This window comes from Ochotona curzoniae, unplaced genomic scaffold, assembly GCF_017591425.1.
Source record: "Ochotona curzoniae isolate NIBS_2020 unplaced genomic scaffold, NIBS_Ocur_1.0 patch49, whole genome shotgun sequence".
Lineage (NCBI taxonomy): Eukaryota > Metazoa > Chordata > Mammalia > Lagomorpha > Ochotonidae > Ochotona > Ochotona curzoniae.
In genome coordinates, this window is record NW_024467027.1 from 246,727 (window position 1) to 535,084 (window position 288,358).

The following is a 288,358-nucleotide window of genomic DNA, read 5'->3' on the forward strand; positions in this document are numbered from 1 at the left end:
GATGAACCCCCAAGCAGTGCACAGAATTCAAGTGCGAAATGAGAAAGCTTCCGGAAGATGATTGCAGAACCTGTCGGTAGCCCTGGAGCTGGTGAGAAGATGTATTGGCCACAGCCAGACTGAAAGCGTTGCTGGGACCCCCGGCTTCTTTCTCTAAGTAGCCGGAAGTGGATGAAGGGATGTGAAGGGTTAGGTTAGGGTTAAATCCAGAAGGCATTCGTCACTTCCTTCCTGCCTGATCCATCAGTCCGGCTAGGTCTGTCTCCATGAGCCCCCAGGACGCGGGCAGGAACTGAACCCAGCATTACCCACATGTATTTCCCAATAAAGGGCAATCAGGCGTGGTAGCCTAGTCCTTATTTCCTTGCCATGGGCACCAGTTTGTGTCCCTGCGACCCGCTTCCCATCCAGCTCCCTGCTTGTGGCCTGGGAAGGCGGTAGAAGACGGCCCAAAGCCTTGGGACCCTGGACCTGCGTGGAGACTTGGAAGAGGCTCCTGGTTCCTGGTTTCAGATTGGCTCAGCTGCAGCTATCACGGCCGCCTGAGGAATGAATCAACAGACAGAAGGGTTTCCATTTTGTCTGTCCTCCTATGAGTATCTGACTTTCCCATAAAAATAAGTTCATCTCAAAAACAAAGCAAACAAACAAACAAAAAACAAAAATACAAAAAACCAGACACAGAGGGAAAAAGAAGCTGACACAGCATTTTTTCATTTTATTCTTTCTTGCTAATTGATTCAAATGATCCATTCTGATTGCTATGCTGAATAAAATCATGTAAGACTAATTATAAGCTCTCAATTGCATATGATTATTTTGCATACAGACGCATGGAAAAGAATGAAAACACAGTGGCACCGGCTTCAGCCTTGGCTTTGGCTAAGAGCTCTATGGAGCGGAGAGGCTGGGTCACCCGGCTCGATCCCCAGGAGCTGCTTGGTGGCCGAGTCCCAGTCTTTGCCCAGTTCAAGCCGCTGGCAGATGGACGAATATTGTCCTTCCATTCTTTTCACCCATTCATTTGCTTTCTTTATTTTCTCAGTATATCTCCAAAGGAGTTTCCTAGTTTTAAAAAAAAAAAAATGTCCATCAATTTCACAGGATGACTGTGTGAAATGTGATGTGATACCAATTCTACAATATTTTATTAGACAAAATAATTCTGCCAAAAATTCACACACACACACACACACACACACACACACACACACACACACACGTGACCCGTTATAGGCTCCTGACTGCTGGGTTTGACCGTGGCTCAGCTTCAGCCATCTCTGCCATTTACGTAGTAAATGCCTCCTTAAAAAAATGTAGGACCTGGCCCGGTGGCGTGGCCTAGCAGCTAAAGTCCTCGCCTTGAACGTGCCGGGATCCCATATGGGTGCTGGTTCTAATCCCGGCAGCTCCACTTCCCATCCAGCTCCCTGCTTGTGGCCTGGGAAAGCAGTTGAGGACGGCCCAAAGCCTTGGGACCCTGCACCCGTGTGGGATTCCCGGAAGAGGTTCCTGGATCCTGGCTTCAGATTGGCATAGCATCGGCTGTTGCGCTCACTTGGGGAGTGAATCATCGGACGGAAGATCTTCCTCTCTGTCTCTCCTCCTCTCTGTCTCTCTTCCTCTCTGTATATCTGACTTTCCAATAAATAAAAAATGTACGACCTGGCTGTTGCGCTTGGAGGCCAACTCCCTGCTCAGGCATTGGGGAAATCAGCAGAAGACAAACCGGGTGTTCCGGCTCATGGCACCCACATGAGGCCCGAATGAAGCTCCCGGCTCCTGATGTTGGCCCAGCCCAGCTGTGGCCATTGTGGCCATTTGGGGAATACAACAGCAAATGGGAGAGTGCCTCTCTCTGTAATTTTGATTTCTGACTTTCCCATAAATTAAATGCATAAGCATACATCTTTGGATAAAACCAGCAAAACATCATCCATTACAAGGAACTTATCTATCGTAGTCTCTCCCTCTATCAACAGGTAATGTTTTTCTGTTTGTTTTCTGCTTACCAGGTCTTTAAAAGAACATTAGCAAATCACATACAAACAAGGGGGTAGCAGTATTTTGAAGAAGTGTGTGTGTGTGTGTGTGTGTGTGTGTGTGTGTGTGTGTGTGGCTGAAGGGGAAATTCATCTTGCCATGGGGTCAGAGTCTGCAGGGAAAAGAGACTGTGCCCACATAGAACCCTTAAAAAAGGCTCTCAAACAGCCCATAGCCTCCCTGGAGACCTTGGAGCCACAGCATTCCCTGACCAGACGGTCCTGAGACTACTTGCAGGGTCCTCCCGGCTTGTCCTCCCGAGTTTGAACTGGGCTAACACATCACTAGGTCTGCAGGGTCACCCGATGTGTGGGGTACGCTTGGGCTTTTGGTGGGTGACGTGGGGTATGTAAGTGGGCACTCCAAGATCGCCAGTGGTCAAACAAGGATTCAGTGTGACCCTGGCGCCCGCAGGCGACTATGAAGTTGCAGCTGTCGAGGCAGGAGAGCAGACACATTTACTTAGTCGTTTGCTAGTCTGCTTGATAACTGCCAAATACTCAGACCTACGGAATGTGGGTTGCCCCAGGCCCTGCAACTGTTCATGTTGAGGATCTCTGAAAGGCAGGCAGGATGAACGCACTGTTACGAAGAGGTGCTAACCAGGAGCCGGGAGACTGGGGCTGCAGTGCAAGACACAGGGAGACTCTCAGGACCTGTTTCCTTAGTGGCCTTTGGCAAGAAAACTGGGTCAGCCCTGCCTGCTGCAGGAGACTGGGTAAGGTGCTCCCCAAATTTCCTTTACAAGGCTTATTGACAAAATGCGGACTGTACAGGTCAGGTGCTTCTTGGTGTGACAAAAGCTACCTGGAGGTGGAAGATGCATCCAACGTCCTCCAGGACTTGACAACGATTCCCTCATGTTCCAACATGGTGCAAAAAAACTGCAGGACCAACAACGTGGCAATCAGGTTCAGGAGGTTTTCTCTTCCACTGACACCTGAAAGGCAAGGAATTCGTCAAGGCTGCTGGAAACGCTACATCTCAAATGGTGCCCAACGACCGTGAAAGAATATGCTATTATTATTAAGCCAGATCCTAACATTTGTAAACACACTTCAAGGTACCTAATTAGCTTCCTATTCAATTTAAATTACCTCATTTAAGTTACTATTTAAAATTAAAAACGAGGATGATGGAGCTGTGCCTATCATAGTCGCATGTCTGAGTATCCCTTCTCTGCCACCTTCAACATCCAGAGGGGCGTGAAATTAGATGAAAGACACTCAGGTGTCAGTGTGGGTTAAGACCTGGTTGGGGGCCTGGCGCCGTGGCCTAATGGCTAAAGTCCTCTCCTTGAACGCCCGGGATCCCATATGGGCACCGGTTCTAATCCCGGCAGCTCCACTTCCCATCCAGCTCCCTGCTTGTGGCCTGGGAAAGCAGTTGGGGATGGCACAAAGCCTTGGGACCCTGCACCCATGTGGGAGACCCGGAAGAAGTTCCTGGATCCTGGCTTTGGATCAGCATAGCATCGGCCGTTGAGCTTACTTGGGGAGTGAGTCATCAGACGAAAGATCTTCCTCTCTGTCTCTCCTCCTCTCTGTATATTTCACTTTGCAATAAAAATAAATAGATCTTAAAAAAAAAAAAAAAGACCTGATTGGGACACCATAGCATCCCATCTTGTTCAAGTCTAAGGTTCAAACCCCAGCTCTTCTGCCAATGCCAGGTTTCTCTAATATAGACCCTGAGGAGCAGTGGCTAGGGGCTCAGGTGCCACCCCAGTGAGTGACCCGGATGGAGTTCCTGCCTCCTGATGCCAGCCTGGCCCAGCCCCAGCTGCTGCCGGCATTTGAGGAGCGAGCCAGCAGATGGAAGACATTTCTCTCTTTGAAATAAACACAAAAACAATCAAAATCAAAAGCCACACAAGTCTTTTTAAGAAGATGCCCACAATCTATGGCCAGGGTGCCTTTCTTGCCATCACCCTGCTTTTTAAGTAAAATGCAAAAAAAGAGAGAAAAAAACCCCAAATCCCTTCCACTCTGTATTGTATATTGCATGATATAGCATCCAGACACCCTGGATTTGCCATCCACTTTTGTCCCGTGTGAAGCTTTTTGTTTTATTAGGGTAGGCCTATTTTGGCATTTCCTTTTGTCCCGTGGTATAGTTCCTGTTCATTTGTTTCTTTTGTTTTGTGTGGTGTGGTTCTTGATTAAGGAGTACTGCCATCAGCAGCAGGCACTTGGGTCTCTGCATCCATGCAGGACACCTGCGCACTGAGTCGCAGCTCCAGGTTTCAGCCTAACCTAGTCCTGCCTTGTTACAGCCACCTGGGGAGTAACCTAGCAGCTGGAAGTTTTCTCTCGGAGAGAAAAGGTCTTCATGATCTTTTCAAGAGTGCAGAAACAAGTCCAGGACAGCATGTCTAGGTTGCTGTAACTTGAAGGTCCAGCTCTGGCCTTCCCAGCTGTTCTTTCTCTCCGGCTTCCTTCCCTCACAGCCTGCCAATGTGCACATTAAGGACAGAGACAGTCCAGGAGCTGAGGGAGTGCGGGGGTAGATTCAGGTGCATCTCAGAGCCCCCTGCACTATGGCCTTCTCCTTTTACGGCTTTTTCTTCCTCCAGATTTATTTATCTGAAAGTCTGCCGGAATCCAGCTCCAGCCGAGTTCGGAGCTCGGGAAGGGTGCGTGGAGTCGGCAATAAGGAAAGACACAGACACAGACACTTGGTGCATTCTCACCACAGCTCAAGAAAAAACTGTCCTTTTTATTTACTCAAAACCCCTCTCAAGCTTCTGCACAAGCAACTAATTGTTCTATTTTTTACTTCAAGACTAAGGGGGCATGTACAGACATTTGGTCATTCCGTCTGCACTTCAGGGCTAAGCAGGTGCCCCTAAAGATAATTCTGCAAAATACTGTATTCATATTCTTCAAAGCAAGCCATTATTCATTCTTCAGTAGTAGCCATGGAGCAACAGCCAGGACTCCAAGGCCAAGGACATGCGATTACCTGCTAATCAGTAGTACATTCCTACCACATTTCTATTTCTACAATTTACCCATCATTTAATGGGAAAATAGGTTACAAGGGAAAAACCTAAAATCTAAAACAGAAACTTCAAATGTTAAATCCCCCTACAACTATAGACTCCTACAACCCCATAAACAATAAAGCAATAATCAAAAGCATTTTTCTTTAATAAAAGCATCCTTAATTCCTCTAGCTAAAAATTATAAAAGCAGCTAAAACAATTATATTTCCTACACTCCTAAAAATTGCAAAGACAAGCTAGCCTTTGAGATAACAATAACTATATTTATTGCCATAGCAGTTTCAGCTCTCACTCCCATCACTTGCATTAGTATTTAAGACATATATATCAAGCCCCTTCCCAGAGGGTGTGCTGTATGTCTGGGCCAGGTTCTGAGGCAATAGTTAGCACACAATAAGGTGTCCAGAAATGGCATGGGCTTAATTGTGCTCCTGTGTGTAAATTGTCAAAGGCCCACTCACCAAGACATTATCAGCGACATTAACTCTTTTTTTTTTTAAAGATTTATTTTTATTATTTTTTATTGGAAAGGTGGATATACAGAGAGGAGATACAGAGAGGAAGATCTTCCATCCGATGATTCACTCCCCAAGTGAGCCGCAACGGGTCGATACTATGCCGATCCGAAGCCAGGAGCCTCTTCCGGGTCTCCCACGCGGGTGCAGGTTCCCAAAGCTTTGGGCCGTCCTCTGCTGCTTTCCCAGGCCACAGGCAGGGAGCTGGAAGGGAAGCGGGGCTGCCGGGATTAGAACCGGCGCCCGTATGGGATCCCGGGCGTGCAAGGCGAGGACTTAACCACTTGCGCCACCGCGCCGGGCCCCAGCGACATTAACTCTCAAGCTCACATCGGTTGCAAAAACCTGCAAAAACTGTCTCACAGGGGCAAACAACAATGCCTCAATAGAATACAGAATTCTTAGTGGGGTGCTTGAGTGTCCATGCAGCCAGGGGGTGAAACAGCATCAAGGTGGTCAGAGAGACTTCCGCTGGGCCTTGCCTAACAGCTGGAAGCTCCCCCGGGCCTTGCCACACAGGGGAGCTGTTCTCTTCACACCCTTGTGTCATCCACACCCACTGCACGGACCCCAGCAAAAGGCAGCATGAGAAAAAACAGAGAGGAGCTCTTCCATCTGCTGGCTTACTTCCCAAATGCTCACAAAAGCCAGGGCTGGGCCAGGCTGAAACCAGGAGCTGGACACTCCATCTGGGTCTCCCAGGTGGGTCACAGAAACCCAAGTACTTGGGGCCATTTTTTGTTGCCAGCTGCACTGGCAGAGAGCTCAATGTGAGAGGAGCTGGATGCTTCGTACTCTGTCCCACATGGTTAGCTTAACCATTGGACGCTGACACCCTCCTCTTTTCAGGGTTTTCACACTTACTAACTTCCCAGCTTGACCTCTGACCCTCCATCCTCGTGCCATGCAGGCTGTAGCCCAGGTGCCTCGTGAGACGGTCTCACGGGCCGGGCGAGGGCTGGGTGGTGTGCAACCAGCCTACTTCACTTCCTTCCCCTTTAGCACTGAGTCCCCTCCCGGTTCCTGCCTGCTTCTGGCTGCATCTCAACGAGTGGGCTTTAAGTGTTTTGTCTGTAGTTCATAGCTGTTATTTGCAGAGAGGTAATATGTTCTTCCATCGCTGTTCAAATCAGCACCCTCTCCTCGCGCCAGCTGCCATCATTCCTGTTAGCCCAAGGCAGGTCAGAAAGTCTAGGCACCTGCTAACTCACCTGGGGATCTGAGCATCCTGACCTTTCAGAAGCAACGTGCAGGTAGATACTGCTGCTCCCCCCTCCTTCGTGAACACTGAATCATTATGTCACGATGCCTACTTTTGAAAAACTCAGTCTTGAGGTAGGGATTTGACACAGCGGTTAGGCTGCTCCCACCCCACGTCAGAGCTTTGCCTCTGCTCCCAACTTCCTGTTGTTGCTCACCCGGCAGGCTGCAGGTGGTAACTCAAGTACTTGGGTTCCACCCACGTGGGAGACAGACTGAGTACCAGGCTGCGTGGCTTTGGCATGGCTGGGCCCAGGCTGTGGCAGGCATTCAGGCAGTGGGCCAGGAGGATGCAGGGGCTCAAGCACTGGCTGGTCCTCCACTGATTTCTCAGGTGCATCAGCAGGGAACTGCATTGCAAGAGGAACAGCCAAGGCTTAACTGGCCCCAATATGGAATTCCAGTGTTGCAGCTGGAGGGTTAACCTCTCACACCACAAGATCAGCTCTACCACGGGCTGGCTTAAGATGCCCAGGATTTCCTCATTCCACCCCTCTGTGGTCCTGACACACAGAACTGTTCCAGCAGAGGCCAGATCTATGCTTATCAAAGCTCTTCTCTCGGGCCCGGCGCGATGGTGCAGTGGTTAAGGTCCTTGCCTTGCACGCCAGGGATCCCATATGGGCGCCGGTTCTAATCCCAGCAGCCCTGCTTCCCTTCCAGCTCCCTGCCTGTGGCCTGGGAAAGCAGTCGAGGACGGCCCAAAGCTTTGGGACCCTGCACCCGCGTGGGAGACCCAGAGGAGGCTCCTGGTTTTGGATTGGCGCAGCACTGGCCGTTGCGGTCACTTGGGGAGTGAATCATCGGACGGAAGATCTTCCTGTCTCTCCTCTCTGTATATCTGCCTTTCCAATAAAAATAAAATAAATCTTTAAAAAAAAAAAGTTCTTCTCTCTTCCTGAGTACAAAACTGGAGAAAGTGAATTAATTTCTTCTCCTCTTCCTCTCTTGGTAGGGCCCGTGACTGGTTCTTGCCACGTTTGCTTCCTGTTGTCTAGTCTGCGGATGATGCGAATGAAATCTTCTTTCTTGGTTGCTTTCGCCAGGTGAACTTGCAAGCCACATGATGTGTGTGGCAGAACCACAGTGTGGAAGCAGCCTGGGTTCTACACGAGGAACCTCCCTGCTGACCAGTAACTGATCCGGCAAGTGACGTTGGATGGCATGGAGTTACTAAGCCTTGTGTGCTGTTTTTACAGCAGTTAGCACTGCTCGTGGCAGCAATCTGACGTGTATGACACCAGAATTACTGGGGAACATACGACTGGCAACTAATCTCCTGTCTCCATTGATATTTAACAAATATAATCCCACTCGTATACAACATTTTTAATTGCTCTGTTAATTCACTAGTTTTTAGGAACATACCCATGAGTGAATGGAAGATGCAACGACTATTTTAACGTCAGTGAATGGAAAAAAATGAGACTTACCTAATGAGCCAATGCCTTTTTGCTCAAGGAAGCCGCATAAGGCATTCACTTTAACGTTTAGCATAACTCCTAGCTCGGGTGTAAGTTTCCAGAAGCCATCCTAAGAAATTAAGAAACAAAATGAAGTTCCATCACGGAAATGTTGTGACAAAAGGGGTAAAGTGGTACACAAGCTTCCATTTATCTGAATTTCAGTCATTACGAGCTTTGTAAATGTTTTAGTACCTAGGTATCCAAGCCCCCGTACAACAGCACTAGAGTCTGGAATCCCAGTGTCACAAGATGCTAAGCGGCTACATGTACAAGTCTAGAAACATTCTAAATCTCTCACAAGGTTTTTCAAACTTCTAAATGGCATAATTTCTTCTTTTAAAAGCTTCTTTTCTGAGGTATGACTGACATATAAACCTGTTGTGTTTGGACATGTTTATGGCTGTGAACCACCCCATGACTGCAACCAATACCATGAATTTATCTGTCGCTTCTAGAAATTTCCTCCTGGTTTCTTAGCACTGGACATGATAAAGCCTGCTGCCTGAGTTTTTAAGTGCATGAAGCAGTACTGTTAATGACATACTCTGGTCACCTGCTTGATTCATTTGGTTCAACATTAGGTAGTCTGAAATCTGATGAAGAGCTTTTTTTCTCTCCAAATACCAAGGAGTTACATTAAAGCTGCTCTTCCACCTTCCCTGTGCCCGCCTTGCCTACGTTGTGCAGGGCATGTGAGAATGCAGCATCTAGACATGGCCCAGATCCTAACTTCGAAGGGGACAGCCCCTAGGCTCTGCGGGAACTAACACAGGGAGCAGTGACATCTGCCGACGAGGACAGAGAGACAGCGAGAGGAGGAGCGACTTGGTCACACAGCACAGGTGGTTGAAGCAGGCCTGAGGTCCCGGCAGCTTGGTGGCAGGGCCCGCCCTCTCTGCCAGGGGCACAGCTGCTCTGTGGCTTTCCTCTCCAGGCTCGCACAGGACAGCTGGGCAGTTAGGACCTTCCTGCCTTAACCTGTAAACCCTTCTCCCCATCATGTGGAAGAGGAGACAGGCTCAGGTCACTATGGAGTGCTGGGGCTGGGAACCCAGGACTCATCCTTACGATCTTGGGCTCCGCACAGTCCCTTCTACTTCATTAAACCAAGTTCCACCAGGGCAGTTACAAGGGCAAGATGGATGTTTCTTAGACAATGGAATGATAAGCTCTAGGACGTCGATGTTACGGGGGAATAGAAGCTCTATTCCCAAATCGCTTGGGAAAACATGCCCAGAGAAGCCTTTCAGCATGCAGGTTTTACTTCCCACCAGGAATTGCATACGAATTGCAGTTCCATCAATTTTAGCAGCTACGATGTGAAGGTTATTCCTTGTGACCTGTTCAGGGCCGCTGTCGGCTGAGGAATATTACAATGCACCAAAACAAGGAGCTGGTTCAATGCCTAAGGGGCAAGTGCCACTCAGTGTCAAACACATCGCTTCTATCAGCTAGCTGCTTTGGGTTTTGGCATTTGTGGGGAGGAAAATTCTCTTGAGGAAGACTGCAGTGTGCCTCACCGCCTGGCATGCGTCCCTTATTTTAGTACTGACTGGCACCGACACTTCCAATGACCAGCTAAGGTGAGCGGCGGGCACGTTTCAGCCAAGGGACAAAGAGACCATGCATTTACAGGGCAGACGGGTACCTTGGTTTGTAGACTGAAGAGCTTCCTGCAGGTCACAGCACCCATCCAGCTCCGATGACTGTCCACGGCCTGCCCTCCTCCTGCGGCCTTAAAAGGCTGGGTTTTCCTTTTGCTTCCTTTGATTGCACTGTATGGAGCCATTGGCAAGTTACTGTCTTTGACAGCTGAATCCGGCTGCATTAACATCTCGCTTGGAAGCTGATCACTTTGCTGGGAACCATCTACTTCGACGGAATCCTCAAAACTCAAGAGAGCACCGCGTTTGAACTGCACAGCAGAACCTAATCTGACTTTAGCTGACTTTAATCTGGCAGGAGCATTGCCAAGGGTATCCCTGAGAGGTTGCCTTTGAAAGAAGCTTCTTGAACTCAACTTCACATTAGCCGTGGAATCATGGGATTGGTAGGCTATGCTGGGACCAGTGGTAGAGGATCTGGGAGGAGACAGGCAGGGAGCCTTCTGACAAAGGACACCAACGGAGCTAAAGCTCAGCCCTGGCTGGGGTGCAGGTAGAGCTGAGAATTCAGCCCCAAGCGTGTCCCAAGAGGTCCCTGCTGTGAGGACCTGGGGCAACTGGCTGGGATGAGACCCCATCTCTTGGTCGTTGCTAGCAAGGCTTAATTTTGTTTGGCAGGAAGCAAAAGAACTAAAGGCCCCAGGTAGTGCTGGGGAAAGCGGCATGAAAGCTGGGCTAGGGGGTCGAGGAGGGAAGGTGGGAAAAGCAGAGGAAGGAATGACCTCAGATAGTGGTGGGGGAGGAGGGATGGGTGCTGGGCTACGGGACAGACGACGAGGGGCGATGAGAGCAGCAGAGGAAGGAATGACCTCACGTAGTGGTGCAGGAGGAGAGATGGGTGCTGGGCTAAGGGATGGAGTAAGGAAGGTGAGAGAAGCAGAGAAAGGAATGCCCCCAGGTAGTGGTGGGGGAGGACGGATGGGTGCTGGGCTACGGGGTGGAGGAGGGCAGGTGAGGGAGACGGCGGCTCCGGCATCGGCAGGCAGAGGAAAGCTATTGGCAATCACTTCTGGTGGTGGCGTGGCTTCTCCGAAATACGTCACACTGTCCTCTTCAGTAGCAAAAATCGTATGTCCTAAACCCAATGGCATTTCCATTTCTTCACATTCTTCGAGTGTGCAAAGATAAGAGCGACATTCATCGAATGCGGGACGTTCATAGCGACATGCACCGAGTGTGAGACCGTCATCAACATCAAACAGAGCAGAATATTCCACCTGCACTGCGTCCTCTGCAGGGGATGCTGAAGAAAGATCCTGCAGATAAAAACAACATAAAGAAGATCAACACTCCTCCCAAGAGAGGGCTCAGTCCCAGAATCGTCACGTGCATGCGAGGACAGGAGCGCTGAGAAAAGCACCCGAGAGCTTCTGCATCCAACACGAGGCAGGGAAGGCTGCTGAGCCCTGCAAGGAAGTGCCAGCAGCCATCACCTCCAGAGACCGGGCTATGGTCTCCCCTCAGAGCCGGGTGCACCCCCACTTCGCACGGAGAAAGTGAGGACAGAGGTGACCCAACCCAGAGGTTGCATTGAATAGAATCACGGTGTGTAAATGAGTCTGAAAATGAGCTAATCAAAATACACGCTGCCAGTCTTTTCCTCCGTTTTCTGGAAATATTAATAAGAAAGGAAAGGAAAAGAAACTTCCGAAGATTGAAAACAAATGAATATTTTTGCTCCAGAGTATGAGAAACACGTAAAGCCAAAATGGGATGAGGATGCTGTTGCTAATATTGCCTGAATCCAAATGGAAAGAATGTTCTTGGGAAAAGAACATCCAAGCTAAATCCAGTTTGATACTGACAACAGGTCTTTGAGACAGTGTGGAAATAATTAGCCTCAGATTTTAGCTAAAAGAGCTGTTTTCAAAAGACAAGTAGGGACAAGCACTGGGCCCAGTGGTTAAAATGCTGCCTGAGATGCCTGGGTTGGAGCCTTGCTCCGCTTCCAACCCAGCTTCCTGCCGTGTGAGGGGTCGGAGGGTGGGAGGCAGCTAGGGTCTCTGGCCCTGGTGAAGTTAGCTTTTAAAATAAAATCGTTCAAAATAAAAAGTTAACAAATAATAAAATCGTGCTGCTCCCCGTTTCTTCCCCTTCCAAGAGCACTTTCTCCCCTCGCAGGGAGAACAAAGGGACAGAATGGATGCATCAATCCCCCTTTCTCAGCATTATCAGAATGGGAGGAGGAAGCCACCAGTCCCACCCTTCCCATGGCCTTTGGTCCAGAACAAGGTGCCACATTGTTGAAATCTTGGCCACACCTTCAAGTGGGTGGCACAAGCATTGCCCACCCATTTCCTCGCTGGTTAAGAGACCAGGGCCCGGTGGCGTGGCCTAGCAGCTAAAGTCCTTTCCCTGAACACGCCCAGGATCCCATATGGGCACTGGTTATAATCCCGGCAGCTCCACTTCCCATCCAGCTCCCTGCCTGTGGCCTGGGAAAGCAGTCGAGGACGGCCCAAAGCCTTGGGACCCTGCACCCGTGTGGGAGACCTGGAAGAGGCTCTAGGCTCCTGGCTTTGGATTGGCGCAGCACTGGCCGTTGTGCTCACTTGGGGAGTGAATCATTGGACTGAAGATCTTCCTCTCTGTCTCTCCTCCTCTCTGTATATCTGACTTTGTAATAAAAATAAATAAATCTTAAAAAAAAAAAAAAGAGAGACCACCAATGGGGAACCTTTTACCTCTAGGTTCCCAGCCAATAGAGAGGGCTCAGGGAACCCTTAAAACCCCCAAGACCCTTCCTCACCCCCTGGTGTGTGTCTCTCCCTCTCTCCTCGCCAGGGACACCCCAGCTCCTGGCTGTCTATCTCTCAGGGGGCTCGTTCCTCTTCCCTCTTCTTTCCATGTACCTGGTCCCTTCACCAATCAAACTTCTCTGCCTGCAACCAGTTCTGGCTTCCTACTTCTATATTAAGCCAAGGAAAGAACCCCCTGAGCTTTTCTTTCATTCTTTCCTAAATAAATCCTGCCTTGCATACTAGAGCTGTCCACAGGAAAAGTCTTTGCTTTGAGACAAGAAATGAGGTTGCTGCCGTGTTTTATGTCGAATTCCCCACAGTGCTGGGAACCCACAGATGGGTCCTCCAGCACTCGGGTCTTTGTCACCCCAAGGGAGTCCTGGATGAAGGGAGCACCAGGCGTTGGTCTGGCCCAGCCCAGCTATTGCATTCATTTAGGTTATAATCCAGAGGTTGGGAGATGGTCTTTCTGCGTTTCAAATTCAATTTAAAAAAAAAAAAAAGAATTTTTCCAAGGAGTAGTTTCAGGGCTGGTGAACTGGTATATCAGACTAAGCTTCTGCCTTGGAGCACTGGCATTCCATATGGGCACCGGTTTGGGTCCTGGCTGAGCCACTTCAATCCTGCTCCCTGCTAATGGCCTGGGAAAGCAGCAGAGGATGGAGCAAGTGTTTACCAGAGAGGAGTCAGGTGGGATAATACGCAATTCAGGTCTCTCTGGTCCATGGTAAAACGAACCATTTAAAAATGTAACATCGTGGGCCCAGTGCGGTAGCCTCGTGGCTAAAGTCCTCACCTTGCATGTAGCAGGATCCCATACAGACGCCAGTTTTTATCCCAGCCGTTGAGGCTACTTGGGGAGTGAACCAGCAGATGCAAGGCCTTTCTCTCTGTCTGTCCTCCTCTCTCTGTAAATTTGACTTTCTAAGAAAAATAAAAATCTTAAAAAATGTATTTACTTGAAAGAATTATAGAGAAAGCGAGAACCTTGCATCTGATGATTCATTCCTCAAATGGCTGTGGTGACCAGGGCTGGGCTAGACAAAGCCAGGAGCCTAGAGTTTTTTGGGTCCTTCAGTGGGTGCGGGGTCCCAATTCTTAGCAGGATAACAACAACAACAAATGCAAAACAAAATAAAGTCTTAGTTGCATAACATATCCAATGACCGGGCACAGCACTGTGGCCAGGTGGATTAAATGCAGCTTGCGACAACACGCCATATCAAGAGTGCTTGGAAGACTCCTGGCCACTCTATTTCTGATCTGGTTCTCTGCTTTGGAAAGCATCAAAAAATGGTCCCAAACCCAGGCCTCTGCCGCCTGCATGGGAGACCCCTTGGCTCCTGACTTTGCTCTGGTCCAGACCTACTGTGGTGGCCTTTTAGAAAGCGAACCAGTGGATGGAGCATTCTTTTTCTCTCTCTTGTTCTGTCCCTCAAATAAAATAAATATTAGGAAGATCTGTGTGAGAAGAGGAAACAATATTAAAATACACATGGGAATTGGGAACTATTTTCATAACTCATAAGGGACTCGTTTTTCCATGGCAAACTTTTCTAAAACAAATAAGGAGACGTAGGAAGACGAGAGAGGACGTGGGGAAGCTTTGCAGGTGTAGGGTTGTAGCTGCGATCCTGCGGAGAACCTGTGCGATCAGTTGATATGGAAATTCACAGGCCGGAAATTCCCTAAACCTCAGGCATAGCTGCTTCAGGTGGAGGGGTGGGAACCCTCATAGGCTCAAGTCAACTCCCTCTAGTTGCTGATATGTAAATTACATTCTGTCTCAAACCATCTTCCCTTATGCCTCTCTCTGACACTAGGATGGAGCGGATTGGTTGAGTTATGCGTCAATGGCCAATGAGATCTGAATGGGATAGACCGGATCGGTCCACTGCACATGCCGGCAGGCACCGGAACTAGAGCTGGGGTGCTGAGTCAGTGAGGGTTATTGACTGGCAGGGCTGCAGGCACCCTGTGGTCCCTAAGGGCCGAGCCTGTGGTGGGCAGGGTTGGGCTTGGCCGCAGCACCCAATGGTCTGCAGATAAAGCAAGGCAGAACAAACTGATCAACTACCCCAGCGAAGCTTGACAGCAAGTTTCTGGGTGAATGGGGATTACGGCAGCCAACTGACCTTGGAAGGATTTCCTCATCTTTGGAACAACTCTATCAACAGCATCTCAGAACTATCGGAACCACTCTCCGAAAATGCTCTCTACCAAGAGGACCCTGGGATGACATCAGGTGGGTGGCTGTTCCCCATCCCCGGGTGCTGAGGAGGTTGGGAGGCTGGGTGTGGCTTCTCTCCTTTTATATCCCCATCAGGTACATGGAGGAGAAAAAAAAATGTGTAAACAATGGTCTCACCCACTTTCCCCTGATCCTTGACCCTTCCCACTCTGATCAACTATGTAAACATTATCATAAAAAAAAAAAGTCTGATGCTGGTCCCTACCTTGGTAGCCTAGTGGCTCAAGGTCTTGCCTTGCATGTTCCAGGATCCCACACGGGTGTCAGTTTGTATCCTGGCTCTCTGTTTTGGGCCTGGGAAAGCAGTAGAGAATGGCCCAAAGTTTTGGGACCCTGCACCTGTATGAGATACCCAGAAGAAGCTCCTGGCTTCTGACTGCAGATCAGCTGCAGATCAGTTGCAGCCTCTTGGGGAGTGGACTAGCAGACAGAAGATTCTTCTCTCTGTCTCTCCTTCTGACTTTCTGATTAAAAAAATAATAATAAATCTGAAAAAATATCTGTAAACTTTGGCTATTGACCATCACTCATTAGTCCATGTGTACAATTATCAACTCCATATACTAAGTCCATCATTGCAGCAAACAAGATGACTACTAGTATCTCAATTTTAAAGGAAGATAATGACATGAACAGAGAATATACAGAAAAGGACTTTTTTTTTAAAAAAAATTGGAGTGGTTTGTGGTACAGTAGGCTAAGGTGCTGTCTGCAACTCTCCCATCCCATAGGGGCTCTGGTTTAAGTCCCAGCTGCTCCACCTCCAATCCAGTACCCTGCTAATACGCCTGGGAGTGCAGCATATGACAGCCCCTAGTGCTTGGGTCCTGTCACCGTGTTGGAGTTCTGAGCTCCTGACTCTGTCTGACTTGCCCCCTGAATTGGCAGTCACTTGTGGAGTTCATCAGCAAATGAATGACCTCTCTGGCCTTCTGCTTCTTCTGTAACTTTGCCTTTCAATTAAACAAATAAATCTAATTAGATGATTGTTATAATTATAATAATTGTGATTATATTACAATTAAGATAATTTTAAGATAATTACTATCTTAAAAAAGAGAAAGTGATACATAGGCTCTTAAGAATATGAGACACATTCCCTTTCATTTAAGAAAGAAGTAAAAATGAAAATGTCTCCAATGTATATCAAATTTTCAAGGATCAACATTTGGTAGTTGGGGGAAGGTGATGAGTGCTTATCTATGATTCCCAACCAGAGTGCTTGGGTTCAATTCCCATTGCCAGCTCCTGGGAACAGTGATGGTGGCTCAAGCAATTGTTTTCCTGACAGTCACATGGGAGACTAGGCTCCAGGCTCCAGGCTCCAGGCTCCTGGCTCCTGGCTCCTGGCTCCTGCCTCCCGGCTCCAGGTTCCTGGCTCCTGGTTCCCGCCTCCCAGCTCCTGGCTCCCAGCTCCTGGCTCCAGGCTCCAGGCTCCATGCTCCAGGCTCCTGATTTCAGGCTTCTGGCTCCAGGCTCCCGGCTCCTGGCTCCTGGTTCCTGGCTCCCAGCTCCTGGCTCCTGGCTCCTGGCTCCTGGCTCCAGGCTCCAGGCTCCAGGCTCCTGGTTTCAGGCTTCTGGCTCCAGGCTCCCGGCTCCAGGTTCCTGCCTCCAGGCTCCTGGCTCCAGGCTCTTGGCTCCTGGTTCCTGCCTCCAGGCTCCTGGCTCCAGGCTCCTGGTTTTAGGCTTCTGGCTCCAGGCTCCTACCTCCAGGCTCCCGGCTCCTGCCTCCAGGCTCCCAGCTCCTGCCTCCAGGCTCCTGGCTCCAGGTTCCTGCCTCCAGGCTCTGGATGAGCACCACCTTAGTGGGCAGCTGAGAGAGAACTCTCTACTTCTGTCTCTCACATTTACAAAGATTCTTTTAGCGTGTATCTTTTATTTAATTTGAAAGGCAGTGAGACCTTTCATGACTTGGTTCACTCCCCAAATACCCGCCCCATCTCGGGCTGAGCCACGTCAAAGCCAGGGGCCCCAGGATTCAGTTTGAGTCTCTCCCGTGGGGCGCAAGGGTCCAAGCACTTGCGTCACTGCCTGTAGTCTCTCAGATGTATATTAGCAGGAAGCTAGACAAGAAGCAAAGCTGAGTCAACCTCTAGCCTCTGATCTGGGCTGCAGGCATCCCAAGCAGTGAAATAACTGACACGTCACATGCCCACCCCAACCCCTCCATTAAAAAAAAAATCAAATTATACGATGGGGTAAGCAGAGGACAGAGTAGCAGCCTCTCTTTTAAAAATATTTATTCATTTACTCATTTTCATTGTATTTGAATGGGGAGAGAGAGAGAAAAAAAATATAAGAAATCTTCCAAATGCTGGTTCATGTCCCAATTGCACGCAATAGCCAGGGCTGGGACAGGCCGAAGTCAGGGACCCAGAACCCAGTCCCGGTCTATTGTATGGGTGGCGGGGACCCAAGTCCAGTGCCATCAGCTGCTGCCTCACACAGTGCACCTGAGCAGGAAGGGCCAGGAGTTGAGCCAAGGCTGCGGGAGGAGGCCTGGGCAGACAGAGGGATGGCCACTGCACTGACGCCTGCCCCGACAGCCTCACTTGTTACATTGCTGCTGTCTGTTACTATGATCTGAGACAAGGCAATTTGGTCAGAGCCCATTAAAATTGTCAAGACAAATTGAAGAACAATTAGCATCCAGTCAATCACATGAAATGTGCAATGGCACTTTAAAAAGTTTATGCAAAACAGAATCAAAAGATTATTTTGGTGCAAATGATTTTGAAATCCATGTATAGAGGAGGTTTGCAAAAAGTTCATATAGAATGTACATTATGAAACACTGTATGGATTGCAAAATGGTTTGCATAGAAATAAACTTCAATTCCATTTAAAAGTGTTTATTTTTATTGAAAAGGCAGAGATATAGAGAGAAAGATCTTCTATTGCTGGTTAACTCCCCATTGGCTACAATGGTTGGGTGCAAGGCAAGGACTTTAGCAACTAGGCTATTGTGCCAGGCCCTTAAATTTCACTTTCTATAAACTTTAAAGAACTGTTATTTACTCATGCATTAATTCATTTGGAAGGCTGAGAACACGGAGGGAGAGAGACAGACAAGCAGAGACAGAGAAATATTTTTCTAGCCCACTGGCTTAGTCTCCAAATGCCTGCCACAGCAGCCTGGCCCAGGTCGGAACCCAAAACCCAGAACTCAGTCTGGTTGTCCGAAGAACCTCAGCCACCACCTGCTACCTGTCCGGCTGCTCATCAGGAAGAAGTTTGGGAGATTGGGAGTGGAGCTAGGCTGCAACACAGACCCTCTGACAATGGGCTGTGAGCATCCGGAATGGCGTCTTAACCGCTGCATCAAACCCCAAGCCCTTGATAAACTTCCGGAAGTGCTCTCCTGTTATCTGATTGACTAGTTACCTGTATGGCAGCATATCGCTCCACGACCGAAGCATCGTTGCAGTTGCTCCATTTCTGTGCTTTGTAGCTACACTGATGTGTCGTGGCTGCTCAGGAATGCGGCAATGTTTTTACAAAGCTGCATTTTCCATCATAAGGGGAGCAACCGGCAGGGGCAGGAGACAGCACGCTGTTGCAACCGTGGAATGGGAATATGAAAGCTCACGTCTCCTGACGGGGTGACAAGGGCTTACCTGTGCTGCCCTGGGACTTGGCTGCTTCTCCTCCCAGCTCATGTAAGGCAGGAAGTCGACATCTTCTTCGGCAATGAGTGTTGAGATGTTTGGTATATTAGGAAAAGGTGCCCCATCACCGTCCTACATGGACTCAAAATTGGGTTACAATCAAAAAAGACATTCGCAAATTAGCGATTATCGCATGTTCTATAGCCTTGTGGGTGTTGGATTCGCACTGCGTCTCTCTGTAAACTTGGGTCTTGGGTCCTGGGCCATGAGTTCAAGCAAAGGTGCACAGACAAGCCTCCTTGGTTGAGGGGTGCTGCCGAGAGCTGTGCTGAGTGCTTTCCATGGATTTTTCTGTGAACTAAGGAAGAGAAGAGGGCCTCTGGGAAGGGACAGGGAACTAGGCTTGATCTATTTTTTGAGGGTGTTGGATTAACAAAAGGTCGGAAGTGCCAAACATGCAACCAAATGATAGAATACTTTAAATTTACATCTGCAGCTATTAATAGCATTAAAAACAATATACACTTTTAGGGAGGTTCATCAGAAATCTTGGTGCAGACCACCATGGATGGGAGACCCTTCTGAGTCCTGCTGGTCTTCCCCCCTTTGAAACACAGCCCTTTGAAACACAGAGCGAGAGTAGCTTCCATAACATAGAAACATCAGTAAGCACACATACCCTTTTCTCAACTGCCACAAAGCTGGTAAATTGCGTTATAAGAGAATTTTCTTTGCTGAGCTTAATGATGACAGATTTCAAAGTTTGCTTCTTCATCTAGGGGAGGAAAAAAAAAAAAGAAAGCATGACCTGTTTTATTGGCATCTATTAGCTGTGCACGCTCAGAGGATCATTAAATGACGTAAACAGGTATTTTCCTGACTTATAGTGAGTATTTCAATCTGAATTCTAGGTCCAGGGTCCTGTCCAGGATTCTCAGGTAAGATGCCTGCAACACAGGGTCAGCTGACTTGGTTCTGCCACAGGAAGAGGAGTTCCTGGACTTTACAAAGAGTGCCCACCAGTGGCCAGAGCCCTCAGTCCACAGAGGAACTCAAGGGGCTGGCTGGCTGTTGAGGATGGTCCCAGGCTGGACCTGGTGAGTTGCCTTCAGAGTTCAAAGGGCTGTGAACACAACACTGATCCAAGAATGCTCAGGAGACCAGTGAGCATCTGCCATGCCTGTTAGGGCCCCTGGCCAGCCTGATATCTGGCACCATCTTGGGATTGCATGGAATACCAACATGCTCACTTCATTCACACGAACAGTCTCTGGGTGACCAGCTGGACAGTCAGGCTGAGCTGGATGGCTGAGAGCTTCGGCCAGGGCCCTTCACAGCGAGGAGAGAGTGCTGGGTGCCTCGGGCAGGTCTTTCACAGCCCTGTTCTTGCCTTCACACTAGGCTGGGAATACCAACAGCACGAGCACAGGAGCCGAGATGGCCTCCCATGCAGGCACTGCTGTATAGTCTCTGAGCCCCATGTCACCCCTCTCTGCAGGGTAAACCATCTCAGAGTTCCCGGGAAAACACCAGGAGTCCCCGGGCACCCACACTCCCTGCATGGATGTCTCAGATGCAGTGCTACAAGCTCCCTGGTTCCTGGTTCTGTTCTCCACGCAACTGTCCTTACCTTCCGCCTCCTTGGGTAAACTCATTAAGACTGAGCAAGAACAAGGCATACTGGTTTCTACAAGGAAAAGACCGAACCTCATGATTTGTCTCGTTTTCATGGAGAATGCCGTCTTCATAGTCTCTGATCAGAGCTCGCGCTGTCAGCTTGTGAATCATCTGTGTTTTAGCAGCAAAGGAGAAAGAGATTCAGATGGCTTCTCACCCAAGACTTACAAGCCTCTTTTAAAAACAGCTGGAGTTGACATGTGGCGGGACGCAATATGATGAGTTTTCACACACGTTTTCAGCCACACGGCCACTACCGAAATGAAGATACAGAATCTCCCCTCACCCTCAAAGCTTCCCTCGAGCGCCTTGCAGTCAGCCTGCAGACACAGCCCTGTTTTCTCAACTGCATGTTTTCTGTTGCCTGAGGTTTGCTTTTTTTCTACCAAAGACCATTTTGCCACTCCAATTCATTTTGGCAATTTAAAACTGCTGTTCCGCAATAGGAGAAGCCGGGCTGGGACTGCGGTGTGCAGCCAGGAACGGGGACCACAGCCCCTGTAGGTGAAGACTAGGGTGAGGAACTGACCTCCAGTGGCAACAGCAGTTTTCAGTAATCCCATCCATCCACAGGGGAAGGCTGACCTTCAAGACTATGATTTTACAGAGAACAATCTGTTTCCAGGTAAAAATTCTTTGATCTGCGTCCAGCACTTTAGCATAGCAAGTTGAACTTCCGCCTGCGGCGCCAGCATCCCATGAGTGCTGCGTGGAGTACTGGCTTCTCTACTTCAGATCCAGGTCCCTGCTAACAGCCTGGGGAGGCAGCAGAGGATGGCTCAAGGCCTTGGGCCCCTGCACCCATGTCAGGGACCTGGAAGAAGCTCCTGGCTCCTGGCTTTGGACCAGCTCAGCTTCAGCCATTGTGGCCAGTTGGGGAGCAAATCAGCTGAGTGAACCTCTCTCTGTGTCTCTCCTGTCTCTGCAACTCTGTCTTTCAAATAAATTAAAAAAAAAATCCTTTGAACTCTTTACCCCTTAGCTTCAATTTTTGAAGCAATATCAATATTTCGCAAAATTCCATGCATTAAGCCATTGGCAAATATTGTCAATTATATTGATCCACTGTCAAAAAGTAAATTGCATCTCACCTTAGAAACACAGTAATAACCGGGATATGATTTGCTTGGATATGCAAGTAGTCCCATGACTAACAAATTACATGCATGGAATACACAGCTCAGTGTTTTCAAGGTCAAACTGGAGCGTGTGCAGCAGGTCCCAAAGCTTCTTCAGGGACTCCCAAGGCCAGGTTTGTTATTCCCTTGCGATTGTGCGCATGTGTATGTTAACTTGGATGGGAGCATGTCTGCCTGCGGTTGGAGGGACTTTCAGCCTCGGCCTCCTGGCACAGTTAATCACCAGTGGTCAGTGAGCCCAGGAGCCTCCTGCTTAATGACAACTGCGGGAAACCTGACCAATGGGCCCAGAGGGCACCTGGCTTGGGCACATCCACATGCTGGACAGGAAATCCAGCACTGGGTACCCTTCCAGCCTTGCCCTGGGCCACCCCTGCCCTGGCAGTCTCTGTGTGCGTTTATATCATGCTTGATGACACAAAGACGGGGAGGAAGGGGTTTCCTGGGTTCTGTGAGCTGTAAGAGCAAATGACCGAGCCTGGGCAGGCTGTGGATGCCCCAGTACACCACCCAGGGCCTGTGAGTGTCCTGGGGGGCTGAGCCCTCCCCTGCTGGGACACACACACTCCGGGCAGTGAAGACTCAGAAGTAGGATAGAGTGAGGTCAAAGCACTGGTCAGCGAGGGCAAAGTCCACGTGATGGAGACCACGGGTGGAGTGAGAAGGAAGGAGCCTGGAGATTTTCATTTCGTAATTAATTTGCTTTTCATTTCAAAACGGAAAACTACATCTTCAACATAGCATGTAGTTGACCCTGACGCAGTAATGCTGTGATGGACATTTATCAATAGTGTGGCTATTGCCTTGACAATGAGCCTTCATTGGGTCATGAGCATCTTTGAAACTCTCCATAGGGCAATTATTCGTACCAGTGCCCATGGGGTCGTTCAGACATGAGGCCCCTGGGCTGTGAGTCAGCTGTGTACTTGGTCCCATCTTTGTATGTACACATGACCAAGCTCTGCGTCATGTACAACAAAGGAAGAATGCACCCACACACGGAAACACACGATTAAGACTTTTGGCCCAAAGTTTAAGTATAGAATCTCACAGTTCCCGTTGTCTTCTGGAGCTCGGTAGTCGACACCATGGCCTGGAATTCCTTCTCTTCAATCAGCGCACACAGAGTTGCCTGCAATGGGAAAGACACAAACTCCTCCTAGGTTTCCATTCCAGCTTCTGCTGAGTCCACAGTGGTTCTCTCGATGACGGTTCCCCCTTCTCACTGACAGAAGCCTCGTGAGCCCCAGGCTAACACCCAGCTGTGTCCCCACAAGGGGAAAATCTGCTACTCAGGAAGAGAAGGAAGAAAGAAAAAAAAGTAGCAAAATGGATTGCTCTTCCCAATAGCACGACTTGTGCACCTGCCTACCTGTGTACAATGGGGAATGAATCCATAGACGAGGAGCCGGTCGTTGTGAAACAAGGAGGGCACCTGGGCGGGGGCCTGCAGGGGCTCAGGGGCGTCCAGACTGAGCTGCTGCCACTTGACAGAGACAGAGTGGCAACTTGGAGAATGCAGCCTGGCCATTTGCTCTTCTATCTGTTAATAAAACAGCAATTATTTCTTGTTCAAGGTGACACACATGTTTTTGTTTTATTTTGCATTTGTTTATTTGATTGCTGTTGCCAGCCATATCTGTATGTACTGGCTACATGCCGTACCCAAAATGGCGCCGGCCAGAGAAGCCACATCTTGGTGTTTGGTGGAGAGTCACGTAGCTTTCGCAGTACTGCGCAGGCGCCTAGCGCATGCGCAGTGAGCTGCGGCGCGGCAGGCACGTAAACACTGGGACTGACGAATCCAGTCGCCCAGAACCCTGCGTAATCATGACGCCGACCTATCATCGGCGGAGGCGGGGCCAGACAGCACATAAGAGCAGACAGACTGCCGGGATCTGGGCCTCTTCATGTTGGTGTGCACAATAAATTTTACCGCAGGAGGCTTCACTCGCGTCTGCGTCTTATTGCTGGGCGGTAAGACACGTGGGCGCGACAGATTGCTTTAGCATTTATTTATTTTTAGTGGAAAGGCAGATTTACAGAGAGGAGAGACACAGAGAAAGATCTTCTGTCTGCTGGGTCACTCCCCAAGTGGCCCCAGTTGCCGGAGCTGAGTCGACCTGAAGCCAGGAGCCAGGAGCTTCTTCAGGGTCTCCCACAAGGGTGCAGGGTCCCAAGGCTTTAGGCAGTCCTCGACTGCTTTCCTAGGCCACAAGCAGGGAGCTGGATGGGAAATGCAGCAGCCAGGACACAAAGCTGGTGCCATCCGGGATCCTTTCAAAGGGAAAGGTTTAGCCACTGAGCCATCATGCTGGACCCATGACACGCATGTTTACATTATTATTATTACATTAGGAATTTTACAGATTCTTTTTTTTTCCTCCTTCCTGATAATGGCTCTTTTCCAAAAAGAGCTAGACAAAATGTTACACAACATCACTATTACATGGCTTAAATTTACAAAGCCTCCTGGGTCTATGCCATTAGCTAATGAATTCTCTTTTCTTTTTTTTTTTTTAATTCTTTCATTTTTTTAAACCAGGCCTCTTTGATTGCTGGAGCAGTGGGGACACAGCTGTGCAGTGGACCACATGACAAGAGACACACGGTGGACATGACAGATCATGGAGGCCTGCCCACAGAGGGCAGGACAAGTTGGACCACACTCCTGGCTGAGCTTCGGCAGCAGGTGTCTGGGCAAGCCTGGAGGGATCACCTCTTCCGTGGAACAACGGAATCAACAGCATCTCAGAACTACTGAAGCCACCAAAGCAGCACCCCTGAGACATGCTCCACATCCGGGACCTCAGCATGACACTGAAAGGCCGTCCCACGACCTCAGCTACAGCTGCGGTTAGGCTGCTGGCAGTGGCCTTCTCTTCCTCTCCCTTCTTTCCCCAGAAACAGGAAGAATAGAAAGGAAGATTAGAAACAAGTGTCTGGGCCTGGCGTGGTAGCCTAGTGGTTAAAGTCCTTGCTTTGCACATGCCGAGATCCCATATGGGTGCCGGTTCATGTCCCAGCTGCCCCACTTCTCATCTAGCTCCCTGCTTGTGACCTGGGAAATTAGTTGAAGATGGCCCAAAGCTGTGGGACCCTGCACCCCCGTGGGAGACCTGGAAGAGGCTCCTAGTTTTGGAGCTGTTCAGCCCTGGCTATTGTGGCCACTTGGAGAAAGAATCAGCAGAAGAAAGACTTTTCTCTGTTTCTCCTCCTCTCTGTATATCTGACTTTCCAATAAAAATAAACCAAGTGTGTATTTTTTTAAAAGGATTTATTTAATTTTTATTGCAATTGCAGATATACAGAGAGGAGGAGAGACAGAGAGAAAGATCTTCTGTTCGATGATTCACTCCCCAAGTGGCCGTAATGGCTGGAGCTGCGCTGATCTGAAGCCAGGAGCTTCTTCCAAGTCTCCCACGCCGGCGCAGGGTCCCAAGGCTTAGGGCCGTTCTTGACTGCTTTCCTAGGCCACAAGCAGGGAGCTGGATGGGAAATGGGCCACTGGGATTAGAACCGGTGCCCATATGGGATTCCGGCATGTGCAAGGTGAGGACTTTAGCCACTAGGCTACCACTCTGGACCCTCAACAAATAATCTTAAAAAAAAAAAAAGAATGTGCTGCACTTGAGATGCCCACACAGGAGTACCAGTTCAAATCCATGCTAATCCTATTCTGATTCAGCTTCCTGCTGGAGGAAGTCAATGATGGTTCAAGTACTTGGGCATCTGAGCCCATACGGGAGAACTTGAAAAAGCCCTGGGCTCCTGGCTCCTGCCTGGCCACAAGATAGGCATCTATGGCGTGACCCAGCAGATGGAAGATCGCCCTTTCTCTCCTTGCTCTTCATTTAACCCTGGCTTTCAAATAAATAAGCACATTTTAAAAACAGCCAGCCAGCACCAAGAGTGAATAGAGAACGTAAATAGAAATCATGACGATATGTAACTTTATATCCGTTACGATGGCTGCTATTAAACAGACAAAAACAAAAACGTAAGAAGCAGTGCCGATGTGTGGCCAGTGGCAATACGAGATGGAGCAGCTGCTGAGGGAGACAGCATGGCAGCCCTAAGCCACCCACGGGGTGACCACAGGATCCAGCAGTGTCACTTCTCAGCTGCCCGGAAACGAATGCTGAGGTCGGACAGGTCCCTGCATGCCAACCTTCACACCAGCATCATTCGCAACCACCAAAGTGTGGAAGCCACCCGAGGGTCCGTCCACCGATGACCAGGTGGTCAACACGTGGTCATGGACCATTATTCAGCCTCAAAGACAAGGAAATTCTGGCGCACAAGCTGAGCCTTGAATACATTATGTTACGTGAAATAAATCAGTCACCAAAGGGATTTATGTGGATAGGGCATACCTGGAACAGGAAGGCTGCTAGAGCCCTGGAGGGCACAGCAGGTGCCAAGGGAGAGGAGGGCATGGCAGCTACTGTTTAAATGGAGATGAAAAAGCTCTGCACAGGACACGACTACAACATCATTGGATGTCACCTGCCATGCCCCAGCTCCAGCCCCGTGGCATGCCAGGGCCACAAGCATGCTACTATAGACCCCGTGCACATGCCACAGAGCTGGGCACTGCACAGCCACTGCACATTGGGATGTTTTGTGTCTCATTGACCACAATAAAAATCCCAGCAAAACACACATCATAGCTCACCTCCAAAAATCAACACACAACACTTCATAAAACAGAAATCCAACTGTTACCTGGGCAACTGGCCAAATCCTACAGGGATGGTGCTCTTGCCAGAGCAGCAGCACATGGGCAGGAGCCCACCTGTCCGTAGGTCTGTCCACAGCGCCCCTTGCCAGCCCAGCAAACACGCTGGTTCTCATCATTTAGACTCGTGAAGCTCATCTTCCACATAAGAGCATAAAATGAGGGTGAGTTGGGCCCGGTGGCGTGGCCTAGCGGCTAAAGTCCTTGCCTTGAACATGCCCGGGATCCCATATGGGTGCTGGTTCTAATCCCGGCAGCTCCACTTCCCATCCAGCTCCCTGCTTGTGGCTTGGGAAAGCAGTCGAGGACGGCCCAAGGCCTTGGGACCCTGCACCGGTGTGAGATACCCAGAAGTGGTTCCTGGCTCCTGGCTTCGGATCGGCATAGCATCGGCCGTTGCGCTCACTTGGGGAGTGAATCATCGAATGGAAGATATTCCTCTCTGTCTCTCCTCCTCTCTGTATATCTGACTTTGCAATAAATAAATAAATCTTTAAAAAAAATGAGGGTGATTAAACACGTACCTGTTTCTTCCAACTATGTTTGGAGTTTGAATTAAAATATTCAAACACTCCAGCACCGTACTGGGACAAAGTCCTCAAGATGTGACGATTCGCAGAGGCACTGAAAAAATATCACAGTTTGATGTTCAAAACACTCTAGACACATTTTTATTTTTTATTGGAAAGGCAGATATGCAGAGAGAAGAAAAGACAGAGAGAAAGATCTTCCATCTACTGGTTCACTCCCCAAGTGGCTGCAATGGCCAGAGCTAAGCCAATCTGAAGCCAGGAGCCAGGAGCTTCTTCTGGGTCTCCCACATGGGTGCAGGGTCCCTCCCAGGTCTTGGGCCATCCTGCACTGCTTTCCCAGGCCACAAGCAGGGAGCTGGATGGGAAGTGGAGCTGCCGGGACACAAACTGGTGCCCATATGGGATCCCAGCGCGTGCAAGGCAAGGATTTAATTAGTAGGCTATCTCACTGGGCCCAATAATATTTATGTCTTAAAACTGGATACACACCGAAATGCAGGAAGTATAAAGAAATGATGCTCACTGAAGCAAAGAGAATTCTTGATATTTAAAAGGCATTGGTCCTATCAGGTTTCTGTTGATAATATTTCACTAAGAACTAATTTCTGATTCTCATGTTGTAGCAGAGCAGGTTAAGCCACTATCTGAGCTGCTGGTTTGAATCCCAGGTGCCATACTTTATGATCCAGCTGTTGCTAACACAACTGGGAGCCCAGCAGATGGCCCAAGTGCTTGCATGTCAATACCATCTGGATGGAATTTCAGGCCCCTGGCGTTGGCCTGGCCTAGTCCTACCACTGTAGCCTTGGAGAGCAACAAGCGACTTGCAAGATTCTCTCTCTCTCTCTCTCTGTTTCTGTAGCACTGCCTTTCAAACAAATGCATCTTTGAAAAAAAAAAAAGATGAACTGCAGCTAGTCCGCATTGTGGTTTGGCAAATTAAGCCTCCACCTCTGATGCTTGCTTCTCAACATGAACACTGAATCTGTGTCCCAGCTGCTCCACTTCCGATCCAGCTCCCTGAAAAAGAGCCTGGGAAAGCAGTGGAGGCTGACCCGGATGCTTGGGCCCCTGCACCCACAGGGGAGATCCAGCAGAAGCTCCTGGCTTCAGGTCAGCTCAGCTCCAGCTGTTGGGGTCATCTGGGGAATGAACAAGCAGATGCAAGATCCTTCCAGGTGGTCAGGACTTACCCAATTCCACAGGTGAACAGCCTGGTGTGGTGGACACTCCTTTTCACGAGCTGTAAGGTCAGGCTCTCATTCTGGAGGTGCCCGTCAGATATCAGGAGAATGTTCCGTAACCCTTGAGCGGGGTACAGTAAACTTAAGTACCGTAGGGTTTTCCAGAAGTCTGTGTTCCCCATGGTAGGCGTGGCTGACTGGAGGAGACAAAACAAAAGAGCACTCAGTCCTTTTTGGGTGAATTCACTATTAACTGGAACCATTTCCTGAAGTGCGTCTTTTAACGAGGGCTTAGCGATGTGCCATCATTGCGGTAACTATATCCCTTCCGTTTATTTCATATCTTTATCACTTGCCACTTGCTTGTGTATGGCTGTTGCGTGCATGGGAGAAACGGCCCTCAAACCACCCCTGGGTTCACCAGCCTGGACTTGGTGGGAGCCTGGCCATTCTTAGCCTGCTCCATTGGGAGAGAGAATAAACACAGACCCAAGTAAATTGTTCAAGGGACTGGAGCTGGGGCATGGCACATGACGCCCCTGGCATTCCACAGCGGTGCCAATCAGAGTCCCAAATACTCCTGATGAGCTTCCTGTTGATGTACTCGGGAGAGCAGTGGAGGATGCCCCTGGTGCCCACGCCCCTGCACCCAACTAGGAGATCTGGATGGAATTCCAGCAGGTGAACTATTTTTATCTCTTCCTTTCAAATTATTGCTATTATTATTTTTAGAAAAAATGTCAAAATCATTAATATCAGTTACATACAGACTGGTGATTTGTTTCTACTTTTTAATTTTCAATTTTTCTGTAACAGATTCATATACCATTATTAGTGAAATAAAGAGCCTGCCAACACAGCAGCCCAAAGAGGGAATGGGTCCTAATTTAACCCATTGGACTACTAATTTTTTTTTTTTTAATTTAAACCCCATCTTTCCTCCAACCCCGAGACCACTAACTCTTGATAGAGGAAGACTCAGAGAATGGAGAAAATGTTTTCGCTCACCAAAATGAAGTCCGTCAGCACTTTTTGACTTGTGATGTTCTTAGGATATGAAAATAGCTCCTTGTAACCTACGTAATAACATTACATGAGATGTTCCCATGAAACATTCAGTTTATCACCAAGACGCAAGAATGACAACTTTGCTGCTATCATACAGAAAATGTTAGGGCTGGTGCATGGCTCAGCTGGCTAACCCCCTACCTCCAAGCAGCAGGATCCCATAGGGGTGCTGCTTCCTGTGCTAAGCTATTCTGCCTCCCATCCAGCTCCCTGCTTGTGGCCTGAGAAAGCAGCAGAGGATGGCCCAAAACCTTGGGACTCTGCACTTGCGTGGGAGACAAAGAAGCAGCTCCTGGCTCCTGGCCTTGGATTGGCTCAGCTGTGGCTGTTACAGTGGGATGAACCAGTGGATGGAAGATATTTCTTTGTGTCTCTTCTTCTCTCTATAAATCTGCCTTTCCAATGGAAATCATTTTTTTTTTAAAAAGGAAAATTTTATTAATGGGCATACCTTCCTTTTTAGAAAACCATGCTTGATCATTTTAATGTATAAAAAATTCATTGTATATCTATACATTCTAGAGCATGCCAATCCTGTACTTTATTATGCATGATGCTCTGGGTCGGATCTATGTAGTCACGTGGTTTGAGTCAGTTCAGCTGCTCTGTAGATCGTTTGTGCAAAGTGAGCCATGGGGCCCGGCGCCATGGCCTAGTGGCTAAAGTCCTCGCTTTGAATGCGCTGGGATCCCATTGGGAGCTGGTTCTAATCCCGGCAGCTCCACTTCTCATCTAGCTCCCTGCTTGTGGCCTGGGAAAACAGTCGAGAATGGCCCAGAGCCTTGGGACCCTGCACCCATGTGGGAGACCTGGAGAAGGTTTCTGGCTCCTGGCTTCGGATTGGAGCAACTTTGTGGTCACTTGGGGACTGAATCATCGGATGGAATATCTTCCTCTCTGCCTCTCCTCCTCTCTATATATCTGACTTTGTAATTAAAAATAAATAAATCTTAAAAAAATAAAGAGCCAAGGTGGGTAGCAATGGCAGGAGCAGCTTGGACCTACAAGGGCTGGCATTTTAAATTTTTGTTAAAGTTTTATTAAATTTGTTGGAAAGGTAGATTGTATGGAGGGGACAGAAAGATTTTCCATCGACTGATTCACTCCCCAAGTGAACACAGAGAGGACGGAGCTGAGCTGATCCGAAGCCAGGAGCTTCTTCCAGGTCTCCCACATGGGTGCAGGGTCCCAAGGCTTTGGGCCGTTCTCCACTGCCTTCCCAGGCCACAAGCAGGGAGCTGGATGGGAAGTAGAGCAGCTGGGACATAAAATGGTGCTCTTCTGGGATCCTGGTGCTTGCAAGGTCAAGGATTAGTCAGTGCTGTCATGGCGCTGGGCCCTAGGGCCAGCCTTCATGCACGCCCTTTGCACTCCCCCCACCTTTTGGACTCATGTCTGGGTCCTGCTCCATCATAGAGGCTTCAGGCAGCCTACTGGATGGCCTGGAAGACGAAAATAATGAGGATAAGATGGCACGGACTTCTCTCTACTGAAGTGTCCCCTGCTGCTGGCAGAGACGTGTCTGGACACTGGCCTGCAGGACAGCATCGCCTTCCTCCTAACAGTGCCCTGATGCTGAGACAATGCTTCACAGTGCTGATCGCAAATGAGCCATTCTTACTTTGGGGACACCCTGTGAATCAGACCGAGGGTCTTGTGTTCGGCTCAGCTAGCAATAACCATTACCATACCATACTAGACTGGGACAGCCCTGATTTTAAACCCTTTACAGGGTTTAAATCAGCTTACTGCACATGGTAGTACAGGAGGGAGAGACAGCCGCAGACGACAGATGAGGACACTCAGGAACCCAAACTTGAAGCACTTGCTCAAGGCAACACACCGAGCTTGAGCGTGGCAGAGCCGGACACGGGCCCAACTTCCCGTGTGCCAGGCCCTTGCTTCTCCTACAGGGTGTGGTCCCAGCAAGGAGGAAGACTTCCGGGCTGGGACTCGGGCATGCTCACCTGTGCCGAACTGGATGATGTTTACTTTCTGCTTCTTGCCTAGCAGGGACAAGGCGTGCAAGGCAATCTTTCGGGCGTTGGTGAATGTCACCCCCTCCATGGAATTGGAACAGTCAAGACAAATAATCACTTCGTTCCTGTCGGCCACGTGTGGGAGGGTGGCAGTGAGGCAGGGTTGAAAGACAAGCATGCATGCCTAAAAGGAGGGAGAGACATGGCAGCACGGCCTAGTAGGACTTCAAATAGCAGAATGGTAGAGCTGGCATTTACAGTGTATAGGGCATAAACCTGAGAGCTCCAGAACCAACGTCAGTGAAGTCACATGGTATCAACATTGGAACACGCTTAGATGCCTCTCTCTGTCTCTACCGCACACACACAGCCAAAGTTCAAGGCCTTGCCCCCCGCCCCCCAACACACACAGCTTGTGGGTGGACAAGCTGGGCTCTGGCTCCCACATCTTTGGAAGTCTCAGGCAGGCTCTTTGCAGAGTCTTCAGGATGCATTCATTTTCAGTCAGTAATTTCTTATGGAAATAACCCGTTTCTTCCCACATGCTTTTCCAATCCTAGGTCTTAATTCTAAGTAAGGAGGAACGTACCTCACTTTCTTTTTCTGGATGTTTTTCCACCCACATCCTTGGGAGGTACGGATCACACAGACCGACGTGAAGGGAGAAGCCGTTGCTCTCCAAGGTGCTGCCTTCCACGGTGCTGACGACCGCCTTGCAGTCAGTGCTCTGCAAAGCAAGCAGTCACATAGCACAGTGACCCACAAGACACAGGCATGCCATCAGTGTGCAAGAAATAAACGCCGTTGCTTGATTCACATAACTCTGTGAGGAGCCAGCAACACAGGAATAAACCCCAACCGCATGAAATGTAGGTTTTAGGTGTCTGAGCAGTGTCATCCATCCCACACACCCCCTTGAAATGCTAAGGCTGATTTACACAGTCAAGTTTAGGTAAGTCTCAGGATGGTCTCAACCCTGGGTTCCATGCAGAGACCTGTGTATTCAGCAATGCATATGGCAGAGTGCACACTAGTTAATCAGGACCTAAACCAGCAGTGGGGAACAGTCCAAAGATGTCTTAAAGTTATGCCTTATTTCGAGATTATATCTTTGTAAATGTAAGGAAGCTTTTGAAATGCACTTAAGTGTACAAACAGCGACGACCATGTGGTGACTCCCAAGGTCTCTCTACTCCTATAATCCTGACCCTTTGCGATGTGACCTTGGAGCTCCTCCCATCAAGAGGTGGTGCCTATGTCACCACTCTTGAATTGGCCATTGGAGGCGGCTGTATGAGTTGCTTTGCCCAGTGGCATACTGGCAGATGAGATGTGATATAAGCAGGGACTTGTGGAATGCCACCAGTTTTCCCGTGATGCCCCTCTGTTGAATGAATGGCCTTCGGTCAACCTGCTGGATGGTGGAAGACACAGCTGCTGCCCCAGCTGACACCAAGGCAGCAGCTGAGTGTCATGATGCCATGTTTGACCAGCTGGTGCCTCCAAGACCCAGAGCTGCCAGGCCAATCCACAGAAGTGTGAGAATAACTGGCACTTGCTGCTTTAAGTCCCAGGCCTTGGCAACTCTTGTTGCCCAAAGCTAACTGGGGTGGTGGCCTTGGCACCCAGGGTGGATCAAACACATGGGCCTCTCTTTGCTGTATAGCAACGTGCTAAGTTTCCAAAGAGTGGGAAGGAAACTTTAAAAAGTTTTAACTTATACAAGAGATTGAGAACATCGACAAAAATCACAGCAGATGGGAGGCATCTAAAAGTTTAAGGAGCTAGAAAGCTGAAGGAGATGGGGCTGAAGTAGAGGCAGCTACTCCCCAGTGCCCACAGAGGGGGCCACTACAGGTGGCAGTCTCGTTAACCCTCAGCAGCAAAGGGAAGGCTCAGAGGCAGAGGCACAGTTCCTGCAGAAACATGGTCCCAGCCAAGAGATCATGAGCCAAGCTCGCAGGTTCCAGGCTCTTCCCCACTCGGAGTTGTTGAGCACTAGTGCCATGCATCCCCTGTTTTCTCACTAAAGGAGACAGAGGCTCAGCAATTAGAAAACTTCAACCAGGGGTGGGTGTTGTGGCATAGCCTATTAAGCTACCTCCTGTGGTCCCATATCAGAGTGCTGGTTCAGTTCCTGGTTGCTATGCTTCCATTGCGGCTCTCTGCTAATGTGCCTGGGAAAGCAGCTGAAGATGGTCCAAGTGCTTGGCCCCTTGTCACCCATATAGGAGACCCAAATGGAGTTCCTAGCTCTTAGCTTCAGCCCAGTCTAGCCCTGGCTGCTGTGGCCATTTGGGAAGTGGAGCAAAAGATGCAAGATCTTTCTCTGTCCCTCCTTCCCTTCCTCTCTCTCTTTCTCTATTACTCTGCCTTTCAAAAAAAAATAAATCTTTTTTAAAAAAATTTCAACCAAATAGCACCCAGACTAGGAGATGCTGGCACAATGGCACAGAACAGTGTAGGGCTATTCCCCAAGGGGAAGGAAAGCGAGCTGGCATTCTAACATGTGAGCCCCCCAGTCACACTTTCTGACCATCCAGAAGGTTCAAATCAATGTTCTTGTGTCTCAGTTCTGACAACAAAAACAGGAAGATGTCCCCAAGACGGATTAGGAAAAGCCTCTACCATGAAGAATACAGACACAAAAAAATCCAGAAGGGAAAAGTGGAACTGAAAATGAGGAAACAGAAAAAAAAAATGTGTATTGTGAATGTTTTCCAAGAAACAAAAGAAAACAGTTTTCCCATGAAACATACAAAGGTGCTATGAAAAAGGAATATTCAAAGGATAGAAAAGAGCTCCGAGAACTAAAATGTATGAGAATCAAAACCACACATTGGGCCTGGTGAGGTGGCATAGCAGCCAAGTCCTTGCCTTGAACACACCATATGGGAGCTGGTCCTAATCCCAGCAGCCCCGCTTCCCATCCAGCTCCCTGCCTGTGGCCTGGGAAAGCAGTCGAGGACAGCTTTGGGACCCTGCACCCGTGTGGGAGACCCAGAAGAAACTCCTGGCTCCTGGCTTCAAATTGGCGCAGCTTCGGCCATTGCAGTCACTTGGGGAGTCAATCATTGGACAGAAGATCTTCCTCTCTGTTTCTCTTCCTTTCTGTATATCTGACTTTGCAATAAAAATAAACAAATCTTTAAAGAATCACACATTTTGTAGAGCGAGGACAATTTAAAATTGGACAGGAAACTCTCCTAGGAAATAGCACAAAAAGGCAATTGATTGGACAGGAGGAGAGGAACGCCAGACAGCGAGGACACCTGATTGGAAGATGCTGCAGTAAGGAAGGAGAGAAAGGAGTGACTCATTTTTAAAAATTCTTATTTCCCAGGACTAGGCAACATGAATTACATACAATGAACTAACGTCGTATATTTAGGAAACTTCAGGATCCTAGGGATAATTCTTGTAGAATCCTCAAAAACCGAGCTCAACAGGCCACAAAGGACAGGGAACATGAATAATTGCACTTGTCAGAAGTAACCCTGGGAGCCACACCTGCCTGGAGAAGGGCGGGTGTTTTTACTCCCTCCCCATATGCGTTCTCAGGAAGTATGTGGAGGTTGTGCTCTGCCAGCCTGGAGGAAGAAAATAAGAAGCATGGAAGAAAAAAAAAAAAAAACAATCAATCAACCAACCAACCAAACAAAACAGCAAAAGGAAGGATAGTACAGGGAAGCCTAGATAGGTTGGCCCAGTGATAACCTGACCAGACCATCGCAGGAGCCAGAGGACGAGGTGGGGGAAGGCAGGGAAATGGGCCATCAGGCACCAACAGTGTGAAAAACAGCGTGTAGAGAGAGGTTAGCCTCAACTGCCAGATACAGTCCTTGGAAACAGGCTAATGGAAACAGCAACTTTGACAAAAGAATGTCATCATAACACATTTCTTGGTTCAATGGTAAACACTGCTATTAACAATAATTGACAATTTTAGCTACTTGTTTTTGCCTCATTTGAAAGACACAAAGAGAGAGAGAGGTATCTTTCACCTCCTGGTTTACTCCACGCATGCTCAGAACAGCCAGGGCTGAGCCAAGCTAAACCCACCCAGGAGCCAGGAACTCCAGCCAGGTCTCCCATCGTGGTGGGAGGAACCCCCATTTGGGCCTTCACCTGCTGCCTGCTTTTATGCACCAAAATAAACTTGTATTTTTTGGAAAATTTGTATTTGAGAGGCAAAGAGACAGAGCTTTGAGCTCTCCAACCGGAGGATAAAAGCTCTTTCTCTGATTTTCAAATACATAAATTAGTGGTGAATTTTACAACTTCACTGTTCTGAACGGAGATCCAAGGCACAGGCTTTTGGCTCAGTGTTGAAGATGTCTTGGTGCATCTGCACCTGCCCATCTCATAGTGCCCGGGCTGAGTCTCCTCTCTGTTTCTAACCCAATTTCCTGCTAATGTACTGTGGAAGGTAGCAGATGAGGTCTCGGTACGTGGGCCTCTGCCATCTGCATAAGCAGCACAGGTAAGTTCCTGGCTCTTTGCTTTGGCATGGTCCTTCCCAGGCTGTGGTGGACATTTGGGATTTGGGGAGTGAACCAGTGGGTGGACACTTGCTCTCTGTCTCTGTGTCCATGTTCAAATCTATGTCTACATCTATATGTAGCATTGCCTGTCAATAAATATTTTTTTTTAAAAAAAGAAAGAAAACATTCACTAACCTTTTGTTTTAGTTCATGCGTGTCACTGGAAATGAACTTGATCACATATGGCATCTCGATAGACATAGTCAAAGAGAAGCTACCAAAAGTGAAGACGTTGCTTTAGTCTCTCATGTCTTAGTTCTACCAAGTTGTTTCACATAATTTTATAAGAAAATGTAAGCCATAATGACAAATCAAACAACAGATGGGTTTTAAATATTTCAGGTACTTACCTTTGCTGTGTTCCTATTTCCTTCACACAAATCTTCTCTACTGTGTCCTGTTTAAAGAAAAACACACGTGGCTGAGTGTCTAGTCAAAGTTCCCAGTGGAACCCTGAACTGACGGCAGCACCACACAGGTCGACCTGGGACACGGAACGCTGTTCTTGGAGTGACAGTCCCTTCCAAGGCACACCTGACAGCAGGAATCATGTCTGACCATTATGCACACACACTAAGTGTTTGTAGTGTGTAAATACACACCTCACTCTGCATGCCTGTATTTGTATACACATTTACACACATATGTGCACCTACAACATTAATCAGCAGCTTTCTCTGGGTAATAGAACTGGGATGATCTTAATCCTCTTCTTTTGGCTTATTTGAGTTCGCCATGCTCATCCACTCTTTGTGATGAAGCACACACACAGAACATGAGTGATCGAGTAGTTAAAAAAAACTATGCCCATTGAGCAGATCTGTCTTCCTGTTGATTCATGTCACAGATAGAACACACGTCTAAACACCTAAGTGTCAGGAAAATTGACTTTATGCCAAAATAGATGACTTCAGATGTTTTTCCTTCCCCATGCATATAGCTGCCTCAAATTTAATCTTAGGCGTACAAACCTGAAGGTTTTCATTCAAGGCCTTGTCCTGTTGCCAGGGAGCCACGGTGGCTGGCATGAAGAAGACAGCCACGGGGCCCTGCAGGGTCAGTTCTGTGATGTAGGTGATTTTGATGAGAACCTTAGCTGCAGGGGGCAGGTTGCCAACACTCACAGTAAAAACATCCTGAAATAGAATCAGATGCAGTGGTTTGCAACTCACACAGGAGTCTAGATCCAGCAGTTTAAGCTTGCCTCCCTTCCTGTCCTTACCCTGCTAGAAGAAAAGACCTCCTAAGCGCCCTGCTGTGTCTGGTATTTTGGTTTATTGGAGCAAACTTATCCCAGAAAGAAGACCTGGGTGCACAGAACAACACTGACAGTGAAGACCGCGACCCGTCTGCAGGATATAATAAAGGTTTGAGGGGAGAGAAGATTCCTGTTGGCCACTGAGCTGAAATCTACGTTTCCCATAAAAATAAATAAATCTTTAAAAAAAAGCAGCATCGGTGTAAAAGCCTGGGGTTCATTTGAGAGAGTGCCACTGAACTGTGGGTGACATTTCCATTTCTGAGTAGGACACACACAGATGCAAGATGATGCTCATTCTGATATTACCAGATAATCTATAAATTCATAACATGCTTAGAACTCATCAGCCAAGAGAGCTGAATTCCAAAGACTTGCTCTCTGAGGACAGAGGGGACAACAGGAACTGTGCAGATTCCTACAGATTCGGAGCTTGGCTGACTATGAGCTCCTGATCCAAGAGAAGCTAGGTTCTCTTGCAGGCTGTCCGCCATTGTTTGCTGTGGAGTCCATCAGATAGACCGGCATGGGGCTGCAGTCGGAAGAAAGCTCCTCTCAGCAGAGCAGGTGCATGGGAGGCAGACAGCTGGCAGTGTGGGGTGTGGAAGGTGGCCAGGTGAACAGATGTGTGGAAAGCAGCTGGCTGCTGCTTGGCCTGGAACACTAAGTGCCACTCGCCTGCACCCTCTCCTCTTACGAAGTAAAAGCTTTAAGCTGTCACTTCCAGGTCTGCTGGGAAAGGAACAGAAACAAAATAGGGAACAATATCTTCCCTATGGTCATAGCAACCAGGCACAGCTCCCCTGCTTCAGAGAAGGATAAAGCCAAAACTACCTCCCCAGAGGAAGGGGATAAAACCGTCCTGCGCTCTGGACCCTACATGAAGCAGCACAAAGCTCAGGCATCCGAACAAACAACTGCAGGGCAGGCAGGAAACGCCGACACAGCACTTCCCAGGGTGGGAAAATGTACAGGAGGGCCAAGGAGGGAGGCCCCACATTACGGCCCATGAGAACAGGTCCTGCTTAAGAGTGAGGCTGGTGAGCAAATGGAACTCTGGGCTCTGAAACAGCACCAATGATCTTGTCTCTAGCATTTCAAAACCTTCTCCCACTTTCCCCCTTTCTCATGACCAGGCTAGCTATTGGAAGAGTATGAAGTCACACCGGAGCATCCTGGTCCATCAGGTAAGCGCCATGACCTTGGCTGATGGCCTCTCGGTATTCACGCTGGGCTTCTTCCTTCTCTTTAATCTGGAAGACATTTATTATTATTTGCTGATTTATTTGAAATGCAGAGAGACAGAGACAAACAGTACTCCATCTGTTGGGCGTGGGCCAAGGTGAATACGGGAACCAGGAACTCAGTCCAGGTCTCAAGGGCAGAAGGACCCAATTACCCGAGCCATCACTGCCATCTCATTGCATTAGCAGGACACTGGAGTCAGCAGTGGAGCTGGACCAGAGTCAGGCACGGATATGGGATACAAGTGTCCCATATTAAGTGTTATCTTAATTGCTGCCAATTGGCTGTCCCTAAAGGTTATCTTAAATTTAATCATTTTTTATTACTTCTGAGTGTGTGCTAATCCTAAAAGAACAAATCGACTTAACTCTTTTGGTACGCTTTTTCTTAGAAACTTTCCAAAAGAACTCTCATTTCAGTTTGACTGCTTCTCTTTAATATTTTTTTATATTCATTTTGTTTCTTTCAAAGAGAGAACTATGGTCTGCTGGTTCACTCCTCAGTTGCCTGTGACCGGTTGACGGTAGATCAGGTGCAAGCTGGGAGCTGAGGACTCTACATGGTCTCTTCTGCATGGCAGGGACCCAGCTGCCTGTCCCACCCTCACCTGTTGTGCCTGACCCATCACCACCTGCTGTGCCTGACCCACCCCCACCTGCTGTGCCTGACCCACCCCCACCTGCTGTGCCTGACCCACCCCCACCTGCTGTGCCTGTCCCACCCCCACCTGCTGTGCCTGACCCACCCCACCTGCTGTGCCTGACCCATCCCCACCTGCTGTGCCTGACCCATCACCACCTGCTGCCTCCCAGGTGCACATCAGTAGCAAGCTGGAAGGGCAGTGAGACGAGAACTTGAACGAGGCACTCCAAATGGAATGGAGGAGTCCTAAATGGCCTTTTTAAAGGAATTGTTTATTTTTATTGGAAATACAGATTTACAGAGAGAAGGAGAGACAGAGAGGAAGATCTTCTGTCCACTGGTTCACTCTCCAAGTGACCATAACAGCCAGAGCTGAGCTGATTTGAAGCCAGGAGCTTCCTCCAGGTCTCCCAAGCAGGTGCAGGGTCCCAAGGCTTTGGGCTGTCCTCAACTGCTTTCCCAGGCCACAAGCAGGGCGCTGGATGGGAAGTGGAGCAACTGGGATAAAAACAGGTGCCCATATGGGATCCTGGCATATGCAAGGTGAGGATTTTAGCCACTAGTCTATTGTGCCAGGCCCCTGAGGTGACATTTTAATAGCTGCACCATATACCTGCCCTGGCTTCACCTTTTTAATTTTAAGATTGATTTATTATTTATTTTAAAGGCAGGGTTACAGAGAGAGAAGAGACATTACATCCACTGGGTCATTCCCCAAATAGCTGCAATGGCCAGGGCTGTCAGGCTAAGTCAGGAGACAGGATTCCATTTTGTTCTCTCCCATGGGTTGCAGGAGTCCCAGTATCTGACTATCCTCTGTTGCTTTCCCAGGCGCATCAGCAAGGAACTGGACCAGAAGTGGAGCACCCATGGCTCGAACTGGCGATCACCGTAGGAGGCAGCTTAACGTGCTATGTCAGAATGTGGCCCTCCACACCCAGCTTGACTTTTATAGCTAGGAGTGCAGATAACAGGTTTTTCCCCTCAGAAATGTATAAGGGGTTTACCAATTTCCCAATGTGCCTGTTTCAAACTTCTGATATTGAAATCATCTTTTTCTAAAGTGCCTAGGCACAGAATTTGCATGACCCTGACAGCTAAGGCTGGATGGGAAGCAGCTGAGCAGGGAGGCATGCTACAGTACGCACTGACCGTGTGCTGGCTCTGTCTCATGCCAACCCAGCCTCACAGCCAGAGCACTCTGATGAAGATCTGGAAGAGTGGGAGACTGGAAGCAAGGTCAGCCCCAAAGAGCTTGCTGCCCTTACCTCTCCTACTATGTGCTTCCCATTGATGAATGCTTCAAAGCCACACACAGCTGCCTTGTCATCCAAAGGAAAGATGTATTTCGCCTCAATGGGCACATGACTTTGATTTGTGTATGTCTGGAAAAAAACCACCTGCCGAAGAAAAAACCCACATGCTGGATGAGTCTATATGCATGACATAAACATGATTACACATATTTGTTTTAAATGCCTTCAGTTTTTATTATATCCCTTAATTTCCTGGCCCTGGCTTCTACAGCCACACATGACACAGTGGCAGGGCTGCCTCCATGCCCTGTAACCCAGTGCACTGGCTGCAGATTCAGGGCTCTGTGCACACCTGATGGAGACCATGGGAACTCTCACCAACACTGCACACAGCCCCATGTGTGCGCTGAGCCTCGTTCCTCTGTCAGGTGGCCTGGCAGCTGATAAGATGCTCCCATTTATCCTGGGGTCATGTCTCACCACCAGGGGTGGGGACTGTCCCACTTGTGGGCCGAAGAAGGCTCACAGAATCATTTAGTCTGGCTCTGCCAAGTCAACCACAGATGGGACTTAATGTGAAATAAATCTATAGCAAGTGAACTCTTGTTTTGTTTTTTTTTTTCCTCAGAGGTTTATTTGAAAATCAGTTATACATATTGGTTACTCAATACCATGTCAACTAATTCCACAAGGTTGTAAATTGTTGCTGATGTTATGTTGGAGCTTTTAATTGATCAGGATGATACTCTGCCGGCTCTATCTTCAGACCAGAGATGGTCTCCCCAAGAAACCGTTGAACTTATCTGGACAATAAGATGCTGGACTTTATGCTTGGTAAATACTTCCAATGAAAGAATCTCAACTGAATTTGAACTGTGGTAATGCAACAAGGTGGAGAAATCTACCATGGGGGAGGGGGGTGGGGGTTAAGGTTGGGGTCAGTAATCCCAGTGCCTATAAAATTGTGTCACATAATGCAATATAATCAATAATTAAAAAAAAGAAAGATTAAAAAAAAAGAAAATCAGTTATAGAGCTAGAGAGAAAGAAATTGATAGATAGATAGATAGATAGATAGATAGATAGATAGATAGGAATCTTTTGTCTGCTGTTTCCCCAGGGCTGGGCAAGGCTGAATGAGGAGCCAGGAATTTCATCGAGGTCTCTCATGTGGGTACAGGGGCCCAAACACTTGGGCCATCTCCTGCTGCTTTCCCAGGGACGTTAATAGAGAGTTGGATAGGAAGTGGAGCAGCCAGGATACAAACAGGTGCTCATACGGGATGCTAGGATCACAAGCGGTAGCTTTGCCTTCTATGTTACAGCTCTGGCCCCAAATCAGTGAATTCCTAAGTTGATACTATCGTATGGTTCACAAATGATGTTGTGCATTTCCCAATAGCCCTTGGCAGAAAAAAGATTGCCAGCCCTGCAGCTCGTGGTAAACTAAAGGATCCTGGGTAGAAAGCGCAGCCGCCAGTGCACAGCAGGGCATCAATTTCGAGTTTTGGGACTGGGAGCTGCAGTTGTTGCCACTTTCTGGTGTCCTAGACAGCGCTGAACTGCCAAGAACTAGCTAGCAAATGTCTAAATGTTACACTCCAAGCATGATTTCGACTGGCCAAACTCTCATGAGGTTGACAAATCCCAAGCGTTGGCATTCTAAGCAGAGATTGGGGAGGTGAAGCAGGGGTCCCAGATGGTCTTTGCCAGGCCAGGTCCACTGGGACAACAGATGGAAGGTGGAGCTCTTCCCCAAAGCCTTTTCTTTGACAAAACCCCGAAGGACACCTGTGCTTGACGAGGATTTGCTAAACTGTCCCACGACAAACGGGGACTCAGTCTAAGTCAACACTTCATCCTGTTCTGCAGGTGACTGTCCCATGCCCAGTCAGCACGCCTGCCTCTACATGCTGAGCTCTCAGAACTTGAGCTCAAGTCAGTCTCATCCCCTTGGTCTATCCTACTGTGTGACTGAGCACTGACCATGCCAGGAGTTACAGAGAATGGTAACAAAAGCATTTTCATCAGAAACTAACACACTGTGAAGATGACTCAACACTTCACTATTTTTTTCCTGTGAGATAGCGCCATTGTATAAGTCAGCTAAAACAATGAATTCACCCCAAGAAGGGTCAACCTGGGTGAGCCAGGCACAGACAACCCTTGGTGTTCACTGTGTGGCCTTCCCCATTTCAGGGCTACAAATGTCATCCTTCCAGTTGCTCAGAACAAAACCCCGGAGCCATTCCTGACTGCAGCCGCTCTCTCAGGCTCTGTTCCTATCCCCAAGCTTCCTGGGTTCACCTGTAGTCCTTTGCTAGCCTCATCCTGCATCCCACTGTGCAGGTGTTGGGCCTGATCACCATCAGCCCTCACTCAGTCCCCTCAGTAGTCCCTATGCTGCAATATGGCTCCAGATGTTTCCTGCCTCCTTGTTTTTACAAAAGATGTATTTATTTGTTGGAAAGTTAGAGTTACAGAGAGAGAGAAAAGACAGAGAAAGAGAGAGAATCTTCCATCCACTGGTTCTCCCCAAATGGTTGCAATGGCTGGAGCTGGGCTGGTCCAGGCTGAAGCCAGGAGCTTTTTCCATGTCTCTCAACTGGGTGCAGAGGCCCAGGCACTTGGGACATACTGTGCCATTTTTCCAGAGTATTTCCAGGGAGCTCGATCAGAAATGGAGCAGATGGTCTCAAATCAGCACCAGAAGGGGAGGCTGGCACTGCAGCTGACGGCTTCACCATCTACATCACAGTGCTGGGCCCCAGACATCCCCTTGGGATCAAGGCATGACCCATCTCGCTTCGCTCCTGCAGCAGGAACAGCCTACGTCTACCGATCGGGGCTGTGGAGGATATAAGCTGACCCCTTGCTTCGGCTTGCATCTCTCTGAAGGGTCACCCAGCGAGAACTGCCAGAGATTCCCAAGGACACTGCCTCGAGCCTCCACTCAGAGTCAGGCAGCAAGTCCCACACCCTAACGTCGGCCTTGGACCCTCTCCCCTTTGTTCTGCTCCCGCCACTGCCCTGCCAGAGTGGCCTGTGTGATGTCACCTGACCGCTCCAGGTCTTTGCCCAATGCCACTCCCTCTGTCTGAATGAGCATCCACTGGATAGCCACACAGCTTAGTTCCCCACTCCTCCAGGTCTGCACTCAGATACTGCCTTCTTGGTGAGGCCTTCCTTGGCTGTCCAAACCCTTCCCTTCCTGATTTTCTTTTTGACTTCGTAACCCGATAGGCACTCAGCTCATTTGTCATGTCCGTCTCCTGTTCCCCTATACAAGCTATGCTCAAGAGGTTGGCTTTTGTGTTGTTCATAAAACTGTCCCTCCTGTGTACTGCCCAGTCAATCACAGTTGATTAAATGGATTTTAGAAATGCATACGGTTTTTTTTAGCTCCTGGAATTGCAATTGGATTCTTACAATTTATACCTATTCAGTTTAACCATCAAAGGACCACAAAGGGCTTACCTGGGCCACGAAGTCTATTATTCTCCCTTTGACGTGAACATTCTCAAGGGGAATCAGATTTCCAGAGGTGTCTTGAAGGCCAGCCTGGGTACTGCTGGGGGCTTTGGTGTCTGGCAACTGGTAATCTGCAGGTTGGGAATGTTAGTGTTAGCTGGTATTTTTACTGTAGCTTGTTCATTTATTTAGTCATTTTCATTCTATTTGCAAGACAAAGAGACAGACGAGAATCTTCTGGGCCTGGCATGACAGCATAGCAGTTAAAGTCTTCGCCTTGAATGCACCAGGATCTCATATGGGCACCGGTTCTAATCCCGGCAGCTCCACTTCCCATTCAGCTCCCTGCTTGTGGCCTGGGAAAGCAGTGGAGGATGGCCCAAATCTTTAGGATCCTGCATCCACTTGGGAGAACAGGAAGCAGTTCCTGGCTCCTGGCTTCGGATTGGCTCAGCTCTAGCCGTTGCGGCCAATTGGGGAGTGAATCATTGTACGGAAAATCTTCCTTTCTATCTCTCCTCTTCTCTGTAGATCTGCCTATCCGATAAAAATAAATAAATCTTAAAAAAAAAAAAAAGAATCTCCCATCTACTCATTCATTCCCCAATGGCTGTAATGGCTAATTCTGGGTCAGGTGGGACCCAGGAACCAGAAAAACTCAGTGGGTACCAGAAACCTGCTCACTTGAGCTATTGCCATTGCTTTCCTGGGTCTGCGTTAACTGGAGGCTTTGCTCAGGGAGCAGAGCTGGGTACTGAACCCAAGCACTCTGCCATAGATGCAGGTGTCTCCAATGGTGTCTTAATGCCAAATGCCAGCCCCCTCACTACACAAAACATAATTAGAAAGTTTCTGTGACTTGTTCATGATGGCACCATGTGGTAGGGTAGACCTGCAAGCCTCAGCTTCTTGGTTCTAAAGCCGTGTCTGCAGTCTGTTCTGTCTTCCCTGCTTCGTTTGGATGCGGTTTGATTGTGTCCCCCAGAAGGTCAAGTGTGGGAGCTTGTTTCCTGGTGTGCTGACCCTGGGAGGTCACGCAGGCTTTTAAGGTGTGCCTGGTGAGTGGTCTCTGGGGCACTGCCCTTGGAAAGCACCAAGAAGGCTCTTGTGGGAGTCCTGCGCTCACTCCAGAGCAGAGTGTTAAAGGAGTCAACCCAGCCCTGACTCACTCTGACTTCCTGTTTTGAGGTGTGGTCTCTTGCTCAAGCTTCTACCATGAAGTTCTTAGCCTATCAACAAGAAAAAAACAATGTAGCTACCCAAACTTTAGGCTCTACATCTGTGAGTCAGACAAGCTTCCTTTTTGTATAAAGTTAGCCTACCTCAGGAATTTCATTATAGTAACCAAAGTGGCCTAATGCACACCCTCCTGTTATGCTTTTTGCACTTGGACAGCTTACAGTGACTGCACTGGCTTTAAGGTTGGCTGTCTCTGAGAACAAGTTCAACCTAAGTGAGCTAACAAAGTAACAAGGAATTTTAAGATCACTTAACCTTTCTCACATTCTGGCTGTCCCATGTCCAAAACAAAAAATAAAATGAAATATTCATGTACGAGGTCAGATATTTTCTTACCAAAAATGAATGTAAGTTTCATGACAAATGTAACAGAATTGTCTTACCTTCAATTTTGGAGCTGTCTGAGAACACAGGAGGTCTGTATTGCTCTAGTTCAATATTGTTAGGAGGCCTAAAGCTCTTTATTTGATCCTCAGGCAGGCAAAATTTAACAATATATTTCATTTTAACCTGATTAGTTTTATATACCACAAATTCGTCATCCTAGCATAAACAGAAAATAGTAAGAGTTAAAGACAACAATCACAACTTGTCATTAGCAAATGTTCTCAAAAGAGCAGGTCAGGTTTGCTAATGCAGATGGCACACATACAATTAATTACATAAATGTAATTATACTGAACATAGCAGAAGCAAAACCTGATGCTGTTCTTTGGGCATTTGGGACTTTGTTGCTTAATATATAAATACCTCAAAATCCGTGTTGAGCGAGGCTGTTCGTGCTACTCCATGCACACTGTGGTAGCCTTCTGGGGCCTCGGTTAAAGAGAAGTCCTTCTGGTCAAATTCTATACACTCCCCGAGGGCCACGTCACAGACAAGCAGGAACCTGGTGCCCTCGGTCTCACCGGGATGTGCATATTTAATAGTTGCACTGCATGTGGAAGGAAATAAACACATATTTCAACTTACAGCTACAGGTCAGTAGCATTTTATAGCAGACCGATCACCCCTTTCTTGAAGTCCCAAATCTGAAGTGTTCTGAAGTCCAAAACATGTTAAGCACTGCGTGGCACCAAGGTAGAGCATGGTACCCAGGCCTCCTGTGATGGGTCACAGTTACAACACAAGTGCGGGGGTCATTGTTATAGCACGGGGGTGAAGTTTGTAGCTGCGATGCCAGCGTTTCACGTCCGTGCTAGTTGGAGACGTGGCAGTTCTACTAAGATCCAGCTCCCTGCTAATGTGCTTGGGAAATCGTGGCAGATGGGAAATTCCTCGGACGCCTGCCTCCATGTGGGAGACTCCTGGTTTTGGCCTGACCCCGCCTGGGCCTTTGCAGCCATTTGGAGAGTTGGCAAGCAGATGGAAGATCTCACTTCCTCTCTTTGCCCGTAACTCTGAGTTTCAAATCAGTAAGATAAACTTTTAAAAACAAACACAAAACAAAATAAGCCACAGGTGTGCTAATCATTGTATACAATGACCTACAGGCTGTTTGCATAAGGTGTATATGAAGCAAAAAACATTTTGTGTTTAGGTTTTGGTCTAAGCCCCAAGATATCCCATTGCATATATGTCAATATTTCAAAAGCTGTGAAACTTGAAAATTAAAACACTTACTGGCCCCATGAATTTAGGGTTGTATTACTGAAATACCTTCCTATAAAGCTATCCCAAAATTCACTGTTATTGAGATTGTTGGAAAGATTCAGCTCTGAACTTTATTATGAGCTTGTTTACTTTAAAGTTCAGAGAGTAAACACATATATGGGCCTTGGTTGTGTCAGGTTGTCTTCAAAACACTTGTTCTCAGAGAAAAGTATATTGCTCCTGCCAATTTTGTTTAGATTTCTGGGTTTTTTTTTTTCAAGATTCATTTAAATTTTTTTGAAAGGCAGACTTACAAACAGGGAGAGAGGGGTTGAGTTTTCATCTGCTGGAACATTCTAAAGAGGCATTCATGGCCAGGGCTGTGCCTGAGCCCAGGCTCTCAAAGACCCTGGCTGCAGAGACTGAGCCCACCCCAGCCCTGGGTGAGCTGCATAACCTGGAGCAAGGTCCTCTGAGTTCCACCAGTGACAGAGAACAGTTAGGGCTTTCCTTGGAAAGAACCTCAGCCAAAACACACAGCAAAGCTCGTGGGAGCGTGCATCACGAAGAGGGTTTCAAATGTAATTTCCCTTAACGTTCGCTGTCAGACAGCCGGTTACAGGACACTGGGAAACCTGGAGCCTTTCAGTGGTTTGTTGCTTGCATAAGAAACTTCCTCATTGGGGAAAGACAGAGGCAAGAAGAGCAAGGCGCAGCATCGATTCCTTGGGAAGCAAGCAGCCGACTCACCTGAGCGAATCACTGAAGTATATTCCACTTCCAAGATTCCCAATGTCTGTTCTGTGCACACCACGATCTTCAACCACTTTGGGTAAAAGCAAACCCCTAGAAAGAAAAGGGTATTATAATGCCCGAGCACAAAAAAAAAAAAAAAAACTGGGGGGACCTCTTATCACAGCCTTGTAATAATAGAAACAGTTGCTATTTAAAAACCTATTAAGGGCCTGGCACGATGGCCAAGTGATTAAAGTCCTTGCCTTGCATGCGCCGGGATCCCATATGGGTGCCAGTTCTAATCCCGGCAGCTCTACTTCCCTTCCAGCTCCCTGCCTGTGGCCTGGGAAAGCAGTCGAGGACAGCCCAAAGCCTTGGGACCCTGCACCCATGTGGGAGACTGGAAAGACACTCCAGGCTCCTGACTTCGGATTGGCTCAGCTACAGCTGTTGCAGCTCACTTGGGAAGTGAACTATTGGATAGAAGATCTTCCTCTCTGTCTCTCCTCCTTTCTGTATATTTGCCTTTGCAATAAAAATGAATAAATCTTTAGAAGAAAAAAAAAAAAACCAAGACACCAGCACCCGACATCAGAGTACTTGGGTTTGATAGATGGATCCAGCTTCTGACTACAGCTTATTTTTTTTTTCTTTAAAAGATTTGTTTAGGGCCCGGCGTGGTGGCGCAAGTGGTTAAAGGTCCTCGCCTTGCACACCCCAGGATCCCATATGGGCGCCGGTTCTATCCCGGCAGCCCCGCTTCCCATCCAGCTCCCTGCCTGTGGCCCGGGAAAGCAGTCGAGGACAGCCCAAAGCTTTGGGACCCTGCACCCGTGTGGGAGACCCAGAAGAGGCTCCTGGCTTTGGATTGGCATAGCATTGGCCGTTGCGCTCACTTGGGGAGTGAATCATTGGACGGAAGATCTTCCTCTCTGTATATCTGCCTTTCCAATAAAAAAATAATAAAAATAAATCTTTAAAAAAAAGATTTGTTTAATCTTTTAAATAAAAGTCTACCAGTGCAGTAGACTAGTGGCTAAAAAAGTCCTCGCCTTTTTCACCCAGGATCTCATATGGGCGCTGGTTTGTGTTGGTGGCTCCACTTCCCATCCAGCTCCCTGCTTGTGGCCTGGGAAAGCCTGTATATCTGACTGTCCAATAAAAATAAATAAGCCTGAACATTTTTATTTAATTATATTGAAATGTCAGATTTATAGAGAGGAAGAGAGACAGAGAGGAAGATCTTCCATCTGTTGGCTCACTTCCCAAGTGGCCACAACAATTGGCTCTGAGCCGATCCAAAACCAGGACCCACAAGCTTCTTCCACATCTCCCAGGCAGGTGCAGGTGCCTAAGGCTTTGGGCTCATCCTCTACTGTTGCCCAGGCCACAAGCAGTGGGCTGGATGGGAAGTGGAGTAGCTGGGACACGAACTAGTGCTCTGATTGGGTCTCGGCAGGGTGAGGATTTAGTTATTTAACCATCATTCTGGGAACTTAATTCATGTAGTTTTATAATAGGTTTAATACCAATTGTTTAATTCTCTGTCATTATTCTTCACCTTCAAAATTATCATGGTAATGCCAAAAAATTTTTTTTAAATATATGTAGTTAAAATCTATTCTCATTTTTTGTTCAGTTTCTTAAGGATATATTTACTTCTTTCAAAAGCAGAATAGCAGAGAGAGAGATAGCTTTAATTTGTTGGTTTATGCGATCTATGGCCATAATAGTCTGTGCCAGACCAACGTCAGGAGCTGGAAACTCTTTCCGGGTCTTCCATGTGATGATAAGGGCCCAGGCACTCAGCCCTCCTCTGCTGCCTTACACGCACAAGCAGGAAGCTGGGTCATAAGCCAAGAAGCCAGAACTTCCAACAGCCCTCTGAGATGGGGTGGCGGAGTTGCAAATGCAAGTTTAATCTGCTTCTAACTTCTTTCAAAATGTATTGATTAATTTGAAAAGAACTGGCATCCTTTAGATGAACACAAATGTCTTTTGAGTCCATCAACAGCATTTTTTGTTTGCTTGTTCTTTTTAAAGAAGATTTATTTATTTGAAAGACAGAGTGACACAGCGAGAGGTAGACAGAGATTTTCCATGTGCTGATTCGCTCCTCAGAAGCCTCCAGGAGCCAGGCTGGGCTGAGCTGAAGCCAGCTCCTCCATGGGGAGCAGGGATGCAGGTGCTAGAACCATCATCCGCTGCCTCCATCAGCAGGCAGCTGGCTAGCTGGGCTCAAACCACACACCCTGTACGGGTTTAAGCATCTTAAGTGACAGCAGTTTAAGTTTTTTTCCAGGTGGATCTTGTATTTCTTTATTTATTTTTCTTTCTTTATTTTTTTGAAAGTCAGATATACATAGAGGAGGAGAGACAGAGAGGAAGATATTTCATTGGATGATTCACTTCCCAAGTGACCGCAGCGGCCGGTGGTGAGCTGAACTGAAGCCAGGAGCCAGGAACTTCCTGTTCTCCCATGTGGGTGCAGGGTCCTGTGGCTCTGGGCTGTCCTCGATGGCTTTCCCAGGCCACAAGCAGGGAGCTTGATGGGAAGCAGGGCTGCTGGGATTAGAACAGGTGCCCGTATGGGATCCCAGGGCTTTCAAGACGAGGACTTTAGCCGCTAGGCCACACTGCCAGGACTGTTTGTTTTTTTTTAAAGTACTTAGAGGATCAAATTTAATCTTATTCCCCCCTTCACTCATAAGCTTAGTTTTAGCATTAATGTTAAGTCAACAGAAAACTAGAGTTATGTTTTGATTTGGAAACTCACATATAGGTACTCTAATTTCTAGAATTATCTCTTTCAATACTGGGCAGTTCTCAGATTAGTGACACATGAAGAGCCTTGCAATACACAATCACTTGTCGTCATATGATACAGTCTTCCAGGGGCAGTTCATACCCACACAACACAACTTTAAAAAGCAAGAACTACACCATTTAAAGGATATGCTTAGTGATGAGGTGTTTAATTTTCTCTAGAAGTCGGCTGGCTGAGAATTTAGAAAATTCTAGAAAAACTAGGGGAAAAACAAAACGTGTCACCCCCGGGAGGCTGCTCGTACCGGGACAGGATTCCTATGAGGTTACGGACTGGAGATCCATGTAACAGGAGCCTCACGTTGCCCAGTTTGCTGAGAAATTCGGTGGTTTCATTCACTCTGCCGACTCGAAACATCTGCAAGATGTTCACACGATGTTTCCTGTAAGAGACAGAAGGAAAACCTTGAGATCACATATTGAGAAGCAAAAGACACACACAAAATCATGATTGTCAAGGTAAACGCCTATTGTCAGAAAGCTGAATCAAGAACTTACAACATAGCCTGGAAAGGGTTTCCTATTGAAAATCTTTTACGTGTTGATTTGAGGGACAGAAGGAGAGACCTCTCAAACTCTGGTCCAGGCCCTAAATGCCCGATGCCCGAGGATGGACTGCCACCAGGAGCCAGGAACTCCATCTGGGTCTCTCCATGGGTTTGGCAAGAACTCAGACACTTGGCTCATCTTCTGTTCCCTGGGATATACACTACGAAGAATCTGGAAGGGACCCCAGGTACCCCAATGTGGGAGGCAGGCATCTTATCTACTGGGCCAAACGTCTGTTCTGAAAAACACCAACTTACTGAGCTTACGGTAAAAGAAAACGTGTAAGTTAAGTTTAACATTTTATACATAGGCTAATCCCAAATCTTGTCAAATACATAATATACAGTGTACAGTTCCACTCACATATAAGAATAAAGTGGGAAGGAGCACTTGTTCGGCAGCATATATGCTAAACAACAACAACAACAACAACAAAAACAAAAAACAAAAAACAAAAAAACACCCAAATGGGAGGCTGGCATTGCAGCACGGTTGGTGAAGCCGTGCCACTTGCAATGCGGGCATCCCATGAATTGCCCGTTTGTGTCCCGTTTGCTGCACTTCAGATCCATCTCCTTGACAAGGGTCTGAGAAAAGCAGCACAAATGCGAAGACAGCACAGTGCTTGGGCCTGGATGATGCCCTGGCTCTGCCTTCAGCCCGCCCCAGTCCTGTGGCCACCTGGGGAGTGGACCAGAAAGATCTTGCTCTCTCCCCCTCCCTCCAACCCTCCACCCCTCCTTCTCTCTGTCTCTCAGCTCTGGTCGTTGCAGTCACCTCGGGAGTGAACCAGCGGATCCAAGTTCTTTCTGCTCTCATTTTCCTGATAAATCTGCCTGGCTGATAAAAATAAACCAATCTTTAAAAAAGTAATAATAATAAAATTAAGAAGGTTCTGAGATGTTTCCTTTTGGCTTACCCGTGATTGTTCTTTAGTATCTCCTTTTTAATGCTAAGAAACTCTTCAGTATTCTGTTCAACGTGCTCAATTTTGCACCTCAAAGCTCGGTATTTGGCAAGAGATGGTGGGTTGGGTTTGGAAAAATTAGTTTCACAGACATTAACCATGTCTCTTATTAGCTGTGGGTGGAAACGGTACACAGACATCAGACTCAATACATATCAAAACATGAATATTTATATTCTATTGATATGTTCTCAAAAAGAATGGGAAAGTCATTTTTTTTCCCCAAAGCTTTACATCAATGTTTGCTGTTTGTACTGTATTAAAGTTAACAAAGTTCGCTATCTGATTGCACAGTATACAATGTTAATAATACAAACACGAATCTAGCATATTATTGTTAACAAGATATAAATACACTATTCACTTTAGTTTTAAATATTTGAAAGGCAGAGTGACAGAGGAGAGATAGGGAGATGTGTTCCACCTGCTGCTTCAGTTGCCCGGGCAGGGCGGAAGCTGGGAGAACCATCGGGGTTCCCTGTAGGCCACGATATTGGTCATCACGGCATTTATTTGTCCTCACCACAACACCAAAGTAGCTTATTATCCTCATTGCTCAAAAAAAAAAAAAAGTCAAAAAGTTCATGGAAAATACATCGAAGGAGAGACTATTGACAGATTTCAAAAGCCATTTTGTAGCAAAATAAAATTTAAATCCATTTTCGCTTTTTGAAGAACTATCATGCAGATAAGTGAGAGTTTGAGAACTGAAATCAATTGTTTCAGGTCCGTCGGTGAGCAGGGACAGTGAATAAATGCGATTCAGGATTAGTAGATTTCTGATCTATTTCAGGTTATTGGAGAATGCGCTGTGTTCTGTACTCCGGGTGTGCGGGCCTGAGCTACACAGCCGACCACACACATGACGGGGGAGCTGTGAGATCCTACAGGACATGCAACCTCCCTGTCGTCCAGAGGCTATGACTACCGTGACGTCACGGGACGAGGTGTTGGAGACGCCGGTGTAAACACGCCTTCAGCACCGCCAGCACACGTCACGTCATGACGTCACAGGACGGGGTGTTGCAGATGCTGGTATAAACACGCCTTCAGCACCGCCAGCACACGTCACGTCATGACGTCACAGGACGGGGTGTTGGAGATGCTGGTGTAAACACGCCTTCAGCACCGTCAGCACACGTCACGTCATGACGTCACAGGACGGGGTGTTGCAGATGCTGGTGTAAACACGCCTTCAGCACCGCCAGCACACGTCACGTCATGACGTCACAGGACGGGGTGTTGCAGATGCTGGTGTAAACACGCCTTCAGCACCGCCAGCACACGTCACGTCATGACGTCACAGGACGGGGTGTTGCAGATGCTGGTATAAACACGCCTTCAGCACCGCCAGCACACGTCACGTCATGACGTCACAGGACGGGTGTTGGAGATGCTGGTATAAACACGCCTTCAGCACCGCCAGCACACGTCACGTCATGACGTCACAGGACGGGGTGTTGAGATGCTGGTGTAAACACGCCTTCAGCACCGCCAGCACACGTCACGTCATGACGTCACAGGACGGGGTGTTGCAGATGCTGGTGTAAACACGCCTTCAGCACCGCCAGCACACGTCACGTCATGACGTCACAGGACGGGGTGTTGCAGATGCTGGTGTAAACACGCCTTCAGCACCGCCAGCACACGTCACGTCATGACGTCACAGGACGGGGTGTTGGAGATGCTGGTATAAACACGCCTTCAGCACCGCCAGCACACGTCACGTCATGACGTCACAGGACGGGGTGTTGCAGATGCTGGTGTAAACACGCCTTCAGCACCGCCAGCACACGTCACGTCATGACGTCACAGGACGGGGTGTTGCAGATGCTGGTGTAAACACGCCTTCAGCACCGCCAGCACACGTCACGTCAGCAGCACACCATACGGGATGATGAACGGAAGCCTGTTATTGGCTTATTGATTTCTTATACCATATTTTTGTCATTATTTTGCATGCTCAGGTGTCCTGCGAAAGTCTGCCAGTTGTGCTGGCAGTACCTCATCCATCTTGTGTTAACCGTGTGTCCTGAGGGACTGACCTATGTCACCTACGGCTGTGCAAGCATGACGAGAACGCAGACTAACACCTCGAACCTGAAAATCCTAAATCTAAAGTGGACCGAAGCACTGGCATTCCCTACTTGATCTCATAGGATGAGTCCCACTCAAGAAGCAGGTACATAACAATATTATATTAAATTACCCTCTGAAAAAGAAAAAAAAAAGGAAAAAAGAAAAAAAAACAAAGAAATAAATTATCTTCTGGCTATGTACATAAGTTTTATAGGGAACAAATGAATTTTCTGTTTTTACTTGGATCCAATTCTCATGTCTCATTTCATTTATGCAAAAACATTACAAGTATGCATTCACATATATGCAAACCCTGAAAAAAATCTGAAATGTAATACTTCTGGTTCTAAGCATTGTAGATAAGGGATTCTCAACCTGTACATATTTATATAATTATTTGCAAAAATAAACTCTGCAAAGGCAACAAAACAAAATGGTTCCGTGTTATGGAAAGGAGATGGTTGCAGGGGACAGAGTGGATCAGAGATTTCTCTGAGCATATCTTTTTAACATCATTTTGACTTCTGAATCATATAGATATTTTAATCTATTCAAAAGACAATTTCAAACTAAAAAGTTTGGAAGGGTTGGCATTGTCGTGCGGCAGGTTAGATGTAATGCCGATATCCTGTAACAAGCTTGCCAGTTTCAATCCTGGCTTCTCGTTAACGTGCCTCGGGAAGCAGTTAAGGATGGCCCAGGGGCTTGGTCCTTGCCACCCGTGTGGCGATCAGGATGGCGTTCCAGGCTTCTCATTTCAGCCTGGCCCAGATTGGCTATTGTAGCCATTTGGGGATCAGTGGATCTGTTTTTTTTTTTTTCCATCTTTATCTCTGTGTGTCACCCTGCCTTTTGAATAAGTAAATACATATTAAAAAAATAATCATAAAAAGTAATCTGGGAGACCAGCACCATGGTGTAGTAGGCTAATCTTCCATCTGCAGTGCTGGCATCCCACATGGGTGCTGGTTCAAATCTCTGGCTCCACTTCCAATCCATCTCAGCTACAGTGATTGTGGCCATTTGGGGAGTAAAGTAGCAGATGGAAGATCTGTTTCTCCTTCTCTCCATAACTCAACTCTTCAAATAACAAAATAAAAAAATATATATCAAACTTCAGAAACCGTATTTGACTGAGTGCCATGTTTCCTCTGAGCAACCCCGACCATGAGATTCTATTTCTTAGGAAGGGGTCTTTATCTGCTTGCTTGGTGATTATTTTTGCTAGTTTTGAACTTCTGACTCCTCTGAACATCTGTCCGAAGCCATCATTTGCTGCAAACATGCAGTGTTCCACATCTACAAACTCTGGAACTGCAATTCTCGATTCCCTAACCTGCCCCAGGCCGTTCCCACACAGAAGGGGCCTGAGTGTGACTTCAGCCTTATCAGGAGCTGCAAGGCCAGCGTGCAGCCGCTTCCTCTCTACTGAAAGAGCTCAGGGCAGGTGGCCTACTTCTGATGTGGCCCAGTAATCCACTCCCGTCCCCAGGGCAGCCCATGCGACTCAGGTCCTACCAGAGATGCACACAATTGCAGGAGACTTTCTGAGACAGAAAAGGAAAGAATCCAGATGGGATGCTGGAAACATCTTTAGCTCTACTCTGAGCGTGAGGGAGGCAGGCTGGGAGGGGAAAGGCATTGAGCCAACCCGAGGAGTCAACTGGGCCATCAACTGGGCCATCAACCACCCCACATCTCATTGTCCTAAAGTCCTTGGGGTTGAAGCCCATGGCAGTTTTCTTCTGTAGAAAAAAAATCTTACTTCATCTATTGGTCTGGAAAATTATTTTCACAATGCAGAGATCCTAAACAGATTCCCGCATTTGTATGTGTGAGGAATCTACATTAGAAAACTTCCCCAAGAACCCAAAGGTCCAACATCTTGCAAGACCTAGGTGGTCGCCGACGCTCCTTGCACCTCGCCATGCCATTCAAGGACACCAAGAAAAAGAGAGATGCCAGGAAGCCAGCCAAGAAGCATAAGGACCCTGTGAACAAACGGGGGTGGGGGGGAGGAGGGGTGGACAATGCCAAGAGGAAGTGGTCCAAAGGGAAAGTTCAGGGCAAGCTCGACAATCTGTTTCTGTTTGACAAAGTCACATGGGACAAACTCCACAAGAAAGTCCCAACTACAAGCTCATCATGCCTGCTGTGGTCTTGGAGAGACTCAAGATCCGAGAGTCCCTGGCCAGGGCAGCCCGGCAGGAGCTCCTGAGTAAAGAACTTATTAAACTGGTTGCAAAGCACAGAGCTCAAGAAACACCAGAAATACCAAGAGTAAAGATGCATGAATGGGTCCAATGAATCGTATATTTGGAAAAGTCAAGTTGTATTTTAAAAAAATAAAGAGAGAAAGAAAAGAATTGAGAGCACATTGGACCCTGTGAGTGATGACTCAATCGGCTAACCATCCACCTCCAAGTGCTGGCATCCCATATGGATACTGGTTCGTATCCCAGCTATTCTACTTCCATTCAGCTTCCTGCTTGTGGCCTGAGAAAGCAGTAGAGGATGGCCTAAAGCCTTGGTAGCCTGCACCTAAGTGAAAGACAAAAAAGCTTCTGGCTCCTGGCTTTGGATTGGCTCAGCTCTGGCCGGTGTGACCATTTGGGGAGTGAACCAGTGGACCGAAGATCTTCCTCTCTGTCTCTCCTTCTCTCTGTGTATATCTGCCTTTCCAATAAATAAGTACATATTTTTAAAGATTGGTCTACTCCCAAGCATAGCTTAAATTGAATTTCCTATTTCAGAGTTTTACCTGGCATAGGTCCTCCTCCTTAGCCAAGAGCTTCAGGTTGACTTCTTCGGGGCCTGGGGCTTTGTGAGGTATTAATCTGTAGAATTCAGCAACCACCTTTCGCAAGTGCTGTGCTGTTTCTCCATTCTTCAGTGCAGACTTTGCTAGAAGGAGAATTCCCTCTGCCTTGCTCACCTTTAAGAGAAGTTAAATGTGTTTATTAAAATGAAATCTTGATGGTCGTAAGTGAAGGCACATATATAACCATCTCAAACACAGCTGGCGGGTGCATCACCGCTCTGCGATGTACCATCAGCCGTTGGCAAGCTGAGAACACCTGGACTGCAGACACATCTCACTTGTCCTGATTCCTCCAGAACTGGGCTCGTAGGCAGCCTGTTTCTGTATGTGGTGAATCTGTATACATACATACACAAGAGTACTTCAACATATTCAGTAAAATTGGTCTGGGGAAACACACTGAAAATCTCTTCCCAGTTTTCCCATGAAGCTTTTGAAGAACACCGATTTACACACAGAGAAGGGAAAACCGGTACAGCTATAGGAGATTGGCTTTTTCCATGGGAAATGTGGAAAGCTATCATATCAAATCAAGAACAAAATCCACAGATCACATTTCTTATTACACAAGAGCTTCATGCTTGTTACCTAAGGAAACATTTGTTCCCCAAATAAAAAAGTTTAAACCTACAGAGTAAAATTGTACTGCCTTCATATAACATTGCAGGTGCACAAGGTGCCTCACAAGGGAGATGCTCTTTCACTAGCAATTGAACACACTAAAGAGTGAAGCACGCTTTCTGGGGGACTGCAAGTGCACCTGCCTTATCCAAAACACTCAGAAGGAGCCAGGGTGGGTGTAGGACAGCTAGGCTAGGTCTTGGAATCTGTTGAACCATGTAAGAGCTGAGTCGGGTGGTGGACCAGGCAGTGCTGTGCTGTAATATTCAATGTTAAGAGCCAGAATGGGTATGGGCCAGTCAGGCAATGTTGCCATACCTGCCAGGACAGGATGTGGGACAAGTCAGGCTGGAAAAAGAACCCACCAACACAGGCAAGATCTCCAACTGGGAGGCGACCTGACAGAGGAGCTATGGGAACTCCTCGGTCAGGATATAGTCCCTGCTGGTGAGTGCAAGAATCTCAGCTGGGAGCAGCCCAGATCAGGCCAGGTTATAGTACCCACCAGCATACATGTGGCTCAGGTCTGGGGGTGGGCCAGGCTAGGCCAGTTCACAGCACCCACTGGCAGATGTGAGAACCAGGATGGGGTATGTGACAGGCTGGTTGGGCCGCAGCACCAGCCAGTTCACATTAGTGCTGAGACTGGGGACTGAATGGGCTGGGTTAAGATGAAGCATTTATCAGCATGAGAAGGTACAGGCTAGGCTGAACCAGGCCAGACTGGACTACAGAACACACTAGCATATGTAAAACACTGAGGCAGGAGGGAGGGGGGAAGGGGAAGAGCCCAGTAGTGGGGCTACAGGAGCTCCCCTGCTGGGTCAGTGCTCATACTGGTAAGTGTGAGAGCTAGGACTGGGGGCAGACCAGGCTGGGCAGGGATACAAAGCCCACTGGCCTGCATGTGAGCTGGGTTAGGGGGAGAGCCAGGCTTAGCTAAGTGACTAATGCAGGAGCCAGAGTAAATGCAAGTTGACTGAGCTTTGCCTGAGCATCAGCTGGCAAGTGCAGGGAATGGGGGCAAGTCCTGTCACTCTAGACCACAGAACCACCTGGAAAATGCAAGATCTGGGGCTGGGAGTAGGCCTAGTAGGCAAACTATGGGCACCCCCTGAGGGGCTGCAGCTCCCACCAGTGAGTGTGAGAACCAGGACTGGGGGCAGCACTGACTAGACAGGTGGTGGCATCCACCAGCATGAGAGTGGGCTGAACAGTGCAGTAACTTGGGCTGAATTAGGCTGCAGCACCCAATGGTGTCTATGAAAGTCAAAAGGGATGTGAGACAGACTGGATCAGTCTACTGCACATACTGCCATGCACAGGAACCATGGCTGAGGGCCTAGTGTGGGTTATTGGGAGTCACTCTGACTGGGCCGTGGTTCTCACTAGCGTGGGTTAGGGCTGCGTGTATGGTGGGCTGCGTGTATGGTGGGCAGGGTTGGCCTGGGCAGGAGCATCCATTGCTTTGCCTATGAGATAGGCCTGGGGACAGGACTGACCATGTCAGCAACTACAAACACCAGTGTATGTGTGGGTTGATGCAGCTGACAGGCTGAGCCAGACTCCACACTGGCTGGCACACACAGGAGTCAGGGCTGGGATCACCTCTGGTGAGGTTGCTTTGGATACCTCCACAACTGGACCACTGGACTCAGAACTCCAACCACAGGATCTGTGCTCTGATCACGGAGTGCAGGTGTCATAACTGGGGCTGCTTGCTTGCTGAAGGCTGTGCACTGGACGGCGTGCCCAGATGCACAGGAGGGTATCTGACAGATCACTGAGGCTTGCAGAGCACAGCCAGTGACATGGCAGGCGATAGAGGGCAGGACAAATGGGACAACTCTGCTGGCCAAGCTTGGATAGCAAGCATCTGGGTGAACTGAGACTCTGAAGTGGACTATGTCAGCCAGTGGAGCTTGGAAGGATTTCCTCAAGCTTGGAGCAATGAAATGAACAACACCTCAGAACTACTGGAACCACTTGCTCAGACCCCTCGGAACACGCTCCACATCAGTGACCCTGGGATGACATTGAGTGGCCGTCCCACATTGCCAGGTTAGATTGCTGGCTAGAATGCGGTTAGGAGGCTGGATGTGACCCTCTAACCCCTCCCCCTAGATATGGGAAGAAGAAAAAGAAAATGGAAACAATTGTCTCACCCACTTTTCCTATTCTGAAACCTTTCCCAGCCTAATCAGTGGTCCTCATGGGCATGCATCCTTGTCAACTATGTAAACATCATAAAAAAAAAAACAGGGCCCGGTGCGGTGGCGCAGTGGTTAAGGTCCTTGTCTTGCACACCCGGGATCCCATATGGGCGCTGGTTCTAATCCCGGCAGCCCCGCTTCCCATCCAGCTCCCTGCCTGTGGCCCAGGAAAGCAGTCGAGGACGGCCCAAAGCTTTGGGACCCTGCACCCACATGGGAGACCTGGAAGAGGCTCCTGGCTTCAGATTGGCATAGCATCGGCTGTTGCGCTCACTTGGGGAGTGAATCATCGGATGGAAGATCTTCCTCTCTGTCTCTCCTCTCTGTATATCTGCCTTCCCAATAAAAATAAAACAAATCTTTAAAAAAAAACACGCTCAGAAGATATGAGACTATGACGCACATTAATGCATAGGGCTCTAACTTGGACCAAGACCACCCATGGCCAACAGGCCTAGCTCAAGTGTCTTGGCCTCCTAATTAGCCCACACTGAAGGCTGATTTTTGATCAGCCTGCTGCTGATAATGCCAGACGGGGCTGTCTGGTTTCCTGGGGGAGCTTGGAGCACCTTGCCCAGCATGCATACATAAGCGCTAGAATCCAAGCAGTAGCTTATCCTGTTGTGTCTCTAAGACCCACTGCACTTACATCGTTGAGGCTGATGCTGTTCACGGGCTTGAGCAGCGTGTGCTCTAGGTGGCCCAGAACTTCCGTCCACAACAACTCCACCAAGTCGCTCACCTCCGGGCTCAGAGGGCCGGCACCCATGACCTCCTCCAAAAGCAGCTGCAATGGCGACACAAAAATGACTCACAATCAACCAGGCATCGCGTGTGAGTGGATGAAAACACACCTGGGCCAGTGAGCAGAGGTGAGTTGTTGACCTCGGCCTGGTGTGACCGTGTGGATACAGCTGGACTGTGGCCCTCCAGGGTTCCCAGCGTGGTGGCGTTGAGGCCCTCAGATATTTTGCAAGATGCCAGGTCACTGTAATTTCCCTCCCGCCATTTCCTCCATGCACCTTTTCCGAATCTGTGATACCCGTCCCATCATCATCTCTATTCTCCTGCAATTTTTCTGCCTGCCTTTGCCTTTCCCCTCATGAGCTCCAAGTCTGTGACTGCCATTAAGCTCAGGCAGTCAGGGCTGACGATTCTTGCTCATGGCTCCACACCTTTCTATGGGGTCACTTACCCTTTTCCTAAATCCTGCTTTTCTGTCCTCCCAGTCTTTTTAGTGTAAGAAAGAAAACATTCGTCTCAAAACATTAAGTCAGCAACACAAAATAACATGCACAAATCAATCTTACGGCTTGCAGTTTTTCAGATGCTAATTGGGTGGCTTGGAGTGTGAAGTGTTCCCTGAGCAGAAATCCTTGCTTCTTCAGTTCTTCAATGTAATTTGCATAGTATTCGCTTGCATCTGCAGCGGTTTTCTTGACAGCGAACTGTCTTCTAGTCTGTGAATTATAGTACACAGCAACTTATTAACACATCCATTTTAACGGACACCTACTACGTGGTGAAAGACACATTAGATCTGTACTGTGAAGGGGTTTCTTCAATGTTCAGGTCTTGGGTAACAGCCTAAAACCTGGAAGCAGTGAAGAACAGCAGACACAAAAGGCCATCTGAGTCCTTGGAGTCACTCCAATGATCATTTAGAACCCTCATTTTACCCACTATTCTAGCTTTGAAGTCTGGCACGATCATTGCCACTGCTCGGGCTATCGCCTGTCACACTGCAGCATCCAAGTTCAAGTCTCAGATCCTTTGTGTTCAATGTAAAGACCTGCCAATGCACATCGCAGGAGGCAGCAGGTGAGAGCTCAAGGTCATGGGTCTCATCTGTCCGTGTGGGAGAGCTGGATAGAGTTCCTTGCTCCTGACTTCAGCCTGGCCCAGCCTCAGATATTTTGACACTGGGGAGTGAAGCAGTGGACGGAAGATCTCTGTCACTTTGTCTCTCTCTCTCCCTGCCTCTGGGCTTTTTACATACACTGAAAATAAACACACACACAAAATTATTTTTAAGTAGGTAGAGTGTATCATAATTTTGAAATATTTCCATCAAAATGTTTTTTTTTTAATTATTTTTATTCATTTGACAGGCAGAGAGAAAGGGAGAGATGGAAACTGACAGATTTCCATGTGTTGATTAACTCTGCAAATGCGTTCAACAGCCAAAGAAGCCAAGAGCCCGGATCACCATCCAGGACTCCCGTGTGCGCAGAGGAATGGAACTGCTCGGGTTATCCAGGGTGCTCTTAGTAGGCCACTGGGTTGGGAAGAGAAACCAAGACTTGAACTAAGGCATCTGGTTGTGGAATGTGGGTTCCTCAGGACTACGTCGCTCACAACACCAGATGCCTGCCCCAACACAATTCTGTTCAAAGGGCAAGCTTGAAAACTTTCTTCTGCAGAAGGCCTTAAGAAAAGATTACTTCTTTTTTTCTTCTTCTTACTTCTTTTTAAAAAGATTTATTTTATTTTTATTGGAAAGGCAGATATACAGAGAGGAGGAGAGACAGAAAGGAAGATCTTCCATCTGTTGACTCACTCCCCAAGTGACAGCAATGGCCGAAGCTAAGCCAATCTGAAGCCTGGAGCCTGGAGCCTCTTCCGGGTCTGCCACGCAGGTGTAGGATCCCAAGGTTTTTTAGGCCGTCCTTGACTGCTTTTCCAGCCACAAGCAGGGAGCTTGGTGGGAAGTAGGGATGCTGGGATTACAGTGGGTGGCCATATGGGATCCCAGCGCTCGCAAGGCGAGGACTTGAGCTACTAGGCTACCACGCTGGGCCTTCTTTTTATTATTTTATGGTTCAGTTCCATAGGTTCTGGGATTTCTCTTCCCTCTTCCTCAAGCTCCCTCCTCCCCCGCCACTGATTTTCCCCATATTATTACACTAGTATAGTCCTTCACAGTCCTTAGTCTGTCGTTGTGTTATTTAAGTGTATCCTGAGATTGTAGGTATGGACAATGGCAGAAGATCTAGCACACAGTTGTCAAGATATATTTAGCAGTTTCACTGGGAGTCCATCTTTGATTTGGAAGTAGAGATGCATACTGCATTGTATCTTCACATCTGGATATGATGGTCCCTATTATACAGTTACTATACATCCCGTTAGATGAAAAGTCATAAAACAAAATCAACAACAGATGGAAAAATAGGAAATTTACAGTAACATGAAGTTAAATAACATGTTACTGAATGACCAATGAGCAGCTGGAAATGAAAAAGAAAGAAAAAAACGAGGTCATTCCTATAAGGTGACAGGCTCACCTACGGAGAGTCCTAGACTGGCTTGCTAAGGGAAGAAGGCACCCTGGAGGGATGGGAGAAAAATCATAACCTCCCATCACAACGTTCAGCTTGATTTTCACTGTTTTTTTTTTTTTTTAACCCAACTAAATCTAGTGTACATTTTTGGTTCAGACTTAGCAAACCCTGTTTCCTGGATGCATCTGACATCCGGTTAACTTTCTCGCTCTTTGCAGGGACACATGATGGCAACAGAATGTCAGCTGTGATATGACAACACTGCTTAGCTAACAGTGGCCTCTCACAGCTACACTGAGCAGGCACTGAGAGGTGGTGGGAGAACAGGGGAGCCCCACACTTCGGGCTCCCTCCCGGGGATCACCCACGGAACAGGCACTTCCCTTGGCGGCAGCTGCAACCCAAGCTGCTGTTGGGAGAGAAATGGGATCTGTCAGCCACGTGGTCCTGTCTCCACCTGGGCATCCTGGCCTTGAAGCGAGCCTGACATCTGGAGAGCAGGCCCAGCAATACACTTCCAATGCTACTGACAAGCGACTGAGTGTTCTGCTTACAAAACCCACTGGTGGATCTCATAACATTTAATTTGAACTGTAGGCCTTAACTGACTTCCTTTGGTCTCATACTTGTGATTGAAACTGTGCTCTTGAGTTAATGTTGACCTAGAGCAAGGGTCATGACCTTTGTACCGCCTCCAATGCCATTTCCAGGACCCTGAGACCCCAATCCTTGAAGCTTTAGACACACTTAAATATCAGAGCTGTCACAGTAGGTTGCAAAGACACGTGTGCTGCTTCCATCCAAGAGGTGAGTTTTTGGAGTCAAAGTTCTAGCTTTGGGTCTCAGCTGTAACAGATTCTGACTACACGGCAGGTGCTTGCTGCAGCGTGCTAAGGGATTGTTTAGGAAAATGTCCCATAAGTGGTGTGGAACGAGAGCAGAAACCCCATGTCTTCCACTCAGTAAATACTCTCCCTGTCTACGTCGCTCTGGTCTGGGCAACTACCCCTTCTCCCTCCATCACTCCAAAGGGAACCTATTTCTACTCTGCTGAACTACTTACCAGGTGTTATGAGCTGAATGGTGCCCACCTACCCCAGCACTTCAGAATGGGACTGTATATATAAACAGTCTTTAAGAAGTAATGAAGTGTGGCCCGGCTGCGTGGCCTAGCCACTAAAGTCCTCGCCTTGAACGTGTCAGGATCCCATGTGGGTGCCGGTTCTAATCCCAGCGACCCTACTTCCCATCCAGCTCCCTGCTTGTGGCCTGGGAAAGCAGTCAAGGATGGCCCAAAGCCTTGGGACCCTGCACCCGTGTGGGAGACCCGGAAGAGGCTCCAGGCTCCTGGCTTCGGACTGGCTCAGCTCCAGCCATTGCAGCTGCTTGGGGAGTGAACAATCAGATGGAAGATCTTCCTTTCTGTCTCTCCTCCTCTCTGTATATCTGACTTTGCAATAAAAATAAATAAATCTTAAATTATTTTTAAAAAGAAGGAATTAAGTGGGTCTGGCATTAGCATACAGGAGGCTAAGCCACTGCCTGCTGAGTGCTCACCCGTGAAGCCATTACGCCATAAGAGAGCTGATTCTAGTTCTGGCTGCTCCACTTCTGCTGCAGCTTCCTGCTGATGACCCTGGGAAAGCAGTGGGAGTCAGGCCAATTTCTTGGACTCCCGGATGGAGTTCCAAGTTCCTGGTGTGGTCTGGCCCAGTCCTAGCAATGACCACCATTTGGGGAGTGAAACAGGAGATGCAAGATCCTTCACTGTGTAACCCCGCTTTTCAAATAAATACATTTTTCAAAGTGGCAATTAAGTTAAACAAGGTCAAGAGGCAGGAACTGATCCAACATGACGGGTGTTCTTATGAGAAGACTTTGACAGAGGAGCACGTGAGGAGCCCTGCAGGAAATCAACCCTGCTGCATGCCATCTAGGACCAGCAGCCTGAGACGAACACGCGCCTGTTGTCTGAGCGCTCACAGCCTGTCTGCTTGCTGCACCACCTTGAGCTAACCGCAGATACAAAACAAAGGTGAGCAGGTTGATGGACTGCAGCAGCCGTGAACAGGAACATCACCTGCACGCCGTCAGCCAGCAGGAAGTGTGCACAAATCAGGAACGGAGGGTCCTCAGGGGCCTGAGAGCAGCACAGCTCTACCACCACCACTTCCGGGTCGCCATTGATCCCCACCTGGAAAACAAGGTGTGCGCTCAGGGAAGCAGCGAACACGCACCGCGCAGAGCACCCAGAGGTGCTGATCGGAACCACAGCGCGAGACATGATTATGAAGAGGTACAAGCAGAAAATAAAAAATACAGAGATGCAGTCACTATTAATATTCAATACGTTTCCTCTTGTGTTTATACTATAGATATTTATAAAAGAATGTGGGGAATAGAATTAAAGACACTGCAGTGAAATCCAGTTTTGAAATCCTTGCATGCATCTATGTCTGTGTTTATAGTGTGCTTTTCCTGTTTTCTCTATCACAGAAGGAATTGTTATTTTCAAATTAAATACTATTTTCAAATTTTTGGTGCTATTTTCAAATTTGATCAACTATCTCAAAAATACAAATGGAGCATCATTCTGAAGATAAGCGTGGATATTTACGTGATTTTATCAAAGAGGAGCTAATTTTATTTTTAATGCAAATGAACAGGGATTCGAAATGGCATAAATAATTAGTGTCAAACATATGCTTATAAATCCAAGGAATTGAGCAGTTGACGTTGTGGTATCATGGTGGCAATGTCAGCCTTTGAGTCTGGGACACTCTGCTTCAGGTCCAACTTCCTGCTAAGGTGGAAAATGGGCAGGACATGGTCTCTGCATCCCCTAATGGAAACCAGCATAAAGCCCTTGGCTCCTGGCCAGGGCCAGCCTCTACCACTGTGGCCCTTGGCGAGTGAATCAGTAGTTGGGCAATCTCTCTCTCTACATATCTCTGTCACATTATCTTTCAAATCTTATAAGTCTTTAAAAACTTTCTGAGAAACTAATAATGAATAGAAACTAATAATGAATAATTATTTCTGCTAATAATGAGGAGCACTTTTATTTCTTAATCCTATATGAATATTTTGTAGTATTTAAAATGTCTTGTACTAGCATGCAATGCTATGAAAGTAAAAACATTCAGAATAAAAAGCACTGAATTTTAAATGTAGGCATTTTCTTTAGCACCAAAAAATCAGTATATATATTGCAGAATGTATGATATTCAGGATATGCACAATTTTTCAAAACCAGAAAATGAACAAGAAAAATATTCAGAAAAATTCTGTTTTTCTTTTCTGAAAAAAAAAATCAGACTTACTTTTTCCAAGGTGTTATATTTTGCAACTTCAAAATCTTGAGGAAAATGAGAAATTTCAACATTCTCTACATGAAACCTAAAACAGGACAGTCACATGTTAACATTGAAGTAGACGCAGGTTAGACACAGCTTCATAATTTTTTTCTTGTACATCTCCTTGCCTAATTCTTTAAGCCTCCCATGCCTTCTTAGGAATTCTAAGTGTTTTCCTGAGTTCCTTGCCTGGACCCAACACTGAGTCCAGCACTACTCAAGAGCAGAGGCACCTGCCGCCAGCTGCCCCACTGCATGCTGTCCACTGGGCTCCTACCTAAGGCTTCTGACACGCAGGCCCGACCCGGCCCCTGCCTGGATCACAGTGAACGCCTCTGTAAAATCAGACTCAGACTTCTCCTAAATCTGCACCTTTGATTTTGGAGTTGTTCTCTTTTTAAAATTACCGATAACAAATACCCTAGCAGCATCGCGTAGTTGTTACAGACTGGGCCGCTAAGGTAACAGGTAAGCCAGCGCCCACACCTTATCACCTGTGACTTTCTCCTTTGAAAACTCAATCTCTCTAATAATTATGTCACATCTCATGAAACTGAGATGACAGAAGAAATCAGCAGTATTCTGGCTGAAGGAAAAAATATTAAATAAAAACTTAATAGAGTTAGACAAGCAAAATAGGCTGACATAACAACAGCCTAGTACTAATGCTAATAATACTGCTTGAATTTGTGAAACATAAACCCTGCAGAGTCCCAAGGTTTGAAGCTGGATTACTCGGTGGGTTCCACAGTGTCTTCTTGCTTCATGACATCATCCAGGGACAGGTCATCCGTTTCCACTTCTAGGATTAAAACAAATGAAGCATCTGTTTACTGCTCAAAAGCTTACTTGAATGAGTTAGCACAACAGATGGAATTAAGCCATTGAATAAACAGCATATCTGTCGCAATATTTAAGAGCTGTTCTTAAATTAGCTATAGCTATTGATAGTCTAAAGACAGCACAAGTGGGGATGGGTATTTGTCACAGCAATGGAGATGCCATTTGGACACTCGCATCCCATTCAGGAGTGTTGATTCTGTGTCCAAATGCAGCTTCCTGCTCCTGGCCACCCTGGGGGTGGCAGGTGATGGCTCAAGTCCCTGGGACTCAGCCTCTCATACGGGAGACTCAGACTGGTTCCAGCTCCTTGGTTCTGCCCAGCCCAGCCTTGGCTGTTCCTGGCATTGGGATCTGCCTGTCTCTCTTTCCATCTCACTGCCTTCCAAGGCCAATGAAAATAAATAAACATTTTTTTAAAAATTTCAAAAATCAAAGGGAAGAAATGTAAGACAGAGCATATAATAATTCTATTTTAATGGGTATACGAGAAGAATTCTAACATAAATCTGTATTTGTAAAATTGACATCTCTATGATTTTTGACTTGTATTTTCTCTTCTGGAGACAATGGAAAACATAGGTAGGAAATGCGTTTCTAACACTAAGGATCAGAATGCATCTGCAGGTATCCACACATCACAAGTGAAGCGATGAGAGAAATGGAAGAACTGTACTGTGAAATTTTAGATTTTTAAACATTTTTTTTTATTAATTTACTTATGTGAGAGAAACAGAGAAAGAGAGCGAATTCCCACCTGCTGGTTCATTCTCCAAGTGCCCACAACGGCCACAGCAGAGCTGAGACCAGGCTAAGTCTACATGGGTTGGGCGGGGGATGCCATTACCCACGGCCTCCAAGGGTCTACACTGACAGGAGCCAGGAACTGGAGCCAGCAATCCAACCCGAGCTCTCTGAAGCACGAAGAACAACACCTGCATTTTAACCACTGCGCTAACATCCTGCTCCCTATGCAAGTGTCTGATGGCTTTCTCATAGAAGAACCATAGCATGATCTATAGTGTTATAATGTGTACAGATAGCATCTGTATAATGTATACGGATAACATCAAGACTTTGAAGATTAGCCGGTTCTATATTAGTATTAGTGTATTAGTGCCGGTTCTGACTTAGAGTGGATTATTCTGAAGGCTGAAGCAGTTATCTCAGTGTAAACGAAGCCCACTCGCCTGCCTCTTCCTGTTTTAGCCACCATTTCCTGGGACAGCAAGCTAGCTCAACCTCTGTAGCAGCATTTTTGGACAAATGTTTGTCTAAAGAGACTTCACCTTATCAAACATGTATTATGATACCTTACATAAATCATGCGTTTCTGTAAGTCAGTATTTGTCGGAAAGGCTTAATTATTTTTTTTTTTAAGATTTGAGACACAATGAAAGAGACACACACAAAGACAAACAGAGCTCCTGAAAGTGGAGAGTCCAGAACTTAGTCCAGGTTCCCGCGGGAGCAATGGCCACATCATCTGAGCCTTCCCTGTTCTGTTCCATCCCAGTTACATCTCCAGCTGTGCTGGAGTCGGGACTGGGAGCCAGGCGTGAACCCCAGGTATTCTAACGTGGAATACAGGTGTCTTAACCTTAACAGCTAAGCCAATCACCCACCCCTTCATTTGCTGATTTTTGTACCTGATTCACAAGGTATACATTTTTCTATGTCCAAAGGCTTTCTTCTCGACAGATTCCAAAGTGCAATCTGAGATTATGGGGGAACAAAGTTTCTTTAATGTGGACCACCTTTCGGAAAGAACTTCTTTGGCAAAATGTTAGCCTTTTGTCCTTTATTATTTAGCTATAACTTCTAAAAAATTTACTTCTTAATTTAAAAAAATATTCTTTATTTATTTAGTTATTATTAGAAAGCTTTACAGAGAGGAGGAGAGACAGAAAGATCTTCCATCTACTGGTTCACTTCCCAAATGGCTGTGATGGCTGGAACTAAGCCGATCTGAAGTCAAGAGCCAGGAGGAGCTCTAGGTCTCCCATGTGGGTGCAGGGTCCCAAGGCTTTGGGCTATCCTCGACTGCCTTTTCAGGCCACAGGAAGGGAGCTGAGCAGGAGGTGGAGCAGCTAGGACACGAGCCAGTGTCCACATGGGATCCCAGGGGATGCTAGGCTAGGATTTAGCCACTAGACTACTGCACCAGGGCTAAAAGTTGATTTTTATTTATTTGAAAGGGATAAAGAAAATAAGTGTCACACACACACAGACACACACACACACACACACACACTTTCCATCTGCTGTTTCCCTCCCCAAATGGCTGTAACAGAAGGATGTGGGCCAGGCTGAAGCTGGGGACCAGGAACTGCATCTCAGAGTCCCACATGGGCAGTCCACGTTTCCTACAGCATGCCACAACACATTCTGCTTGTGATGCCTACCGGAACTCCTGGTGTTTTGATCAGGAGGCAGCGTGACGGCCAGGGCTTCGGTAGGCTCATAGTTCTTGACATCCAAGAGTCTCCTTTCTTTGATGCAGTCCCAGATGAACTCGGGACTTGCAATGTGGACGCGCTTCTTTCGGATAGAGTCCAGTTGGTACTGACTTAGGAAATCAGCATTGTCTAAGACGACATGGGTGCACTGAAAACAAAAAGTCAATCTTTATGCAGTGATCAAAAAGGAAATCTAAATAAATTATTTATGTTTACTTTTCACCCATAACAAGTCTTATTATATGATAGTTTCATGTAATAATTTTTCTCAGATTTCTAAAACCTTTAGAAAGAGTGCAATTTCTTCTTACATAACATTTTTTTTTTTTAATCCATGGTTTTTAAAGTGTTTGGACACAAATACTCACTAAGTGCTTAAACATCCCTACGAGTTATTTCTGACTTGTCACTATTGTAAGCAGTGGTCTGTGATGATGAATCTCCTTACTTACACCCCTGTCAACCTGTTCGGTTATTTCCCCCCAGGGTGGAGAGGGAAATCCAAAGATTATTCATTACTTATTCATTTTGTACTATTCATTTAGTTTTGAATACATAGCACAGGACCATTGCAGACTATCTACAAAGCGAAACAGTAATAATGGCATCTTCCATTCTCCACTGTTGTATCAGTATTCCTCAGAGGCACCTGTCGCAACTTGTCCTTCCTGGATCCTTCCAGAACTCTTCTATGCACAGACAATATTCACAGCTGAGTACACACGTGGTAGCATGCCAGCTATACAGGCCTGTAGTGGCTTGTCCACTTATCTGCAGTTCACGCCTCATCGTCACGCAGAAAGCTGTTTTCTTCTTTATAAACAGCGAGCATGCATGTTTAAAATGTTTATGTCCCACTGCAAAACGTGCACACACACACACACACACACACACACACACTGTCAAAAGACTGCACGCACAAGATGTGATAGTTTGCAAAGCCAAGAGATGGCGTTGGCAGTTCTCTGCCCACAAGGCAGACTGAGAAAGTAGAGCAACTATGCATTATTCATCCACCCGCAGAAACGGTGAACCCAGTGAGTGCGGGAAGCCTGCACAATTCTACTGCAGAGAAACATGGCCATTCCATTTCCGACACTCAGCTTGACCCATGATTCGCTGAACAGGTGAGGCTCACCGTAGGCGAGCCCTAGAGCAACGGCCTCGCAGGGGACAGGCTGGGTCAGCCCATTTCCAGACAGAGGAGCAAATCTCCGGCACAGGCGGACCTGGGGCCGGACACCTTTGGATCTCAAGTTCTACTTCTTTCAAGGAGATGTTAAAAAAAAAAAAAGATTAGCCATAAGTATTTCCAAGGCTTCATCTAACGAAGAATTTATCTAAATTCTCAGATTTACAGTTCAAGAGCGGGAAGGGAGCGTCCTTCAGTGTTTAAATAAACATTACATAGCGCTCAAGCTCCACTCCAAAGACCAGTTTACAGGGTCTGTCCATCTTTCTGTCTCCCCGGAGTTATCCTCACAAGTGTCACTCCAGGGTGGACACGTTGCTAGGTGATGACAGCGGGATTTTTGCCAATGTTGTGCACTGTGGCTTTTCTCCTCTGAGAATAATCTGTCTGAAATTCTATTTATGTCTTTGGCTGTGCTCTAGTAATTTGTCTTCAAGGACATTCTCCTGCAGCCTGGGAGGGGGGCCGGGATGGGCCCTCCTGCCTCTAACGCACTTTTGGCCCAAACAGCCAGCCAGTGGGCACTGCCACAGTTCCTCTTGCTGCCATTCTTCTCTGCTTATTCATAGAACCAAGGCTCTCATCGCCTCAATGCACCATGCTTATCATACAGTAGTTTAATTGACTTGGAAATACCTGGGGATTTAGAACGAGAGAAAACTTTCCACCGTTTTCCTTAATGTCAAACTGTAGCTTTCTCTTTTGTTGACGAGGTAAGTACTTGACTTTCAAACAGAAGGTGCAATTTGAGAAGATTCCCAAAGTCATCCTGCAGGGGACAAAAAGTTTGTTTTTAAAGATTTCTTTTAGATAAATGTAGCAACAATGAATTCAGAATTATTATACATGCGAACTGTGCGGGAAATTATTATATTTGCTAATTCTGAAAGGCAAAGACAAGAGCGGAGGGATATACAAGAGATGGAGGAGATGAGAGGCAGAGAATCTTCTACCTGCCGATTCATGTCCCAAATGGCTACAACAGTTATGGCTGGAGCAAGACAAAGCCAGGAGCCAAGAACTCGCTCCAGATCTTTTTACGAGGGTGGCAGGGATTTAAATAACTGCCATCTTCTGCTGCCTCCCAGGCACACTGCAGGAAAGCCGACTGGAAGCAGTTAAGGCACTTGGCGCCAAGCACTCCGACGTGGGGAGTAGATGTCCCACGAAGCCAGCATCACCTGCTGGGCCAAAATGTCCGCTCGTCTCTTTTAGACATCTTGATGATAGCCAGTCTTAATTTTTTTTTTTAAATAATCTTACTTAGTTGATTAGGGTACAAAGGGTCAAGGGATGCAGGAAAGTGGGTAATAACCATTGTTTCCACACAAATATCATTTTTTTCCCCTCTATCTGGGGTCAGGGGAGAAACAGAGGAAAGAGTCCCACCCAGCCTCCAGCCCATCCCAGGTCCCCTACATGAGGCATGATCTGAGGGTCCTGTTTAAGCTGTTTTGATAGTTCAACAGTTCTGAATTGCTGCCAATCTAGCCGCTCCAAGCGCAATGAAATCTCTTCAGAATCCACTGGCTGACACAGTCTCTTCATGGTTGGGGTTCTGAGATCAGCAGTTCAGTTGGAGGGATCTCCAAAGAAACTTCATCTGAGATGATCCCAGACCTGATTCTTGTGTGAGTTTGCCAGTACAGGGTCTGGCACAGTCCATCGCCCCAATCAGCTTATGCACGTGATGATCGTTGCAATTGCTGGGTCAGTTCTGTTTTCAGCCCTGTCTTCCACACAAACCAATGGGTGTTGCAGTCCAGCCCGATCCTGCCCACTTCACACTCAGCCCTCAGGCAAACCAGTGGGAGCTGCAGCCTAGTTGGGGCAACTCCCCATAACCCCCATCAAGCCTGTCCCTTACCCTGGTTCCCATTAATGCCAGTGTATAACACAGAGTTGTTCAGTCTGTCCCACATCCCATTTAGCTCTCGTACTTGTCAATGGGCATTGAAGCCTAGTTCAACCCAACCAACCTACTATCCAGCCCACACACATGCTGGTGGGTGCCTTTCTGTCTAGCCACCCTGCCCCTGTCCTGGTTTTTATGCTCTCCAGTGGGAGTGGTAACTCAAGAGGTCGGTGCCCACTTTTTCCCTAATGGACCACTCCCACTCCTGGATTATGCACTCTCCAGGTGGTTCTGGAGTTTAACTTGACAGAATTAGCCCCCAGTGCCAGCCTCTGCCAGCTGATGCTGCAGCAAAGCCCAACCAACCCTCACCCACTCTAATTTTTGCTTGCACCAGTTGGAACAGTCAGCCCAACCTGGCCCTTCCCTGATCTAGCTCACATGAGGCCCACAGGTGTTGTAGCCCTGCCTGGCCTGGAGAAGAAGAAGAAGAAGAGGAGGAGGAGAAGGAGAGGAGGAAGAAGAAGTTTGCTTATCTGAGAGGCCGAGAGAAACCTCCCATCTGCTGCAGGTTCACTTCCCAGAAACCATCAACATGCAGGAATTGACTCACAAGTGGGTGGCAAGAGGCCCAATACATTGAGTCATCTGACTCTAGCAGGAATTTAGAATCAGAAGAGTTAGGCTTCAAATCCAGGTCCCGCAGGGCTGGGAACACAGCTCTCCAGCCACAGGGCTCCGGGATTCACCTCCCCTCTACCACTCCTCCCCTTCCTGCCTCCATCCCCTGTCTCTGAGCCCACTGGTATCCTCCTGCTTCTGAGGCCACCCAGTCCTTTCTTACCTTGGTCATGAAGAGCTGTGGCACCCCTTCCCATGCTCCCAGCCTCCCAGCCATGCCGCAGCTCCACCCCTAGCATCTCCATGCCCTGTCACCGTCACCCAGAGGTCCACATTCCCATGGCTTAGCGCCGTCCTGCTGGCTTCTTAAGCTGCTTCAGCGATCCTTAATATCCCCCTAGGTGTTCTCTGCTGGCTTCGTCTCCAGCCACCACCACCACCACCCCAAACAGCCCCAGTTGGTGTGTCCATGTGGCTCATTTTCCTATCACTGAGTTCTGACTGGCCTGGGCTTCTGAAGCTCAAAAAATCTTGTTCTCTGAAACTTAACATCAAAGAGAGTTTAAATTCTTGTTTGAGGTTGTCTCCAGCATCCACCTGCCCTGCACTTGGTCCCCAACTCTGTCCACTGTAGCTTTGTCTTCAAGGCTAGTCCTCAGACCTGCACACGGATCCCTGCAGTATCCATTCCGTGCAGCCCACCAGGGAACTGGCAGGAGCCCACTGCCCCAACTTCCTGCCAGTGAGAACTTGCCCGTGTCATCCAATGCTCTGGGCTGTAGAAGCTATGCTTATTTCATTCTGCACTGCATCACCAGGTATGTAGTGACATTGTTCTCCTGGTACACACATTAATCCATAGCTAGACACAGCGGCATTCTACACAAAATTTCTGGGATCCAGTCCTAGCTCCTCCACTTTGAACCGGCTCACAGCTAAAGCGCATGCAAAGGCAGTAGATGAAGACCTAAGTGTTTGGGTTCTGTGGCAGTTGACAGAAAGCAAGGTTTGGACCTGGCGGCGTGGCCTAGTGGCTAAGGTCCTCGCCTTGTACGTGCCTGGGATCCCCTATGGGCGCCGGATCTAATCCCGGCTGCTCCACTTCCCATCCAGCTCCCTGCTTGTGGCCTGGGAAAGCAGTCGAGGACAGCCCAAAGCCTTGGGACCCTGCACCCACGTGGGAGACCCGGAAGAGTCTCCTGGCTTTGGATCGGCATAGCATCGGCCGTTGTGCTCACTTGGGGAGTGAATCATCGGACGGGAGATCTTCCTCTCTGTCTCTCCTCTCTGTATATCCGCCTTTCCAATAAAAACATAATAAAAATAAAATCTTAAAATAAATAATTTTTTTTTAAAGGCAAGCAAAAAGAGCCTGGTAAAATGGCTCAACTGGCTAATCCTCCACCTCCAAGCGCCAGCGTTCAATATAGGTATGGGTTCATGCCCCAGCTGCTCCATTTCCCATCCAGCTCCCTGCCTGTGGCCTGGGAAAGCAGTAGAGGATGTCTCAAAGTCTTGGGACCCTGCACCTATGTGGGAGACCTAGAAGAATTTCCTTGCTCCTGATTTTGGATTGGCTCAGCTTCAGCTGGTGCGGCCACTTAGGGAGTGAACTAGCAGATGAAAAATCTTTTTCTCTGTCCCTCCTTCTCTCTGTCTTTCCAACAACATTAAAAAAAAATTAGCAAAGAAAAACCATTCACTATTACATATACACCATGAGGATAACGTTTTTTGCCTACATTTCTGACCAAATGTGTCATTGTTTCCCAGAATTGGCTCTAAATGACCAGAGGTGATGGAATTAAGGAATCATAAAGAACTTGCATTTTTCAGTCTTTACTTTCATTACGCTAGAGTCTAGCTCTCCACCACACTTCAGCACTGCGTGGCTCAGAGGCACCGAGCACCTCCAGGCCGCCCGCTTACGTGCAGACCCCTGCCCAGTTCCTGGCACCTGATGTTGCCAGGAGGCCGAAAGGCAAACCTTTGATTTGTAATATCTCAGGTCGGGACTGCAATCTTTTCGGTTCCACATGGCAAGCCTGGCCTCCCAGTTCTAGTCACAGTCCTTCCACAGCGGGGCGCGCAGCCTCCTCGTGCGGTCCAGGCCTCCTCTAGAAGGAGCCAGAGCCAACTCGGGATCCGCGGACGGGTTATGCAGGCGTGCAGAAGCTCGGGTCTGCCCCCGGCGCCACCCCAGAGCCTCGCACGGCCCTCCCTCCCCCGCGAGCTTCTCCGCCCGCGGATCCTGGGCAGAGCCGCGGCTGCAGGTTTCCGGACTCTCGGGAAGTCCCTGGCCGTCCCCGCCCAGGAAGATCTCCCCGACTCGCCGCACACTTCTCCCTGCTGTCGCGGTTGTCCCCCCCAGGGCCGACGCTACGTCGGGTGGCGCGGAGGGGATGCTGAGTGGCCCATCTTCCAGGCCTAGAATCCAGCTCACTTCGGATGCCTGGCGTACTTAATGAAATCTGTGCGCACCAGCGAAAGCGCACCTGCACCTTCCAACGCAAACTCTACCCACACGACCTCCCCATTAGGACCACTAAGCGCCTAAAAAAGCTAAGGCTGTTGTTGCCACAGCTACTCCCATAGCACACAGTAGCGCCCCTGGTTTCCCGGAGCTGAGCTGGCCGTCTGGACCCCCGACTCCTCAGGGGAGGGGTGTCATGTCACTGCTGGGTGGATTCTCCATGGCTCTTCTGGTGAAGATATTTCCCGATTGTTCATCAAGAGACTGCTCATTCAACAGGTCCCCCCCCCCCCAAAGCCTAACTTGCAAAGCAGACTGGACACTGGGCACCCAGCAAAGGAGAAACACCGCGTCCTACTGCGTCTTGCTCAGTTCGCGGACACATCAGGGATCTGGGGACTCGAGTCAGCCTCCAGGTGCGATGGGGACCCTCGATCCGCCCTGCATCCGGCAGCTGCCACCCTGCTGAGTCCGGGCCTGGCGTAGCTAGCAGCCCAAAGCAACTGGTGCGCCACCACATCGGCCCAGTGTCGGTCAAAGCTACAGGGAATCCAGGCCCGGGACACCCGGCGGCTCCCACGCACCTGCCAGATTCGCTCCCGGCGTCCCCCAAGTCAGGCGCTGGCTGCTGGAGCCGACGTTTCCGGATTCTGGGCTGTCGGGGCTGCAGACGCCGTCCTGGGGCGCGGCCGGCGGGCGGGGCGAAGCGTGCGCCCCTGCACCCCGCCTGGCTGCGCGCTGCCCCGGCGCTCCTAGCGGGAACTGCCGCTGGTCAGTTCCCGGAAGAACTCGGGACCCGGTCCAGGACTTCACCATCAGCCGGGCTGTCCAACGACTTCTTTTCATTTAGCTGAGACGGAGAGCGCCATTTAACTGAGAAGTCAGGGAGAATTTCCAGAGGCAGAAAAGCAGCAAAATTTGTGAGGGTTTGGGATCAGAGACTTTCTGAGTTGAAGTTTGTGACAGTACTTGTAGGTATTCCTGTAAATGTGTGGATTCAACCGCAGGGAGTGAACAGATAGAACAGAGAATACGGCGGGGAGGGCGTGGCTTTGAATACTGCCTCGGTCCTGTTTTACGGGGACCTTACCTGGGGGTTCCACCTTTACGACCTACTTTATGACGTTACATGAGAACCCTTTAGGTGCTATTAGTGATAACAGTGGGGGATTTGGGATCTATTCTTCTCTGGAAACAAGAAACACCTGGCACAATTTTATGACAACCCAGAGGTTTAAAAAAAAAAATACAGCGAACAAGGAAGTGCTTAACTAGGAGAAAGGTAGATCTTTTATGGAGTTTTAACTTACCCTAGCTCCGTTCGCCCAGTCAGTCATCATTCCTGGCGTGCACGCCTCACTCCAGAGGCAGTAGACTTTGCCCAAAGGTGCTTGTTCCAGTTCTCTCTCTGAGGGTTCCCGGGGGAGCTGGCACAGGGGTTTGCTACTTCAGAACTTTCAGGAAAGCACCTAAAAGGGAGAGTTCCTTTAAAACACTAAAAGGGAAACAAGTGCATCTGCTACCAGGAGCAAAGCCCAGACCTGCCAACATCTTGGGAGAAAATCCAGGGGAGAGGTTTTTGGAGATGTTTTTGGAGGAGTTTTGAAATGCTCATTTTTACCAGTGTGGCTGGGTTCAAGTCCCGCCTAGGTCCCTGACTACTTGGTATTCTGTTACGCATACAGGAGACCCGGAGCAAGTTACCAACCTTGGACTTAAGTCTGACACAGTCCTGGCTATTTCAGACACTTGTGCAGTGAATCAATGCATGGCAGATCCTTGCTTGTCTTTCTCTTTTTGCCTTTTAGGTACACGTAAAAAAATTTTTTTTTTAATGTTCCCTTTAAACTGAGGCATCTAGGGGGCCTGGCTCAATTGGCTAATCCTCCCCATGCAAGCGTGGAGATCTCAAATGGGTGATGGTTCCTGTAACAGCTGCTCCACTTTCCATCCAACCCCTTGCTTGTAGCCTGGACAAGCAGGAGAGGACAGCCCAAAGCCTGACCTTGCCAGCTGCGTGGGAGATCCAGAAGAGGCTCTAAACTCCTGCCTTCAGCTCAACTCAGCTCTAGCCATTGCACCCATCTAGTGAGTGAACCAGACAATGGAAAAGCTTTCTCTGTCTCTCCTTCTTGTAAATCTGCCTTTCCAATAAAAATTTTAAAATCTTAAAAAAAAAATAAATGAGGGATATAGAAAGCTACATGCAACGCTAAGGGCAAAAGGCTCATTGATGGAAACATTGATTTTACCTGTGTCTGGTTTAATGCTCAGAGCAAGCAGGAAGTGAGAGCCAAAGCACCAGTTGTACAAAGGTGTTTTGAAAAGTTCGTGGGGGCCCTGTGCGGTGGCCTAGCGAGCAGCTGGAGTGCTTGCCTCGCACATGCCAAGATCCCATATGGGTGCCGGTTCATGTCCTGGCTGCTCCACTTTCCAATCCAGCTCCCTGCTGTGGCCTGGGAAGGCAGTTGAGGACTGCCCAAGGCCTTGGGACCTACACCCGTGTGGGAGACCTGGGAAAAGCTCCTGGCTCCTGGCTTTGGATCAGCTCAGCTCCAGCCATTGTGGTCACTTGGGGAGTAAATCATCGGACGGAAGATCTTCCTCTCTGTCTTTCCTCCTCTCTGTATATCTGTCTTTCCAATAAAAATAAATAAATCTTAAAAAAAAGAAAGAAAAATTCATGGAAAGGGCTTGGAGCAATGACTCAGTGGCTGAATACTCAACTTGCACATACCAGGATCCCATATGGGCGCTGGTTCGTATCCTGGCAGCTCCACTTTCCATCCAGTTCCCTGCTTATGGCCTGGGAAAGCAGTACAGGGCAGCCCAAAACCTTGGGACCCTGCACCCATGTGGGAGACCCAGAAGAAGCTCCTGGCTCCAGGCTTCGGATCAGCTCAGCTCTGGCCATTGTGGTCACTTGGGAAGTGAATCAGCTGATAGAAGATCTCTCTATCTCTCCTTTTACCTGTAAATCTGCCTTTCCCATAAAGATCAACAAAAGTTTTAAGTTCATGGAAAATGGAATTGAAATATAAGTTTAGGGACAGGTGATTAACCTATTGGGAATGCCCATACCCCCATAGCAGAGTGCCTGGTTCAAATCCCAACCGCTCAACTTCCCGCTCATCTTCCAATTGATGTGTTGATGTGCAACCTCAGAGGCAGCGAGTGATGGTGTGAGAGCTTGGCACCCATACGGGATGCTGGTGTCGCGGGAACAGGCTTAGCCCCATAGGCCACAGTACTGGCATCCATGTGTGTGTTGAGATTTGAGAGGCAGAACAATGCACACACAGATGTAGAATGAGGTTAGTCTCCCACTCGCTGGTTCGTTTCCCAGGTGGCTGCCATAGCCACTTCTAACAACTCAGCTGCCTGTCTCACACCAGAGTGCCTGGGGTTGGTTTCCAAGTGTGTAGTCCTACTCCATCTACTGCTCTGCTTCTCCTATCTAAGATCTATTTCTTTATTTATTAAAGATTTATTTATTTATTACAAAGTCAGATATACAGAGAGGAGGAGAGACAGAGAGGAAGATCTTCCGTCCGATGATTTACTCCCCAAGTGAGCGCAACGGCCAGTGCTGCGCCGATCCGAAGCCAGGAGCCAGGAACTTCTTCTGGGTATCCCACACGGGTGCAGGGTCCTAGGGCTTTGGGCCGTCCTCGACTGCTTTCCCAGGCCACAAGCAGGAAGCTGGATGGGAAGTGGAGCTGCCGGGATTAGAACCGGCGCCCATATGGGATCCCGGGCGTTCAAAGCAAGGACTTCAGCCGCTAGGCCATGCTGCCAGGCCCAGATCTATTTATTTTTATTGGATAGTCAGATTTACAGAAAGAGAGACGCTAAAAATCTTCCATCTGCTGGTTCATTCTCTAAATGGCTGTAGTGGCTGAACTTGAACTGATCCAAAGCCAGGATCTTTTGCTGGCTCTCCCACATGGGTGTAGGGTCTCAAGGCTTTGGGCTGTCCTCTGCTGCTTTTCCAGGCCACAAGCAGGGAGCTAGATGGGAGGTGAAACAGCCAGGACACAAACTGGTGCCATATGGGATCCCAATGCTTGGAGGTGGAGGATTAGCCAGTTGAGCCACTGCACTGAGCCCCTAACTACAGCTTCTGATCAGTCCAGTGACAGCTGGAGTTACTGGACTCCAACCTCCCATGTGGAGACCTGTGTCGCATTCCTGAGTCTCAGCTCTGGCCTCTGCTACAACCATTGTAGGCATTTGCGAAGTAAACCAGTGATTGGAGCTTTATCTCCTATTACAAGAATTTTATTTGCTTTTGAGAAAAAGAAACCTTAAATATTTATTTAATAGGGAGAGAAAAAAAAAGGAGAGAGAGAGACAGGGAGAGAGAGAGAAAGAAGGAGAGGAGAAAGCTCTTCTTTTGACTGGTTCATTCCTGGAATGGCTCTGATGGCCAAGGCTGGCCGAGCCACGTCAGGAAGTCCACCCAGGTCTTCTGCATGGATGGTAGGGGTCCAAACACGAGGACCATCTTCAGGAATGTGCCTTATATCATAGACCTTTGTCCCTTTTGAGATTGGCCTATTGCACTGAGTGTAACAGTCTCCACTTGGGATGGTTTTACTGCAAATAATAGAATTTCATTATTTTTTTTAAAAAGATTTACTTATTTTTTATTTGAAAGTCATGTTTACAGAGAGAAGGAGAGACAGAAAGATCTCCCATCTGCTGGTTCACTCCCCAAGTAGCCACAATGGCTGAAGCTGAGCCAATCCAAAGCCGGGAGCCTGGAACCTTTTCTTGGTCTCCCACGCAGGTGCAGGATCCCAAGGCTCTGGGCCATCCTTTACTATTTTCCCAGGCCACAAGCAGGGAGCTTGAGGGGAAGTAAAGCATTTGGGCACATATGGGATCCTGGCACAAGGAAGGGTTTAGCCACCTGGTTATACGCAGGGCCCTAGGATTTAATTCTTTCTGATGGCTGAGTGGCATACCATGGTGTAGAAGTTGTACCACAGTTTCTTTGCCCATTCCTGTGTAGTTGGACATCTGGGTTAGTTCCATGTCTTCACTATTGTGGATTGCACTGTTATAAATATAGGGTTTCACGTCACTTTCTCATATTCTCATATGCAGATTTCACTTCCTTTGGGTATATTCCTAGGAGTAGCTGGGTCATAGACATCCATTTTCAGTTGTCTGTATATTTTTCTTCTTCCAGATTTATTTTTATTGCAAAGTTAGATATATATAGAGAGGGGGAGAGACGCAGAGAAATATCTTCCACTGGTTCACTGCCCAAGTGACTGCAACGGCAGGTGCTGAGCCAATCTGAAGCCTGGAGCCAGGAGCTCTTCCGGATCTCCCACGCGGGTGCAGGGTCCTAAGGCCTGGGCTGTCCTTGACTGCTTTCCCAGGCCGCAGGCAGGGAGCTGGATGGGAAGCGGGGCTGCTGGGATTAGAACCGGCACCCGTATGGGATCCCAGCGAGCCACTAGGCCACAGCGCAAGGCCAATTATCTGCATACTTTTCAGACTGACATCCATAGTTGCTGCACTGGCTTACACTCCAACTTTAACGTAATCTTTATCATTCTATTTAGTAGGCGTCATTACAACCATATTTTGCAGATAAAATTAGATTCAGAAAGGTAGAGTACTAAAGATTACAAACCTTTTTGTGGAGTTAGGATTGGATCCTGGCTTTCCAAACTCCAGGTCCTGGGATTGTCCCCTGCTTCTTATGATGGCATAGAAGACTGTGTAAGAATGGCTAGTCTTGTGTTCACACCCTCTTGTGTGCAAGCTGTCAGTCTAATTTTCCACTATAGCAAGTTGTGAAGATGCAGCAAGGATAGGAGAAGCTGATGCTTTTTTTCTCTTTTCTTTTTGATTATATTTACATAGTGGAGGATGTATGCCCATGTGGAATACTGATTAGGGCAGGAAAGATGGGCAGAATAGGGAAAAGTGGGTGAGACAATTGTTTCCATTTTCTTTTTTTCTTCTTCCTGTGTCTGGAGGATGGGAGGAGAGGAGGGGTCAGGGCTGCTCCCAGCAGCCTAACTGCTTTGGTACTCAGAGATGTGGGACAGCCACTTGATGTTCAACCCAGGGTCACCGATGTGGAGCGTGTTCCGAGGGGTCTGAGCAAGTGGTTCCAGTAGTTCTGAGGTGTTGCTGATTTCATTGCTCCAAGGTTGAGGAAATCCTTCCAAGGTCCACTGGCTGACATAGTCCACCTCAGAGTCTCAGTTCACCCAGATGCTTGCTATCCAAGCTTGGCCAGCAGAGTTGTCCCATTTGTCCTGCCCTCTATCCCCTGCCATGGCACTGGCTGTGCTCTGCAAGCCTCAGTGATCTGTCACGTACCCTCCTGTGCATCTGGGCACGCCATCCAGTGCACAGCCTTCAACAAGCAAGCAGCCCCAGTTATGACACCTGCACTCCGTGATCAGAGCACAGATCCCGTGGTTGGAGTTCTGAGTCCAGTGGTCCAGTTGTGGAGGTATCCAAAGCAACCTCACCAGAGGTGATCCCAGCCCTGACCTCCTGTGTGTGCCAGCCAGTGTGGAGTCTGGCTCAGCCTGTCAGCTGCATCAACCCACACATACACTGGTGTTTGTAGTTGCTGACATGGTCAGTCCTGCCCCCAGGCCTATCTCATAGGCAAACCAATGGATGCTCCTGCCCAGGCCAACCCTGCCCACCATACACGCAGCCCTAACCCACGCTAGTGAGAACCACGGCCCAGTCAGAGTGACTCCCAATAACCCACACTAGGCTTGCCCCACTTGCCTTAGAGTAGCAAGCTTCAGGTTCAAACTGCGCGCTCCACCCATCCCCTGGTATCCACCTACAGCCTCTGGCAGTGGGCATTCTGGGCCCCTGTGGCTATTGTTTATTAATATAGATAAATGCACATTTCTTTCCCTAAGGACAGATGTTCATAGGCCGCCTGTGTCTGTTGATGCCTGTAGCTTCTCTCAAAAAGCAAGCAGATAAAATATATGTGTATTTTCCAGATTAAAGATAGTACAGATAAATTATATTCTGAGTGAAGTATTCTACTTTCTCTGTTTCACCTTATGAAACTGTATCGTAAGCCGTCCTTCTCCAGCCAGGGTGGTAAGCAAAGAAAAAAATAAAGCATTTTTCAGTTTCAGTGACACATTAGTCATTCAGTAGCATGTTATTGAACTTCATGGCATTGTAAATTTCCATTTTCTTCCTGTTGTTGACTTTGTATTGTGGCTTTTCATTTAAGGGGATGTACTGTAACTGTGCAATGGAGACTATCACATCCAGACGTGAGGATACAATGAAGTATGTATCTCTACTTCCAGACAAAGATGGACTCCCAGTCAGAGTGTTTCCCACATGACAGCAGGATGCTGGACTCTGCCAATGTCCATGCCCGCAGTGATAGATATGACTCTTTATCAAGAACTATACTATAGTGATAATATAGGGGAACTCGGTGTGGGAGGGAACTTGGGGAGGGGGTAAGGGAAATCCCAGGGCCTAACTGTATCATAAAATGATAATAATAATAATAAAAAAATCAAAATTGCAAACCACATCAAAATCCTCTCTAAGCGTCGGTCGTTGAGCTGGCTTTGATTCGGCGCTCCATGCTTTCCGGGATCGATGGAGTCGTAGGCGCCGCTCAGTTTTCAGCCCGTCGGCATCCAGGTTCTCCATCCACCGGGAAAGTTGACTTTCTGACGGTTTTCGCTCCCGCCGCGCTGCCCGCCCATTGCCCGCCTACCACAGTCGCCCGCCCGCGTTAGGGCGAAAGGCGGAGCGCAGTCCATCCCCTAGGCAACGCCTGTTCTTGTGGCGTCACTGGGAGTTGTAGTTTGCGTGGACTCGGCGTAACCTTGACGAAAGCGCAAGGGGGAGGCAGTATGAACTACAATTCCCAAGAGCCCTCGGGACGAGGGCGGCGCCTGCCCGGGGGCGGGACTCAGACTGCCGCGGCGATTGTGGCGGCTCATTCGTAAGTGCCGGCGACTGCAGTGCTGGCTCGGAGGGGATTCGAGGCCGCGGCTTGGCGAAGCGGTAATGTGGTGGGCGAAGGGGGCGGCAGAGCAGGGCTTCCCGGGCCGGGCGGGCTGGGGCGGCGCTGGGGGCTCCGCGGCGGTCGGTGGGCTCCGCGGCGGCCGGTCGGCCCGGGGTCCGCAGAGCTCCGGGGAGCGCTGCTTGCCGTGGGGTCTTTGGGCTGCGACAGGAGTTTCCAGTCGGAAGCTCAGCGTGTTTTCCTGACGTTGTAGTGGGTGCTGCTCCTGTTCCAGGGTGGCTTTGAACGTGCTGTTTGTGTCCACTTTGCACGGCACTGCAAGGGATCCCTCGCCCCCATCGCTTGAAAAAATGTTTACGTAGCACTGTTGAAAGGCTGTCTGCAGGTTTTTTTCCCTCTTTTTATTTTTTAACTCAAAATTTTTTTGTTGTCGGGGTTTTAGAGGCAGCTTTATTGATAAACTGTAAACATGGGCACTGTTTAGTTCATGTGGGTTGCTGAGTTGGACAGGTACGTACATTCTTGATCGGTCAGGTTTTGGTGTCTGGATCCTCTGAGTGATCCTTGGGAAATGTGTCCCGAGTGGCCGTGTGACCTGCCACGCCGCAACACTTCATCCTGTTCGTAATAACCGTTCCGGTGTTGTTTCTTTGAGAGGCATCCGCCTTTGTGTTTCCGTCTCTCCATGTATCTTATGTGGCTCTACATAGAGACGAGAGAGCTCCCATCTTCTCGTTTATTCCCTAAATGTCTGATAGTTGGTGCTCGGCCCATCAAGGCGAGGAGCTGGGAACCCAGTGCAGGTCTCAAAATCTTGACGGTCACCTGCTCCCTCCTGGGTTACAGTTACGCGCTCGCAGGAGCTGGACTAGCCTGGACATCCATCTGTAATAGTAGCCTTTTGTTACGGAAGTGTGATGATAGTTGGTTTTAATTTAGGCTTCCCTGGTGCCTAGTGATATTAAGTATTTTTCCTTTTAAGAGCGTGTTTATTTCAAAGCCAGAGTGATGGAGAGAGAGAGAGAGAGAGAGAGAGAGAGAGAGATCCGGTTCACTAGTGTGCTTCCCACACGGCTGCAGCTGGGAGCCAGGAACTCTGTGCTGGTCTCCTGTGTGGGTGGCAAGACCCCAGCTGCGTGGGCCATCATCTTCCGTGTCCTCCCCAGGGAAGCAGAGTAGCCACGCCTGGAACTGTGACACCAGCTTTACAAGTGACAATACCGATTCCTGTTCTTAATTTGAGAGGCAGAATTCAGAGAGAGGCTGGGTGAGGGTTACCATCTGCTGCTTTGTTCCCCACACGCCTGCAGTGGTTAGACCTTGACTCAAGTTTAGAACTCAGCCCCAGTCTCCTGTGTGGGTGGTGGGAACCGAGTGAATTGAGGGTCATTGCTGCCTCCTGGTTCCCTCATTGTGGACAGCTGGAGTTAAGAATGGAGCCAGACAGAGCCCTGAACCCTTGCAGCCCTAGGCACTGGACTAAGTGCCTGCAATTAGGGTTCTTTGAACATCTGTTTAGATTCTTTGCCCCTTTTATAACTGCCTTGTCTTTCTTTTCTTTCTTTCTCTCATTTCCTTCCTTCCTTCTTGCTTTTCTTTTTTCTTTCTTTGTCTTTCTCTTTCTTTCATTTCTTTCACATTTTTCTATATTTTCACCTTTTGGAAAGGCAGAGAGATCTTCCATCTTCTTCTCTCCCCTGATGCCCACAGCAGGTGGGGCTGGGCCAGGCGGAGGCCTGGAGTCCCGGGAGTCAGCTGTGGTCTCCTGGCCCCGGTGGCTGGGAGTCAGCTGTGGTCTCCTGGCCCTGGGTGGCCGGGGATCAGCTGTGGTCTCCTGGCCCCGGTGGCTGGGAGTCAGCTGTGGTCTCCTGGCCCTGGGTGGCCGGGGGTCAGCTGTGGTCTCCTGGCCCTGGGTGGCCGGGGATCAGCTGTGGTCTCCCGGCCCTGGGTGGCTGGGAGTCAGCTGTGGTCTCCTGGCCCTGGGTGGCCGGGGGTCAGCTGTGGTCTCCTGGCCCTGGGTGGCCGGGGGTCAGCTGTGGTCTCCTGGCCCTGGATGGCGGGGGGTCAGCTGTGGTCTCCTGGCCCCGGGTGGCCGGGGGTCAGCTGTGGTCTCCCAGCCCTGGGTGGCCGGGGGTCAGTTGTGATCTCCCGGCCCTGGGTGGCCGGGGGTCAGCTGTGGTCTCCTGGCCCTGGGTGGCCGGGGATCAGCTGTGGTCTTCTGGCCCTGGGTGGCCGGGGGTCAGCTGTGGTCTCCTGGCCCTGGGTGGCCGGGGATCAGCTGTGGTCTCCTGGCCCCGGTGGCTGGGAGTCAGCTGTGATCTCCTGGCCCTGGGTGGCCGGGGGTCAGCTGTGGTCTCCTGGCCCTGGATGGCCGGGGGTCAGCTGTGGTCTCCTGGCCCCGGTGGCTGGGAGTCAGCTGTGATCTCCTGGCCCTGGGTGGCCGGGGGTCAGCTGTGGTCTCCTGGCCCTGAGTGGCCGGGGATCAGCTGTGGTCTCCTGGCCCTGGGTGGCCGGGGGTCAGCTGTGGTCTCCTGGCCCCGGTGGCTGGGAGTCAGCTGTGATCTCCTGGCCCTGGGTGGCCGGGGGTCAGCTGTGGTCTCCTGGCCCTGGATGGCCGGGGGTCAGCTGGTCACGGCTTGTGCTGCATGCCCTTGCAGTGTGCACAGTGGCAGGGCGCTGGAAGCGGGAGTAGCGCCTGCACACTCGGACCCAGGACCTCTGCCGTGGGTGACGACTCCCAGGTGGAATCCTACAGGAGGTTTTGAATTTGTTTTACGTAGGGGATATTAATCCTTTGTCAGAGGTGGTTTCCTGCATGTTTTGTCTGTATCTGTCAATTGTCTCTTTACTCTGTTGATTCTTTTGTTTTGCAGCTCTCTGTGACACTACCCATTTGTCTAAGTTTTGTTTTGTTTTTGCTTTGTTGCTGTGCTTTGGGGGGTTAGCCAGAGCGGTTTTGCTGATGCTGATGTCCTGTGTTTTGCTGTAGTAGTTTCATAGTTTCAGGTCTTAGGTTTAGATATTTATTTTGAATTGATTTTTGTATAAAGTGAGAGGGTTATACTTATTATTTTTTTTTAAAGATGTATTTTATTTTTTTATTGCAAAGTCAGATATACAGAGAGGAGGAGAGACAGAGAGGAAGGTCTTTCATCTGATGATTCACTCCCCAAGTGACTGCAGTGGCTGGTGCTGCGCCGATCTGAAGCCAGGAACCAGGATCCTCTTCCAGGTCTCCCAAATGGGTACAGGGGCCCAAGGCTTTGGGCCATCCTCAACTGCTTTCCCAGGTCACAAGCAGCGAGCTGGATGGGAAGTGGGGCCACCAGGATTAGAACCGGCGTCCGTAGGGGATCCCAGTGTGCTTGCAAGGTGAGGACTTTAGCCTCTAGGCTGTCGTGCCTGGCATCCAGGTGGAGCCTTAACCGCTGTGCCAGGTGCCTGCCCTGTTATGTGACACCTCTTACCATACAACGCTGACAGCGACAGCTAATCTCATCAAAAGGATAATTGCTCTAATGGGAAAAATATTTCATATTTCTTCAGCTTTTTAATTAAATTCAGTTCCTCACCTCAGGTGCTTTTCAAGTACTTGCTGGCTATATGATTATTGGACAGCACAGCACAGGCCCACAACCCACTTTTTCCCATCCTTCTCTATTATAGTTGCATGTAATGCTGTAGTTTCCTTCGCAGCTAAATGGGTGTCTTGATACTTTTGTCTTAGCAATGAAAGAGCTCAGTGGTTCTTCTGAACAGTTGCATAAAATGAATATCATCGTTGGAAGTTACTTTTTTTTAAGATTTATTTTTATTGCAAAGTCAGATATATATATATAGAGAGAGAAGAGACAGAGAGGAAAATCTTAATCCCCAAGTGAGTGCAACGGCCGGTGCTGTACTGATCTAAAGCCAGGAGCCAGAAACTTCCTCCAGGTCTCCCACATGGGTGCAGGGTCCCAAGGCTTTGGGCCGTCCTCGACTGCTTTCCCAGGCCACAAGCAGGGAGCTGGATGGGAAGTGGGGCTGCCGGGATTAGAACCAGCGTCCATATGGGATCCTAGCACGTTCAAGGCGAGGACTTTAGCCACTAGGCCACTGCGCTGGGCCCGGCAGTTCCTCTGTTAATGGACATGGAAGCCATTTAGGTTTATTTTATGTTTTGCTTGTGACAGAACCATCTGGAAGTAAAATGGCTTGGCCTAAGCTTCTGTGCACTGACATGCCCACAGATACTGTCCTCTGAAGGTGAAAGAATTCCTGTTTGTTATGCTTGGTGTTATCAGTGTTTATGTTATGTGTTTATTATTCATTTCTCACTTTTTTTTTTTTGTATGAAAGGCAGAGAGAGAGGAGAGAGAGAAATCCGACACCTGCTGATTTATTCTCTGATGCCTGCAGCAGCTGGCTGGGCTGGCCAGGAGGTCTGTTTCCTGTCTGCCATGGGAGTGGCAGGGGCTTGAGCCACCGATGGGCCCCTTGCAGGGCACACAGCAGCAGCAGCAGTCTGGCCTGGAAGTGGAGGAGCTGGGGTGGGCATCCAGAGGGGTGACCCGAATGAACACTCTGCAAACACCTTCCCTTGGTGTTGATGTTGGTCTCTGACGACCCTGTATGTGAAAAGGGATATGTCTTTACTGTTGAAATTTCTGTTCAGTGCAAGGAGAGTGAGCATATTTTTAATATTTGTGCATCTTTTTAAAATCTTTGGCATGTGTGTGTTAGGTCTAGTTAAGTGACATGCGTGTTTGTTTTCCTCTAAATCACTGTTTTTCTATTCCTTTTGGTTGTATGTGCATTTTTATGTTGTCACCTTAATATGGTTAAAATCTAGAATTGTTCTGCCCTCCGTGTATCCTCACCAGTCTACCGACAGTACAGTTCCTGTTCATTTTATTCCCTTCCCTTCCCCTTTCCCTTTCCTCCAATTTCTTTCCTTCCTCCAATTTCTAGTTCTTTCTGGGCATCCTCTCATTTCCACCCCCCGCCCCATCCCTACCCCAGCTGCCGGGAGCTGTTCCCGTGGGGGCTGCCATGGCCTATGCTCAGTGCCTTGCTGGTGATGTCCAGCGGCAAGGCTTTGTTGTTGTTATTGTTGTTGTTGATAATCTTTGCATAGTTGATTAGGGTACGAAGGGTCAAGGGCTAGAGGAAAGTGGGTAAGACCATTGTTTTCACATTTTTTTTCCTTCTTGTATCTGGGGGAAGGGGAGAGATAAGGGGAAAAGCCACATCCGGTCCCACACCAGGGTCCTGCTCAAGTGGTTTATAGTTGAACACTTCTGAATTGCTGCCCATCTCACCACTCTAAGCATGATGAAATCTCTCCAGAATCCCCTGGCTGACATAGTCCATCTCCGAGTCTCCGTTTGCCCAGATTTTCACTGCCAACCCTTGGCTGGGGTAGTTGATCCATTTGTTCTGTCCCCCATCCTCTGTTCTGGTACCAGGTGTCCTCTGCAGGGTCTAATGTACCATCATATCCTCCATGTGCAACTGGCCATGCTGTCCACTGTTTCATTTAAGCCACTGAAGAAACCCAGCTCTGACACAAGCATTCCACAGTCAGACCATGGACCCTGCAATTTTCTCCATGGTTGAAGTTCTGAGTCCACTGGTTCAGTTGGGGGATCCCCAAAGAAACCTCACTGAGGCGATCCCAGACCTGATTCTTGTGTGTGTTTATCAATACAGGGACTGGCACAGTGTGTCGCCTTGATCAGCTTACATGCACATTGGTGATTGCAGTAGGTGAGTCAGTTCGTCTCCATCGCTGTCTTCTACACAAACTAATGGGTGTTGCGGCCCAGCCCAGCCCAGTTCTACCCACCACACACTCGGCCACATAAACTGATGGGAGCTGTAGCCTACTCAGAGTGACCCGCAATAACCCCCACCAGGCCCACCCTTGCCCTGGTTCCCGTGCTTGCCAATATGTATAACAGACTGGTCCAGTCTGAGCTATATCCCATTCAGCTCTCAGATATGTGATATCCAGCCCCACTGTTCAGCCACTATACCTGCTGGCAGGTGCCACTCTGTCTAGCCATACCTGCCCCAGTCCTGGTTCTCATGCTCACCAGTCAGAGTGGCAACCCGAGAGGGAGGTGCCAGTGGCGAGGCTTTTAAAAAAATGAATGAATGAATTTTTTCATCTGCTGAGTCATTCCCCAAATGACTGTAGCAGTCAGGGTGGGCCCAGACTGATGCCAGGAGTCTGGAGTTCCATTTGGATCTCCTCTTTGAGTAGCAGGGGACCAAGGACTCGAGTCTTCCTTGTTTCTGTCGCAGGTGCATTAGCAGGGAGCTGGATTGGAAGTGGATCATCACCTTGAGCCAGCAGTCATAGGATGCAGCCACAGGGACACGGCTGGAAAGGATGCCCGGATTGATGCTTTGCAGCTTTGATGTCTTCTGTGCATTCTATTCTGCTGCATCCATTAAAATGCCTCTGCTTGGGTGTGCAATAAGCCATCTTAAATTGCCGGCAATTAAACTCTTGTTCAAACATTAAGGAAACATTTCAGAGCTATGAAGAGAAAGTGGAGCTGAGATGGAGTGAGCATGAGTGCTGTCATTTGCTGGTTCTTTCCACATGTCTGCTGGCTAGGGTCTACTGGGCAAGCCTGCAGGCCAGGGCTTTGTTTCGTGTTTCCCACGTGGGTGGCGAGAAGCCAATTACTGGGGTCACCCCCGCTGCCTCCTGGGAGCGTGCAGTGGGGAGCTGGGGCAGGAAGTGCAGCCCAGACGCTGTGTGTGAGTGCTGCGTGTCTTAACCAGCAGGCACCTGCCTGCCCTCCTGAGTCCATCTTGGTGTGTGTTATTGCCCCGCACCTGTTTGCCCTTCGGTCTTCCTCATGTCAGTAAATGACAGCTCTGTTTTCCCAGTGGGTCAGCAGGGGACTGTTGGGGAATGAAGTGTGGGAGATGAGAGAGGAGGGATATTTGGTGTTACAGGCTGATCATAAGAGATCCAAAGTTGATTTTGGGATTAGTGTGGAAGAATGGATCATCAGAATCGTACATTATCTCGGACATAATTGGCTATTAGAATTTTTAGACTCTAAGGATTCAGAGCGGGGGACTTCTGTGGTTGCTGGTATAGGTTTACTTAGCTGGATTCATTCTGCAGAAGGTCTAGGTAGGGAGTGGTGGTGATGCTGGGTCCCTAGGACAACGGGGCACTGATGGGATTCTCCTGCAGGTGAGCTGGTCCTGCTCCACCCGTGGGAGCTGCACAGCCCATGCTGTGCCCTGCAGCCAGCCTTTAGTGTTACAGGTAAGGACTTCCTGTGCACCTGGCCTGTGCTTGCAGCCTCTTTCTCCCACACGCTGGTATTGTCTCCTTAGCACCTGTAACAAGGCGGCTCGGAGTAAGGACTCCGCCGATGGTTGTTGAGTAATAGCAGACCTATTACGGGGAAGGGCTTATCTCCCCCGCGGTGTCCGATTGAAGAGCGCACTCTCATCTTGATGGGAGTTCCTAGGAATGTTTGGAAGTCTGAGAATCCAGGCACAGTAGCTGTCCTGTGGCAGGAGCCGACGTAATTTTATTGTTGAGTGTTGAATGAATGAACACACACAGACAGCTTCTTACAGTGCTAGATTTAGTTTTCAGGCCAGTGTTCGTTGTGATCTGTTTTTTCATTTGATTTTGGCAGATGTTCCTACTCTCAGCCAGATGTGAGGCCGGGCAGTGGCGGACATGCAGGCGTCTTCAGGAAGCTCCGTGGTTCGGTAGAATATGAGCTTGAGAGCAGGATACCCCGTGTCAGTGAGAGAAGGGCTATAGCAATGATGCCAAAGCCCTCTGGCAACACAGATGAGAGTCTGTCTGATGATGAGGGGTTAGGAGAAAAATGGGGCATGAAGGAACTGGGCTCAGTGCTACAGAAAGCTAGGGGAGAGGGCCTGGCGCGGTAGCCTAGCGGCTAAAGTCCTTGTCTTGAACACGTCAGGATCCCATATGAGCACTGGTTCATATCCCGGTGGCCCCGCTTCCCATCCAGCTCCCTGCCTGTGGCCTGGGAAAACAGTCGAGGACGGCCCAAAGCCTTGGGACCCTGCACCTGTGTGAGAGACCCAGAAGAAACTCCTGGCTCCTGGCTTTGGATCGGCTCAGTTCCAGTTGTTACGGCCGCTTGGGGAGTGAACCAGAGGACAGAAGATCTGTCTGTCCTTCTCTCTGTACATCTGCCTTTCCAATAAAAAAAGATCTTTAGAAAGAAAACCTAATTAAAAAAAAATTAGGGAGAAAGTGAGTGCTTTTGGTAGCTTTTTTTTTTTTTTGAGAGTGGTTTTTTAAAGAAAAAAATTTATTTCAATAACAAAGAGATCTTCTATGCGCTGGCTTACTGCCCCAGTTCCTTGCAGCAGCCAGGGCTAAAGCAGGGGAAGCCATCTGACTCTTCCACTCGGATAGCAGGGCCCCGAGCACTTGTCAGGCGCATCGTTAGGTAGGTGGGTTGGAAGCAGAAAGCCAGCACGCAAGCTGGCACTCCCACGTGGGAAGCGGGACTTGCGTGTGCGGCTCATCGTGCTGTGTCTCATGGCCCCAGTGGTGGCTTTTTGGAAAATTCAGCAACTTTGAAGGTGTTTTAGGTCAACTGATTTAGCACTTGCATAATATCATTGTACAGTTGAATGATTAGGTACGGAGGGATTAAACATTTTTGAAGGAGGAATTTTTTTCTTTTGTAAAGATTTATTCTAGTTTTGAAAAAGATTTATTTATTTTTATTGGAAAGGCAGATATACAGAGAGGAGGAGAGACAGAGAGGAAGATCTTCGGTCCATTGATTTACTCCCCAAGTGACTGCAACGGCCAGTGCTGCGCCGATCTAAAGCCAGGAGCCAGAAACTTCCTCCAGGTCTCCCGTGTGGGTGCAGGGTCCCAAGGCTTTGGGCTGTCCTCGACTGCTTTCCCAGGCCACAAGCAGGGAGCTGGATGGGAAGCGGGGCTTCTGGGATTAGAATCAGCGCCCATATGGGGATCCCAGTGTGCTTGCAAGGTGAGGACTTCAGCCGCTAGGCTGCCACGCCAGGCCCATAGGAGGAATTTAAAATTTTTGATCTGCTGTGTTTGGACATCTTGAACGTAGTAGTTTAATGCTTGATTGCTTTGCTGATTCGAGACTTTGCTGTATGAAATACTGACGAAATTTTCACGCGAGATTGAAGTTTGGGTTAGTTTTGGGTAGAATATGTAATAGTTGTAATAGTTCTTTGTGTCTGTCTGTGTTTCTAGGTGTTGGAAATCGACTTCTCTAGCTTTTACATTATTTATTGTAATAGTGTCACCGCACTGAAATGTTCCTGCCACCAGCCTCAGAGTTCAGCAGTGGGCAGAACTTCCTAAGCCAGTGGATGACCAATCCCTCCCGGGCTGGGGTCATATTAAACCGTGGGTTTCCTGTGTTGGAAGCCGATGAAGAAAAGCGAGCAAGTGAAGACGTTTGCTCCAGTTTTCCTGTTAAAGCCACACGACTTTCAGACAGCTTCAGCTTCGTCAGTGAGGGAGAGTCCCTTCGGGGAGAGCAGCAGCTGGATCGCAGCAGCCCTCGCAGACCGCAGGCGGACACGCCCGAAGCCCGCACCGTCTTCCCCGCAATCAAGAAGGGTCCGCAAAGGGTGGTTTGTCAGGATGTCTGCAGATCCCAGGAGGATAGCAAAAATGACCTTATTCCGCCTCTTGGGAGTGAATTCAAAGAAGTGGCTTATAAAGACCCACTTTTGAAGAAGCTGGAACAGGTGCAGTAGATCGTGGCTTTGTGTGGTTTTGTGTTGCTGGGGGCTTCCGTTGATGCGGAGGTCGTCTCTGCAGCCTCTGGGTGGTCTTTCTGGTTTACTCTGGAATTCTCCAAGTACTCGTCTTTGCCTTTTGTCTAACGTGAAGCATTGAAATGCGTTGCATGTGTGGGAGGGGCATGCATCGTATACTTAATGTGAATTAATGGCTTTAAGTTGCTACCTCACTGGGGAAGAACTCAGAGTTAATTGATCAATTATTAAAGAGAAATTGATGATACCTTGATACCTGTTTTATTTTAGGAATCAAAGGCTTCAGATGGCTTCACATGTATTTCTTCGTTGGTACCAATTTCTGGTATAAGCAAGTGGGATGTTTAGAGTTCTGAAGACAGATTTAGTTCCTGAAGGATTCTTTTCTGGAGCTGTGTAACGGGGAGGTTATGTGTGGGCTGGGGGTCTGTGAGGTAACGCATGGCTGGTGTAATAAGTTAATTGTGTGCTGAGCAGCTCAAGGAGGTGCAGCAGAAGAAGCAGGAGCAGCTGAAGAGGCAGCAGCTGGAGCAGCTGCAGCGACTGGTGGAGGAGCAGGAGAAGCTGCTCAGCATGGTGCCGGGGCCCCACGCGCTGCCTGGTACGTGTCCACACACACAGCCTTCCACAGCACCCCGAGACACAGTGGCAGGTGGTTCTGCTGTTTTATTGCTTTACACGTTCTTTCTACCATTCCTCCAACCTTTAGGGACCGGGCAGGTATGCAGCAAGCAGGTGGTGGTATCATAGAGCTGGGACAAGAGGGGGCCCTGGAATTCTGGAGTGCATGTGTCCTGTGTAATTGCTTTCCCATTAGAGATAAAAACAATCATAGTAGGAAAAGGCCCAAGAGAAGAAAAGCCAAATTTGACCTAGAGCAATCCCTTCTTGATGAATGAAAACTGAGTCTAAAACATGAACGCGTGAGTCAGCCACCCTGGTCAGTGGATGGATTCTGTCGGTGGTATTGCGTGGCAGTGTTCGCTTGTTGCTGCGTCAGTAAACAGGAGGCATCTTGCCTGTGTGTGTGGGGGGGGGACTGTTGAAATGTGTGCATCAGTAGTTTGTGTCTCTAGCACCAGCCATGTGTACGCAGTGTTGATTCGAGAAGCAGAGAGCTGGGATCGACAGATGCTCTCTTCTGTTTCATTCCCTAAATGCTGATGACAGCAGCAGGTGGGCCGCCTCCAAGCCAGGGGCTGGGACTCTGCCGTGGGTGTCAGTAACCCAGGGATTGGAACCATCACCATTGTCTTCCATCATCTGCTGTATCCCAGATACTCGGAGACCAGGTGCAAGCATCTTAATTCTTGAAAAGATGCCCCACCCTTGAAAAGTCCTTTCACTGCGTTTAGTAGTCACAAAAACGAAATTGTAACTCATTGATATATTTTATGTTGAGAGAGAGAGAAAAAATATATGTGTCTTTAGTCCACTGGTTTACCCTGGAAAAGCACATGGCAACCAGGGCCGGGCCAGGCTGAAGCCAGGGGCTAGGCACGCAGTCTGAGCCTCCTGCGTGTGGCAGGGACCCAGCTGCTTGGCCCATCATCTGCTGTCTTGTGGGGTGCGCATCCGCAGGAAGCTGGAATTGGAAGCAGAACCGGGCTGTTTCCAGGTGGGTTGGAGGCATTGCTGAGCAGCATCTTAACTGCTCTGCGAAAGGCCTGCCCCAATCCTGCTTTTTATTTTTTTTAAAGATTTATTTATTTTTATTGGACAGGCAGATTTACAGAGAGGAGGAGAGACAGAGAGGAAGATCTTCTGTCTGATGATTCACTCCCCAAGTGAGTACAACGGCCGATGCTATGCCGATCCGAAGCCAGGATCCAGGAACTTCTTCCGGGTCTCCCACACGGGTGCAGGGTCCCAAGGCTTTGGGCCGTTCTCCATTGCTTTCCCCGGCCACAGGCAGGGAGCTGGATGAGAAGTGGAGCTGCTGGGATTAGAACTGGCGCCCATATGGGATCCTGACGCGTCCAAGGTGAAGACTTTAGCCACTAGGCCACTTTGCCGGGCCCCATCTTCTATTTTTGTTTGTGTAGCAAGGATTAGGTGTCTAGTGGCAGGGACAGTGGCAGTTTTGATAGTACTTCCCAGTATGTTTTCACGTCCAAATGTAATGCTTTCTGGAGAGAGGAGGCTGGCAACTGGATTTCAATGGCTGCCATCGCAAGCGGGGTGGCTAGCGTGCCATCTTTCTGTTAAGGAGTTTAGAAACATCGAACAGGGGGACTCTGTCGGGTTCTTTCTAAAGCAGAAACATAGGAAAGAAATCAGACCAAAAAAACCAAAAAAAGCAAAAACAAACAAAACCGGGATCCTTAGAGGCCAGAGAAAGTCACCAGCGATTCGATGTGAGAACTAGACTTCAAGGGCCCTTGGAAGGGGAGAGTACTTTTCCAGGCACGTGCTGTTGAGATAACTGTGCCAGGTGCCACGTGGAGGGTGGTGTGGAGGCAGCTGTGCCAGGTGCCACGTGAGGGTGGTGTGGAGGCAGCTGTGCCAGGTGCCACGTGAGGGTGGTGTGGAGGCAGCTGTGCCAGGTGCCACGGGAGGGTGGTGTGGAGGCAGCTGTGCCAGGTGCCACGTGAGGATGGTGTGGAGGCAGTTGTGCCTGGTGCCACGTGAGGGTGGTGTGGAGGCAGCTGTGCCAGGTGCCACGTGAGGGTGGTGTGGAGGCAGCTGTGCCTGGTGCCACGTGAGGGTGGTGTGGAGGCAGCTGTGCCTGGTGCCACGTGAGGGTGATGTGGAGGCAGCTGTGCCTGGTGCACGAGGAGTTTGCCGCCACAGGGCCGCAGGTTGTCAGCTGCTGTGGAGTCCGCTGTGGGAGCTTGTGGAGCTGCAGCTCGGTCCTCCACGGTCTGATTGCGTGGGAAGCATCCTGTGAATGTGCTGTCACTTGAAATTATGTGAGGTTCACCATGGAACCTGACAATTTCATGGTTTGCTGGAGTATCTTCTCCTCACATGAAAAATAGACTTGGAGACGTCCGTGCAGGGCGGGAGTGGGCAGGGGGTGGTCTACTAGGCAGAAAACACGATGTCATAGCAAAATGGTAACCTCTTTGGTGTTCTTCATTGTAAGCTTTACTGCCAGATGAGCAGAACCGGAAGTACGGCTCGCCAGGCCATCCAGCTGCCAGAGAGAAGGCCATGCCCTTTTTACCATCTTACATCTTCTCGAACCAAGGCCAGGACAAAGCTCACACTTGCAGCGTTTTACCTGATGACCACATCAGCTTGCGTACTCAGCAGGATGTCTCCGCTTCCCAAAGCGCTTCTCCCAGTTGGTTCTGTGAGGCGCAGGGTCCAGACGCGCTTGTGACAAGCGACGCAGGGGAGGAACGGCAGAACCATGCGGCAGGTGTGTCCCGGTGCTGAACTCGCAGGGTTACCGGGTGGCCTCAGAGAGGAGAAGCTCTTTGTGACGTTTTTCCCCATCTTGTAATCGTGATAATGTCACGTGCTTCATTGCTGCCGAGTTGGAGTTGGGTTCAAAGCTATGCTAGCATTTGTCTTGCTGGAAATCATCTCATTGTTGACGCTCACTCGAAACTTTGCTTGGTAACATGAGGTCCTGAAAGAGGGGGGACACTGGGGGGTTACCGTGGCACCGTGGGCGCAGGAGCCTTGGGATGCCCCTATCTCGTACCGGGTTGCCAGTTTGCTTGCTGGCTCCTCTGTCTGCACTAAGGCTTCCTGCTAAAGCACCAGCGATGGCACGCCTTCCGTGCTGGACACTATGGTGCAACTCCTCGCTCCTGGCTTCCTGCTGGCCCAGTCCAACCCTGGGCATTAAGACACCGAGGAGTGAACTTGCACGTTCAAGATCTGTTTCTGTTTTCTTCCTTTCTCTGTCAGTACCTTTCAAATAAATAGATAACATTTTTTTTTTTTAAAAAGGAAGCAGTTGGCTACATGTGCCCCTCCTGGCACCAATGTGGGAGACCCGGAAGAAGCCGGGCTCCGGCTGTTGTGGCCACGTGGAGAGTGAACCAGCAAGCTCTAGAGCCCTCCTTCCGTCTCTCCTTCTCTCTCTAAACCTACCTTCCAAATAAAATAAATACATCTTGAAAAAACAAAACCCCAAGTAAGCCAAAAAAACCCCCAAAAGGCTCTTTTAGAACTTCTTATTCTAGAAAAGCCTTTGCAACGCCCCCATGGCGTTATCTTTTGAAGAATATCAAGTGTCTTTATTGGGTTTTATGGTTTTCATTTATTAAATAAATGCTTGGGTATTCTAAAATTGTTGGCATACATGATTGTTAATTACATATGAAGTTTTAGCTTAGTAAGTTGTAAAGTTGCTGTGCCTCCAGCCTGCCACCTGCCTTTGTTGGACTGAATTGTCGCTTAATTTTTATCTTAGGAGAAGGTGTTTTATCGATGACGGAACAGATTCTGGGACAGAGTGAGATGAATTTTAAGAAAGTCGATGATCCCTCAGGAGTCATTAATATTGAAGAAAGGTATAAACGTTGAAAGGAGTAAGAGACGGAGCAATTCAATGTCATGGTTGATGCTGTTATTGAGCTCTTTGGAAGAGCTATACTTTTGTTTGCAGTTGAATGTGCTTTTGAGTGTTTTTAAGACCAACCCGCCACATGTGGTGACAGGAAGAGGTTGGGAGGTCCTGGTGAAAGAAGCTTTGGCATTGTACTGGAGGAACTGAGCCAAGGTTTTTGCACTTCACAGACACATCTGGATAAGTGTAGTTAAATTCTGTTTTGGAAAAGGAGGAGGAAGTAGCGGGGGTCTCACATGTGGTGTCTCTTGCAGATTATAATTGTATAATCAAAGAGCTAAAAATGGTGATGATGATTTTATCTTTTAGATAAATTATGACATATTTGAAATATTTTCATGTACATCATGTATGGGCAGAATGACGCGTGGCTCTGTTTACATTCACGATCTTTCTTACTGAAAGAGCCTGAATCAGTGGGCAGTTTTTGAAAGAAGTTTTGAAGTTCTATGATGAGTGAATCTGTAGGCCCTGGATGGAGTCCGCACGGGCCCAGGCATGTGCAGAAGGTTAAATACCTGTGTTTTTTTAGGGGTGGTGGAGATTATTGCTTTCATTGGATTCTCAAAGCGGGCGGGGGGTGGGGGTGCATCTTCAACTTCCAGTGTAGTTGAAGTTGTGTAATCAGGCATGTTAAGTAAAATAGTCACACACTGGGGTTTGTGTGCTAAATAACTTTGTTTTTCACTAGGCCTATTAAAGCTGTTCTAAGAGAAAGGAAACAGACATTTGAAGATTACTTGGAAGAACAAATTCGGCTAGAAGAGCAAGAACGGAAGCAGAAACAGATGACGGTTAGCAACCGCACCATTTTGAATAAATTATTCTAAGACTTTAGAGATTTATTTATGAGTTGCTGTAAAAAATGACTTTGAGAGGACTTGTCCTATACCTAAATGATTTCAATTATTGTCCTTTTCTTTTAGGAAGCGGAAGGACCAGGGCTAACCAAAGCAAAGCCCAAACAACCATTCTTAAAACGAGGAGAAGGTTTAGCTAGATTTTCTAATGCCAAAGCTAAGGTTCAGAAAGGGAAGGAGAGCAAACCAGCTGGTGGCCAAAGCGCTGCGGAAGACCAGCCCGGGTTTCAGATGGACAGACCCCAGTGCCAGCGGAAGACCGCTCTTAGAAGTAAAGAGCTGGGCGCCGAGGGCCCTGCTGTTCAAAGGCTCAGGACAGTCCGAAGCAGGAGTGCTGCTGTCACACTCGGTCAGAAGCTACACGTGCCCAAGAATAATAATAATAAAAAAAGTCTCTCTCTGTCAGGATTGAAACTACAGGCAGGCAAGCAATGTGACAGGCAACCGAGAGATCACAGCAAACTGGACAAAAAGGTGGAGTTGCCTAATAGCAAGGAAGATGCACCCGAGCGTGCAGACCCTTCTGATCCCGGCTGCAGAGTGCGGGGTAAGACACCGGGACAAGACAGACGGCCCGGCTCCCCAGGGCAGCTCGGGTCCGCGGCTCCCAAAGGCTCCGCGAGCGAGACTGTGAAAGAGCTGGACTCTTCTCTGGACGTTTCTCTTCAGAAGAAAATGGACAACTGGGAACGAGAAAAGGAAAAGGAAAATTTGGAACTAGATGAGTTTTTGTTCCTAGAGCAAGCTGCTGATGAAATCTCATTTTCCAGTAATTCCTCATTTGTGCTGAAGATCCTAGCAAGGGATCAACAGACGTGCCAAGGTCACCGGCTGTCTTCCACTCCTATGAAGGCTGCGCAGCCAGAGAGGGCACGTCCAGGGGGCGCTGATGGTCAGGGTGACCACAGGGAGGGTCCCAACCATGCTGCCCGTGAAAACAGAAGTGAGTGTGAGGTGGCTCCCAACCTCCGGGGCCCAGCGTCCTCACCTAAGGGCCCGAGGGAATGGTCGTGTAACATCCGAAGCAAAGCCTGCCAGAAAAACACTTTGAGCAGTTCTGAAAACCAAGCCCCGTGGGAAGCAAGCGATGAGGACGGCGTCAGCGACAGTGATGGTGGCACTGACTCCGAGGAGCAGCTTGATGTGACCCTAAGACCGTTGCCTGAGGAGGCAGGGAGGAGTTTGAGCGGCGTGGAGGAGAGCCCACAGTTCTGCGATGGCAAGGGGCCTTCCGGGGACAGTCCGACTCAACAGGAGAAGAGAGACGTGGAACTGGATCTGTCTGATAAAGATTGTAGCAGTGATGGCTGCATCATGGCAGGGAGCGTGAGAAACCTGGGGTCCGAGACTTCTGCCCGAAGACCCTCATCTCCGAATCTGAGTACAATTGACTTTGATGATGAAAGAACTTGGACTGACCTGGAAGAGAATCTGTGTCAACACAATGCTGTTCTTGGGGATGAAGCCGTTTATGGGACACCCCAGACACGTTCCCTGAATAAAGGTGACATCCGTGTCCTGGACAGAACGTTAAAAAGGAAGGTAGCACCGGTCAAGAGGGGAGAAGACTCGAGCAAGGCAGGCAGGAGCCGGAGCCCTCCTCCTGCGTCGGAACTCATGATGAAAATCTTCCCCTCTTTGAAGCCGAAACCGAGACCAAAAGCAGATTCGCATTTGGACAATGGACCCAAGTTAAACACGAGTCGAGACCAGCTACCTGGTGAGTCAGCCTTATAAACTGCACGTTGGAGTGTTAAAAAAGTCTACCTTTGTTTTATCGCCGTGCCCTTAAGGTGGTTAAAATGCTGACGTCAGTGTTGCCCAGCGAATGAAATCAATGATTGATTTGGAGAACCTTGATTTGTTTTGTTGGTCTAAAGCATGTAATAGTCATTAGCGTGACATGCAGCTGCATTATGCCTTCAAGTTCTTCCAACTTGTGTTTTAGCTTTCCCGATGCTTGAAATTACTTTAGGATGAAATGAAATAATATTGAAGTTCCTTTCACAGCAGGGGAGGACCCACATGATGGTGTTATGTCCCTCAAGGTGAGTCTTTTAGTGACTGTTAAGACGTTGATATTTGTGTACTTCTTACATGAGCTTGTCAGACGAGCCCCTGATGGCTTAAAGCAGCAGTCCGGTGGTCCCTGGGTCTGTGGGAGGTGTGGTTTGGAGCCCCATGTGCACGAGTGGCATCTTGGAAGATCCCAGATCCTTCTTTTTACTGCGTGTTGCTGGGCTCTGTGCCTTTCTCTTAGAGGACTCATGTAATGGCCTGGGTGTCACTTGAACACAGATTCTGCAGAACTGTGGCGGTTGGTCTGGTAGCAGAGATGAGTACCGAGTGACCTGATGGTGTCACTTAGCGTGTGGGATGATAATGTCCTGCGTGGGACAGCGAGATTTCATCATTCTACCCAAAGTGCTGTGCAAGTTGAAATTTGTGAACGATTTCGGCAATTGTCCACATAATGTTTTCAGATTCTGGTTGACTGGGCGGTAGAAACCATGGAACGTGAGACCTTTGAGAGCAGCACGGACCCCCCCACAAAGTGTCCATCCTTTCCTGGACTTGGTGCTCGCTCCCTTTCCTAGAAGTACCGCACACTCTCGGGATCCGTGCTGGAGGTCGTTGCCATGCTCACGCACACCTCCTCTGCTGGATTCACTGACTGTTGGACCCAGTTGCTGTGGCGGATTTCTCAGACTTATCTCGAAAAGCCTCCTGCTGCATCCGAACCTCACAGCTTGAGTACCGGAGGGAGCATGGATGGAAGTTCTGGTGTCAGGAATTCAAAACACCGTTCTGATTTTAAAGGAATACTTTTGTAGAAAGCTGGGAAGTTGAGATAAAAAAGGAGTAGAAGCAAACATGTGAGAACTTTATTTATTTATTTAAATTTTTATTTTGACAATCTTTACATAGTTAACTGGGGTAAAAAGGGTCAAGGGCTACAGGAAAGTGGGTAAGACTATTATTTCCATGTTGTTTCCTTTCATGTATCTGAGGTAAAGAAAACAGGTAAGAACTTTCAAACTGCTGTGTCGTTTTGGGATGGTCCCTTCCAGCGATTTAACTTTGCTAACAGAGTCCGAACGTGTCACTTCCTTTTAGCCTTGTGGTACGGATCAGGTTTGTTTTCCCCAAAGGTACAGTTAATAAAAGGCCTTTTTCAATTGATGGCAGAAAGCCTGTTTTATTTATTTTTCTTTATTTTACTTTAAAAAAAAATAATACATATACTTGGGTAAAGGATTGATTAACAGTGGAAGGTAACTTGATTTGAATATCAAATTATCTACTCAGATTTCTTTGTGGATTAGTGATTCATGCTCTTCAGCTATTCCCTGCTATTTTAAACATTGATTTCAGTGATTTCTTTGCATATGTAGTGTTTTTATTTGTTCTGGTGTATTTAGCGTGAGTCTTTTATTCCTTTGTGGTAGCGTGTAGCGTGATTGATTGTTCCATCTAGACTGGTTTCCTCTGGAAGATAAGCCTGGTGCATTTTGATGCCGTAAATGTTTATCATATTCCTGGTGTTTCCTTTGTGAAGTTCCATATTTATGGCCTATTTTATAGATGACAGTGCCCGATCCCAGATTCTGAGAGAGAAAGTCATTGAATTGGAAACAGAAATAGAAAAATTTAAGGCTGAGAACACATCCTTAGCTAAACTTCGCATCGAACGAGAAAGTGCCTTGGAAAAACTCAGGTAAGTTTACAGGTACAAGCTGGGCAAAAAAGCCAGTTCCCGAGTTACAGCTTTAAGACTTGAGTTGTGCTGTGGTGTGGTAGGCTAATCCTCCTGCTGAGGCACTGGCATCCCATGTGGGCTCCGGTCTGTGTTCTGGCGGCTCTGCTTCTGCTCCTGCTTGCTGCTGGTGGCCTGGGAGAGCAGAGGGAGATGGCTCAGGTCCTTTGGGGTGCTGCACCCATGTGGGAGACCTGGAGGAAGCTCCTGGGGTGCTCTAGGGTTGGCTGAGCTCCAGCTGTTGTGGCCATTTGGGGAGTGAACCAGCAGATGGAATATTGCTCTCTCCTCCTCTCTCCCTCTCTCTGTAACTCTGCCTTTCAAATAGAAGTGAAATAAATAAGATAAATCTTTAAAAAATGTTTGAAACATTACAAGACTATTTACTTTTATTTAAAAGGCTTTCTGTCTACCTGTTCATTTTCCAAATGTCTGTAACAGCTGGGGTTGAACCCAGCTGGAAGCAGGAAGCAGGGCCTGCCTCTGCTGCCTCCAGGGGGTGTAGGAGGGAAAGCTGAAATGGAAGTGGAGTTGGGGTTCAACTCAGGGCACCCGGATATGGGTTGCAGGGGTCCCAGGTAGCAGCCTAACCCACTCCAAAACATTTTATTGTAAATGAAAAAGAAATGAAATGTTACGCATAGAATTAAATGGCTCAGTGTAGTCAACAGTGTACTAAAGGGGGAATTTGTTGACTGGTGAGATTATGAATTGAAATTGGAAAAGCAGTTTGAAGTCACAAATTCAAATGGTACCGTGGCTATTTTATTCACTTCCTGGGGTTATTGTAGCACAGACTGGGAAGCTTAAAACAGTAGATGTATGTGGGACCTGGTGAGATGGCCTAGTAGCTAAATCCTTGCCTTGCATGTGCCAGGATCCCATATGGGAACTGGTTCATGTCCTGGCTGCTCCACTTCCCATCCAGCTCCCCGCTTGTGGCCTGGGAAAGCAGTAGAGGATGGCCCAAAGCCTTGGGACCCTGGACCTGCATGGGAGACCCGGAAGAAGCTCTTGGCTCCTGGTTTCGAATTGACTCAGTTCTGGCTGTTGCAGCCACTTGGGGAGCGAACCAGTGGATGGAAGGTCTTTCTGTCTCTCCTCTCTCTACATGTGCCTTACAACAAAAAGTAAATAAATCTTTACAAAAACAACCTCCCCACCCCCAACCAATGCCATAGACATGCATGTATTTTCTCATGGTCTGGAGGTGAGAAGCCCAGAGTCAGGGTGTAAGCGAGGTCGTACTGTTTTTCTTGTCTCTTTGCTGGTTTCTGTGTCCGTGGTCCCTTGGCTGTGGTCCCTGTCTCACTGGGGTTCTCCCTGGTGTGTGTCGCTGTGTCCTTTCTCTTCTTGTAACAGCAGTGTTGTTGGAGTAAAGTCCACTCTACTCCAGAATGACCTCATCTTGCCTTTTTATGTCTTAACTGCATCTACGAAGATCCTACTTGCAGAGAAGGTCGCATTCGTAGGCGTGAATATCAACTTAGGTTTTGAAAGACACAGCTCCACTAGCAACGGTGAGAAGCGTGGCAAGTATTATTTTCCAACGTAGGCCTGATTTTATTGTGTGGCAAAACCTGAACCACAGTAATACCTTTGCATCTGAGGAGTCGGTAGTAGGTGAGTGTGCCCAGATCCACATGGGATACCGACATCCATCCAGATGCCCCACGTGGGCGGCAGAGACCCGTGCTGCTCAGGGTGCACGCCAGTGGGAGGCTGTCCGGGGGAGTGACCTGGACTTGCATCCGGGCACTACTCCAAGGGGCACTTTGTTTTTTTTTTTTGGGGAAATATTTATTATATCTGTTTGAAAGGCAAAATTAGAGAGCTCCATGTTCCATCTGCTGACTCACTACCCAAATGGTCACGATGGCCAGGGCTCGGCCAGGCTTGAGGCAAGAGCCAGGAGCTTCATCTAGGTCTCATATGCCTGTAGGGTCCCAGGCACTTGGGCCATCCGCTGCTGCTTTCCCAGAAGCGTTAGCAGGGAACAGGATAGGAAGTGGAGCAGCCGGGACTCAAACTGGTGCTCAAGTGGGGCACTTGTGCCACAGGTGGGAGCTTGACTTGTTGCAGCACAGCTCCGGCCTGGTTGTACCTTTGGCTGTTGTAAAGGATGTGGCTGTGCGTACTGTGTACACATCTCATTTTCTTTCTTTCTTTTTTTTTTTTGAAGGGCAGAATAACAGGGTCAAAATGAGTGGATTCTTCTATTCACTGACTCCTTCCTTGCATTTGGTGCTGAGCCAGGCTGAAGGCAGGAAATTCCAGCTCATCTCCCACGTGGATGGCAGAACCCAAGCACTTGGGCCATTATTTGCTGCCCCCACCCCCCCATGCATTAGCAAAAGCTTGGGTGGAGGTGGGACTAGGGTGCAGGCTGCTGCTGTACCATGCCTGCCGCGAATGCCTGCTGTGAATTCTGGGAGTGTGTGTCCAGGGGCTCAAGGACTGGGTCATATGGCCGCTGTAGATGTAATCTTTGAGAAAAGGACCCACGCTAGTTTGTGCCTCCTCTGGTAATTGACAAGGGTTCTGATGTTCTGTGTCTTACCAATGCTAACTTTTCTTCCCCCCCCGCTTAAAAAAATTCTTTTGAATTTGCAAGACAGAGAAACGCAGAGAATGCTCCTATCTCATGGTTCATTCCTAAAATGCCCTCGAAAGCCTGGACTGGACAAAACGGATGCCAGGAGCCAGAAACTCCATCCGGGTCTTCCCTGTGAGTGACAGGGACCCAGCTGCTGGCTGCCAGGGTTGAGGTGCTGGCCCCTTGGGCCCAGAATCGGGAATGGAGCTGGGAATCGAGCCTAGCTACTGTGGTGTGCATTGTGAGTGTCTAAGTGCCAGTCCTGCTAACAAACGTAAATACGTGGTTATAAGTAATGTGGTCATTAAAAGGGAGAACTTATCCCAAGCCCTTTCATTATCCAAGATAAATGATTAAATACCTATACTTCATTATTTTAAAATATAAATTTCTGAGGCTGGTACTTTGATGTAGCGGTGACATTCCACGTGGGTGCTAGTTTGAGTCCCGACTATTCCGTTTTTTATTCAGCTCCCTGCAAATGAGCCTGGGAAAGAAGCAGAGGGTGGCTCAAGTCCCTGAGCCCCTGCACCCATGTGGGAGACCCAGAAGAAGCTCCTGGCTCCCTGCTTCTGACCAGCCCAGCTTTGGCTGTTGAAGCCACTTGGTAGAGTGAGCCAGTTAATGGAAGATTCTTTGTCTCCATTCTCTCTCTGTAACTGCCTATCAATCTCTCTATCTACATATCTGTATCACAAAGGACATTTACATCCTAAAATAATGATTATCTTTTTTTAATGCTTATTTATTTATTTATTTAAATGAGTTACACACATACATAGAGATTGATTGATCTTCCATCTGCTGATTCACTCCCCAAATGGTTACAACGGCTAGAGCTGGGCTGGGCTGAAGCCAGGAGTCAGGAGCTTCTTCTGGGTCTCCCATGTCAGTGCCAGAATCCAAGCGCTTGGACCGTCTTTGACTGCTTTTCCAAGTGCGTTGGCGAGGAGCTGGGTTGGAAGTGGAGCAGTCAGGTCTTGAACCTGGCGCCTGCGTGGCATGTTGGTGCTGTAGGGGGTGGCTTTGCCCACTTCACCACACTGCTGCCCATGGCTTTTTGGAGAGCAGTCTCACTGTGGTAAGCTCTGTTGTAAGGAAAAACCAAAATTTGAATTTAGGCCACGTGTTTTCCTTCCCATCTTACAGATGTGGAAACTGAGGCACTGTTAAGTTCGTGCCTTTAATCAGTGACGGCTCCAGCTCTGGACTGCGTTGTCCGTGTTGTTCGTTCACCTGCCTTTGAATGCAACGGCATACTAAACATCTCACCGTGGCGGTACTGCCTGGGAGTGTGTCAGTGCACCTGCGTCACTGTCACGGATTGCCTGCACGTGGTAGCTTTGAAAAAACAAAAGAGATCTTGCGAAGAATTTTACAAATCTCTGCCACTCTGGTCAGCATCGGAGAGTCCATCTTGCCTGTTTCTCCATCATGGGCACTGAGTGGTAGCAGTTTGTGAAGTGCTGCTGACCTCATCCCTTTTTTTTGTTTTGTGTTTTTTAAAAAGATTTATTTGAACAACAGAGAGAGAGAGAATGAATCTTCCATCTGCTTGTTCACTCCCTGATGGTTGTGTTGTCAGGGCTGGACCAGGCTAAATGTAGGAACTTGCTCCGGGTCTCCCACATGGGTAGCAGGTACCCGCTGCTAGCAGAGCAGGTGGGACTTGAACCAGCACTCCGATACAAGCTGCTGATGTTACAGCTTAACTCCCGGTATCACAACCCTGACCCTTGGATGTGTCCAAATGATTGAATTCAGCATAGTTTTATGTGTAATGGTGTTTATGTTTGTTTTGTGAATTTCTTTATGACCTTTGCTCATTTATCCAGGGGGAGTTCCACCTTACTGTTTGCGGATCTGTAGATCTATGAAGGACGCAAAAGTGCTACAGTTGTCCCATTTTTTCTGCTTTGAATTTTAACATTTTGTATATAGTATAGAAGTTACATCAGATGTGAATATTATATTCATACACGTACGCACACGTGTGTATGGAGTGCCCAGCCCATCTCAGGCCTGTAAGTGTTGCTCATGCTGCCATCCAAACTCAGAATCTCAGGTCTGCTGCGTATCCCACTGGCTACTTGTCTTCAAAGAGCTGTTGAGTATCTTGAATGGATCGTTTCTGGAAGAGCTAGCTCCTGCTGTTGCCCGCAGCCATGGTCGTCTCGCAGTCTTCTCCTGACGGGCCCGGGCACGCTCCTGCTCTCAATTCACCTGTCACTCCACCTGGCATCCTGAGCGGCGTGTGCTGCTGCTGCCCGCCCGGGCTCTGCACACGGCAGCCAGAGCCGGCCGAGCCCTCCCAGCTGCTGTCCTCAGCCTTCCCCAAGGCTGGTGTCTGCCTCTCCCGAGGCTGCCCGACCGTGGGGCATCTCCTGCGTGGGCCTTGCCCCCCTGGCTTAGCCTCACCGGACCCGGTCAGCAGGCCCTTGGCGCTGCCTCTCCCTGGGTGTGACGCCACCGAAACCACAGCCTCCCACCCTCGTATTTCCTAACCTCTCCCTTGCTTTATATTTCTCCTTGATGCTTCTAAGTCTAAATGTTTAACTTGTTCATTATTCTCGTCGCTCTGGTTTCCCTACCACCTAGTGGAGTGCCAGCCTCGCCGTGGGCTGCCCAGTCAATGCTTGCTGGGTCAGTGCCCTGCGGGCTGGAGGATTCCCCAGGACTGCAGTTCCTTAGCTGCCCACTGGGTGGTGCCGTGATGCCACACAGGATTACTGCAGTGAGCTGGTCCCTGGAGCTGACCATATTGCTTGTTTTAGGAAAGAAATTGCAGACTTTGAACAACAGAAAGCGAAAGAATTGGCTCGAATAGAAGAATTTAAGAAGGAAGAAATAAAGAAGCTACAAAGGGAACGTAAAGTATTTGAAAAGTATACTACAGTTGCCAGAACTTTTCCAGATAAAAAAGAACGCGAAGAAATACAGGTATGCCCAGTTCTTTACATTTGCTCATTTAAATTATGTTTTTCTTGGGGTTATCTGATGTGTCAAGGAAAAAAAAATAGGTGTTCATTATTCATTCAGCAAATACTGTGTTAGAAACATGGCATCAAGAACCTTTTTTTTTTGGTATCAAAGACTACAAATTACCAGCTCTTTCCCATTGCTAGAAGCTTCCTTGACGCTGACGTGATCTGGGTGAGTTGATGAGCCAGGCGTGTCAGTGCACCGTGCTGTGTTAATCTCTGTGACCCACTGCGCACAAATACTGTTAGTTGTGTTCATTTATAACAGTAGAAGGCCTTACTATACTGGATTGAGTTTAACTGTAAAACTTAAAAACCCATAGGCCAAGTTACAGCGATGCTTTATTCACAGCTAGAAACGGACTGTGGGCCGGAGAATGTAGCAATTAAAAGGAACTAGTGTGTTTCTTGTAAAACTGTAAGCCTTCTACAAAAAAAAAAAAATTGTGAATATATTTGTAGCATTGATATGTGCAAAGATTTTTTTAAAGTCACAACTGACAATAAAAAAAGTTGGGTATATTGGACTTCTTCAACACGTTTTTCAAAAGAAAAATTGCCTGTTTTCCACTTACTATTTCTGAGACAGAGATGGAAAGGCAGAGGGAGCATTCTCATCTATTTTTTTTTAAGATTTATTTATTTTTATTGCAAAGTCAGATAGACAGAGAGGAAGATCTTCCGTCCGATGATTCACTCCCCAAGTGGCTACAATGGCCAGAGCTGCGCTGAGCCAAAGACAGGAGCGAGGAGACTCTTGTTGGTCTCCCACATGGTGCAGGGTCCCAAGGCTTTGGGTCATCCTTAACTGCTTTCCCAGGCCACAAGCAGGGAGCTGGATGGGAAGCGGGGCCGTCAGCTGCCAGAGTCCAGCTCCAGCCGAGTTCGGAGCTCGGGAAGGGTGCATGGAGTCGGCAATAAAGAAAGACACAGACACAGACACTTGGTGCGTTCTCACCACAGCTCAAGAAAAAGCTGTCCTTTTTATTTACTGAGACACCTCACAAGCTTCTACACAAGCAACTAATTATTCTGTTTTTACTTCAAGACTAAGGGGGCATGTACAGACATTTGGTCATTCCGTCTGCACTTCAGGGCTAAGCAGGTGCCCCTAAAGATAATTCTGCAAAATCCTGTATTCATATTCTTCAAAGCAAGCCATTATTCATTCTTTAGTAGTAGCCGTGGAGCAACAGCTAGGACTCCAAGGCCAAGGACATGCGATTACCTGCTAATCAGTAGTACATTCCTACCACATTTCTATTTCTACAATTTACCCATTATTTAATGGGAAAATAGGTTACAAGGGAAAAACCTAAAATCTAAAACAGAAACTTCAAATGTTAAATCCCCCTACAACTATAGACTCCTACAACCCCATAAACAATAAGACAATAATCAAAAGCATTTTTCTTTAATAAAAGCATCCTTAATTCCTCTAGCTAAAAATTATAAAAGCAGGTAAAACAATTGTATTTCCTACACTCCTAAAAATTGCAAAGACAGGCTAGCCTTTGAGATAACAATAGCTATATTTATTGCCATAGCAGTTTCAGCTCTCACTCCCATCACTTCCATTACTTTGTAAAATTCTTATTAAGCCATTTCCCAGAAGGCATGGTATATGTCTGGGCCCGATTTCAGGGCAATGGGTAGGTACACAATAAGGTGTCCAGAAATGGCATGGGCTTAATTGTGCTCCTGTGTGTAAATTGTCAAAGGCCCACTCACCAAGACATTATCAGTGACATTAACTCTCAAGCTCACATCAGTGGCAAACAATGCCTCAATAGATTACAGAATTCTTAGTGGGGTGCTTGAGTTTCCATGCAAAAAGGTGGTGAGACTGCGTCAAGGTGGTCAGAGAGAAATCCGCTGGGCCCTGCCAAACAGCTGGAAGCTCCCCGGGCCCTGCCAAGCAGGGGAGCTGTTCTCTTCACACCTTCGTGCCATCCACACCCACTGCACGGACCCCAGCAGTCAGCATTAGAACTGGTGCCCATATTATATGGGTTCCCAGTGTGTGCAAGGTGAGGATTCCAGCTGCTAGGCTACCACTCCAGGCCTATTTTTAAAAAGCATTTACTTGTTTTAATTGGAGTGGGAGATCTACAGAAAGGAGGACAGACAGAAAGATCTGTCCTCTGGTTCACTCCCCAAGTGGTTGCAATGGCTGGAGATAAGTCAAGTTGAAGCCAGGAACCTGGAGCTTCTTCCTGGTCTCCCACATGGGTGCAGGGCCCCAAGGCTTTGGGCCGTCTTCAACTGCTTTCCCACGCCACAAGCAGGGAGCTGAATGGGAAGCAGGGCTGCCAGGACATGAACCAGTTCCCATATGGGATCCTGGCACACGCAAGGTGAGGAGTTCACGCTGGGCCCCATGCGGGGCTACTTTCAAACCTTTAAGGACAGGCTATGGGACAATGGAATCCATCAACTAAAGGTCCCGGTGTTCAAGTTGGGGACGCTGAGTATCTAAAGGGAATCCTAAAGTAAAATTGGTTTGGGAAGGTTGTGAGTGAACAGGGAATGTCTGTGCCAGGACAGCGGCAACGCTCCATCGGCACCCCGCAGGGCTGCAGTGGATCCTGAGTCAGCTGGCTGAAATGCTGCCAAGATGGAGAAGGCGGAACTCGTGCACACGAGTGCCTTTTAACACAGTGTGGAAAACAGCTTGAAGGTTCCTCAAAACACTGCAAACAGAACTATCGCAAGGCCCAACTGTGCTCCCACCAAACGTACGTTCAGAGGAAATGAAACAACCCTCTGGCAGAGACTGCCTGTGGTACGATTACAGGCGAGAAACACAGCTGGCCGAATGCCCATCACGGTGGGATGACGGCACACAGCGCGGTGTCTGCTCCCTTTGGGGTAATATTCAGCCACAAACAAGGAGAAAACCTGTCATCCTGCAAGAACATGATAGGACTAGAGGACATTATGCTAAATAAAATAAACCAGGTACAAAAATACAGATACCAGGCCCGGTGCAGTAGCCTAGCAGTTAAAGCCCTCGCCAGGCATGCGCCAGGATCTCATATGGGCACTGGTTCTTGTCCCGGCTGCCCCGCTTCCCATCCAGCTCCCTGCTTGTGGCCTGGGAAAGCAGTAGAGGACGGCCCAAAGCTTTGGGACCCTGCACCCATGTGGGAGACCCGGAGGAAGTTCCTGGCTCCTGGCTTCAGATTGGCTCAGTTCTGACTATTGCGGTCACTTGGGGTGCGAACCAGCAGACAGAAGATCTTTCTGTGTATCTGACTTTCCAATAAAAATGAATAAGTCATATAAAAAGAGAAAGTATTCCTGGCTTCTGATTATTGCAACCCATTTTTTCCAACGCGATGACTCGGAAGGCTATGTTGTCATTTCCGGAGCCTGCTGAGCCACGTGTTGCTGCAGGTAGCTGTCTCCACATCTCCCTGTCCACATGGCCAGCTTGCGGCTGCCGGCCCTGGCTGCCTCCAGCTACCTTCTTCTTTCCCCACATTTGTCTATCTCCTGACTGACTTTTTGGAAATCTGGATGTGCAAGCGGTGGACGTCAGCTTCTGCACGCCTGCTTCACCTCGACTTTGCTTCTGTCCGACATCTTAGCACTGCTCCCCTCCCTCTCTCTTCTCACCTCGTGCCCCCAACCCACCTCCCTGCCAGCCTCTCGCCTCGTGCCCCCAACCCCACCTCCCTGCCAGCCTCTTGCCTTGTGCCCCCCCCCACCTCCCTGCCAGCCTCTTGCCTTGTGCCCCCCACCCACCTCCCTGCCAGCCTCTTGCCTCGTGCCCCCACCCCAACTCCCTCCCAGCCTCTCACCTTGTGTCCCACCCTACCTCTCTGCCAACCTGTTGCCTCATGCCCCCCACCCTGCCTCCCACCCCACCTCCCATCCAGCCTCTTGCCTTGTGCCCCCCACCTCCCTGCCAGCCTGTTGCCTCGTGCCCCCCACCCTGCCTCCCTCCCAACCTCTCGCCTCGTGCCCTGCCTCCCCCCCACAGCCTCCTGCCCTGCTGTGCCTGCAGCCTTACTTCCCATCCAGTCTCTCCCTTTGCCATGGTGGCAGTGGCTTCTGCTCCCACACCAGACTCAACACTCACACCACCACCACACCCTGTCCCTTTACTGTCCCCTGCCAAATGGTTATCAGTTATAGACATGCTGTCATTTCTTGAAAGCGTAGGCTTGGTGCTACAGCCGGAGGTGTAGGTGCAGAACTCCCTGGAGGTGCTGTCCGTCTGCACGCTCCGGTTTGCCCCTCACATGCCCCACTTGGCCTCTGGACTTCCAGGCCCTGTGAGGGGTGCCTGGAGGCAGCCTGCCGACTCCCCGTGCACAGGCTCCTCCAAGCTTCCTGGCTCAGGTGGCTCCAGCCTCTGGCGTCCTGCATTGGCCCGGCTCCCCTTGCACCCACTGCTGTGATCTGTCTGTGGCTGCTATGCTGCACACCAGGAGCTGAGGGCGTCAGACACTGGCTGCTCCTGCCTGGGACCAGAGGCCTGCGACTGTTCTTGGGGCTTGGCTTTCTCTTCTGCTGCATGCTCTTTTGTCAGAAAGTGGAGTCACCACTTTGGAGCTGAGGGCCTTGGCCTTGGCTGCTGGCGCATCCCCTCTGGCCCGAGAGCCTCCCTGGCCAGCCTCCTGCCTCCTCGGCAGTGGGGAGCTTCAGGCCCCTGGCTGGCAGCTCTCAGGGAGAGCCACTGTGCTCCCAGGCGCTCCCTGAATGGCCCCAAGGTGTCCGTTGATTTCCTTCCTGCCCCGAGTTGGGATCTTCCAGTTCTGTGTCTGCTGAGCAGAGCTGTCCTGCTGCAGCTGACATGTCTGTTTTACCCTGTAACGCTGTCTGTGTGTGTGTGTGTTTCTTTTGAGAGGCTTTGAAACAGCAAGTAGCAGATTTGCAGGAAGATTTGAAAAGGAAAGAAGCAAAATGGTCGAGTGCGCACGGCCGTCTGCGAAGCCAGATTGAAATGTTAGTCAGAGAGAACACGGACCTGCGGGAGGAGATCAAGGTGATGGAAAGATTCCGACTGGACGCCTGGAAGAAGGCGGAAGCCCTGGAGAGCAGCCCCAGGGCCCACGTGCGTGCCACTGCCGGAAAGCTGCCCGAGGCCGTGGTAGGTTTGCAGGCACCGCTGCCCCCGTCAGTTCTGGGGGGATGTGGGCATGTGACGAACGTGTGACGAACATGTGACACTTCGATCCAGCAAGACGGAGTGAAGTGCTGGTGGTCAGGCAGTGGGGCGGCATGGTGCTGGGGTGCTGGGGACTGGGCAGTCCCGAGGCGGGTGGTGGAAGGGCTGCCCGCGGTGTGAACGTGTGTCATGCCCTGCGCCATCTTCTTAGCAGCAAAGACGAGGCCTTTGATGCGATGCGTGTTCTACCACAGTTGCAAAGCCCTGCTCTGTTCTCTGCAAGGACTTTTCAGCCTCGTTATTCTAAGTCTTCTAAAGGAGCTCTCCCTCATAGGCGGTTGATCTCGGTGTGGGCAGCTTGGGTGAGTCTGCTAGTCACTTGGATAGGTTTGTTCTGATCCTGGGACGGTCTTCACCTGCCTTACACTGGTCTGTGCCCCAGAGGCGCAGCAGCGAACCAGGCAGATGGCATTCCTTGCTCTCAGGGAACTTAGATTCGAGCTGCAAGGGCAGCTGGGGAAGGCCCAAGCAGGACAGAGCGATACGCTGTGTGGGGTGTGAGATGTGATGAAGTTAGGAGGAAAAACAAGATGGGAGGAACTGGCCAGTGGCATGTCGCAAGGACACAGCCGGGGCTGGCTGACAGGACTGGCAGAGCAGTCAGTGCCCTGCACGCAAGTAGGAAGGCGGGAAGCCACTGGGGAGAGTCAGAGGGGATTGCAGCCAGCAGTTTGTTCAGCCTTCATGAGTGCTGTGAGCCACCGGCCTTCGCCTGCTGACTTGGGAGCCCCTGGAAGGCTTTGGCCTGACCTTGAAGTTCAGCGAACTTGCTGTGTCTGCCGCTGACTTGAGAACAGGTGGAGGGACCTGGGAAGAGTTGGCAACACAGAGTCTGTTGCAGGAATTCAGACCCTGGCAGCTGCCCCATCCGAGTGGTATTACAAGGACATTGAACAGCTGTCCGGATCTGGTTCCGACTGGGCAAGGGTTTGACAGCAAGAAAGGAGTTGTCGCCAATCCCAGTTTGGTTTGGTTTTGTATTTTGGCCTCGATGATCAAGAGAGACCACGGGAAGAGAACGTGCATGTAGCACCTGTATGCTCTGAGAATGTGGGTCTGGGAGCCCAAGTGTGGGCAGGCCTCCTTTGGGATGCCCACTGGATGCCATGTGAAGATGTGGAGTCAGGAGGGGTGCGGGGGCCGCTGGGATGTCAGGGGGACCGACAACTGAGCCTAGAAATACTTCAGGGAGCAGTTGTGCAGTAAGCATGTGTGTTGTTTTTGAAGAGGAGAAGGTGAGTGTGTGTGTGTGTGTGTGTGTGTGTGTGTGTGTGCACGCGCAGAATTAAGTGGAGGGGAAAATGAGGCAGTAGGGTGATGGCTGGAGCGAAGTCCTGGCGCAGTGAGCAGGTGGGCCTGGGAAGGAAGGCGACTGACCAGCACCCCACCGTCGGCCCTCAGCCTGGACCCAGGGATCTGTCGTCCTCAGAAGGCTGGCACACCGCTCAGCTAGTGAGCATGGAGAAGGAGGCCTGTGGGAGTCGGAAGGAGCAAAGAATGTGTGCCGATGGAGGGCGGAGGGCGAGCCTGGGCCGCACGGAGTTCCCTGGGGTAGAGAGCCTGCACCCAGAGAACTGTCCACATTCATGTTTGTTCCGGTTAGCTTTTAGGTTGTAGGGTGGGAGATAGGTTTCAGCTGAGATGTGGTCACCCACGTAGGAGGGTCGCGGTTTGTAGAGCCTGAGTCGGGCAGAAGCTGCGGGTCTGGGAGCTACGGCAGACATGCGTGGGTTGGTTCAGCCCAGGACCTGGTGACCCGGGCGTTGTCTGGGTGTCGGGTTTTGCAGGGAATGAGCTGGAAGGATTGGATACGGCAGTCAGAGCGTGGTACTCCCTTGTCCCATCTTATCTCACATCTTCGTGTTTGGGAGGCTCATCTGCTGCTTCACTCCCCGGAGGCCCAACCTGGGCCGGCCTGGTGGGCCAAAGCCGGGAGCCAGGAACTCGTAGGACTCCCGCGTGGGTGTTGGTGACTCGGCAGCCTGAGCCCTCACTGCTGCGTCTGAGCATCAGCGTGCAGCAATCCGACTTGGGGGCAGAGCTGGGAATTGAACTTGGGTACCCTGATTTGGATGTTGGTGTCTTAACCACTAAGCTAAACAGTTGCTCCCCACTTCTTACCTCCCCACCCTCAGATTTCAGATGAGAACAGATGACAGAACAACACGGTGAGCACCTGAGCCCCCAGCTGACTTAAATGCTGTGAATGTGTGCCTTATTTTGTAGGGTTTTCTGAAGCGTTTGGAGGTCATGGTGCAAATCTTGGCACTTCTCCCTGAATACTTTTTTTTTTAAAAGTAACTGAGTGCGTGACACGGTGATTGAATGGCCAACTCTTCACCATGGAAGCGCCAGGATCCCATATGGGCACCAGTTCTAATCCTAGCTGCCCTGCTTCCCATCCAGTTCCCTGCTTGTGGCCTGGGAAAGCAGTTAAGGACGGCCCAAAGCCTCGGGACCCTGCACCCGCGTGGGAGACCTGAAAGAGGCTCCTGGCTCCTGGATTTGGATCAGCTTAGCTCTGACCATTGTGGCTACTTAGGGAGTGAACCAGCGGGTGGAAGATGTTTCTGTATCCTCTTCTCTTTGTAAATCTGCTTTTCTAATAAAAATCAATCTTTTTTTTTTAAGTGGAGTGGCAGAAAGGGAGAGAGAGGTCGATTGATTGGTTCACTCCCCAAATGGCTGCAGCGTTTGGGGACGGGCCGATCTGAAGCCAGGAGAGTGAGATGCGTCTCCTCTTCCCTGTGGGTCGGAGAGGTTCTGAGGCCTCAGGCTTTTCTCTTGGCTGCCCTCCCAGGCCCGCGATCCTGGAGCTGGATGGAGGGCAGCGCAGGCAGCACTTGATCTGGAATGCTGGTGTAAAAGGGTGGCTTAGTCAGCTGTGCTACGGCCGTGGCCCCTTTTCTGTTCTCTCATGGCGCTGATGTTCTTGAAAAGATCCAGTGAATTGTAGGGTGTGTCACGTTCTGGAGCTTTTCAAGAAGAATACTTCAAAGTTAAAATTCACAGCCATCGGTCAGTTTTATGCTGGATCTATTCCTGACCATTCCGGGGGGTTTGTGTGTGGAGCCGAGGCCGGCTGTGTGACGTGGCTGGCAGCGGTGTCCGTCGGCATGAGCTGGCCGTCCTGGTCGAGCTGGAAGCGCCTGAGCCTCCTTCCGGGGGGCTGTGTGCCGCGCAGTGCACCCCTCACCACTGGAACGTCAGGACCCACGCCTCTCTTCCCTCTGGCTGATCCTGAACAATCCGAGGAGATTGGCTAGGTTGCGGTGTGTGTGATGATGCACTTTGTCCTCGCATGCCGAACTGAACGTACACGGGGACTTCAGGAAGTTTTGGGGACATTAGAGTGAAACGATATTTGTTTGGGTGCAAAAATTTGGAATTCCCATGTCGTTTGTTGTAACGTTTATTTTCCCTGAGGCTTATGAAGACCTCTAAAGGAGAGAGAGTGTGTGTGTGTGTGTGTGTGTGTGTGTGTGTGCGTGCGCGCGCGTGCCCACAGACATGCTTCTTTGCCAGGTCATCTCATTGTGTGCCTCTGTGTGTGTGTGTGTGCGCACACGCGTGCCCACAGGCATGCTCTTTGGCAGGCCGTCTCAGCGTGTGCCTGTGTCTGTGTGTGCCTCTGTGTGTGTGTGTGCACACATGTGCCCACAGACATGCTCTTTGCCAGGCCGTCTCAGGGTGTGTGTGTGTGTGTGTGCACGCGTGCCCACAGGCATGCTCTTTGCCAGGCCGTCTCAGGGTGTGTGTGTGTGTGTGTCTGTGTGTGCACGCATGCCCACAGGCATGCTTCTTTGCCAGGTTATCTCATTGTGTGTGTGTGTGTGTGTGTGCACGCGTGCCCACAGACATGCTCTTTGCCAGGCCGTCTCAGCGTGTGCCTGTGTCTGTGTGTGCCTCTGTGTGTGTGTGCACACGCGTGCCCACAGACATGCTCCTTGCCAGGCCGTCCCAGCGTCCCTGTGGTGATGCTGCAGCAGGAATGAACAGCCTTACAGCATCTGCATCACTGACTCAGTTCTGCTCGTTGCACTTAGTGTTCTGATATAAAGAAGACTGTTGCTTATTTTATATTCAAAATTCTTTATTTTTTTAGATTTTTATTATTATTATTTTTATTATTATCATTTTATGATGCAGTTTCATAGGCCCCTGGCATTTCCCTTATCCCTGTCCCAATTCCCCCCCCCACCCCCAGTTGCTCTATATCATTACTAACATATAGTTCTTCATACTCAGTCATATGTCCATCATTGTGGGCATGGACAATGGCAGAGAGTCCAGCATCCTGTTGTCTGGATACAGTAAACAGTTTCATCTTACGTCCATCTTTATCTGGAAGTAGAAAAGCATACTACATTGTTTCCTCACATTTGGATATGTTAGTCTCCATTACACAATTACTGTACATTCCCTTAAATGAAAAGTCATGATACAAAATCAACAATAGAAAGAAAAATAGAAATTTACAATGCCATGAAGTTAAATGACATGTTACTAGATATGACAGTCTCCATTACACAGCTACTATACATTCCCTTAAATGAAAAGCCACAAAACAAAATCAACATCAGGGAGAAAAAAGAAATTAACACCACCATGAAGTTAAACAACATGCTACTAAATGACTAACGTGTAGCTGAAGAAATGAAAATCAAAATCCTTCTTGCAGAAAATGATGCTACTGTATGATCTACAAGCCATTGAATGATTTAATCAGAAGAAAGTGTTTTGAAGAGATGAGAAACAAACAGAAGACAACAACACCCATGTGATATAGTTTCCGCTGATCTTTGTTAGTGACATGTGTCTCTTCTAGATAACAAATAGATGGGTTTTGTTTTAATCCAGTCTACTAATCTATGACGTTTGACTGAGCTTAAGCCATTTACATTCAGAGTTTAGTATGTATGGGTGGTACTTTGGTCCTGTCATTTTAGGAATGGGTTGTTCATTGCTTTAGTCTTCTGTTGTCATTTTACTGGGATGTTCCTCCCTTTGCCTTTGGTTTTGGTAGGTGCTGTTCCTCTTCTCTGTCAAGAGAACATCTTGAAGTATCATTTGTAGGGCAGGTTTAGAAGAGGCAAATTCTTTTGATTTTTCTTTACTCTGGAAGAATTCTATTTCATTTTCAAAGACAAAAGCAAGCTTTGTGGGATCTGTTATCCTAGGTGACAATTTTTTTCTTTTAGAATCTGGAATATGTCACTCCATTCTCTTCTTGCCTGTAGAGTTTCCTGTGAGAGATCTCCTGTGAGCTTAATTGGCATTCCTTTATATGTCAATTGATTTTTTTCACATGCATATTTCAGGATCTTTTCCTTATGTTCAATTGAAAAGAGCTTGATTATCATGTGTCTTGGTGAGGAATGCTTTTGATCAACCCTGTTGGGAGTTTTGTGTCCCTCCTGGATCTTGTTTCCCAATTCTTTCTCTAGATTAGGGAAATTTTCCTTTATTGTTTCATTAAATATTTGTAAAACCAGTTTTTCTTTCTGCTCCCTCCGAGACTCCCATAACTCTTATATTAGGCCTCTTAATAGTGTCTTTCAATTCCTGGATACTTTTTTTGGTCTGATCCAGCTCTCCTTCCATCTTTTTGTTTGCGTCTCCCTGATGACGGGAATATCTTCCAATTCTGAGATTCTTTCTTCTGTTTGCTTCTTTCTATTTTGGAAACTCTCCAGTGTACTTATAATTTGCTCTACTGTGTTCTTAATTTCTGATATATCAGCCTTGATTTGCTTTATTGCTGCTATTACTTGTGTAAAATATTCCTTAAATTTTTTGAACTCTTGTATGTGCTTCTCATTGTTGATCAGAAGCTTTAAAATGAGTTTTAAAATGAGTTTTCTGAATTCTGTATCACCCATTTTCTCGATGTCTTCCTCAGTGAACTCTGAGGTTGGCATAGGGTTTTGCTCCTTTGCAGGGGAGTTTCCGGTAATATTTATTGTGTCTTTGTCTCTTCTTTTGCTCTTGGTCATTGTACTTCTGGTTAGCAGATTCTTCTCCTTGGAGTAGGTTTCTAAGCTCTGTCGCCCACACGTCTACAATTTGATTTTACTTATTGCAGTTGGTACACAACTTTTTGTTTGCAGCTAATTGTGCCACTCCTTCCAGCGAGTTCCAGGTCTGGGTTCTTATGTCAGATTTCCACCGTGGTCTCCACAGCCCCAGCTCTTGGCTCACCACTCTCCACCTCCTGTGATATAGTGCTGAGGCTGCACAGTTGTCTGTACAACCTTTCTCCCACTTCCGGTTGGAGCAGGTCCCAGGATTAGGGAGACACCAGGTGTCCTATCTAGTTAGGTTGTTGGTGGCGCTGATCTTGCCGGAACCTGTTGGACGTTAGGTCTGGGTGCCACACGGACCTATTTTGACCAGTACAATGTCACAGTTGGTATTATTTTCCTGTGGGACTTCAGCGAGTTCTTGCTGAGCTCAGCACATGTGCAGTTCACTGTTGTCCCCTGCAGTCCCAAAGCTATTGCCACAGTGTACAAAATGGTGCCTGACATACCACTACTAGAGTTCTTGATCTGCTGGCCATCAGGTCTGAGGGCTACCCAGACCTGCCCCGGGTGGAACCTGTAGAATGCCACATTGCTGCAGTTCACTGAGTCAGAAATGAGCTCACTCTAGCTCAGCGTATGCTCAGTCCCTTCCCTTGCCCTTTCCTCCTTATGCAAAATGGCGCCTAATTCAGCTCTAAGGGGACTGACTGGGCTATGAAATCCACCCTGTTCTCGCACTGCCTGTCTGGGATCTGCTGTTCTGTCTCTGCTCCTGGTCAAATCAAATGGACCAGCAGGACGGACAGTTCTTTGTCTGGTTTCACCTCCCAAGCTCCCAGTGAAAGTCCCTTCCCACCTGGTTGCTGGTGGAGTTCAGATCGCTGCTGCTGGAGTATCAGTCACTGCAACACCACACCGCTGTGCCCGCTGCTTTCCTGTTTCTGTCAGTCTCCAGGTACCCCTCTGCTGTCGTTCTGTCCTCTCCAGTTTTCCTGGAATGTGTCCTCTCTGCTCCATCCTGGTTAAATGTTTCTCCGTCCGTTTAATTGTGTTCTTACCCTATCCCACCATCTTGATTCTCCTAAAATTCTCTCTTATACTTTAGAACTCATCTGTTCGATTTCAAAAGAGTCATATTCCTCCTGGAACCCACGTAGACAAACCCAAGAAAATCTACTTGCCGACACAAGGTAAGATGCTGTATGATCTTTTGTTATAAATCCTTTCAGATTATGAAGAATAGCAAATTTACGCCTAATTTAAGAAATCTTGTGGGCCTGGCACACTAGCCAAGTGGGTCAAGTCCTTACCTTACATGCACTGGGATCCCATTTGGGTACTGGTTCATGTCCTGGTGCCCCAGCTTCCCATCCAGCTCCGTACTTGTGGCCTGGGAAAGCAGTTGAAGATGGCCCAAAGCCTTGAGATCCTGAACCCAAGTGGGAGACCCGAAAGAGACTCTGGGTTCCTGGCTTCAGATTGGCTCAGCTCCAGACACTGTGGCCACTTGGGGAGTGAACCACTGGATGGATTGTCTGTCTGTCTCTGTTCCCTCTATATATGTATCTGGCTTTCCAATAAAAAATCTTTTTGAAAAAAAAAGTTGCCTCCTCCTAGCCCGCCAGTGGCCTGCGGAGGGTGCGTTGTTTTTTCCCCATGTAAATTCATGCGGCATCGCTTCATGCCGGGTGTCCTGTGCTGTTCTCGTCATCGCTGTCCCACGTGAAATCATGAAAACTCTGCCAGGTTCGTGTTCCTGGCCCTGCGTGTGGCACAGTGTGCGATGCCTGCTGGCGGTGAGAGCAGGTGCGGGCCGTTGTCCTGCCAGGGGCGCCTCTTGGGCTGACGCCGGCCGGCCCGCCCGTCCGTGTGCCCCGGGCCGCCCCTTGCCTCCGCGGGTGCGGGCGATGGTTCTTCGCCATCTGCACAACACTGCTTGCACCTTTTGGTTATATTAATATATTGTGAATTAGATGTGCAATCGTGGTTCAGTATAGTATTTTTTTTTTTCTAATGAAATTTATGTTTCATTCGAGAGGCAAAGAGACTTAGACAGCCCCCCATCTGCTGGTTCGCTCCTGAAATGCCAGCAGCAGCCTGGGCTGGCTTGAACCCCCAGGCCTGAAGCTCTGGGCGCTGTCCCAGGTGGGTGGCTGCCTACCCCTGCCCCTCCCAGGCGAGCAGCCCTTGGGCGCCAGGGTCCGCTGCTGCTCCCCGGGACCCTGGGACGGGCTGTGGGGGTCCCCCACAGTGGGGGCACTGCTTTGTCAAGTGCCCATTCTTGGTTTTCCTTTTCTGGCATGGAATGTATTGATTTTTTGAAAGTGAGGTTTTTTTTTTTTTCTTATGACATGGAGAGATTCCCTCTAATCTCATTGTTTTCTTCCAGGAAATTTTGTTTTCACAAATGTTTTTAATCTACTTAGAAATTTTTAAGATTGTTTCATGAAATTTTAAAAATGTATATACGATTACCAAGCCCAGCAGTCGGGTGACCACCACTAAAGTGAAGAACTAGATGGTTGGGGGCTGGTGCTGTGGCGTAGTGGGTAAAGCTGCTGCTGTGGTATCATCATCATGTGTTGAGTCCTGGCTGCTCTTTTTTTTTTTTTTTTTTTTGTTTAAGATTTACTTTATTTTTATTGGAAGATCATTTACAGAGAGGAAGATCTGCCATCTGCTGGTTCACTCCCCAAGTGACTGCAATGGCCAGAGATAAGCCAACCTAAAGTCTGGAGCCAGGAGCTTCTTCAGGGCCTCCCACACGGGTGCAGGGTCCCAAGGCTTTGGGCCGTCCTCAACTGCTTTCCCAGGCCACAGGCAGGGAGCTGGATGGGAAGTGGAACAGTCAGGACACGAACTAGCACCCCTATGGGATCCCGGCACATGCAAGGCGAGGACTTCGGCCATTAGGCTACTGCACTAGGCCCATGGTGCTCCATTTCTGACCTAGCTTCTTGCTAATGGACCTGAACAAACAGTGGAAGATGCCCAAGTGTCTGACCCCCTGCACTGTGTCAGAGACCCAGTGAGACCCTGGCTCCTGACCTCAGACTGGCCCTTCTCTGGTCATTGTGACCATTGGGAGAAGTGAAATAGCAGGTGGAAGATCTCTAACTCTCCCTCTGTAACTCTGCCTTTCAAGTGAATAAATAAATACATCTTAAATAAAGAGGGCCTGGTGTCTCCCCTGTGGTTGTAGGGTGCAAGCACTTGGCCCATCGTCCGCTGTTTTCCTAGGCGTGTTAGCAGGAAGCTGGGTTGGAAGTGGAGCAGCTGGGACTCGAACCAATGACCCTGTGGGATCCCCAACTTGCAGATAGTGGCTTTACCCACTGTACCACAACACGGGCTCTAAGTACCCAGCTGGTTTGTTCCAGGTGTGTGTCTGCCGCACTGCAGGTAGTGTGCGTCCCCCAGGGGTCAGCCCACACTCTGCCCGGGGAGCGGACAGCCTGCTGGCTGACTTACCTGTCAGCTCATCCCCAGCCCGAAACTTGGTAGAGAGTTTGAGTTCTGTCCGTGACTGCCTTGGTTGTCTCCCTGCCCCGTGGGAGTGTTACTCTCTCCTCTGCTGGGCTTAGCACTGAGGCGGAGGCAGGTGGGCTCCTGTGCTGTCCACAGAGCGCCTTAGTCACAGAATCCTTTCATGCTCTGCCCACGGGCTCAAGAACCCGGGTTCCTGTTGGCTGCTTCCTTTTCGCCTGCAGTCCCCGCAGTCCCTGTGCTGGTCCTTCCGAAGGCGATATTTCCCGAATTCCTCCTAACTTGTGCTGCGCCCTGGGAAGCTGCTGACACTTGGCGCTTGGGACCATCCCCTGGGGATGCTGAGTAGTGTGGGCAGCACTGTGTCTGCCTTGGTGTCCCTGCTGCCCCTGGGCCACCCAGCAGGTGTCACGGCCTGAGGGCCCGGCTTGTCTGCGCTTCCCCAGGCCAGGCTGTGAACTCAGCATCTCTATACTTCCAACACGCGCGCAGATGCTGGGGCTCCATCAGCACCGTTGGAAGTTGGGAGTGTTTTCCACATGACCCACTGGGGATGCAGGAAGCACACGAGATTGAGTTCATTGTAGTAAGCATGTGCCTGTTGTGTCATGTCTCGCTTAGGCTGCACGGAGCTGGTGTGCTGCTCCGGCCTACAGGGGAGCCTGCAGCCGCTGGGGCATTGGGCCGGGTGTCGGTGAGGGCGCCGTGTTTTCAGCTGCCCTGTGCCACACCCTTTGCAGTGCCGTCTGTAGGACACCCTGGCAGCTGCGTGGCTGGCCCAGTCTGCCTCCTCCTGCACACTCCCAGCTCTCTGAGGTTAGGCAGAGTCTGTCACAGCCCCCAGCCTGAGCAGATCAGAATGTATGCAGGTTAGCTCAGAGCAATGGTCAAGACTTCCTCATAGACAGCAGGCCACGCAAGGCGGGTACGAACTAAGGGCTTGTTTGGCTATAGCAGTAACCTGAACGTTCCCAATGAAAGACTGCAACCAACTCTGACAATTTTAATCTTACAGGAAATCCATCTCGTGAATCCAAGGATGTACCTCTTCGTGAATTAAGCAGTTCAGATAAGAGACAAGTAAATCTGTTTCTGTTTTTCTATTTGCAAACATGGATGACTCAGACTGAAGAGCTCAGGCCATTAAACCTGTGTAATGGAGGCTTCTTACTTACCACCGTAAACATTTTATGTGTGACGCCAGCGCCTGTACGAACTCTGTCCCGTTGCACCGTGGCTTGACGGCCCCTTGTGTGTTTGCTTACAGAGGGCCTCTCCCAGGGAGCAGGTGGAGCCAGCGGACTTCCCAGAGTCTGACGATAAGGAAAACAAGGACGACGACGACGAAGAAATCGAGACAGCCATCAGTCATCCTGACGGGAAGGTCAGGAAGCTCGGCGGAGTCGTGGATCTGCGGGACTGCAGATGGTGGCTGGGGAATGCAGGCCCTGAGCGCTCACAGCAAGCACAGCGTGCTTCCGCTGAGCTCTCGCAAGAAGCCTCTGTCATCCTGAGCACGGTGGTCGGTCCTGTGTCCCTCCTGGCCAGTCCCTGCGTTTCTTTCTGGCCTGCGAGTTTATTCCCCTTCTTTGGGGCAGGTGGTGAAGGGGCATACTTGCTTGGCTGTTGTTGCTAGAGGGAAGAAAAAGAGACAGGATGTAGTTGGCAGGTGTTGAGGGACTTTTCCTTAGGTTTATGGAAAGAAAATTCTTTCAAATATCCTAAACGGATCCCTTTTCGTTGAAATTCTGGGGCAAAGATCACTGCTAACTTGGAGCACTGAGACAGCAGCAGCCTGGAGGAAGCCGTTAGACTCCCCCTCACCTAACAAATGGAAAAGGAAAGAGAAAGAAAATGGGGTTTGCAACCCCTTGCTGAGATTTCAGACTGTCTTATAAACACGTGAAAGTAAAATGGGAACACGCCCTGCTTGGATGGCTTCAGGACACGGAACCTATTCTGCATCTTGTGTCTTTAGGTGGAAAAGGTTTATAAGAACGGGTGCCGTGTTACCCTGTTCCCCAATGGAACTCGGAAGGAAGTCAGTGCCGACAGGACTGTCACCGTCACCTTCTGCAACGGGGACGTGAAGCAGGTCATGCCGGATGAGAGAGTGGTGAGTGGCCCCGGGGCCCGGGCCGGCGGCCGCCGTGGGGAAGGGGCTGACTCTGTGCCTTGCAGGTGTACTACTACGCCTCTGCCCGGACCACTCACACCACGTACCCGGAGGGACTGCAGGTCCTGCACTTCTCCAGCGGACAGATAGGTGCGCACCTGCTCGGCGCCCGCTCCCCACTTACTCCGTTTTTTTTTTTTTTCCTTCCCTAAAAAATAATTAGAGTCACTTTTTTTTTTTTTAACAGAAAAACATTTCCCAGATGGAAGGAAGGAAATCACATTTCCTGACCAGACGGTTAAAAACTTATTTGCTGATGGACAAGAAGAAAGCATTTTCCCCGATGGTACAGTCGTCAGGATTCAATGGTATAACCCCGATTCAGTTTGTTTCTAGAATTTTTCCAGTTTTCATGGGGCAAGCTTTATGACTGATTGGATTTTTTTTTTTAAATGAAAGCATTCATATTCTTCCCGGTCAAAATTTCAGTAGGTTTTGAGGTGAACAAACACCTTTGAAGTGAAACTATCGGCATTTTGGAGTTTAGAACCAGTTAGATTTGCAGATTTCGAAGGACTTCCAAAAGTTTATGGAACACCCCCGTCTCTTAGTTCTGTTTCCCGCAGACTGACCTTGGAGGCGCCCACGCAGCAGCCGGGGACGGAGCCGGTGTTCCTTTCCAGATGTTTGAAATTTGGAAACAGTTAAGACAGAAAGAAGGCGGACTGCCACTTGAGGCTTCTTGTTTTCTAAAGCGGCATCTATTTATTTATAATAGATTTCTTTTTGAGTGGCAGATTTAGAGAGAGGAGGAGACACAGAGGGATTTTGCGCCCGCTGGTTCACTCCCCAGATGGTTGCAGTGGTCAGAACTGAGCTGATCCGAAGCCAGGAGCTTCTTTCAGGTCTTCCACTTGGGTGCAGGGGACCAAGGATTTGAGCCATCCGTCCTCTGCTGCTTTGCTAGGCTGTAAGTAGGGAGCTGGATTGGAAGTGGAGCAGCTAGGACTTGCTCAAGCAGAGGGTTAGTTTGCTAAGCCACAGTGCTGGCCTCCAAAGATGGATTTATTTATTTGAAAGGGAGAGTTGAAGGAGAGAGAGAGAGAGACCCACCCTGCTGGTTCTTAAGGATGAGCAACAGAGGTGGCAGGGGGTAAATTAGACCACATCTCTTCCTTATTTTGAATTTTTGGACCTCTGTACCCAGCCAGCAAGTGCTTTACTCTGCTCTTGACCCAGTTTCTTAAAAATCAACCACCCTTTTCATTTTCCTGAGTGTTAGAGTTCTTCAGTCCATGATAAGGAGCTTCTTTTCAAGCCATTTTTTAGGGGTCAACACAGTAGCCTAGTGGCTCAAGTCTTCGCCTTGAATTTGCCGGAATCCCATATGTGCGGAATCCCGGCAGCTCCACTTCCCATCCAGCTCCCTGCCTGTGGCCTGGGAAAGCAAAGATGGCCGAAAGCCTTGGGACCCTGCACCCGTGTGGGAGCCCAGGAAGAAGCTCCTGGTTCCTGGCTTCAGATTGACTTAGCCGTGACCACGGCCAACCATCGGGGGGGTGAACCAGAGGTTGGAAGATCTTTTTGTCTGTCATTTTCTCTGTCAGTGTCATCTGCCTTTCGAGTTAGGACAGCTGTGGTCAGGCGAGCGGCCTGAGAGTCTGCGCATGCTCAGCCAGTTGGAGTTACAGTCCGAGGACAGACTGTGTGAGCTTCAGTTGGAGAGAATTCAGATATTTCCAAGTTATTTCACTTTTACATTTGAATTTGTCTTCGAAAACAAGAGGTAAATGTAAGGACAGCTCCATTTACCCATCCAGTGCTAGTTAAGGGCAGGCGTACTACAGTTATTTTAAAGAAACAGTATTTTTAAGAAAACAGTATTTTAAAGGAGATAATCCTTTAAATTTCACAGTGATGGCAACAAAATCATCCAGTTTAGTAATGGCCAGAGAGAACTACACACTGCCCAGTTCAAGAGACGGGAGTATCCGGACGGCACCGTTAAAACCGTGTATACAGACGGGCGGCAGGAGACGAAGTATGCTTCTGGTCGCATCCGCGTTAAGGACAAGGATGGCAACATTCTCATGGACACAGAACGGTGACAGATCATGAAGTAACACTGATTTTGTTTAAAAATGTACTGTGTGGATTAATTTATATAGAACATGCCTGTGTGTGGGGGGTGTGTGAGTGTGTGTGTTTGTGTGTATAAATAGAAGACCGAATTCTAAAATAAAAGTTTAGCTTCTTCATTTGCACGCTCTTTGAAATTGATAAGGGGAGTTTTCTGGTGCACCTTTCTGTCAGAGGAAGCCTTATTACGATTTACGAAAGCTTTTTAAGTTGGGTTATTTTATGGGTTGGACAAGGACGTAAAGGCCCACACGTAGCTCACCTCCATGCCCACATGCACAGCAGCCATAGAGCCTTGGCGTGCACACACACTGTCATCCCTGCAGGCAAAATGCCACCGTGTTCGGTAAGCGTCCACAGCGGCTCACTGAAACAGGAGGGCAGGTTGCAAGGAGCACACCAGGGGGGCTGCCAGTGTCACCCCAGGAGCAGGGGAACTCTTAACTGGCCAGTCAGGGCCACAGCTGCCTCGTGGCTGTCCGTGCAAGGTGTTCTGGAAGGAATAGGAGTCACCTGTCCCTGCAGACCTCTTGCTGTCACACGGAGCAGCAGGACTCCAAGTGTGGACGGTGAGTTAAAGATGACCACATAACCAGTCCAGATGGCGGAACAGTTACGGAAGTGCTTTAAGTAAGAAGGGAAAGCACAGATGTACAAGGAAAAGGTTGAGGAGTCCAAGTTTGTCCGAAGATACTAAAAAAGGGTGAAAGACAAGCCACGGCCTAGGAGCATTCGCACCCGAGTCTTACTGCCTCTACATTAAAGGAATCATGAGTCAGTAGGTAACTGCGAACAACTCGACAGAAACATGGACCAAAACAATCAACAAGAAGTAGGCTGGCAAATGCATATTAATGGCAATGAGATACCTTTTTATACCAGCGTTTATATCAAAAAATATATTTGGGGGCTGCTACAGTGGCACAGCACGTTAATCCCCTGCCTTGTGGTGTATCAGATATGGCTGCCAGTTCATGTCCTGGCTGCTCCCTGAGGCCTGGGGATGCAGCAGAGGGCAGCCCAAAGCCTTGGGACCCTGTGCCCATGTGAGAGACCTGGGAGAAGTTCCTGGCTGCTGGCTTTGGATTGGCTAGCTCTGTCTATTGGTGGCCATTTGGGCAGTCAACCAGCGGATGGAACACCTCCTCTCCTCTCTGTAAATCTGCCTTTTAAATAAAAATCAATCTTGAAATAAAATGCTTGAAAGAGTGACAGATCTTCCATCCACTGGGTTCTCCCCATGCACCCACAATTGCTGATCCTGGGCCAGACCAAAGCCTGAAGCCAAGAACTCCAAGCCTCCCTCTTGGGCAACAGGAGCGCTTGAGCCTCCATCTTCCCTCCCGCAGTACGCGTGAGCAGGAGGCTGGGGGAGGAGATGATGAAGGTAGGCGCCCCAAGTCCTGACTTTGCTTGTTGTGCGACAGTGCCCCCCACTTACTGTATTCTGCCCAATAAAGGTGCTGCCACAGCAGCTCATGACAGAGGGACCTGGACTGAGGGAGAATTGGTCATTTTTTTCTGAAAACAAAGAGCCCTAGAGTCCTGGCTGCTCCGCTTCCACTCTGGCGCTCTCCAGCTGCCCCTGGGAAGCAGCACCTCACAGAGGTCCTGGCTTGGCCGGCCCTAGCCCTGCTGGGGAGAGACCAGCAAATGCAAGATCCTGCCCTTCTCCCTTATCAATCTGCCTTTCCAATAAAATGCAAAAATATAAAGCAGGGATCGCGTTTATGGATGGATTCCTCAAGGAGCGGGGGCTTCGGGGCCTTCATCTAGGTTGGCAACATTTCATTTCTTAGCTCAAAGTTCTTATGTGCCTAAAATATTTCACTTTGAGATTATAAAACAGGACAGATTGTAAAACAGGACAATGTTTGAAAGCAAGTATTTATTTTTTTCCTGCGTTTCTCATACAACCTGTAACAGCCGAACAAAGAATGGGACAGGAGTGTGGAAGATGGCCAACTGCAGAACAATTCAAGAAAATAGTCCAAATGTAACAGAAATATCCTTCTGGGTGCTGGAGGTGCTCTGCACACACGCCTGCAAGACAAAATGTGCAATCAGAGCCTGCCTGGGGCGGGACAGGGTCAGCCGCTGTGCAATCAGAGCCTGCCTGGGCGGGAGAGGGTCAGCCGCTGGCCCCGGTGCTGGCTGCACATCACGTTCCGTGTGCTCATTGATTCCAGTGCCACACCTGTGTGGTGCTGTGGCCGTCATTACAGCACCCCAAACATTTCTGAGATGCCCCATTGGATACTTAAGGCTCAACAGGTGAGCGAGGCCTGTGGTGAGCCCTCTGAGGAATCCAAGGGACCCAGGGGTGCCCTGCCGGGCCGTTTCACAGCTCTTGGGAGGGAGGGAGGGCCGTACTTACATTAGTCATCTTTGTCTGCGAGCCCCATCTCTACTAACGACATGTGAACTGGATACTGCTCGTCGTCGTATAAAGTCACTATTTGTTCTGGTGTCTGAGCCTAAAATTAAGACAGAATTGTCAAGAAAATCCAGTCACTGCTGCCTTCCCCCCCTTCCTCTGTCTGGCCACTCCCACAGCGGGGAAGTTGCTCCCTGTGCTTATCTGTAATTTACACTACTTCCAGAACATGTCTGCAGTTGTTTCCTTCTTCCCTGTAATAACTGAAATCCCACAGGACTTCCACAGCGTCACCACATTCCACATAGGAGGCAGTATGCTTTTCATGCATAAACCAACCAAGCTTTTTCATTAATATTTATTTACTTTTTTATTGTAAAGTTAGATATACAGAGGAGAGGAGTGACATAGAGGAAGCTCTTCTGTCCAATGGTTCACTCCCCAAGCATCCGCAATAGCCGGAGCTGCGCTGATCCAAAGCCAGGAGCCTGGAGTTGCCTCTGGGTCTCCCACATGGGTGTAGGGTCTCAGGGCTTTGGGCTGTTCTCCACTGCTTTCCCAGGCCACAAGCAGGGAGCTGGATGGGAAGCAGGGCTGCTGGGATTAGAACCGGTGCCCATATGGGATCCTGGTGCATTCAAGGCGAGGACTTCAGCTGCTAGTTTATTGCACCAGGCCCCCAAACAAGTTTTGTTATTCGTAGAGGTGAAAAGTAGCTATAAAGGAATCCTTGCTTGTCCTGTGCCTGTCTATATTTTCTCTGGTTTCTGGAGAATTCCTACATGAGCTAATCTTACCACTACACACAGCAGAGTATATGGATTTCAAAAACATTTTTCAGAGGTCAGTGTTGGTTAAGCCTCTGCAAGTGACACTGGCATCCCTCAGGAGCACGAACTTGAGTCCTGGCTGCTCTGCTTTTAATCCAGTTCCCCACAGGTGTGCCAGGGAAAGCAATGGAACAGAGTCCAAGTCCTCGGGCCTCTGCACCGACATAGGAGACCCAGAGCCCGGATCACAAGTCTAGGCAGGTATGGCAAAGGAGGGAAGCAGGCTGGGCCAAGCATGGGCATTGAGTAACAGGGTGACTGGAAGAGAACAGCCCTTTCTCCATCCCTCCAGCCAACTGCCCAGGGGATCCAGGAATCGCTGATTTTATGATATTCAATAAGAAGTCTGTTAAATCAACAACCGTTTCTGAAATTTTGAATTTTATGGTACAATTTTGTAGAGACTGGGACTTTCTTCCCACCCCCAATCCAACCCCTCGACTGATTTTCCCATGCTGCTACAATGGTATAGTCCTTCACAAGGAGTCATGGTTCCATCAGTCAGCTACAGTTTTTTTGTATAACATTTCCATTGTTAAAACATGATGCATGGGGGCTGGTGTCTGACGCAGTGCTTGAAGACACTGGATGTACACCTCCTAACACCTCAATGCCTAGGTTCGAGTCCTGCTTTGTAACAGCAGTTCCCGGTAACATGCATCCTGGAAGGTGGTGATAATGGTTCGAGTACTTGAGTACAGGAGACGTGGACTGTCACGCTTCTGACATCAGCTTGGCCCGTACTCTGCTTTGTGGAATGAACCATCAGCTGGATGATCTCTGACTTTACATTTTAAATAAATAAAAATAGAATATAAAACCAAAACCAAAGCATGATGCTTGGACAGAAGATAGCGTCCAGGCCAAGTCCACCCGTGGGCTGCTGCTGTGGGACACACTGAACCTCAGGGGAGAAAGCTGCATCAAACACCATCTGGACCGTCCCATCTGACCTTCTGATACATTCAAGTTCAATTCTATTAATTAAAACTTAGTACCAATGTACATCAAGCTTTCCCTCTTGTTGACGCAGCTGGCTGGCTTGCTCACTCAGGTGATCACCCTCGCCTGATGCTGTCATCGCTCCCTCCCAAGCCACCTGGGCCACGTACTGACTTCACTCTACTTGTGTTGGTTCCCCAGTCATGTGTGTGCGTTCTCTATTAGCTTATAAGGTGTTTGATGATAGGATGCTCATATCTTGATCCTTTCTCTTACTCATTACATCAGTGATGCATCATTACAAACTACACCATTTTATAAGTCTTGAAGTTAATCCTACTGTATTTTTGCATTTAGAATGGCATAGAGTAAACACTTTACAAAGCTAACAGGGGTAATGGCATTCTGGCTAACGTCCACCTGCTTACCATGGAGGAAGCGTAGAGCTGTTTCCCCTGAAGGCAGTCTATCATCGCCCACAGGGCTTCCATGCTCCACTTGGGACAGTATGGTATTCTTGTCTTTCCTGAATCCTTCAAGGGAGGTTTGAACCCAGCCAGGAGAACCTTTATGGCTCGGGCTGGATACTGCATAAGATGGAGTGGAATTTGACGCAGTCTGTCACAAAAGAAATGTTTAGTGTTCAGAATGTTTCAATTAAAATTCCCTTACTGCTTAAACACTCCTAAAACATTTGGAGAAAGCTTCATGACAGAATTCCATAGTGATTTTTTTTGGTCTATGATAGAAAACTCAGGCAAAATAAAAATCAGATAAAGTGGACTTCACCCAAATTAAAGTGAAATGTATTGAGAGAGACAATCAACAGTGATTACCATGAAATAGGAGAAAAAACATCTAAAACTAGGCAGTTCTCCATAAGAGAGATAAATGCCACAGATACATGAGATACTTATTGGAGAAATAAAACAAAAACCACGGTAAACTATCACCATGTACTCATTTGAATGACTACTATTAAAACAATCCAAAAAGCTCCCCCAAACATAAACATTAATGTTTTCTTGAGAAGCATGGAGAAATTGGAATCCTTGGCACTACTGGCAGAAATCAGAAGAGTAAAATGGTATAATGCTACAGAAGAGTATGGTAGGTCCTCAAGAAACGAACAACAATTAGTGTATAATCTAACAATTCAATTTCTGGGCATTTACCTAAAATAACTGGGAGCAGAAAGTACAGTCCAGTTCATAGGCAGACCACTGACACTAGTCAAAAGGAAGTCCAAGTCCTCTCATGGACGAATGGACAAACCAAATGTGGTACATATACACAACAGACTCTTGTTCAGACATTCTGCCTTAAGAAGGGAACATACTATAACAGGGATGAACCTTGCAAACGTCACGCTAAGTGAAATATGCCAGTCACAAAAGCAAATGCTATGTGAGAGTCAAGTCCTAGGGAACAGACACTAGATTACAGATTATTACTAGGGCTGGGGGACAATGCGAGGGGACAGCACTGCTGCCACGGGGAATAAGGAAGGTATGCAAATGCATTTGCTGCCATTTGCGTACATATTTTAAAACCGCTAAAATGGTTAACTGTATGTGTATTTTAAATACACCACAAACTCCTACATGTTAAAAATTCCTAACACATAAGCAGCATTTTTAAAAGGATGAAATAAATCTTCCCAGTTAAGAACCACAAAAAGCCAACCAACAAACCGACAAAAGAAAACATCTGAAAAACAAAACTAATGACTCAGCTAAATCAAAAGTTTAACCTGTTTACTGTCAGTTTTTCCGTTGATCCATAATCAACAAATTGTACCAGGATAGTTAAAGGATCAAATTCTTTAATGGAAACAATTTTTGCTCTATACCACAAGCCATCATCGTATTTTGCAAGGCAAGGCATTTCTGCAAAGACACAAAAACAATTGTGTTCACACTGCCATTTTCTTAAAGATATTTTTAATTACAAATACAAAGAAGGAGTCATAACAACCTTATGTCCACTATCCTGAAATAAACATCAGGAAACTGGCTTCTCCTATTTTTCTGTTATATTTCCTACATTTTTCTTTACTAATTCCTATGAGTTAAAGCTCCTAGTCTCTCACTGCCCATGGCTTAAATCTGGTACAAACCTCATTTGGGGACATCACTTTTTTTTTTTTTTTTTTTGGCAAGGGACAATCAATACAGTCTGCTCTCCCTCCCTTCAACTCTGTGCTCCCCCAATCTGCTCTGCAACGACCACCAGAATTACATTTTGAAAGTTCAATTACACTGCTCTGTGGTTTAAAGTTCTTGAATGACATCTGAACCACCTGCAACATCCAGTATTGAGCACTGCGGCTTCATCATCAACTCTCAACAATCTCCATCACACACCCTCAAATCAGTTACCTGAATAGAATAACTGAAAACCCTCATGCCTCTGCTTTAGCTGTCTGGCCCTCCATCTACAAGGTTTTCCTGAGTTCCCCCTATGATTAATTTGTATACTCCTTTAAAAAAAGTTTATTTTTTAAAGCTTTATTTATTTTTATTGGAAAGGCAGATATGCAGAGGAGGAGAGACAGAAATGAAGATCTTCCGTCTGATGATTCATTCCCCAAGCGGCCACAACAGGAGCTGAGCCAATTTGAAGCCAGGAGACATGAGCTTCCTCTGGGTCTCTCATGCAGGTGCAGGGTCCTAACGCTTTGGACCATCCCCGACTGCTTTCCCAGGCCACAAGCAGGGAGCTGGATGGGAAGCAGGGCTGCTGGGAATAGAACTGGTACCCATATGGGATCGTTCAAGGCAAGGACTTTAGCCGCTATGCTATCGTGCAGGGTCCATAAAAAGAGTTTTGCTTTTCTTATTTGAAAGGCAGATTTTTACAGAGATAAGAGACAAAGAAAGGTTTCCCATCTGCTAGTCCAATCACCCAACAGCTGCAATAGCTGGAGCCGAGCTGATCATGTCCCCTACATGTTGGCAGGGGCTCAAGGACTTGGGCCATCCTCTCTGCTTTCCTGGCCATAAGCAGAGAGCTGGGTTCGTGGTGGAGCAGCGGGGACTCGAGTGGGAGAAGCAGGGAGCTGAGTCCACCGTGGAGCAGCGGGGACTCGAGTGGGAGAAGCAGAGAGCTGGATCCGCAGTGGAGCAGCAGGGACTCGAGTGGGAGAAGCAGGGAGGTGGGTCCGCAGTGGGAGAAGCAGAGAGCTGGATCCGCAGTGGAGCAGCGGGGACTCGAGTTGAAGCCCATGAGACTTTGGTGCCAACATCTACTCTTCTTTCCAAACTCAGTTCCAGCATGACCTTGCAGAAGCCCTGGGGACTAACTGGTCAGCGGTCTTACACAGCCCTTAATAGGGCTGGTGATTTCCATGCTATACTTGATTTACTGTCTTTTTTTGGTAATTTGTTCCTCAGTAAAGAAATGTACTTTGTAGGAGAATCAAGATGGCAGAATAGGGTTTAAACGGATGGAGAAACATTTAATCAGGATGAAGCAGAGAGGACATATTTCAGGAAACAGGAAAGGACAGAACAACAGCAGAGGGGTACCTGGAGACTGACAGACACAGGAAAGCAGCGGACACAACAGTGTGGTGTTGCAGTGACTGATACTCCAGTGGCATTCAGCTAATGGTGATCTGAACTCCACCAGCAGCTGGAACTCCACCAGCAACCAGGTGGGAAGGGACTTTCACTGGGAGCTTGGGAGGTGAACCCAGACAAAGAACTGTCCGTCCTGCTGGTCTGTTTGATTTGACCAGGAGCAGAGACAGAGCAGCAAATCTCAGATGGGCAGTGCAAGAACAGAGTGGATTTCATAGCCCAGTCAGTCCCCTAGAGCTGAATTGGACGCCATTTTGCGTTAGGAGGAAAGGGCAAAGGGAAAGGGACTGAGCATGCTCTGAACTGGGAGTGAACTCATTTCTGACTCAGTGAACTGCAGCAATGTGGCATTCTACAGGTTCCACCCAAGACAGGTCTGAGTAGCCCTCAGATCTGACGGCCAGCAAATCAAGAACTCTAGTAGTGGTACATCAGGCACCATTTTGTACACTGTGGCAATAACTTTGGGAATGCAGGGACAACAGTGAACTGCGCATGTGCTGAGCTCAGCGAGAACTCGCTGAAGTCCCACAGGAAAATAATACTGACTGTGGCATCATACTGTTCAAATTGGTCCGTGTGGCACCCAGACCTAACATCCAACAGGTTCCAACAAGATCAGCGCCACCAACAACCTAACTAGATAGGACACCTGGTGTCTCCCTAATCCTGGGACCTGCTCCAACCGGAAGTGGGAGAAAGGTTGTACAGACAATGGTACAGCCTCAGCACTATATCACAGGAGGTGGAGAGTGGTGAGCCAAGAGCTGGGGCTGTGGAGACCACGGTGGAAATCTGACATAAGAACCCAGACCTGGAACTCACTGGAAGGAGTGGCACAAGTGGCTGCAAAGCAAAGAGTTGTGTACCAACTGCAATAAGTAAAATCGCATTGTAGACCTGTGGGTGACACAGCTTAGAAACCTGCTCCAAGGAGAAGACTCTGCTAACCAGAAGCACAATGATCAAGAGCAAAAGAAGAGACAAAGGCACAATGAATATTACCGAAAACTCCCCTGCAAAGGAGCAAAACCCTATGCCAACCTCAGAGTTCACTGAGGAAGACATCAAGAAAATGGGGGATACAGAATTCAGAAAACTCATTTTAAAGCTTCTGATCAACAATGAGAAGCACATACAAGAGTTCAAAGAATTTAAGGAAGCAGTAAAGCAAATCAAGGCTGGCATATCAGAAATTAAGAACACAGTAGAGCAATTTAAAGTACAGTGGAGAGTTTCCAAAATAGAAAGAAGCAAGCAGAAGAAAGAACCTTAGAATTGGAAGATATTTCTGTCATCAGGGAGACGCAAACAAAAAGCTGGAAGCAGAGCTGGATCAGGCCAAAAAAAGTATCCAGGAATTGAAAGACACTATTAAGAGGCCTAATATAAGAGTTATGGGAGTCTCGGAGGGAGCAGAAAGAAAAACTGGTTTTACAAATATTTAATGAAACAATAAAGGAAAATTTCCCTAATCTAGAGAAAGAATTGGGAAACAAGATCCAGGAGGGACACAAAATTCCCAACAGGGTTGATCAAAAGCATTCCTCACCAAGACACATGATCATCAAGCTCTTTTCAATTGAACATAAGGAAAAGATCGTGAAATGTGCACGTGAAAAACATCAATTGACATATAAAGGAATGCCAATTAAGCTCACAGGAGATCTCTCACAGGAAACTCTACAGGCCAGAAGAGAATGCAGTAACATGTTCCAGATTCTAAAAGAAAAAATTGTCACCTAGGATAACATACCCAGCAAAGCTTTCTTTTGTCTTTGAAAATGAAATAAAATTCTTCCAGAGTAAAGAAAAATTAAAAGAATTTGCCTCTTCTAAACCTGCCCTACAAATGATACTTCAAGATGTTCTCTTGACAGAGAAGAGGAATAGCACCCAACAAAACCAAAGGCAAAGGGAGGAACATCCCAGTAAAATGACAACAGAAGACTAAAGCAATGAACAACCCATTCCTAAAATGACAGGACCAAAGCACCATCCACGTATATTTAACCCTGAATGTAAATGGCTTAAGCTCAAATATCATAGGTTAGTAGACTGGATTAAAAAACAAAAACTCATCCATTTGTTTTCTAGAAAAGACACGTTTCACCAACAAAAATCAGCGGAAACTATATCACATGGGTGTTGTTGTTTTCTGTTTGTTTCATCTCAAAACACTTTCTTCTGATTAAATCATTCAATGACTCGTAGATCATACAGTGGCATCATTTTCTGCAAGAAGGTTCTTGATTTTCATTTCTTCAGCTACACGTTAGTCATTTAATAGCATGTTGTTTAACTTCTTGGTGTTGTTAATTTCTTTTTTCTCCCGGATGTTGATTTTGTTTCATGGCTTTTCATTTAAGGGAATGTATAGTAGCTGTGTAATGGAGACTGTCATATCTAGTAACATGTCATTTAACTTCATGGCATTGTGAATTTATTTTTTTGTTTCTATTGTTGATTTTGTATCATGACTTTTCATTTGATGGGATGTACTGTAGCTGTGAAATACAGACTAACATCCAAATGTGAGGATGAAGTGTGGTATGCATTTCTGTTTGCAGACAAGATGGACTTACAATGAAACAGTTTACTATATCTTGACAACAGGATTCTGGACTCTCTGCCATTGTCCATGCCCGCAATGATGGACATATGACTGAGTATGAAGGACTGTATGTTAGTAATGACATAAAGGAACTAGGTGGGGGGGAGGGAATTGGGGAGGGATAAGGGAATATGGAACTGTTTCATAAAATGATAGCAATAATTAAAAAATGAAAAAAAAAAAAGAAACGTACTTTGTATCCCCAGTGTGGCACCTGGTACAAGCAATGCTCAAACTAAAGTGGTAATGAACACTGGCTGAGTAAATCTGGAAAAATCAAGATGGCATACACCTTCACTTTGTCATACCCGCCCGGATTCCAGAGCACACAGAATGAATTTGTATCCACAGCAAAACAGGCAGGAATTCTCCCTTCCAGACTACAAATCTGAGCACACCAAGGGACTGTCATCAGTCTATTCATTATTTACATACATATTCAGCACTACACTGTGCCAGGTGCCCATCTAACTGCTCCTGACTCCAACGGCCACACACTCACAATACTATTGCAAGAGGAATGGTGGGGAGCAGAGAATAGCGCAGACACTTCCAGCAAGATCAGGGCAGACCTGAGGACAACAGCTAAGTGGAGGTCTTATCTGGGGGAGGCTATTTCCAGGCAGAAGGAACCACAAGTGTAACTTACCAGCCCACAGTAGGTCACAGTCAAGTAAAATATCACTGAGTAAAGTCAGCTATGACGTTAAACTCATGTGTTCCTTATCCCATGAAAACGCCTTCTGATACGTGCCAAGTGGGAAGAACAAATGCATTCTTCTATCACTGATAAAAATGCAGAGTTCACTCTGAGCATTCAAGGACCCCCCAATGCCACAAACTAGGTCCACTTTCCTCACAGAACAATCACACCTACTTAATAATGGTGTGAAAAATAGATTGGAAAGAAAGATTGGGAATCTGGCCTATCCTGAAAGACCTAGGAAACAGTTTCCCAAAGTGTAGGAGGACATTGTGACCCTAGAAGGTCAGCGAGCACAGGATTACAGTTGATTGGACAATATTTGTATGATAAACAACTGAATGGGTGCCTTTTGTGTGACTGATTGGATGAACAACCGAATGGCTACCTTTTGTATACCTGATGGGATATCATTTGTATAACAGGTGAGTGGACAGCATGTGTGTGAGAACCCTTGGTGGAATATACAAGACAAAGGGACTTCCAAACAAAAGCATAGAAATAGTTGATGGGTTTGTTGATGAGCTAAATACCTGAACCCTAATCTTATACGACCCTCAGTGTATAAAGTCTGTTGTCCCTATTAAGTTTCGTTTTGATCATGAGTCAGTAGTCCATGCGGGTTATTGCTCTGTGCAGCAAGTCCATCGCTGCAGGACAGCGACACTAAAGTGATCAGTGTAGGTGACAAAAGCCTCATTTTATTGAGCTAGCAATAAAATTACACAATTAGAAAGTCCTCGTGGGGCTGGTACGATAGTTGAATATGCTCCGCCTATAAGGACGAGCATCCCATATGGACACCAGTTCGTGTCCTGGCCTCTTCTGATGCAGCTCCCTGCTTGTGGCCTGGGAAGGCAGCAGAGGATGCCCAAGTCCTTAGGACCCTGCACCCATGTGGGAAACCTGGCTTAGCACTGGCTCAGCTCCAACAACTGCAGCCATCTGGGGAGTGAACCAGCAGATGAAAAATCTTTACTTTGTCTCTCCTCCCTCTTCTTAAAATCTGCCTTTAAAATAAAAATGATCTTCAAAAAAAGAAATTGATTTTTTTCTGTAAAAGAAAGTCTTCTCCATGCATTTTTTCAACACAGCCTGATCTTTGGAAGGTAAAAATGGACACAAAGGATTCGCTTGTCTTAGTTCACCTTCATGGTCTGGAAAGTGGGAGAGATGAGCCCCGGGGTGCCCTGGGGATGGAGCTCACGCACCGAACTTGATCGCCAGCAGCCCATCTGTCACACCCTCAGCAAACAAACAAAACATGAAAACAAGCCGACCTGTTCTAAAGTCAGTCAGAGGGGGAAACGTGTCTACATTCTTGTTGGACCTCCGCAGCGCTTCTTCAAGGCTCTCAGGCTCCGAGTCCCAGCTGACTCCGCTGTCATCCGTGTCATTGTGATGGTTAAACTGATTACAGCTCTCTACAGAGTCAAGGCAAATGTAGACCTAAGCGGGAGGAAGAGAAGGAAGCAACTTTCAAACTGTCATTTCTAGTATTCACCGACATGGAGAGGGCCTCCCACCACGGCGCCCACCTCTCTGCCCCACTCCAGGAATTCCCTCCTGGACAGGGAACATTTCTGAGGTGAAGGTGTGAGATATGCAGCCCAGGCAGTAAGAGAGCCTGGGTTTCTGGGTGTGATGTCTGTCAGGGACTGAATGCTCAGGAAGTCTAGCCTGCAGGAGCCCTGGGCCAGGTGCAGAACTGTCACATTCATGGCTGGTTCTGGAAGTGAACTCTGCATCCCTTGACCCCTCAAAGTCCTAACCACTGCCCCACGGGAGATCCCGTGCCAGAATCTGAACTAGCTCTTGGATTCCTGAGCCTCGTACTGTTCTCAGCTGTAAAGCTTGTGGTAACTGCTATACAGCAATAAATAACACACAAGCTATTGAGAAATTATAAAACATGTAACAGCTACAGGAAATTCTTTCCTGCATGATAAAAGCATCCTTCAGAGAATGGTCTTCTGTGGAGAAAGCTGAAGACGTTGTCAGTGTTACTCATCACTTCTCCGTTTCTTTCTTGTTAGCCAAGGAGACGTTAACTGCATTTTCTTTAGTACATTCCTCTCATTCAGTCAACAGTCACTCACTCACTGAGCACTCTAGGTCAGACACTATTGTAGGTTCTAGGGGTATGTCACTGAATACGAGAAAATAATCCGCGTGTCCACGGAGCAACTTGGGGGAGAAGGCAGACAAATAACCCTACACAGAACTGTGGCACAGGTTGCCAGGAAGCGAGCGGCGGTCTAGAAATGCACAGAGCACGGCCAAGAGCACCAGAACTCACGGACCGAGATGTAAAGGATATCCTACATCGGAAAGTTCCACAAAAATCTACGCATGTGATGCTACACCAGGAACACACAGATGGCTGAGAAATGTTCACCCTATCAAATGGCATAGCTTCTACATGTCTGAAGAGGGTACCAGTACAGGGTGGGCAAATCAGAGGTTACCAATTTTCAATTATTTAAAGTCAGGGAGATGGAGCTGTGTGTGAGACCCAGCCTGTGGTTGCATTTTGAGTTCCTGCATACTTCATTTGGCGAGACCACATGTTTCACTTGAACAGCAAAGAGTTCTCCTGGGGGAGGCAGAGACGAAGACACGTAAGGTGGCACAATGGGGGTCTCTGTTTCAGACAGAAGCAATTCCTAGAACAAGACAAAAAAAAAATTCAGATCTGAAAATGACAACTATAAAACAATATAGTATAGAAGATCTACTATAGTGTCAATTTACTTTCAATGAACAGAAATGAAGCTGTCAGATACTAAATACAATACAATTTTGAATAAATATGAACAGACTGTGATGACTAAACATCTTTAGGCCTTTTTTGTAAAAAAAAGATTTATTTATTTTTATTGCAAAGTCAGATAAACAGAGAGGAGGAGAGACAGAGAGGAAGATTTTCTGTCCGATGATTCACTCCCCAAGTGGCCGCAATGGCTGGTGCTGCGCCGATCCGAAGCCAGGAGCCAGAAGCCTCTTTCGGGTCTCCCACACAGGTGCAGGGTCTCAAGGCTTTGGGCCATCCTCGACTGCTTTCCCAGGCCACAAGCAGGGAGCTGGATGGGAAGTGGGGCTGCCAGGAGTAGAACCGGCGCCCATATGGGATCCCGGCGCATTCAAGGCAAGGACCTTAACCATTACGTTGTCGCACCGGGCCCTGGACAGAAGATGTTTCTCTCTGTCTCTCCTGTGTATCTGCCTTTCCAATAAAAATAAACCTTAAAAAAATGAAATTGCACTGACTATAAAATCTGATTTTTAAAACTCTTACTGCACACACACACACACACAACACCCCACAAGTGACATAATAAAAAAAAACCAGATAAACTGGACTTTAATCATTAAATTTTCAACTCTGGTGCTTAAAAGGATATTGTCAAGAAATTACACTGACACAGAATGGGAGGACGTATTTGCAAATCATGGGTCTGGTAAGGGTCATGGATCCAAGATATATCAACAGCTCTTCAAACCAAACCAAAACCACACACACACACCCGGGATAAATAACCCCTCTAAAATATGCAGTGGATTTGAATAAATATTTTTGCCAAAGAAAATACAGAAACAGCCAATAAGTATGTGAAAGGATGCTCAACATTATTAATCAGTAGGGAAGTGCATATCAGAGCCACTTCACATTTGTCACAGGATGGTTAGGAAAAAACGTCAGATATCAAACACCAGCAAGGATGCTGAGGAAGCAACTCCCAGCCTGACTGTGAAAAACCACTTTTGAAAATAGTCTCACTGTTTCTTAAAGACTTACAAAATGTGCATAATACTCAAATGTCCATCCATCCCTACGTGCATAAACAAAATGTATCATGTATAACATGAAGTTTAATTCAGCAATAAAAAGGAATAAAGTATGTATGATTCCACTTACAGGAACCGTATAGAATAGGCCAATTAGGAGGCAGAGATTAGCTGGTCATAGAGCTGGGAAAGGGAAGAATGGGAGATGAGTGTTTCTGCCATGAGGTTTCTGTTTTAAGGTGGTAAAATATTCTGGAATTATGTAAGGGGTAATGGTTGCAAAAGTCACTAAATAATACCATAAACTATTGACTTGTGCCTGCACATGCCAAATTGGGGCTGGAAGTAGACCCCGCTAAGGTGTAGCTCCCACTGGTGAGTGCCAGCGCAGGGGGCTGGCCAGGTAACTGCATCTATTGGTAGGTGCACTGCCTGGTGCAGGAGACAGACCAAACCTCACTCTGCACTGGCTGGCGCACACCCGAGTCAAGTCTGACGTCACCCCAGGAGAGGTTTCTTATAAGATTCCTCAAGTAGATGGCTGGACTCCAATCCTCCTAGCCACAGGGAAAATCACAATATGTGTGTTATGACCTGGGAGTGCATGGACCAGGGCTGGGCCTCCTCAGTTGCTGATGCCTGAGCTGTGGACGGCACGCCCAGACAGCCAGCTCATCTAGGCCAGCAGAGGACGTCAAGTGGCTTGTCAGAGGTTGGCAAACAGAACAAGTTGGAACACTGTGCTTCACAACATGTTCGTGGGCCTGCGGATGTGTTAAAGCAGACCTGGTCAGCCAAGAGAGCTTGGAAAGATTTTCTCAACCCCGGAGCAACAAAACTGACAAGATGTCTCAGAGCTATGAAAACCGTGCAAGTACCGCCCTCAGCACTCTTCCCCCTGTATGGTCTCTAAGGAGGGGACCACAGATAGGGACGGTCCTTTGATGGCTGACCTGATACAGTCTGACAGCAAGGAGTGGCCCCTTCCCCTGCCCCCTTGTGGGTATAGGAGGAAAAAAAATGAAAACATTGGCTCAATCCACCTTTCTCTATAAATCGACCTAACCCACCCTAATCAGACACATATGGGCGTGTATCCCTCTTAACTATGTAAACAATATTGAACATAAAATAAAACTACTGAGTTGTACACTTTCTATGGCATTTTAACTTAATAAATAAAACTCTTACTTTCTCTTTCAGCATCAGATCCTTTATACTGATGAAGCATCCAGTTTCCCAAATACTTGCATTGTAACTTACCTCAAAATTTATTTCCCATTTTTCCGCCTCGTAGTTTTTATCGTAATCTGTTGGCCTCTGAAATCACATAATACTGCCATTGAATAAAACCATCTTTAACTCTGCTTCTGTTTTAATGCACATCTAGAGTTTAAATCCATAAAAACTGGGAGCATGTCCTCACTGGGAATCATCTAGTTATTTCATTTTAACACAGAATCCTGAATAGTTTTACTACTTCTACTTCAACTATAAGACTTCTCAAAATAATGCTAAGATAATTAGTATGCCAATAAATAATTAAATAAGAATGGAAACCTTTACTTTCCCCTTTAAAATATGATGAGAAAATTGGAAGAGATGAAGTAACCTTTATAAGATCAGATTAACAGATGCAGCACCTTTTATAACTCTCACCATGTCTCTGTTTTAAAGAAAAAGCTGGTAGTCAAGACTATACATACAAGGTCTGTCTGAGAGAACAAACTGGTTTTCTATTATTGCCTGGAACATTCTGGGGCTTGCTGTGTGGAGAAACAGGTTACGCTGCTGTCTAGTGTTGGTTCAAGTCTCAGTTGCTCTGCTTGCTATCAAGTTCCCTGCTAATCTGGAAGGCACTGGGACCTGGGCCCCTGCCGCCCATGTGGGAGGCCCAGATGGAGTTTCTGGCTCCTGGATGTAGCTTGGTCTAAGACACTATGGCTATGTGGGCCAATGAATGGAAGATCTTTCTTTGTCTGTCTTTCAGATAAATGAATACATTTTTAAAAGAAAATATCCAATGTTTGGTTGTGTGTGGCTACCCAAATGAATACCATAAAATCTAACAAGTGAAGTTAAATCTAACAAGTTAAGTCTAGAATTAAAAAATCTAGACATTTAAAAATGCCATTATTATCTATATAGCCTATTAATACACAGGGACTTTGGCTGCCTAAAATGTGAAACTATCTGTAGCAAGTGAATTATGTTTTGAGAAACATTAAAAATAGAAGCACTGGCAATGAGCTGTTTGTTGGATAAGCTGAAAATGCGGCTGAATCAGCCATAATATAAGACAGGTTGCAATACATGGTTTTTATGTCAAGTAAAAGAAAAAATATTTCATCTGGGTAGAGAGCCTTGTTGAATTCTATAAATGTTGTAACATGTATCCCTAGCTTTTAAAAAAGTAATTTTTATTAGAAAATTAGATATACAGAGAGGAGACAGGAAGATCTTCCATCTGTTGATTCACTCCCCAAGTGGCTGCAATGGCTGGAGCTGAGCTGATCTGAAACCAGGAGCCAAGGAGCCTCTTCCGGGTCTCCCAAGTGGATGCAGGGTCCCAAGGTCTTGGGCCGTCCTCAACTGCTTTCCCAGGCCACAAGCAGGGAGTTGGAGAAGGAAGCAGGGCTGCCAGGATTAGAACCGGCATCCATATGGGATCCTGGCACGTTCTAGGCGAGGACTTTGGCTGCTAGGCCACCGTGCTAGGCCCAATACGTATCCATATCTTAAGCAATACTGGGTAACATATGGATATCTTACTGGGTTTGAAGGTACAGAAACATTAATTGTTCAGGACATTTATACAGCACAAACAGAACAATGTTTCTCAACAAAGAATTTAGAACTTCTCTGGATTTTCTAACATACCAGAATCATAATAAATATGAGGTGTAACAGAAAATATTGACATTTAACTAAGGTTTTTCTATAGTTTCTATAGGAAAACTAATTTACTTACTTCCTTCAGTATTTCTTCAGAATGGTCAGAAGTACAAAATTTATAATGTGCCATAAAATAAGAAAGTGACATTCCATCAAAATACAGAAGAACAGATAATTTCTCCCATGGGTTTTCAGGTAATTCCTATTTAATAAATAAGGTAATTATATATAAAGTCTATCTGATGAACAAAGTTCTACTCAGAAAACATAATTAGGCTTCTGATAATCACAGCATTACCAGTTAGTTTGATTAGCGACCCATTTAATAAAAGTTATTTCCTGGTGTTCTGGCAGATCAAGAAATAGTAACTTTATTATTTTGGTTTATACAAAATATGTTCAGAAGGATAGAATTTATTACTAGGAAGCAACTTATTATCAACTCATTCTACACAGCATGTTTAGATGATTCTAATAATTTACAGTAAGTAGGAGAAATAAAAGGTACTGTCAGAGGGTGGGAAGATAAGTTTAACCAAGTCCTCACATGACAGGAATCAGAAGACGTTAACAGACTAAATAGCACGGCTCATGAGAACGTCTCTCAAACTCTGACAACCACAGGTACTGCCTGTGTTTATAACCTGTCAGCCAACTGGGGAAAGCTCTTCTACTGGGCCCACGTTCCTCCATACTCACCTCTTCCTTGAATTGCAGATGTCTCTTACTTATTTATTTATTTATTTTTCCCTACTGCCCAGACTTCAGTCAGCACAGCAGCCAGAGGGAATACCAGAGTGGGCGTTCACATCTCAGCCTGGTCCCCGCTGTCCACTTTCCTGCGCTTGCTCCTTCTGATCTGGTTCCACCCTGGACACATCCTCCCACGACCATTTTGGGCCTTGGCTCTAGCGCACCTTGCAATGCTGTCTTCTCTGAGGGCTGTGCTGGAGGCGGACTCCTCCCTGGCCACACCCTACCATTCTTCCTTGCTTTGTTTTTTTCCCCCTAGTACTTGGCACTGATAGACTCTTGAGTTTATGTTTTCATTTGTTCTGGGCAAATCACTACAATAGAGGCTCCGCAAAGGCAGGGTAGACCTTTACTGCGTGTCCATGCCAAGAGAAGAGCCCAGCCGTGGTCATCTCTCCTCAGCAGTCACAGAGCGGGTCTGGGTAGGTTACTGGAACGCACGTTCACAACCGGGAAACTGAACAGCCTTTGCTAACACTACCAATTTCCTGCTGGCTACGCTAAGCTGAGCAACACTGAGACAGTACTTTGACTGTCTGTGCCTTGTTTCATGGCCTGCCCTGGAGACCGAGTGGCTAGGGAGGGCTCTTAGCACTTCACATACGCCATGTCATAGTTTGGTGGATGGGGGCTCTTTGTAGGTCTCAATTCTCCCATCATTACCTTTTAAACCACGGATTTTCCTTACCATTTTGACATCTCATACATAGCTATGGTTTAGTCTAATGATCCTGTCCAGAAACCTCCACTGGGGTCCCGCCAATGGTCTCTAACTACCAAATGCCACTCACCTTTTCTTCTTATAAAACTTCATCATGTACCAAACTGCTAATATTGTTTCCTAGAAGCTTCTCTCTGTGCATTTCATTTCCCCCAGTCTGAAAAACTCCATTACATTTTCTTTAAAGGGACACCTCAATTCATACCATTTCTAAATTGCTATTACTCCTTCTCCCCTTGTCACTAGACCCACAGTAAGTCAGACTGCAGCTTCAGGGTCACCTTCCTAAGGTCCCATCTTCTCTTACTAGAACATAAGGTCTAGGGGTTGGGAGTCATACAAGTTTCCTTCTGAGTTATTCTAATCTAACCCACTGCTACACACACAGGCAATAACAGCAGCCTGCAAGCTGCTACATATATATTAAAAAACCTCCATAATTTAATACTGCTTTCCGTATCAAAACAAGAGTCTTCCAAGTTACTATAATAGGTTTGGAAGTTAAGTTCAAAATTACACTTATTTAAAACAAGCCTAGGAATCAAACTTTTTTATGTAAATAATTTATATTCATATAAGAATATATGCAACATTGCGTATCATCAAAAATTTCCTTCAATTATGTTTGTTATAATATCTTATAGTGAACAATTTAAACTAGTTTTAAATACAAATTACCATAACATGAATTTCCACTTCTCTCTTTGAAAGTAATTCCCGAAGAAGTTCTATTGAATCAGATTGCCAGACATTTCCCACCTATTTGGGAAATAATAAATTTAGATTCTCACTTTCACAAATAACAGCAGGAAGCAAATTAAGATATGCTACGTTAGCCAAAACAGGTAATACTAAATAATATAAAATACATGTTTTTCAAAGAATACAATGGTAATATGATAAAAGTATTACCATGAACTTGGCTGAGCTCCCTAGAGAGGACTTACCACATTTTAAGCTTTAAAAACATACACTGAAGACCTCACATTTAAAACTTTACAACAGGGCAATATGCCAAGGCAGTGCTGGCAGAAGTCCTGCAACCATTCTGGAAGGAGCAGTGACAGGGTGGCCTCTGTTAAAGCTCACGCTCAAGGAACTAAGCTGTGCGGAAGTGGCCCGTCTAACTGATCGCAGCGACACAGAGGAACCCAAGGTAAAGCCACGCAGCTCGGCCCCTCTGCGGCGCTGGGCCACAGACGCACACAGCCCAGGAAGACGCCGAAAGGTCTGGGTTTGAGAACACTTCCACGAAGGAATTTCTCTCAACTTGCAGTAAATGTTTATTATGAGAAACACACACAGACACACCCTGTTTGTCAGATGGCCTCTCAAACGCCACAATGGCAGTGGCTGGGCCAAACAAAAGCCCAGAGCAAAGCCCCAGTTTTGGTTTCCCAAATACTTGAGCCATTGCTTGCTTCATCCAATTGTACATATACCAGGGGGGAGTTAGAACCAGCAATGTAGCCAGTCTGTCCCAAGTCTTCGTGCTGGTTGCCAAATGTCCACTTTTTAAAAATTTTAATTAGAAAGTCAGATATACAGAGAGAAGGAGAGGCAGAGAGAAACATTATGCATCCTCCCCAAGTGGCTGCAATGGCCAGAGCTGAGCTGATCCAAAGCCAGGAGCCAGGAGCCTCTTCCAGGTCTCCCATTCAGGTGCAGGGTCTCAAGGCTTTGGGCCGTCCTCAACTGCTTTCCCAGGCCACAAGCAGGGAGCTGGATGGGAAGCGGGGCTGCCGGGATTAGAACTTGTGCCCATATGGGATCCCTGTGTGTACAAGGTGAGGACTTTAACTGCTAAGTTATTGCACCAGGCCCCAAATGCCCACTCCTATAAGAAGGTTTTCTTATAGGAAACCATAAATAAAATTTATTTTTTATCTTAATAGACCTACAAATTACTTTTTTTGGAATTCTTTGATTTTGATAGTTCATTTTCTACATTATCTTAAGAAAAAGGAAAGCTAAAAAGGTACTCCTATTCCAATGTACCCAAACGAAAACATCAGTGCTTAATTGAAGTTTGCTTAGCAATCAGCATTTTAAAAAGTATTTTTTAAACATTACATTGAAATACTATCAGATGAATCTCATGGTGGATGTATGTCATGCCTTTTTTAAAGAAAATGTTTTCATTATTTAATTTTTATTATAAAAATGTACAAACTTAACTGTAGATATTTATAATTTTGTAACGGCAAAAGGGATTTTATTTTGCATTTTTATTTCTAACAAAGCATTAATAAAGTATTTAAAAATAATCATCCACAAATTATCCTGTACTCACCGGTACGGTTTTATAGAGTTGACAAGGAATACAAAACTGGGGTATATCAGGATATAACAAAATAGGGTAAAGATGACACTGAGGAATCTTCTCAGTGAATCCATGATCCAAATACTGTACCTGAAACAAGCCGGAGAAAACTTCATTTATTCTGAAAGTCAGAGATTGTGAGAGAGAGGAGAAAGAGACAGCTGACCTGTTGGTTTACTTTTCAGATGGCTGCAAGGGCCAATGACCATAGGCAGAGCCAGGAGCCTGGGGCCAGGAGCCAGCGGCCAGGGGCCAGGAACCAGGAGCCAGGAGCCAGGAGCCAGGGGCCAGGGGCCAGGGGCCAGGAGCCAGGAGCCAGGAGCCAGGGGCCAGGGGCCAGGGGCCAGGAGTCAGGAGCCAGGAGTCAGGAGCCAGGGGCCAGGAACCAGGGGCCAGGAACCAGGAACCAGGAGCCAGGAACCAGGAGCCAGGAGCCACATCTGGGTTTCCCATGTGGGTGGCAGGGCCCTAACACTGCCATCATCCTCCACTACTTTTTCCAGGCCTTCAATAGAAGACTGCTGGGATCCTGGCCTAACAGGTGCTGACTTTGCCTGCTATGCCACAATGTTGGCCCTGGCAGTCAGCATTTAAAAAATGAACAGAAGTGAATAAGAAATACCTGAGTTTATCACAGGTATGGTGAGTATGACTATGAAATGTATGTTTCTTCAGAGAAATCATAATATAAACTTTGAAGGGTATCAAGTTAACGAATCAAAAATTCATTTTATAAATGGCCTTACAGAAAAATACTGAAATACTTCTTCAATGTGTCAGAGAAACAGAAACTCAGATACGAGAATTTTTAAAAAGTATTTGATTTTCACATAAAGCTATGAGCTGATTAAGACTGTTCCACTTTTCCTGTGTATTCAAGAAGAGAACGACCCATATGCAAATGATCACTGGCAGTTGCAGACATGACTCTGTCAGCATGCAGATGCTCATCTTCACCCCAAATCCAAACATCCGAGTCCCAGCAGCCCACAGTGGTGCAGTGTGTTTAACGTGTCATTTGGGATGCCAGCACTCCGCTTGAGTACAGGGCTGAGACCTGGTTACTCTGCTTGCCATCCACCAGCCCTTCCCGGTAGGCAGCAGAGAACGGCTCAAACACAAGTGCCCTGCCAGTCACTTGGGAGGCTTGTGGGGTTATTGGCTCTGACTTTGGCCCGGTTAGCACCAGCTGTCTGCAGGCTCTGGTGCAAGAGCTCAGCAGTCAGGAAGCACACGCTTGGATGGCAAGTCTGGGACAGCCATGCACTGGGGGCATGGATCAGGGTAGGTCACAGAACCTAAATTTTAATTTTCGAACTGGAAAAATAATAATGATAGCTATGTCCAGAACAGTTGTTATGAACAAAATATCAACATGAAAGCACATAGGTAAAATACATGGAATAGTATATACTTATTAGGTATCGCATCAAACAGAAAACAAACTTCCCAAGTAAAGAAACAAAAGTATTTTCTTCCTACTAACTTAATTAAATCTGAAAATTTCAGGTACTCATTATCTGATAAAGTACCTAATTATTTTTGTTGCTTTATTTTAGAAAATTCAATTTAAATGAAGTTATTTTAGTCTATATTTTTATGAATGCATTTTAAACTATTTTTGAGGATTGGTGAAATTTGAGTGATACTTCATAAGTCAGCCCTTTCTCTCAAAGCATCAGCTATGTCATAAATAAATTTTCTAGGTTGACATTCTATTTGAAAAAGAAGAAAAATTTAACTACAAATCAAAGTATAATACATCTACTGAGTGAACTTTAAAACTGAACTTATCAAAAGATCTTTTAACCACATCCTCATGTCTTTATACTCAAAGACCACTTATGTTCCAGCAGTTCATTTGAGAACAGTCACAAACCACACGGCACTCACCCTGACTGTGCTGCCTGCTGCTTCCACGACCTTGCCCCTGTACCACAGAGTGTCAGATCCTCTTATTGCACAGGCTTCTCCCTTCTTCCACAAATAAGGTTCCAAAAGACCGAGGCACTTTAGATTATTCTGAATTTCATCCATCATTTTGGACAGCTCAAGCTCTGAAGAAATGATTCGAACCAGAAAACGTTTAGGACAATTCTCTAACTACTTTGCAATAACAAGTCATTATCAATCTTATTTAAGCTCTTTATATCTTTGCTAATAAGGAATTAAAAACAAGTCACATAGAACTCTTAGTCTGTTTCAAAACATTACCAACAGCATATATGACAGTGCAAATATCAAGAGCTCTAAATGTACCAGATGGCCTAGAAGGAAATAATTAGTAATTTGTAAGTTTGATAACACATCTAAATAAAACAGTACAAGCTATATGTTGCTTGATGTTAAATTATGGTACAATTCTGGGGGTATAAACTGAAATTGCTTTACTGCTAATAAGTCCATTATTTCTACAGTAAGTCTAGTTTTATAACTAGTATCACAAAAGGCAAGCTCTGTTAACAGTTGTGGGACCCTGAATAGTTCTTTTTCTCCCATGAGCCTCAGTATATTTTTTTCTATAAACAACTGGCAACCCTACCTCTTAATTATCAGCATGGCATTCAGCACAATGCTTCGACTAGAACAACCCACCCATTTTAGTACTAAGTAAGTATTTGCACTTGTCAAGGCCAGCTTCTGGCTCAAGTACTATAATTATATGTTTCCAAACACTGTTTACTTCTGTAACAGCCAAATGCACAGGTTTATTCTTTTTTAATTAAAAAGTAGTATTTAGGAGATAAACAAAGGAGAAGTCTTAGTGAATTTCTAGCTGCCATCCCCTCCTGGGGGAGATGGACTCAGGGAGTTAGTGGCACCTAAGCTCTGTGAGTGCTGTCACCTGAGTTACGGAATATATCCCACCCAATGGGAGCATTTGCATAAAAGCCCAAGGACATATCAGGATGGGTCTACATGTTTTCAAAGGATTCTGAATCTCCAGTCATTTGTTATGTTTTTCTCCTTGTTTATTTTCTAACATAAACTTAATTTTTGTCTTACAGAGCCCCTGAACCTGTCTGAATGACAGGTCTAGGAGATCTGGAAGTCCCCCATCTCCCCACCATGCCTGTGCATCTTAACCCCAACGTGGGCCAACAAGGAAGACAGAGTAGTAAGCAACAGCTTCATGTGTACTCTCTCCGATTTAAAAATTTACGAGTCATTTTACCTGACTAATTTGGGAGCGTCATTCAATTTGCCATAACAGAGGAAATGGGAATTTTTGAATAGTATTTTCTTATACTGAGAACGTCCTCACTATAACATAAATGGCTATGCTAAAACAACAAAACATCCAAATAATTATGTGCAAGGAATTAGCTTCTTTTTTTTTTTTAAAGATTTATTTATGTTTATTGGAAAGGCAGATCAGAGAGAAAGATCTTCCACCTGCTGATTCATATCCTAAGTGGCTGCAATGGCCAGAGCTGAATCAATCTGAAGCCAGGAGCTTCCTTTGGGTCTCCCCCATGGCTGCAGGGTCCCAAGGCCCTGGGCCGTCCCCCACTGCCTTCCCAGGACAACAGCAGAGAGCTGAGTTAAATGTGGAGCAGCAGGCACAAAAACCAAGGTGAGGAGCCAGCCACGAGGCCATGGTGCCAAGCCTGTGCTAGGCACTGTTAAAAGCACATGGCATGCCTTGCAGAAAAATCATTTAACCTTCTTAAAAATCCTTTTCAGGGCCCAGCAGCGTGGCCTAGCGGCTAAAGTCCTCGCCTTGTATGTGTCTGGATCCCCTATGGGCGCTGGTTCTAATCCCAGCAGCTCCACTTCCCATCCAGCTCCTTGTTTGTGGCCTGGGAAAGCAGTGGAGGACGGCCCAAAGCCTTGGGACCCTGCACCTGCATGGAAGACCCGGAAGAGTTCCTGGTTCCTGGCTTTGGATTGGCGTAGCACTGGCTGTTGCGGCACACTTGGGGAGTGAATCATCGGACGGAAGATCTTCCTCTCTCTCTCTCCTTCTCTGTTTATCTGACTTTGTAATAAAAATAAATAAATCTAAAAAAATCCTTTTCAAATGAGATTCAAAGAAATTCACTGCTTGGCAACATATATCATGCATATCTATCTTACTAGAGATGTGTAGTATGTGTTCACCAACTAACCTTACAGAATAAAACATCTACCTGATAATTTGGGTACTATAAATATAGTTCCATCATCACTAATGCAGCTGACGATTGCATCAAATACTTTCATCTTCGGGATAGCTGGTGGTTTGTAGCATCCAGGAGCTCTTGGTTCTGAGATTTTTTCCTTAAACTCATCAACTGTGTTCATGCTGGGTTCATCGGTTGTGTCAACAGATGTTTTGTCAGGGTCGAAGCTAAGTTTAGTACACTTGGTAGTTACTGAATCTTCCTGTTCCGGGGGCAATTCCAGAGACTTCTCAGATGCTGAACAACTGTCAGCTAATTTATTAACTCTGTAATATCCAAGAAGAACTCATTTGAGCATGAATAAATACAAAAACATGCAGAAAACTAAACATTTCTCAAATAAACTTGAAACAAACTGTTTGCTACATACTGTACATGAACATAATATGCTATAAAAAAGATTTTAAGTTAGAAATTGATGAAAATGACAGTATAACTTCATCTCAGTGTTTTAAATTAGTGTTGCCTCTTTTCACACTACTCTCCAATATTCACATGAATTAATCCTAAGTATTGTACAATTAATTACTACTGTTGGAAAATATAACACCTGCAAGTTGATTTTAAGAAATTACAATCTGTTCCACAGACAGAACATATGCATGTGGCAAATTATCAACATTTAAAAAACAATACAAAGAAATTATGATTTCTAATTAAAAGTAAGGTGCTATTATTAAAATACCAGGCTTAATTTTTTTTACTTCATTTTTTTCTCAATTTAAAAAAAAGGACAGTGAAGGAAACGATCAACAAACTGAAGAAGCAACCAACAGAATGGGAGAAAATCTTTGACACTACATAACCGATAAGGGATTAATACCCAGCAGCTACAAAGAGCTTCAGAAATTCAACAACAAAAACAACTAACCCTGTGAAGAAATGGGCAAAGGAAATGACACATTGAGGTCCACCTAACTCCAGTGAGACTGGCCTGCATTTGTAACTTACTAGCAACATCTGTTGGTGTGGAAGTGGGGAGAAAGGTATCCTACTCCCCTGTTGTTGGGAGTGTGTGCTAGTACAGCCACTATGGAAGTCAGTATGCAGGGTGCTAAGACAACTGGAACGGATCTATCACATGGCCCAGCTCACCTACTCCTGGGACCACATCCAAAGGAAGTGAAATCTGCATGAGAGAAAGTGACCTGACACCTTACATTTATCGCAGTCAAATCCACACTAGTGAAGACATGGAAACAACCCAGATGCCCACTGAAAGAGGAATGGATAAAGAAACTGCGCTATATTTATTCTGTACAATACTACTCAGCCACCAAAAAGAATAAAATTCTACTTTTGCAACAAAATGGTCCCAACTAGAGAATGTTATGCTTGGAGAAATAAGCCAATCCCCCAAAGACATATATTCTCTCTAAAATATATTCTAACATAAGGCATCATTCATGCAAAAATACAAAACAAATAGATAAATGGCTCAAAATGTATATACACATATTCTCATAGAATAACTGTATAATGGAGACTAGCATACTGGGAAGTGAAGACACATTGCAGTATGCATCTCTATTCCTGAAAAAAAGGACTCCCAATGAAACTGTTAAATATACCTTGATAATATGATACTAGATTTTCTACCATTATCTATACCTACAATGCCATGACACACTTAAGAATCCCTATACCTACAAAACTGTATCATGGAAAATTTAGAAAAAAGTATCCTTTGTGTCTGATGCTGTAGCATTTCAGACTAAGCCTCTCCCAATGGTGCTGGCATCCCATGCAGGCAGGAGTTCAAGTCCCAGCTGCTCCACTTTTAATCCAACTCTCTGCTTCCAGTTAATGTACCTGAGAAAGCAGTGGAAGACTGCCCAAGTGCCACCCTGTCAGAAATTCTAGGCTCTTGACTTCAATCTTGTCTAGCCCTGGTCACTGTGGCCATTTGGGGAGTGAACCAGCAGAAGCAAAATTTTGTTCCTCTTTCTGGAACTCTGCCTTTTAAACAAATAAGGAAATAAATCATGTAAAAGTGGTATCGTCGGTGAGTTAAGGTGCTGCTCTGCTTCTTATCTAGCTCCCTGCCGAAGTACATAAGAAAACGGCAGAAGATGAGCTAAGTGCTCGGGTCCTCACCACCTACATGGGAGACCTGGAAAAGCTTCTGCCTTTAACCTGGTCCAGCCCCGCTGGTTGCAGCTATTTAGTGAGTGAACCAGCAGCTGAAAAATGCCTCTCTAGCTTTAACTCAGTCTTTCAAGTAAATAAACTTTTTTCTTTAAGTATGCCTACTGCACAATAAATAAATAAAAACCTCAGAGCATTGCCAATGCTGTTTTAGCAGAATTATAACAGATATTCATTACTTCTAATTTCCTGTGCTTTTCTTTTAGAATCAACATTATATTTAACAGCTATGCGAATTCCTCTCCCAACTTATCAAACACCCACCATAAGTGACAATCCTCTAAAACATCACACCAACATCAGTGGAGGCAACTTTAGTACTGACATGCCTAGCTTTTTTTTTTTTTACTTTAACTACTTTTTATCAAGGAACTGCAGTAGTCCAAAGCCAGAAAAACCCAGGAAAGACATATATAAGCTAGGATATACTAATTTGATTTAGATTAAAAGCATGAGCTTGACTGTCCTGGCCATTCAACCTGCATCGGGAATGGGCCCGAGTAAGCTGGATAACAACTTGGGTGTCCCCTAAAGGGCTGGATCCCCAGAATTCTAGTTCCTGCAGGATAGACCTTAATCCATTTACTATATGTGAAGCTGGGGCTCTGCTGAGTGACTAAGCTGGGTTAGGTGATCAGGGCAGTAACCCTATTGTGAAGTCACGATGGGAGCTGTGTGGTTTCTGCCTGCTGCTTGGCGCTATGACCCCTATGACGCCCTTCTGCCCAGCTAGTGAGGCAGCCACACCTTGGACTGCAAGCTCTGAAACCGTGTGCCTGTCTCAGGTACCGCAATCAGAGTGATGAAAAACTGACTAAATACACATGCACGCTGCAAAGCAGCCACTCAGAACTTTTGTTTGTAATCCCAGTACACCCCTACACCCTCTGCACCACTGGTGCTTAATCCCAAATTTAGTATGCAAAAGAATCTAAGTACAAATATTGCTCATTCTTTTATTAATTCTATTTAGTACAAATACATTTTGGTATATAACCACCAGAATTTTCAGCATTCAGCTCAAACCTGTCTGAGCACAAGATGCGAATGGCTCTGATTTGTTACCTGCCTTATATAGTTCTCTCTTTGGTTTCAATGTAAACACTCAGGGAAAAGTTAACAGCTAACATATCAGTAGGGAATTTGGAAATCTGCCTCTGAGTTGACTCCTGAGCAATTAATTGGCAAATGATCTGTAAGGGCAAGTAAGACGCAATCTCTGAAAGAACACATGTTTGAAGTTTTCACAGGTAAATGAGATGCATCCACCACGAACTGATGTAAAATAATGTCAAAGTCGGTACCTCCGTTCTCTCAAAGCCAAACCCTTTTTAATCAAATACTTAGAAACATCCACACGCTCTCCTTTCTCGTCTCTGCAGAAGATTTTCACAGGTAAAGGCCACGTCGTACTGTTGTCCTGCAGTGATAAGTCAAAGTATGAGACATGGAAATGAAATACTCTGTAAGCAAGAAAAAATTTCCCAACAGAGAAAAGTTACACATTCAAATATTTCAGAGAGAAGACAGCATGGAAGACAGTCAACGTGGACACACAGCTGTTTTTTTTGAAATATGCAAGATCTCAGGGTCAAGATGAAACTTACCATTCACTGCCCCTGCCCAATCTCCACCTCAAAAAGCAATCTGAAAATATTCCCCATCAAACTATGGAAGGTAAACAATAATGAATACGGTATCTCTACTGCCTTGAACTCTTTGTGAACCATAAAATCAAAATGTATTCTATAAGGGATACCTTATTTGCCCTATTAAAAATTGAAACAACAACAAAATACATAGGGAAAAATCTAAGACTTTTATAATCATTAAGAAAATAAAACATTTAAAAATTAGAAATTTCAAGAAAATAATATTTTTAGGTATCCCTAAAAGATACGTATCTTTTTCAATCCATGTTCAAATCTCATAATACACTGTCGTAGGATAATTGATTAGATCTGTAGGAAGATAACTGATTAGGAGGACTCTGGGGAGCCTTGCCAGTGTGGATCCAGGGCTAGCTACAATCCTGAGAAAACATTCTGGAAGCAGTTGATTTGGAAATACAGAGACCAGGAACTCCCTAGTCCTCATGTTTAGGTAGCAGCTCAAAGAGAGATGCTTCCTCAGGTTTGATCAAAGACAGGCAAGGGTGCCTCAAGTCAGCTTCTTCTTGCTGTTGTGTAAATTCCTCAAGCCCTCCTCCCTTAAGCTGACTTGACCCTCAGTCTTTAGTCTGATGCTGTTAATAAACATTGGCTGTTGACCATCAGCCCATGTGTACGATTTTTGGCTCCTTGCACCAAGTCCGTTGCTGCAGGACAGCAAACACACTATTAATACAAAGATCATTAAAAAGTTTATGGCAAATCATATTATGAAAAAACAATGCATGGATTGCAAAAAATTTTGCTCCAAGACTTAAAAAAATTTTTTTTAAAGATTTATTTTTATTATTTTTATTGGAAAGGTGGATATACAGAGAGGAGAGACAGAGAGGAAGATCTTCCGTCCAATGATTCACTCCCCAAGTGAGTGCAACGGGCCGATACTATGCCGATCTGAAGCCAGGAGCCTCTTCCGGGTCTCCCACGTGGGCGCAGGTTCCCAAAGCTTTGGGCCGTCCTCGACTGCTTTCCCAGGCCACAGGCAGGGAGTTGGAAGGGAAGCGGGGCTGCCGGGATTAGAACCGGCGCCCATATGGGATCCCGGGCGTGCAAGGCGAGGACCTTTAACCACTTGCGCCACCACGCCGGGCCCTTAAAAAATTTTTTATTTTAGCAGCAGAGAGGATGGCAGGGCTCACATCTGCTGGCTTACTCCCTAAATGCCCACAATGGACCCTGGGTGTGGTCTGAAGCCTGGCGCTAACAACTCGAGCCATCACCACTACCTCCCAGAGCTTACTTTAGCAATGGGCTGGAGTTAGAGCAGGGGGTACTGAACCCAGACATCCCAATATGGGACATGGGTGTTCTTATCAATAGACCAAACGCCTACACCTAAATTTGTCATTAAAAATTTTTACTACACAGAGAAAGAGATCAACTGATTAACCCATGGGAGACCCCAGCTGAATTTATGGCTTCTTCCTGGCTCAGTTTTTCTTTTAATTGGAAAGTCAGATATACAGACAGAAACAGAGGAAGATCTTCCACCCACTGGTTCACTCCCCAAGTGGCCACAACAGATGGAGCTGAGCCAATCCGAAGCCAGCTTCTTCCAGGTCTCCCACGTGGGTGCAGGGTCCCAAGGCTTTGGGCCGTCCCCGACTTCTTTCCCAGGCCACAAGCAGGGAGCTAGAAGGGAAGTTGAGCTGCCAGGACCTGAACCGGCATTCATATGGGATCCTGGTGCATGCAAGGTGAGGACTTTAGCCACCAGGCTATCACTTGGGCCCCCTGGCTCAGCTTTGGCTGCTGTGGGCATTTGGAGAGTGAGTCAGCAATGAAAGATCTTTCTCCTTCTCTGATATTCAAATTAATATATTTAAGAAAATAATTTCAGGGTCAGCACTCTGGCACTTCCAAAACGCAAATGATCAACCCAAATATAAACTTCGCAACAAAATCCAAACAGCTGTTTTCCCAACAAGAAGTCAGAACTGACGAGATCAGCAATGAAGGCATCAGTACCTATCTCCTAATACCGACCACCCTTACCCACCTGTAAGATTATAGTTGCTACAGCTCCAGTTAGGTACAAGGAGAGGCAGTCGCAAGCTGTGGCTGTCCACTTGTTACTCCCACCAGTTGGCCTACACAGCAAAATGACAATGTTTTTATACAAAGAGCACTATGTAAACATATACATATATTTTGAATCAACTAAATAGTGAATAATCAATTTAAACATAGATGTATGTTATTTTCACAATCTTTTTGTCCATTTTCATAGCTTTGTTCATACCTTTAAGTGTATCTGCTACAGCAACAGTAAAGACCTTTGAAACTATACATGCCAATTGGACTTTAAGTTCTAACAGAAATGATATGTTTCTCCTTGATGATGTCTGGCACATATGTCACACCAGAAATGTCCAACAGAAAGTCTTTTGAGACAATGATTCCATTGTCTACTCTCAGAACTTTTCTAGAAGTTAGATTTAAGGCCATCTGCAACAGTTTACAAAAATCTTGTTTTCAATTTTTGATCTGATTCAACATAATTGAAATCACTTGATAAATATGCAATTTCAAATGATTAGAAATGACATCAGTAGGCTTGGTGTGATGGCTAGGTCACTAATCCTTGTCTTGCATGTGCTGATTCACGTCCTGGCTGCTACACTTCCCATCCAGCTCCCTGCCTGTTGCGTGGGAAAGTAATACAGAATGGCCCAACATATTTGGAACCCTGCGCCCATGTGGGAGACCTGGAACAAGCTTCTGGCTCCTGGCTCTGGATCAGCTAGCTCGGCTGTTGCAGCCATTTGGGGAGTGAGCCAGTGGATGGAAGATCTTTTTCGCTGTCTCATCTCTGTAAATCTGCCTTTCTCACTAGGTTGCCTGGCACACAAGCACACCCTGAAGACTCTAACATGGTTTTCAGATCCAGAATTTCACTGAATTGACTCATTAAGTAAGTATGTAACATGGTCAGTATTTCCATGTTAAATGGCTTGCAGCCATCAACTAATCCAATCAACACAACATGTGGTTTGATGGAATAGGATTTGGTACCTATGTCTTTATTGAACTCAAGTTTACCTTATAATATTATTCCAAGTTAGTGTTGTATATCTCTCCTGTACAATCTAACTCTATTTTGAATGTCTGACAAACAATGCTAGCTGTAAGTTCCTTGTCAACATTTCTTGGATGTCTTTGATCATCTGTTCTCTGACAGATTTCTCAGCAGTTTCCTAACCACAATGTTGCTTGAGTCCTTCTGTGTTCCTGTAAGTAAGTGGTCTTTATACTGAAGGTTACTTTGGCAACTCGGTGCTGGTGTCTGGCACAGCACGGAAGCTACCTGCTGGGGTGTCTGCGTCCCACGTCACAGTGTCTGGGTTCCCACTCTGGCTCTTACGATTCCACTCTTTTACAGGATCTTCTCCATTTCACTCTTTTCCCCTGATGTGCTGTTTCAGGTTTCCATGAGTTGCTAAAGCTATGCTGCTCCTGAAGTGATCTTTTTTATATTCAACAGTTGGAATTCTAGACCTTTCCTACACATTTCCCTAATGTCACCAAATTCATGGGCTCAAAATAGTTACCATCATCGCCTCTTAAAACCTCAAATTAACTAATTTGATGGAAACTTCAGGACACATTAGTAAATTAAAACTGATAAAAATTCATCTAATATTTAAAATAACAAAAAAATGAGAAAATTTACTCAGCTAAACACTACCTTATGTCAACAAGCGAGCATTCCAATGATAATCTTCCCATGGTCTTTAGACTTTCTTCAAGTTCTCGTAAACAGTTAATATTCACTACTACTTCAACGCCCACGTCATATAGCAAGACCTACAGAAACAATAATTTTAAGTCTAGGGAAATACATCATCTCAAAATAGTTTTTTTTATCAATTGAAAGGAATAAAAATGGGGGGAAACATGCCAAATGCATTCACTGTCGTCTTTATGTATTTTAACTTGGCCTTTACCTCCACCAACGTGTCTGTGACCACGCTGATGACCTGACCTCTGCGCCATTGATTGTTCTCTGGAACCTTCACAGCGCAGTGCATGTCGTTTTCCCATTTAACAGGTTCCCACTTGGAGTGTTCGTAAGCAGCTATCATCTTTTCTTCTAAGCTACGTAAAGAGAAAACAAAAAAGCTTTACCTTCTAAATTTTTTTTCTCATGTATTTCTCAGAAAACAGGTTTCCTGCTGAGCCCTCCCCATCCTCCGATGTCCTGCAGCCCACCCGGACACCTTGCCTTAGTCTGAACGTATCAAGCATACCTCCACCTCAGGTCTTTGAACTAGTTCGTCTGTCTGCCCGAGTGGACTTCGATCACAAGGCCTGGGTGCCTATCCCCACCCTCCTCCTTCAGAACAGTTTCATGTTGTGAGGTCTTCTGGCTACCCTAAAATTACATTCTCCAAATGCTTTATTTTCTGTATCAAATTTGCAGACATCTGCCATGCTACAAGTTTTATTTCTTCCTTGTTTCTCCCTCTATCAAGCTCCCTAACAGCAAAGACAGGTCTGTGTTTATACTACCGTCTACTGGCTCGCCTACAGGAGGCACTTAATAAGTGCTTGTGGAATAAACTGTAATGTAGTCAAAAATAAAAAAGGACCAATACCAGCTTTACATTTTTAAGCGCAGAATATTTAGTTAACATACTCTTACTACTTTAAAATTCTACACTTACGACTGAAATAAATAAAATCATATGCACGATTTACATATTATACCTGTTAATTAAGTTTTCAGTCAATAACCACTGAACATAAATCTTCTCAGGAGACACCACGTTACAGATATGCACGGGGAGTTCCTTGTTGTACAGTGACTGGAAACTCTCATTTGGCAGAGATTTGGCAGACACAGGATTTAAGTTGTTTACTTCATTTGAAATAATTTCTTCTGGGGAAGGATCCCACACTTCAGTGTGCTTCTCACAATTATTCTTGAGGGTATATCTGAAAAATGACAAAAGATCAGAATGGTTTGTATTTTTAAAAAAGGTTAACATATTTCTATTGGAAAGGCAGAGATACAGACAGGAGGAGAGAGAAGATGATCTTCTGTCTGTTGATTCATCATCTCCCAAGCGGCCGCAATGGTTGGAGCTGCGATGATCAGAAGCCAGGAGCCAGGATTCTCTTCTGAGTCTTCCACTTGGGTGCAGGGTCCCAAGGCTTTGGGCTGTCCTCGACTGCTTTCCCAGGCCACAAGCAGGGAGCTGGAGGGGAAGCGGGGCTGCTGGGATTAGAACCAGTACCCATATGGGATCCCAGTATGTGTAAGGCAAGGACTTTAGCCACTTGGCTACCACGCCAGGCCCACAAGGTTTCTTTTTGAATGTTTGGATCTGGTTAGATTTATGGACAAACAGATTCTAGTTTTGATTTGTTGCTTTGCAGTTTTGATATTAATAGCAGTTGCTAAATGTACTCATTTTTTTCCCCACAAATATAAAGGAAACTCAAAAAAACCCTAAAAATCAAAGCTTGTTTTCAAAACATGATTGAAAATACCAAATTTGCTCATAACTTCCCACTGACATTTTGTGTTCAACTAGAAAAAGAATAATTCAAATTTTCAACTTGAATATTTGGCCAAAAAGTATCAATTAGGGCAGGCATTTGGCTCAGTTGTTAAGGTGCCCCTTGGACACCCACATTCCATACTGGAGCACCAAGTTTGGGTCTTGGGCCTTTTTCCTATCACAGCTTCCTACACGGAGTACTCTGGGAAGCAGTACTGATGGTGCGTATTAACTGGGTTCCCGCCACCCACGAGGCAGGTCTGCATGGAGCTCCTGGCTCTGGCTGTTGCAGACAGTATCACTGTGGGCTTCTCTGATGGGAGCTGTTTGCTCTCAATAAGCACTCATATTGAGGGATGCCTACATTTTTTTTTTAAAAGTTACCAATCTCTTTGCCAGTGAGAGTACAGCTGAAAAATAATAGCTAGTAAAATGTATTAAGCAAAATAATTATTTTATTCATTTATTTACTTTCTATTTTATTTTTATGATACAATTCCACAGGCTCTGGGATTTCCCTTACCCTTCCTCAAATTTCCTCCCCTCAACTGATTTCTCCCATATTATTACAATAGTAGAGTCCAGTTAAGTGTTTTAATACTTAATAAACTGAATTCGTTTAGGTTAATTGTAGATAATTAGGCATTTTTACTTGTATAAAGGACAAAATTATTTTTCACAAGATACGAATAGTTGACTATAGCAATTAATAATTCTTGCTAAAACCAAGGAATGTGCCTTCAACTCTCCACATTAGCTATTCTTTCCTCCTGGAAACACTCTGGTTCTTGAATCACCCTTTGTGGACTCTCCTTTCCTCCCCGTAACTGACAATCCTCAGCATTGCATTGTCGCCAGAAGAGACTGAAGCGAATGATAACACTGACTATTTCCTTCATTCTCATCTTCTCACTTGCCAGTTAATACCCTGCTGCATTAACGGGCACTGCTAACCAGGTCCTCTTGTGAGTTTCAGACCCAGGTTTTCATTTTCTCCACTCACACCATTCAGCAAGCATTCACTGAGTGTGCACGGAGACAGAGCTAGGGACAGACCTGTCAGAGAGAAGAAAGGCACAATATGTCCTATGCAGACTGCTTTAAATTGGGCCTTTATCTTTTTAAACATTAGTTAACAAGCACAGTGAGAGAGTGAAAAAGATTTTCCATGTGCCCATTCATTTCCCAAATGCTCAAAGTAACTGGAATGGGGCCAGGCTGACGCAGGGAGTCAGGAACTCATAGCCAAGTCTCTCATGCAGGTACTGACTCAAACTTGAGTCCTCATCTATTGCCTCCCAGAATGAGAACTACCAGGACGGGGCTTGATCACAAGCATGCCCATGGGGGAAGCAGGCATCTCAAGTGCGGGCTTCAGCTGCTGTAGCACAACGCTCACCTTGGAGCTCGTAGCACAGGTATTCCTCCTTACATGAGGGACGTACGTACCAAGTCTCCATGATGCCTAAAACCACGAATAGTTTATACTCTTTTTTCCTATATATATGCACAATAAGATATGAGTAGATAATAACAAAACAGAACAAGTATAAATCATAGAAAATTTATTCAAATAATATCAGTTATTTCTGGGACTTTTCATTTATTACTTCATAGACTACACCTTCAATCCCAACTTCTTGTTCTGCACCTTCTGGAACTCCCATAACTCTTATGTTGGGCCTTTTAATCATATCTTTTAATTCTTGGATACTTTAGCTTGACTCAGTTCTGCTTCCAGCTTTTTGTTTCTTCCTGGTGACAAGAAATATCTTCCAATTCTGAAATTCTTTCTTCTGTCTCATTCACTCTATTTTTGAGACTCTCCACTGTACTTTTAATTTGCTCCCCTGTGTTAATTTCTAACATATCAGCCTTGATTTGATTCATTGCTATTTCTTGTGTAACATATTCCTTAAATTCTTTGAACTCTTGTGTTTCTCATTGTTGACCAGAAGCTTTATAATGAGTTTTCTGAATTCTGTGTCCCCCATTTTCTCAATGTCTTCCTCAGTTAACTCTGAGGGTGGATGAAGCTTTTGCTCCTTTGCTGGAGAGTCTTCAGTAACATTCATAGTGCCTTTGTCTTTTCTTTTACCTTTTGTAGTTGCCATTCTGGTTGATGGAATCTTCTCTAAGATGTATTACCTACAGGTCTACAAGTTGATTTTTATGTTCAATCAGTGCCCTGGATTTGGAAAACACAATTGTCCTGAATAATTGCTTTGTCGGCGGCACTGATCTTGTCGCCCCCTGCTGGCCGATAAGTCTGAGTACCTCCTGGAGTTATTTTGGGTGGAGTTGGTGGCGTGCCTTGTCGGGGCTGTTTTTTCTGTGGAGCCTGTGCAGTGCTCTAAGATGGTGGTGATTTTGTTCCCAGCTTAGTTCTTGGGCAGCTCAGCTGTCCTCCCTTCAGTCTAACAGTGCCTGGTCCTGTGACACTGATATCTGAGCACTACTGAATTAGCGCATGTGCAGTTTACCACTCCTCCTCTTGCAGTTTATCAGTGTTTGGAGCTCTTGCCTCTCTGTGCAAGATGGTGCCCGTAGGGGCACCAACAAAGATCAGGGGGCTGTCGGCTGTCAGCTCCAGGGACCACACAGACCCTACAGGCTGCAAGGTTGGTGCTGCTTTTTCTGTGGGCTCAGCTCAGTGCAATTAGCTAGTAACAAGCCCACTCTGGACCTTCACTTGAAATCCACACTTGCTGCCCTGCTACACGAGATGGCGCCAGGCGGGACACTGCTGGAGAATTGGGGCTGCTGGCTTTCAGCTCCAGGGACCACACAGACCCTGCAGGGAGCAAAGCTGGTGCTACCCTCCCCACTGGATCAGTTCTGTGTGATTAGCCAGAAACAAGCCTCCTCTGTGCCGCTCCATCAACTCCACGCTCAGTCTCCACACAAGATAGCACCTTGAGTCTCCTACTCTTTCTCCACCTGTGGCTGGCCCAAGTCACCCAGCAAGACTGGCAGGTCCCAGACTGTACTAGCCTTCTGAACTCCCCATGCGGACCCAGGCTCCCGCCTGCCTGTCACAAGAGTCAAGTGGAGGCCACTGCTGGATGTCTGGCTGGTGCTGGGAATGGATCACTGGAGCTGGGATCGCTGGAGTTGCAGCTTGCCGACTGCTGGTGGGTTTTTCTGTCCACTGCAACACTGCTCTGCTGCTGCTTCCCTGTGTCCAGGGGGTCTCCAGGTACCCCCTGCTTACTGCCTGACCCCTATTTTTTTTTTTCTGTAATCTGCTTCTTGTACTTTTCTCTAAAGATTCTCCATCATATCAAACGTGTCTGTACTCCAACCCGCCATCTTGCCTCTTCCGGGATTTTTCATTTAATGATTTTGGACTGTGGTCAAATCATGAAGGTGAGGAGAAGAAAGGGAGATGAGTGGTGGGGGTAGGGAGAAAGGGGTGACAGACAGGGAAGAGATCATCTCCCATCTGCTGGCTCTTTCCCCAAATGCTGCCAAGAACCCAGACTGGGTCAGGGCAGAGCTTGGGGCTGGGAACTCAGTTTGGGTCTCCCATATGATGGCAGGGTCCCAAAAAGTTGAACAATCAACTGTTGCTTCTAAGGTGTGCATTAGCAAGAAGCCGGAATATGAAGAAGTGGAGACTTGAACCAAGGTTATCTAGTAGGAGATGTGATTGTCCCAGCATCTCAAGAGGCATTTTAACTACCTCTCCAACTGCTTGCTCTCACATTGTTTGGATTACTGTAATTCTGTAATAAGTTTGAAACAAAATGGATAAAGGGCTCACGTTGTCCCTTTCAGGATTGTTTTGGATATGCAAAGTTCCTTGAGAATTCATCTGAGCAAAAGAATGGATTTTTAAAAAATCTTTTTATTATTTTTATTGGAAAGGCGGATATACAGAGAGGAGAGACAGAGAGGAAGATCTTCCGTCCGATGATTCACTCTCCAAGTGAGCGCAACGGCTGATGCTATGCCGATCCAAAGCCAGGAGTCTCTTCCAGGTCTCCCACGTGGGTGCAGGGTCCCAAGGCTTTGGGCTGTCCTCGACTGCTTCCCTGGGCCACAGGCAGGGAGCTGGATGGGAAGCGGGGCTGCTGGCATTAGAACCGGCGCCCATATGGGATCCCAGGCGTGCAAGGAGAGGACCTTAACCACTTGCGCCACCACGCCGGGCCCTTAAAAAGTTTTAGTTATTTTTATTGGAAAGGCAGATACACAGAGAGGAGGAGACTGAGAGGAAGATCTTCCATCAGCTCGTTCACTCCCCAAGCGGCTGCAACATCCGGAGCTGAGCTGATTCAAAGCCGGGAGCCAGGAGCTTCTTCCGGATCTCCCACATTGGTGCAGGGTCCTAGAGCTTTGGGCCGTCCTCTACTGCTTTCCCAGGCCACAGACAGGGAGCTGGTGGGAAGTGGAGCAGTTGGGATACGAACTGGTGCCCATATGGGATCTCGCTGCCCATATGGGATCACTAGGCTATCGTACTGGGCACCAAGGGTGGATTTTTCTGTTCCCACCAAGCATATCACTAGGAATCTAACATAGACTGATTTGGGTAGTATTAACAGGTTAACTATATCAACTCTCTTTCTAATCATTGGATACATCTTCCCATTTACTTATGTCCTCTTTAATCTCTTTTGGAAAACTTTTATAGTTTTCATTATACAAGTCTTTCACCTCCCGGTGCTCGGCCAGGCCCAAAGCAGGAGCTTCATGGGATCTCCTACAACAGTGATGGTCTCAGGTACCTGGATCAGGTTACACCGATTATTCCCAGGACATAACTGGGAAATGGATAAAAAAAAAATGGAGCAGCTAGGATCCACACAGGTGCCAATATGGCATGCTAGAAACACAGTAACTTCAACCACTATGCCTCAACATCGGCCCCAACTAAGGTGTTTCATTAATCTCATGTTACCATAAATGGAAATGTTATTTCCTTTTTTTTGAATGGTTCACGGCTAACGTACAGAAACACAGCTGATTTTTCTGTACTTTGTTGTCTGCTCTTTTGTTGACTTCATTTACTAGTTGTAATAGTTCATGGAATCTTTTTAGGTTTCTACATGTCAGATCATATCACCTGTGAACAGAGCTTTTTGCACTTCCACCCCTGCAAGGTGGATGCTCTTTAATCTCTTTCTTGCCTGCTTGCTCTGATAGGGCTTCCAGTGCCATGTTGAAAGGAAGTGATGCAAGGGGGCATCCATGTTTTGTCCCCAACCTCAGAGAAAACTCTGTCACCACTTCATATGATCTCTCAGGCGGGATTTTCACTCATCACTTTTATCATGTTGAGACAGGTAAAGAGCAAACGGGGTTCATTAGGAACATTATCCTGGCATTTTTTCCCCTTCTATAGTGTTCTTTTTTTGCGGGCCTGGCATCAGGACACTATAGGTTTCATAAAATGAATTTGGAGGTTTTCCCTTTCATTAATTTTTTAAACTTTTTTCCATTTTGTGTTATATTTTTGACATCATTAATGTTTTGTATTTATTTATTTGAAAGGCGGACAGAGAGAGAATGAGATCATCCATCCATTGGTTCACTCCCCAAATGGCTGCAATGGCGAGGTAAGGCTGAAGCCAAAGCTTCATCAGGGTCTCCCCCATGGGTGCCAGGGCCCAAGGACCTGGGCCACCTGCTGCTTCCCCATCTGCGTGAGCAGGAAGCTGTATCAAAGCGGAGAAGCCAGCACTTCAACTGATGCCCATACAGACGCTGCTGTGGCAGTTGGTGGCTTAATGCTGTACTGCTGGCTCCAATTCTTCATAATTCTGTAGAATCAGTTATTTTAGCCTCTATTCCTTAGCCTGGCGGAAAGTTTGTCAAATCTACTAATCTTAAAATAGAAAAACAAACCTCTTAGTCTTATTACTCTTTTCTATCATTTTTGTCTAGTTTCAATTTCACTTGATTTTACACTGCTTTTTAATATTTCTAGCCTCTGTTGACTTTAGTTATTCTTGCTTTTTATAGTTCCTTGAGATACAATTTATGTTCGAGATTTTTACAATGTAGGCTTTTATTGCTATAAATGTCCTTCTTAGAATTGTTTTTGCTTATAAGTTCTGTATGTTCATTTATTTTGATTTGTCAGAGGACTTTTACATTTCCTTTTTTATTTCTTCATTCACTGGTTGTTCAGGAATATATTGTTAGAAAACTCTCTACTGGGTGCGGCGTGGTAGTCTAGTGATTAAAGTGCTTGCCTTGCACTTGCTGGGATCCCATATGGGACTGGTTCTAATCCCAGCAGCTCCACTTCCCATCCAGCTCCCTGCCGGTGGCCTGGGAAAGCAGTCAAGGACGGCCCAAAGTCTTGGGACCCTGCACCCATGTGGGAGACCCAGAAGAGGCTCCGGGCTCCTGGCTTTGGATTATGGCAGCTCCAGCCATTGCAGCTACTTGGGGAGTGAATCAGCAGATGGAAGATCTTCCTCTCTGTCTCTCCTTCTCTCTGTATATCGATTTTCCAATAAAAATAAATAAATCTTAAAAAAATAGAAAAATCCCTATTATTTTTCAAAATCAAATTAGCAACACTTTTCAACAGCTTAAAAAAACCCCGTGGAACATGAGATGCTAGTTAGCAATAAATTACTAGTATGTACTACAATATGGATGAATCTCAAAAGCATTGTGCTGAAAGAGGCCAGACAGAGAAACAAATATTCTGCTCATAGGAAGTTCCAGCAAAGCCAAAAGAACAGGGACAAAAATTAATTGATGACTGCAAGAGCTTGAGAGGAAAGGAAGAGTACTATGGGCATGAAGAAAGTTTTATATAGCATGATGATGATGATAGTTATGACTTTATGATTGTAAAAATTCAATAAACTTCGTATCTTAGAAGGATAAATTGAAGTTTTTGCTCTACGTAACTTATGCCTCAGTAACTCCATCTTTAAAAAGAAAAATCGCAGTCCAATGGAGCATGTATTTTATCCTAAGATTGTTCCCTCTCTCATTTGAGAGTGGCCCCCCTTTGCTTTGACCTGCTTTAGTGTTAGGATAGTGGGACAAGCCTGAGCACAGACACCCTCTGCCGGACACCCTGGTTTCTCTGGCTTACACCAACAGCCCACATGTGGGTACTATCTAGATCCGGGCTTACCTGGGTGTGCTATCTGGCAGTTCTTCACTAGAACCTCCTGGGGTCTAACCCCACTGCATAGTTCCTATTGTGGAAGAACTTCTTGTCTTGCCCTCTAATCTTCCTTCTCACTACCACTTACGCCCTCTTGCATTCTGGGTCAACTCACCCATTGGCTCACCCTCACTGGATATTAGCACAATGATTTAAGCTTTGTTAACTTTCAAAATATTCACCTGTAACAAGGAAAACATCTTTCAAAAAAGGAATAGGGTATACCATCATTGTTGTCTACCCTGCCTTTTCTCTCCCCATTCTTTTCAAATAGAGACCTGGGGCTGTCAGAGCAGACATTCCACCAAGAAACAAGGTGCTAGGCTCTTTTTCTGAGAAGTGCTCTTGACTTCTGGGGACCTTAGTGAAGAAGTGACAATTCTACTCCCCATTAGACCAATGATTCCAGTCATCTTTCTGATTGAGGAACAGAAAAAAATTCCGTCTATGGTCAAAGCAGAATCCAGTGGAGTATTTATGCCAGTTTCACACTTTTGATCCAAATGTTACATAAGAACTAAAAATTCAAGTTTATATGCTTACTTACCTTCCTTCGTAAGATGCTACGCCCTCTTTGACTAGCTGCTCGTTAATACTAGTAAGACTCATTCCAGGAATACCAACAGCATCATAAAGTTCAACCAGCAGCACATTATCTTCCAAAATTTCTGTAAAAACATCAAAACTAGTTTTGGGATAGAAATAAAAGTGTTTCAAAACATACATTAGGAACTTTTTAAAAACTGAAACCTAATGTCTTTCATTCTGTATGCATGAATTTTCTTACTGAATAAAGCTGTAGTCTTGCTAGGGGCTTAAAGTATTATCTTGCAGACATAAGTCAATTGTCACTATCCTGTGGCATATAAAAATTAACACATTTTACTTCATGTTCCTATGTACTATTTGTTGTCTAATTAACCAAAAGCACTTTCAAGTTTTTAGATCAAGAAAAATAAAAATAACATCCATTGAAGTATTCTGTTGTGTTTAAAAATTTTCAAAGATTTTATTTATTTGAAAAGCAGACAGACAGGGAGAGAAAATAGAGTGAGAGAAAACTTTTATATGCTAGTTCACTTCCCAACTGGCTGTTAACAGCCTGGGTTAAGCCAGGCCAAGCCAGGAGCTTGGAGCTTCTTCCAGGTCTCCCATTTAGGTACAGGGGCCCAAGTATCTGGGCCATTGTCTATTTCCCAGGTGTCCTAGCAGGAAATTGAATCAGAAGTGGAGCAACAGGGACTTGAATGCTGGCACCACAGGCAGCAGCTTAAACTGTCATGCCACAATGCTGGCCCTTTAAATAGTTTTGTTGGTTTCAATCAAGTTCTAAGAGGATAAAAGGTTAACTCAGGCTAGTGATTATTTGTAAAGGTTTGCAGCTTTTACAAGAGTGCCACACTGTTAAACTAGTTAAAAATTTAATCTAGAACCCTCAATTAACTGGAATTTTTTCCTTAGTGTTTTTAGGATCCATCATCTAACTCTTCAGTCATATATTCCTAATTCTTTTTTTAAAAAAAGATGTATTTATTTTTATTGGAAAGGCAGATATATAGAGAGGAGGAGAGACAGAGAGGAAGATCTTTGATCAGCTGGTCTACTCCCCAAGTGGTTGCAATGGCCAGAGCTGCACCAATCTGAAGCCAGGAGCCAGGAGCCTCTTCCAGGTGTCCCACACGGGTGTAAGGTCCCAAGGTTTTGGGATTAGAACCAGCACTCACATGGGATGCCGGTGCATTCAAGGTGAGGACTTTAGCTGCTAGGCTACCATGCCGGGTCCTGTTTATTTTTTTTCTTAGGTAGAGTGACACACACAGAAAAGAGACTAATCACAATCTATCCACTGGTTTACTCCCCCAAATGTCACTAACACCTAGAGCTGGACTAGGCTAAAGCCAGAAGTCTGGAGCTCCATCTGGGTCTCCAATGTGGGCAGCAGATCCTAATCACTTGAACTATCATGTTGTTTCCTAGATTGGAAGCTGAGCAACCAACTTGAAATGGCACTCCGTTGGTGTCCCAGGTGGCAGCTAAAGCTCTGCCATACTAATTGCTCCTCAAAACTATTTCTTAAAGTATACTCGGAATTTACTGAGGGTAAAGTTTTTTTTTTTAAAACACTTTAAAAAAGTTTCATTTGTTTGAAACTCAGTGTGATGAAAGAAGAAGGGGAAGAGATATGGGAAGGGTTTATCCACTGATCCATTTCCCAAATGCCCCAAGCAGCTAGGACTGGGTGAGGCCAAAGCCAGGAGCCAGGAACTCTAAGTGTTCCATGTGAGTGGCAGGTACTTGAGCCAATACTTGCTGTCTCCCAAGAGCATCAGCAGAAGGTTAGGTCACAAGTGGAACAGCTCTGCTGTGGGATATTTGTATTCCAAGGTGGTACCCTGCTGCAACACAATGCTTACCCCAAAGAGGTGAAGTTTTTATTTCTTTTGTGTATCTATTTATTGACAGGAAATCTGTTCAGTAATGATCTGAGTACACAGCCGAGTTTTAGGAACCACAGTGAGATTATGAGCTGCCTAGAGCTTTTACACCGTAGGAACTGGTAGCTAGTTAGAATGGTGACGCCAAAGAAAAGATAACCATTACTAGTGTAACATCTATTACTCAGCTATATGAGTGCATCTTGGAAAATGGTTTTTCAAAAGGTGAAAAAATTGTTTCTGTTGACTTTTGAATAACCAGATAAATTTAACTCAAAATGAAAAGCTAATCAATGTTTAACCTGAACAAAATTTGATCTCCCCAGTTCCATCTCTTGTGTTTCCTTTCTTTTTTTTTAATCAAGATTTTTTTTTTTTACTTTATTTATTTGAAAGTCAGTGTTGGAATGAGGGAGGAATGGTGGGAAGGAAGGAGGGATGGGGGAAGAGATAATAACATGAGTGTGTGTATATATATATGTATGTGTGTATATATATATCTATATATAGATATATACAGAGAGAGAGGGGAGGAGAGCAAGATTTCTATCCACTAGTTCACTCCTCAAATGGCCATAATAGCCAGAGCCCAGCCAGGCACAACCAGGAGCCTAAAGCTTTTCCTGGTTATCCCACGAGAGTGCAAGAGACCAAGAACTCTGGCCATCTTCCACTGCATTCCCAGGCACATTATTACCAAGGCTCTGGATTGAAGTGAATTCTCCGGGACTAGAACCAGTGCCCATGCCCACTACACCACAGCACCAACCAGTGCCCATGCCCACTACACCACAGCACCAATCCCTCGTGTTCCCTTTTAGCTCTTTGGTTTCATACTTCCATGACAGTCAACTTCCCTGGATTCTGTAGCTTCACCATTTTCCTTTCTCCCCTAATTAAATTTAAAATTTCCATGCTTTATAAAGTAACACATCATATCAATTGGTGGCTCCTCTTCTCATCTGTGCTAGTTCACTTTACCATAATAAGGGTTTGGATATCCCTATCTTATCATTGTGCAAGTGTATAAAGTTTTGGTTGGACGCGGCCCTCAGACACTTTTAAAAATCAATCTAGGTTAATTACTATTGTATGACTAATGTGTGGCTGTCAATGATACAACAAATAATTGAGAAAGAAAGAAGAATCAAGAGAGAAACCTGTAAGTTTATAATGGGTTGTCCCTGTGAGGTCTACTTACTGTATACTTTGTCAAGCCTGGGGACAGCTCCTTAGCAAAACTGTAAACATAAAGGAACTGACCTGATTCCTGACTTTCAGGCTTTTAAGTGACCATACCAAGTCACCTTGATTTTTAATGATAATTTCTACCTCACATGCTTTCGACTCCAGTGCCTGCAGAAGATATGATTCCGTAATTCTCAATCAGTGTGCTCATTACTACTAATGATGGTACACTGAATTGACCCTAAGAATGAGAAATGATGGATCATGCGACTCTTAGAATGATAAGATTATGTGACAAAAATAGCTTACTAATAACGGAGCATGTCATAAATTTATCTTGGGTCTTCTCTTCAAATTTTTCTTTAGCTTTCTTGGACCACTTTGTTGTCCTTTTATATGGTTCAATATATGCCAGCTTACATTTAATTGCCTGTGTGAAACAAAATCCCAGCATTAAGATAGTAAACTGAATTTCTAGTAACTTCATGATTAAATTGGCTTTATTTAAATTTGTACAAAACTGATCTTTTTAAAATACATATTTACAAGCAGAGGGGTCTATAAAATAATAAATGCAAATAATTTTTCCGTTTAAATTATTATTATTTTATGATACAGTTCCTTAGGCCCTGGGTTACCCCTACCACTTGCCCTGATTTCCATCCCCCCTCAGTGAGTTCTCCCACATCATTACAATGGCACAATTCCTCATAAACAGTAGTAAGTCCATCATTGTGGGCATGCACAATGGCAGGGAATCCAGCATCCCACTGTAAGACACACCCAACAGTTTCACGGGGAGTCCATCCTCGATCCAGAAGAGATGATTACTGCACTGTATCCTCACATCTGGGTATGTCAGTTTCTATCACACAGTCATTATACATCCCTCCCAGTAAAAAGCCACAAAACAAAACTAACAACAGGAAGAAAAGAAGAAATTAACAACACAATGAAGTTAAATAACATGCAGCTTAATGACTAATGTGTTGCTGAAGAAACGAAAAAAAAAAATCAAGAACCTTCTTGAAGAAAATGATTGCTACTGTATGTTGTGAGTTATTAAAAAATTTAAAGAGGAAAAAACATGTTTTGAAGAAATGAAGCTCTCTCTCTCTTCTCCTGGCTTCCCCACTACCTCATTCTTCCCTTTTTTCCCATTGATCTCCCACCACCTCCATTTCATTCCTGCGCCTTTAGAATAAACCTTCTAAGATACTTAGTTGTGTCTGGTATTTTCGGCTCACAAAAGCTCCTGGCTAACTTTGAATCTATTAGAATCTGGAATATGTCACTCTATTCTCTTCTGGTCTGTAGAATTTCCTGTGACAGATCAGCTATGAATTCAACAAGCTTTCCTTTATATACCAATTGATTTTTTTCACATGCACATTTAAGGATCTTTTCCTTATGTTCAATTGAAGAGAGCTCGATTATCACATGTCTTGGTGAAGGCTGCTTTTGGTCGACCCTGTTGGGAGTTGTGTGCCCCTCCTTGAGGCTGTTTCCCTATTCTTTCTCCAGATTAGGGAAATTTTCCCTTATTATTTCATTGAATACACCTTTAATCCCAGCTTCTCTTTTTGTACCTTCTGCAACTCCCATAACTCTTATATTTGGCCTTTTAATGGGTGTCTTTCAATTCTTGAATACTTTTTTTGGCCTGATCCAGCTCTGCTTCCAACTGTTTGTTTCCCCCCGGTGACAGGAAATATCTTCCGATTCTGAGATTCTTTCCTCTGCTTCTTTCATTCTGTTTTGGAGACTCTCCTCTGTACTTTTAATTGGCTCCACTGTATTCTTGGTTTTGATATATTAGCTTTCATTTGATCAATTTCCAGTGTGACATGTTCCTTAAATTCCTTGAACTCCTGCTTTATGTGCTTCTTGTTGTTGATAAGAAGTTTTATAACAAGTGTTTTGAATTCTGTATCTCCCATTTTCTCGATGTCTTCCTCAGTGAACTCTGAGGTTGGCAAAGGGTTTTGCTCCTTTGCAGGGGAGTCTTCAGTAATATTCATTGTGCCTCTGTCTCTTTTGCTCTTGGTCATTGTACTTCTGGTTATCAGATTCTCCTTAGGACAGGTTTCCAAGGTGTATCACCCACAGGTGTGCAGTTTGATTTTTTTTTATTGTGGTTGGCAACCGGTTCTTTGTTTGCAACCACTTGTGTCACTGCCTCCAGCGAATTTCAGATCTGGGCTTTTATGTTAAACTTCCACCATGGTATGAATAGCCCAGCTACTGGCTCAGCACTCCATGTCCTATGATCCCACAACACTGTTGTACCACTTCCCAGTCCTGATTTGCAAAGTTCCGAAGATAATAGCACATCGCAGTTCACTGTTGCCCTTGCAGTGTCAAAGCCTTTGCCACACTGTACAAAATGGCACCTGATTTGAATGTGTACAGTTCTTGATTTGCTGGCTGTTAGTCAGCTACCCAGACCTATTTTGGATGGAACCTGAAGGATGCCTCGTAGCTGTAATTCATTAAGCTCAAAATGAGTTTACTCTCAGCTTAGTGCATGCACAGTCCTGTTTCATAGCCATTGCCTCCCTATACAAGAAGGCATACGATTCGGCTCTAAGGTGGAGTTTAGGCTGTGATATCCGCTCTGTTCCCACACCAACTGTTTGGTCAAATCAAATAAACCAGCATGATGGGCAGTTTTTTGTCTAGGTTCACCTCCTGAACTCCTGGTGAACTCCCCTTTCCACCTGGTTGCTGGTGGAGTTCAGATGGCCGTTTGCTGAATGCTGCTGGCATATCAGGTTACTGCAGCACCACACTGTTGTCTCTGCTGCTTTCCTGTGTCCATCAGTCTCCAGGTGCCCCTCTGTTGTTGGTCTGTCCTCTCCTATTTCCTGGAATGTGCCCTCTCTGCTTCACCTTGGCTAATTTTTCTTTGTCTATTTAAACATTCCATCATCTTGATCTTCTCAATAAATGCAAATAATTGTAATCAAAAGAGGATGTAGTTGAACTAATCCACTTACAGGAAAAACGGGCATCAAAGAACTCAAGATATATGACTAAGTGAGAAAAGCAGATTCTAGGATTATTTATAGTCTGATTACATAATGACCAAAACAGTGGAATATTCGAGTATACCAAGATATTTAACAATTCTATAATTCTCAGTGACTCTTTTTTGCTCACCTGCATTTTCAAGTTTTTTGTATATTTCTTTAATTGAAAAAATGGCTTATTTTGGAAGCATGTCCCCCCACCCTGATCCTTCTCTAGGAATTCTACTTCAAAGAGGTCAGTAACTTTTTTTTTTCACATATTCTTCCAGACTTTCTGATGAATACATTTATTTTATACACACACACAAATGTAATCACAGTGAAAACATCTTGGGATGATTTTTTTCACCTGATATACATGAATATGAAACTCTTACCATATCTCAAAATAGTATATTGCAAGCCTTAGACCAAAGTACTTAGTAAGACTTACTAAGCATGTTTATAAATGTTTATTTGCTAAGGTATACTTATTTCTTAAATGCTAAGTATAACAACCTTACCTTTAATCTCTGTATCAGAAACTACTTAAGATAATTAACAGTACATTTCTGTGGTGAAAAATGACTTCTACTAATAATTCCAAGTTTGTGCCAGTGTTACATTAATCTTAGTTTTTACAGTAAGTAGATTACCTTTTCTGGCAGATCCAGGAACTCATCCTTTATTTTACGCATCTCTTTACGTGTTATTTTTGCAGTATTACCAAAGTCTACATATTTAACTTCAACTTCTCGAAGTCCAGGTAACCCTTTAAAGATCATGAAATCAGACATCACACATTTATAGATAATTACTCAGCAAAATATAGACTGTTTTGTGGCCAATTATCTAATCTACAAATACTTCTAGTTTCAATAGGAAATTTAATAATTAATAATAAAAGTATGGGGGACACTGCTAAGACAGGGCACATGAGTGAGCCTCCTTCTGCTGGTGGTTTTATTCTCCAAATGCCTGGGAAAGCTGGCTGAAGCCAAGAACTTAACCCAGAACTCCCAGCTGGGCTAGGGTTACCACCTCTTGAGCCTCCACTGCTGACTCCCAGGGTCTTTTACTGGAAAGAAGTGGAGATTAGAAGCTGGAAAAGGCATCTAATCCAGGTGCTTAAATATGGAGTATGAGCACTCTAACCAGTATCTCAACTTGTTCCAAATTCAATGCATTTTAAAATTTGAGAAATATCTGTAATATACAAATCCAACAAAACCTAATCTACAATGCAGACTTTGTAGAATGTGAAAAAATTTAACACATTTAATGGATCACATTCAGCATAACAAAATCTATTAAGTATGGAATTCAAGTTAAGCATTAGGTTTCGAGGGCCTAGCATGAAGACTAGCTCAACAGGCTAGTCTTCTACTTTGCAGGTCTGGCACTCCACAAAGGCACTGGTTCTAGTCCTGGTTGTTCCAATTTCCATCCAGCTCCCTGTTTATGGCCTGGGAAACCAGCAGAGAACGGCTCAAATTCTGGGGCCCCTGCACCCACATGAGAGACTTGGAAGAAGCTCCTGGCTCATGGGTTCACATTGGCCTAGCTCTGGTCTTCGTGTCCATTTGGGGAGTGAACCAGCGGACACCATTTTCTCTGCCTCTCCTCTGTAAATTTGCCTACAAACAAAAATAAATAAATCTTGAAAAGGAAAAATTGAGTCTCCCATTCATGTGGGACATGGTCATCTGGGCAGTGTGCCAGCGAATTACTAGAAGAAATACTGCAAGTGAGCAACAAAATAGCAGAGAAAATAGAAGCAATCTTGTTTTTGCAGTATCCACTAGTTTTCCAGCCAGATTCCCAATGGTTAAATCCTATTTAAAGTCAACTAACATACCAGAGACAGATATTCACTTCCCAATAATATCACAAGTTTTCTGAAGATAAATGACAGAGAAAATAGTAATATCAAATACCACTTCTGAGATTTAGTTGGTATTAACTCAAATGATAATAATTTTGAAGTAAAACATTTCCCTATAGAAAGAGTGCACTTTCCTACCAGTAACCTTTGCTCTGTACCAAACTCCATCTTCAAATTTAGCTACACAGGCTTGATCTTGAACTGGACAGAGGATTTCCAGGTTATCCCCATCTTCACTTTCATAGCATTCCTCGATTCTCTTTAACAATATTAGAAAATCCTGGTTCTCTATCTAAAAAAATAAGGTGGATAAGCAATGCAGTTTAATGTAAACATTAAAACTGACATTACATAATTATACATATTAACTGGAATTATATATTAGTATCTATTAACTTACCAGAGTTATAAATTCTGAAGAAACTAAATTAGCACACCAACAGATTAAACAAAAGTATCATTGTATCAGTTAACAACGTATCTGCTCTTTTTCTACACACACATACATCTCTTCCACTTTCTAGTAAAACCAGACCATTTTACACACAATATATCATAACTGTATTTTTCTATCAATTTTCACTTTTCTTCTAAGGTCATACTTAGTGTTTCCTAATGATCCAAACCAATAATCCATCCAAGATTACTTATTGCTTCTGGTTACCTTTGTAACTCTCCAAAAGTTTAGCCCAGTTTTTTTTTTTTAAGAAGGCTGTGATGTTGAAAAGAAGAACTCATTTTTATGCAGAATGTCCCAAATTAATCCACTTACTGGATTTATATGAATAGATTCTGATGCTCTTATTTAGCTCTAGTCCCCCAATGACTAGGGTCTAGCTGTTGGATTTCCGAAAAGTTCAATGTTGCTTCTAACAATGTGCTGGATGTAAGCGAACCTTTCTGGCTAGCCCACAGTATAGCTGATCTAGTACACTCAAACTGCAACGCATCAGAAGATACGCTACTTCCTGATTCGCTACACCCCTTCCAGGGTCTACTTATATTTCTCCCTTGCGTACTACCTTGATATTACATGAATATTCAGTTTCAATCAAACATCCATTTAATAGTATTAAAATAACTCTTCTTTAAATCAATAATTTAGTAGAGTATAAAATTACTGTATTCTTGATAAAAACAGAACTTTATCTCACTAAATGAGGCCTACTTGGCATAGTCTAAAACCAGTTTATTGGCTCACTTTTTCATCCTTTTTAATTTAAAATTTTCATGATACACTTCCACAGGGATTTCCCCTTCCATCGTTCCCATTTCCCCCAGTGCACTGTTTACCCCTATATTAAAACAACAGTACAGTCTTTCAGCAACAGTCACAAGTCCATCATTCTTCTGTTTAAGAGTATCATGACATTGTAGATCTAGACAAGGGCAGAGACCAGCATCCCACTCTAAAGAAACATTTAAGCTTCACTGGGAATCCATCTTTTATTCTGGAATAGAAATGCATACTGTACCAAAATACTAAAGGGCAAATGTTTACTTCACCAAATACCAATTCTTGAGATTAAAAAAAAAGTTTTAAAAGCTATTTCAAATAGGAATAAAGCTATGTTTTCTTTTGTGAATATGATTCTAGTGGACATTTTCTGAATCCTTACATTGCCTAGTTACACTATTTAATTCAAACTACTTATAACTTTCTAAGCCATATTCTTCCATTGGTTGGTAAGCAAAGAATATATTTAAAAATTCAGTAGAGGAATGATGTCACTGAGGCAGGATAGGAAGTTCCAAGCTTTTGTTACAACACAGAAATGTTGAAAACATGAAAAACTGTCTAAGAGCACTAGCGAGCCAGGCAAAGTTCTCCTCCCTTGAGCAGCAGGGAGGCCTGAGGCGTTCTGTGTGCCCCTGCTGCTGCGCCCCTTCCTGGAAGGATGACACTCCAGCACTTAGTCTTATCTTTGGAATCAGAGGGAACAGATTAATTTTATATACACAGTTTGCTATGCATATGAGTTCTAACTTGCCTGGGAATGCCTGTATGATTGAGGAAAGGTGTTCCATATAACTTGGACTACAAGTGGAAAAAACTGCAGACACTGCTACAAAGGTGGCTGTAATTTAAATGCTTTGGAAAAGAAATTCTGGGTAGAGACATAACACTGAATCATCTAAGGTTCTGAAGAATATCTATGGTGAGACTCTAAGAAATGTGTATGGAATAATTTAGAAAGTGACTATGAACTCTGGTCTTGCCCCAAATAGGGCTCAAAGTGCACCATTCTTAGCTCATTAAGATTTTTTTTAAATCCTAGAAGATGGTTAATGCTGCAGTGGGTAACACATGACCAGTCCCTCTCACAGGGACTAGATCTTTGTCTAGTTTATTTTTACCAAAAGGAAGGAGAATTAGTACATTAGATGTGTTGGTCAAGTCAGACACAGAGAAAGCAGAACGTAACATATGAAATAATAGGAGTAATTTGTTGATCACAAACCAGAGACAAGGATACACACACACTCCAAACCTGCGGACTATGCTTTTACTCAGGTTCGTGGCTCTTCTCCTCTGCGGCTTTCCCGTGGGGGTTATGGACTGTGCCAAGTGGGGACTGTGTTTACATGAACATGGCACGGATGACCAGCAGCACTGGGTTACATTTGGTTTGAGGGCAGAGAGATGAGCCTCAAGCAGACTAAATCACAATCACGGGGGGTGGGGATGGGGGAGGGAGGAGCGGGATTCTACTACTTAGAATCCAAAGGTGACATGGAATGACTGGGTGTCAAATAACTTGTGCCAGATCTAAAATAAATGCCAAGGCAACAACTACTTATATTTATTAGAAAAGAATTATATTCCATTATCTAGTAGATTTACTCTTGCAATGCAAAGATAAGTTCACTTAAGATCACTCAAGGTGATACTTCCTGATACAAAGGGAAAAATACTAACCATCTCACCTGGTGCAAAATAGTATCTAAAAAGCTGAATAGTATCTGGTAAAGGCACTAGGAATAGAAGTACACTTACTCAACCTAATCAATACTATTTGGGAAAAACTCAAACATAATGTCACACATCATATTCAACAGTGAAAGTTTTCCACATAAGACAGAAATAAGAATATATCCAAAACACCTGTTTCACGACAAACCAACATGCACCCCTATGTTCATAGCAGCACAATCAGTAATTGCAAAAACATGGAAGCAACTGAAATGCCCATCAGCAGAAGATTGGATAAGAAAGCTTTGGTTCATCTACTCCATGGAATACTACTCAGCTATTAAAAAAAACAAAATGCAGTTCTTTGTGGCTAAATGGGCCCAACTGGAAACTATAATGCTAAGGGAAATGAGTGAATCCCAAAAGGTTAGATACCACATGTTTGCCTTGATTTAACTTGTAATTTTTGTTTGGTTGTTGGTTATTTTTTGAACCTGTCATTGATACTGTCTCAACCCATGTGTTTTGAAAAATTGAACTTGCATTATTTTTAACATATTGTTTACCCAATACTATGTCAATTAATTCCATAATGTTGTATATTGATACTGAGGTTTTGTTGGGGCTTTTAACTGACCGGATCTTTACTCTGTTAGCCCTATCTTCAGACTAGAGAAGGTCTCCCCAAGAGGCCACTGAACTTATCTGGACAATAAGATGCTGGACTTTATGCTAGATATGTGTTTGCAAGGAACGAATCTCAACTGAACTTGAACTGTGGTTATGCAACAAGGTGGAGGAATCCACCATGGGGGGAGGGGTATGGGAGGGGTGGGGGGAATCCCCAGTGCCTATAAAACTGTATCACATAATACAATGTTAACAACAATTAAAAAAAAAAGAGAAGATGCTTTCTTTTTCTTCTTTTGTTTTGTTTTCAAGACTAATTTATTTTGGGCTCAGTGCAATGGCTCAGTTAACCCTTCCTCTTCAAGATGCATATAGGTGCCAGTTTGCATCCCAGTTGCTCCATTTCCCATCCAGCTCCCTGCACGTTGCCTGGGAAAGCAGTGGATGAAGGCTCAAAGCCTTGGGACCCTACAGCCACGTGGGAGACCTGGAAAAAGTTCCTGGCTTCTTGCTTGGGATTGGCTCAGCTCTGGCCATTGTAGCCACCTGGGGAGTGAACCAGTGGATGGAAGATACTTGTCTCTCCTGTCTTTCCAATAAAAATAAATAAATCTCTTCACTTGTGGTGTCTGATGGTGGGATCTTCAGGAGTTTATTAGTTTCCATTAGATTGTTGCAGTGGAATCCACAGATCAGGTCTTAGTGGCTTTACAAAGACCCATGTGCATGGAGAATGAGCATGTTGCCCGTGTCTCAGCTTCCTGGCTGACCACATGCTTCTTCCCTGGCTCTCACTCTGCCATCCATCACCTTCACCACACAATGGACTAAAAAGGCTACTCCATCTCAGAATATGAGCCTTTAAAATTGTGATCAGGGATTGGACTGTGGCATAGTAGGTTACGCCTCAGAGCTTGCACAACAGGTGTCTCATATGGGTGCGGGTTTGAGGCTCAGATGCTCCACTTCTGATCCAGTTTCCTGCTAATGTGCCCAGAAAAGCAGCAGAGGCTGGTCTAAGTCCTTGGGCCTCTGCATCCAGAAAAAACTCCTAGCTCACGTCTGGACTGGCCCGCCTCCAACCACTGCAGCCATATGGGGAGTGCACCAGTGACAGAAGATTTCCCTCCCTCCTTTCCCTGTAAATGTGTCTTTCAAGTAACTATTCATCTTTTTAAAAAAATGCAAAAATAAACCTTTTCCTTTATAAGTCAGGTTATACTGATGAAAATTGAAAATGACAGTAATTGGAAAGGTTCTGGATGGCTATTTAACATTGCCAATGTACTTAAAAGGCTTTAAGTACTAGCCTTTAAAGTGGTAATAATGGTAAATTTCTGTTCTGTATATTTTATCAACATATAAGACAGTGTAAGGAAAAAGGAAAAAAAAGACATAAGCACAAGTCCTAACTTGGTGCTAGATCAGCAACTTTCCCAGCTCCTGGTGGGGCCAGCACAGGTGGCTCAGTCTGTGCTCAGAAGGAAAGGCTCACAAACCACACCGCCCAGCCCTGTTCCGGGCTCACCCTTTAGCGGACTTCTGACTGTGGTTAGAGTCTTCACATCCACGTGGAAATTTTAGTGCCTATCCAACAAGATTTTGACATTAATGAATTAATTGACAAGTGAACTGATATAAAGCACTGGCAGGTTGGTATGGATGAGCCATTCTCTCTCAGTAAGCAAACCTGAGTCACATATTTAATATGAAAATTTATCTAAAATGATCAGAAAAAGGATTGTCATTACTTTTTGATGTGTCAGCTCTATGTACTCTCCTAGACTATGGATTTTAGAAGGCAGCAATCAAGTAATTTTTCCATTAGGAATCTTTCACTGGCACTTTCCTTCATATTTCACTAATTTGTATGGATGAAGAGTTCTTCCACTTTACATAGATGATGTGAACTTACTAAAAGCTGCAGCTACTAAAAAGCTTGAATTTAAATGTGCAGAATGATAGTGGTTGGTTTGCTCTTGCTAAAATTAATACTGGCATTCAAGTCGGTTAAATATTTCTACTTAAAATTTTTAGAAAGCTTTAAAAGAACATTATATACTTACCACCTGAAGATAGAAATCAGTAGGACTGTTTATATGACAAACCAATACAGAAACGTCTGTCATTTCTTTAGGCAGGATAGGTGGATGATACTGTAAAGTTGGATTTTTTTCAGAGTGACTTTTTGTTGACTGCAACCTAAACCTAATTAAAAGTTAATTTAAAAAGTGTAAAGAGTTATTTTCTTAGTCTTTCTTCTCTCAACGACTTGATCTACACATAGACAGTTTAGTAAAGTATTCCCAACTTTCCTTTCCTTTTCTTTCTTTTTTTTTTTCCAACTGTCCTTTTCTAACATTTGTTGGTATGGTCCCTACTGAACTACATTTTAGATTCAGAGCTATTTCTGCTCTTGTACACAGTGTAACTCTATGGTCTGTGGGAATGGCCAGTGAGGCCAGTGGAGCTGTCTTTGTGACACCTTCCAGTTCAAAGACTCAACTCTTTTGGTACAAAATCTATCTGGGTCACTTTCAGAGTAATCTAATCACCCAGAACGGAAAGTTACTGTCTTTGACTATTCTCAGTTACTTAAGTCATCTTATTTTTTGCTTATCAGAAATAAGGGGAAGGGATTCTCTAAGTTTACGTTATAGATTCATGTATTAAGTATGGAGTAGTGGTTATGAATTTATTCTAACTCTATAAAAGTTTAGTATCAGTTAAATTACAATTCTTAAATTCTTAGTACAGTTGCCTATTAACAACAGTCCAAAAAAGTTAAATAGCCATACGTTTTTTTTTGCCTTAAGCCATCATTAATTTTCTCTATTTCTTCAAACCACATTAAATGGATGCAATTTTCAAAGAGAATATACTTAGAGAATTCTGACAGCAATATCTTTAATCTCTTAGTGTATTTTTAGTTCACATGTGAGAGCCCCTGCTCCCCTCCTGCCTTCCTCCCCCAATTTTTTTCCCCCATTTTTTCCAGAATATGCTGATATTTGTCATGAAGAATGCCTCTGGCTTTGAAGGCAAAATCTTCTAAATTCCATTTTTACTTACAGCAAAGGATATTTAAATTTTACTGTTACTTGCCTTGCTAGTTCCATAAATACTAACGCGTCTCTGAGAGAAACAGGCATATCAGTACTAATTTTATTTGTTGGTGGTTTCTGCAGGTCTACAATAAGTACACCATCTTCTTCCCGAAAAACTTTCATTAAAACAGCCTTGTTGTTTACCATTTTCAAAAATTCTACCTTAGCTTCATCTTCCCAGCCTTCATTCTGTGGGGAAAAAAGTAATATTAAGTAAGACTAGTCTTAGCGTGCCAATGCTGAGGCTTTAGCTGTGTACCAAGCAGAGCCTGCAAGTCCAGGCAAAGGCACTGAGCCGGCTGCAGTACTAACGGCCATTTACCATCACACATCGGACTCCACAAATACATGCTCAAGGGGTTTATGAGTAGTTTCACTTTAGCATGTAGTATTACTTTGAACATTAGCATGCAAATTATTATAAAGATGGATTTTAAAATGAAACAATTATTACACTTGAATTTTTGATTTAAATGATGAAAATGCAAAAGTTAATTTTGAAGGCCTGTAATAAAAATATTTACAATCATCGTCAACTTAGTATCCATTCCTAGTTCTATATGAGGGATATACTACTTATGACAAGATACACAGCCATCAGAGAAAAACATGCACTTGATCTTTCAATTTGTAAGAATCCATACCTAAAGAAGGGGTCAAAAGAAAAAATTTCCTGAGATGAAAGTAAGTTTACTTTCTCAAGATTTTGTGATTATAAATAAATGTGTTGAGCAAAATACTCAGCACAGAAACTATGGCATAAAATGGAAGGCTAAAAACGATTTTACCATCTGGTGGAAAATGTTTCCCTTATTCACCGATGCCTTCTTTCAAGGAGATATACAGTGGCGACCAGAGACAGTGTCCTGACTCCACACACCTCTGTGAGCAGAACTGCTTAGCACAACGTTACACACGCTTCTGGCCCTCTACGAGTTCCCCGTCTTGCTGGGAAAAAGATAATACATAAAAACACAAAGCAGAAGGCATTATGGGCCACAGACACAATGATGAACAGAGTCCCATGGAAACAAGGAAAAAAGCATAGAAATACATACTGTATGTATTTAAAATTATTTCTCAATATATAATTGCTTCCAACATTTAGTGGTTTTCTTCCATATTTTATTATCACCATGTTTGTATATGCTTACCTAATTTCTCATTAAGAATGTTTTCAATTGTGAAATTACCTCTTACAGTTTTTTTATGCAAAATGAATTCACCTAGACAGTTGGTTCCCTAAGCTGGTACTTACTTATCTAATTAGCAAAACAAAGCTAAAATTGGAACATTTAGCTTTTAAGAATTAATCTATGGATCACTTACTGAGTTCTGTGGAACAATGTCTTTCAATGAGCATGGCTGAGCTAATGATGGGATCTCTTTCAATAATCCTTCGACAGATGGCTCAGGCTTTCGTAAAACCAGACATAAGTCATTTAGGAAAACATGTTGCTCAGTGATGTGTTTTGGTCTCATCAGGGAATCACCAACCCTAAGAGAAATACAAGTGACATTTGTTGGCAGCAACACTTCAAACTTGAACTTGTTTTCCACCTTAAAAGATATGCATTCCTAAGCTTACTTTAAATTCTCTACAAATTCCAAACTCTCAGTTCCCTACAGTATAGTCTCAATTTGGCTTCTCTAACCAGATATTGTTTTTACTGTAGAATGAAATCTTAAATAGTAAAGAGTTTTTAAATTAATTCCCTACTCTGAAGCAACATGGAAAGAGTACTTACAGTTGAAATTCCTACAAGAGCTCATTTTCTAAGCTCTTTATTCAGTGATATTGATAAATGACAATGTTTTATTTATTTAGAAAAACACATATAGAGCAAAATACTAAAATGTAGTCCTTGAAAGGGAAGAATGACAAGTTACTCTTCTTTATTCCTTTTTAATTTCCTTCACTCATCAAGTCTCCATCCTCCTATAAATATTTTCAAAACTCCAGGAGCATATTATTATAAAATATCATACCCTGTGAGAATCAGGACTTCAGAATTTCCAAAATCTACCATGAATATTTGTATCAGTGCAACTTCACAGACTGAGAATCTGGTTGGACCACAAGATTTTCTAATGATTTTATTTTCTTTTGGAATTAACTCAGTGATAGTTCCTCGGCACCACATTCCATTTTCAACACTGTGGACGAATATTCTTGCACCTAAACGTGTAACACAAATATTATCAATGTTTATGGAGTAAGCCATGCAATTAATTTATGAACATGTATGTTAGCTCTTCAACTAAGTTTTAAGTCACTTACTGAATATGAGGTACTATGTCAAATGCTATGAAGATAGTAATTATGACTGCTTCTGTTACAGAGAAACTTACAAGCTAAAGAGAGGAATAAAAACAAAGTCGTCCGTACATGCTGACCGAGGACGTGTTTCATCAACCATGTACATCAGCAAAGAGGAAGGAGACTACCTTGCCAGGAAGTTCAAGAAAGGGAGATATAGGCAAATAAACTATTCAAAGACCCTGTATTTACCACAAGGAAGACCTTGTAACCTGTGCATATACACACACACACCTATAGATATGTACATACTGAAGTTTGTAATAAAGAGATTTACTTTTTCTGGGATAGAGTAAAAGAAAAGCAATGAAACAATGAAAGGAAGCAAGTGAAATGGCAATGCTAACAACACTCAGGGGCATTCACAGAAGCAGAAGGTAAAGTGAAGATTTAACAAATGAACATGTTAGGGAGAGATCAGATGAAGGAAGAAAGAAGCCTGAATATGGAGGCTTACCAGGAACTCAGCAGTATTTTCAGTGCTTGAAATTCACTTAATGCCACACTAACTCTATAGAGGTGGCACTTCTAAGGTAAGGAAACTGAAGTGCTATAGCACAGAAAACATTATCCAAGTTGTGGTGCTCCGAAGGACCCAGCTGAAGAGCTCATAGTCTATCTCTATAGCATTCCCTGTCTCTCCCTCAACCACAGGCAGGGACTGTCTTAACTGGGAATGTTTCCTTCTTATTTATTTATTTATATTGCAAAGTCAGATATACAGAGAGGAGGAGAGACAGAGAGGAAGATTTTCTGTCCAATGATTCACTCCCCAAGTGACTGCATCGGGCCGATGCTGAGCCGATCTGAAGCCAGGATCCAGGAACTTTCTCCCACACGGGTGCAGGGTCCCAAAGCTTTGGGTTGCCCTAGCCTGCTTTCCCAGGCCACAAGCAGGGAGCTGGATGGGAAGTGGGGCCACTTCAATTAGAGTCAGCACCCATATGGGATGCTGGCTGTTGCAAGGTGAGAACTTTAGCCATCGAGCCATCACTCCAGGCCCAGTTGATAACATTTCTAAACAACTATCAAGAAAAGGTTACACACATAACACTATTAGGTACTGTTCATATATAGGCATTGACTGGTATCAACAGAACAAGCAAAATTCTCTTAATAAATCAGACAAATCATAGCTTCACCATATTACAGAATACAATTAAGTGCAATCATCAGTATTAAAAGGAAAATAAATATAATACAAATTTAAAGCACAAAAAATGAATGTACCCGACAGATGAAGCAGCCTGAACTGACCCTCTTTGGGGTCCTAGTAATGGGTGTTAAAGCTCTCCCAAGTGTCGTTGAAATGTACATTGTGCTCAAAAATGTCAAGCGCAGGAGCCCACTCAGAGCAGACGGCAGACTACATGACCTCTTAGGAAGGTTTCATAATTACAAAAAAAAAAGTAATTGTAATCCATGATGGAGATTCTATGTAGGCCTGACTCAAAACAAGTATCAACATTTAATTTGGACCTTTAGCTAATAATTCCAAATAATTCCAAAGCTTTTATGCTTACCATCAACTTGAAGCAAAAGTATATATTATAACAATCCTATGTGGTTGGTTAGATGTTATACTATTTAAATAAGCTTGATATTTTAACTTGGATTAATATTTTATTACCTAGCTCCAACTTGTATGAAGGATCAAGGGGTAACTTATTATTGCAAAAGTGATTGACCTTCTTTTCCAATAGTGCTGCATCTTTTATTTGTGAATATTTCCGAATGTAGAAATGGCAAGGATGTATTACATGGCTTACAAAAACCAGTTCCGGAGAATCTAGATCAGGAAAAACATTTAAGCCACATCAATAAACCATGCATTAGGACAGAAGACAAAGCTACAACTATAAAATCCTTTAAAAACAATTGTCTGTGGCAATCAACCCTAGAATACTTGGGTTTCATAAAAAGAGTCCAAATCCCAAATAACTGATTACTTCAAAAAATTAGATCAGTGAATTCTTTTGTAATGTGAACTATAGATATTTCATATTACTTACAAATACTTTACATAAATGGAACTGCAATTCATGTGAAATTCAGATTCTAAAGTCAGAATACTTATTTTATGATAAAACTTCTAAATCAGAACTCCACCGATTATAATCAATTTCTAGGATAGCAGACAAAACAAGTTAAATTTTGTTATTGTACTTACATAATTAATATAGTTTATGGCTACTCTAATCAAGCATTTTGTTTTTAAAGATTTATTTTACTTAAAAGAGTTACAAAAAGAGAGGGAAAGACAAAAAAAGATCTTCGATATACTGGTTCATTCTCCAAATAGCTGCAATGGTCAGAGTTGAGGAAACTAGAGCCAGGAGCTTCTTCCAGGACTCCCACATGGGTGCAGGGCCCAAGACCCTGGGCTGTTCTCTGCTGCTTTCCCAGGCCAGGGAGCTAGCTCAGAAATGAAGCAGCAGGGACACCAACCAGAGCCCATATGAAATGTCACGGGTGGGGGTTAACTAGCCTCTGCCTCTCAAGTTTTAACAGATCAGTTTAGTGAGATACAAAAAGTATCTTGGCAAAGCCAAAGTACTGAGTGGCATCTGAGGAATATATGTGTTTTGGTGGAGATAGAATCAAGGTAAAGACAGTGAGAAAACTTTGTACATACATGAGTAATTAAGCCAACAGTCTCTACTGATACAGAAAGAACTATGAAGTATGATGTCAAGCAGCAAAGGTAAAAAATGAATTAAGAGTGAACAGCATGTTATTTTTATGTAGAATATATATACACACATACAGGGTGAGAAAAGTAACAAAAATATTCCACTTATGGAGAGAAGGACTAAACAAACTGGAGTATGGGTGGCAGCAATTTCACAGAGTACTTTTATATTTTGAAAATCGAATTAAATACACAATTAAAAAAATAAGGACTAGCATATACATATGACAGAAACTGGACAAAAGGGTGCCCATTTTAACTATCTTACGTAGGTAAAAGGAGTGCTCAGGAGACAACATAAGAAAGACAATATAAACAACATAAGAAGACAACGTAAGAAAGCAGATGTAACTGGGGGCACAGCTGTGAGAAGTACTATAAATCTCAAAAATATTTTACCTAAAAGAGCTAAAACACAAGACAAAGTGATAGTCAACAGTAAGCTCAAACACCATACCTGTCTGGGATCCAACACAGACAGCTGGTTCTTTCTGAAGAGGTTCTTCTGGGTAACTAGGTGCCTCCACAAGACCATCTGCAGAGCAAGCTTCAAGACAAGGAAGAGAACTTCATTCATTTGGTTAAAGGTTGATACTAGCGTGACAGTATTTAAAAAAACAAAACCCTGAAGTTTCACACTGCAGTAGTAAGTGTGGTCATGATAGCTCCTACAGATTTTATATGTGGAACATTAAAAACCGTCAAATACCCTAATTGAAACAAATATGGAATGTATAGCTCAGAGGTATTTAAATGAACAGTGGGCTGCTGTGGTGCAGCACGTAAGACTGTCTCCTGCAGCACTGGCACTCTGTGTGAGGGACACTCCTCTGCCAAGCCTGCTCGCTGCTACTGGCATGGGAACAGCAGAAGATGGTCTGACCAGCCAGGGCACTGCCCCGACACGGGAGACCTGGAGCCAATCCTGGTTTCTGCCTTGCCCATGCAGCCATCTTAGGAGTGAGCTAGAGGAGGGAAGATCTGACCTGCAAATCAGTCAATCATCAAGAAGTAATTAAAAACGGTCTCAAGTTTTAAAAAATGTGCGTAGGAGCTGAATTCATAGTTTTTTATCCCAGAATGAAGAGATTTTTAGTAGCAATGTTTCTGTCAAGTAAATGGAACAAAAAGGTATCAACTGCTTCTAGTTACAGATTTAGCATTTCCAACACTACCCCCTCTGCCATGTTTTTTTCTTATTTTCACTCACTTTCCAGGTTTTCTTCAATAAATTCTTCAATGATCACATCAGGACTGGATCCCATTTGAGGCAGCACAGCGATGGTTTTAGGGGGTGTCGCTGTGACAAGCTCCCTGTGCGGCTGCGTGTTCCTGACGTCTAAGTGCACGCTGTTGGTCTCCAGGGCTTCACTGCTTAGGAGAGTCATGTCAGCCTTTTTCTTTTCAGGTGAGAGGTACGTATCAGGACAACAAAATTCCTTTTTATTGTATTTCTTTTGAGCATTCTGCACGGTTTCATTTTCTTGGGGATGGTGTCTGTTTAAAAACACAGAGGTATAAACTGGCCTCTTTGAATCAGTTCACAGTGTTTTCAAAGCCACCTTCGAGCCACTGCTTTCCCTATGACAGTATACAAACGGTCAAGTTGTCTAGGTGTCCTAAAGGTGGTTTTCAGTTTTACTAAATGGATAACTTACACATCATAAAATTTGACTTTTTAAAAACCTTACATTTGCACAATGGTCACCACAATCAAATGTTAAACATTCATCATTCACAGAGACATCTGCTGGGATCTTTCGTAGCCAGACCTTGGCTAGGCCAGGCTGCTTCATTCCTGGTTTAAGATTGATCATTGTGCGTTTCTCCTTCTCAGGAGTTAGCCAATGAGACCAGGGTTGAACAGAGTAAAGCCATATTCTGTTAAAGATTTATTTATTTATTTTTTTATTGTAAAGTCAGATATACAGGGAGGAGAAGAGACAGAGAGGAAGATCCTCCATCTGCCGATTCACTCTTCAAGTGGCTGCAACAGCCAGAGCCGATCTGATCTGAAGCCAGGAGCCTGAAGCCTCTTCCGAGTCTCCCATAGGGGGGTTCAGGGTCCCAAGGCTTTGGGCCATCATCGACTGCCTTCCCAAGCCACAAGCAGGGAGCTGGATGGGAAGTGTGACTGCCGGGACATTAAGCGGCGCCTCTATGGGATCTTGGCACATGCAAGGTGAGGACTTTAGCCGCTAGGCTTCAGCACCAGGCTCAAGAGGCAGTCATTTGATGAAACAGTGAAAACACGCCTTGCCATGTCCATAGTCCATACTGACAGGCCTGGTTCACGTCCCAGGCTCCTCTGCTTCTGAATCAGCTGTTTGCTAATGTGTACCCTGAAAGGCAGCATTGGCTGATTCAAGTATTTGGGTTTCTACCATGCATACGGGAAGACCTGGATGGAGTTCCAGACTCTTGGCTTTGGTTTGGTCCATCCCTGGCTATTGTGGGTATCTGGGGAGTAAACTTCCAGAGACAGGATTTCTGCTTTTCAAACAAAAATGAAAATAAAAATTTAAAACATTAAATATTATTTCCTCTTTTAATACCAGAAAAAAACCAAGGATAGTAATGACCATTAACCTGATTTTCCTCAGTATGATTATCTAATAACCACTAGTCCATAGCTAATTATGTATATTTGCTCTACTCTGTACATTTCTAAATTTACCCAGCCATAAAAGTTCAGGCTGTCAAATCTACAAACATAGAAGCTTTATAAAGAAATGAGAAATGTCTCAAAAAACTTATATTTTGGGGCCCAGCACGGTAGCCTAGTGGTTAAAGTCCATGCCTTGCATGTACCAGGATCCCATATGAGCGCTGGTTCTAATCCTGGCAGTCCCGCTTCCCATCTAGCTCCCTGATGGGAAAGCAGTTGAGGATGGCCAAAAACCTTGGGACCTTCACCCATGTGAGACCCCCAAAGAGGCTCCAGGTTCCTGGCTTCAGATCTGAGCAGCCCCGGCCGTTACGGCTTCTTGGGGAGGGGAGTGAATCAGCGGATGGAATATCTTCCTCTCTATTTGTCCTCCTCTCTGTATATCTGCCCCCAGTGGCTTACTCATTCTACCACAATGCCTGCCCCAATCTAGGATCGTTTAAGAAGCTATTTTAGAAACAAAATCAACAAATATAGCAGCGACACATCTTTATCGGTATTTTCCAAATCTGAGTATGCAGGAGCATAATTAACATACTTTGAACAAAACTTCAAGCACCTTCTGAAAGACGAGTGCAAACAGTGGTCACCAAGTCCTTGGAGGGGGCTGGGGCGGACTCCCCGCTTACAGCGCAGGCATCCAACACGGGCACTGGCTTGACTCCTGGATGTCCTACTTCTGAGTCAGCTGTCTGCTAACTGCCTGGGAAGGAGAAGAGGCTGGCCCAGGGTCTTGAGACCCTGCACTCAGGTGATAGACCTGAAGACGCTGCTGGCTCCCAGCTTCAGGCCAGTCCAGCTTTGGCTCTTACAACCATTTGGGAAATGAACTTTCAGATGGAAAATAATTGTCTCTCCTGTCTGTAACTCTTTCAAATAAAAATAAAATAAACCTTCAAACAATTGGATGGTGACTATAGTTAAATTATGAAAATATTTAATACTATTGATTAAATAAGCAAAAATAATCAAGTCAGCAAGGCAAGCATGCTGCAGATGTCACTGGAGGGAAGGAGACTTGGGTCGCAGCCGTGCTATCTCAGTTCCTCTGAAGGTTTCCTCTCTGGTGGATAGGAACACACTAGGCTGTCTTAGCTTAATACTGTTAAGATATTTGATCATTTTTATTCCCTTTATTCCAAGCAAGACTGCAAACAAAGCAACTACTGATAATTTGGCTTCTCATTCATTCTCTTGAAGCTGCTAACAAAATTCTCCAGGCCTTGCTGGCAACTGCCTTTGTCTCTTAAACTGACACACTTTGAGATCAGTTTTGTGAATTCACTTTTTCTGAGTTTACCTTAGAGTATGTTTGTGCATGTTTCTGAGCTTAAAATCCTAACATTCTCAGAGCTGGAAAAGACAAAGCAAAAATTCTTACGGAACACAGGAGATGATAAATAGCTAAAAGCTATTTTAAATGATAAAATAAAGCTGGTGGAATCACAATACCAGATTTCAACATGTATTACAGGGCAGTGGTAACCAACCGTTTGGTACTGGTACAAAAACAGAGAAGATCAGTGGAACAGAACAGAAACCTCAGAAGTGAGCTCACAGATGTACAATTAACCAATCTTCGACAAGAGGACTGAAAATAACCAAAGAAAGCCTGGTCTCTCCAAAAAATGATGTTGGGATAGTTAAATATCCACTTGCAGAGGTGAGAAACAAAACCCCCATCTTTCAGGATATACAAACATCACCTCTAAACAGATCAAGGACCTAAATCTGCACCAGAAACCATCAGGAAACAGAAGGAACATGCTACAAGATATATGTGTAGCCAAAATCTTTTTAGAAAAGACACCAAAAGCACAAGCAGTTAAAGTTGAAATAAACCATTAGGACTATATCAAACCAAGATGCTTTTGCATAGCAAAGGAAACACAACAATGTGAAGAGACAATCAGTGGAATGGGAAAAATTCATTACACACTATGTAACAGATAGGGATCTATAAAGAGCTTCAGAAACTTAAAAACAGCAAGAGCAAAAAGCTCCGTTAAGACTGTGCCGGACCCTGTATTGGTATGCACACACAAGAATGAGGTCCAGGATCACCTCAGATAAAGTTGTTTTGGGAAACCCCCCAACTGAACTGCTGGATTCAAAGCTCCAACCATGGAGAAAACTGCAGGTTTCATGGTCTGACCGTGGAGCGCATGTGTCAGAGCTGGGCCTCCTCAGTGGTTTAGATGGAGCAGTGGACAGCATATCCAGGTGCACATGGAGGATATTGCAGCCTGCAGAGGACACCTGGTACCATAACAGAGGATGGAGGACAGAACAAATCGATCAACTATCCCAGCCAAGTGTTGGCAGTGAATACCTGGGCAAATGGAGACTCTAAAGTGGACTGTAGAACTCAGATAAGTTTTATTGTGATTAGAGTGGCAAGACTGGCAACAGCATAGAACTGCTGAACTATCAAAACCACCTGAGCAGGACCCCTCAGAGCATGCTCCACACTGGGGACCCTGGGATGGTTGGGAGGCCAGGTGTGGCTTCTCCCCTCCCCCCCAGATACAGCAAGAAGAGAATGTGAAAACAATGATCTCACCCACTTTATTCTAGCCCCTGACCCGTTGCTCCTGAATCAAGTATGTAAAAATTATCAAAAATAAAATTCATACAAGAAAAAAAGGCCTGCTAAAAAATAGGTAAGAACATGAGCAGACATTTTTTAAAAGGACAAACTCAAACACCCAATAGACACATGAAAAAGTGCTCAGGTTCCCTAGCTACTACAGAAATGCAAGTAAAAACCACACTGGGCTGCACCTAACTGCTGTGAGAATGGATACATACAGAAACCAACAACAACAACTGCTGGCAAGGATGGGGGGATACTCCACTGTTGGTGGGAGTACAGATTAGTGCAGCCACTACTGGATCAATATGGAAAGTGCTAAGCATTATTTACCACACAACCTAGCTAACCCATTTCTTGGAACATATCCCAATGAAATGAAATCTGCGTATCAGAAAGCAACCTGAAACCCTGTATTTACAGCAGCACAATTCATAACAGAGAAGACATGGAAACAACCCAATGCACATCAACAGTAAACAACCCAAACCACACGCCTACTAATGGCTGCTGCCAACCTACCCCAACTAATCGCATCGTGCATACAGAAATCAGAATAACATTCAATATACAGCTAAGACCATCACGCAGAGAAATATTATCAGATACAGCCTTCAAGAGACAAGTGTAACTGTATAGTGGAGATTAGCATACTGCGAAGTAAATACACATTGTAGTATGCATCTCTCCTTCTGAATAAAAGTAGGACTCCCAATGAAACATTTAAATACACCTCTCCAATGTGATAATCATTTTTTTAACCTTTCCCTATACCTAAAATGCTACAATACACTTCAGTAACAGAAAGTTAAAACTTTCAACTATTACTTAGGGACTTGAAGTGGGGATAAAATAGCTAGAGGGAAAAACAGGGAAAAGAGGGAGGGAGGCACCCCTATACTCATGAAACTGTATCATGGGGGATAAAAGGCTATGGGCCAGATCAGCTCAACCCTAGCATAACTTACATGATATTCACTGGAAGTACCATTAATCCTACAGACAAACCATCTACAAGTGAATGAACTCACACTGATGGGGGGCAGTTTCTACAAAATTTGTATTATAACTACTCTTAAACCAAGATTAAGCCCACGATCTCTTGTTAAATTTCAGCACACATGTACCACTTTTTACATACACATATACACACAGAATGGAGAGAGGGAGGAAGAGAGAGGGAGAGGCAGGGAGGCAGGGAGGAAGGGAAGGAGGGAGAGAGAATGAAGGGAGTAAGAGAATCTTCCATCCACCGTTATCGTTCCTACAAAACTCTCACTTCCATTTTACATGAACTTTTTGAAGCACCATGGTACAACTAAAGAGGTCTAGAACGTTCTCTTTCCAATTGACTTTCCTTCCTGTAGTCCGAGTCTTTGGAGTTTCAGAACCCACCAACTCTGCTGACAAAACCATGCTGGATGCTTTCCTCTTCTTCACTTTCAAACTCAAACATTACTGTTTTATTACTTTTCTCTGAGTATTTATCTGTATTTGTTCTAAGTCTTGGTCCACTGCTTCTACTTAAGTCTGGGTCCTTCTCATTTGTAGAGTGTATTGATAACAACAGACTAATTGAGCCTCCAGTCTCCACCATCACCTGTCAAATAATCTAAATGCTGGAGTTCTCTTTTAGAAATACAGTCTCATTATTTTTACTTTATGCTTAAACCATTCCAGCAACTTTCTACCATCCAGAGCTTACGGTCTGAGGTTCCTTCACTGATGGTGGCAGTGTGCTGCACTGTTTACTATGGGAGATGTAATGGTCTGAATGCTCACTGCAGGATCCAAGTGGAACTTTTCCATGTGGGGCTTCTGGGGGCGGTGCCCTCAGGAACGGATTAGCATCTTATGGGACTACATGAGGCTCTTCCCTTGCTGTTTTGCTCTTCCACCAAGCGGTGACAACAGTGTTTTTGCCTTTCTGCCCTTCCATCCCTCCTGTCAACATGAGGGCTCAGAATTCATGATGTCATCTTGGAAACAGAGACTGGAGCCCTCACAAGAAATGAAACGTTCTGGTACATTCTTTTTGTACTCGGAAAACTTCAAACTTATGAGGAAACAGATTTCTGTTCCTTACAAATGATGTAGTATCAGCTATTTTGTTATAAACTGCATAAACAGACTGACAGAAAGCCATTACGCACGTGATTCCTGCACACTTGAAATGTAGCTTGTGCAACGAAGAAACTGATTTTTAGACTTTATTTAGCTTTAAACAATCCATACTTATTTAAATGGCTCATGGCTAGTGGAAAACATACATTCAGAAAATTAAAATTCACATACCATTACACAACTTACGAGTTTTCTGGAGTTAGTCTCTGTGCATCCTTGGAGGTATACTTCTACAGAATGAGATTATATATACTTTTCTAAATTTGGCCTGCTATTTCACTGTTTCTACATTAGTTTTCTAAGATGCCTATCTCCATTTTGCCCTTCTTTCCATTTGCTATTCATACTTCATGGGCAAAGGAAATAAAACTCCCTTTTCAAGTCCCTTATTACCCCAGGAAGAACTGATCATTCCTTCGCTTCGACCTGTACTACTTCTGTACAGCATCATAACAACGATGAATTCTATTGTGTAGGTGTCAGTCTTCCTTTAGCTAGCGTAATTTCTCTGACAAGTATCTCAATAAAGTGTTAGCATCTAACATATAATATAACCTGCAGTCAATGCTTGCTGACCCAGTGAATCTCAAAAACAACCTTAACACATGTATCACTGAACACGGATTCCTTGTAGATTTTTAAAATATATTGTACTATAATTCAACTAGAGAAACTACTTTTTCCACTATTTCTCAGCTTCTGGACTCTATAGTTTAATCATCAGTATTGCTGTTTCTCAGACAATGTAGGTACTGTCAGATACTAGTGGTACATCACCATCCTTGTAAGTACTTACTTCGTTGAGTTCTCAAATTCAATCTTTCCTATGTTGCTCAACGTACAGATAATCTCACTGCAATTCATATTCAATCTAGAATAAAACAACAGTATACGGTGTTCTAAGTTTATTACTTTCTGAAATGAAAATCAATCAAACATTATTACTATAAATTAGACTTATTTTAATTTGGTTGCTAACTTGGAAAACGTTTGTGCCCCAAATCTCCAATCTATAATTATTTGCTACTTCAATATTTTATACTTCCTATTGGCCTTCTGGATTATGACTTACTTACCTAGGAGAGTTCCTTAATTTTAAAGAACTAACTTGTGACAATTCACTCTCAAACGTTAACTTCAAAGTCCGAATAATCTAGAATTGAAAGACAATTATTGTTTGTGTGTTATTCATATTTATCACAAATCTTGTGAAATATTTCAGGATACTGCATCCTGAAGGTTTTAATGAACACAGTCAATGTTAGATTTTCAGGTACTCAAAAGAAGGGATTCAAATAAGTGTTTATGACATCTTCCCCATTATTGAGATTCTTTTGGAGACAGACACTAGTGAATGGGATAATTACAGGATCACAGAAAACTCAGATTCATTTATACTTGTGCACCTATCTTCAAATGTTTCCCATTTTTTCATTGTTTTCCCAACTAGACTAACTAAGGTGAAGACCAAATTTTGTTGTATTTTTTGGCTTTCTAGTGCTTCATGTGTAATACACAGAAAATGACTACTTCTGCTTTTAGAATTATAGTTGGAAGAGGATCAGGCCAAGTAGGGTGGAAGCAAACTCTTCTATAGAGGTTCTGGAAGCCACTGAGCTAGGACTACTATTCTGTAACTTCATTCACAGCAGCTAGATATGGGAAATGAAATGCTGCTTAAGATTCAAAGATGAAAACAGGATATATACCCTTAGAAGATAAGGAAGAAATTAGCAAAAAGGAGCTATAAGAGTTCAAACTGTTGTAAGAGCTCAAAAAAAATGTGAAATATATAATTGAGAATTTTAGAGCAAAACTTTTGAAACCTATGCATATGAAGGGCCTTTAAAAATCTGGTGGAAATGGGCCCGGCGCGGTGGCGCAAGTGGTTAAAGGTCCTCGCCTTGCATGCCTGGGATCCCATATGGGCGCTGATTCTATCCCGGCAGCCCCGCTTCCTTGGGACCCTACACCCGCGTGGGAGACCCGGAGGAGGCTCCTGGCCTGGCTTCGGATCGGTGTAGTATGAGCCGTTGTGCTCACTTGGGGAGTGAATCATTGGATGGAAGATCTTCCTCTCTGTCTGTCCTCTCTGTATATCCACCTTTCCAATAAAAAAAAAATAAAAATAAATCTTTAAAAAAAAAATCTGGTGGAAAATGCATATTCTAAAAACTCTACATGTAGATTTCACATATTCTAAACTTATCTATTTTCGCCTCTTTAAATGTATTTATTTAAAAGGCAGGAAGACAGAGACAGAAACTTGCCATCTGTTGATTCACTCTCCAAATGGCCACAGTAGCTGTGGCTGGGCCAGGTCGAAGCCAGGAGCTGCATCCAAGTTTCCTATGTAGGCGAGAAAGGCCCAAGCATCTACATGGGCCATCTTCTGCTGTTTTCAGAGACACATTAGCAGGAAGACAGAATGGAAGTAGAACCAGGCCTGTGATATGACATGTAGGTATTCAAGACGCATCTTAATCCCAAATGCCACCCCCGTTACTATTATTTTTCCTCATTTTCTATTATTCAGTTTCCTTAAAACCTCAACTTCCACCTTAATCATTCTACTAGTTCTTAGAGCATGTGCAATAAAAGCCTTTTGACTATTTCCCCTAAGCGGTAAAAATAATTAAAAGGTTAAATTAATTCAGACTGTTTTTCTTAGAATTTAAAACACTTACGAACTCTAAACTATGCTAATACAGGTAAAATAACCTAAAAAATAAATTAACTGTTAATTTTTAGATTTTAGACTGCAAAGCATAAGAAATACCACCAAGTACATCCTGTAAGCTATTAAAATTACCTGATTCAAATCGCAATAGCTCCTCAGAGAAGGTGCTGATTTTAATTCTCCTGCAATCTTCATGGCTGCATCCAGATCTTTTTTCTTCTCCTCAATGTGGTTTTTAGCCATTACCAAATTTGCTAGATAGTCATCTGTATTTCTTACAAGTTCTTCACACAGCTTCTTTTTCCTTCATTTAAGACACCAAAGTTATTTTTCAGTATTTCATAAGCATTTATATTAAACTTTGAAATAACTAAATGATATTTCAAAGGATAATTTCACCAGTTGGGTAACTTAAATAAGGTAACAGGATTAAATAAGGCATATAATTAGGAATAGTAGCTAAAAGAGCAGCCCTACTAAGTGATAGACAACGCATAACATGATGAAGTGAGGTATCCAATTGAACAGAGATGAACTACAGTTCACTACAATCTACACATAATTAGAGAAAATGATTTTTCAGAGGGATATGATTATTATGTCAAACACAGCTATTATAGAAGTATAGAGGTAAGAAGCATTACATATTCTATCCAACAGTAAGATAGATCGCAGCTGTGTGTGTCTCTGTAGTCATTTGTGGCTTTACAAAGACAAATATGCACTAATTTCTCCTAAGGAACCACTTACACACTTAAAAATTCCCATTACTAAATATAAACTATATAAATAAAAAATAAGGTTTTAGGGGCCAGTGCTGTGTGGCTCAACAGGCAAATCCTCCATCCTAAGCGTAGGCATCCAACATGGATGCTGGTTCATATCCCAGCTGCTCCGTCTCCCAGCACATGACCTGAGAAAACAGTGGAGGATGGCCCAAGTTCTTGGGCCCCTGCACCCACAAGGGAGACCCAGTTCCTGGCTCCAGGCCTAGGATTGGCTCAGCTCCAATCTGTGGTTATTTTGGGGGAGTGAACCAGCAGATGGAAGATCTTTCTCGGAGATCTGTCTTTCCTTCCCTCTGAAGTATGCCTTTCAAATAAAAACAAACAAATTTTTAAAAAAGAGATTTAAAAATACATCATTAAACCAGAACTTGGATATCAATTCATTACAAATTCCAAAGTAATTGCTTAGGAAATTGACATACTTGATTACTTGTGCCTCATTACTAAAAATCTGTTGAATGCCTATGATATTATGGTAACTTTAAAAATGTGCATTGGAAATTATAGTGTGTAAATCATTTATTTCATTCATCACACAAATCATTTTCTCATTTCTTCAACATGAAGTCAGTTCTACTTACCCTCTTTCAACACATGCACAAAATAACTTTACAAGCACTAAAGAGCCTATGAGTCAAGCTCCAACAATAAAAATGTATTCCAAAATCCTTTTGGCAATTATACACATAACATATCTAAAAGTAAGTTACTTATTTAGAGGAGAAATGGTCATTTTGATAAGTTATGGTATGTTTCTAAAAACTCACACAACTGCAGGAAAAAGCTGGCTGAAAATAGACTTATAAGAATTCTGCAATTTTGTCAAAGGTCTACTTTTTGTAAAAAAAATTTTTTTATTTGGAAGATGAAGTTATAAGGGGGGGTGCAGTGGTTATCAAAACAGCCTGGTACTGGCACAAAAATAGAGAGAAAGATCAATGGAACAGAATAGAAACACCAAAAGGGAACCCACACAGATACAGCCAAATAATCTTTGACAAAAAGACCAACAACAGTCCAAGCAAATGGGAAGGTCTCTTCAGTAAATGTTGTTGGGACAACTGGCTGATAGCCTGCAGAAACAAAAAGATAGACCTGCATCTCTCACCATACACTAAGATCCAATCTACATGGATAAAAGACCTAAACCTACATCCAGAAACCTTCAAACTCTTAGAAGAAAATGTAGGAAATACCCTGCAAGACCTAGGAGTAGGTCCTGACTTTCTAAGATGGACACCAAAAGCAATAGCAGTTAAGAACAGAATAAACAAATGGGACCTCATCAAACTAAGAAGCTTCTGCACAGCAAGGGAAACAATCAGCAAAGTAAAAAAGCAACCCACAGAGTGGGAGAAGATCTTTGCGCACTGTTTGGGGAATAGAGGGCTAATCTCTAGGATATACAAAGAACTTCAAAACAACCAAAACACCAACACAAACAAGCCACTCAAGAAATGGGCACGAGAAATGGGCAAACAATTCACAAAGGGACAAGCCCAAATGGCAAACAAATATATTGAAAAATGCCCCAGTTCCCTGGCAATAAGGGAAATCCAAATTAAGACATTGATGAGGTACCACCTAACACCAGTAAGATTGGCCCACATAAACAAGAACACCAACGACATTTGTTGGCGAGGATGCGGGGAAAAGGGAACCCTACTCCACTGCTGGTGGGGCTGCAGGTTGGTACAGCCTTTATGGAAATCAGTCTGGAGAACACTCAAACAACTCAAAATCTGCATACCATATGATCCAGCAATAGCACTCCTAGGAATATATCCAAAACACCTGTTTCACGACAAACCAACATGCACCCCTATGTTCATAGCAGCACAATCAGTAATTGCCAAAACATGGAAGCAACTGAAATGCCCATCAGCAGAAGATTGGATAAGAAAGCTTTGGTTCATCTATTCCATGGAATACTACTCAGCTATTAAAAAAAACAAAATGCAGTTCTTTGTGGCTAAATGGGCCCAACTGGAAACTATAATGCTAAGGGAAATGAGCGAATCCCAAAAGGTTAGATACCACGTTTGCCTTAATTTAACCTGTAATTTTTGTTTGTTTGTTTGTTTTTGAACCTGTCATTGATACTGTCTCAACCCATGTGTTTTGAAAAATTGAACTTGCATTATTTTTAACATATTGTTTACTCAATACTATGTCAATTAATTCCATAACATTGTATATTGTTGCTGATGTTTTGTTGGGGCTTTTAACTGACTGGGACTTTACTCTGTTAGCTCTACCTTCAGACCAGAGAAGGTCTCCCCAAGAAGCTGCTGAACTTATCTGGACAATAAGATGCTGGACTCTATGCTAGGTATATGCTTGCAATGAAGGAATCTCAACTGAACTTGAACTGTGGTTACGCAGCAAGGTGGAGGAATCCACCATGGGGGAATCCCCAGTGCCTATAAAACTGTATCACATAATACAATGTTATTAACAATAAAAGAGAAAAAAAGCAGATTAGAAGCTGTTTTACAGAGTAAAATATAAGCATTTAACAAACATATATTTTGTTACAAAAAAAAATAAGGGGTGGGGGTTAGACAGATGGTTCACTTCCCAGATGGCTGCCACTGCCAGGTTGACTGTAAACTTCATCACTGTCTTTCAAGTCTGGGCTCAGGGCCAGAACACTTGAGCCATCTTCTGCTACTTGCCCCAGGCCATCAGCAGTAGGCTGGACCAAAAGTCGAGCAACTGCCCTGCTGCTGACATTTTGCGGGAGGAGGAGTTTGGGAGGGGTTCAGGCCCTGGAGTTGGGGCAAAAGCAGCTCCCTGCAGTGTGGCAGCTGTGGGGGGTGCCCCAGCCAGGCTGGACCCAATGCTGGGGACTCAGGCCAAAACCACTGCTGAAAGGCAGTGACTGAGTCCTAGGCTTTGGGCACTAGTGCACCAAATGGTGCCAGGCTCTGTCTGCTGGCCACCCAGTGGCGAACTCTGGGGTTTTTAGAATATGTAATTGCTGCCTAGGGACACACATGAATAAGGCCAGTTTTAGCGTAGGTGAGAGATGCATTCTGGGTGATTCCCAGTAATGGGGTCATGAAATTTTCGAGCAAGCATGGGACTGAGATCTGATGGTTTGGAGGGGAGTGTCCATAAGATCTATTTGGGTCAGACTGATTCACCAGCCAAATTAGGAATCCTGAGATGGGCTGTTAGCATAGAGCATCACTGACTGCCACACACCAGTCCACACCAAAGCTATGGATGGGGGCCTGTCTGGCAGGGCTAGGTACCAGTACCTGACTGGGTGGTGGAATAGTGGACTGGTCACACTTGGCAGGGTCAAGACACTAACCAGCATGTGAGAGAACTAGGTCCAGGGGTAGACTCTGTGAGGAAAGTGTGGGCCCAACCCCATGGAAATACAAGTCCCACAGGTTAGTTCGTGAGCTGGGGTGGTGATGGGCTGAGCTAGGTGTGACCATGGCACCTGCCATCACTTATGGGTAATGCAGTCTAGGCAGGTCAAGGCAGCAGCACCCAAATGTGCATCCTAAAATAGGATGTGGGGTGGGCCTAGCTGCAACTGGAAGGGGTAGACCGGGCAGGGCCAAGCAAACCTCAACTCACAAGAAAGAATAGAAATCAGGATGGAGCACATGTCATGCCGAACTAGGCTTGTACACTGACTAGTCTGCATAAACCAGGAAAACTAGGCCACAGCATCGAGGGCAGTGGCTGAGACAGGTGAGGGGCTAAGCCAACTGGGTCAGAGCAACCACTGGCATGTGTGTAATCTAGGGCTGGGAATAGACTTGGTTGGGGAGCTTTGAGAATACACCCTTGCTGGGTTGGGGTTTCCATGGGAGAGTGTGGGGGCTAGAGTGGGGGCTGCGTTCTGGTCTAGATATGGCTGCAATCTCCCTTGGCACAAGTGTGGACTGGGGCTGGGTGCACCAAGCCAGGCTAGACACCAGCACCATCTGGTGCTCTGGAGAACCTGGGTAGATGCAGGACAGACTAGGCTGGGTCTCTGCCCCTACTGAGCCATGTGTGAGCAGTGTCTGGGCATGGACAAGCCTTCTGGGCTAAAACATCCAACAGTAAGAACTGGAACGGATTGAAGGCCAGCAATGAGGGCTGGCTCATGGAACCACCAGTACACGCAAGATCTGGCATAGGGAGAGGTTCTGATGGAGGAGCTTGGGAAACTCCTCTGATGGAATACAGTCCCCACAGGTGAGTGTAAGAATCACAAGAGGGAGCAACCCAGACAAGGCCAGAGAAAGATATCCACTGGCATAAATATAGCATAGGTGGGGGGCAGACCAGGCTGAACCCATTTACATCAACCGCTGGCAAATCCGAGCTTCAGAACAGAGCGTGGGTCGGGCCAGGTACGGTCGAGACACAAACCAATGTACATTATGGAATGCTAAGGTGGGGTGAGCTGTACCAGATGTGGTCGCAGTGCCCAAACAGCACATGTGAGAATCAGGGTGGGAGGGGGCAAAGCCAGCAAGGGGAATGTGGGCTCCCCTGCTGGACAACTACTCCCACTGGAGAGCATGAGTTGGGATGGGGCAGACCAGACCAGGCAGAGCTATAACACCTGTGGGCCTCATGTGAGCTAGATCAGGGAAGGGCCAGGTTGGGCTGGTTGTTCTGACTGGTGCAAGCCAAAATTACAGTAAGTGAGGGTTGGTTGGGATTTGTCGCAGAATCAGATGGTAGAGGCTGGCACTAGGGGCCAAATATGTCAAGTTAAACTCCAGAACCATCTGGAGAATGCATAATCCGGGAGTGGGAGTGGCCCAGTAGGGAGGTAGTGGGCACCTCCCTCTTGGGTTACCACTCCCACTGGAGAGCAGGAAAACCAGGACAGGAGTAGGGGTGGCTAGACAGAAAGGCACCCACCAGTATGTGTGTGGGCTAGATAGTAGGGTTGGTTGGGTTGAACTAGGCTTCAATGCCCATTGACATGTATGAGAGCTAAATGGGATGTGAGACAGACTCAACAAGCCTGCAGTACATACATTAATGGGAACCAGGGTAGGGGGCAGGCCTGGTGGGGGTTATGGGGAATTGCCCCAACTAGGCTGCAGCTCCCACTGGTTTGCGTGAAGGCTGAGTATGAAGTGGGCAGGATCAGGCTGGACTGCAACACCCATTGGTTTGTGTGGAAGACAGGCGAGAAACAGAACTGACCCAGCAATTGCAATGACCAGCATGTGCATAAACTGATTGGGGCAATGGACTGTGCCAGACCCTGTACTGACAAACTCACACAAGAATCAGGTCTGGGATCATCTCAGATGAAGTTTCTTTGGAGATCCCTCCAACTGAACTGCTGATCTCAGAACCCCAATCATGAAGAGATTATGTCAACCAGTGGATTCTGAATAGGTTTCATTGTGCTTGGAATGGTGAGACTGGCAGCAATTCAGAACTGTTGAACTATCAAAACTGCTTGAGCAGGACCCTCGGAACATGCCTCACGGGACCTGGGATGGGTGGGAGGCTGGGTGGGGCTTTTCCCTCTGTTTCTCCCCTGACCCCAGATATAGGTTAAAAATTATGACATTAGTGTGAAAACAGTATTACCCACTTTCCTGCAGCCCTTGACCCTGTGTACCCTAATCAACTAAGTAAGATTATTAAAAAAAAAAAAGTGGAGCAGCTCAACTCCCATACGGGTCACCAATACTGCAGATGGCAGGCAGTTTGACCTATTCCACCACGAGGCAGGTCCCTAAATGTCTATAACAAATCAAGTGAATGCTGAATCAAGTCAAACTCATGGCAGGACACTTGGCGGCATTTTTACTTGTCCAATTCCTTCCCTGGTGCGGTGTCTCAGTCTGGAAGCAGGAACACAGTTCGCACTGACTTTTCTCACACTGAGAACAGACCTTATCTGCAAGTTTAGCCATCCTGAAGGATTAATCTTTCCTCTGCCACAAGTTAATGTGCAGGGACACCTGAGCTACAGATGCTTGGTCAAGACATTACAAGTGGGGATACATGACAGAATGCCTAAGGTTTCAAGAAGCGGCTTGGCTTGCCACCCGTTGGAAAATTATCACGCATAAAAGTAGCTGTATCTACTGTGGGACTGAAAAGCCACATTAAGATTCACGTACAAGAAACACCTGAGAAATTATTTTCTTATTATTTATTTATATTGGAAAGTCAGATTTATAGAAGGAAGGAGACAGAGAGAAAGCTCTTCCATCCACTGGTTCACTCCCTAAGTGGCTGCAATGGCCAGAGCTGAGCCAATCTGAAGTCAGGAGCCAGGAGCTCTTTTGGGTTTCCCACATGGGTGCAGGGTTCCAAGGCCTTGGCCGTCTTCGATTGCTTCCCCAGGCCACGAGCAGGGAGCTGGAAGGGAAGTGGGACCACTAGGACAACCTGCACCCTTATGGGATTCTGGCACTTGCAAGGAGAACACTCCAGCCACTAGGCTACCGCTCTGGGTCCACATATGAGAAAATCTTACATCAGCACTTTAGACTGATTCAAAATGCTCACTTACTCAAGTAATCGAAAAAAATGTCCACTTGGGCCCAGCACCAGACCCATAAACTAGTGTGCCACAACAGAAATTTCAGATCAGCAATGAAGAATCTTGCAAAAAGCAAAGCCTGGGATCAGTGGCTTTACTGCTGAATTCTAGAAGAAACACTAATTCTTCTCAAGCTATTACAAACAACTGAAAGGAGGTAACCTTTCCAAATCCACCTGATGAGGTCAGCATTACCTAAATCCCAAGTGCAGATGTCATGACAAAAAAAGAAAACCTTAAACCAATATTACCGATAAACAGATACAAAAATCCTCAACAAAATATTAGTAAGCTGAATCCAGTAATATATAAGATTCAATAGATATCCTGGTTAACTGGGGTTTATCACAAGGATGCAAGGATGATTCAACATATGCATAAACATGCAACATGAACTGAATGGAGGGTAAAAACGGTATGACCACCTCAATATACACAGAGAAAGTCTTTAATAAAACAACACTCATTCACAAAAAGACTTCAGTTAGGTATAGAAGAAACATGTCCAAGTATAATAAAGGCTATATATGACAAGCCCACAGGTAAGATCACAGTGTAAGGGGAAACGCTGAAAGCATTTCTACTAATATCTGGAGGCAGAAAAGAATGTCCACTGTTGTCCCTTTTATGCAATAAGGTTTTGGGAGCATTAGCCAGAAGTAGCAGGGACAAAAAAAATCATCCCCACTTGTGGATAGTGTGGTTCCACACACGGGGGAACCAAAAGATTTCACCAAGAGACTACAATTGAGAAGACACAAGATTCTAAATCAGTATACAAAAGCAGTAGCACTTTCACATACCAACACTGGTCTAGCTAAGAACACCAAAGAATTCCATTCATAACAGCTACAAAAAAAAAAAACATTAAATATCTTGGGATAAGTTTTGACCAAGCACATCTACAAAGAAAATCATTAAACTACTTTCACGAAATAATAAAAGAAACTGAAGACACAGAAATGGGAAGATCTCCTGCATCTAAAAATCAAAAGTGATATTATCAAAATATCTGTATAATCTGAGGACATACTGAGATTAAACGTAATCTCCATTAAAATATCAACGGGTCCACAATTCTAAAACTCATGTGGAAATACAAAAGACCAAAATGGTCAAAACAATCTTAAACAATAAAAACAAAAGCAGAGGTATCACAATATCAGAGTTCAAGACAAAAACTGACCCCTGGGAGCCAGCACAAAAACTAGCAGCCTAAGCCCTCCTGCCTGCAGTAGCAGCATCAGCATCCCACATGGGAGACCTGCTCCACTCTGCTCTGATTCTCTGTTGATGACCTGGGAAACAGCAATGAATGTACCAGCTGCTTAAATCCCTACACCCATATGGGAGATCCAGAAGAAGCTCATGCATGGCTTGTGGCTTCAGACTGGCCCAGTTCCAGCCACTGTAGTCATTTGGGGAGCGAACCAGTGAAGGGAAGGTCTCTGTCTCTCCTTCTAACTGAAAAGAAGGAAAAAAAAAAAAAAAAAAAAGGCCCTAAACAAAAACAGACCCACAGGCCATGGGACAGAATAGAAATCCCAGAAACAAATGCACGCATCCACAACCAATTTTAACAAAGGTGCTAAAATGCTCCATGGAAAAACTGTCTGTTCTACCAGTGGTGCTGGGAATACTGGATCTCTACACGCAGAAGTTTGACATAAGATCTGTACTTTACACCTTTCACAAAAATCTACTGAAAATAGATTGAAGACATAAATGTAAGCAAGACCTAAAAGTATAAAACTACAAGAGGGTAATATAAGAAACCCTCCAAGACAATGGTCTAAACAAGAGCTTTATATACATATATGTATGCAAACGCAGGCAAATGGTATTATATCATTCAAACTCAAAAGCTCCTGCATGCCAAAGAAATAAGAGAAATAAGAGAAAATATTTGCAAGCTATTGATAAGGGAGTTACATTCAAAATATAGAGAAAGCTCAAGAAATTCAACAAATAATGCAATGAAGAACAGAAAAATTTTCAAAATAAGACATGTAAGTCTCCAATGAACAGATAAGAAAGTGCTGTTTCATGAACCACCAATGAAATGCAAATAAAAACCACAAAGCAGGTATTATCTCATTCCAGTTAGAACTGCTATTATTTATAAGTCAAAAAATGATAAGTGCTGTGAATATGAGGAGAAAGGGGACTCTAATAAATTCTTGGTGAGAATGTAAATTAGTACAGCCACATGGAAAACAGTAAGTTCCTCAAAAACCTAGAAATACATTTATCAAACAATCCAGCTATTCCAATTCTGGGAATATATCGAGAAGACATCAGCGCACGAAAGAGATATTTTCACTCTTATGATTAGTAGCGTTCTACTCACAATGGCAAAGACATGGAATCAACCCAGGTGTCCATTAATACATGACGAAAAAAAGGACATTTATATACAATGGAGTATTACTCAGTCATAAACATGGATGAAATCCTGACATTTGCAACAAAATGGATGGAACTGGAGACTATTATGCTAAATGAAATAAGGCAGACACAAAAAGACAAATATGTTTTCCTTTACATGTAAAACAGTTGTGACTAGCACTAAAAATGCATGTGCCATATTATTTGGTATGGAAGTATTTATAAAAGTTGCCATCACTGAATTACACTGTATGTAACAATATGCCTTTACCCCACTTTATCATGAACCCCACATTATGATATTAACATATCCATCCTGTTTTCCAGAAAATGTGCATGTGTATGTGAAGGGAACACGGCAAATGTTAAAAACTGTTAAATGTTTGTTCACTGCATTGTTCTGTATAATTTCCTGTTCTTTTGACATAGTTTAAAAATTAAAATGAAAAACAAAATGAAAATAAACCATAGACATACATACTTAAAAGTAAGATAGGATATCCACTTTTGTCCCTTCCACACAATAAAACATTGAAAGTTCTACCCAGAGCAATTAGGCAAGAAAAAAATACAAATAACTCAAATTTGAAGGAAAGACATGATTTTTTGTTGCAGATGCTATGTTCTTAAATGCAGAAAGCCCCCAAAATGCTACAAATAGCAAGTACAGGGCTAAGAAATGTTTTTAGCAATGATGTAAGGTATAAAATCAACACATGAAAATCAACTGTTTTTCTATATTGTAACAATGAACAGTCCTAAAATGAAATGACCAAAACAATCTCTTTTAAAAGAGTAGTAAAAGAGTAATATCTTATGAATAACGTCAACTAACAAGGTGAAAGATTACATGCTGGAAGTACACAAAATTTCCAAAAGATATTAAATAGAAGATTAAAACGAGCAGAAAAATATCACATTTCTGGAGACAGGAAGACTTAAAACTATTAAGATATTAATTTTAACCAAAGTGAGCTATAATTCCATGTTGTCCTAACAAAATCATAGAAATTTTCTGCAGGAATATAAAAATCCATAATAAAAGTCATGTGGATTCTTAGGAAACACTGTATAGATAAAAGAAGAATCTGGGGTCAGCATGTTGGCTCAGGTGGTTATACACCTGTGCCCCATAATGGAGTCCCAGCTGCTCTGTTTCCAATCCAGCACCTGCTAATGTGCTTGGAAAGACAGATGATGCTGTGAGTATGTGAGCCCTTCCCAACTGACGGGGAGACTTGGACGGAGGTCCTGCCTTTTAGCTTTCGCCTTGCCTAGTTCCAGCCATCTGGAGAGTGAACCACCAGATCAAAGACCCCTTGGTCACTATAGTTCAGATATTCAAACAAATACTTTTTGAAAAAAACAGAAAGTTGGAGGACTTACATATTCTGACTTCAAATTACAAAGCTGTTGTGATCAAAACAATGTAATACTTCTCTAAGAACTTCAAAACATTGTGGAATACTGAATTAAAAAGGTGATTTAAGTGCAAATTTTTTTTAAAAAACTCATGAACATAATGTGCATTTGCAACCAACTTTTTGAAGATCCTTTGCTAGATAAATAGAATCAAATATAAAGTCCAGAAATAAGCCTTTATATACATAGTAAGCCAAGAGGCAAGGATAACTTTTTAAGAAATGGTCCCAGGCAAACTAGACACACAATTTCAATAGTGACATCAGATCCTTATTTAATTATCCTATTTATACACAAATTAACAAAACTGAATCAAAGATCTAAATGAAAGAATTAAAGCCGTGGCCTAGCGGCTTAAAGTCCTCACCTTGAACACAATGGGATCCCATATGGGCGCCGGTTCTAATCCTGGCAGCTCTACTTCCCATCCAGCTCCCTGCTTGTGGCCTGGGAAAGCAGTCGAGGACGGCCCTAAACCTTGGGACCCTGCACCAGTGTGGGAGACCCAAAAGAGGCTCCTGGCTTCGGATTGGTGAGTACCAATTGTTGCGCTCACTTGGGGAGTGAATCATCGGATGGAAGATATTCCTCTCTGTCTCTCCTCCTCTCTGTGTATCTGACTTTGCAATAAAAATAAATAAGTCTTAAAAAAAAAAGCAAATAAACTTAAAAAAAAAAAAAAGAAAGCTCCAAACACTCAGAAGAAAACAAATGGGGATGCTTCCCAATTGGCAATTATTTCTTAGACATTGCACCAAAAGTGCAAGCAAGAATAGAAAGAATAAATTTAGAAACTTTCATGGAAGGCATCATTACCAAAAAGTAGGAGGAAATAAGGTCATGTAGCTAATAAAGATTTAATACGTAGAATATATCAGTCCAGCAACAAAAATGGATATGAAGGATTGAATAATATTTCTTCAAATCAGATATATACAGATGATCAATAAATAATGCCTAACGTCACCAGTTATTAGGGAGATAAAAAAAAAAAGATCCACAGTAAGATAGGACTTTATCTTTGGTAGTTCCTTAAAAAGTTAAACACAGAATTTCCAAGTGTGATTACACTGCATACTTAAAAAAGTGATTAAAAAGAAAATAGTAATACTCTCATCAAGACAAATAAAATGCCATGTTAATATAAAAAAAATTCCATTTGATCAAGTTTTTATTTTTCACTGACTTATTACCTGGAATCAAGAGAAGCAAACAGTTGATCAAACTGTTTTTCCATAAGCTGTATAAGACTGTTGGTCTCCTCTTTAGTTTTATTCTGTATATGTTCAAGCACCTAGGAAAACAACACAAAATTTTCACTGGATACATTTACTTGGTATAAGCTGTACCGTAATGGGTCAGGGTTATGGTGCAGAGGGTCAAGCTGTAGCTTGCACTTCCAGCGTCCCATATCGTGGTGCCGGCTCCAGATCCTGCTCCTTGCTGAGGTACCTGCAAAGGTAGTACCAGGTGGCTCCAGCAGCTGGCCTCTTCCCAGCCATGTGCAAGACCAGGATGGAATTCTGGCTTCAGCCTGGCCAGTGCCTGGTGGTTTGGGACATTTGGGGAGTGAACCAGCTGATGCAAAAGGATCTCTTTCTCTCCCCATCTCTGTCACTCTCCCTGCTAACTAAATCTTTTGTACTGTCAATTTAATTTTGACAGTGAAAGAAACGTTTCTAGGCTTCAAAATACCACAGAGCAGATGAAAATAAATGGAACAATTCATCGACTCAATGATAAAGCCTTAATGTTTGGATCAACACCACATCATATTAACAATTTGTTGTGATAATTTGGGAAAGTGAACTAATAAAGACCCACTGGCGTGTTTTCTAAAATTTTAAAACTGCTTTTTATCATTACAGGAAATGAATTATTTTTGGATAGCACTCCTTCTTTATGGCAGAATTGCGTTAAAAAACAACAAACAATAATGGTATTAAAATGTCAGTTATTACACATATTTCCTTCTATTTTTAAACAGTTTTTAAATTATTTGTTTAGGATCTATGACTCCCTTCCCTCTTATTTTCCCAATTTCTCTCTTTTGTAACAGGGACTCCCTGTCTGGATTCACGGCTCAGAGCTGGAATTCTGTCCCAGGATGCATCACAGCCTGTTCTACCATACACATTTAGATAAAATTTTGGCCTTAGCATTGATGCTAAAATGAGTTAATATTTTGGGGGATGCTGGAATGGGGAGAATATACTTTGCACTGAAAAAAGTATTACTAATAGGGGCATAAGGCAGCCTGTTTTGAAGTCGTAACCTTGAGTTTAGCAATTCGCTACTCTATATAACATAGAAAATAATACAATCCTGTATTTATTATAATTGCTTCTAACAATAGGCACCATTTCCCTTCTCTAGTACAAAAAAAAAAAAGTTTGAAAGAAAGGGAAGGGGGCAGGAGGGAGAAAGAACTTCCATCTGCTGCTAACTTCCCGGATGTGTGCAGCAGCCAGGGCTGGATGATGCTACGTCAGGAGCTGCGGGCAGTCTCAGTGTCCTATGTGGGTGGTGGGAACACTGGACCTATCCCTGCTAGATCCCAGGCCATGAAAGCAAGAACCTTGACTGGAGGTGGAGAAAAGCCTCAAACCAGCACCAGGCTTGCCTAGAGGAGTCTTAACCCCTGTGAAAACACCTGTCTCTCAAGCTTTTCCTTTACTCAGTTTTCTTTCCTCATTCTTTCACATGTCCCATCCTCTTACAAAATATAATGTTTCCTGTGAGAGGTCTCCTGTGAGTTTAATTAGCATTCCTTTATATGTCAGCTGATTTTTTCATGTGCACATTTAAGGATCTTTTATGTTCGATTGAAGAGAGCTTGATAATCAGGTGTCTTGGTGAAGATAACTTTATATCAAGCCTGTTGAAGTTCTGTATCCCTCCTGGATGTCATTTCCCAAGTCTTTCTCTAGATTAGGGGAATTTTTCCTTATTATTTCATTAAATACATTTGTAAACCCAGCTTCTCTTTCTGCACCTTCTGGGACTCCCATAACTCTTATATTTGGCCTTTTAATAGTGTCTTTCAATTCTTGAATACTTTTTTTTGGCCTGATCCAGCTCTGCTTCCAGCTTTTTGTTTGTTTCCCCCTGGTGACAGGAAATATCTTCCAATTCTGAGATTCTTTCCTCTGCTTCTTTCATTCTATTTTGGAGACTCTCCACTGTACTTTTAATTTGCTCCACTGTATTCTTAATTTTTGATAAATCAGCTTTCATTTGATTCATTTCCAGTGACATATTCCTTAAATTCCTTGAATGCCTGCTTTACATGCTTCTCATTGTTGATAAGAAGCTTTATAACAAGTGTTTTGAATTCTGTATCCCCCATTTTCTCGATGTCTTCCTCAGTGAACTCAGACTTGTAAAGGCTTTTGCTCCTTTGCAAGGGAATCTTCAGTAATATTCATTGTGCCTCTGTGTCTTCTTTTGCTCTTGGTCATTGTACTTCTGGTTAGCAGAGTCTTCTCCTTGGGATAGGTTCCTAAGCTGTCACCCACAGGTCTACAGTTTGATTTTACTTATTGCAGTTGGTACACGGTTCTTTGTTTGTAGTCAGTTGTGCCACTCCCTCCAGTGAGTTCCAGGTCTGGGTTCTTATGTTAGATTTCCACCATGGTCTCTGTAGCCCCAACTCCTGGCTTACTAGTCTCTATCACCTACAGGCCAGAAGAGAATGGAGTGACATATTCCAGATTCTAAAAGAAAAAAATTGTCGGCCCAGGATAATGTACCCAGCAAAACTTTCCTTTATCTTTGAAAATGAAATAAAATTCTTCCACAGTAAAGAAAAGTTAAAAGAATACACCTCTTCCAAACCTGCCCTACAAATGATACTTAAAGATGTTTTCTTGACAAAAAAGAGGAATAGCACCCACCAAAACCAAAGACAAATGTGAAGAACATTCCAGTAAAATAACAACAGAAGACTAAATCAATGAACAACCCACTGCTAAAACAACAGGCCAAATTACCACCCATTCATATTAACCTTGAATGTAAATGGCTTAAACTCATCAATCAAACATCATAGATTAGTAGACTGGATTAAAAAACAAAACCCATCTATTTGTTGCCTACAGGAGACATATTTCACCAACAAAGATCAGCAGAAACTATATCTCATGGATTTTGATTTTTTTGTTAGTTTCATCTCTTCAAAACACTTTCTTCTGATTAAATTCTTCAATGACTCAGATCATACAGTAGCATCATTTTCTTCAAGAAGGTTCCCAATTTTCTTTTTCATTTCTTCAGCAACACGTTAGTTAGTGGCATGTTATTTAATTTCATGTCATTGTAAATTTCTATTTTTCTTCCTGTTGCTGATTTTTTTATTGTAGCTTTTTATTTAAGGGGATGTATAGTAACTGTGAAATGGAGACTAACATATCCAGATGTGAGGATACAATGCAGTATGCATCTCTACTTCCAGACTAAAAATGGACTCCCAATGAAACTGTTTACTATATCTTGACAATAGGATGCTGGACTCTCTGCCATTGTCCATGCCCGCAATGATGGACGTATGACTGTGTACTATAGTAACAAATAGGTAACTCAGTGAGGGGGGAGGAAATAGGGGAGGGGATAAGGGAAATCCCAGGACCTATGGAACTGTATCATAAAATAACAATAAAAAGAAGTAAAATTAAAAAAAAAAGAAAAAGAAATACAATACTTGGTGGTCAAGTGGGCCAAACTAGAGACCGCTATATTAAAGGAAATGAGCCAATCCCAAAAGGTCAGCTATCCTATATTTGCTCTAACATAAGATAATACAATGTCAAATCTAGGGATATTATATGTGAATCTTACTCTATGTCACTTCATACTTACCTGTACCTTCTGTAATAAGATCTTGTGATGTAATTCATTAATCAACCATTCATAAGAGACTGATTATTTATAATCACCTGAGATGGTCAATGTCCCTTTTATCACTGTTATTGGTACTGCCCATAAATAATGAAGATCTAGTCCTCACTGTACCTACATTAGGGCCCTAGGATACAAGAATGAACTCACAATGAAATGACAGTCTCCTACATGGTTGGGAGACACTCCAGCGGCAGCATGATGGACTTGGGAAAATTCATGAAAGACACCCATTGTGAGACTGGAGGGGAGAACAGAGGGAAGGGAGACGGGAGAGCCCAGCGCCAACCAAATTGTATCAAAAAACAATAAAATATCTGAGCACTAAAAAACAAGCAAAAAAAAAAAAACAACCCATATATAGTAGTGGCTTTTAGTTAATCCAAATATCTTGTCCTTTAGTATTAAAAAGCAGCCACAATATAAATCAACTCTAACTTTTTAAACTCCTTGTTCTTAATTTTGTTGCTGGATGTTTAACAGCTCATTTCTTATCACCATGGGTGAGTTTTTCTTTGGGGAGGGAACGGGGGCGGAGAAGTAAAATAAGGAGGAAATAGATTAAGACTCAGCCAAAGGTTCAGCCAAATAATAAAGAAATGTTAAAAAGATGATCTGTAATGCTTCTGGGTTAAAAATTTACCCCAAAGTAGGTAAAAACTCCAATTTCATTAGCTTAACATAATGTTTTAAGACCAACCCTGGTGGGCCCTGAGAAGCGTTTTCCAATCTTCCCTATGTTTCTCTATTATCACGCCTAACAACTCAGTGCCAATAAATGATAACCTCATTGATAACACACCTAAACATGCCTATTTAAAAAGGACATGCTTCAGTTCTTCACAGAACTTAGTAGTTCAAAACACTTACTTGTACAGCAGTACTCAGTTGCTCCACATTATAGCCTGCTACCTTCAGTGCTTCATCAATTTCTTCAGTAGTTTTAGTCTCCTAACAAGGGAGAGGAACCATGTATAAACACGCAACAAAATACACTGCTACAGCTGCAAAAGCTTCAGAATGGCATTTTGTTTACAAAAGAAACATTCATTGCAGCAATTGGAAACTAAGCAACAAAAACAACACTTTTATTCATATTTATCAATAAAAGCTATTCATATTTGGAACTTTGGTTAAGGCATTTTAAATTTGTTCACACGAAGATACCTTTTAAAAAAATGAGATTATGACTTCTCAACTTAAAGTTGCCTTGAACTTACCATGGCAACAAATATATCCATTAAAAAATTAAATAAACATCTTTTAAAAAAAGATTAGTTTGGCTTTGCTAAGAGTCAAACTCGAAGCAAAAAAGCAAGATGATATGCACTCAACTCTAGCTTATTAACAATTTTAATGAAAAGACTTAACTCTCCATCTAGTGACATTTACTTCAAACTGAAAAAAGCAAAGTTATCAGTGGTGAAAAAAGGCAAAATTCAACTCTCAACAAAAATAGCCATCATTAACAAATGTAGTTAAGCCCCTTGGTTACCATTTAAAACAAGTAGAAAATCATATTTAAAATTTACTTATGCTTTATGCATGTTTCACAGAATCTGAATTCACCATTTTCTAAGGAAGACAATACACGTAAGTAAATATGTAGAAATTTGACACAAAATTTTCAAAGGTAGAATGGCTGCCTTAGGGAAAACAGTGAATTCTTTTATTACACAAAATATCTATGGAGAGCAAGTTTAACACTGTTACCTTTAAGCTTCCAAAATAATTTATAATTACTATAAGAATCTTGAGAGGAAAGTTAAGCTACCATAGGCAAAGCCAAAGTCGTACCAGCGACACAGCCGATGAGTTCATAAGAGTCCTGGGTACAGAGGTTGAATGTTCTGCCTCAATGCCAACAGTCAGCTCATTCGCATTCTTTTTAAAGTCATGAGAACATTTCTTTAATCTGAAAAATGTCAGTATCAACATTAATGGAATGTGTTAGCCTGCTATTGAGGTTTTACTCTCATTCAAAAAAATAAAAAATCATAGGCTGACTTACAAGAACACACACTGGGTTCTTGATCTGAGTAAGGAGACAGAAATCATGAGGAAAGACATTTTCATTTAAACTTAGCATAAATCAATAACCCAACTTTTTAGCAAATTCCCCAAAAGCCTGAAATTTACATTGTGATTAATTTATCAATTACGTCTCCTTATCTGTTATATTTTTGATGGAGATGTTAATTTCCGAAACCAATAAACCAAAGTTCATCAAAAAAGTATTTACACACACAAAAGCAGCTATTTAAAAATATACTAATAAACCTAGAATATTTATAAAAATAAATTTTAGTTGGAAAACTTAGTTGTATTCTCTTGTCTATGGAAGCGTTTTAGCTATTTTATCTTCATATTTTCATATTGGCTAGCACATAATGAACATTTAGTGTTTGCTTAATTATAATCTCACATTTTGCAGAAGAAATTATGACACTGAAATATTACTCTATCACAAACTATGTCAAATCGCTTTTAAACATTCTGTGAAAAGTGAATATTTATACTCTTGGAAACATGACTGCATTTTTCAAAAATTTAAATATATAGCAGTATAGCATTACATTATAAATCAAAAATTCACAGCTGTTTTAAACCAAACCGTTCCTAAATGAGGAAAGCAGCATTTATAAGTGTGCTTTAGATGAGGGAATGTAATGTAAAAAAAAAAAGTTATAACAAGTTTCAGCACTTTCCAGTTTAGATCCTTTGACTGCCAAATGTGAAGTTTCACATTATCTAGATATTTTCTATGTCTAGATAAGAGCTCAACCTGATTTTACTTGCATGTTTTTAAAAGCCAAAAATTTCACACAGAACAGATCTCTGGTTCACCTGCAGGGGAAAAGAGATCCAGCAACACTGGGCATGAAAGCAATACCCACAGTGGAGTATGGCCAGGCTGCTTTGGGCAGGTAAGCCTTTTTCATTTGCCATTCACAGTTTAAACTCAATCTGCATTACTGAGTAAATCTGCTGGACTCCTGGAGGTGTTCCTGTCTGCCAGCCCCACACTAGATAAAAATGACTGCTTCATGGGGACAAGAGCTTTACAGCCACCCACAACAAGCCAGAATTCTTGAAAAATTATTCTAATCACTCTACAGGGTGTTCATGGAATACAGGGTGCTCAGGGTGGCAGACATGTGTAGAATGGAGGAGGCAGCACTGACACTCAGCCTGGACTGAGCTGTCAATAACCAGCTTCCTAGATTGGTTAGGTAGTTCCACTACATAAAGAAATAATCTTCCTTTTTGTTCCTGTCTAAACTTTCAGTTAGATCTGGAAAGATACTGTTGTGGTAACATGAAAAGCCAAGATCTACAGTTTACAGATTTTTTTTTTTTAACTTCCGAGGGGTGGGAGGGAGGAAGATGGAGGGCGATGCAGGAGGGACAAAATGAAGGGTGATACTGCTTTTTCATTCAGTGGCTCATTTCCCAAACGGCCACAAACAGCCCAGTCCCAGCTGCCACCTGAGCTTCCTAAAGGTCTCTTACACAGGGGCTGGGATCCAAGCACTGTCAGCTTCCACTACTTTACCAAAACACATTATCTGGGAACTGGATCCGAAGTGGAGCAGCCAGGACTCGAACCAGCACCCACACGGGACACAGGTGTCACAGGCAGAACTTGAGGCTGCAATGGCGCAGTGCTGGCCCCAGAATTTTGTATCTTAACTGCACAGACAGTAAAGAACTATAGAGCAAAGAACAGTCTGGAAGTGGTAAGGAGGTGAGCAGAATAAGAGAATTAAATAAGCTGGTGGACATGAAAGGCTCAGAAGTCAGAATCTGGCAAAAGGTAAATGAGGGCAATATGAAGAACTGGGGGTGAGTCGCAGCTATTGCCACCATTTACAAGATCAAAGTATCACGTGAAGTTGCTCTTTAAAGATATCCTATATTTTTATTTCCTTCACAGTTTACAATATAGTAAATGTTTTCAATGGTTAAAAATTATATGTCAAAATTATACAGAATATACTTACCTTCTAAAGAGGGTTACAGCGAATTCATGTTAATCAAATTTCTCCTTTATCAGTTAAAAAGCATACAAACTTCACTCTTCTTCCCTCCCATGACCCATCTTACTGCCAACTCTAAATGCAGACTTTAGACTGAGATACTGCTTTAGAAAACTTATAGAAGATGTAAAAATACTATGGTTCTGCTTCCAACGAATTTTTATTTACTGCATTTTTATTCTGTGTCCACAAAGGGACACAGAGAAGAATAAAATACGCTCTTCAAAGGACTCACGGACATACAAAGAAGTGAACTAATAGTGCTTATCTCTAGTTTGATATTAAAATAAAATCCTCTAGTTGAAAAGAGCTTTTATTACAAGTATGTACTTGTGTCAAGCCTCACTGAAGAATGGAAAAATGAATAAGAGAATCCTCACCTATAAATCACTTCTGGAACCACTTTCTTTTTAGACAAGAGTTCAACACAGCACTTAGCATATGATAAACAATAGATTATAAACAAGGATGTAAAAATGAGATTTTATCAATAATTTAAAAATTATTTCAGAATACACTGTATTTAACACACTAAATATATATACATATAGAACATACATTTTAGGTTGCAACTTTCCTATAAAGGAGTCTTCTTTAATATATTCATCCACTGAGTAGTGTCCTTGTTTCATAATTACAGGTGAAGCAACCTTAGGGCAAAATGAGATTGTGAAAAGGCAGAAAGTCATTCAATAAATTCCATCTATTCAGAAAACAAACAACCATTTAAGTTGGCAGATAAAGTTGATAATTCACTTAAGGATCCTGAAATACCTTTAAACCAAGGGAGAACTATGTAAATGTAACACTTTTATACTTTTTAGCTTTTCTGGAAAAATAACTAAATCCGGCAACTATTGAAAAGACATTAGGCAAACTAAAATATGTAATTCTATAATTCTAAAAGAATAGTTGCAACAATGCTTCAAAATCAATTTCAAATATTTTGCAACATTCAAAACTGTAAATACATAGCAAAAATTTAACAAGAGAGATTTTATAAACTTAGAGAAAACCAAGAATTTATTAGCGGTCATAAAAATAAGACCTGAATAAATGAGGCATGATTCCAGTTTCCTGGAGGCAAGAGACGTGAAACTCATCTAGCATCAAATGAACGTGATTATGAGGCCCATGTGGGAAAACACACTGTACAACAACAACAGTCAGCATGATTCAGACTCACCCCATCGGAAGCAGCGGAGTGCATCAGCGGACAAGGCAGCCATTCCCAGGCCAGGAACACCTGGCTTTGCGACCGACTATGGAACACCAAGTCCCAGGGGGAAAGCCACAGCACTCTCTACCCTCTGTGCCTCCCTCCAGTTAGAACTGACAGGACAAAGCATCCTTGGCCACTGCTATCTTTTCTTCTTATTGTCCTTGTAAATAATGGACGAAAGTGTACCAAGACTCTGTGTTAATGTCTTCTTTTATTTGTTAGTTTTGCTACTATAAAAAAAAAAAAAAACTATTCTAAGAACTGCTAGCTTCACTTAAGTGTGTATTCCTCAAGTGTGTCATCCTGAAAGTGTGGACGATGGCCACGGTGTAGATTAATAAAATCGTTTATCTGCTAAGCATCTTCTCATTGTTTATCCAGTTAATCCTGACACCCAACAGACTGTCATAAAGCTCTGTAATTAAAACATTATCATTTTGATACAGCAAATCGCTGGAACAAAGCATGAGGCAGATCCACCTGTCTGTGGGAACTTAATATAAAATACAAGTGACACATTAGAAGAGGGATTTTTTTAAAAAGATTTTATTTTTATTGTAAAGTTATATATACAGAGAGGAGGAGAAGCAGAGAGGAAGCTCTTCCATCTGATGACTCACTCCCCAAGTGACTGGAACAGTTGGAGTTGAGCCAATCCGAAGCCAGGAACCAGGAGCCTCTCCTAGGTCTCCCACACGCATGCAGAGTCCCAAGACTTGGGGCTGTCCTCGACTGCTTTCCCAGGCCACAAGCACGGAGCTAAATGGGAAGCAGGGCCACTAGGATTAGAACCATTGCTCATACGGGATCCCGGCATGCATGCAAGGTGAGGACTTCAGCTGCAAGGCTATCACATTGGGTCCAAGAAGGATTATTTAACAAATGATGTGAAAAGTCAGCCAACCCTTCTGAAAACCAGTTATATATTCATTTTATAAGATATTATAAAATATTACATATGCCTTTAAATTACATATAAAATTTGAGAAGAAAATCTGCTGCCTCATAAAGAAAACTGAGAAGCTATGAAAGAAAACGATTACTTAAAAAAAAAAAAAAACAGAATGCAGTGAGGATGGTGCCATGGCTCAACAGGCTGATTCTCCACCCTATGGTGCCAGAATCCCTTATGGACACCAGTTCGGGTCCCCACTGCTCCACTTCCCACCCAGCTCCTTGCTTATGGAGGAGGACCTAAGTCCTTGGGCCCTGGATCCACGTGGGAGACTAAGCAGCTGCTCCTGGCTCCAGCTCCAAATCAGCTCAGCGTTGGCCATTGCAGCCATTTGGAGAGTGAACCAGTGGGTGGCAGACCTCTCTCTCCTGGTCTCTGTAAACCTGCCTTTCCAACAACAACAAATCTTTTAAAAAGGGATACATTTCCTTAACTTTCTGGGAATTCATGATTTGCGTACTGAACTTTTCTTTAAACTTGTCCCTGAGTGAAAAAAGCATGGTCTCCTGCACCATTATTTGTTTTTGTTTTGCCCTCCTGGAGCAGGCTAAGGAGCACAACACCACACAGTCCTAGAGAATTTATATCTAACTTGAAACAAGCAGTCTTAGGAGAGTGCCTTGGTGCAGAAGAATCTCTGCCCTAACACGAAGCAGTTCCCAGTTAATGTGACACTCCTAAAGGGAAGCTTTGTTACAGAACAGAACCTGATTCGCGACTTAAGTACACACTGGAGGGATAATGCCTCTTATTTTAATAACGTTTACATAGTTGAGAGGGGTGTATGCTTCTGATTAGGGTGGGGAAGGTCAGGTATGGAGGAAGGTGGGTGGGACGAATGTTTCGTTTTTTTTTTTTCTTGTGTCCACAGGGAGCAAGGCACTCCAGGCTGTCGAACCACATCAGCACCTGGGGATGAGGGAAAGTCCTTGGCTGATGCTTTAGAGACCCCAGTGTGGGAAAGAATGCTCTGAGGGTGTTGCTTGAGTAGACCCAGGAACATATTGCAAAGCTTGGCTCAGAGAATCCAGGCCCTACTGGCCTGGATGAGCTGGCCATCACGTTCTCCGCATCCATCCAGGTATGCTGTCCGGGATTAGCAACTGAGGCGGCCTGGTCCCAATATCCAAGATCGGATCACGTATTCTGTGATGTTCCCTGTGGCCAGGCTCTGAGATTAGTGGTCCAGTCAGGCAGTCCTCCAAGACACTTCACCTGATGACCTCAGACTTGACTCCTGTGTGTGCCAGCCACTGCCGGACCAAGTTCAGCCTAGTACCCTGGCAGCCACTGTACAACCAGGTGGATGAAGCTGCTTGGTCATTTCTGACCCAGTCCCACATCTATGCAAACTGACAGGTGCTACAGCCCAGCCAGCCCACCACAAACCTGGTCCTCACGCATCCCAGCGGGTATTGCTGCCTAACCTGGCCGATCCCAAACAACCCCCACCGGACCCATCCTCAGCCCAGTTTTTGTGCATGCCAGCCTCTGTTGCAGCCTAACCTGGCCCAGCCCACACCCCAGCCTGCCGTTGTGTACATTCAGGGGTGCTGTGGCTTGACTCAGCCCAACCCAGCCCTCACGTATTCTGACATTTGCTGCTTTGTCAGGATGGTCTGCCCTAAGCCCTGGATCTTGTGCTCACCAGTGATACATGCAGCCCAGCAGCGGAGTGCCCAGAGTTTCCCTGCCAGGCATTTTCCTAGCCCCTGATCTTGTGCCTGCCAGGGGGTACTGCAATACAGTCTGATGTGACTTACAACCAGTCCCAGGAATTGTCAGCTGGTCCTGAGAACAAACAGACTCACACCCAATCAGGCCTGGCTTAAACCCTGTCCTGGCTCTCACTCATGCCAGCATGTGCTGTGTGGGCTGAACCTGGTCCAGACCACCCCAGATCTGGCTCACACGTGTGTCAATGGATGCTGCAACCCAGCTTGGTCTAGCCTGCTCCCAGCCCTGACTTTCACGCTTACCAGCAAGAGCTGTGTCTAGCAGGGTAGTTCCCAAAGTTCCCCTCCCAGGCCTGCTCCCAGCCTTGCAGCTGCCGCTATCCAGAATGACACAGCCATCCTCCAGTCTTGGCACTCACCAGAGGATACTGTGGCCTACCCCAACAAGCCATACCCATACTGGCTCTCACCAATGGGTGCTACAGCCTAGCCCATCCTGGCCCAACCCAAGACCTGGCTCTTGAGTGGCCAGGCAGGAGCCATGACCTAGCCTGGCCCGGCCCATACCTACTTTGGCTCCTTGTGAGAAGCTGCAGGTGCTAGAGGCCAACCCACTTTGGCCTGCCTGCAGACACAGCCCAGGTACATGGTAAGGGTGCTACAACCTTGCTTCACTGCTCCACCCAAGGCCCTGGCTCTTACATTCAATGGGGGGAGCTGCAGTCAAGCAGGGTAGTCCCCAGAGTTCCCCTACCAGGTCTAATCTGAGCCTGACATTTGCATGTGTTGACAAGTGCTCTGACCAAGCCTGGCACTGCTCACCCAGTCTCAGTTCTCACTGGTGGGCATTGCAGCCCAGTGCAGTCAGGCATGACCCATACCCTGTAATGGCTCTCATGTGTGCCAGCACTGCTAAAGCCTGGCTCAGCCCAGCCTGTTCCCCAGACCCACCTGGTCCACACAAATGCTGACAAGTGCTGCAGACTTGCTTGACCTGGCCTGACTCTAGCCCCAGTTCCCATGCTCCCCAGAACACTAGTTGGGGAGTTCCCCAAGTTCCTTCACCAGGCTTGTTCTGGGCCTGGTTTCACGGAGGCTGGTGGGTACAACAGCCCTGCTTGGTATGGTTTATCCTCCATCTTGGTCTTTGCATTTGCCAGCTGGTGTTGCAGCCTGGCCTGGCCTCCTCCCAGCGCCAGCCCTGACGATTGTCAGTGAGTTTTGTGGTCAGGCTGGCTCAGCCTGCTACCACCCCCAGTTCTTCATGTAAACTGACAGGTGCTGCAGTCTCACAGAGGTAAGCCCACAATTCCCTAAGAATCTGCCCCAGATCTGATTCTCTCACAGTCCAGCCTGACATGCTCCACTCCTTGGTACAACACTCATGGGTGTGTACTTCAGCCTCGTCAGGCCAGGCATGCCCCCGGCCCCAGGTTTGCGTGCTCCTGTGGGTGATGAGCGAGGTTATTTAGCCCAGACCAGGTCTCCCAGGTCTTTTATGTCTCTCCACTTGCCCTGATCCAGACATGCCTCTAGTTTCTTCCCTCTAAACCACTAAAAAACAAACAAACAAACAACAACAAAACAAAACCAAAAAAGGAGCAACTATGCTGATGTACTGGTACATTAACACAAATGTGGCATTAACCAGGCCCAGAGTGCCCACCAGCTGCTGCCTGCTGTTCTCTCAGCAGAGTAACGTTTGTCTAGGTACAAGGCAATTTATGCAATTGCTTACAGCTGGGAAAGCACAGCACCCTTTTCAAGTAAAAATTCTAAACGCCTTTCAGTCCTGCAATTACTTTAGGTAAGGGAACTAGATTTGTATTGTTTCTTTGCAGGGATAAGTGTTGCTATGTGAAGCATTTGGAAAGCAAGTATGGGAAAGCACATTATGGGGAAAAATAAGCAGGACAAATCCAAAGCCAATTATGGGAAAACATTCTGACTTCTTCAATAAGCGTGCAAGAATTAAGGACATTACAAAAAGTTTGTTATGATGTTATAATTTTTAGCTCATTTACATAAGGGTGAGTAGTTTGAGAATAATTTCATTAAATGATCAATGTAATGGCCACTGAATACCTGATTTTAGGGAAACCACTCTCATTGATTCTTTACGGAACATTCCCGAAGTGAGCCAAAAAAGGTGAGAAAAGTGGTATCTCGGTGTAAGTATGCAAGATGAAGGTGAAAAATTTTACGAGTGGGAAAGCTCAAAACAGGTGCAATGATTATTCAAGCCGACTGACGGAATGAAGCGACAGGAAGGTAAAAGACGACTGGTGCAGAATGAATTCAGACAAAACAGGTGACAGACACCCAAGGAACGTGGTCAACTCAAACATCCATCTCGTGAGTTCTCCAATGTGTAATTAATCTAACTCAGACACTGAGAGCTTAATTCAATTCACGAAAATAAAAATTAAAAATTGATACATGTAGAGAAGGATCAACTTCTCCGTGGATAAATTTAACAAAAATCTAAGGTCAAAGTCTGAGAGAAAATAGTCTCACAGGATGACGGGTTAACTGTCCTGTGAATATTAATTGTTCTTTTCTTACACAAAGTATTCTTATATTAGAAAAATTAAAAAAAAATACTTCAAAAAGAAAACAGGCAAAGTTTGTGAAAAGACCTTAATATACTCAAAATGTGAGTATGAGGAGTTGCTCAATTTTTCTGTTGGGGCAGGAAGAGCAATTCAAAACGCTTCTCATCCATCAAACTGGCAAACATTAAAACAATCAGGACAGATGTAAACACGGATGGAGGGGGAGGAGGTGGGCTGAGCCAGAAATTACAGAACGTCCTGATGGGGTTTTTTGGTAGCACAGGTTTAGCAAATTGCACAAAAATGAAATGGAAAGATCTAAAAATCACCTAAATGATTCTCAGAAAAGGGTGAGGAAAAATACAGCACTTGATGTATGGTATATTATGCAATTTTAAAGGCAATATCGAAGACTTACGAAGATAGGTAAATATTGCTTACAGAAACAAAGCAGACTGCTAAAACTTTTCATTTTTGTAAATGCATATCTATTTTTCAGGAAAAGGTGTTGTTTCAAGGTTTTAACCATGTCTCATCAGTTTAGGGAAAAAGTATGACAAATTTTGACATATCATACTGGGTCAAATGTTATTTTTAAGATTTTTTTTTTTTATTGGAAAGTCAGATATACAGAGAGGAGAGACAGAGAGGAAGATCCTCCATCTGCTGATTTACAACCCAAGTGGTCACAACGGCCAGAGCTGTGCCAATTTGAAGTCAGGAGTTTGGCGCCTCTTTTGGGTCTCCCACGTGGGTGCAGGGTCCCAGGGTTTTGGGCCATTCTCGAATGCTTCCCCAGACCACATGCGGACCAGCACCCATATGGGATCCTGGTGCGTGCAAGGCCACTAGGCTACTGCACCAGGCCCTCAAATGGCATTTTTTAAGGATAACTGCTTTGTTAACTCCCCTTAACTCATTAATTAAGAAGTCTGATGTTGCTACTGGCAGATTTGTTACAGGACCTTTCTTCCAGAGAGTTCAAGAAAAATAATACAACTGATTTTAAAGACTTCAGTTAAAACCAAATGTTTCAACAACACATTATGATAGGTTTCTCCCATTCTCCATTGCTTGTCATTTATATTTCATTGACAGGGGAGGCTTTTTGTTGCTTATAAATGGGAAAAATGTCTAATTCAGTAAGCTTTGCTGCTGGTTTCTGACTTCAGTGCTTTGTTTAACAAAGCTTTCTTATCCAGGATTACAGAATTGTTTGTACTTTTTTTTTCTAGTTTGCATTTTATAGTGGTTACATATGAACATTTCCAGCCAATTGAGATTTTAGTGCATCTTAGTTATCCACTTGCTTGATGGGTTACCCTTTCTTCATAGCTCAATAAATGTTGTACTCGAGTCCAAACAGCAACAAGGCGTCATTATTTCTGGAATAATAGTAAGGGTGATCCTATTTTTTGAATGCTATTTTGCTGGGCAAACTTACAAAATGATTTTTAACCAACACTATCAACCAAAAGCAGAGATACCACACAACCAGGAAAAATGAAGACTAACTCAGAAACAAGAATAAAAGGCTGGCTAGTAGTACAGAGGAGAATCACTGTAAGCTAATGTAAATATATTTAGATCTTACTTTTTCGAGCACATATATCAAAAGTAATAAACCATATCCCCTTAAAATTCTATACATTCAAACTTCACTAATTTAAAGCTAGATCCTTCTATTTTCTCTTCCTTCTTTCACATAAGCTTTGAAAAGAGTGATAACCATTTCAGGGAGATTTCTGCAAGTATTTCCTTCAATAGGAACAGCATCTGAAAAAAATCTGAATGTAGTTTTTAGTTACCGACAGTTAACCAGGTTAGTGTGGTGGGGAACAGTGTATCAGCCAGATCACATAGTTCCCAAAGCAAGCGTTAGAGCAGCATTAGTCGAAATGATACAAAACACATCTATCATACCCCTAAAATCCAAACCAGCCCTGTAGGCATTCCCCAAACCGTAAACAATGATTTAAGCCTACCAAGCATGGCATCACTTGCCTCTAAAAGGCAGAAGGTACTATTAAAACCCTCGTGTTTTCTGTGCATCAGTGTGAGACGTGGACAGCACCGGGCCCAGCCACCTGCTCCATCCCTCTTCCTTCCCTTTTCCTTCATTCACCCCCAGACCACATGTGGCAGGAATCCATCACCACCACCACAGGAGGGGGCTCCCCACAAGGGCATCACTTGTAAAGTACAAAATTCTGAAATAAGGCAGCTTTTAATAAGTATACCTTTGCTAGAAGTAAAACTTTCGTAATTTACAAAACATACATATGTTTATCACCTTTAAACTGAAACCAGTTAATCACACAGAAATAATGAAGGATATGGTAATGGCCTGGAGGCTTGGAGAGGACTTCTACCTCATTTAAATTTGCTTCTCACAGCCTTATAAATTCCACGTCCCAAGTGAGGACAGGCAGGCAAGAACAGAGCCGGTCGGTGCTATGCCTACCAACCGTCTGCCCACTGTGACAATCAGTGGACATAAAGACTCCCCATTTGCTCTCTCCAGAAGGAGTGAAAAATTTTACACATTGAAATAATTTTCTGAGAACATATTACAAAAACCTGGATGGGTAATAATTGAGAAGGATGCCCAGTAGATTTTTTAAATCCTTAATTTGCTCTCTTTCATATCAGTTGGTAGATTTTGGTCCTAGTTTAATTGTCCTATTTTTAGGTGCTTCTATGCTGGGGTCCATGCAGTAGGTGTGAATAACATGAAGGTGTGAAGAGAACAGCTCCCCTGCTTGGCAGGGCCTGGGGGAGCTTCCAGCTGTTTGGCAGGGCCCAGCGGATTTCTCTCTGACCACCTTGACGCAGTTTCACCCCCTTTTGCATGGACACTCAAGCACTCCACTAACAATTCTGTAATCTATTGAGGCACTGTTTGCCCCTGTGAGATAGCTTTTGCAACCAACATGAGCTTGAGAGCTAACATTATTGATAATGTCTTGGTGGGTGGGCCTTTAACTGCGCACAGGAGTACAATTAAGCCCATGTTGTTTCTGGACACCTTATTGTGTGCCTAACCATTGCCATGAAATCTGGCCCAGGCATTTAGCATGCTTTCTGGGAAATGGCTTGATAAGAATTTTACAAACTAATGGAAGTGATGGGAGTATGGGCTGAAACTGCTATGACAAAAAATATAGCTACTGGGACCATAAAGGCTATCCTGTTACTGTGACCCTAAAGGCTGAGCTTGCAGGCCTAATGGCCAACTAATGTCAATGACCCCAATCCCCATAAACCAAGGCCCCAGACCTTTTAACCCATACATAATTCAAGGTAGGGGTCTGGTTGTCACAGGCGGCGCCAAGGTTAGAGCCCAGACTTGAGGAGAGCAGGTGGGGACTGGCAAGCCGAGATAAACAAGGAATGTGTAATCCTCCCTCATTCATATCAAGAAGTTGTAAATTGTGCTTCCCGCCCCCCATGAAGCTATGTCAAACTGCCCCTAAAGGAAACTTTGTAATTGTACTGCTTGGGGCCACATGGATGCAACACCATGATGTGAAAGGTCTGTGCCAGAGCTTGTGACGGCTTCTGCATAAATAAAGCAGAGAGCTTTCTCGCATTGTCCATAATGACCTTGGAATTGTAGTGGTCCGTCTCTCTTCTTTCTATGCCTATTTCACGCACCCTTCTCGAGCTCCGAACTCAACTGGAGCTGGACTCCGGCACTTCTAATACTAATTTTAGCAACCATTTGACTGCTCAGCCTTTTTGATAGCGTGACATATTTACAAATTTGATGACATATAAAGGTTGAGGGACAGGAGGAGTTCAAAATTTTCTTGCAAGGTGTTGGTATGAGTAAGGAGTGTAATGTTTAGAAAGGAATATATATTAAACATAAAATTCCAATCTCAGTTTCCACAGTCAGAATATGTAAGTTTAAACATGTAGGATTTTAATCTTTATTCTCAATATTTTGAGCAGTTGTGAAACGGATGGGGCAAGTATTTTTTTTTTTCCTTCCAGCACTGAAAGTTGTTGGTTTCTAAGTGAAACTTGGCTCTTTGTCTCTAATAGATGAACAGACTTATTTTTAACATCATTCTATGAGGAGCTTAATCTGACAAATCATAAACTTACCTTACAATCGGGGCACATGAGTGTGCTGTGTTCTTCAGTTATTAACAAGCATAGTTCACAAAAAGTGTGACCACACTGAAGTTCATTGTGGCAACCTGTTGATGAAATTCCACTGTGAATTAAACTTCACACAATATGCAGAACTGACAGCAAAGAGAAAGTCTAAAGGCGGTTCTTTTATGCAGGAAGATACCCGGTTTAGCTAGAAATGAATGGCTTGGGGCTGGCATCCCTTATGAACGCTGGCTTAAGTTCTGATTGCTCCACTTTTGATCCAACTTAGGGCCTGGGAAAGCAGAGGAGGATTATGTAAGTCCTTGGGCCCCTGCACCCACGTGGGAGACCAGGAAGAAGCTCCTGGCTCCCAGCTTCCGATCAGTGGAGCTCTGGCTGTTGCAGTTATTTGGGGAGAGACCCAGAGGAAGACCTCTCTCTCTTTCTCTGAGAAATCTGCCATTCAAATAAAAATAAATAAATCTGAAAAAACAAATGGTGTATGAGGCAAAATTCAGGAGAAACTAAACAGCACAGAAGAAGGGAGAAGGATAAAAAAGAAAATGAAGAAAAACCAGACAGAGCTACAGAATAATGCTTGCATTACCCAGATTTTGTGTCTATAATACTCGGAATTTACCATTTCTTACTTGTGGAGTATTCAGACACGTTTCATTTGTTCTTCGTACATACAGCAAGCAAGCAGGCTGACAATGCTATAATCCAACACAGTGTTAAGAAAATTCCTTGCTCATCTGAGTAACTAAATGGTGTAAGACTCCACCAGTTCCATTGCCAAGCCCAATTTCTCTACTTAATCCTAATGACGTCTACCAGTGAAGGCTGAACAGACGTGGGCGAGACTGTTCTCTCACACTGACGTGTGGCACTGAAGAGCACAGAAGCTAAGAAGCCATGTGCTAATACTGTCACACACACAACCCACTCACAGCCATTTTTACAGGAACGAGCATTTAACTTCACAGGTCAGATGCTGGCCGGCTACACTGGAGCATACGGGTTCCACGTCTGGCCCTGGCTCCTAATTTCCTGCTGGTGTAGACCTAGGGACGCAGCACTGACTGTTCACGTGATTAGGACCCTGCCACTCATACGAGGGTTAACTGTGGCCCTGGCTGCGGCAGCCATGTAGGGAGTACACCTCAAGAGGCGAGTGCTCCTTCTGCTCTGTCTCTCAATGAATAACAAAATTCCTTTGGGGCCCTGCGCAGTGGCCTAGCGGCTGAAGTCCTTGCCTTGAACACGCCGGGATCCCATATGAGCACTGGTTCTAATCCAGGAAGCCCCACTTCCCATCTAGCTCCCTGTTTGTGGTCTGGGAAGGCAGTGGAGGACGGCCCAAAGCCTTGGGATCCTACACTCGTGTGGGAGACCTGGAAGAGGCTCCTGGCTCTTGGTTTCGGACTGGCTCAGCTCTGGCCATTGCGGCTGCTTGGGGAGTGAACCAGTGGATGGAAGATCTTCCATTCTGTCTCTCCTCCTCTCTTTATATCTGATTTTGCAATACAGATAAATAAATCTTTAAAAAAACAAGCTGGTAGTGACCATTAGGAGTCTGGCTTAAAAAAAAAAAAGTCCTTTGAAAAGCTCATTTTCGCAACTTAGAATGGGAATCATAGAGCCTTAGTGGAAAGTCTAATTCAAAGGTTTAAGTGATTTAAGTAGAATCACAAGTTTAATATCAGTAACATATTTGTTTCAGCTGTCCTTTTTTGAAAAAAATTCTTTACTTCAAAGGCAAACTGATAGGGAGAGAAGAAAATAAAAGATCTTCCATCTGCTGCTTCACTCTCTAATTACCTGCTACCGCCAGGACTGGGCCAGGCTGGAATCAGAAGCCAGGAACTGCTCCCTGGTTCTCCCTCGCGGATGGAAATGAGTGCATCCGCTCCTTGCCAGGTGTACAACAGGAAGCTGGACTGAAAGTGGTTCCAGGGGTGCTGATATGCCATCAGGGCAACTCAGGTGTAACAATGCCAACCCCAAAAGGTTAAAACACTTTTTTTTTTGGACAGCAGTGCATATTAAAACTCAGTTATCTTTTGCTACCAAAAAATTAGCATTCTAGTTCCATGAAGCTGTATTTTTTAAAGAAAAGACTACTTTTCAGTCGCCTGAAATATCTAAAACTTGCATATAACCATTATAAATTTCAAAGTCTTATTTAAACCCAGACATATTACAATCAAACTAAAACTTTTAACATAAAATGTATGGTACTGTGTATTTACACACACGTACACACTCACACACCTGTGGTGCATGACAAAGCACTTTCACATTTCTAAATGCATAACCACAATCTTTCCAACTATATTTCTAAGCACTGCAACACAAATGTACAGAAGCAACATTAAAATTTAAAAAAAAAATTACACTTGAAAGAGAACTTCTAACTGCTGGTTCACATTCCAAAGTTGCAATGACTGAGTCTGGGAACTCAATCCAGGTTTTACACATGGTGGCAGGATCCAACCACCTGAACCATCACTGCTGACTCCCAGGTTCTGCATTATCATGAAACTGGAGTCAAAAGCTGGAGCTGGGGGCCTGGCATGGTGGCCTAGTGGTTAAGTCCTCCCCTTGAATGTGCCAGGATTCCATATGGGCAAAGGTTCATTTCCTGGAAGCCCTGCTTCCCATCCAGCTCCCTGCTTGTGGCCTGGGAAAGCAGTCACAAGGACAGTCCAACGTCTTGGGTCCCTGTGCTTGAGTGGGAGGCCCAAAAGAGGCTCCAGGTTCCTGGTTTCGGATTGGCACAGCTCTGACCATTGTAGCCACTTGGGGAATGAATCAGCAGATGGAAGATCTTCCTCTTTGTCTCTCCTTCTCTCTGTATATCAGACTTTCCAATTAAAAGCAATCTTAAAAAGGCTGCAGCTGGGCATGAAACCTAGACACTGCATTTGGGAAGTGAGCATCTTCACCGCTAGGCTAAGTGCCCAGAACCACTCTTTTTAAAGCATTAGTGCTCTAGAATTTCCTGTTGTAATTCTTACTTAATTCAAATGGAGATTTTCTATGCAGCAGCAGCGATTAAAATCACAAGAATATGAATTCCACTGAAAGCATAACTTTCTGTACAAAGGTTCTGTTCTCAAGGAAGCTCATTCCAAAAGAACGGATAAAGTTCGACCGAACGGTTTTCACTTTGAAAATATACAGTCAACAGTTAAACCAATGGATTTTCAGTAGCTCCAAGAGCTGAGATTCAGCAACTGATTCCTAAAAAACAGCAGTGTAAGCTATTTTAAATCACATTAAAAATTTGTTTTGAACCTGAGTTCATTTGCATACATGAACAGGAGTGCAGTCTCTGTTCGTATATAGCCAGCAAAAAATGAACAAACAAGACCTTAAAAAAAAACACACAAAGCAACAAACAACACTTTTTAAAAAACTGTGCTTTAACTGAAATTCAGTCATTACCAAAAAAAACAAAAAACAAAAAATGCAAAGCCATTTTTGGGTTTTAATCCAGCAACTTTTCACGGGGGTCTACTAGATACTCCAGCAACAAAACCTACACCCGGACACAAGTTTCATTCCTTGTGGACCACAAGGAAATGTGCTAAATGTCTACATTTACTCTTTAATATCTGAGTATCAGAAAGGGGGAACAAATTCTGACAGTTCTTCCCCACCAGAGGTAACTACAGCTGACAATGCTGGCAGGGAGGATTTTGAATGATTTGAACACCAGCAAATCTGGGGATGGACAGGTGCTCAGGAGTGGGGTTCGTGAAGGCAGGGGGAAGGGCCTCCCGCCTCCACAGAGGGCCGAGGAGGGCCAGGCCGGCCACACTCCCAGCTGCCCCGTGTGGGCCTTGCTCCCGCTGACCCCAGCCAGCCTTGCCCTCGCTGCCCCTGGCCTTGCTCCCACTGCCCCCGGCCAGCCTTGCTCCCGCTGCCCCAGGCCGACCTTGCTCCTGCTGCCCTGGGCCTTGCTCCCGCTGCCCTGCGCCGGCCTTGCTCCCCGCTGCCCTCCCCACCAAGCCGCCAACCTTGGCAGGACACACAGCACGTTTCAGGAGCCTCACCGTGAGCTACGCTTCTTCCACAGCATCTGCACGTAGTCTCCCCTGCATCCCAGGGCCGACTCTTCCTCCCTAACTGTGGGCAGGAGGTCACGGCTGGCCAAGCCTTCGAGGGCTCCGACGCCATCTTTGGCTTCTTGGCGAAGTGACGCTAGTGCACGTGCCACTCCCAGAGGCCCCGTATGACGGCAACCAATCATCTGAGGCCAGCGGCCGCAGAGAGCCAATCAGTGAGTCCGGAGAGTAGAGCCCGCCCTGACGTGGCTGGGGTGGCGCTGTTTTTCTAGAAGGCTGTGATGGGGTTGTGGAAGACCGTTTACTTGTCATCTTTATCCAGAGCGTCACCAGCTGACACTTTTGCTTAACTTAAACCCCAGTTCCATGGTTATAAAACTTAGATTGTGGGTGACTTCTCCAGTAGCAAACATTGGCTGGAAGCCCTAAACCTGTCTGCTAGGGACCTTAAAGGCTTTGGCAAACCGTGGTGGAGATGCACTGCAGCAGCTGCCACTGTGGCGAAATTGCATTTCCTCAAAAAATAGCAGGTGATGCTCATTACCGCATTACGAACGCTGAGCCTCACCAGGCTTTGTGCTGGGAGCGCCTGGTGATCGTAATTACTTATAAGCCGGCTTCTGTGTTACAAGCGGCCCCAACAGCGATTCTGCGCAAGCGCCTCCCGTGAAGTGCCAGGCACGTACAAGGCGCAGTGGCAGGGCACGAGGAAGACAGAAAGTGAATGGGATCTACAGTGATGTGAAGTCTTCCTGACAGAGACAGACCTTGAATCCTGGATGGGTCCTGTAGGAGTAAACAGGAAATGGCACATTTCAGGGAGAGAGAGAAAAAGAAGAGGCAGGCAGGAGAGACAGGTTTTTTTGATTGTATGTTGTTTTAAATTTAGTGATACACACTATTTAGAGTAGAAGCTTCCTTGAAGTTAGCTTTCTGGAGCAGTGTGTAGGAGAAGAGTCTTGAATGTTGGGCTAAGGGCTTTGAACTTTATTCTGGAAGTTGTAGAGTGCAAGGAGAAGTTCTGTGAGAGAGAAATGAAGTAATCTCGCAGTGAATCACAGGTGCACAGTGTGTGTGTGTGTGAGAGAGAGAGAGAGACAGACAGACAGACAGAAAAACACTGTGTTTCACTGCGTAACCCCTCAGCTACAGTGATGTCGAGCTGGGCCAGATGAAAGCTAGGAGCCAGGAACTGTATTTCATTTTCCTGCATCGGTGGCAGAGGCCCAAATACATCGGCAGCCAGCTGGACTGGAAGCACAGCATCAGGGGCACCTGCATGGAATTGCGATGTGAGTTTTACAGCTGTGCCACAATCTCAGCTCCGCATCCTCGTTCTTGCATGACAGTTTAGTGAGATAGAATTCTGGAATGACACTTCTTCTCAGAGTTGGACTGTATTCTGACTCCCATTTGAGGGGGCGAACATTTAGCTTAGTACTTGAGATGCCTGTGTGTTTCGTCAGAATGTCTTGGGTTCGATTCCCGGCTCCGGCTCCTGACGCCAGTGTCTTGATAAGGCACCACCTGGGAGTCAGGTTGGATTCCTGCCCCTGTGTGGGAGAGCTACATTGAGTCTCTGACTCTTGGCTTTGACCCACCTCTCCCCAGCTGTTGTGGGTGTTGGGCGTTTACACCAGCAAGTGAGACAGCTCTTTTTTTTTTTTTTTTAAAGATTTTTATTATTTTTTTTATTGGAAAGGCAGATATACAGAGAGGAGAGACAGAGAGGAAGATCTTCCGTCTGATGATTCACTCCCCAAGTGAGCGCAACGGCCGATGCTATGCCGATCCGAAGCCAGGAGCCTCTTCCGGGTCTCCCACGCGGGTGCAGGGTCCCAAAGCTTTGGGCTGTCCTCGACTGCTTTCCCAGGCCACAGGCAGGGAGCTGGAAGGGAAGCGGGGCTGCCGGGATTAGAACCGGCGCCCATATGGGATCCCGGGCGTGCAAGGCGAGGACCTTAACCACTGCACCACTGCGCCGGGCCCAGCTCTGTCTTTTTGCCTGTCAGCATTTTCAAATAAGCGTTAAGAAAAAAAAAATTTTTTTATTGACATAGCTGTCATCCCTTATAGGGAAGTTGGCTTTCTTTGGCATTCTGTATGTTCATTATAATATTGAGGTATAAAAATTAATTTACCCCGCTTGGAATAGATTTCAATTCCTGGATTTAAGCATTATTGCTTGATTGCTATTGATGTCTTTGAACATGACCTCTTTATTACTTGCTTTATTACTGTGTTTTAGAACTCCTATTAATGGATAAATTGTATCTTTCTAGTCTACCCTTTCTTTTTTTTTCTTTTTTTAGATTTATGCATTTTTATTTGAGAGGCAGATTTTACAAAGAAGGAAGAGAGAGAGCGCAACATCTTCTGTCTGCTGATTCAATCCCCAAAGGACCACAAAGGTTAGCACTGAGCTGATCTGAAGCCAGGAGCCAGGAGCTACTTTCTCGTGTTTTAATCACAGTATCAGACACACCCGGAGTTTCCCACCAGAGAGCTGGGGAGCAGGAGCACTCTCCGTACCATCTTCTGAGCCACCAGCCAGTGCTCAGCTGTCCTCCTGGCAGACACACCCACCCGGGACCTTTGCCCTCTTAGAGAAGGATTGTTTAGTTGGTGAAAAATGCTTTTAAATGTCCCTCAATATTTTCGTAAGATTTTCACAAAAGATATTTTGAAAAAGACTTCTGTTACCTCTTTCACCATGTCTAGCAAATACATCCACACAGATAGTGGTTTTTAAAAATTTTTATTTACTTTAGAATTTTTTGTTATTTATTTTTAAAAATCTTTTGCTATTTATTTTTAACCATCTTTTTATTTATTTTTAAATTATTGTTATTATTATCATTTTTATGATACAGTTCCATAGGCCCTTGGATTTCCCTTGCCCCTTCTCCCCCCCATCGAGTTCCCCTATATCATTACTAAAGTATAGTTCTTCATGCACAGTCATATGTCCATCATTGCGGGCATGGACAATGGCAGAGAGTTCAGCATCCTATTGTCATATAGTAAACAGTTTCATTGGGAGTCCATCTTTAGTCTGGAAGTAGAGATGCATACTGCATTGTACCCTCACATCTGGGTATGGTAGTTTCCATTACACAGTTACTATACATCCCCGTAAATGAAAAGCTACAATACCAAATTAACAACAGGAGGAAAAATAGAAACTTACAATGACATGAAATTAAATAACGTGCTACTGAATGACTAATGTGTTGCTGAAGAAATGAAAAAGAAAGTCAAAAAGCTTCTTGCAGAAAATGATGCTACTGTGTGTATGATCTGAGTCAGTAAAGAATTCAATGAGAAAAAGTGTTTTGAAGAGATGAAATTAAATTTAAAAAATCAAAATTCATGAGATATAGTTTCTGCTGATCTTTGTTGGTGAAATATGTCTTCTGTAGGCAATAAATAGATGGGTTTTGTTTTTAATCTAGTCTACTAATCTATGACATTTGCTTGATGAGTTTAATCCATTTCCATTCAGGGTTAATTGGAATGGGTGGTAATTTGGTCCAGTCATCTCAGCAATTGGTTGTTCATTGATTTAGTCTTCTGCCACCGCCACCCAGCAGCGGCAACACTAAAAATGACAAGGCCCCCCTTGAAGGTCTGGAAAAAACTGGAACTGCAGCCGGACCCCTTATTGTCAAAAGTGGTCACGTTTAAATCCTTTTCTTCGCCGTGCCTATCCCCATTGGCCTTAGCTTTCCTCCCCGCCTCTTTGGCCATCTTTCCAACACCCTTCCTCCTGTTCTTCTTCCCGTACTTTCCCCGTCTCCTTTCCGCCACCCTTCTTCCCGCCCCCCAGTCTTTCTCATCCGTCTGTCTGTCCATCGTCTGTTGCAGTTGTCCTGTCGTTTCGTCGTCCGTCCGTCCATCCTTAGCTTTTACTGGCTACTTTTATATCGTTCTCCACCAATCACTCCCCCCGCCCTTGGGCCCACTTGATGCTATGTGATGGGCCAGCAATCGCAGTGGGCGCATTAGCCTATCCCTGTGACTTCCTGTTTACCTGCTGGCGAGACCAGCTCTGCCTCCTGGCCCTGGGCCAGCTGCCATCTTGCAATGGCCCTTCCCAATCCCAGGAGCGGCTTTAGCACCCCGCTCCCCACAGTCCTGTTATTTCACTGGGATGTTCTCATTTGCCTTTGGTTTTGGGGGGTGCTATTTGTCTTCTCTGTCAAGAGAACACCTTTAAGTATCATTTGTAGGGCAGGTTTAGATGAGGCATATTTTTGAACTTTTATTTGCTGTGGAAGAATTTTATTTCATTTTCAAAGACAAAGAAAAGTTTTGCTTGATATGTTATCCTGGGCAAGCAATTTTTTCTTTTAGAATCTGGAATATGTCACACCATTCTCTTCAGTTAATTGCATGCAGATGTTAGGTCATTATATGTATTTTAAAAAGAAAGATTTGTTTTATTGGAAAGGCAGATCAGATTTACAGAGAGAAGGAGAGACAGAAAGATCTTCCATCTGCTGGTTCACTCCCCAAATGGCTGCAGTGGCTGTAACTGAACCAGTCTGGGGCCAGGAACTTCTGAGTCTCCCACATGGGTGCAGGGTCCCATCCTCCACTGCTTTCCCAGGGTACCAGCAGGGAGCCAGATGGGAAGTGGAGCAACTGGAACATGAACCAGCACCCATATGGGATCCTAGCACTTCCAAGGTGAAGTTTTAGCCATTGAACCATCGTGTCAGGCCCATGGGCATTACATGTATTATGCTATTTTATACATATTTGCAAAATTGATTTTTTACTTTATTCTCAGTGCTTTCAAGCTCATACTATAGTATTATTTTTCTGGGAATTAAAAAAAAAACTTTTATTCAAGGTTTTATTGAATTGACTTTAGGCCAAAATTACATATTCATTTTTTTTTAAATGAATGAAACCTAGTCCTTGGAAGAGTCCTAATAAACATATAACGGTCATGTAGGGATGGAAGAGGGTGAGGCCCTGGGGAGGAAGGGGCAGGATCTATCATAGATGCCAATTGTGTTGCATCAAGTTTGACTACAGCTGTTGGGCTTTGGGGCATCCATGTTAACCAAGATCTCCAAAGTCATATGTTAAAATATAAGAGGGCTTTAAAAAAGTTTGTGGAAAGATGCAATTAGAAGGCACGTTATTTTGCTACAAAAATGATTTTAAATCATGCATAGCTTTTTTTTTTTGCCCCTATAATACATGATTTCCTAGAACTTTTTGAAGATCCTGTGTATAATAGATTTGTAAAGTCTATTATTAAAGAATGCTTATACTCAGGAATCTTGCCTCATTATAAAATAGCAGTGGTTGGGCTCGGCGCAGTGGCCTAGCAGCTAAGGTCCTCGCCTTGAACGCGCCCCGGGATCCCATATGGGCGCTGGTTCTAATCCCGGCAGCTCCACTTCCCATCCAGCTCCCTGCTTGTGGCCTGGGAAAGCAGTTGAGGACAGCCCAAAGCTTTGGGACCCTGCACCCGTGTGGGAGATCTGGAAGAAGTTCCTGGATCCTGGCTTTGGATCAGCATAGCATCGGCCGTTGCGCTCACTTGGGGAGTGAATCATCGGACAGAAGATCTTCCTTTCTGTCTCTCCTCCTCTCTGAATATCTGACTTTCCAATAAATAAATAAATAAATCTTTAAAAAAATACCAGTGGTACATTTAATAAAACAGTCCTTAGCCGATGGAAGTAAAATCTCTACACTGGATCCGCTACAATAGCATCCTTTCCTTGGCCAACTTTAAGACAGCTCTGCACGGCTCAGGTCCTAGGTCAGAAGCCAGGAGTGTAACAGGCATTTCAAATCCTTCCTTGGACGAGTAACAATGTCCAGAAACGTGGACATTTAAACTCATAAACTGAGAAGGAGTAAGCTGGAGTTCTACAGAAGGTTACAAAGGAAAACCCAAGCATGGAGATCCAACCGTTCAAGGCAAAACCGGTTCTGGTGATGCCGCCCAGTGAGCATTCTGCTCTTTTCTATGCACACACTTGGATGGACAAGAGCATGCGCTTCCAGGAACTCGTAATGCAACTAACATAGTGCTCAATAAAACTGGGAAAGTCTTTTTAAAAACCTTATACTTCAGTATAGCCAGCTATGAAAATTACCTTACTGTAAAATATACTTATAGGAATATAATGATGTTCAAAATTATGACTGGCAGAATCATAATAGGACCAAAAACAAAGTCTAAATAGTAAGTTCCTTTTACAAAGTTGATCAGCACAATGGTCCACAGACCTATGCGAGTCTACACAGGGAACGTTGTGTTGCATAGTCACACAGTCACTTTCAGTCTGGAAGCCGATTCTACACTGACTGGAGTCCAAGGTTCTCTCACGGCAGCCCTGGAGAACCCTGGGATGGCAGGGGACCCCGCTGCCAGCCACACCACTGCAGCGCACACCACTGTGTCTCTCCTATAAGATTCTGGCCATTTAACCATTCAGATTTATATATAACTGCACAGTACTCTAGAGAAGTACAAAGAAATACTTTAAAAAAAAATACAGATATATAAATTAATCAAACTGGTATTTGAAAATTTTAATACAAAGAAAAAAAAAGGGTGTTATATGGTGGAACCAATGCTTAATACAAATTGCTAAGCAAAGTTTATATAATTTCAAAAGTTATTCATATAATTGCGCGATACCAGAGTTGCATGGAACAGGTTGTTAATACACACGAAAACTTGTATAATTTCAAGCTTATAAAAACATAAGTTTACATATAAGTCATTTAGAAATCCTGAAAGCATTTAAAATGCTTGGAGATATGTATTAACAAAAGGGGGGAATCTGTGTACGCACGAGGGCGTGGAAGACACGCCCATCTGACCCAACTGTGTCTGTCACATTCTCAACCAAGTAAAGGAACATACATGAACTGACTGTACAGGGAGAGAATGCGTGAATACAGCGGTCCCGAACATGGTGTCCACCTCTTGGCTATAATCCATTCTCAGGCTCAGCGGGGCACGAGACCCCAGCCTGCTCTGATCTCTAGAACCTCGGCTTGCTTTCAGAAGGTCTTCACAAATATTCTACAGTGACATTAGACTGGGAGAAATATTCATAGAAAAAACGAAAAAGGAATACTTGCATGTGTTATAGAAGATTTGACGAACAATAAAAATAACCCAAGTAGGGCCATTATTAATATCATTTGATAAAAATACACAGACCCGGCTGCTGCTCTATTATGATCCTGAGCTCTAGAGGCAGGCATATTGTTCATTGATTTGTCTATTCTAACAGAAATTGTTTCTTTCTGCCTCACGCCCTTGGAGGACAGGTGGGCCTTCAGGGTGGTACTGGAAGAACTGCTGTAAACAGAGCTTTGGCAGTTGTGTGAAAAGGGTTATGTCAGGTTCCAAAGGTTCTTAAAGAAAATGTGCAAGCTAAAAATAATGACTCAGTTAAATGTGAACGAACAAAATGAAACAGCGTGCTTGCTAGAATAAGTGAGTAAGCCTTTACAAAGGTGTTCTTCATGGCAAGGAATTTATAAGCAAGGAATTGTGCGTACCTTGGTGATAAGACAGAAGGGCTGGCCACTTTTTATGCTAAGGGCAAATGTATTTTTTTTTTTTGAGAATACAAAAAAGTAATCCTTGAAAATCAGAACACATAACAGAAAAGGGCACAATAACTTAAGTATTAAACATCTGTGTGAAGTAACTTGCAAAGTTCGACAGAAACGCACACTTAGAACATGCAGTTATTCAAACCAACAAAAACAAACAAACAAAAACAGGATGCCACTCTTCTGCATAGCCCACGTTACCACCAGGAGGGCACAAAGCAAGGCACCATTGGGAAGTCTTTATAAATAAAGTCAAAACTGATCTGGTCAGAAAATTGGTGTCTTTGGTAAAATTCTATGAGGATGACATATTCCATCATGCTATTCGTTTCACATTTCCTTTTGCTCTGTCTCCAGGGTAACAGCCTGTGGTGTACCTTGTTGATTTCCCATTCTAATAACTTCTCAATTGATCTTCGTGCTCTTTTACTGGTCACATACTGCAACCTAGTGAGCAAAGCAGCAGAGGCAGTGGCAAAGCAGCCAGCGCGCATTAACAGAAAGGCTCTTTTTAAGACAACTGTTAACTCTGTTGATGCTGGCTTGAAATTCTTCAGGAGCTGCTTTTCCAGTTAATGAATAAGGAAATTCTGATTCAAATTTGGTGATGTGACTGCAGCCGTGGACCACCACGGGGTCTGGTGAGTACTTGAGCTGCTGCACCTTCAGGGCCCCTCCTCCTCCTCCCGTACTGAGCCTCAGCGCGTCCCCCCACGCTCCACCCTGCCCCTGTTCCTGCCCACCAGGGCCTCGCTCCAGGGGTGGCGCCCTGCTGCCGGGAATGTCAGCACCGGGTGTTCCGGGTGCCGGGGGTCTGAGTGTTGGGTCCAGAATCTGTCCCACTGCCTTGAACAGAGGAGTTCCACACGAGATAATGCAAAAGCAAAGGAACTTTATTGCTAGCGCGCTAGGGTCCAAGTCTCATCCAACGCAGTGGAGTCTTGACAAGGACCCCGCTCATACATTTTACATAGTTCATATAGGGTTTTGGCCGCGATTCTAGAAATGGGTCATTCCATTGGCAAGATTGCAATTGGTCAGCCTCTGTTGCCACGACCACTCTGGTGGCCAGTGTCGCATCCGTGCCCACCCCAGTGGCCAGCCTCTATCGCCATGACTAGGACCTTTCAAGTCTCCTCTGGTCGGCTCTGTCTAGGGAGTGTTGGCAGCCCACTTCCGGGAAGCGGGTGCCTCAATTCTAGGGACTGAAACTTAGGTCTAGCCTGTCATGGCTTTAACTTGGTTTCCCTTTGCAGCAAGCGAAGCACTTATTACAGAGGTCAAACTTAGCGACCAGATTAACAATTGATCAATCAGCATCATTCTAACATCATTTATCCTATGTTCTAATTACCATTACTTATCCAACCCTCTGCCAATTGCTATCTCTTAACACCTACATGTTTGTTTTAATTACCTTATTACTAGTTACTTATTTAATGCTATCCCTTGACCTTAATCTCTATAATCACCTAATGTTATCTTTTAACACTTACATATTTTTGCCATTAACCTAACTTTATTTTCTTTATTGCTAGACATTCATTTATTATTGAACTATTTCTTAATACTACTCCCTAATACTATTTCTTATTACTATTTATCTACTGCTTAACACACTATTCTCCTAATTCATCCATCACTCAGCTCTTGCTTTAGGTTCCACAGTCCGACATGAGGGTCCAGGGGGATCTGCCGCTGGCTCTGGCTCCAATGTCACATGGAGTTGGCTCTCAGCTGTCTTGGCTCCGGCGGCAGCTGGACTGGGGTTGGGCCGCCACCACCGCCACCATTACCCTTGAGCTCTAACAGCAGCAAAATCCCTGGGAATCTTTCTTTATGATTGTATGAATGTGAATAAGGCAAAGAAGCCTGCACAGCAATTGTTATGCCCAATTGGTGTGGACATGATGCAGGTTGTGGGAGGGATGAGCAAAGCAAGCAAAAAAGAGAAAAATATAAATGCAATGTCGTAAGTATGTATGATAAACCCATGCTTGTTATTTATAGGTACATGTGATTTTAAATAAGATTAGAAAAGAAATCCGCGGTCCGAACCATGCCGGAGTCCCAGCCACAGCCCCCGCCGCTTGCGGCGGGGGCAGGGACCCCGGCCCTCTCCTGGCCCGGGGGTAACTAAGCCCCCTCGCGGGTGAGTACTCGCGAGGGCTGGCGAGGGGGGCTGGGGGTGAAATCCTGGCTCCCCCCTGTCCCCGCCAGCCAAAAGCTGACGGCAGGACAGTCTGGGCGGTTCGAGTCTCCGGACAAGGGGCGGGGTTAAACTCCCATGCGAGGTGGCGCTCCATGGGAACGCCCCTTCCGGTCCGAACCATGCCGGAGTCCCAGCCACAGCCCCCGTCCGTCGCGAGACGGGGGCAGAGACCCAGGCCTTGGGCGGCCAGTGCACCAAGTGGTGCCAGGCTCTGCCTGCTGGCCGCCCAGCGGCGAGCTCTGGGGTTTTGATGATATGAAATAGGTGCTTCGGGACACCCAAAAGTAAGACCAGCGTTAGTGTAGGTGAGACACTAATTTCTGGTGATTCCCAGGAACCGGGACATGAAACCTTAATGTAAGTGCGGGACTGAGAGATGAATGTTCGGACTAAGCAAACCTTAGCCCACTAGTATGACTGGAACACAGGGTGCAACACAGGACATGCCCAGCTTGGATTTGGCTCCAACTGGTTCACATTAAGCACAAAGTTGAGCCACAGAGTCTAAGGCAGAGGTCATGACAGGTGGACGGGGCTGCGGCAGGGTCTGGATACAGCTGTCCTCTCCCTTGGCACAAATGTGGATTGGGAAAAGATGTACCGGGCCGGGCCAGACACTAACACCTTCTGGTGCTCTGGAGTACCAGGGTGGATGTGGGACGGACTAGGCTAGGTCCCAACCTCAACTTAGCCATGTACAAGCTATATGGGGGCATGGATGACCGTGGCCACTGAAACACTCTACAGCAAGAACCAGAACGGGATGATGGCCAGTTAGGAAAGACCACTGTTCCTACTAGGATAAGAGGCGAACTGGCACATGGACCCACTGATATGCGCGAAACCTGGCACATGGAGGGGTTCTGATGGAGGAGCTCAGGCAACTCCTCTGGCAGGACACAGACCCTGCAGGTCAGCGCAAGGAACATGCAAGGCAACAGCCAAGAGGTCATAGAAAGTGTCCCACTGGCATGCATTTGGCATGGGTCGGGGGCAGACCAGGCTGAATCTGTTCATGTCATCCACTGGTAAATCTGACCGCCAGAACAGAGTGTGGGTCGAACCAGGTCCGGTCGTAACAAAAGCAACACACAAGCTGGAATGCCAAGGTGAGGTAGCCTGAGCCGGATGCAGCCGCAGCACCCAACCAACACATGTGAGAACCAGGAAAGGAGGCGGCAGAGCTGACAGGAGAAAAAGCGGAGGTTCCCTAGCTGAACAGCAAATTACACTGAGGAACGGGAGCTGGGTGGGGAGTAGACTAGACCAGGCAGGGACACAGCGCCTGTACACCTCATGGGGACCAGATTGGGTGTAAACCAGGCTGGGCTGACTATTCCCACTGGAGCAAGCTACAATCAGAGTTGGTGAGGGTTGTTGGGGCTTAGTTGTAGCACCAGTTGGCGGAAGCTGGTACAAAGGGTTAGACACGTTGAGTTGAACCACAGGGCCAAATGGAGAGGGCATAACTGGAATGGGAGCGACCTGGGAGGGAAATAGTGGGTTCCTCCCTCGTGGGTCATCACCTCCCACGAGAGGGCATGGGAACTAGGACAGGGGCTGGGGTGGCTAGACAGACACCCAACAATATCCGTTAGGGACGGTAGGAGGAGATAGTTAGATGGAAGTAGGTGGCAACACCTGTTGGCAAGAATATGAACAGAAGGGTACTGGGGACAGACTGGGCTAGTATGCCATATATACCGGCAAGCCAGGGTAGGAGGTGGGCCTGGTTGAGGCTACTGTGGGCCGCCCTAACTGGGCTGCAACTCCTACTGGTACGTGCGAGAGACAAATGCGTCCAGGGTGGAACCAGGCGGGACTGCAAGAGGACACGGGTGGAAACAGAACCGGCCCAGCGACTGCAGCCGCCAGCTGACCGGGGCAGTGGACTGTGACGGGCCCTATGCTACTAAAACAGCAGGAATCTGGACTGGGAATACCTCAAAATTTCTTCGAGGATCTTCCCATTCGAGACACCGGACTCGGAGTCCTAACCAGGGAAAGACAGGACAAATCAAGCAACAACCTCAGCCATCTGTTGGCAGCAGAGACTGGGCAAACGGAGACCCTAGAAGGGACTGTGTCAATCAATGAACTCTTCAATGACCACATCATGATTGGGGTGGCGAGACTGGCAACGACCCATGAATGGTGAACTATTGGAACCACTTGATCGAGTATCTCGGAGCGCGCCCCACACCCGGGACTTGGGGTGGGCGGGAGACTGGGTGGGGCTTCTTCCTCTATATCCCCCTTTAGACCTTGACCCTTTTTTACCCCAATTAAATTTGTAAGGATTGTCAAAATTAAATTAAAAAAAAAAAAAAGAAGAGAAAATACTTGATGGAAAAAAAAAAAAAGAAAAGAAATCCACATGTGTTGACCGACTGTGTGAGAGCCCGGACTGGGGACTGAAGACATGGGGTACTCTCTGGGTCATTCTCTCTATTGCTCAGGAGGTAGGTGCTGTCCTTACTTTAGGGACAACAAACATGCAGAGAGATCACAGGGCAGAGAATATAAGTTTGGCTCTATCTGATTCCTAAGCCCAGGAGACGTTTCCACCAGGAGTTTTGTCACAAATTCTAGGCTTGGCCTGCTCTGTTCTCTCCTACTTCCTGGAATGCAGGTCTCAGCTTCCTCATATGACCCCTCCCTCCCCTGCCTCGCCATATGCTGTGCACAGAGCACTCTGCATCCTTCCACAGGGAACCCAAGGGCCATCCTGCCTGGGGAGTTAGTGTAGTGGCTGTGGTTGGGGAAATGTCAGACACACCCACAGTAAAACACAAAGTATGTCCAACAGCAGAACTGCCGTGGACAATGATGAAGGCAGAGCGGAGAGGGATGTCTCGGTGAAGAGTACTGGGAAGTGTGGGCAGGAAAGACCCCAGGGGTGTTTGGAGAAACATTCCTGACTAGGGAACAGACAGCACCAAGACCGGAGTGGGATGTTGCTTGGCCTCCATAGGGGCAGGACTGGGACCTATGTTGCTGGGTCAGAGCATACCAGGCAGGGCCTGATGGGCTAGGGTGAGGACTTGGGGCATTCCTATGGTGCCTCCCAGTATGTTTTGCCCCAGGAACCTCTTCACAAACACCAGGAGCCTCAGTACTTTGCTATCTGCAATTCCTGGCTCCCCTCACATACGAGCCTTGAGCCTTCTGAAGGTTCCCTCCTTCCACCCTGGGTACTACAAGCAGAGAGAACGGGGCTGTGTGCTCTGGGAGCTGAAGGCTGTACAGAGAGGCCAATTCCTCCATGACTGGACTTGCCCAGGCTCAGGTATGCAAATCAGGGGCCTTCATTGTGAAGTCACTGCCACGGTCATGGGGTGCTCACATCCCTCAGCCCGGCCTGATCCCATGGGGTGGGTCAAAAATCAGATTGGGCCTGCTTGGGCAGGGGTGGGACATCAGTGTGTGCAGGGGCAAGTGCCAGCAGACCTCATTACTCATCCCTTTCTTTTGTCCCTGTCGCAGACAGCATCATTAGCGTCACTAGGTCCTGTGTCAGATGACTGCACGGCACAGCTGTGGCCTTCTGTGGGTGAGTTCGTCTCTCTCCCATAGGTCTCTGGGGGACGCTGGGCAACAGACACTGCTGGCTTCACCATGGGGTCTGCCCTTCTTGATTTTGCCTTGGAGCTGGCTTACAAGGAGATGACTGAGATCCCACTGCCTTCTTCCAACTCCTGATCGTTCCTCTTCGCCCTAACTGTTGAAGGCCCATCTCTTGGAGGCTAAAGGGGAGGCCTTGCCTCCTGGTGACCCTTCCTCTCCCTGCCACAGATGATCTTACTGCACCTGCACAGGACCTGCCGCCTCTCCTGACCTTGACAGTGTTTGAGCAAACACTTTGTCTCTGTTTGTGCTGTCAATTTCTCCTCTGACACCAGCTCAGTGCTGTCTGCTTCAGGGCATGGATTGTTGAATGAAGGCTGGGAGCAGAAATTCCATTTTATCACAAGTGAATGCAAACAAAAATGTCAAAACATGAAGTCCCCAAATGCCCTCTAGTAACAAAATGCTTTACGCTTCATCTGCAATAATGAGTAGCACGTAAAGCACTTTTGAATTAATCGGGTGTGTTCTGTTAAATTTTATCTTAGAGGGCCCGGCGCGGTGGCGCAAGTGGTTAAAGGTCCTCGCCTTGCACGCCCGGGATCCCATATGGGCGCCGGTTCTAATCCCGGCAGCCCCGCTTCCCTTCCAGCTCCCTGCCTGTGGCCTGGGAAAGCAGTCGAGGACGGCCCAAAGCTTTGGGAACCTGCACCCACGTGGGAGACCCGGAAGAGGCTCCTGGCTTTGGATTGGCATAGTATCGGCCCGTTGCGCTCACTTGGGGAGTGAATCATCGGACGGAAGATCTTCCTCTCTGTCTCTCCTCTCTGTATATCCGCCTTTCCAATGAAAAAATAATAATAAAAATAAATCTTTAAAAAAAAATTTTATCTTAGAAGCGCTGAACGAAGACCCCAGCTGTAGGCAAAGGCCTAGGTTGTGTTGTACCTATGCAAGTGTTACAATGCTAAGAGTAAAGCAGGTAATAACTGCTGGGCATCCTGGACCTGGTTAATGCCGAATATGTGTTGACTATGTATGTGTGCCAGTATAATCACCTATTCTATTTTTTTTAAATGTGAGGGGCATACATCGGCACACTAACAGACAGGCTCCAGGGACCCACACGTGGATGTGCATGGGCTCTGGGTAGGTAGGCAGGGCCCCAGGCTGGCATGGCACACTGCCAGAGGACCAGGCTTGGGGATCTGCAGGCGTGAGGGCTGTGGATTGCTCAGGGAAGTGAGTCTGGAGTTTGTGGGAGGGAGGACTGCTGAGGGAAAATGTGACTTATGAGGAGTGACTTCCACCAACCTGGCTATTAACACTTGCTGGTAAATGATGGAGGGCTGAGACCGGGTGGTTAGAGGAGAGAAACCAGAGGATCTTTTGGGCCCAAACTGATCCACTCGCCCACATGGGAGACCTGAGCTGGGATTGTTGGTATCAACTACCACCTACCAGCACACACAAAAGCCATGGCTGGGGGGGCTTGCCTGGCAGGACTCGGCCACAGTACCTTCCAGTGAGTGCTGGGTCAGGGAGTGGACCATGTTAGACTAGGCCATGATGCTAACCAACTCATAGGAGTACTACTGAGCCTAGGAACAGATTCTGTGGGGGATCCCTGTGGGACTTCCATACCAACTGGTTTGCTTGATGATTGGGGTGCTGACAGCCTGAGCTAGGCATGACCATGGAACTCAACAATACTCATGGATATCAGGGTTGGAAACATGCCAGGCTGAGCCAAGCTGTAGCACACACAGGCACACCCAAGAATTGGGTGTAGGGTGGGCTGGGCCACAACATCCAGCAGCACACACAAAGGCTGACACTGGGGGAGCAGACTACTGGATAAGGGCCTAGCACCCACTGGCAACTATGAGATCTGGGTCTCAGAGTGGCTTAGTGGGAGAGCTTTGGGAACTCTTTTGGTGGGCCGTCGCTCCCACTGATGAGCATGTGTCAAGGCTGAGTGTTGATCAGGCTGGGCAAGGGCTGCTTCACTTATCAGCAGGTGTGTGGGTTGGCTCTGTAGGGGGCAGACTGGGCAGGGCCAGGCTAAACCATAGCACCTGACATGTGCAGGAGCCAGGATGGGATGTAGGCCATGCCAAGCTAGCTTAGGCTATCACACCTACTTTTCTACATGAAATCCAGGGATGGGGGCAGGTTTGGCAGGACTAGGCTGCAGCACCCACCAGTGGGAGAGGAAGACCAGGCAGGGAAGGGCTACAACACTGCTGGTCTTCATGTGAGCTGTGTTGGGGGAGAGCCAGGCTGGGCTAAACAACCATATCTACTGGTGCATATGTGATCCAGAGTAATTTGAGGCTGATTGGGTTTTGTTGCAGCATCAGCTGGCAAGTGCTAGGAATGGGGGTAAATCCTGTCATGCTAGATTGCAGAGCACCTGGAAAATGTAAGATCTAGGGCTAGGAGTGAGCCCAGTAGGAAAACTGGGGCACTTCTCTGATGTGCAGCAACTCCACTAGTGGAGGTTATTGTCATTTTGACTAGACTATAACTCCTACTGGTGTATGTCAGGACCAGGTGTGATGCACAGGGTCGGGCTTGGCCACAGCATCCATTGGTTTGCATAAGAGATGGGACTGGGGACAGAACTGACCAGGTGACTATAACTACCAGTGTGTGCATAGGTTGAGTTGGGTGATGGATTGAGCCAGACCCCATACTGGATGGCACACACAGGAATCAGTTCTGGGGTCACCTCTGGTGAGGTTTCTTTGCAGACTTCCCCAACTGGATCACTGGACTCAGAACTCCAACCATGGTGAAAATGACAGGATATGTGGTCTGACCATGGAGCGTATGTGTCAGAACTGGGTCTCCATGTTTGCTGAGGCTTGTGCAGTAGACAGCATGCCCAGATGCTCATGGGGGATATGATAACCAGTTCATTGAGAACTGCAGAAGATTGGCTAGTACTGGGGACCCTGGGATGCCATCGGTTGGCCTTCTCCCATTTCTGGATACTGATGCAATTGAGTTGCTTGGAGTGGCCCTCTCCATTTTTCTCTCCTTTTTCCCCAGATACCAGGAGAAAAAAAGAAAATTGGAGGCAGTTGTTTCACCTGCTTTCCCCAATTCCTCGACCTTCCCACCCTAATTGGGGGTACACAAACTCTGGACCCACAAGATAAAATCCGCCGAGCTGGGCTCTGGTGAGTCAGAGGGGAAGTTAAGAAGCAGGGATAGGATCAGAGCAGAGAATCTGGCCTGTGTGAAGGAAACAGGCAAGCACACGCTTGCCCCGGAGCGGCCAAGCTGTGGGACTCTGGAGCCAAGAGCATGTCACAGCTGTCTTCCTTTATTCATTATGAACCAGTGATTTCATGAAGATGTAAGAAAAAAAACCAGGATTCTTGCTCAAATATGAGGTAAGTGGCCAAAACACTATTGAAATCATGATTTAGGGAAAGGAATTAGGGAGTTGTTCCACCCAATTCTGAGGGGCTGCAGAACACACTTTTTTCTGGAGTTGGGGGAGCAAAACTGGCTTTTCCAGGCACAGAAAGATAGTCCTCCCCGCAGAATTCATTTGCATGGCTCCAGATACTTGGTATCTGACTTCACTCTGGAGGCTGTGAAGCAGCCCGCAGCCTGTGGGATGCGTTTCCATCTAAGGCATACTTCCCAGGGGAGTAGGAGAAACAAGTAGCGCTGGGCAATCTACGAGGCTTCTGTTTCCTTGTTAGTAGAGCAGACACTGCAACTGGAAGGGCTATTGTCCATGCCCAGCACATGGAAGGAGTTTAAGAAAATCAGCCACTTTCTCTGTCATTTTGAGACATTAGACACCACGCCTAGTGATATTGGAACAAGCACCTGTGAAGCACCAGGCCATCAGTGTCTGCCTAGTGCCTGGTTTCCGTGTGTGTGTGTGTGTGTGTGTTGTCTGCTCAGCCATCCCCAGTGAGGTAGTATGGGGGTGCTCTCTCATCTGCAAAGAAGAGTCCGTGGATTTTGAGAGAGGGTGAGTATTCTGTTGTCATTGTTCTCTCTGTTATTATTGCTGTTTGTCTCTTACCACATATCATCTAACAGTTAAGCTTTATTACGGGTGTATAAATAAAGGAAACATGTAACAGGGCTCACGGTGTTCAGTACTGTCTGCGGTGTCAAGCAGCTGTAGGGAGTTTTGGAATGTATCCCCCAGATGTGAAGGGGAGAATGTTCTTGCATTTGGATCGTCTCTTTTCCTGTCATTTTTGGGGACTTACTTATTAAAAAATGAGAGAGAGAGAAATCTTTCATCCACTTTTGCAGTGACTTGCACAGAAGCAGATTGAAGGCAGGAACCTGGAATCCATCTGGCACTCTCACCTGAATACCAGGCCATCTTCTGCTGCTTTCACACATCAGTAGGGAGCTGGGTGGGAAGTGGAGGAGTGGGGATATGATCCCACACTCCTATGATTTGCAGATATTGAAAGGGGCAACCTCACTTGCTACACCACAAGCCTAGTCCTATCCCCACCCCTCTTAATGGTACAGTCAGGGATGCTGGTGGCCTTTGTAGGCACCTAAGATGCTGATGCCTAGAGTCAGTTGTCTGCAGTGAATACTGTGAGGCTTGAATCAGGTGAGCTCACTTGAAATACTGCTGGGTACATCCTGTGCTGGTTGCCACGAACCTAATCCAAACCACATCTGTCCTTGCTGGGTACTGCCCCCCGCATCTCCAACAGCTTATTGTATAGTGGACACCAACCCTCAAGGCTAAGATGTTTGCCCTTCTGCCTGTGCTTCCTTATTCTGGAATTCTCTGTGCTGCGCATGCTGGCTGCCCCTCCTTTATCACCTCAAAGAAGGGTTTTCTGATCACACTAGATGGGATTGCTGCCTCTCCCACTGCCATCCTAAAACCATGGAGGTCTCATTATTGTTGTGGATGTGGATAGTCTGATCTCTATTCCGGAAATAAAAATTCTAAGCAAAGGCATCTGTAAGGGCAAAATGAAAACAAGATTAATTGGAAGGGTGAGAAAATGAACATACATCCATGCAAAGCCTCTGGGATGCCCCAAATCAAGAGATAGTCATCAAAAGAATTTAAAGAAGGGAAAGAGAGAGTAAAAACTTGAATAGTCCTCAACTTGACTAATCTCAACAACAACAAAACAAGACAGAGTAGGGAATACATTGAGCATCCAGTTGGAGAATGGATTATAGCTAAAGCACTTTTTTAATATTTATTTTATGTTTGTTGAAAAGTCAGATATACAGAGAGGAGGAGAGACAGAGAGGAAGATCCTCCGTCTGATGATTCTCTCCCCAAGTGGCTGCAATAGTCAGTGCTGAGCTGATCTGAATGCACAGGTCATGATTCAAGCTGGGGTAGCAGCAGATGCGAGTGGCTGGCATGGAGGAGAGGACAATGAATGGGCAAAGTTTAACCAAACACAGCTTTTACGGTCTGCGAAGTCAATTAGTGTGGGTGTGTAGTTGATGGAAAGGCTGTGAAAATGACTTTCGCTGCAGTGGTGCTACGAGCAGGTAAATCCTGCCCTCAGGAGTCCAGGCAGGCGAGGAGCTGGGAAGCAGTCACAGAGAAAAGCCTACGTTGCTAGGCATTCTATGGGTAAAGAAAATGGCCAGAAGGAGCAAAAAAAGAAGACACAAATTCTCATTTTGTGCACGTGTACATGTATTCTGTGCCTACATTCTAGAAAAACTTAAACACCACAAGTAAATCTGGTTTTTTAAACATTTTACTTAAAAACATCTTTCACTTAAAAAAAACTGTTCACATGAATGTGTGTGTTACGTGTCATTCACAAATACACCTAGATTTACATAGCATGATTGACAGACGATTATTGCTGGAGAGCGCTTGGCAGTCAGTGTACAAGAAATAAATAGAGCTGTTTAAACCACAGAGGTTCTCTGAAGAGGCTGAGTCCCAGTCAATGAGAGCCTCTCTGTGTCTGCAAATGTTCAAGATTTAGGAAAGGAACTTGGAGGTCAGCCTTGCAGGAATCGGTTCTTTGGGCGAATGGGGGCCACGCAGCCCAGGAAACTGTCACAACCAGATGCCTTGGAGCCAGACGGTTATTGTCCTTGGCTATTCTGAGGTACACCTGTCGCCACCTCAACTCCGCACTTCTTCAGCTCAGCAAAGTGACTGTTTACGTTGCAGGGGGATTCACAGAACTCTTAGGGAGGCCACTGGCCCTTTAACAGGATGTGACAGGAGGTCTGAGCCAACTTCACTTGGTTTGTGGCAGACTTCAGCAGCTCCCCACATTACATACACAGGTGAACACATTCTTTCCTGTACCGTTGCCTTGACAGCCACATCTTTAAGATCAGGAGATGGAGACAGAGATAAAAACCACACGCAGACAGCCGAATTTCAGCTTTTAAGTACAAAAGGTCATTGAGCAGCTCCGTACAGCGTTCTGGATGACAGTCTCCTCCTGGAGGGGGCTTGGTGATATCCGCGCTACAACAGAACATCAGCCACGTACCCCTGGGAGACTTGGTCTTAATAATACATGTTTTTATCCCACCAGCCTGGAGAGGCAAAGGAAGAGAAATTAGAAATGTGGAGTCTGATGAAGGAAGTGCACAGAACTTGTAGGATCCCACCACACTACTTACTCTCAGGGTAGCGCCTGATGAAGAGTTTTCTCATTTCATCATATACCCAGATCAGGATGGCATGGGGAACGGCCACAAACCAGTACTGAGCCCTGAAGCAGAGGGAGGATGGTGAGCCTGGGACCTTGCTAACAGCTGGTCAACACAGCCAGCACGTGGGGTGCCTCCTGTCCTTTCCTTGCTTTGCTGGGAAGAACAACAAACCCAGTGGGTCATATGACACCAAAACCAGAAGGCTTCTTATTTTAAACCTTTTTTTTTAACCTTAAAAAAAATCACTTCTCTATATGTATTTTTTTTGAAAAGTGGGGTGTGAGAGAAAGCTCCCCATACAGGCGCCTACACCCCAGATGCCTGTGGTCGCCAGGACAGGGTCAGGCTTGAGTCTGGAGTCCGGAAACTAACCTGGGTCTCCTGCTTGGGTAGCAGGGAACCAAATCTTTGAACCATCCCCTGCTGCCTTCCAGAGTGTGCACTGACAAGCAGTTGGGATTAGAAGCAACTCCTGGACTCCACCCCAGGCATTCTCATTTTTGTTTTATCTTTAAAAAATGTATATAATATATCCAAATGGTATATTAACTGCTGCATCAAATGCCTATCCCTGGGAAGCTCCGTACTCGGTCTGTGGCTGCCACATCCTTTGGAGGGTAAGCCAGCAGGGAAAGGTCTGGAAAACCAATTTCCTCTTCTGGAAAATGGCAGTGCAAAGTCTAGGGCTCAGAACGTGCCATTGTTTTGCTCTCTTTCAAAGGAGGTGGGAGAAGAAGCCTGAGAAATGCTAGCTGTTATTTGGGCTGTGACTGCTCAGGACAGGGCTGGCAGTCTCTGCTGCTGTGGAAGAGGGACTCACCTGAGCATGGTGAAGCTTAGGGCCGGGACGCTGCCGAGACCATAAGAGAGGAGCAGAGCAACAATGATCTGTGAGGCGATCCCCACCCAGACGACTTTATTTCTGCAAGGCAAAGAAAGCAGACTCTGAGTTCAGACACCATGATTGTGTGTTCAGCAGAACTGGCCACCAGGCAAGCAAAGCCTTGCATGGGCCAGGCATGGCCAGAGGAAGACATGGCCTGCCCTGACCCCTGAAACTGACACAATGATACCTGAAGAGCCCCTGCTGGAAGATGGAGTTCCTGCGGGTCTTTCTGATGATCAGATCTGCTATTTGCTGGACCATGATGGCAACAAAGAAGGCTGTGTAGCCTGTCCATTCCAGGTATTCCCTCTGGTACCTCGTCTGTCAATTGGCAGAAGAGGAGACAGTGAGATTTGGGGGGAAAAGCTGCAGAGACAGTCAGGGAAGCTCTGGGAAGCTTTCATCTCCACCTCAGCAAGAGCGAGAGACTTTTGTCCTGAGCCAGGTCAGTAGGGAAAGAGGCTAACATAGCTGGCTGCAATGTGGGCCTAATGTCCTGGTTATTCCACGCCAGTGGCAAAGCTAATGTAACAACATGACCTCTTGGGCTCTAGCTCAAGACGCAAACCTGGATCCTAGCAGACACCAAACCTGTGTCCCACAGGAGTCCCCAGCCCTATCAACTCATAGGCTCCCACAGTTTGTCTCGTGCTGGTTATATGGGGGCATGTGGGCTCTGCCCCAGTCCTGGCAGGGCAGTGGGAGGAGGCAAGAATCACGAGAGGCTGGCACAGACATCCAACACTCACCCACTCCTGTCCGTAGTTGTCTTCCAAATCATTCACGTTATCGTTCTCCCATGTTTCCCGCAGGTAAAACAGAGTAGTGGGTCGGAAGCCCTGCTGTGCATACACAGTGAAGTACAGCAGGAAACCTCCCAGGGACTGCATGAGGCCTGTAAGAATAAGAGAGCTATGGGCTGGTGATTTCAGAGGCTGGTCTCCTTGGTCTCCTCTCTGCCCCTACTACCATCCCAACCCCAACTCCAGCCCAAGAAGCAAATACTTTGGAACTTCCTGAGAGAGGTCCTCAAGTGACAAGTAGGAGAGCTGAAGCATACCAATGTGCAGGTAAGAGTATATGGCAAGCTGATGGTTCACTAGTCTGTCCTTCTTCTTGTGCCGAGGCTTCCTGTTCATAATGTCACTCTCAGCTTTCTCGTATGCCAAGGCAATGGAGGGTATCTGGAGAGGGAGATAGTCTATGAAGCCTAAACCTGCAATGCTCTCTGCCCCCGGAACGATGGGGACAACCATGGCCAACCAAGGGTGGGCCAAGGCTAAGTGGAGGTTGCCTGGTGTTGCTGGGGACAGATTTGGAACTGGTCCATCCAGTGCATTTGTCTCTATGGAGCTCGATAGCCAGCTTTGAAATCAGTCGCCAAGTGCAGGTGGCCCTCAGCAATGCTGATCATAAAACACTTTTCCCTCTAAAGAGGATTTCTCATAGCATCCCCTTTCCCTCTGCAGTGCCGCTGGATCCCAGAGCCATGTGGCAGAGCAATGCTTGTCTCAGAAGTCCTCTACTCGAATCCTGGGGCCCCACCAGAGCACGCATATTCTCTCACTCCACAAGGTGTTATCATGTTAACACTAAGCCATCTTAGCCACACACAGCACAGGCACTGTTGGGGTGACTGCTTCAGTTGCCTGAAGACAAGGGAGGCTTGGGAGCTAACACTGACCCATGCAACTTAACTTTTTTGGGGGGGTGCACCTGGCTTGTAAAGTTTCATATAGAGTGAAGTGGGTTTAATTTCCAACACTTGATAAATGGTATCTAGTCCTGTGAATCCACAGTCAGTATCTCCTGGGAGCTTGTCAGAATCCAAGCATGGGCTCAGCTCGCCTCCTGGCCTTTGGAGCTAACAAGCCCCAAGCTCTCCAGTCCCTGAGGTGGTGATGGGCCCTGCTCCCTTAAATGCCACTCACAATATCTGTGCCCAAGTCGATGAACAGGAGGGTAATGGTGCCAATTGGCAGGGGCAGCCCAACAATGATGTAAATCAGAAAGGGGCAGAGCTCCGCAAAGTTCTTGGTCAGGGTGTAAGCGATGGTCTTCTTCAGGTTGTCAAATATCAGGCGACCTAGGCACAGATGATTTTCCTTGTAGGACTTGCTTCTAACCACCCAGGAGACCTTGGCCCCAGGAAGACCTCGGTGACCCCACTCACCTTCCTCCACCCCTGTGACTATAGATGCAAAGTTGTCATCCAGCAAGATCATGTCGGCTGTGTTTTTGGCTGCATCAGAACCTGCTATTCCCATGGCAATGCCAATATCGGCTTTCTTTAGAGCTGGAGAGTCATTTACCCCATCTCCTGTCACAGCAACAACTGCGTCCTGTGGGTGCCGGGTGAGAAGAGGGGAGCAAGTGAGCGGGCGAGAACTGTCCAGCTTCCTGCTGTCCTGGAGGCTTCAAGGACTCCTGGGGTCGGGATAATGTCCATTGGGAGAAGAGCCAGACAGGAAATTCCCAGATGCAGGGACAAGGAACTCAGAGCAAGGTGCACTCAAACAGAAACAAACCCAATGTGTGAGGCACATATGAGGAGGTGTTGGAAATAACCAATTGAGAGAGAGAGAGAGAGAGAGAGAGAGAGAGAGAGAGAGAGAGGAAGTATTGGACATCTTGTGTCCTCACATGTGTTATTTTAAAGCTTTATATTTCAACATCTTTTCACACTGCCATTGTCACATGCTCTCATGACGAAATGCAGACTGGAGCATGTGGCTGGCCTGGTACATTCCCCAGCTTCTGCTGTTACCCACTCACCCACCTGCCTCTGACAGCCCTCCACGATGATCAGTTTTTGCTGTGGGGATGTCCTTGCAAACACGATTTCGGGATAGTGGGCTAAGAGCTCATCCAGCTGCTGCTGGCTCATGTCCTTCAGCTCCATGCCAGTTACCACGGCAGCCTTGGCTTCCCTGGAAGGGCCAGAAGGAATGGGGTGAGGCCAAGGGCAGAAGTTGGATGAAATACATTGCTGGGCTTGGATGTAGGTTCAATTCTCTTCACCTCTACCTGGAACCCAATATTCCCAGATGCCTCATGCTCTAGGGAGATCTCAGGGTTGCGACTGTGGTGGAAACGTTGACTTTCATTTCATGATAGTAAATAAGAGGTTTTAAAACAGAGTCATTTTCTGGTATCATGTAGCATAAAAATCCAGGAAGCTTTTTCCTCCCAGGAATGGTATTTTCTGGTGACAACACTTTGCTTCACAAGAGGAAGATAAAAAACTGCTTGCTTAAATGTTTTGAGCACCAGAAGCCTTTCATATCAAGAGCCATGGTAACTGTTCTTTGCTGTTGCTGTTTCAGGTTTATGGGATGTCTACTATGGACAATGGGCCATGTGGGGGAGAAAAATTTATTGTGGTTTTCTTTGAGGAAAAATACTATCTTCTGAGTGTAAAAGTTATGCTCTGGGAATTATTTTTGTTTAATCTATTTATCTGAAGGACAGAAAGTGAGACAGAAAAAGATCCCATCCTGGGTTTACTTCCCAAATACCCATGCCAGCTAGGGCTGGGACCAAGCTCTAGTTGGCGTCTCGATGTGACATCTGTATATCTCAGTAGATCATATATAATAGTAATTCATAAAACTCAAAGGATCCTTAATATTCCTGATTATACATCTGGGTCAATGGTACATGTTTTCACCCAAGCCCTTTATTTCAGTTTTCTCACTGTGAATTAGGCACTTTTCAGATCCACAGGGTTGTGCCTCCTAATGACATTTCTGTGTCATTTTTCAGTGTAGCCCCTTAAGATTTTACTGACTAGTACACTTTAACTGTCCCGGTTTATGCAAATGCATTATGATGCTTGCACAATGATGAAATCTTATTTCGCAGAGCATTTTCTTGTTAAGCAATGCACTTTGAAACTTCAAACAAAGAAGAGCCAATGGATCGCTTTCATGATATCAATAGTGTGTCTAGCACATATTAAGTGCTCAGTAAAAACTGAAGTGCAATTTTAGCGAATGGCTAAGTGAATTGTAGATGAAACCAGCTTAGCATTACCTTGTCAAGGTATATGGCAAAAAGGTAATTTACTCCAAATAGCATGGCTCTCTGGAGCCAATAGGACTCCGTGAGTGAGAACCCGAGTTTTCCCTGTGTTTGGCTCTGTGCTTACCGTTTATCAACCTGCTCCACAGCAATGTTGCGGCGTTTTGCAATGTCTTCCACTGTCTCACTGTTGGCTGAGATGATTCCTACATTCTTGGCAATGGCTTTGGCTGTGATGGGATGGTCACCTGTCACCATGATAACCTGGAGCAGAGACAAGAAGGACCCTTGGATGAGGAGGAACTCTACCAGCCACAGCGGTCACCTACCCTACAGACCTGGTAGAACATGGGTAGTGGTCACTGCGGTTTTTCCTATGGACAGTTCCGAATCTGTGATTCAGTTGTCTTTGAAGGACAGATTGACCCCGTTGGGTCTATCCTTGCTTCTAAGCCTCTCACCTGTCCTCCTTTTTCCTTTGATGTCACTGTCTTTGTGAAAGGACCAGTGGATGTCTACTTGGGGCAATCTGGCTTCAACAGTCTAGATACTCACATATTTGGAGTTCAATACCAGGAGCATGAATGGATTATGGAGGCTGAGCCTCAAGACTAAGTACTGAAAGATTCTTACTATTTATCATGGTCTAGGACAAGAGTATGTCTAATTCACAGTACTGGGAGCTCCTTCTGTCATTATTGCCACGGTTTGTTCCATGTAGAACCAGTAATTTTTGTTTTATGAACAGTCACTGAAATCTTAGCAAACTGAAAGAAATATTTATGGTATTGACTTGAAGAGAGCTCAACATTGACCACATATGTTGAGCCTTCTTTAGATACGACACAACTAGAGAATCTGAGTTTGGAAAGTAGTTCCCACCTTGATCCCTGCACTCCGGCACTTGCTGACTGCGTCTGGCACAGTGGATCGAGGAGGGTCAATCATTGATAAGAGCCCAACAAAACAGAAGTTAGAGGTGGGAAAGTTCATAGTTTCTGAGTCAAATGGGTAGTCTTCTGGAAACTCGTCTGTTGGCAAGTAGAAATGGCAGAAACCTGGAAAAGATATGGATGTAAAAGTCAACGCGATGGGTTGAGAAATAACCAAATAAAAGGACCAATATGCCATTACTAATACAACAGAATGTACCAGAATTGTTAAATTCCTGAAATTACACATGCATGTTTTTCCCCCTCTTAAGGAAGATATTTGTAAGAATATTTTTAAAGCACATGGAAAATACAGCTGAAATATAAACTTATTGTGGTAAAAGGACCGAAAGGCATACATTTGAAAGGTCTTAAAAAGTTCGTATAATTGCTAATTCTGGAAAAAATGACACAGCTTTCGTTTTTCACTAACTCGTGAAAGCACTCTCATATTTCATCCAAAATTACTGTGTGCCCCTAGACTCCGTGTTATATTCTAGAGCTGTAAAGATCGATTCAGGTAGAGTAGACACCCTTTACTTCTGAAGATGGACCTGTTTGGCTGAGGGACAGAGAGCTAAAGAGATAAACCACAATCAAAACCACAGTGTAAATGTCAGAGAGTGAGGAGTCACATGTGAACTGAATGTCAGGAGGGATGTCTGCCAGAAAAGAAGGGCAAGTTGAGAGTGAGCACCTGCTACTGCACAAACGGAAGATGTTAGCAGGAGTGGCATGAAGTTCAGATCTTAATCAAGATACGCACAAGAAAAAAAAAAAACATTAAGGAAGAAGTAGAGCCATCCTTTCCCGCAGAAGAAATTGATCTCTAGGTGGGGGCAGAAGACATTCCTTCTGTCCCAGACCACACTGGCTTCCTGATAAGCTTTTCCATTATTCCATATATTCTTAGCATGGCTCACTCACTGCTCTCCACGTTTTAATGAGGCAGATATCAAGCGGGTGCTAGAGTGACTGGTCAGATGGGGATCAACCCCATGTTGAAAAGGAGGTTACTGGGGAGTCATCTGAGGCGTTGAAGGCCTTTTCATCTCATTCACATATTTCATTTACTTTACACATTCGCATACCCTAAGAAACACACATTCCACTGAGTCCATCTCTACTGACCACATCAAACATGAACTTCCTTCTTAGATCTCTGATTCTGTAATTCTGTGGGTGTTGTCTGTCAACTCATACTCTTGATGATGAAAAGCATTCACCCCTGTGATAGCACTTGAATTATTACAGTGATTGAATTTCTAAGGTTCCTTCCATCGCCAACATCCCCTGTCTTAGTTGTTGGCTCTCTGTTTCTAGTCATTAAATTGTTTTTCAAACTTTATGTCTCTTCTCTTCCTGTAGCCACTAAAGACTAGTCTTCACTCTAACTCAGCTCTCTCTTGCTGCAAAGTCTTCAGCACATTCAGTAACTGCACACTGCAACCCTCACTCCTCATCTGCATGTTGGAGGCCTCCACATCCTGATCTTCAGCACCACCCTGTGCACATTCCCTGTCTGCCTCTATGCTTGGTTTTTCCACCGTGGTTACTTTCTCCACTTCCCTCTAGTCTCAAGTGAAAATTTAACTCCTTCCAGGCAGTACTCTTTCCTGGAAGTCCTCCTAATTTTGCTTGTCTAGAAGTGACCCTATTCTTCTGTTGCAAAGAAAAAAGAATGTTAAACTCCATGCATGGTTCTTTCATAATATGCAGCTTCCATGAGCTTTTGAAGACCCTTCGCAAGGGTCTTAGCTGTTAGAATCCTGCTTAAAGTCTTCTTCCTGTGATGCATGTGGATACTGCGGCGGCTGTACGACACGAGGCCTCAGCGTGGCACCTGCAGGAGAGGGACAGAGCCTCTGCCACCACACTCACCCAACACACGCTCGCCCAGTCCACCCAGCTCCATGTAGGCTGTGTGGAAGGCCTGAGCATTGTTCTGGTCCAGTGGCTGCTCCTCGCCATTGATCATGATGGTGCTGCACTTCTCCAGGATCCTCTCTGGGGCTCCCTTCATCACCAACAGGAAGCGCTTGTCATTGGGATCTTCCATCCGGTGTATGGAAAGCTAGGAGGGCATGAGTTGAGTGTGTTAGACATAGCATGAATGCCAGAACCCTCCCAGTTAGCGACAGCACAAAAATGGGAGACATAGGGCTTTCTCACTATTTTCCTTAAAGGGTGAAGGAAGAAGAGGAGCAATGAGATACATACAGAGACATGTTCTAGCCTTTTTATTTTTGTGGCCAACCAGTATGGACAGGTTTAGACTTCACCTTAGCCCAGAGGGGGAACTCTGAGCTGGAATTCTCCATGTCCTGTGCGACTGGCTTCTCTGACTTCCCACATGACAGAAGGAGCCTTTACTCTCACTGAGGACTCTGAGTCTTGTTCCTGACTGCAAGCCACATGTAACCTGGTGTGCACCAGCACGGACCACCTGGCTGGGTCTGAGTCTTTGTTCTAACTCTTAGTAGTTCTTGGCTAATGCTCCATACCTCAGTTTCCTCGTCCTCTACCTATCTCATGAGAGAATAAATGACTTAAAACATCTGAAAGTTAGCACAGAACAGCTACTATTGTTGGTGTCCCTTTAGAGTTGTTACTCTGTTTTCACTCTGTTTTGAATAAAGGATCTGGTTTCCTGCTTTTACTTTTGGAAGCAGTTTTTTTGTTAGCTGTCTACACAGCTATAATTTTAAGAGGTGTATTTATTTGATTTGAACAATGGGGTTGCTGGTTACGGGATAGGGGATGGATGAGAAGAGAGAAAGACAGCTCTTCTATCCACTGGTTCATCACCCACATGGCTGCAATGGCCAAGCCTGGGTTATCCTCTTTATATTCATGGTTATCCTATTTATATTCAGTCATGTACTACTTAAGACATTTTAGGCAAAAATGAACTACATGTATATGGTAGTACCATAAGATTTCAAAGGAGCCGGAAATTCCTATTGCTTGCTTTAGTATTTTTACTCTAGCCTTTCTATGTCTAGATACTCAGGTAGCCCTGTGTTGAAACTGCCTTCACCATCCGTTTCATACAGGTTTGTAGCCTGGGAGTGACAGGCTTAGGCATTTAGCCCGGGTGTGTTGTGGAGGACACCATCGAGGTCCATGTAAGTGTCCAGGTAATGATGACAAAGCTGCCTGTGCTCAGAGTGTATCCCTAATGCTAAGCAATGAAGACTGTAGCTTTCTGTTCTGCAAACCCAAGCCACCATCCTCTGCTCAGCTTGGAATCCTGTGGGAAATCCCTTCAGCTGCAGGACCTACAAACTGTCATTTAGCCCAAAGAGGATGAAGATAGCTGAGTGCTGTCGACCTTTGGAATAAGGGGAGATGATGCGGACAGATGCCATGGCCTTCCTCAGCAAGGTGTGGAAAGCTCATTACCCACAGCATATGGGACCGAGTGAGAAAGCAATGGGATGGGTCACCGGATGCATATTCACTCTTCCCACTGAGGGCAAGGCCCACCCACATGCCTGAACAAAGCCACCTGCCTCTGGGATGTTGGGAGTCAGACTTGGGCAAACCGGTTGAGTCACTTATGTGACTCTTGCTTCATCAACTTGTTCATGACTTCTTGTTTCTCAGGGCCTCATTTCTCATCTATAAACTCGGGTCCATTAGTTCTACTCAATAGGTGTGTTGTAAACGTTACATGAGTTGATGCATACAGTCATCCATCAGTGTCCAGAGGGATTGGTTCCGGGACCCCTTGGGATACTAAAAATCAGGGATGCTCGTCTAATTTGCATAAAATGGCAGTCCAGTATATGCAGAACCCACGTAGTCCTCCCATAGACTTAAATCATCTCATGATAATGTCAACGTTATGTAAATGATCATTGTACTGTTTACATATGCATGTTATGTTATTATGTACATTATGTAAATGTAATGTGAATGTTTCATTGTATCGTTTAGGGAATAATTACAAGAAAAGAGTCTGCATGTGTTCATTTTTTTTCCCTTTTTTGACTTGAGGTTAATTGACTGTGGATGTGGAACACACAGATAGGGAGCTGACTACTGAGTGAGCATAGGTCTGGCCCCGATTCTACTCTCATCTATCCTGCGGGACAAGGCTGCCGCTCTTCACCTGTGCAAACGTTATCCGGGGATGATGGTAGTTGGGGAGGAATGTACGAGTGTGTTGATAAGGTAGATGCATCGTTCACAGCAACATCCAGGCCCTCACAGGATCTTTGCCTTTCTTTCGTTCTCTACTAAATTATGGAAAGCAGGTGACATAGCTGGGTTTACCAGATGCCCAGGCTCTGTGTCGCAGAGGCTCATTTTTGGAGTTAACATCACTCCAACAACGGGCTAACCAAAGGTGAAAATGTCCCACTGATAACAAAGATTACCAGGTGGGAGGAAAAGCTCACCTGAAACTTGTTGGTTGAATTGAAAGGAATTTCGACTACTTTGTGGTTTCTTCTCCTAATTTCCATAACATCACCTAAAACGACCTCGGAGAATTTCAAAAGAGCAGTTTCTGAGGCATCTCCAACCACAATTCTCTGGGAAACAAAAGAGAGAAACAAATGTTTGCAGTACATCGCCTGATTCTTTTCAGAGTCTTTTAAATGAACCAGCTCCCAGCTCATCTTGCTACCTATCAGAAGGATGAGGCCATCCTTCTGTCATGACCATCGTGACAGAGGCGTGATGATGGTGAGAATGCAAAATAATAGTGCCACCTACTGGCAGAAGCTCAAACGAATGGCAGCTGTGGGAGGACTGGAGCGACTCAGGGGGAAAAGCGGCTATGAACTTGATAACCACAGGTTCCTGAGAGGCACAGGAAAGCAAGAATCGTGATGCCACACACACGCACGGGTGAAAGGGTCCATTGCGAGTGCTGGGAGTACAGGTGGACATGGAGAGTGTGGTTAGACAGGCTGAACATAGAGGAACAGGGAAAGTTTTGATCACAGTAGGGTGAAGATAAAAATAATATTTAAGGAAAATTAACAGCACGTGGGAGAGATTGAGAGTGGGATAATCTGGAATCTGGAGAGGTTGTTGCAGTTATTAAGAAGCAAGGAATTAGTGATAATAGAGGTATAAAATTAGGTGTATATTTTTGAAACAAGAATGGTATGACTCAGTTACTCACTAGGTATAAAGAAAAGAGACAGTCCTCAAGGGGGACTTCAAAATCTTTTAGCTTTAGCCTGGATGACAAGTATCCACCTTGTGGCAGCACAATAGAAAATTTGAGACAAGCTATTGTAGATACAGGTGGAAGGTGACAAGTGTGAGCTGTTGACAGGTTAACTTGTGAGCTGTATGCGTGCACCTTGCTGGAGATTCAGGTTGGGATTTGGATAAGAAAACATGATAGGACATGAAGATTTGAAATATATAGATAGAGAAATAATTAACCAAAAAGAGCATTGATAAACTTTCCAATAAAGAAAAGCAAGCAAAACCTGTAAGAAAGAGGGTCCGTGAAGCAAACAGATGACAAATGGAAAAGCAAGGAGAACAAAGAGTTAATGACTCATTGAGAGGGGGAGTCAGAGGGACACATTGACAATGCATTTACTGGAATACTGTCTGTTCCCAGATTCCAGCACTATTTAAAAATTGCACCTACTGACGTCATTTAGTCAAGAGAAACTAGAAATAAGACCAGTTCCTTTATTTCTATCTAATGATATTTTAAACTTTCGTGAATGGCATTCATGTTATAAGGAAAGTTTGCTTGTCTTCATTTAGCTGGTTAAGAAAGCAATTAAAAGGTACCTTCATTTTCTGGCCTGAGGAATTTTAGCACCGTAGTGTTCTGAGGTCTTTTCAGTGTCTTTGGAGAGACCTTTCTATGCTTCTTGCTCTTGTTTGAAACCAACCCTGTTTGGAGAGCTTCTCTCTGACCCTTGCACCCAAGGGGAACAAAGTGACCTGAAACTAGCAGAGATCTAACACAAAGCACACGGGGGCTTTACCTTCATGATGGGGACACTTTCCTGTCCTGGCCTGAACTCAGCTCGGTTACACAATGCGATTATCTTGGACAAGGAGGTCCAGGTGCCAGAGCTTTGGTCAAAGGCTTGGTCTGAAATATGGAGAAAGAAGAATGACCTCTGTGGGTGGCTGAATCCATCAGACCTGCACCATGCTGATCCCATAGTGCTCGAGGCTGTTTATGCTCAGCCTAACCACTGCTCAAGTCCACAGCTTAGGCCATGCTTAATGCCCCACCCTAGAGCCTTACTTAAATTGTCTTCACTTGTGTCAGCCACGAAGATTTGATTGTCAAACCACAGATGGGCCACGGTCATCCTGTTTTGTGTCAGAGTCCCAGTCTTGTCAGAGCAGATGATGGAGGTGGAGCCAAGGGTTTCCACGGCCTCTAGGTTCTTCACCAGGCAGTTCTTCTTGGCCATTCGCTTGGCTGTGAGGGACAGGGCCACCTGCACAAGAAGGAGAGAAAGAAGCTTTGGTAAGGGAGCTTTGATTGTGAGTTCGGGAATGCAGGACAGCAGAGGTTAGCTGTGATGGAATTTGAAGGAGGAGCCTGGCCTAGTTTTAGCATCAAGGCTGAGCTGCCAATGCAGCTAGGCTGACCTGGCCCTTAAAAATCCTACAGGTCAAGAACCTTCTCTGAAAGTTAAATATTCTTGTATTTAACACTGTTCTTGTTCATTCATTTCTTGACGAGAATAACCCTGAGGGCCTACAAGCAGTGGAGACAACCAAACTACTGTGGCTGATGCTCATGTACAATGAGGGTCCATGGGCCGCTCTGCTGTTGCCACTATGAAGGAGCATGGCTGTGTGAGAGAGCTTCCCAGAGGACCACCACTGCTCTGGAGAGTCATGAAGCACGAGGGTGTCATGCAGAGAGGGTGTTTAAAACCCTCAGCCTTGCAAGGGTTTCTTTGGCTTTGGTTTCTCTCAGCCACTGTCTCCTACAGTCAAATGAGGCCTAGTGTCTGTCTACTGCCACTCAAGACAACATCAGGTGATGATCATGTGCTGACATGACCAGAAATAGGAATGCCTTCTACACCTGCCGTGAGCCTCCTTGGGGATATGGGGAGCATTTTGAATCTAAGGAGATTTAAAAAAAAAAAAAAGTTAGACATCAGGCTTCTAGAAAATCTGTAAGTAGTGGTTGGGGCTTGATGCCTCTCCACATTTTAAGAAGGTTAAGTAACCTCCTTCAAAGACAATGAATTCAAACATTAGAAATACACAGTTTCTTTTGCCCCTCTCTCAGAGAGCACTCTTTTCAGAATGTTCCATTACTGTCCCTGCTCTAAGCTGGGGGAAAAGGGAACTTGTGATTTGCCTGTGGAGCCTCCCTGGGCAGCCACGTTGAGTGTAGATGTGGACTCACAGTGACAGTGGCCAGGAGGCCCTCGGGCACATTGGCCACGATGATGGCAATAAGGAAGATGATGGCATCTAGGATGTAGTACTTCATGGACACCATGATGATGAAGAACAGGATCCCCACGGAGACGGCCACGCCCGCCACAATGTGAACGAAGTGCTCGATCTCAAGGGCGATGGGCGTCTTCTCATTCCCAACGCCCGACGCTAAGGAGGCGATGCGCCCGATGATGGTCCGGTCGCCCGTGTTGATGACCATGCCGGTGGCCGTACCTGTCGGGGGAGTAGATATCTTATTCCAGGGCTCCTGCTCGTGACCCCCTTGCTGGCTCCCTCCATTTCTCATGTCCTAGGGGAAAAGCTTTGCAGCAAGGGAATGCAGAGAGGAAGCCGTCGGGTCCGAAAGGGCAGCAGCGAGCAGGTAGGGCTTGCGACCCTGACTGAGACTGGACTCACCTTCCAGGCAGGTCGTGGAGTAGAAGCTGATGTTCTTTGTTTCCAAGGGGTTTTCATGGGTACACTCATTTGAGCGGGACTGGGGCTCAGATTCCCCAGTGAGAGATGAGTTATCTACCTGGAAGAGAATTTGAAGGCACCTTGTTCTTGCCTCGCCTACCAGGGCCAGGGAAGGGCAGAATGTTTGCTAGGTCCTGAGAGACCCCTGGCACTAACCTTACATCCTTGGGCAGCCAGCAGCCTGATGTCTGCAGGGATCTGGTCTCCTCCTTTAATCTCCACAATGTCCCCCACCACCAGCTGATCTGCAGGGATAACTTTTTTCTCTGAGTCGCGGATGACAAGAGCTTGCTGTGGAAAAACCATGATGGACTCTCAGCTCGTGCAGGGCTACTGCATCCTTCTCCAGCCACACTTTACTCCATCCCAGTGCAAGAGCATGAACCCCATGGCTGTGCCAAGGACAAAGGTGGGATGGAACACTTTCACCTGGGGCCTGAAGACCCCAAGAACTGCTTTTCTTCTGAGCTCATAGAGATGTTCTTGGAATCAGGGGATGCTGCTGTCAGAAAGATAAGGCAAAGCAAGAGAGCTGTGGGACTCACAGAGAGGAGGTCCCAGAGTCTAAGCATCTGCCAAGGTTGCTGCTTTCTAAGGGGGCCACAGGAATCCTTTCCAGAACCTTCCCCTTCAGCTGGCTGCTGTCTGGATCAGGAACATTGTGCTCTGCCTGATCTAGACACCTGACTGGGCTTTTGGGGGACAAGAAGGCTGGGTCCTCATTCCAAGAGCATTAAGGGGTGACTTCTGCCATGCCTTGGGGTGGGATAAAAACCAGTCCCATGCACAAGTGGCCCTCCAGGCTGCCAGTGGACAGACACTCCTTGGAAGTCACCATGCCTGTCCAAGTGGCCCAGAAATGCTGCGGGACCTTCCGAAGTTCATGGAAAATACAGTGTGTGGAAAAACTATGCATGGGTTTCACATTTTTTTTTGTATCCAAATAAATTGTCTTTTAATTCCATTTGCATGAGCTTTTTGAAGCCCCTTAAGATTTTTCTGGATTGTACCAGACTCGATTCCCCAAACCTTGAATACATGAGGTACAGAAAGGTGGGGGAACATGCTCAAGACTTCTCAGACAGCAAAGGATGGGACCAGAGCTGGGCGGTGACCCCTGCCTCCACAGCCTGTCTGTTGTTGGGTAAAGTTGTACCCAGACCAGGGGAGGGCAGCTGCTGCTCACCTGGGGAATCATCTTGCTGAAGCTGGCCATGATGTTGGTGCTTTTCGCCTCTTGGTAATAGGCGAAGATTCCGGTTAAAATGACAACCACAGCAAGTACAGTGCCCAAGTACACCTGGATGAGTCAGAGAGGCATCAGAGACACAGGTGGGGGTGAGCATCCCTTATCTGAAAACCTGAAATGTTCCCAAATTTGAAACTGACGCAAGGCATAGATAATGAATCATCAATCTGTATCGGGTATGAGCCTGGCTCAGGGGCTACCGCCCTTAATGGGCGACAAGATGTTGGCATTTGTGTCCTGATACCACTTACGGGCTAAGACTTTACTCATGTTCAGTACGTAGCTCCCTGACTTTTCATCATGAATATGCACAGCTGTGCAGCCGTCTTTCACCTCTGGAGCATCGCTCTCAGGTTCCTAGGCAGCCTCTTCCTGCCCCTGTCCCTGCTGATTAACCCCCTGTCCCTATGGGTGTGCCTGTTTGGACATTTCATATAAGGAGAACTACGCAACACAAGACCCATGCATCTGGCTCCTTTCCCAGGACCATGCCAGCCATCTCTGTTTTGTCAGATTGGTACTTGGATTCCAGAAGTAGCAAAAGCTCACAAGTTCAAGTGAAAAATCAACTCCAAGGTGGGAATACTTCACACGGATGTAGATTGTTGTTTGTCTTTCTCTCCTAAAACCCATGTGTACACTGCCTGAAGCGACATCAAAGTTACACAGCATTTGTTTTAAACCTGGGGAAAGTCCTCATTTTCCCACACCTTTGTAGAGATGGACGTTGGTGTGGAACCCATCCTCGAAGCCAGGGCTGCCCTCGCTGATGGCCTCCATGACAGCTTTGCTTTCCCCACCCACCACCGACCTGAGCCTTGGCTGAACACAGCTAAGCAGGTGACGCCCGGAGCCTTACACTGTCCAGGGATGCAGATGGGTCGTTGACATACTGAATCCCGTATGCGATCCAACACAGGATGGCCCCTACCCACAGCAGAATGGAGAAACCTCCCACCATCTGCTTGAGGAACTTGATGATTTCTGGTGTCTGCTTGGGAGGGGTGAGGGCGTTGGGTCCATTCTGAGCCAGGAGCTCAGCAGCTCGGGTGCTGGAGAGACCCTGAGAAAGCCATGCAGAAGAAACACAAAAAGCCAACAGGAGTGAGACACCTCTCTTCCTTCAGGGACTGTTTCTGTATCCTCAGGTGATGTACAGGCACTCAGGCACTGAAGAACACCCCAAGAGACGTGCGCAATGCCTCATGCCCTTCCCCCTTCCTTCTGCAAAGAATATCTAATGTTTATATATTTGCTTATGTATTTGCTGACTTCATCTTCAGAATAACTCTGAGGAGGGTTCTGTTATTATCCTCATAGGCGTTGAATGTGACAGCCTCCCCGAGGCCGGCCCGCAGTGGCACAGGGCTGATTGCTCCATCTGTATTGGACTGCTTTTCTACATAAGCGCTTTAAGTCCTAAGTGCCCACTGGTTTTACCAGTTACACATCCTACCCAAGTTCTGAGTTGTTCCTTCTGGGACAGTGACATTCTCTGGTGCTCCACTCCAAACTCCTGCACTCGTGTGGGGCTTTCCTCCCACAAACTACCTTTATCCCTAATTATGTTGCCGGACACATATCAGCAAGGACTTTCTATTGGTCATTTCTGAGACACATAGATAGAGAGCACTCCTATCTGTTAGTTTACTGCCCAAACGACTATGTTGGCCAAGATTGGGCCAGGAAGAAACTGCGGGCTGGGAACTCAGTCCAGGCCATTCCAAGTGATGACAGGACTCCATTTATCTTAAGCAGTTTCTGTTGCTTCCTAGGGGTTTGCATTGTCAGGTAGCTGGAGCACCAAACCCAAGCACTTCTATATGGGGGGAGGGGGAACCAAGTGGTGTCTTAACTATTGAGCAAACCACTCTTCCCCTGGGTTCTTTGCTTCTAATAATGGATCCCCCAATTTCTGATAAGGACTCAAGCACTTCTGGAAATCAGATATTTGAAAGCGTTCTTGGGCCATGACCCTAAGGATGCAGCTGAGCATCTGGGGGGCTCACATATTACAGACAGAACTCTCTCATCAAGCATCCCTCTCCATGAGGGGACATAATCGTGGCCTTGGTCCAGCACAACATCTCTGGATACCCAAACTAGCCATCCTATAGGTGCCCCTTGGATTTGCACACCTGCCGAGCATACACCTTTCACCGTTACAGTCAGGAGGCATCCATTGCTGACGCCCACTTGCCTGATAACTTACCCTAATGATGTCCGTGCCATATTTCTTTTCCAGGTCCTTAGGGCTGAGTTTGTGGTCATCCTGAAATCCACAACAGGCAGGAAAAGAAACACAGTGATTGTCATGCCAGTGGACTTACACCCCAAGATCTGAGCAGCCCATGGCAGCTGGGTAACACTGCAGATAAGAGTCTGAAAATGAGCAAAGGCATCCTTGGTGCCAGGAGTTGTGCAGTTAGGGAAGACACCACTGCTGGAGAGCCCTGTCCTATACCAGGGCCAGCCCAAAGAGCTCAGGCTGCACCTGCTGTTGACTGCTCGGCAACCTTCAGAAGTTTTTAATCAACAAAGTCGTATATCACATCAGTTTCATCTTGAGGTTTAGGAACAAAACAGACTAGATACACTCTCTTTGTTTGGGCGACTCATTCATCCAGGGTGATCTCTGCCAGACAACAGCATACCTTCCCATACTTGTGTCATGAAATGTCGGGTGTGTATTAGTGGGGAAGCACTGCAGATTAAAATTTAACCAACAAACAATACCAGTATGGCTCGTGCTTTCTGATCTTGCCACAGGATCATTAGGGCAATACATAATTCCATGATCCTGGTCCTACTAACATTTCAGGTCGATGTGCTTTTTTTTTTTTTGGAGGGAGGGAGGGGATGGGACAAAATTCACCCCTCTCCTCCTTTCAAGAACCACGCAACTAAGGGAGGATAAGAAACCCATTTCCACATTAGAAAACCCAGTGGCATATTTCTTACTTTCCTACCCCTGCAAAAACTCCATCACTCTGTGCATCTGAAATGAAGATTTATAATGGTATCAGAACCAGCCGTGTGTTTTCTTATATAAATGCTAAAAAAAATACATGCTGCAGTAGGAAATTAAGCTTCCTAGTAAAACATGATATATTGTAATTTTGCTTCTTCTTTTCTCATCATCCATTGTGCCCGTATCAACGGGATGTGCTGTTGCTTGGTGGCATGGAAGGTTACAGGGCGCACTTTGTGATGTGTTAAGCACACACGAGCAGTGAGAGAGCCTCTTATTGTGTATGTGGATGGATCTCAGAGCTGGTGGCAAGGTGAGGCAGAGTTCTGTGGCTTTTTGGCCCCTCCAGCCTGACTCCAGATGGGAGCATGGGGTGGGTGGGTATCTGGGTACCTTCTGGCACCAATCACTGGCATAGCACAGGGCAGCACTCTGCAGGGAGGGCCATTTCTCTAGCACCCAGGCTGTACTTTAGTTATCAAAGCTCTGATCTGCAGAGAGGTGGAGATGCGGAAGTCCACACGAAATGCAGAAGTCTTGTGAGGGACTTGAGAAAAAAGAAGCAGAGAAAGGTGTTTGTTTCTCAGCAAGGAGGAAGAGGGGCTCTTTGACCAATGCAGTGGAAGTGATTTTTCTGTATCTTATCATGCATCTTCAAAGTGCTCTAAGAAGACATATGTTTATCCTCGTCAACAGGTGTGTGGGAGACTCTCCCTGGCAGGAGTAATCTCAAGGAAGAACAGATATGTATTCAGTCTTAAATGCATAGGTGATGATAATGTCTATTGACTGGTTTTATTTCTCTCACTCAGTCCTCTTAACACCACAGGGCCTGCACCCTCTTTCATTTCTATTTTTTTCCCTAGACAGCAAATGTCAGTTACACTTGGATTGGAGTTCAATCAGTCCAGTTTCATAGCTGCATTCTTAAATGCCTACCAGAACACAGATGGATTCATGCCCCACACTATGTTGCTAAAATACTTAACGAGAACTCCAGGAAAGAAAAGCTGGCAGCTCCATTTTATAGCAGTCACTGATTTCTGACCAGTGTCAAATTTTACTCCACTGACAGGATCTCAGCTTGCCAAGTTCCTGACTATTTGACAATCAGCTGTCTAGACTGAAAGTGTTGGTTCTGTCTGCCCAGCACCCGCCCAGCAATCACAGAGCTGTAAAGTCTGTGATGGGCTGCAGGGATGACCTGGCAAAGAGTTCTCTCTGTAAAGAAGTTTTCCTGCCCTCCACCCTTGGCCTTCCTGAGATGAAATCTGCTGTTGTTCATATCCCAGGAAACTTTTTGATGATGTAATTAGTTAAGAAATACTAAATTAATCCGATTTAAATAACTTCTAAGTTCATACTTTACAATAACAGTACTGTGCTCCTAGGCGGCATCTTACTAACCAGAGACACTCACCTTCATTCTCCCTTCCTCCCCTTACGGACCCCTGTAGAGTATTCACTTCCCATTTTACGTCCAGAACACGGAGCACCGGTGAAGCCGGATTGTCCGCTATCAGCTGTAGCCCAGACAGAGGAGAAGGGACCATGTGGCGTGTCAGGTGTTGCGCAAGCAATGCCTCCACTGCAGGAGTTCTTCTCACCTGTGGGGCACACATACCCTACACCTAGCTCTCCTCCCGGCAGGTGCCAGCCCACCTAGCTTTTTGAACTAGAAGCCAGCATATGGATATATATTTTTTTAATCTGGTTGAAGTGTTCAGGAAGCGAGAGGTCCGGGTCTTGCCAGTGGGGCCTGGAGTTAGGGGACAGGCACCTCCAGTTCTCCGCAGGACTGCCTTCAACCAGAATACAGGCAGCCTGCACAGGGTCTAACTCCTAGACAGATATTATCACACTTTTTCTGTATTTTAAAACAAGGAAACAACTCTTAAGGGGATTCCATGGCCTTGGGACTGACTTTTCTTTTTGAAGAGGTGGGTGACTGGGGCCAGCCCAGGACCGTTTCCAAGGCTACTGACCAGATCAAGTTCTTTCTTAAGCTCCTCTTTCTGTTGATTCCTCTTGAGTTCCGAGTCATTGTCCTTCTTGCCACTTCGCTCCTCTATCCGCTTGCTGTCAGCAGTTGGGTCGAGCTCCACGGAGTAAATATTTACCTTTTTCTGGAAGAGAAGCAGGGTGCAAGGTTGGCTCTAGGTGGGTTTTCTGGAGAAGAGACCTGTTCTTATTTATACACGCCCTCCCTCGCCCTTCCTGTCGTCCTTTCTTGCTGTTTGGAGGGATGGCTTGACGGGCGGGCATCGCCAGCCATCGTCTTCCCAGGGAGAAATCCCTAGAGGTGTGCTGGTGAACCGGCAGCCGCGGGGTTCCCCTGCAGCTGTACCCACAGGTTACCCCAGCTGTTCCCACAGGTGCACCTCGATTCTAGCGGAGGAGGTGTCCCCAAATTTGTGATGCTCAGTCACGAGCCCCGCGAGCTTTTCAGAGCTGGTTCGGAGCCAGCAGATGCAGGGACCGAGCTACCGGGGTCTCCGGGACCCTTCCCAGCTTGTCTGGATTTTTTTTTTTTTTTTAAAACCCAGCCAGTCCCCGAGTGATGCACGGGTGTTTGGTGGCTGGAATAGGACGGCAAAACAAAACTTTGTCCGGATGGTGCATTTCCCTTCCCCGCACTTCTCGCGGGTCCCTCCCTCACCTCTCTTATTTACACACCTGGCGCATGTTGTGCTACGGGCGCCTGGGGCCAGTTGCTGGAGGGATGGGGACCCGAGGCAACGGCAGTGGACGGAGCGGCGGTCGGGTCCCGCGGCGGCGGCGTTGGTGTTGGCGACGGTGTTGGTGATGGAGGTACCCACGACCTCACTGGTCCTGCGCGCACCTCCGCAGCCGATCGCCAGCCGCTGCCCGGGGGAGGTGTCGTCCGCCTTAAATGCTGCCCGTCCCGCCCATGCACCTGCTACAGCGCAGGTCGCTCTGCTAGGAGACGCCCCAGGGGGGCGGGAAACCCAGGATGTACCGACCAGGAATGGGCGGGCAGTGGAGGAGAGGCACGGAGATCCGCAGTTGGAGACGCGGCTTCGCCTCCAGGAGCGGGGCCTCTCTGAGCCAGGTCCCAAGTCCTGGGTGCCCCAGCCTCTCTGGAGCCAGGTGCACTCACCCTCTATCCCAGGGCCGTGCGTCCCCTAGGTTCAGAGACTCAGCTCAGTCAGCTCCACGTGCTCCCACACTCTGTCCAGGCTTTTCGTGAACCGGCCCCCTCCTGCACTCCCACCTTTATAAAATTTAATTTGATAACCCATAAAGGGATTTATACAGATATGTAAGCAGAGGAGAGGAAATTGCAGTGGCAATAGCTGCTACACTTGAAGAAGACATACCTGCTGTGAAGGGCAATTCCTTCTGGGGAGCGATCTAGAACTTGGGCAGATGCGGGACCTACAGGGGAAAAACTCCCAAGGAGCCACTGCACTGCGCTGTGCAGCATCTGCATCAGAATCTGGAGGGTGAGAGTCAGGGAGAGAGATGGGTGGGGACGGAGGGGCTGCGGTGCAGAGCCCACACTGCTGATGGGGCTGGGACACTCCAAGGCTTCTGCTTCAGTAGTGCTGCCCTCACAGGTCTTGGGTCAGGATTTGGGGTGCATATCGACTTGAGATGCCTGCATCCTGAGCCAGAGGGCCCAGCTTTGGAGTGCTGCCTCTGCTCCAGATCCCAGCTTCCTGCCCACCATGGGAGGAGGCGGCAGTGAATGCTCCCGGAGCTGGCTCCTTGCTTCCTACAAGGATGGCCCAGACTGAGTTCCCAGCTCTCTGTGTCCTGGCTTCTGCTCGGACCAGGCCCTCCTGCTGCCAGCATGTGGAGAGTCAACCAAGCCCCAGGGAAAGAGCTCTGTGTCTTCCCTTTTAAATAAATACTGAAAGTTATAAAAAATAAGTAAAGCAAAAACACCCCCAAACCAAAGAGCAGAGTTTGAGTCGGGGCTTCTCTGGATGAAGAAGGATGATGCTATGGAGCCTCTTCATCTTAACGGACAAGGAGACTGCAATGACATCTGATGCAGAGACCACGTGTCCTGGGGCCTTCAGAGTTGAAGGGAGGGGAGGAGAAAATTCTAGTTCAGACTCTGGCAACCAGTTGGGGAGCTCCATGTTACGTCTATCTATTTTTCCTTCCTTCCTTCCTTCCTTCTTTCCTTCCTTCCTTCCTTCCTTCCTCCTTCCCTTTCTTCTTTTTTTTTTTTTCTGGCCTTTCCCTTGCAGTTTGCCCTTCCATGGAAAGATCTGCAGGAAAAGGCAATGACATACACAACTGCTTAGAACTGTTTGTGGGGACTCTCAGGGGTTTGGCGCTGGAGGCTCCTGCTCGTTTTTCACCATTCTAGCCTTGCAGCTGCCCAGAGAGCCATTCCTGAACTCAGGCCCAGCTCAGGCTGCTAGAGCAAGCCCAGATTCATGCTGAGTGAGTATGGGAGGATGGTGCGGTGGCAGATGTGGATTGAGAAGTGCAGGCACAAAAATCTTAAACATTAGTGAATTCCAACAAGTATGCTAGGAGAAGTGGCTTGCTCAGACCTGCTGGCGTCCAGTGTGGAGAAGCGTGCTTGCTATCAAACTGGACAACAGAACAACTTCTGTCATCAGGTTCTCTGGCCTTGCCCAGTTTCCAGACCCTGCCAGGGATGGGTGTGTGCTGCTGCTGGGGCCTGTGGCAGGCCCCGATGTCTTCAAGTTGACCTAAACTGAAGAGACAAGGTGGGGCTGGCACCTCTGTGGCCTTTCGTCTCCTGGACGTCCTGCTGTCCTTTGAAGAGAGGGGGCGGTCCCCTGGCATCTGTGATGTGGGCACCTGGAGTACTTTACACCTGGAAGGAGGACCTGGCTTGACACCGATTCCTCTTCACGTAGCCCTGGGGACACCACCTTGCACAGGGCAATAGACCTTGCACCCCACCTGCTTTGAATACCTCTCTGAGACTGGCCACAAGGGGAAGCCGGGCTGCAGCTTCCTCAGCCCACACACTCCAGCAGCAGCTTCTGCTTGAGACTGAATTTTCCTGTCTTTCAAAAGCAGCTTAGTTGCTGCCAGGCCCTTTTGCCACTGATCTTTTTGACAAGTATTATGCAACTGGGACAGCCTGTCATGATATGTGACCGCTCCTAGCTCATTTCAATCCACTCAGGGGACTTAATGTATTTGGGTAGACATAGAAGGCGATGGGGGAAAAATGCCAAAATTGTGTAGTTCTCTGTCCTCTACGAAGTTGCACTGGAGTTGAAGAGGCCAAGTTAACCAGGAAGCTGAGGTGAATGGTACAGGGGAAGAAATACTGTAATATGCAAATGATACAGGCTCTAAGAGCCTGAAAAAACTGAAGAGATTTCTTAAGGGAGGTGCTATTGCTTAGATGTCCTCACCAACTCTCATGTTGAAATTGTTTTTGTATTTATCTATTTGATATATAGAGAGATAGATGAGAGCTAGATAATAGATAGGTAATAGAAAGAAGAGAATGAGAGATTCAGTTCACTGGCTCGCACCCCGGTTGTCCGCAGTGGCCAAGACTGAGCCTTCCCTGGGGTCAAGGGCTGGGAGGGAACTCTGTCCAGATCCCCCACGTGAGTGACAGGGACCCGTACACCTGTTTCCTCCAAGGGTTGGCACTGGTAAGAGGTTAGAATCAGTAAGTAGAAATGGGAACAAGCAACCCCATTTTGGACATAGGTAACGTAACTGGCATCTTAGCTGCCAGCAAATACCTGTACCTCTCGCAATGAAATGTAATTCCCATTTCAGGGGCACAGAGGAGGTACCTCTAAGAGTTGATTATTTATCAAGTCTCCACCTTTGATCATTAATAGATTAATGGCTTAGTGGATTATCTAGAGTGAGGGCCTTTCATAAAGCCAGCTTGATTCTGTCTGATGTAGCCCTCTTCTACCCTGCACTGCTTTGGGTTTCTGCAAAAAGTCCTGACAGGCAGGAAAGCAGCACCAGATGTGCCCTTGAAACTCAGACCTCTTGGCCTTCAGAACCGTGAGCTGCGTTAAACCCTCTTCGTGCGACTCAGGTATTCTGTTAGAACGAGAGCAAAACAGAGAGAAGGGGATGACTTGGTAAGTTAGGGTAGGTTAGTCAGATATTTTTCTATCCCTTTGTACCCTCCAAGGAAGGTAGGCAAGAGGCCCAAAGGGCAGCTGCTGTGGAACTCTTGCTGGTGGAGCCCCTTTGGGTGTCCTGCAGGCCCCATTTCAAGGGCTGTTCCCCAGCTGGCTATGAGAGATGACTATGAAGATCCAGACATACCAGGAAGAGGATCCAGGTGATGCAGAGGAAACTCTGCTTCCTGCTTCCTATCCGGACTGGCTGGTGCCTCTGCTGGCCACCTGCCCTCTCTCTGTCCCTGGATTCCTCTCCCACACACTGGACAGCCTCCACCCGGAGCGCTCCCTGCACACCTGCGTTGGCCCTGCATGCCAGGCTATGACTAGGCCAGCGCTTCTTTGCCAATGGGGACTGCCTGGAGTTGGAGTCAGAATGAAAAAACAAAAGCAAAACAAAGCTGCCGACACACGCACACACACACTTCTACATGGCTTCCTCATTTCTTCATTTATGGGGTATCTCGAGATTGGCATATAAACAACCTGCAGGAAAGCAATCCGCTTTTCAAGAGTAGGTGGGTAATGTACTATGATTAATTTTCCTGGCGTTGTTAGAGATCTTGAGGACAGAGACCTGTGGTGTTTTCCTAAGTAGAAGGACCTTAAGGGGGCTGAGACAGGCCTTCAAAAATTTGCCACATATATTTAAGGTACACAAGATGCTGTTTGAAGATAGTCAGATATGGCTGGGCGTTTGGCCAGCTGGGTAAGCCACTGCTTGGGATGGCTGCATCCCACATCGGAATGCGTCTCTGCGTCAGTTTCTCACTCTGCGTGCACCAGGGGGGCGGCAGGTGATGGCTGAAGGGCACGGGCCCCTGTCACCCGTGTGGGCAATACCGCCTGAGTTTCCAGCTCCTGGCTTTGGTCGGGCTCAGCCCTGGTTGGAGGCTTTTGAGCAGTGGATCACAGGAGAACCCACTCTGTCTCTCTCACGATGTCTCTCTCTGTGGCTCTGCTTTTCAAGAGTGAAATAGGAATGGGAGATCTCTACGTGGGAGATCTGGATGCAGTTCCAGGTCTGTGGCTCAGGCCAGCTGTTGGGGCCGTTTTAGAGAGCAGACTAGATAACGGGAGATCTCTGAGTCTTTGTCTCTCTGTATCTCTCTCTGCCTTCCAAGTAAGCAAGCTTATTTATTTAACACATTGGTGTTATTTTTTCTTAAAAGACAGAATTACAGAGCGAAAGAGAGAGAGAGAATTTCATGTTTACTCCTCAAATGGTCAGCTGGGGTTGGGGTAGGTAAAGTCAGGAGCCTAGCCTAGACTTCCATCCAGGTGTGCCGTGCAGGTGACAGGACCCCAGGTTCTTGGGCCATCTCCCTCTGCTCTGCAGGTACGTTAGCGGGGATCTACATTGCTGGCCCTTGAACTGGCACTCATGTGGGATGTGCCACGATGTTTTTCCTATATGTATTTATATTAGCTTATTCACAGTAAAGGAGCCGATTTGATTTACATATCCTTTCACATCATCATCTCCCTCTTTTTTTTTTGTTATAAAAGTATAAAAAAGAGACATCTATTCCCATAGCAAATTTCAAGAGTATTTTACAATAATATGTCTACTGTCCCCATGGCATATCTTAGTTCTCTAGACCCAATCATCCTACCTGTTTGCAACTTTGTACCTTTTGCCCTCCACTTCCGCATGCTTGTCACCTCCCATGATCAGAGGCTATTTTAAGAAATTACCATGTTTTGATAGTTGATTGGAAAAATGGATGGCGTTATAAAGTGTTTTGACTTTTACTTGTTAACCTTACGGTAAAAATAGGTTTACTCAACATGAATCATCCTTATTTTTATCATGGAATTTCAATAAAACATGTCTAACACATGTATGCTCCAAGCATGTTAATATGAAGGATATTGTCCACCTGAATGGGCTTGCTGAGATTGGTGGGAATTTGCCTCTTTTGCGGAATGAGAAACATTTTCTTGGTTCCTGACTACCACGGGGGGCTGATACGTATTTATTCCTGTTCTGCTTTGGGGCTTGTGATGTGTGCTCATTAAACACCACACATCTGGGCTGGCGTTGCAGTGGGCAGGTTGCTATCCAGCTGTGTGCTAATGGGCTGGGAAGGACGATGGCAGATGGCCTGTATGTTGGGCCCTTGGGGAAACCTGGGGCAAGCTCCTGGCACGTGGTTTTGGCCTGGCCTGTGGATGCCCTGGCTGTCATAGCCATCCACAGTGTGAACCAGTTAAAGGAAAATCTCTCCCTCTCTATGTAGCTCTGACTGTCAAATAAGTCAATGAGTAAATAAATAAATATTTAAACCAACAGAGAATGAGACTCATAAAAAAACTGATGGGTGTTCCTTGAGACACCCAATAGACAGTGAAGAGTCCAGTGTTGGGTGGGCAGGTCAGGTCTAAGTGAGGTTTGTGTGGAGCTCTGTCCAGGGACTTACAGGCACGTCTTTAGTTTTCTTCTGAATATTTATTTATTTGAAAGGTAGAGTTGCAGAGAGAGGGAAGGACTCTTCCCTCGTCTGACTCACTGCCCAGATGGCTGCAATGAATAGGGCTGAGCCAATGTGAAGGAAGGAGCTTCATCTGGGTGGCATATGAGAGTGTTGGTGCCCAAACTCGTCCATCATCTTCTGTTGTGCTACCCAGACCCTCGCCAGGGAACTGGATTTGAACTAGAACAGCTAGGACTTGCACTGGTATCATCTGAGATGCAGGCACTGCAGGCAACACTTAACCCACTATGCTACAGTGCCAGCCCCTGGATGGGCATTTCTTGCAGAAGGTCAAGTGCAGGCGGGAACTAAAGGCTGGCAGTGGAGGATGTGGCATGCTGTGGATGGCAGAGCCTGCAAGGAGGCCAAAGTGGTGAGGAAGACAGACAGAGCGAGTAGCTTCCGTCAGAGTAGCAGTTTGTCAAGATGGGATTGTACAGTGGCTGGTGCTGTGGCATAGCGTGTTAAGCCTCTGCCTGTGTGCCAGCCTCCAGCACAGGTGCTATTGAGTCCCAGCTGCTCCATTCAGATCCAACTCCTTGTAAAGGTCTTGGAAAGCAATGAAGGCTGGTCCAAGGGCTTGGGTTCCTGCACCCATATGGGAGACCCTGAAGAAACTTCTGACTCTTGCTTTCATACTGGCCCAGTTCTGATCATGATGGCCTTTTGAGGAATGAAGTAGCAGATGGAAAATCTCTCCCTCTCCTTCTCTGCCTGCATCTTTGCCTTTGAAATAAAAATAAAATAAATATTTGTAGAGAGTGATGGAGCTGTCCTGGCACTGGGCATTGTCCTTGTCGTCCTGCTCTCTGTCAACAAGTGCATTTGTGCATCAGGTGGCTTTGACCTGTGTGATTTGGTGTTCCGATTGTGCTGAGAGTATTTCGGGTAGGATTTATCTCCTCTTTCAAGGATCTCTGAGGTGAATCCAGCTAAAGGGCAAAGGAGAGTCACCTCATGGAAGTTGGTTTTCATGACCTCCCCCCTCCTCTGCTGCCAGTGGGTCTTAGTGCAGTGTTTGCAAAGTGAACGGAGCATTTTGGAGAGCTGTGTCGGGGAAGAGAGCTGTGGAGTGTAAGAATGCCATCGGAGGTGTGATCCACCTTGTCCATAAAGGTTAGCAACAATTTAATCACAATGGTGCCATTATTTCTACATTAACATTTTTTTTAGTGTTCATTTTATTTGGCAGATGCGTGCATACACACATGCATAGAAAGAGAGAGATTTCCGTGCGTCAGTTAGTTCATTCCCCAGGTCAGTCCCAGGCCTGGGCCTGGCTGGGAGTTCCATGTAGGTCACCCAGGTGGGTAGCAGCATCCTGGGCACTTGACACAGGCCATCGCCTGCCTTCCAGGGTATGTGTCAGCAGAATCCAAAGCATCGAGAATCCAGGGTGGACCGAATCCAAAGCAGAGCCGGTACTCCAGTATGGGTTGGCATCTTAACAACTGTGCTGTTGTCCAGCCCAAGGGGCTGCCACTCTTAAATGGGGCTAATCAAAAAGTAGAGATTGCAGTCTTGGCTGTTTTCTAGTGATGAGAAAATGGCTACGTTCACCCCTCCAGTCTTCAAAATGTTCTGTTGCTTGTGAGGGACCATTGCAAGAATGGCTTTGTCCTGGAAGGGTCAGTTGTCCAGCCATGCCTCTTTTTCTGGCCTCTTTTTCTCTGATGTATTTTATTTATTTATTTTGAAGAACAGTCATCTCATGATTTATTTACAGTAGTAATAGAATGTTCCTTCTTTTTTAAAAACAACTACATTTATTTCATTTTATGACACAGTTTCATAGACTCTGGGATTCCCCCAACCAACCCCTCCCCACACCCTTCCACCACATTGAGTTCCTCCACATTGTCACATTACTACAGTTCATAACCAGTCATGATTCCTTCACTGCGGGCATGGACCATGCAGAGAGTCCAGCATCTTATCATCCAGATAAATTCAACAGTTTCATTGGGAAACCATCCCTGGTCTGAAAGTAGGGCTGGCAGAGTACTCTGATGTATTTTAAATAGCTGTTGGTGATCAGTAAAGCTCTGAAAGCTGTATGTTGTCAGTTAGTCCCCCTCTGTCCCGGTATTTAATTTAAAAATAACAAAAAGCCACTCTTGAAGCGAGGTGGGAGGGGGATGCAGAGGCAGTGCTTGGCCTGCGTGCGTGCGCTCCCTCCCTTCAGGGCCTGACTCAGTCCTTACTGAGCTGGAAGGATGCTGAGAGAAGGCCATGCCACTGCTGGGGGCAGCTGAAAGCATGGTTTGCCACTCTAGTCATTCTTTGCATCCCAAACCCAAGGGAAGGAGAGGCAAGGGGGAGGAAGTGGGAAGCTGTATTGTCAGCAGGTTGCGAAGCAACCAGCAGCTGCCCAGCTCTAGTTCTGCTGGGAGGTGGCCTGGGCGGATGGCAGGGCCCTGTCCACAGAGGCAGGGCAGCCCCCAGACCTGTTCTGGAAGTGGATCCAGAAGTGGAATGGTGCAGCTGTACCACGGGACACCCTCTGTGGCCCCGTTGTTCCTTTAGGGGAGATGGCTGTTGGCTGCCGAAGCACGCTGTGTGCTCATCAACAGGCGGGATTGCGACACAGGAAACAGACAGGGTCAGGAAATCCGGATAAGCTGCGCGTGGTTCCTCAGCCGACAGGACAGGGCAGGCAGGCTGGCTGCAGCTAGCGGAGAAGTTACACCTGCAAGTCAGGCCAGCACACCACTGGCATCCAAACGAAGACAGTAACATGCTGAAATATTTTACTAAGGACCTTTGGTATAGCAAGAGGAGATGGCAGGGTTTAAACCTACCCTTCAGAGGCATGTATTGTGGCACAGCAGCTGAAACGACCGCCTACAAAATTGACATCACATAGAGTGTCCCTTTGAGTGCTGAATGCTCCACTTCCAGTCTGGCTTCTTGCTGATGTGCCTGGGAAAGCAGTGGAAGATAGCCCAACCACTTAAGTGCCTTCCATCGACACGGAGTAGATGGAGTTCTAGGATCCTGCTCTTTGCCTGACCCAGCCCTGACGATCACACAATTCGGGGAATAAACCAGAGGATGAAAAATCAGTTTCTCTGTCATTCCCTCTCTCTTTCTCATTCTGACTTTCAAATAAATAACATAAATCTTTAAAAACATAGGCTTTGCAAAAACGTCAGCAGCCAGGGCGTTCCTTGCCAGGGCTCTCGCAGTGGCACTGTGGATCATGCCAGCGTGATCATGGGGCTGGGCATTGCCAAGGTCATCAGTGTTCTGACAAGCTCGGTTCATCCATGAGCCTTAGCCTTTGGTTCGACTCCATTCCTCATGCTACCTTCTTTCCTTTCGGGGTGGCCCGTGAAAACACAGGGGGCATTAGGGCTGCACCTCAGATATGCAATGAGTAAGTTAGTATGTCTTTATGATTGCTAAGAAAAGAAAAATCGCCCCAATTTGCAGTGCATGTTTAACCGTGTTTTTATTTGTGAATTCCGCTGTATTCCTCCCTCTGCATGCCTGAGACATCGGTCCTCTACTGCTCATCCTCAGGCACAGCTGTGGATATTGCCCAAGCTGTACTCCACTGCTTATTTCCAGGCCAACCCTGAAAATCAACACATTAGACTTTTTTGTCATCAGGACAATCTCTCCCAAGAACCCATGGGAGACGGATTCATGCAAGGTGTTCAACCCGGGTGTGGGAGAAAGGGTTTTTAATATCATTTTTTAAATTAAATGGCCAAAGAATTTTCACTGCTGTGTAGAGATCAGATTCTTGGGTCCGAAGAGCAATGTGGGGACATTAAAGTCTCAAATCCGATTGTCAGTTTTTAGAGGTCACCAGCAGAGGGAGCACCTTCTACCAGGCCACTTGGGAGTGGTGCCCTGGATGCAGGGATGAACTCATCTCCTCTGCCAGGCCACCTGGAATTGGTCAGGCACCAGGAATTTATAGATCACCCCCAGGCTTTGAAATCATTGCCAAGTGTTCTTCACTTCTGACTTGGCAAAAGCAAGACATACGAAACGGCCGGAACAACAACAACAACATATAATAAAGGAAGCAACGACAAAGCACTCCAACAAGGATCGACACAAAATCAACGAGAAAAGCTAAAGGGAAAAACCAGTTGGAGTTGCTTCCTGAGGGCTGTGGAGCTGGAGGCCGTGCTCAGCCCCTAGTTGGCCTTCCCTTGGGTGTACCCTGAGCTGCAGCACCTCTCTGCCTGTTCCCCAGGGCTAAGGCTCCGCAGTGGGACTACCTCAGGCCCCCTGCACTTTGTTCATTTCCCCAGAGAGGTGCTCATGCGTCCTTCGAGGTCTCTCAGAGGCACGGCCATGGTGACTGGCCATGCAGGTAGTTTCAATTCTCTTGGGACAAACGAAGAATGTGTTAACATATCATATAAAAGGAGAACCTGCCATTCTGCCTAATCAATTTTGCAAATTCTGTCTGGGGGTGGTGTTGTGACACAGTGGCTTAAGCTGCTGCCTGCGATGCGGCATCCTATATGGGTGCTGGCTGTTCTTCTAACCCAACTCCCTGCTAATGGGCCTAGGGAAGCAGAGGAGGATGGCTCTAGTGCTTTGGCCTCCACACCCGTGTAGGTGACATGGATGCGGTTGCTTCCTGGTGCCTAGCTGTGACTGGTCCAGCTCTGGTTGAGGACTGGATCAGCAAATGGAAGTTCTCTCTTTGTCTTACCCTCTCTTACTGTAACTCTGCCTTTCAAGTTAAAAAAAAAAAAGTCTTAAAAATAAGTCTTCCTTCCAAATTGCTGAAAATGGTCCATTTGCAACCGGAAATTTTTTCCCCCATATAACAGTAGGGATTCCTAACATAGAAGAAAAGTGACTGCTCTGTGTGTGTGTGTGTGCAACCCAGAATACACCTTGCTCAGTCTGAGAGAGTGAGTTGTTCCTTTCTCTATCAACAGTGATGGGTTACACATCTTGTAGACCTGAGCTCTGTTCTTGGCCTTTGGGTTTGCTCACTGAGGTTTGCCGGGGGCTGGGCGGTTTGCCTTTCTTTTGCCTCAGACATGTTGGAACTCAGTGATCATACAATCTACTGGGAGCTGTGAAAAATACAGATCTCCACACGCCCTAATAAATCTAGGCTGAGTCTTAGAGGCCAATTCCTCTGAACTCCTCAGATGGCTCTTAGGAACTATGGATCCCACTGGCGGATGTCCTGTCGCCCTTGAGTCTCGGTGTGATCGGTTCTCTGGCAGGAAGCGAGGCTGCCCAAGGGTGTGTTCCTAGGGCAACGACCCTGGATACTGCAAGATCTGCCTGATTCTAACACTGACTAGCTTGAGCACTCCTGCTTTGCTTTGATTTGTAGGCATACTTTTGTGGTAGTTTTATTGTGTTTCATTAAAATGGGGTTATTTGATTCTTGTAGCTCCTATCGGTGAACCTAGGAGGCAAAGGTCTTAGAGTCACTGTGTGACTAAGGGCCTCTCTGATTCACGGAAAAGTGCCTGTGGGAGGGGGTGAGACAACACAGCCAGTACCACTGTGGGGAGTGGTGAGGCAAGGTGTATGTCCCACCGCTGGGCAGGCATGTGCTGGCTTGTGCGTGTTGTTGACATTACGTTTCGTAGATTCATTCTGTAGCAGCATATGGAGCAAAGATGCCTCGTAGTTCCTAGATTCTCAGATGTCCCTGGCGTGTGTGCTTCCTTCAAGGGTGGATGAGGGCACCAGCAACACTCAGAGCCTTCAGCCTGAGCCTGAGCTGTGTCCATCAGCAGCCCCCGTAGCTGCCTGTGCACAGCTGCTTGACTGGACACCAGACCAAAAGGAAGAAAGCAGTTGGCGGAGACTTCTCCTTAAAATATGCCAGGTATGCACACATTGCTGCCTGAGAACACCTCAGGCACTGGAAGGACCAGGTCGTGTAGGATGTTCTTGGTCATCTCGCTGCCTAGCTCTGGTCTGAGGACATGGAGTGAGAAGTCAAACATCTTTTGCACAGATTGCAATGGACCCTAAGCGTTGGCAGCTGCACCTCTGGGCGCTGCTGCTGGTGGTACTTGTAAAAGGCCCAGGTGTCCACAGGAACTTGCAGAAAGCTGTGCTGGACTCTGGCAAAAGGCCACTGCGAGCGAGTTAGCTGTGGAGTGTGACTGTTACTGCAACAAGGAGAACACGAAGCCTCCCCTGACATCCAGGGCTGCCAGGTCTATGTGGGTGCTGGGCTTCTGAATTAGCAGAGGGGACAAGGCCTTTAGGACCCCACATCCATGCTGTCAGTTAGGCCCTTGTGGCCTCCAGGGCGGTGCACAGTGCAATTCAGTGAATCCCCAGTGAGTGTCCAGTCTTGGGTTTTGGGTTGTTTGGTTTGTTTATGTCATCAGGCGGTGTGGGCACCTACTGGGCTGCCATGGATGATGTTGCTAGGTTGGAGAGAGAAAGAGCTCTGCTGGGCTAGACCATTGATTACAGCTGCTCAGAGCTCCAGCACCACACACCTGCTCTCCCAGCTTGCCTATTGAATGGAGCTCCTACGGACTTTGGTGGAGACTTGGAGGTGTCTCACGTTATGGCTGGGAAAGGCTCCCCTGGGTTGGCTTTAGATTAAGAGAGCCAGACATGGGGCTGGGTTCTCATCCTTGCCTGAGGCCTGGGTTCTGATGGTGGTTGGGTCTCTGCTCTGTCTTAGCTAGTTGTGAAAGATGCACCGTGTGTGAGTAGGAATGCACATGTCAGTCACTGCCCCTTACTCCTGAGGAAGTTCTGAGGATGTCTCTGCAGTGGGTAATTGAATTTCTCAATCGGTAGCCCGTAGTACTTGGTTCTTGGCCCTGCATTTGTCCAGATGTTACTGCGCAGATATTTTTTAGAGCTCATTACCAGTTAAATCTGTAGATTTTGAGTAAAGTAAATGTGACTTCATAATGAGGGTGGGCCTTGTGTAGCCTCACGGGCAAAGACTGACATTCCTGAAGCAGGATTGTGCCCTACGTTGCCGTCAAGCTCTAGTCTGAATCAGCAGCTCTCCCCTGGAACTCACATGTGTCCTTACAACCATGGAAGCTAAATCCTTCATCTCTCTCTCCCCTCCTGTTTAAAAATCCTATTGGTTCTGACTCTCACTCATAGAAGAAAACGTCAATTCATTTGTCGGAAAATGGAATTAAAGTACATTAGTTTTGTTGCAACACATCTTGAAAACCATGCATAGTGGCTTCATAATATTAATTTGTGCATGAACCATTTGAAGACCTGTCTTGCAGCCTACATGAGCTCCTCAGTCCTGCAAACCACACAGAGGAGGCTGGATGTAAGGGTTGTGGTCAGTGACGCCTGTGGTCACATCTGTGAGGGACCTGTCGCATCTGTCTCTTCTTATGATGGGGTTTATATGAAAGGGCATCCTAGATGTTACTAAGGGCTACTCCACTTTCTTCCTTTTTCAAGATTTATTTATTTTTATTGCAAAGTCAGATATACAGAGAGGAGAGACAGAGAGGAGGAGAGACAGAGAGGAAGATTTTCCGTCTGATGATTCACTTCCCAAGCGACCGCAACGGCCGATGCTGAACTGATCCAAAGCCAGGAGCCCAGAGCCTCTTCCAGGTCTCCCACGTGGGCGCAGGGTCCCAGGGCTTTGGGCCATCCTCGAATGCTTTCCCAGGCCACAAGCAGGGAGCTGGATGGAAAGTGGAGCTGCCAGAATTAGAACTGGCGACCATATGTGATCCTGGCACGTGCAAGGTGAGGACTTTAGCTGCTAGGCCACCACACCAGGTCGGTTCCACTTTCATAGAATAGATTTCCTTCTGTTTGGTAGGAAATGAGTGGACGCCGGTCAGGGTTGTGAGTAGTAGGGGCAGAAGATGAACAACCAGTTCAGATGGCAGTAGCTCTGAGCAGTAGCTTTGATTCTGGTTTACCCTGAGAGGCTACACTGAGGGCAACTAGAAAGTTTGAGTTCCCAGAAACTCAAAGAGGCCGCGATAGGAAATCAACTAGCTTGGTGGACAAAAAGTATCATATCTATGACACTGAAATACTATTCAGTAATAAAAAAAATGAAGTTCTGTTTTTTTTTTTGGTGGTTTGAGTAATTAATATATTCTTTCGTTTAAAATAATCTTACTTAGTTGATTAGGGTTCAAAGGGTCAAGGGCTACAGGAAAGAGGGTAATGCCATTGTTTTCACACTAATATCATCATTTTTAACCTGTATCTGGGGTCAGGGGAGAAACAGAGGGAGAAGCCTCACCCAGCCTCCCACCCATCCCAGGTCCCAAT

At 45.8% G+C, this 288,358-nt stretch overlaps 4 protein-coding genes across 5 annotated transcripts; 1 reads left to right on the top strand and 3 right to left on the bottom strand.

Moving 5' to 3' along the window:
• Nucleotides 1–716: 716 nt before the first annotated feature.
• LOC121168081 (protein mono-ADP-ribosyltransferase PARP4-like) lies at nt 717–75,656 on the bottom strand. Its single transcript, XM_040997849.1, has 35 exons — nt 75,600–75,656; nt 70,703–70,835; nt 68,821–69,022; nt 66,311–66,377; nt 65,543–65,618; nt 64,300–64,413; nt 60,246–60,395; nt 59,585–59,722; nt 56,042–56,215; nt 51,154–51,314; nt 49,931–50,068; nt 46,875–46,970; nt 45,282–45,465; nt 44,915–45,074; nt 43,299–43,423; nt 39,834–39,965; nt 37,845–37,931; nt 36,392–36,556; nt 35,771–35,817; nt 35,556–35,634; nt 31,466–31,603; nt 30,865–31,060; nt 28,838–28,905; nt 27,839–28,026; nt 26,637–26,736; nt 22,744–22,914; nt 22,423–22,503; nt 20,263–20,343; nt 19,235–19,330; nt 18,565–18,687; nt 10,765–11,211; nt 9,940–10,677; nt 8,259–8,358; nt 2,851–2,983; nt 717–1,065 (listed from the first exon to the last, which is right to left on the bottom strand). Exons 2-35 carry the CDS (start codon nt 70,832–70,834, stop codon nt 867–869), a joined length of 5,286 nt encoding a protein of 1,761 aa, XP_040853783.1. The 5' UTR covers nt 70,835; nt 75,600–75,656; the 3' UTR covers nt 717–866.
• Nucleotides 75,657–92,323: 16,667 nt separating this feature from the next.
• Nucleotides 92,324–126,523, top strand: LOC121168058 (centromere protein J-like). Of its 2 annotated transcripts, XM_040997827.1 has the most exons (17): nt 92,324–92,764; nt 93,272–93,401; nt 95,883–96,161; nt 97,167–97,266; nt 98,014–98,116; nt 98,249–99,902; nt 101,768–101,900; nt 107,310–107,475; nt 112,375–112,581; nt 119,516–119,533; nt 119,827–119,911; nt 123,223–123,287; nt 123,475–123,591; nt 124,186–124,323; nt 124,389–124,473; nt 124,571–124,691; nt 126,239–126,523. In XM_040997827.1, exons 1-17 carry the CDS (start codon nt 92,324–92,326, stop codon nt 126,429–126,431), a joined length of 4,035 nt encoding a protein of 1,344 aa, XP_040853761.1. In that variant the 3' UTR covers nt 126,432–126,523. The 2 variants fall into 2 exon arrangements, with proteins under 2 accessions (XP_040853761.1, XP_040853760.1); XM_040997826.1 differs by lacking the exon at nt 119,516–119,533 and having other exon boundaries at nt 112,375–112,617.
• A 1,809-nt stretch (nt 126,524–128,332) lies between these two features.
• LOC121168061 (RING finger protein 17-like) lies at nt 128,333–233,641 on the bottom strand. The gene is made up of 36 exons (XM_040997829.1): nt 233,518–233,641; nt 229,463–229,557; nt 219,500–219,591; nt 216,699–216,816; nt 215,772–215,852; nt 211,199–211,299; nt 199,005–199,176; nt 197,269–197,345; nt 196,989–197,063; nt 190,018–190,304; nt 187,746–187,904; nt 185,785–185,974; nt 185,125–185,293; nt 183,794–183,984; nt 182,755–182,896; nt 177,283–177,436; nt 175,916–176,031; nt 172,558–172,678; nt 169,173–169,293; nt 160,688–160,915; nt 159,925–160,075; nt 159,666–159,784; nt 157,977–158,067; nt 155,612–155,727; nt 152,127–152,425; nt 149,887–150,050; nt 147,964–148,083; nt 146,349–146,429; nt 144,273–144,398; nt 142,565–142,621; nt 140,062–140,178; nt 138,793–138,961; nt 132,365–132,500; nt 131,040–131,229; nt 128,840–128,939; nt 128,333–128,505 (listed from the first exon to the last, which is right to left on the bottom strand). Exons 1-35 carry the CDS (start codon nt 233,639–233,641, stop codon nt 128,841–128,843), a joined length of 4,848 nt encoding a protein of 1,615 aa, XP_040853763.1. The 3' UTR covers nt 128,333–128,505; nt 128,840.
• A 19,781-nt stretch (nt 233,642–253,422) lies between these two features.
• On the bottom strand, nt 253,423–275,630 carry LOC121168067 (potassium-transporting ATPase alpha chain 2-like). The gene is given in 24 exon segments (XM_040997837.1): nt 253,423–253,456; nt 253,544–253,635; nt 254,397–254,498; nt 254,650–254,783; nt 255,212–255,357; nt 255,523–255,646; nt 256,394–256,548; nt 256,636–256,804; nt 257,242–257,392; nt 258,613–258,749; nt 259,368–259,543; nt 261,299–261,491; nt 263,824–263,958; nt 265,390–265,499; nt 265,659–265,857; nt 266,787–267,055; nt 267,239–267,356; nt 267,455–267,589; nt 268,485–268,598; nt 269,407–269,610; nt 270,760–270,819; nt 273,504–273,687; nt 274,195–274,382; nt 275,439–275,630. Coding segments are annotated over 24 exon segments (3,516 nt in total). The 3' UTR covers nt 253,423–253,427.
• Between the last annotated feature and the right edge of the window lie 12,728 nt (nt 275,631–288,358).

Bases quoted from the DNA above. Each gene is read 5' to 3' on its own strand.
- LOC121168081 (XM_040997849.1), bottom strand. From the start codon at position 70,834: ATGACTTTGGGAATCTTCTCAAATTGCACCTTCTGTTTGAAAGTCAAG. The intron at 69,023-70,702 runs GTATTTCCAAGT...TTTTGTTTTCAG, and splicing joins CTCTCGTTCTAAATCCCCAG to TGCACCCATGTCGTCTTAGA. The intron at 1,066-2,850 runs GTAGCTTTTGTC...TTTTAAAACTAG, and splicing joins GATGCATCTTCCACCTCCAG to GAAACTCCTTTGGAGATATA.
- LOC121168058 (XM_040997826.1), top strand. From the start codon at position 92,324: ATGTTCCTGCCACCAGCCTCAGAGTTCAGCAGTGGGCAGAACTTCCTA. The intron at 93,402-95,882 runs GTCCACACACAC...CTTCATTGTAAG, and splicing joins CCACGCGCTGCCTGGTACGT to CTTTACTGCCAGATGAGCAG. The intron at 99,903-101,767 runs GTGAGTCAGCCT...CCTATTTTATAG, and splicing joins GAGTCGAGACCAGCTACCTG to ATGACAGTGCCCGATCCCAG.
- LOC121168061 (XM_040997829.1), bottom strand. From the start codon at position 233,641: ATGGCGTCGGAGCCCTCGAAGGCTTGGCCAGCCGTGACCTCCTGCCCA. The intron at 216,817-219,499 runs GTATGTTCTATA...GACATTTTTCAG, and splicing joins GGAAAGTTGCAACCTAAAAT to ATTAAAGAAATGTTCTCATG. The intron at 215,853-216,698 runs GTACGACTTTGG...CTCCCTTGTTAG, and splicing joins ACTCATCGGCTGTGTCGCTG to GAGACTAAAACTACTGAAGA.